General features: G+C 37.9%; 1 protein-coding gene across 1 annotated transcript; it reads right to left on the bottom strand.

Annotated features, from left to right (window-relative positions):
• Positions 1 to 52,130: 52,130 nt before the first annotated feature.
• On the bottom strand, positions 52,131 to 155,376 carry SPRED1 (sprouty related EVH1 domain containing 1). Its single transcript, XM_025390575.1, has 7 exons — positions 154,485 to 155,376; positions 107,367 to 107,541; positions 87,618 to 87,786; positions 85,232 to 85,278; positions 70,261 to 70,419; positions 60,382 to 60,483; positions 52,131 to 57,583 (listed from the first exon to the last, which is right to left on the bottom strand). Exons 1-7 carry the CDS (start codon positions 154,514 to 154,516, stop codon positions 56,933 to 56,935), a joined length of 1,335 nt encoding a protein of 444 aa, XP_025246360.1. The 5' UTR covers positions 154,517 to 155,376; the 3' UTR covers positions 52,131 to 56,932.
• Positions 155,377 to 288,358: the final 132,982 nt, after the last annotated feature.

Here is a 288,358-nt window from a genome sequence, read left to right as displayed (position 1 = left end):
AGGGTTCAGTTAGGAAATCCAGTATTTCATAGATATAAGACACGTTCTCCAATATGAGCTTTATCAGATTACAAGGGAGGATCTGGGCCCATCTGCCCAATCCTGACTATTTCTCAATTGGTTCAGAACTTGGGAAGATGGCCGGGCGCGGTGGCTCAAGCCTGTAATCCCAGCACTTTGGGAGGCCGAGACGGGCGGATCACGAGGTCAGGAGATCGAGACCATCCTGGCTAATACGGTGAAACCCCGTCTCTACTAAAAAATACAAAAAACTAGCTGGGCGAAGTGGCGGGCGCCTGTAGTCCCAGCTACACGGGAGGCTGAGGCAGGAGAATGGCGTAAACCTGGGAGGCGGAGCTTGCAGTGAGCCGAGATCACACCACTGCACTCCAGCCTGGGCGACAGAGGGAGACACCGTCCCCCCCCCCAAAAAATAAATAAATAAATAAAAGAACTTGGGAAGAGATGATGGATGCTACTGACTATATCCCAAGCCCTCACTAAGTGGGAATATGTATCATGGCATTTCAAGATGTTTTCCAAACGCTCATATTTTAAATTGTCTTTGCATTTTATACAAATTTATGCTGTCTATACATTTATTTATAACAATTAACTCTAAAATCTTCAGCAGTTTGCTACATTTTCATCTGGCATTTTGTTTTACATGCGAATGGTTTGGGGCCAGCCTGGGTGCTATTTCTTTGTAGGTAATTATTCCCCCTACCTGAATGATTTTAAAATCATTTTTAAAAATCATTGTTAATTTTTTTGAAATTTCAGGTTACCACCAAAGGTGGTTCTTTTTTTCATTGACTTCGCCTAGAATGTAGTAAACTAGTTCCACTTAGATAGCATACGTATTTGTTTTTACTTTTTAAGCTTAGGCATATTTCTTTGTCTTTGGTCATGATTTGTGTTGCAATTGTCCTTGTTTTTTACTCTCTAGGAGCATTTACTACTGCTGGGTTAGCCCTCCAATTTCTGTCCTCCATGTTGATCATATTCTCACTCATTTCTACCTCTTAGTCTTTCTCCCCGTATTTTTGAGAATCTTCTCCTTTGTCTTTTACATCTGTCTCAGTTTTCACCTCTGCTGCTTACCACGTCTACTTCTGTGCTTGGCACATAATATTATTCAATAAATGTTTCCCGAATAAATAATAAATGAATGAACAAACTATGGGATTTTTACTGTTTCTGTTCTATTTTCTTCGCTCATGTACCTCTTCATTTGATGCCATTGTTCTTTCATCGCAGTTACACTCTCATTTTGATTTTTGGTACACATTCTTTTTCTTTTAAATCATTTTGAGCAAATTAGATGTACCCATTTTATAGAGCCATTTCTTCCTGCCTCCTAGGAGCACACCAAACCAACTTTCTCCTTATCCTTTTTATTTTTATTTTTTTCAGACGGGAGTCTTGCACTGTGGCCCAGGCTGGAGTGCAGTGGCGCGATCTTGGCTCACTGCAAGCTCCGCCTCCCCGGTTCACGCCATTCTCCTGCCTCAGCCTCCCGAGTAGCTGGGACCACAGGCACCCGCCACCTCGCCCGGCTAATTTTTTGTATTTTTAGTAGAGACGGGGTTTCACCGTGTTAACCAGGATGGTCTCGATCTCCTGACCTCGTGATCCGCCTGCCTCAGCCTCCCAAAGTGCTGGGATTACAGGCGTGAGCCGCCGCGCCCGGCCACACTTTCTCCTTATCTTATGGTAAACTGTATTTTAGAGGTCTGTCCTTTTTCTGAGTCTGGAGAATAATGCTTTCTTCTTTATACTTAGCAAGATTTCACCCCGTAAGACGCAACGTTTAACCCTGTTTTCTCATCCTAGAATGAAGTGAGCTCCAACCAGATCTTATGTTAGTAACACATACATAGAATGTGTGCTTTTTTGGCCCCACTTCATGTGGGGTAGCTTGAGTCAATTCAGATCGATTTGGGTGGACTGAGTCACCTTCTCAGGTCCGTGTCCGATGTCTATGTATGATGAGTTGATGTACACAATTTTTAGCTGGTTTCATTTCCAGCAGCATTTCATCTAACAGGCACATGCGGGAATGAAACAGAATCTCGCCTGCCCCACTGCATGACTGGAGGATGCTGGGAACAGATGGAGTTCATAATGCACGACAGTCCCCACGAGCCGCCAGTGCTTCCCGACTGCTTCCCCCACAGCACTTTACTTGTGGGAATCAAACCTCCCAGGATGAAATTCAGTCCTCCCTTACTTCCTGCCCAGTTGTTTCTTGAAAGTGTTTTATTCTGCTGAATACAGAAAAAAGAGGTACAGATGGGAGACAGGAACAACACTGGCTGCTTCAAGAGAAAATGTCATCACAGGAGAGGGAAGACTGCCCATTTTTACATTTGGTACAGATCTTCCATTTCTGAATGACAGATGAAAAGGTAGATCATCCCATCTTTGTTCTGGGTGGCATACCACAGACTAGAACACGAACTGTTTTCCACATCAGCTTCATGAGCTTTATAACTATAAAATTCATCCAGATTCTGGCACTGGGTTAACTAATGGTCAATTAATATTTGATGATAGTTTTCAAACTGTAGACTGTATTGATCAGATTGAGTAGGTTCCCTTCTACAATGAGTTTACTGAGTTTATCAAGAAGGGATGTTAAATATTGTCAGTGCTTTTCCGGCATCTATGGAGACACTCATGTGATTTTTCTCCTTTATTCTGTTAATGTGGTGAATTATATTTATTGATTTTTTTAATGTTGCAGATCATGCATGCCTGAAATAAACCCAATTTTATAGAGATGTATTAGTCTTTGTGTAACTAATATTTATGATTTTTCATTTTTTTGAGATATTTGGCCTATGATTATCTTTTTTGTAACATCTTTGTCAGGTTTTAATATCAAGATTATGCTGCCCTCCTAAAACAAATTGGGAAGTATTTTCTCTTCCTCTGTTCCTAGGAAGATTTTTGGCTTTATTGTTGCTGTTGTTTAGTTTTTGTAAGAATGGGGTATTTTTAATTTATTAAATGTTTGGTATAATTCACAAGTGAAGGTACATTGGCCTTTAGTTTCCTTTTAAATTATGGATTCAATTTCCTCAGTAAGCACAGGACTTTTCAATTTTTCTAACTCTTTTAAAAATCAATTTGGGTAAATTATGCTTTTGTTAGCAATTTTTGCATCTCATCTAAAATTTCAAATTATTTTCCAGAAAAATGTATAATATCCTCTTTTTGTCTTTTTAATTTATAAGACATGTAGTGATGTTCCTCTTTTTACTTTGTTAGTAATTTGTGACATCCCTTTTTTCCCCCTGATTAGCCTCATCAGGGGACTATCCATTTTTTTAAGTTACTTTCTTTACATGTGTGTGTTTGCATTGGTGGTGTGTTGATTCATAAATGTTTTATATTTCTGTGTAAGTCTATCCTTTTTTTTGTGATTATTTTCTTTGCATGTTTTCCCCTCTCAAAATCAGATAAATATTTATCTGTATTTTATTTTTGTTTTTAAAATTTATTTTTATGGTTAATAAATTACATTTTTTAAATAAAAATAATATATACACATATTTAAAAGAAAATATATCGGCCGGGAGTGGTGGCTCAAGCTTGTAATCTCAGCACTTTGGGAGGTCGAGGAGGGCGGATCATGAGGTCAGGAGATCAATACCATCCTGGCTAACATGGTGAAACCACATCTCTACTAAAAATACAAAAATTAGCTGGGAGTGATGGCGGACATCTGTAGTCCCAGCTACTCAGGAGGCTGAGGCAGGAGAATGGTGTGAACCCGGGAGGCAGAGCTTGCAGTGAGCCAAGATCATGCCACTGCACTACAGCCTGGGTGACAGAGTGAGACTCTGTCTCAAAAAAAAAAAAAAAAAAAAAGAAAAGAAACGAAAATATATCAAACCATTCAAAAAAGTATAATGTGAAAAGTAAAATTCTCTTTATTTAATCTAACTCCCAGTTTCACTTCTCAAAATTTCTAGAATGAGTTCCTCTGTCTATATCCAGAATACATTTATGCACAGACCAACGTGTGTGTGTGTGCATGTGTAAACACACAGACATACACACATGTTATATATATTATTTTAACGCATTTGGGGACAGACACAGAACTAAACACTATACATGTATTCACATGTTTTTAGACATTTGCTCACAAGAATATGCTTTTGTTCTTCAAAATTAGTGATTCTCCAAAAAAATAATAGATGCTAGTGTGGATGCAGCGAACAGGGAACACTTCCACACTGCTGGTGGGAATGTCAACTAGTACAGCCACTACAGAAAACAGTGTGGAGATTCCTTAAAGAACTAAAAGTAGAACTACCATTTGGTCCAGTAATCTCACTACTGGGTATCTACCCAGAGGAAAAGAAGTCACTATACAAAAAAGATACTTGCACATGCATATTTATAACAGCACAATCTGCAATTGCAAAAATGTGGAACCAACCCAAATGCCCATCAATCAATGAGTGGATAAAGAAACTGTGATATATATTTATATATATATATGTGTGTGTGTGTGTGTGTGTGTGTGTATACACACACACATTACAGTTGTGTGATATGATATTTTATATATATATATATATGATGGAATACTACTCAGCCATGAAAAAGGAATGAATTAATGGCATTCGCAGCAACCTGGATGAAATTGGAGACTATTATTCTAAGTGAAGTAACTCAGGAATGGAAAACCAAATATCATCTGTTCTCACTTGTAAGTGGGAGCTAAGTTATGAGGATTCAAAGGCATAAGAATGACACAATGGACTTTGGGGACTTAGGAGGAAAGGGTAGGCAGGGGGTGAGGAATAAAAGACTACAAACTGGGTGCAGTGTATGTTGCTCAGGTAATGAGTGCACCAAAATCTCACAAATCACCACTAAATAACTTACTTACTCATGTAACTAAACACCACCACCAGGTTCCCCAATAACCTATGGAAATAAAAAACTAAAAACAAAAACAAACAGCAAAATAAACAAAATTAGTGACTCTCAAACTTTAATATGCATCTGACTCACCTTAAGGTTTATTAAGATACAGACTGCTGGGTGCCACCACCAGAGTTTCTAGTTCAGCAGGTCTGGGTAGGAAGCTGAGAATCTGCATTTTTTACAAGTTCCTTGCTGTTGTGTTGGTCTGGGACCATACTTTGAGAACCACTGCTCTAAATGATTATTTCAAAATTCCCAGAGTACTGGCCTTCAATTCAAGTGTATTTAACAAAGAAGAGCAGAACGCAGAATGAGGGCAGTCATTGATGTGGTGTGACCCACTCAGGAATTCCCTCTGCTGTGACTTCCAGCCAGCCCCCTTTCTACACAGACCCCACTTTCAAAATTGACATCCACGCAGACAGTAGCCGTCATTTATTTTCCGATAATACAACCTGTTGTACAATCAAGTGCTAATATGATACTGGAGGGACATGAATTTAAGCCTCTTATCTGTGACCACATTTGCATGGTTCACAGGACAGTATCCGTCATTTATTTTCCGATAATACAACCTGTTGTACAATCAAGTGCTAATATGATACTGGAGGGACGTGAATTTAAGCCTCTTATCTGTGACCACATTTGCATGGTTCACAGGACACACAGTTTCCAATGGCTGCAAAAAGGAAGGTCTGGGGGACAACTGTTTGCCAAGCTCAGGCCTCAGATCTACGTCAGCATCACTGGAAACACTCATGTGAACTACAGATTCCCACTCCATCCTAAGAATCTGGAGCTACTGGACATGGATCCCAGGGATTTTCATTCTTAAAAAGTATCCAAGATCATTTTTATGCATCCTTGCACTTCCTAACTGTGACCTGGGGAATGGAGCAGGATGGTAAGACCACTAGGGAAAGGGCAGTGGATTGTTAAGGAAGCCTCTGGAAGCAGGGAGTAATACACAAAAAGGAAAAAAGAAACTGCAATAAGGAGCTGCCTGCCACCAACAACTACCTTTTATTTAGCACCTCCTAGGTATGTACCCAGCACTCCTTCAGGCACTTCATATAGCTTAACATAGTTGTTCTCACAACACTATGATATCCAGGTAGCAGAGTGTAAGGAAGACATGCTAGTAAGAGGTGGTACTGAGATTTAGGCCCATGCTCGACTCCAATGCCTATGCTTGTTTTCTGTTCCACAAGGCCTCTTTCACCATTTCTTTCACCCAAGTGATGCAGGATGTGGGTGGGTGTGCTTTCATACCTGCACTGCCCTTCGAGTGGTGGTGAAGTGCTTATGTTGGCAGAATTGGTGGTGATCATTACACGTTGATGTGCCAAGAGATAAAGAAGATAAGAATGACTGGGTCATTGGAAAATCTGGTGATACGGAGAGACAAATGGAATAACCAGAGCCCAAGTAGAGTTTTCATCCGCAGTTGCTTAATTTGGCCACTGACAAAGCCTCATGTCTAAAACAACTCTTCAGTCAACCATCCTCTGAGTCACCATCACAAAGAAAAATAAATAAATAAATAAAAGACTAAAACAAACCCCGAGTCTGATTATGGAAACGCATCAGGCACCAAGAAGAGCAAAGCATTTGGAGTCCGGGAAAGCCCAAAGCGAACATTGCCAAGATCTCCTTTCTTCTGATTCTGAAATCCATGTGTGCTTCTTGGAAAATTCAATCCACATGTTTTGAGATCATTTACACTTAACCCATCAAGATGCAGTTTAAAAGAACCATTTGATGTCTAAGAAGCCTGATGTGCTTTCTTTCTTTTCTCGTTTTTATAACACAAGCCTCTGTAAGCACATCCTTTGCCACCCATAGCCAATTGCTGAAGCTGGAAGTCATAATTTGTCAACAAAAACTAAGCCTAGAACCTGAAAACAGGCAACCCCAGGCCTAACCTATGAGCATATGAAAAGTGACAAGTCTGAAGCCTGAACAAATATGTTCTGTCATTTCCCAGAAAAGTCCGCTGCAAGCTGTGGGAAGAAAGCCCACCGTGCTACAGACGCAGCCTCCTCTCCACACAGCCCTCCGCCGAGCAAGCGAATGTATTCCAGACCTTTGTTTTTTATTTTTTAGTTCAAAGAGAGCTCTGCCCACTTTTTTCAGGGTAGCATTCTGGAAGCTCAATTTAGTGACTCATTCCAGTGAAATTCACAGGATACGAAACCATGATGAACAGACTCCAAACTGTTTCTGTCTCGCTTGTGTGGAAGTTTTCTCTGGGAAGAACACCCCAAGCTCTGTCAAGGGCTAATCACCCAGAGGCTCATCAGGGACACCTGAAATCAAAGGGGAGTGGTGGCCATTATCCATAGCACACTTCCAAGTAGGAAAAGAGTACTTATGTCCAAATCTATGATTCTTCATTTATTTCATATGTTCTATTCCCCTTTGGTTTATTAGGTTGATTTTAATTGCCACACAGTTTTTCCAACTTGAGGTTATTAGTAAATTACTAGTATTACTAGACTCTGTTTCCAACTCTTTGAAAAGCAAACCCAAATCCAGGGCAAATCTCTCCCTGCATGAGATTACATTTTAAGTTAAAAGGAATACGTTGATAGAAAACAGTACGACGATTCCTTGAGAAATTAAAAATAGAACTGCCGTTTGATCCAGCAACTTCACATCTGAATATATATCCAAGAGAACTGAGAGCAGGATATCAAAGAGATATCTGTATACCAAATATTCATAACAGCAATATTCACAACAACCAAAAGGTGGGCGCAAACCGATGTCCATTGACAAATGAATGAACAAACATTCAGGATACAGTAAGTCCTCACTTAACATTGTCAATGGGTCCTTGGAAACTGTCTTTAAGCTAAACACCATATAAGAAAATTAATTTTACCACAGACTGATTGATATAAAGAAGAGTTAAGTTCCTACAACATATTTCTGGTTACAAAGGCATCACCAAACTTCTAAATAGAAACCAAAGCACTTCTAATATTAAACATGGAAATAAAAGCGAACTATACATACACTTAAAAAGATTAATAAAAATAAGATAATTATTTACCCAATTATCCCAGTTAATGCTCACAAGTGGCCAGAACCTATCTTGGCAACTCAGGGCACAAGGCGGGAACCCACCTTGAACAGGACTCCATCCCATCACAGGGCACAGTCAGGCACGCACTCACACTCACTCACACTAGGACCATGTAGACACGCCTATTCACCTAAGGGGCACATCTTCGGGATATGGGGGAAATCCATGCAGACACGAGGAGAATATGCAAACATTGGTTCCTGCCAGGAATTGATTTTTTTTCCTCATCAATGTTGTAACAAAACGACATTGACCAAAATGGCTTTATTTGAAGACCTCTGTGTACACATATAATGGGATATTGTTCACCTTAAATAGGAAGGGAATTCTGACACATGCTACAACATGGATGAACCTTGAAAGCATAATACCAAATGAAATAAGACAGTTGCAAAAGGACAAATACCATATGACTTCATTTATATGAAATACCTAGAGTTGTCAAATTCACAGAGACAGAAGGCAGACTGATGGTTGCTGGGGCGGGGTGGGGTTGGGGGAAATGGGGAGCTATTGTTTAATGGGTGCAGAGGTTAGGTTCAGTCTGCAAGATAGAAAGACTAGTTCTGGAGAGATGAATGGTAGCGATGGTTGCACGATATGAATGTACTCAATGTCACTGAACACTGTCACCTAAAAATGGTTAAGATGGTGAATTTTATGTTACGTGTGTTTTATCACAATTTTTTAAAAAGAAAAGGAATAGGCTGAGCTGAAGTAGGTGAAGAGGTGCTAGACTTGAGGTTATTTTGCAGTTTATCTGTATCTGCCTTGGGATGTTTAAACATTAAATATTTTGAGTGTATAAGAACACTCGTGTGTTCCACGGTCTTTTATTATTATTATCATCACTACTGTTATCATCACTATTTCCTAGCCTTAATATTAGTGCAGAACTGTTAAGGTCTTCTTGAGAAACTGACTTTGAGAATTAATCAGTTAACTAGTTCATCTCCTCCCCTCTAAAAAACCTGAGGAATAATAAAAGCCTTCCAGAATAGGGTGGCAGAGTGAAGCCAGATATTAAATTTTATCCCTCAAAACCTGAGAAAACTAATCTGAAAATAAGTAAACTTGAATAAGAAATAAGGATACAAACTAATGCTGTAATCTTTAAAAAGTGGTGGCCAAAAAAAGGAATAAATTCAGAAGCGGATTTGATACTCCTACCTTACTTCTGTGACATAATCCTCCAAAGCAGTAGGGGAGGAAAAAGGAGATGAAAACTTTCCCTGAATGAAAGAATTTGAGGGTGGGGTATATTTTTATTTTATGTGCGTACCCTTTTAAATATTATTATACTCTAGAGTTATGGCAAAGAATAATCATTCATCCCTTGATTCCCTTTGACAAGGACTTTTGAACCTTCATTTATAACATTTCGAATGAGGCAAGAATTTAGACAGTTCTTGTAGGAATGAGGGAGATGTAGATGTAGTGCTTTAGGTTATCCTACAACAATGACAGAACAGGAGCCATTGTTCATAGCATCAGAAGTGGGGGGAAATCAAATTTAAGAGTGATGATAACAAAAAAGAGGTGAAAAGTGGAGAGAATTTAGGGGGGAAATGTGCAAGAATATATGAAGGGATCTAGAGACTATAGAAGAGAAAAGGAGCAGCTCAGAGGAAACGGAGGAAGTTTCTGATGACGTTAAATCCTGGGGGGCCAAACCTGTAAATCGTTATCCTCACCTTGTGACTACATACTTCGAAAGTCAAGGTATAAACCAAAGGGAATGACAGTTGATCAGGGGAAAGCTTTTGGTGAAAAATATTACAATTTGGATCTTTGCCACTGGAGAAGTTCAAGGGATGACTGATCAGAGGATCTCTGAGCCATTCTCTGTCATCCAGCCAGGATAACACCTCAGCTCTCCCGCAGTGAGTTCCATCTTGAATACCATATCCCGAGAGATAAACCACAACCTTCATTTGATTCTTAGCCACTGCCTGACCAAACAGGAAGCTTATCCTAGTGTCTACAGAATCCAAGCTGTTTGTGGAAGGTTAAGTCTGGCCAGCACACAATGAGTCAGCCGCCATTACCCAGAGGAGTGAGCTAGGGCAACCACTTTGGACAATATGTTGTTTTGGAAGTGAGGATTTCTTTTAAAACATTTGAGCCTGGGAACATGGTGTGCTTTATATAAAGTACAAAATAAATAAAAGATTTCAAGGAATTCCTCTCCCACATGACCAATTCGAAAACCCAAGCAGACAAACCCAAGCACTAAATGGATTCAGTGAGCACTCATTTACTCCAAATTTAAAAATATAATACACATGAAACTATTTTAGAAGTTTTTTCCTCCTAAAAAAGGAAGTCACTGAAATAGAGACAACTGGCCACAATAATTTGGTTTTTACCAAGTGTGGGCTTCCAAATTACATCAAAAAAAGGCACCAGAAGGGATTAAACCTTTTTTGTAGGAGGAGCAGAGAACATGGGTTTGATGTCATGTTAGGAAGTAAGGTCAGTCCCATCCAAAAATGATTAACAACAGTTTACAGTTAGTGAGTAAATTGTCTAAGAGTACCCTGTTTTTAATTTGGGGAACGGACACTCAATACCACGTTGCTTTTTGTTTGCTATTATAATGTTTATTTGCAGCTGATATTAGTTGTTGTCCACTGACATCCACTTTTTTCTCTTTCCATGGTAATAAAATGCATGATTTTTAACTGACCCCATGCTTGCTCAGAATAAAGACATTTCGTATCATCTTTGCAGCTAGGTGTGGTCGTGTGGTTAATTCTGCTAATGCAGAGAGGAAGTGGCATGTGCAACTTATGACTGTTCCCTTGACAGGCGCGGGCATGCTCTTTGTTTGCCCATTCTTCCTTTCTGTTGGTTGGAATTCAGGTACAATGAGTGATGTTCTAGCCATCAGTCTGAGCCAAGGGATCCTGGAGAAAGGAACCAGCATGGTGAAGCCACACAATGGAAGCAGCCTAGGTCTCTGACACTCCGCAGTGCCCAGATTGTCCTGGACTGACAAACTCGACTTCTCAGGAACATGAGAGGAATAAACATCCATCCTGCTTAAGACATTGTTATTTTAAGTTTCTTTGTTGCTTGCAGCTGAAGCTAATCCTAATCAACAAGCTATTTTAAAAGTGTTGTTTGATTGAGAGAGCAAAGTCTAAATTCTCAAGTAACTATAACTTAAACCTGGATGTTAAGATGCCATGGTCCTATCCACAATCTTTTCCCCATTTAGCCACTCGACACTGGCTCTTGAGACACGGAAGAAATCAAGAAGCTTTTGAGAAAGGACAGCCGAGAGCATAGAGTTTCCCAACCAAGAGTGACATGCATGCAGGCTAGACTCAGTGTTTTCACGGTAAAAAGGATCTGTCATTCGTGATCTTTTTCAGAGAAAATCCTGGCCTAAAAGAAAAAAAAAAGAAAAGCCCCCAGCACTGGAGTTTGGCATCCCATCACTCAGGATTCATTTCTTTAGGTTAAGTAAATGCTACGTTTTCCCCCTTTAAAATGCAAACTCATAGAGAGGCAAGACAGCAAGTCTCTTACACATGAGTATAAAGCTTCTTCTGTTTCATTCTGATTCTAGAAAAGTCTTTAAAAGATAAAAGATCTGTGTATTGAGGGGAGAGAAGGGGAAAGGATAGAAATTGAGGCTTCTAAGGAAGGAGAGAAAAGAGAATTAAAAGACCATCTTCAAATATTTTATAATTATGCCAAGGACTGTCAATGTAAATAATGTTCAGAACCTTTACTCGATGGAGTGACCAAAACCATGATGTAAAGAAATGTCAACACAATTCTTTGGAATATGAACAACATGATCTGACCACCAACCTAGCTCAAAAAATGTAAAGAGTTTAAAAATCAGAATATAGGGAGGAGGGCGAACACAGAGAAGTATCAGTAGTTTGTCTGGCATTATTGAAAACAAATAATACATTTGGAAGTTTTAATATTCGGTAGGCAATAGCCATTGGGCAAATTAATCAGTTGCATTTTGCAACCCCTAATAAAATAATAAATCCAGGCAATAATCATCAATGACTTGCTAAAACCATTAGTTAAAAGAGGATGGGACGTCAGGTGCAGTGGCTCACGCCTGTAATCCTGGTGCTTTGGAGGCTGAAACAGGAGAAGCAGCTTGAGGCCAGGAGTTGGAGACCAGCTTGGGAAACATAGTGAGACCCCATCTCTTTAAAAAAAATTTTTTTTAATTAGCCAAGTGTGGTGGTATATACTTACAGTCTTCGCTACTTGAGAGGCTAAGGTGGGAGGACAGCTTGAGCTCAGGAGCTTGAGGCTGCAGTGAGCTATGATCACACCATAGCATTCCAGCCTGGGTAAAAGAGCAATACCACATCTCTAAAATAAAATAAAATAAAATAAAATAAAATAAAATAAAATAAAATAAAAGAGGATGCGGGACTGTACAATGAGCAGGTCAAGCTGACAGTATCTGAACTCACCAATCAATCTTAACATCACAAAATGAGAAACAATCAGACAGTACGTGCCTCCTGATAGAAAGCAGTAGGAATTATGTGGCACTACCTATGGAATCATCTTGCCAAAATACGGAATCTGAATCTGATCAAGCTTTCCAGGAAACAGAGAAACATGCTAAATGTTATCTTGGAAATTCAATCAGCAAAATCCAGAATGTGGGAAACTGAACAGACAAATGAATGACAATGAAAAAAAGACAGTAAGAAGAGGAGTGTTTAATTTAAAAAATGCTTAAGAGACTTATCAGATGAAACTTGGGATCCTTGTTTAAATTCCCTTATCAATCAAACCAACAAACAAAAACCAATTGTAAAATGACATTTATGAGACCAAAAAAAATCTGAACATTGACTACAAATTTGATGATATATGAAACTGTTGTCATTTCTTTAGTTTCAATAATAATATCGTGGGCCGGGCGCGGTAGCTCAAGCCTGTAATCCCAGCACTTTGGGAGGCCGAGACGGGCGGATCACGAGGTCAGGAGATCGAGACCATCCTGGCTAACACGGTGAAACCCCATCTCTACTAAAAAAAATACAAAAAAAAACTAGCCGGGCGAGGTGGCGGGCGCCTGTAGTCCCAGCTACTCGGGAGGCTGAGGTAGGAGAATGGCGTAAACTCGGGAGGCGGAGCTTGCAGTGAGCTGAGATCCGGCCACTGCACCCCAGCCTAGGCAACAGAGCGAGACTCCCTCTCAAAAAAAAATAAATAAATAAATAAATAATAATAATAATAATAATATCGTGATCTTGGATTAGGCAAACAGTTTCTTAAATATGACACCAAAAACACAGCAACAAAGAAAACATACAAATTGGATTTTATCAACATTTAAAACTTTTGTGCATCGAAGGACACTATCATGAAAGTAAAAAGAAAATCCACAGAACAGGAGAAAATATTTTCAAATCATGTATCAGATAGGGTTGAGTATCCAAAATATATTTTAAAAACTCTTAAATGCAAAAATAAAGAGACAAATAACCCAATTTAAAAATGGGAAAAGGACTTGAGTAGACATTTTCCAAAAAATATCTATATTAATAACCAATAGACATGAAAAGATGTTCAACATCATTAGTCATTAGGGAAATGCAAATCAAAACAACGAAGAGATACTTCACCCTCACTAGAATGGGTATAATAAAAAAGACAACATGTTATCAAGGATGTGGAGAAATCAGAACCACACAAGTTGCTAGTGGGAAGATAAAAACGGTGCAGCCACTTTGGAAAACGGTCTAGCAATTCCGCAAAAAGTTAAATGTAGAATGACCAATGATCCAGTAATTCCACTCCTAGGTATATACCCAAGAGAAAAGAAAACATATGCTGCCGCAAGAAGTGCTACGTGAATCTTCACAATAGCATTCATGATGATAGCCAAAAAGTGGAGAAAATAATCCAAATGTTGATCAAGTGATGAATGGAAAAACAAAAAGTGGTTTACCGATATAGTGGAATATTATTCAGCCAGAAGAAGGAATGAAGTACTGATACCTGCTATGATATTGATGAATCTTGAAAACATTATCCAAGTGAAAGAAGCCGGACCAAAAAAGCCACATGTTGTATTATTCCATTTATATAAAATGTTTGAAATGGGCAAATCTATAGAGACAGAAAGTAGACTAAAGGATTGTGAGGATTTGGAAGTGGCTGCTAATGTGTAAGGGTTTCCTTTTCAGGGTGATGGAAAGGAATTTCCTATTTTCCATGCCCACCATAGAGACGGACAGCTTTACTAGTGAAGGACAATATTGTGCGTATACTAAAAACCATTTAATTATATACTGTAAAATGGATAAAATGGTGAATTTTATCTCAACAAAAAAATGTTTTAAATAGTTTTGTATGTTTTAAGAAGAACCCATATCTCTTAGAGCTGTACGCTATATTTATGAATGACATGATAATGTCTGGGATTTGCTTTTTAAAAATCTAGTGGGGTGGTGGTAGGTGGTAGTGCTTGAGAATTAGGAGGGTATGAATGAAACCAGATTGGCCATGAGTTCATATTTATTGAATTTGGGTGATGAGTACATGAGGGCTTGTTATACCATTCTCTCTACATTTGTATAGGTTTGAAATTTTCCATAAGTAAACATTTAAAATCAACCAATAGTGTGTTGTCCTTTAACAACAGTGGCAGAGAGTCACAGCATGTGAGGCACAGATGGGGCCTTACAGATTATCTAGTTCAGCTCTTTCTTTTTCTATAAATGTGAAACAGACATACCCAGAGAGAGAAAAAATTATTTGCCCAAATGATCAGAGTTAACTCCAAAACAGGGGTCTGCAATCTTCTTTTAATACTTGTTTTTTTTAAGAGCAGTTTTAGGTCCACAGCAAAATAGGGAGGAAAGCATAGAGCTATGTCATATATCCCCTTCCCCCACACATGTATAGCCTCCCCTAACATCCACATCCAGCAGCAGAGTGGTACATCTGTTATTACTGATGAACCTACATTGACACATTATTATCCCTCAAAGGTCATAGTGTACATTGAGGCTTATTCTTGGTGTTTACATTGTATGGGTGTGGAATGTCATATAGTTGAAATCATACAATATGTAGCCTTTTCAGATTGGCTTCTTCCACTTAGTAATATGCATTTAAGTTTCTTCTGTGTCTTTTCATGACTTGATAACCCACTTCTTTTTAGCTCTGAATAATATTCCCTTGTCTAGATGTACCACAATTTATCTATTCACCTACTGAGGGGCATCTTGGTTGCTTCCAAGTTCTGGCAAGTATGAATGGAGCTGCTATAAACATCCTTGTGCAGATTTTTGTGTGGACAAAAGTTTTCACCTCCTTTGGGTAAATACCAAGGAGTGTGATTGCTGAATTATATGGTAAGGGTATGCTTATGTTTAATTTTGTAAGAAACCAACAAACTGTCTTCCAAAGTGGCTGTACAGTCTTGCATTCCCATCAGCAATAAATGAGAGTTCCTATTGCTCCACAATCTCACCACCATTTGTTGTTGTCAGTGCTCTGGATTTTGGCCATTCTAATATGTATGTAGTGATATCTCATTGTTATTTTAATTTGCATTTTCCTGATGACAAATGAGGTGGAGCATCTTTTCATATGCTTGTTTGTCATCTGTATATCTGCTTTAGTGAGATATCTGTTAAGACCTTTGACCCTTTTTTTTCAGATGGGGTCCCACTCTGTCACCCAGGCTGGAGTGCAGTGGCACAATCTCAGCTCACTGCAACTTCTGCCTCCTGGGCTCAACTGATCCTCCCACTTCAGCCTCCTGAGTAGTTGGGACTACAGGCATGTGCCATCACATCTGACTGATTTTTGTAGAGATGAGGTTTCACCATGTCACCCAGGCTGGTCTTGAACTCCTGGACTCAAGAGATCTGCCCACCTCAGCCTCCCAAAATGCTGGGATTACAGGCATGAGCCACAGTACCTGGCCTGGCCCATGTTTTTTGCTGAGTTTTAAGTTTTTTTTTTAAATTTTGGACAACAGTCCTTTATCAGATATATTTTTGCAAACATTTTCTCCCAGTATGTGGCTTGTCTTTTCATTCTCTTGAAGTATATTTTTCAGAGCAGGTCTCTAAAAATTTTTAATGAAGTCCAGTTCATCAATTCTTCCTTTCATAGTTTATGCCTTTGGTATTGCATCAAAAAAGTCATCACTAAACAGGTCATCTTGATTCTCCTATGTTACCTTCTAGGAATTTTATAATATAGCATTTTACATTTAGGTCTGTGATCCATTTTTAGTTAATTTTAATGAAGGGTCTGGGTCTAAATTCATTCGTTTGCATATGGATGTCCATTGTTTCATTTTATTGCCTTTGCTCCTTTGTCAAAAATCAGTTGATTGTAGGAATCTGTTTCTGGGCTCTCCATTCTGTTCCATTAATTTGTTTACTCTTTCATTAATACCACACAGTCTTGATTTCTGTAACTTTCTAGGAAGTCTTGATGTTCTCAAGTGTCATTCCTCCAACTCTGTTCTTCTTCAATATTGTGTTGGCTATTGTGGGTCTTTCACTGCTCCATATAAACTTTATAATCAGTTTGTCAATATCCACAAATGACTTGATGGAATTTTGATTGAGATTGCACTGAATCTATAAATCAAGTTATGAAGACCTGACATCTTGATAATATGGAGTCTTCCCATCCATAAGCATGAACTATCTCTCCATTTATTTAGATCTTCTTTGATGTCTTTCTTCAGAGTTTTGTCGTTTTCCTCATATAGATCTTGTACATTTTTTAAGACTTATACCTAAGTGTTAATGCAAATGGCATTATGTTTTAAATTTCAGATTCCATTTATTCATTGCTGGCATATAGGATAGCAATTGTCTTTTGTATATTAACCTTATATCCTCCAAACTTGTTACAATAACTTATTACTTCCAGGAGTATTTTTGTCAATTCTTTTGGATTTTCTACACAAACTTCTTCTGTAAAAAGCCATACAGTAAATATTTTAGGTTTTGCAAAATGGTTTATGTTCCAACTACTAAACTCTGCTATTATAGCAGGAAAGTAACTATTATAGCAGGAAAGTAACTATAGACAATATGTAAAGAAACAAGTATGACCCCGTTCCAATACAGCTTTATTTACTAATTACATTATATATTACATTGTTGCTTTATGTGCATATGTTTTATTTTCAGGTTGTGGGTAGGCCAGATTTGTTTGGTTCATGAACTATAGTTTGTCAGCTCCTAGTCTAAATGAACTGAATTCTTCAGACTCTAATTCCTGTTCTTTTTTCACTGGCCTAAGTTACAGACAAACAAACAAAACAATCCTCGGAAAATCTCCACACTAATGGACTTGTGGTCACAAATGACGATTCAGAAGGGAGAAAAACACTATCCTTGAACCAGAGCTTCCCTGCCCCATCTATTCCTCACCTCTCCGTTTTGATCTACAGATGATAGGGGTATAGGGTTATCTTCAAATCGTTTTATCCTGTGACATAAATATCATAGTACATCACAACTATAAATAAGCCTGACCTCTAAATCAAGTTTAAAATGTGGGTGGGGGAGGAGAAAAAGTGTTTCAGGGAAACTCTTTTCAAAAGAACATAATATCACACCTAGTCCTGGGCATTTAAATTGTTTAACATTTAAATTAAAGTAAGTTTAAATTCTTTTTAAGTCAGTCTCTTGGTTTTAAATAGTTTAAAAGAAATTTGACGTTAATAATTAATTTTGGTTAATAGCTTAATTAAGCAGAATAAATGAGTTAAAAATATCTAATATTTAATGATCTTTCAATTTGTATAAGGCATTCTGCTATAATACATGCAACATCACCTTGGATCTTTGCAAAAAACAAAAAAGTCTCTTAGTAAACACAACTATGAATTCTGGACAGAGTGTATGAGCCTATCTGAGGATTTTGGCAGGTAAATGGTAGCAGACTGATTGAGGAAGAAGACCAGAATTCAAAGTTTCACCAAACTGGTGGAGCTTGTCATTTTTTTCTTTCCGGTGTGCCCTGACCTAAACTTAATGCAGTGTTGAACTGGGGAGCAGGCACTGGCATGATCTCTCTCTAGAGGTCCAAGAGCAAGCCTCTAGATCTGGCTCAGGAGCAGAAAAGGATGCTCCTAAAACTCCAAGATGATGTATAAGCCACCTCACCATTTTTCATTCTCTCAATTTGCTTATACCCCACAATCCCATGGTAATAGAGGTAGAGGCTGCAATTCAACAGGAGCCAAAACTGTGATAGAGGGGAGATTTCCTCCCCAAACCATGAAGCTGTGATCCCAAGAGGATGGAGCAAACTCTGTTGCCTTTTCTCTCTCCCTCTCTCAACCTTCCACCACTTGGTCCCATGGATGGCAAACTGGGGTAAGTAAAGCCTCTGCATGCTGGCCACAGGCCCAAAGAGGAGAGCTTGAGAACCAGAAATTACCGGAAAATTGCAGAGAGGTATAAGCTCGGGAAAGCGACCCCATAAAGTTGTTTGTGAACTACTGGGCTTACCCTTTAGTTGTGCATGTATGGATCTGATCGCAATTGGCCTACCAAAAAGGCTTTGAGAACTGAACTAATGATAGACCACTACCCAGGCTGACCACTGGGTGGTGCACATGAGGGTAAGTGGGCCCACATGACTACATAGGTAGCAGAAAGGAGTTTTGCCAGGTATGGAACTGTTCTGTATCCCGATTGCAGTGGTGCTTTAATCCATACAGATGTTAAAATTCATAACATTGTATGCCAAAAACATATTTGAACCATTTATACATGATAATTTTAAAAGCAGAATGAACAACAAAACCAGAGTAAGATAGTGCCCTTCTCAAAGTCCTTGGATGCAAGTGTCAGAAGTGACTCCAGCTTACGTAGGCAGAAAAGTGTTTTATGTGAAGACTATTGATTAGCTCACAGAATTGACAAGAAGGGAAAAGAACTAGGACCAGAAAGGTGATACTACGAAACTGCTCTGGCTAGAACCCTCACTGTCCTTGCCAACACCGGGCCTTCAGTTCCACCACAGCCACTTGTGTTCCATCTGCCAGGGGCAGGGAATATCGGGACCCTTTGGCTCCACAGAGAGTCCCAGAATGGATGGAGAGACAACAGCTATAAACGGGAGGGGTGCTCAGATGTCAGTTGGTAAAAATAAATAAATTAAATACTATTATTAGCCCATCCTACAGATAAGACAACTGAGGTGTGCACAATTTCTATAACTTCCCTGAGATCACATCACTTCACCAGGACTCAAGGCTTGTGCTCCTCATTACTACAGGTCAGTTGGAAATGTCTCTGGCTTTGGGAGAGCTTTGTGGAAACCATGGTGACTGTCTGAAAACAAAGAAGAGAAGTAATTGGAAGCAAAAACCCCAACTTCCGCCTGGCTCTGCAATTTGAGGGAATGCTAACTCAGCTGTTTTGTTTTGTTTTGTTTTGTTGTTGTTAATAGTTTGACTTTATTTTATCTTTGAAGTATAAACACTGTTTTTTTGTTATTTGTTTGTTTGTTTAGTTTATGCTGCCTCTATGCTGCTATATTCTCTAGAGAAGTAGCATCCAAATTTTTTTGATCATATACCCACCAGTTAATATTTGTTAGTATTACTTCTAATATACATAAGTTTACTTATAAATTACATATACACCACAATACTTATACATGGAATTCTAACACCTAAAAAAGAAAAAAATGATGAAGTAACAACACTTTTAAATACATTTATTAAAATGGCACAAAGTCACTTTTTATGTCATTAATAAATTATTAATGTGAGAAAGTTACTGAATATGCTTCAAATGTCTGGTCCTACGTTCAGCTTATTTTTATACTTGATGTGAATGGCTGCTATAATTAGAAAAAGTTTACACTGGGAGGCTGAGGCAAGAGGATTGCCTGAGCCTAGGAGTTCAAGACCAGCTTGGATAACATAGGGAGACCTCATCTCTACAAAAAAGAAAAGATTAGGCCAGGCACAGTGGCTCATGCCTGTAATCCCAGCACTTTGGGAAGCCGAGGCAGGCAGATCACTTGAGGTCAGGAGTTCAAGACCAGCCTGGCCAATGTGGTGAAACCTCATCTCTACTAAAAATACCAGAATTATCCAGGTGTGGTGGCACATGCCTGCAATCCCAGCTACTCAGGAGGCTGAGGCAGGAGAATTGCTTGAACCTGGGGGGCAGAAGTTGCAGTGAGCTGAGATCACGCCACTGCACTCCAGCCTGGGTGACAGAGCAAGACTCTGTCTCAAAAAAGAAAAAAAGATTAGCCAAGCATGGTGGCATGCACCTTGGTCCCAGCTACTTGGGAGGGAGGATCCCAAGATGGAAGGATCACTTGAGCCCAGAAATTTGAGGCTGCAGTGAGCTACAATCACGCCACTGCACTCCAGCCTGGGACAGAGTGAGACTGTCTCAAAAAGAAAAAAAAATGGAAAAGAAAAAAGAAAAAATTCACAAAGATGTAAATCCAAATTAAAGAAGTTCATTGTTGGTTATGTTTATTAAACTATACTTGTTATTTGTAAAATCCCATCTACCACTTATGCAAAGGGTTTTTTGGAGGGAAGAGAAAATTTAGTTAGCTAATATTCATTTCTGCTACTATTGGGCAAACAATTAGAAGATGTTGCTTTTCTTATTTTTAACAAATGGCTTCCAGACTCAATAAATTTTTTTTCAGCTAGAAAGATTTAAACCGTTGAAAAAACTATAATTCCTAATTTGGAACTGTCTTGCAGATGAGAGACTTTGTAAGTGTTAACCTGGTATGTGTAACAACAAAATCTTAAAATAATGGATATGTTTTACAAATGCTTCTTTGAAAATTCTCTCTCCATAGTACAAAGTTCTTTCGAAAATTGGTCCCTTTCTTACTCACTGTTAAACTTCACATTTACCTCAAAAGCCTAGATCAAGATGCTTATTTTTTACAAAGAAATCTGCAAGGGAGCATACTATCAATAACTATATAGCATCAGAGAAAACATCAGCAAATTTGGTACACTTTGATCTTTCATAAAGCAAAAGCTCATGCTTCATCTTTCCCTTTCAATGAAATTTTGCTTTCAGCTTTGGTAGACTAGGTTGTTTCAGAAGTATTTTCCCATTAAAAACAACTAGAAAAAATTTAAAAAATTCTTTTAAATTTGTTTGAAGGTATTACAGTGCTACTAAAGTGCTAAGAAATTGTGGACCAAGATCCAAGAGAGCAAGAAAGTGCAGAGAGGTGAGCACAGCAGTTAGAGCTGCTTTTCCTTTGTAGGTAATTGACAGTCTAAAAAGTAACAGCTGAAAGGCTAAATAAGCTTTCAACAGATTCACAGGACTCAGGGAAAAATCAGAGGAGGGGCCCTGGAAAATATTTCAGGAAATGAACCCTAAGAGTAAAGCAAATTAGAAATAAATCATTCCTCTCAAAGACTGAAGCCCAGTATCAAATCATTTCAATTCCTGTTTGAATTACGATGATTGGTAATTGCTAGCACTCCTAACCTCGATACCTGCTTAAGTAAAAGTAATCTTCTTGGAGGAAGATAACATAATCCAGAGCTTTAAAATATTTCTTCAATGTCAAGATCTCAGTAAAAAAATAAATAACTAAATAAAAAATCAGGCAGGTTGGACACAGTGGTTCATGCCTGTAATCCCAGCACTTTGGGAGGCTGAGGTGGGCAGATCACTTGAGCCCAGGAGTTCAATACAAGCCTGGGAAACATGCTGAAACCCCATCTCTACAAAAAATACAAAAATTAGCTAGGCATGGTGGCATGCACCTGCAGTCCCAACTACTCAGCAAACTGAAGTGAGAGGACCTCCGGAGCCTGAGAGATGCAGGTTGCAGTGAGCCGAGATGGTGCCACCGCACTCCAGCCTGAGCAACAGAGTGAGACCTTGTCTCAAAAAAGAAAAAAAAAATCAATCAGGCAATTAGGCATAAAAGCAGACAAGGTGTAATGGAAAATCAAGAAAAAACAAAACAAAACAAAACATGATAGACACAAACATACAAGTAATCCAGACAATAAAGTTATTAAATACATATAAACTTAAAATATATATGATTAGTATGTTCAAATAACTAAAAGACAAGTCTGAGTATGTTAGCAGGAAATTGGGAAGTATAGTAAGTAATCAAATAAAAATTTTAAAGTAGATAAAACATAAATGAAATCGAGACTTGAATGGATGGATTTAACACAAAATCATACCCAGCGTTAAAAAATTTGCAAGCTGGAAGTAGGTCAAAAGAAAATATTTGAACTGAAGCATGAGGAGATAAAAATATAGAAAATAAAGAAAAGAGACATTGAGTATGTGGTAAAAAAGGAAAAGATCTATAATTAGAGTCATAGAAGAAGGCCAGAGGAAAGAAAGCAGAAGAAACATTTGAAGAGATAATAACAGAATTTTCCAAAACTGATGATAGGCATTAAGCTACAGGTTCTAGTACTTTGGCACAGGTAACTGGTAAATTTCTGTGAGGTACCAGCGGTTTTTAAAACAGTTCGTTTGTATAAAATTAACTTATTAATAGCATCTGGTGGGCCTCTGTAAATTTTAGCCTTCACCCATTTTTTGAGTAACAGCTTGCCTGTGAATCATGTGGAGAATGAGTTTCATATATGGTACTATATTTGTAACTCCAGAATCTTTTATTTATTTATTCACGTCAAAGGATCCACTTCTTTCAGTGGTTACATGTACACAAACTTTCTTATGAACATTGGTGTTTGTCAACCTTAAAATCTCATTTACTATTGAAATCATACATTCAGTAATACAATTTTACATAGAAGCTCACAAGAAAAGTAGACTTTTGTCTACAGTTGACCGTTGAACAATGCAGGGGTTAGAGATGCCACCCGGCCCCCATGCAGTCAAAAATCTGAGCATAACTTTTGACTCCCCAAAAACTTAACCACTAATGACTGGAAACCTTACTAATAACATCAACAGTTGATTAACACATATTTTGTATATTATATAATGTATTTTTACAATAAAGTAAGATGAGAAAAGAAAACATCAAGAAAATCACAAGGAAGAGAAAATGTACTTACTATTCATTAAGTGGGAGTGGATCATTGTAAAGGTCTTCATCCTTGTTGTCTTCACATCGGGTAGGCTGGGGAGGGAGAGATGAGGAGGGGTTGCTCAGTGGAGGAGGTGGAAGGTGAGGGAGGAAGGCAGGCACCCAGTTATAACTGTACAAAAATACACTGTAATTTATATCTTTTTAAAAAATTATTTATCTAAACATGTTTCTATATGGTGCCAATCCTTTCATTTGCTTTAGTTTCAATGCCCTTATCATAGAAGGGTTCATGTCGTAAAGGAAGTCAAAAGCAGTCTTGAATAACCGGAACCCATCCGCCAGGTTTTCCCATGTCAATTGGTGTTTTCTGGCACTGCCTATTCTGCGTCTTCTTCCTCATCACCTGGCAGTTGTCCGAAAGCACTCTTCTCCACCAAGTAGTCTTCTGTTAATTCCTCTGGTGTGCTGTCTGTTAGTTCTTGAATTTCTCCTAGATCTGCATCTTGAAACCCTATACCCCCAACCTTTTCATCACACCCATAATATCTTTCATGGTTTCCTTGACTGGCTATGTCATAAATTCTGAGAAGTTACACACAACATCTGGACACAATTTTCTCTAGCGAGAATTTACTGTTTCGAGCTTGATGACTTTCACAGTTTTTTTCTGTAACAACGATGGCATCTTCAATGGTATAATCCTTCCAAATTTTCATGATGTTCTTTCTCTCTCAGGGTTCTCTTCCATGGCATTGACAATCTGTCCACAGAGTACGATGCACCATATGGAATGAGCCTCAAAGGTCCTTATGACCCCCTGATCCAGAGGCTAACTTAGAGATGTTGTGTTTAGGGGCAAGTAGACCACCTCAACGCCTTCACTGTTGAACCCAGGGAGTTATGGGTGGCCAGAGGCATTGTCCAATATCCAAAGAACTTTAAAAGGCAATCCTTTAGTAGCAAAGTGCTTCCTGACTTCAGAGACAAAGCACTGAAGAAACCAATCTAGAAAAGGGGTTTTTGTCCATAGTTCCTTGTTGTACAATCAAAGGACTGGCAGCTAGTGTTTATCTTTTTCCTTCAAAGTTCGAGGGTTAGCAGCTTTATAAATAAGGGCAGTCCTGATCATAAACATGACTGCATTTGCACAAAACAGTCGAGTTAGCCTATCCCTTTCTGTCTTAAATCCTGGTGTTTGCATCTCTTCCTTACTAATCAATGGCCCTTGTGGCATCATTTTCCAGAATAGGGCACTTCTGTCTGCACTAAAAACTTGTTCAGGCAGATATCCTTTCTTCCCAATGATTTTTCTTAATGGCATCCAGGAACTCACCTGCTGCCTCTTGGTTGGCAGGAGCTGCTTCTCCTGTTATCTGACTTTTTGAAAGTCAAACTTCTTTCTAAAATTATCAAACTTTCATTTGCTGGCATTAAGTTCTCCAGCTTTAGATCCTTCACCTTCCTTTTACTTTAAGTTGTCATATAAAGACCACTTTTTCTTGAATCACGCATGAGTCTGTAAGTGTGTCTTTCTAACAGCAACCCTGCACCCACATAAAAGCTGCATTTTCAGTATGATATAGAAAGATATTTTGTAAAAAGTGCAAGAGTTCCAAACCTCCTGGCATGACTGCAGTGATGATATCACAAATTTCCTTTTCTTTTTTGACAGTGGTCCTGCTGCTGCATTCATTGGTCTTAAAATGGTGGGCAACTGTAGCTGCAGACATCAATATATGATACACATCAAGTGATTCAATTTTTTCTTGTAATGTCATGACTTTTCTCTGCTTCTTGGGAACACTTCCAGCATCATTAGTGGTGCTTCATATGGGTCCCATGGTGTTATTCAAAGTTTACTCTATTGCACTAAACACAATAATACATATTCAAGAACTGTGAGAGTTTTTTTTTACTGAGATACACAATTTACTGGAGAGATGAACTGATTAGCATCAAAGGGCATTTTAAGTGAATACTTGCAATACTTGAGCTTACTACCATAGCAACAGAAAGTAGCTATGAAATTATTACAGTAGTATAGTATGTACTATAATTTTGTACAGTTATGATTTAATACTTCACCTTTAATACTGTATCTTTTATTTATATTTCTCTAGACTGAGAATAGTGCCATGTACAGTTTGTAAGTGTATGTGTGTTTCAATAAATTTTAACTATTTATAATAGATTTCATTTATTTTACACTCATCACATTTCATGAGTGATGATAAAATATACTAGTAGCTACATATATTTTTGCATTCATGACATACCTTTTTCTTTCTTTCAATATTTCTAGGCTATGCAGTTTATGAGTTTTTTTCAAATTGTTGCAAATCTCTAAAACTTTTTCCAATATATTTACTGAAAACATTTCTTGTATAAGTGGACTCATGCAGCTCAAACCCATGTTGTTCAAGGGTGAACTGTATTTCATTATTAAAACGTTCTAGGAAATACAATACACACTTTGATATATTAGGACCAACTTCCTTTCATCTAATTCAGGGACCGGCGAACTTTTTTGTAAAGGGACAGATGGTAAATATTTGGGGCCTTACAGGCCACTTGTAGTCTCTGTCATTACCAGTCAAGTCTGCCATAATAGCATGAAAGTAGCTATAGACAATACATCACATATGAGTGTGGCTGTGTTCCAATAACACCTTATTTACAGAAATAAGCAAAGGGCCAGTTTGATAAGTGGGCCATAGTTTGCCCACTCCTGATCTATCTGCTTAGGAACGTTCCCACTCTACATAATTTTTTCACATATTTGTATCTTCATATATCAGCAGTGATGTCTTTGCCTTCCAACAGTATCTCCTAACAACAAAATGCAATTTATGTCTTTGCCCTATCAGTTCCTATACATCATATCAACCATTTCAACATACCAAGAGCTTCCCAACAATAATTTTTAAAAATAACAACAGCTAAGAAAGTAGTCTTCTAAACATTTACAATTGAGTTTAGAGAAATTATATTTGGCACTGGATTGAGTATTACATAAATTTAAACATTGCTGGAAAAAAGGTCAAGGCCTGTCTTCACATGTAGATAATCAGTTTTTTATCTTCTAATCACGATGGCTTCACATTTTCACTGGCTAACTAACGTCTTAAATAATAATACAGGAAGAGGGTAATTATTGAGGGCAGGGGATAGAAATGCATACCTGAAATGGTCTTTTTGACAGTCTCTGATTCTTTGGGTTGACTTTACGACATCGTTGTTTGAATCTCATGTGGCTGTCAAGGAGCTTGTACTATCTACAGTAGTGCCAGACATAACATTTCCTGAATATAAAACATGTGCTTACATAATTATATTGAAGAAAATAGAATTATCTTCAGTCTCAAGTTTCTGTGCAGGAATCTTTTAAAGACATTTGTTCATAACAGTTTATTTGCTAAAAACTAGTATTACCTGTTAGTCCCTTTAAATTAGCACTTAGTTAACAAAAGGATAGACCTCTGAAATGGTGTTAACAAAAGGATAGACCTCTGAAATGGTGATCTTCTATTAATAGTCTTGTCTTAGGTAATCTTGGTTAACATCTGTGTCACGTGACTAACATACAAATTTCACTGTTCTAGTAAACATTTATAAAGCTTAATTTCTCTGCAATATTTTAATTAAAAAATGAATATACATAGAAGTTTTATCATTTTCTTACCATATTCCAGAGAATCTTTAGTTATTACCTGGATGATTAGTCCCCTACTGTAACCATGGCTGTAAAAATTAAAGAACATCCGAAACAACAGTACCCTGCTCTGTTAAAATATATTTTTCTCATCTGAGAATTCCAAAAACACTTAACTATGCTCCTACAAGTTTTATAAGTAATAGCTCTTAGCCTTTTTAAGACATGGACTCTTTGAAGAGCTTAATTTTGTGAAATTTTTTTTGTAAAACAGAAATATTTACTTACTTCCTGTCTCTCCCTCTCTCTCTTCCTCCTTCCCTCCCATCTCCCTTTCCCCCCTTTCTTCTTTTCTTCCCACCTCTTTCCTCCCTCTCTTCCTTTCTAGTTTAATCGCAAGATTTTTGAAGGTCAGGGAACTGGGTGAAGACGATGCAGCTAGTATCCCTGGGGCTGCTAGGGACCCGTGCAAGAAAATTATGCCAACAAGGGCAGTGGCATATCAGAGGCAGGTAAGGGACCGACAAGGAATATGTGCTAAGTTGGGTGGAAGAAGACTAAACAACTAAGTACAAATGTTGATGATAATTGGATCTAAGTTTTCTTATTGTTGAAGGAACTTACAAACATGGGAAGGAGGAAGGCTAGAATGAATCCTGTTGTGTTGAAATAGAAACAGAGATATCAGAATGAAGTTGTGTTTTCTAAATACATATATATAGAGAGATACAGAAATAAATACAGATGCAAATGTGTGAACATGTGTGTATGTGTACGTATGTATATTCCTGGATCTGTCCACTGAGAAGGCTGGGAGCAGCAATATCTCAATAACAGCAAGGCACTTAGTACCCAGATCTCAATTTCTAAATGCTATTCTCCACTAAAATGTATAGAGCTAACTGGAAAAATTACTGGTTTCAGGGTTGGGACAGGGAACGTTCAAATGAGCCTGAAATATCTGTTGTGTCAGAGAAAAATGAGTACTCAAAGCATGATGGGCACAGGTTAAAAGGCACAGAAGACATTAGTTGGAAGGGGCTCACACTGGCCGCATCTGGGACAACAGAGCAGCAGATGAATAATAGTAATAATGTGTCATAACTCAAAAACCATGACACTTACATCATGAAATAAATAATGTCCCACAAAGTGAAGAAGGTTTTTTGAAAAAGAAATAACAAACAAATGTGGGAAAAGGAAAGCTTCACCTTGTAGAATGACAATAATAACTGTAGAAATGGATGTTAAAACTAATAGGGGAAGGTTTGACGACTTTGATAAATGAATAAATAAATGAAAGTATAACAACAACAACAACAAAAAGGTAATACTGCAAAAGCCACATTGTGTGAGTTTCCACTGACTAATGATACCAATAATAGGACACTTTGAACATCAATAAAAACAGTATCTATAACGAATTGAAACATATCAAATATGAACATTTCATCCAAGAATTTATTTTTAAAAAACCCCTCAAATCTTACTGGCTACTTTTGATGAATTGCAGGGAACCATCTCACTATTTTGAAAACTGGTAAATGAAGGAAAAGAACCAAGCATTTATTCTGCCTTGTCTATAGGATCTAAACCTCAAGGTAACTAAATGGTTGCTGAGAAAACTTTTCCTTTACAGAAGCATTCCAGTTCATAAACAATGACGGAATTAGAAAAGCATCGTTTGCAGCCTTTAATGAATTAATGGAACCCGGCAGTGAATATTCATGGCTGATAATATCACAAAAAGAAAAACAACCACACATTATGCATCTCCTGATAGCAGCACACTCCACCTATGATGTCATCTCATCCAGAAAACACAAACCTGCATTGACCAAAACTGTATACCCAATTTTCAATTTAGAAAACTACATATAGGAATATGTTAAATCATCACATAAATGAAATCAGTAAAATCCAGACTATGCAAAACAACACAGCAAATAAGTTTGTTTCTTCAACAAAAATTTGCAAGGCAGAAAAAATAAAATAAATTAAAAGAGATATAAGAGACATATCAACTAATCACAAAGTACTGACCTTATTTAGATCCTGACTCAAGCAAGCTGTTAAAAAAACTATGAGATAAAAAATATGAACGTCAACCTGGATATTTGTGAATATTAGGGAATTACTGTTTGCTTGGAGTACAATAATGGTATTATTTATATTTTTATAGAAGTCCTGATCTTTTACAGATACGTACTGAAATATTTCCAGAAGAAATGGTGCAGATTCAATGCAATCTTTTAGAATCTTCCTTAGAATATTTGGGGGAATGGAGTTAAGGTGTATATAAGTAAGATGAACCATCAGCTGAAAATTGGTGAAGATGAGTGATTTGTATACTGAGTGCTTTATTTTATTCTTCTTATTCCATCTATTTTGTATAAGTTTGAAATTTTCCATAATAAAACTTTAAAAAAAAAAAAAAAGCCTAGCATCTAATCTCAGTTAAACACAAGGCCATCGCATATGGTTTGTCCAGGGCACCAGTCAGGCTGAGGGGATGAGCACGGTCAGAATCCCAGCTCTGGTTTCTCTGCCGAGCCATTCGCCTCTGGGGGTGGTGGTGTCGGTGCGAGGAAGGGACATAATTTTCTCAGTGGTCCACGCCAGAGGGGCCGTCTGTTTGCTCTTTATGGTGGGAAGCATTTTGTTTTTGGGTTTTACATGAAGGTAAATTGTGGGTCCTCTAGACAGGGGTGGTATTTAACTAGTATCCCTGAAGACAAGGTCTTCTTTAATTTGGAGAATTTCAGTGGAGCTACCAGAGCGGAGGAGACACCAGCAGCAGAAGTCAGGTAAAGGCACGTATGTGTATTGCGGCACTATTCAGAATAGCAAAGACTTGGAACTAACCCAAATGTCCCTCAATGATAGACTGGATTAAGAAAATGTGGCACATATGCACCATGGAATATTATGCAGCCACAACAAAGGATGAGTTCATGTCCTTTGTAGGGACATGGATGATGCTAGAAACCATCATTCTCAGCAAACTCTTGCAAGGACAGAAAACCAAACACTGCATGTGGGAATTGAACAATGAGAACACTTGAACATGGGGAGGGGGGTGAACATCACACCCCAGGGCCTATCGGGCAGTGGGAGGCTGGGGGAGGGATAGCATTAGAAGAAATACCTAATGTAAACGACGAGTTAATGGATGCAGCAAACCAACATGGCACATGTATACATATGTAACAAACCTGCACATTGTGCACATGTACCCTAGAACTTAAAGTAAAATAAACAAAGAAAAAAAAGAAGAAGTCAGGTGAAAGCAGGTGAGAAAGAATAGGACCAGCATCGTTCTTTAAGGAATAGCAGCAACAGGAGGAAGGGACCTGGTTGGCACAAAGTCATGGCCACTAGGAGATGCATTAGACTCACTGCAGCCTCAGTGATAGTGGGGTGAAAAGCCATTCCCACTTCCAGTAAGTGATTTAGACGAGGCTCAAAAAACATCTACCTTTTAATTATACTCATGCTCTTGTCCCTAAGGTGGGAGTAGCCTCGGGGAAATGTAGCCTACATAACACATGCCCACACACCATGCTGCCCCACTGCATGCACAAGTTGTTGATACCTGCAGGATGCTGGTTAATATCCCACAAGAGGCCATTCACTGATTCTAACCAGTTATGTGAACCTGTGTATTCCCATGTTAAATCCATGCTTATTAGTCAAATGAACATTACAAGCCTAGTTTTCAATACATGCATTTCAAAACTGCGGTTGACTTTGCCTCAAGTCACTATTATTTCAGAATGGCTAAAAATGTATTTAAATAGCTGCTAAGACAGCTGGCATCTGGCAGGTGTCCAGCTGATTGGAAGTCAGCCCTATCACACACAGCGTCATTCTCTCGATGCCCCGACTTACACTCAAGCACAGACGCCCGGCCTCCCACACATTCCCACGCTGTGTGTGGAAGACTTAGAAGAAAATGCCTGTTCTCAGACTTGCTGCATCGGGAGCCTGACTTCTCGGCTTCCTCCCTGGTGACTTCCCGACTTGGCTTCTGCAGGAAGCAGATCTGCTTTTCTCCCAGAGGAGGCCAAATGTCATAATAGAGAAAAAAAGGCTGCTAGCAACAAGGGGGCCCAAATGAGAGAGCAGGGGAAAGGTTGGACCTAAGATTCTAAACAGATCATTTTTCTAGAATGGAGAGAGAAAAATGAAGGTTTTCCTAAAGCTGATTCATTCAACCCTCGCACTTCTCATCCCAATGCCACTGTGTTCCTTTCCGAATTATATCCCCACCCCCATAGAGCCCCTCATTGCTAGTTCTGGAAATCAGTGAGTGATAGGTTAGCATGGTGCTCATCCCATGGTGTCACCTAGCAACATGATGTTCATAAATAGCCACAATCATCTTTTCTCCATAAATGGCTAAAACTTCTTTTAAAGACATCAGGAAAAATGCTTAGCTCCTTCAGATCTAGTGTGAAATATTCCCTGGTCTCAGTTCTCCTATTCCCAGCCTTCCTCTTCCTCTTCTCAATTTGACCTCCCAGCATGTTTATTGTTTATACTTTGCCTTTTTTAAAACGCACATTTCCTTCTACAGGGTCACGTAACAGCTGTTCGTGTAGAAGTCTCCCAGTAGTTTTGTAAACTTCATTCCACTCAGAAACAACTCAAAAGCCAAAAACATTCCTACTTAATTCTTATCCCTTGCATTTTAGAATAAACCAAACTAAAAGCTGTAGAATACTAAGGCTGAGATAGAATTACCTCTAGGTAAGTTAAGATTGTACTAAACGTGCAGCAGTATCAGATAAAAGTTATAGCCTTTTATTAAAAGTTTAAATGCATAAGAACAAAAAGGGTCCCAATTAACTAGATCAGTACCTAACAAACCTTAATTCATAAATATGACATGCATTTTTGGGGATATCTATTATATTTCAAATACTAAGCTACATGATGATACAAAGATGAAAAAGGTTATGCCATTGAGGGTAGTAAGAAATGTTAGGAAATTCTCATTGCAGGTGGGCCAAACAGCATTCAAGACAAGCCCCAATCTTCTAATTATACATTCTCATTGTTACAGATGGAGAGTCACAGATAAGCAAGCTCTGTATAAAAGCCCTGAGAGTGGCTGGGTGTGGTGGCCATGTCGATAATTCCATAAAATCATGCCCATAATTCCAACATTTTGGGAGGCCAAGTCAAGTGGATCACTTGAGCTTAGGAGTTCAAGACCAGCCTGGGCAACATAGCAAGACCTTGTCTCTACAAAAAAAAAAAAAAAAAAAGAAAGAAAAAATTAGCTAGGCATGGTGGCATATGCTACTGGGGAGGCTAAAGTAAGGGGACTGCTCGAGCCCAGGAGTTCCAGGCTATAGTGAATCGTGTTTGTGCCACGGCACTCCAGCCTGGGAGACAGAGTGAGATAACCCTGTCTCAAAACAAAGCAAAGCAAAACTAAAACAAAAACTGAAGACCAAGACAAATACTGATATAATAGACTTGAGCCTGTTTGTGGTGTGAACAAGGGGCTATACAAGCTGGTGCTATGTCCTATGATGGGGAAAACTAGGAGATTCAGGAAGAATATGAATCCTACTTTGGCTATGTTAAATTTGAGATGTCTAGTAGATGTCCATATCAGTTAGGATCAGGCAGGAAACAGATGTACACTAGACAATGGCAGGGAGTTTAATAAAGTGAGTATTATAAGAACATGGACCAAAAAACCCCCAAAACCCTAACCATGGGTGGTGAAGTACTCTGGGACAGGCCACAGCACATAACAGTTACCATCTCTAGGCTTTCGAGACAATGGGGGAAAAGGTGGGCTAACCAGAAGCCAGAGGGAGTAGCTGTAGCTGTTGGAGAGGGCTGACCTCAATAGAGGGAAACGTCAAACCCATGGTGAGCAGGCAAGAGGGGAAACAAGGGAAGGCATACACAACCTCACTGTCCCCTGCCTTCCCATCTATTGGTAATGTATCCCATGGGGCAAACCCAATGGGAAGCCAGAAGACAAGAGAGATTGGTGATGCAGCCCATATGAGCCAGCCTCCCAAAGCACAGAACAGGAAAGAGATGGATGGAGAGTGGACCTGGAAGGGAAAATGGAAAATATCCAGCATCACACCCAAGGGGAGATGTTAAGGCTTTTTTTTTTTTTTTTTTTCCTTTTGGTTATGCAAGTCTGGGAGTCAAGGGGGAAGTCAAAATCAGACATATAAATTTGGAAGCTATTCAGTTAATAAATGATAATTAAAGCCATGTTTCCAAATGAAATCACTCTGAGAAGATAAAAGGGCTGAGACCTGAGCCGTGGACCATAATTTAGCAGTTTAGTAGAGAAGGAGGAGGTAGTAAAGGGACCTGAAAAAAAGCAGCTGGTGAGTTTGAAGGAAAACCAGTAAGTGGAATTCCTAGAGCTGAAAGAAAGAGGGTAGAAGGTTGGTCCAGGTCCTGAATGAAGCTAAGAGATTAAATAGGAGTACCTTTTGAGCAGAGATGTAAGGATAATACCATGAACAAATGTAACAAGTTCATTGAATATGCAGGACTTATTCAGAACTTAAGGGCACAACAAAAATCAACTTTAATCCCTGTCTTGCAATTTTAGTGGGTTAATTTTGCCTTACTCACATGGGTGAGATTTAGAGAGGCCCATGATTTTTCCAGTCATCCTCAGATAATTATTTTAATTATTCCATGGCTGTGTGAATTTTCTTCCTTTCATTTTTCAGGACTGGAAGGGCCCTTATATCTTAGGGACCAATGGGAGAATGCCCTTTTTCCAGGCAGGATTTCTAATCAGATAAACCAAGATGCAGAACCAGTCCTAGGCACTGGGGAAGCAGATGCATATCACTAATCATCAACACTTCTCATTTCCCCTCTCAGTATTCACTCTGCACTCCGACTTTCCTACAATTCTAGGTATCAAATGATTTCACTGCCTCTCTAGGTTATTACCACTGAGGAAAATAGATATGAGAACTTGGGGTATTCTGGTCCTAGGGTACTTGTGAATCAAGGGAGGACTAGGGAAAAGAACAATGCTTAATAGTATTCATTCTTTTTATATGTATATATAAATATGTGTGTGTATGTATGTGTGTGTGTGTGTGTGTGTGTATACACACTGTTAGGTGTCACGGATTTAAATGATAAACAAAAATAAACATGGTGCCTGGTCTCATGAAAATTATAGTTTTTAATTTATTAATCACACAAATAAATGTTAGGTACATACACAGAGTTGTGAGAGGTCATAACCTGTCAGGAAATCCAGGAAAAAGCTTTCCTGAGGAAATGATGCTGGGGCTGCTTGAAAGATGAGTAGGATTTAGTTGGGAGGGGAGATGCTATGGGAGCTGTCAGGCTTGGAAATTGCATGAGGGAAGGTCCTGCAGTGGGAGAAGGCATGAACGGACAGACTGAAAGAAGGCCAGCATGGCCAGAGTTCTGAAGGCCAATGAGACTGTGGAGTCCACCCAGTAGTGCTAAGAGGTTGTACTTTTGTCCTAAGGCCAATGAGGAGCCTCGAAAGAGATCAGAATGGATTTGAAGTATGGAGCAAGGACTGAGGGAAGTGGGCTGGGGCATTAAGCAGAAGTCCAGGCAAGAGCTGACAGCAGCTTGGACTAACGGGGAGGTGCCGAGCAGTGGTCCAGGAATGGGAGTGCAGGAGAGGGTGTGTCTGGGAGGACTCTGTGTTTGCAGCTTGTAGACTAGTCAGAGGGAGAGGTTAATCACTGATTCATGGAGCAAGGAAGGAGTGGGAGACTATGAATAATGTGAGGAACACTATATTTTTATGGTATCTCTCACTAGAACCTGTTTTCAGCTATTTCTCTCTTTGGCTACAATGGGTACAAAATAATCATCAATTCTGTTAAGATGATAAGAAGTTACTGAATGTGGTGTTTTACTCTTCAATATTGTGCAGAACTTTGCACAAAATACATAAACATTTTCAAAGCATGTTCACATCCAGCATTTTATTTTATGCTCACCAAAATTTCATCGGATCCCCCCATCCTTCCTTATTTAAAGATCAGTGCATTCACAATCTTGATCCAATTGTGATGTGTATTTCTGGGCACATCATCAAAATCCTGCAGCTGCTAAATTCATTATGACTCTTAGACTCTCAAAGGTTTAAGGGAACATTAGCTCTCACTTTCTTCCAAACCACTTATTTTGCTGAAGCCCAAAAAACTAGCTAGAGGCAGAGCCAGGATTAGAGTCAAATAAAACAAATACGTATCCAATTAATACTCACAATCTCTGATGGTTACTATGTTATTTTCATATACAGTTTTAAAAGAAATAAATGGAAAATGTAAGACCCATCTAAGGTTGCTCAACATGTCCCTATGGTGCTAATATGATAAGCCAGTTCTCCTAAAAAGCAGTCCCCATCAATCAGCACATGGCATGTGGCTCAACACAATGAGCCGTGGGCATTAAAAGATGGAAAAGGCTCAGTCCCTTCACCTCTGCTCCTCCTGGGTGGGAACTGATCCACACTAGGCATTCCCCTGGACTGCCTTCTCTCAGAAAGTTGCACCCAGAACTCTGATAGAGACAACCAAAGGGTTTCAGTGAGTAGGTGAATCAGAAATGCCTGCCCTGGCAAGGACCCAGGGCAGTTCTTTGAAGGTGTGCAAATGGGGTGACTGTGTGGAATTTAATGGTTATTGAATCTGAGAATAAGAAGACTGCTAAAGGGAGAGGAAGAGATAATGGGTGGTGGCCAAATAAATCAACCAACCAACCAACCAACCAACCAACCAATTGAGCTTTATATACGAAAAATCAACCTCAAAACTCCTAAGACCATAGTAGTTTCCAGAATGAATTTTTGTGATTCCTTTATCTTTCAAGCTTGCCTTTAATGTTATTTTAATCTGATTTGTTCTACAGAAAAATGCTGGAAGAAGTGACAGCCACTCTAAACAGAATTTGCCCTAAACTTAAATCTTATCCCTCACCCTCAAGACTCCTTCTGCCTCAGTCACCCATTCAACAAACATTCTTTGAGTACTCATCAATGTCAGGCTTTGTGCTAGGGTCTAGGGATATAAAACAAACATGAAAAAGACATTCTTCTGTCCTTAAGGGGATTATAATCTAGGAGGGGAGTCAGACCGATAAACAAGTATCACCATATAAGGATAGGTGCTCATTGGCATGTGAGCAAGTGCTGAAGATACTAGGAGAGACCATTAGGGGTCAGTCTAGGGAGAGACTTTACCAAAGATACGGTATTTCATGGAAGTTTTAAAGAATTACACATAATTTGATAGGCAACCAAGAGGATTCCAGGCAGAAGAAACAGTGTGTGCAAAGGACACATAAACATGAAAGTGCCGGGAAAAGACTGTCAGGTCATGGCAGGAGATGAGAGACCAGACCACAAAGGACTCCTAAAGTCATGCTAAAGAACAGAAGCATTGCACTGCAATGTATTCTATATAAGCTTAGGCTCTTGGCATGTAGTGGAAGCTCATTTTGCTACAGTCATGCTGAGGAATAAGTAACTTCAAAAATCTCAGTCGTTGGCAACAACAAAGATTATTTTTCATTGCTGCTACATGTCAGCAATGGATCAGCTGAGGATCTGCTCTAGGTTGCAGGTAGACTGTGCACCAGCCCCACATTTCTCCTCATCCTCGGACTCAGGCTGAAGGAGCAGCACCCCCTTGGAGACGCATCATTCTCATGGCAGAGGGCATGAAGGAAATTTCCTATATTTCTAAAAGCACCTGCTTAGAATTTACATCCACTCACATTTCCATTGGCCCAAGTAAGCCACATGGCTAAGACAAACAAAGGGATAAGGAAGTCTACTTCACCTACAGGAAGGCATAGCAAGGATGGGGATGCAAAACATTCTTTCAAAGGAAGGAAAAGGATGATTGGAAATGACGACACAATGTACAAATAAACTAAGGGGGAGCAAGGAAGAGGGTGTTATAGTAGCCTAGATGAAAAGAGTGGCAGTGTTCTATTTACCTCTTGCTGCACAACAAATCACCCTAAAATGTAGTAGCTTAAAGCAGCAACACTCATTTCATTGTTGCCCATGGTTTCTGTGGGTCTGGAATTCAGGAGGGGCTTAGCTGGGCAGTCCTGGCTGAGGAGTCTATAACATACTTGCAGTGTGAGTGTGCTGGGGCCGGGGTAGGAGAACAGGGAAACACTCTCTGGTAGTCTTAGGGACTCTCTGTGTCAGCTGGTTTGAGCATTCTTACAACATGGTGGCCCAAGGCATTCAGACTGCTTCTATGGTGGCTGAAGACTTCAACATTGAGGATTCTACTCAACAGGGTAGAAGCTGCATCCACTTTTTAAGATCTACACTTGTATATTACATGGCATCCCTTCAGTTGTACTCTAGAGCAGGGATAGACAAACTTTCTCTATAGCGACCCAGACAGTAAACGTTTTAGGCTTTGTGAGCCATATGGATTGTTATAACTACCTGAAACTACTCAACTCTGCCGTTGTAGCTCAAAAGCAGCCACCAGTCCCCATGAACAAGAATAGCTGTGTTCCAAGAATATTTAATTTGTGGACAATGAAATTTGAATTTCACATAATTTTCACATGTCATGAAATATTCCTTTGATTTTTTTTCAACAACTAAAAATATAAAAATGATTCTTAACTTGAAGGCTATATAAGAACAGGTGGCAGGCAAGATTTAGGCCACAGGCTGTAGTTTGCCAACCCCTGCTCTACTGGAGAGAAATCAGATTGGGTATGTCCACTGGGAATTGGGAATACAGGTTTTATGCTCATGAAAGATATCTGGGCCAGAATTATAGAGGTGGTGTCGCCTGCATTTCAGTGCTGGCTGAAGACCTCAAAGTCAATGAAAATTTCCCCACATGCATTGAGTAGCAAGCAGAGATATCCCGGGATAGAATCTTCAGGACTCCAGCATTCAAGGAGCAGCTAGATGAGGAGCCAATAAAGAAAGGTCAGAGGAGGCCCACAGCCCAGCCCCTCCCACCTTCTTTTTCCATAATAATCTCCATCTTCTTGTTCCTGCTTCCTTTCTCTGTCCTCCAACCCCAACCTTCCACCCTCAGACACTATATCCAAAGTCATGGGTTGAGAATAAGACATGTCACATTTGAAATGTGGAGAAGACATTCTTCACACTCCTTTCTGTCCCATTGAGTCATACAAAAACCATAATAACTTTATTTGTAAAATCATATGTTATTTAAATATTAGATGGCATTATTGCATGTTAAAAATTTTCTTAAAGAGTATTGACATAATATTTATTTATAAGTCACAATTATTTACCAAATGGAAAAAAAGAACAACAAATTTAACCATATAAGTTAGCATTTGAAAACATTATTATTTTTACCTTACTGAGAAGGAAAACAAATATCTCTAGGAGACACAGAAAGAGACAAAAAGTTGCTCAACTATATTTTCTCAATTTTTTTTTTTTTTTTTTTGAAATCGAGTCTCGCTCTGTTGCCCAGGCTGGAGTGCAGTGGCGCGATCTTGGCTCACTGCAAGCTCCGCCTCCCGGGTTCACGCCATTCTCCTGCCTCAGCCTCCCAAGTATCTGGTACCACAGGCGCCCGCCACCACGCCCGGCTAATTTTTTGTATTTTTAGTAGAGACGGGGTTTCACCACGTTAGCCAGGATAGCCTCGATCTCCTGACCTCATGATCTGCCCACCTCGGCCTCCCAAAGTGCTGGGATTACAGGCGTGAGCCACCGCGCCCGGCGTATTTTCTCTACTTCTTTATTCCCTTAAAAATCTGTTCCGAACTTCTTCAGAGTAGGGACCCTAACACTAGGTAAATAAGTAATGTACCTTTTGTTCGAGGTAAGGGATGATAGCTCTCTTCACACATAGGTCTGTGCAGAACAGGCAGTAATATTTGATGAGTAAGATAATGAGAAGTACAGATGATTTTGTTGAGCCCAGGATAAAAGTGACACAGACAAAAAAAGAAGTAGCAGAGTGTCATGCATAGGAGGCAAAAGCAGCCCAATCAGGTGACGCATTCTAAGAAGATGGACGTCTAACTGCCTAGGAATGTGGCAGGGATAGGGCCTCCTCCCATCTCTGTGTTTCATTTATACTGTTTCCACATGTCTTTAAATAACATGTAGCCAATCATTCATTTATTCTGCAAATATTTAGTGAGCAGAGACACAAATCAAAATAAGGAGTACTCTGTGGGGCTGAAAGATAAACAATATTTAAATAACATTCTGTCCCTGCCCAAAGGAAAATTATACTTTTTAGGGAAGATTCAATATGTACATGAATAGGCTGCTCTGGATTGGCAATACAAAATTTTCTGTTGACCTCTTTCTTTTTACTGAGATTAGCTGGGGTAGAAGCCCTGGTTTGCTTGTAGTGATGATAGCCAAGGATCAAGAGGTTGGTATCTTTGTTTAAGAAAACATTTTAATGGGTTTTTTGTTGTTGTTATGCAAAGTTAGGTCCTGAGGTCAAGTGAGGAGAATGGTTTCCTAGTCTACTGTAAGAGGCTATCTCTTTTACGGACAGAAAAAATCTTTGCTTAATTCTGTTTTGCTATTTTAGTGGTTACTTTAGAGTTTGTAGTATGAATATTTATCAGTCTATCTTCAAGTGCTATTATAACATTTCACATATAGCCTAAGAACTTTATAATTCCATTTCTCCCCTCCCAGTCTTTGGGCTATTATTGTCATGAATTTTATTTCTACATATGTTATAAAGCACATACTACTTTGTTTTTATTTTTAAATGTCAATATTCTTTTTAAAAGAATTAAATACGAGTAAAGTATTTATTTGCTCATATAGCTCACCTCCAGAGCTCTTCATTCCTTTCTTTAGATCCAGATTTCTACCTGGTGTCACTTCATTCTGGCTAAAAGACTTTTTTTTTTTTTTTTTTTTTTTTTTTTTAACATTTATTGCAGTGAAGATCTGATGGTAATGACTCTTTCAGTTTTGTATAACTGAACAAGTCGTTATTTCATCTTTGCTTTCCAAATGTATTTTGGCTGGATACAGAACACTGACCTTGTTTATTTTTTCCTTGTTTATTTAATCAGTCTTGCCAAAGGTTTATCACTTTAGCTCGTCTTTTCAAAACCACTGTTTGATTCTGTTGGTTTTCTACATTCTACGTTTATTTTCTAGTTTATTAAATTCCAATCTTATTTCCTTCCTTTACTTTCTTTGACTTTATTATGTTATTCTTTTTCTAACTTCTCACGATGAGTCTCATTAATTTCAATACATTATGCTTTTCTAATATTAACATTTAAAGCTATAATTTTTTTCTCTAAGTACTGTTTTGGCTGTTCTTACATGTTTTGATATTCTATATCTGTGATTTTTATTACTGGTTCCAGTCTAAATAATCTCTAATTTTTATTATAAGTTCAAATGAGAACCACAAGTTATTTAGCAGTGTGTTTCTAATGTTCCTTATATATTTTTTCAAATTCCCTTTTTGTTCCCTAACATCATTCAGATCAGAGATGTGTCTCTAATCAATTTTTAAAAATGTACTGAAATTTCTTTATGTCCCAGTATATAGTCAATTTTTGTAAATTTTCTAAAAGTGTTTAAAAATATATTCTGCAATTTGGGGATATAATATGTGGTTATTAGATCAAGCTTATTAATTAAATAAGTAATAATCCTATGAACCCACAAAATGAAAACTGAAGATGAAGGCACAATCATTTATGTACTAATTTTACATCTCCATACTTGATTGCTTCTCAAGACTTTGTGTTTACATATTGAAGTCCCTATTCGATATCTCCACTTGGGTGTCTAATAGTCCCCTCAGGTGTGTTATGGCCTCACCATTCCTATTCCCACTAAGACTTTCTCCTTCCCCAGGCTCACTTACATCAACATCTCTCCAGATTTAAGGTCAAGGATTATACTCTTTCACTGATTTCCACCTCCCACGCCGTTTATTCCATTACGAAGTCCTGTTGAAGCGGCCTTCAAAACATATGTAGAATCTGTCCCTTTCTTTTCATCATCTGATCCAAAGCAAAAAACCCTAAGACTACTTTAATCATCTCATCATTGGCCTTCCTGCTTTTTGTTTTTTCTCCCTCTTCCCCAAGCAATTCTCCACATAGTTGCCAGAGTAATCTTTTACAATTGTAAATGATAAAATGCCATTCCCTAGGTAAAACCCTTCAATTATTTCCGCTTGCACCTAGAATAAAATAAAAACTCCTTACCTTGGTGTACGATGCCTACATAATCTCGCTTCTGACAATCTCTCCCATGTTCACTCTGCTCCTATCCTAGTCTTCTATCTCTTCTTGTAACCCATAAAGTTTCTTTCTACCTGAGGCCTGCATTAGACAAAACAGGGTAGGTTATGCTACTGTAATACACAATCCTGAAATCCCATGAAGTATCCAGGGGGACCAGGCAGCTCTCCAGCTCAACTGCTGTCCATAAGGGGACCCAGTAATTCAGGCTGCCTCAGCCTTGTGGTTTCACCATCTCAGTATGCTTCATCTGTGATTGTTGTGGTAGAAGAAGAAAGTACGAGCAGATCTTACATCAGCCTGCAAATTTTTGTATCACTTTGTCTCATAACCTATTCTCCAGAACCTATTTTCCAGAAGTAACTACCTATAACCCCACAGGTAGGAAAGCATAATCCTCCTGTATGCCAAGACGGAGAGCCGAGCCCAATATGAGTACAAATCTCCACCACAGAATGGTTTCCTGTTCCTACAATGAGCTTCCCTCTAATTTTCACATGGCTGGCTCCCTATTGACATACAGGTCTCATCTCAGAAGTCACCTTCTTAGGCTGTCATTGGCCACCCAGGTGTTCTTTGTTTCAATTAAGTATTTAATTTTCTGTATATAACTTGCAACATTCTGATTTGGTTGTATTTTTTTGTTTATTGAATACCCTCTCCCTCATCTAGAATGTAAGCCCCATGAAAGCAGATAACTTATTTGCTTTGCTTACTCTGAAGTCCCCAGACTTTCAGTAAGTATTTGTTAAATAATTTAATAAAACAATTATTCAGAAATGCAGATATCATCCTCTCTCTCTCTCCTTCTCCTTCTGCTTCTCTCTCTCCTTAATGAATTTTTATAATCTTCAGGATAAAGTTTAAACTTTCTGACATGAAATACAAATCTTCATATTTGTAACAACTGGTTACCTTTCATTTCATCCCCAGGGGCTGGTGCTTGGGGATACAAGTGTAGAATCTCCAGCTTCATATCCTGCCCTTCTGTTCCCAGTACTCAGGGTTAAAGTCATATCAACAACCTAAGGCAGCCAACAAATTCCATTTTCTTTAGACAGATCCTTTTTAAATTTATTAAGTGAGGATGGAGGCAGATTAATACAAAATGTACAAAAAAAGAGATTCACATTCTAAGTTGCCTGCTCGGCTAAAGCCAAATCAATGTTCTAAAATAATTCAGTTAAGTGCTTATCACTTATATTTGGACAGGGCTAGATTGAGTTGCTGAAACAAAAACAAAAAAACTCCAAAGTACCATGAGCTTAACATAACAGGGGTATATTTCTTATTCAGGCAAAGTCCAGTGAAATTCAGGTTGTCCTCCTCCATCTGGTAGCTACACCAGCTATTCATGACCACTAAGATTTTGCAGAAGGGCAAAAAAGACAAAGTCACGCTAGTTCTTAACTGTCTGTCCTCAAATGTGAGCCCTCACTATTCTTTAAATTATGTTGGCTAGAAGTAGTCATGCAGCCTCAACATATTCTAGGGGAAGCTTGGAGAGGTAGAGAAGCATATGAATACTAGAAATGCACTAGCAATCTCTATTTTAATCAGGCCATCAACTATTCCTTTGATTCTTTCCATCTACTAACAAAGACTTCTTAACTGGAATCAGGCTCCTCAGACTAGACCCTAACCTTGGGCTCTGTCCTTAGCCCACTTAGTTCAGTTTTGGCAAGAATCCTGCTGGAACAGTTTAATGAAAATCCCCCTTCTGATATACGATCAATTTTCTCATACTACCACCCCCCACCCCCCGATATCTTATCTCTCTGGTCTGCCTTCAGCAAGGATCTTGTCAAGTTTGTTTAGCCACAGTCTCCCTTACCCCGATGTTTCCTTATAGAAATTTTCTGTCCGCTGCCTCCCGTGCTACTCCTTGGCTATAAATCCCTGCTTGTCCTGGATATATTCAGAACTGAGTCCAATTTCTCTTCCCTACTGCAAAATCCCCATTGCTATAGTTCCTGCCTCTATCACAGTAGTTCTGAATGAAGTCTGCTTTACCATTTTAACAAGCATCTGAATTTTTCTTTAACACCACACTAAAACACATTTGATCAATTCCCAGGGGAGACAACCTGAAGTACCATCCTATTGTTGCAGTCAGCTTAACAGCCTGGACCTGTGTATTTCTCATCTTTCAGACATGGTTCTTCTCCATAGATTTACGAGCCAAGAGTCAACTTACTGGTCCACTTTTCCAACATATCCCGTATACACTGCTACAGCAAGAACAGGATAACTGTAATAGAAAACTCTCACTCAAAAAAAGGAAGAACAGTGGATATAAAGCAATTAATCGTCCATAGCAATTCTAAAATTCCATTCAGGAGACAACAGGAAGGTCTCTTACCCTGAAAGTGAGAAAGAATCCTTGATTCATCCCTAATTCTGCTCAGAACATTTCCTTTATCCATTGCTGTGACCCACTGCTTTGGCTTCTGAGGGGTATATTAGTTTTTTTGGAGCTGTTGGAACAAATTACCAAAATTTTAACTAACACTCTTTCTAGAGGTTTAAAGTCTGAAACTTGAATACCTTGGACTGAAATCAAGGTATCAGCAAGGCTGTGCTCTGTCTGGAAACTCTAGGTAGGGGAGAATCTGTTCTTTCCTTCTCCAGATTCTGGTGGCGGCCAACATTCCTTGGTTTGTGACTACAACCCTTGTCTTCAGGCCAGCATCTTCAAATCTCCCTGTTCTGTCTTTACATTGATTTTTGTGTGTGTCACCTCATGCTTGTAAGGTGTGTCTGCTCTTCCTTATAAGAACATATGAAATTATTATATTTAGGGTCCACCTGAATACTCCAGGACAATCTCTCCAACTCAAGATCCTTGGTCACACTTGCAAAAGCTGCTTTCTGATATAAGGTAACATTTATAGGTTCCAAAGATTAGGACTTGTTATCTTTAGGGGCCATTATTCAGCCTACTACAGGAGCTAATTCCATTTTTGTTACTCTCAGTAACTATCTGAACTGGGCCTTTGGAGAGTATACAGCTTTCTAAGCTTGCTTCTTACTGGAGGAAATTTAGTGGTCCAGGGTGGGTCTTATGCCTTGAACATCACTCTTCCAGAGTTCTTGTTCTTGATTCCACTTTCTCTTGTAATTTTCTAAATCAGACAACTTCTTGGGAGACAAAGGTAAATTTGAAAATTCGATAAAACTACTGTTAATAAATAATAATTTCAAATAGCCAAGGCAATCCTAAGGAAAAAGAACAAAGCTGGAGATAACATGCTACCTGACTTCAAACTATACTACAGGGCTACAGTAACCAAAACAGCATGGTACTGGTATAAAAACAAACACATAGACCAATGGAACAGAATACACAGCCCAAACATAAGGCTGCATACCTATGACTATCTGATCTTCAACAAAGCTGACAAAAACAAGCAATGGGAAAGGACTCTCTATTCAATAAATGGTGCTGAGATAACTGGCTAGCCGTATGCAGAAGACTGAAACTGGACCCTTTCTTTGCACCATACACAAAATCTGGACCCTTTCTTTGCACCATACACAAAAATTAACTCAAGATGGATTAAAGACTTAAACGTAAAACCCAAAACTATAAAACCTTGGAAGACAACCTAGGCAATACCATGCTGGATGTAGAAATGGTAGACAACCTAGGCAATATCATTCTTTGTCCGTTGGGCAAAGGATTTCATGATGAAGACACCAAAAGCAATTGCAACAAGAGCAAAAATTGATAAATGGGATCTAATTAAACTAAAGAGCTGCACAGCAAAAGAAACTATCAACAGAGTAAATAGCTTACAGAATGGGAGAAAATTTTGCAAACTATGCATCTAACAAAGGTCTAATCTCCAGCATCTATAAGGAACTTAAACAAATTTACAGGAAAAAACAATCCCATTAAAAGTGAGCAAAGGAAAAGAACATTTTTCAAAAGAAGACACACATGTGGCCAAAAAGCATATGGAAAAAAAGCTCTACATCAGTTATCATTAGAGAAATGCAAATCAAAACCACAATGAGATACCATCTCACATCAGTCAGGATGGTTATTCTTAAAAAGTCAAAAACTAACAGATGCTGGTGAGGTTCCAGAGAAAAAGGAATACTTATACACTGTTGGTGGTGGGAATGTAAATTAGTTAAACTATTTTGGAAAACTGTGGTGATTCCTCAAAAACCTAAAAACAGAAATACCATTCAACCCAGCAATCTTGTTACTGGATATATACCCAAAGGAATATAAATTGTTCTGTTATAAAGACAGGTGCACGCATATGTTCACTGCAGCGCTATTCACGATAGCAAAGACATGGAATTAATCTTAATGCTCACTAGTGGTAGACCAGATAAAGGAAATGTGGTACATATACACCATGGAATACTACACAGCCATAAAAAAGAATGACATCATCTCCTTTGCAGGAACATAAATGGAGCTGGAGGCCATTATTCTTAGCAAACTAAGAGAGAAACAGAAACCCAAATGCTGCATGTCTCACTTACAAGTGGGAGCGAAATGATGAGAACACATGGATATGAAGAGGGGAACAACAGACACTGGGGCCTATCAGAGTGTGGAGGGTGGGAGGAGAAAGAGAATCAGGAAAAATAATTAATGGATACTAAGCTGAATACCTGGATGACAAAATAATCTGTACAACAAAACCCCAGGACACAAATTTACCTACATAACAAACCTGCACATGTACCCCTGAACTTAAAAGTTAAATTAAAAAATAGAAATAAAATAGATAGGGCCGGGTGCGGTGGCTCACGCCTGTAATTCCAGTACTTTGGGAGGCTGAGGCGGGTGGATCATGAGGACAGGAGATCAAGACCATCCTGGCTAACACAGTAAAACCCCATCTCTACTTAAAAAAAAAAAAAAAAGCCAGGCATGGTGGCAGGTGCCTGTAGTACCAGCTACTTGGGTGGCTGAGGCAGGAGAATGGCATGAACCCAGGAGGCGGAGCTTGCAGTGAGCCGTGATTGTGCCACTGCGCTCCAGCCTGGGCGGTAGAGCAAGATTCCAACTCAAAAAAAAAAAAAAAAAGAAATAAAATATAGTAATTTATTTCTGGTTAAAAACATCATACATTATTCGGTTTGCTTTTACTAAAAATTAAGTGGAGAAAATTAAAAGACTAACAAAAGTATTCATATTAAAACTATTGGATTTTAAATACTTAAGAGGAAATAGTTTCTAATAAGATACACACAGGTTAAACCTATGTCATCAGAAGTAGAGATAACTTTAATCAACTGCAGATCAAACTACAGAGAGTAATGGGTAAGTGCCAGCATTTGCTAAGCACAAGGGACTTAATGCTGCCCCATTACAAGGAAGCAAATAAAAGCCTCTTTGTTAGAATATAAGGCGTTGCAGAAACATGCTACAGAGGCTCACACTGACCTTCTAGTTAGTCATTTTCTTTCTAAAATTTTCTAAGCATAGACTTAACATCTTTAAGTGGCTTTGATATTGATGGGCATCATGAAACTAATCTCACAGTCAGTCCTTCAAAAATTTAGTGTAGTTAATGTTACTTATGGGTAAGACAGGTCAGTGAGTATAACAGAAAATGCACAATGAGAGAAAATACAAAGACAGAAATTCGAAGGGAAAAAAGAGACAATGCAGGTTGAGCAAAAACAGTTAATAGAAATAAAAGCAGACAGACCAGGGATTTCAGAAGGGGACAATGGAGACGAACCCCACAGGAGTAGAATGGAAGCCAGGAAAGAATGGGAAGCAGATAGACCAGGGTTTGAAATTTAGCTCTCACACTTAAGAACACAGCTAAGTTTCTCAATTTTTATTGCCTTGTTTCATGTGTGAAATGGAAGTAATCATGCCTACATTACAAAGGTATTGAGTAATTAAATAATATATGTGAATGTGTTCAACACATTGTCTGGTACCTAATAGGCATACAATAAATGTTAAATTCTCTTTCCTCATTACTTGTGCACAAAATACAAGTAGGAAGGAAAGGAGAATAAGGAAAATAATTGTCCAATTAAGAAAAAACCTAACAATTAATCCAAAACTATGATAATGGAAAAGACGAATATTCAGTGAACATAAAGTAATGAATCTTTCTAAAAATAAAAGACCCTGAGGTAAGCGAGTAGAAGTAGGAAAGCTGTTACAGAGGTATAGGCAAGAGATCATTGAACCTTGGACTGAGATGGCAGTGGTGCCCATGGTGAGAAGTATTCAGGATTGAAATCTATTTTTAAGTTGAATCTCTTGTTGAAGGTCTGTATTTAAAACATGAAGCAAAAAGATGAACTCTCTGAATAACTGGGTGAATTATGATCATTTGTTAAAATAAAGCATCCTGGAGGTAAAGCAGGTTTGGAGGGGAAAATCAGGAATTCTGTTTTGGCCTCATTAAAACTGAAATGCCAATGAGACACCCAGTAGGTATGTATGTCAAGTAGAAGATCTAAATGTGGATACCACAAACATGAATACGGCATTTAAGTCTCTAAGCAGGGAGTATTGCTAGAGTGAGTTTATTGCTGCACCCTGAAGATTCCAACTTGTAGTGCTTAGAGGAGGGACAAGTGAAATTTGAGGAAACAAGGATAGTGTAGCATCAAGGAAGAATGTGCCAAAAGTTGCTCAGTGAGGTGAGGTCTAAAAAAATCTATCACATTTAGACATGTGGAAGCAGTCGGGGAACCCTGTGGAGAGCATTTCAGTGGAATGCTTAGGACAAAGCCTCAGGTAAGACAATACCAACCCAGCAAGATCCGAAACCAGTATTGGGCTATCTTTCCTTTTAAAAGGCCAAACAACAGATTGTGAAATTTTCCAGTTGAAAATCTTCCAGTGGATTCCTATTACCCTCAGAATAAAAGCTGAACTCTTTACCATGATTTCCAGGTTCCCAGAAAATCTGGCAGTTGCTGTCTTACCTCCATCCAAGACCAGCCTCACCCAGCCCTTCCAGCCCTACTAGCTTCTTGCTCTTCATTAAGAAGCCAAGTTCCCTTCTATTAAGAGCCTTTGCATTCACTCTTCCCCAACCTGCATGGTTACTTCCCCATTTATGTGCATAGCCTTCCCTGACTACTGTATATAAAACCTTGCCTCCTTGGGAGGCCGAGGCGGACAGAGCACCTGAGGTCAGGAGATCAAGACCAGCCTGACCAACATGGAGAAACCCTATCTCTAGTAAAAATACAAAAATTAGCCAGGCGTGGTGGTGCATGCCTGTAATCCCAGCTACTTGGGAGGCTGAGGCAGGAGAATCGCTTGAACCTGGGATGCAGAGGTTGTGGTGAGCCGATATTGCGCCACTTCACTCCAGCCTAGGCAACAAGAGCAAAAAACTCCGTCTTTAAAAAAAAAAAAAAAAAAAAAAAAAACCTCCTCCACATCCTTTAGGTAGTCAACCTTACCTGGAGTTTCCTTTTTCCTATGAAACAAATCTGCACTAGGTAGGCTATCTCTGATCTTGCTTTGGCAAAAAGTGAGTTGGAAAAGGCAAAGAAAATCTTTTGAATACAGGTTCACGTGTTTATAGAGCTACTGACTTACTTATAATGCTACCAGCGATAAGATTCCAATGGTTTCCAGTAAGGGACTCTTTCATTCACCTATGTGCTATGAAAAAACCCACAACAACAAATAATACGTTTAAATTACTTAGAAAAAATAATGGGTTTGAGGAAAAGTGAAAATAAAGTTTAAAGGTTACCATTTCTGTAAGTTTGTACTCTACAGTTCAACTAATCTTAATTCTCTAGTTGGTCCTGCGTCCTGAAGGGTTCTTTCAAGTCACCATCATCTGATTCTGCAATCCCACTGTAAACCATTTTTAGATCTTGTCTAGATCTGGGAATATCTCAATCTGAAAATCACTTTTTAGTTACAGTATGAAGTACTTTCGCCTTCTTAATCACATTTAAAATAGACTACCTATTAAAAATAATGGCATCCCAGTGATTCATTCAATGCCTACTTTCTAATGTCAATAGTGAGAAGACTTCTACTAAGATAGTTACAGTGGGGATGGAAGAACATGGACAGACTTGAGGGATACTTAAGAAACAGAACTGTAGGAAATTGAGAACCAATAGTGAAAACTAAAGAGAAATGATAAAATAAGGATGAAGGCCAGGTGCAGTGGCTCATGCCTGTAATCCCAGCACTTTGGGAGGCCGAGACGGGTGGATCTCTTGAGCTCAGGAGTTTGAAACCAGCTAGGACAACATAGAGAGACTTTGTTTCTACTTAAAAAAAAAAAAAAAAAAAATTCTAATGACCTGGTTTCTGGCTTAGCCAACTGGATAGGCAGTGGTGTCACCTCAAGGCAGAGAAGAAAAAAAAGTTTGAAGAATGAGGGAAATCATGAAGTCAGTTTTGGGCATATTGAATTTAAGGTACTTGCAAGAAATGTATTTTAGGCAGTTATGGATATAGAGTTGAGTGTAGGTTATGTTACTGTGTATGTTAAGTGAACATACCTTGCACTAATATCTAAACCTTCTTGGATCCATTACTACATTTATAAAATGAGGGTGTCATACTGATCTGATCTTTAAGGTGCCTCTTAGCCCTAAAACTTCAGTGAATTAACTTTATCATTTTATTATTTAAGTAATTTGGTTTGGATTCCCATTTTCTTCTTAGACTCCAGAGTAACATGTTATTATTAGCACTTTAGTTCAGCAGTTTTAAACAAAAACTATTACCCAGTTAGAAGCTTGCAAATTCATACAACTTTGTTTTCTCTTAAATTTTAAGGGATTGTGAAACATTTGCTTTCCCTACCAACGGAAGATATACATTCAAGCTTGCTGGAACTTCTTGGGATGAATACAAGAATTTTTAAAGAAAATGTATAATATGCTCATGAAAATTTCTTCTCCATGAATTCTTCCTCTCATAGATTTGGAGAAGTTGGAGAAACATTACTTTTATTAATAGAAAAAGAGGGGAGAGGAAAACGTGGAGCACAAAACATGGGGTTTATGTTTGGCAAGAAAAATAAATCTGTAAGAAGATGTATCACAATACATTTTAAAAGGAAAAAAACAGCATTTAAATTGATGCCTTGCAACTGGCAATACAAAACTAAGTAATAGAAATGAAAGACAGGTTTAAATTAAATTTTAACTTAAATTTTATTATTGAGTTAATAGTCTTGACATTTCAATACTGAATATTCTGGAATTTGTCCTCCTTTCTTCCTAATTGCACATAGCATCTTGGTTATTATAAATTATTTCCAGGTTAACAGAACCAGTAATTTTGAGAGAAGAGACAGTACTAATCTCATCGTCTGAAGCATGTTTAAGTAGTAGTCCTGGCTGGATGCGGTGGCTCATGCCAGTCATCTCAGCACTTTGAGGAGGCCGAAGTAGAATTGGTTGAGCCCAGGAGTTCGAAACTAGCTTGGGTAACACAGCAACACCTTGTCTCTACAAAAAAACACAAAAATTAGCTGGGTGTGGTGGCAATTGTTGTGGTCCCAGCCACTTGGGAGGCTGAGGCGAAAAGGTTGTTTGAGCCTGGGAGGTCAAGTTTGCAGTGTAATGTGATTGCTCACTGTACTCCAGCCTGGGCACAGGGTGAGACTGTGTCTCCAAAATAAAAAAAAAGTAGTCCTGACAAAAAATGCAACTTTGGTTCCCAAAACAGGCTCTATGGAATAACCGACAGATGAACAGCTCATCACTTGGCGGCTGGAGGGGGAGCGAGGGGTGGTCGGAAGAGTACTGTATACATGGCTCATTTTAGCGCATTGTTTCCTAGTGTCTCAAGAAGTATTGCTGCTTTGGTGAAAATGAATCCCTCCAATAAACCTGCAATTGAGCAAAATGAACAATTCCACAAACGGAACTATGTATGTTTTTAGTGCTTCCCATTGAATCAGCTCACATATCTTGAAGCATTATCACAATTATTCTCCAATTTAAAAAATTTCCATGCCATACTGTGGATCACATACCACAACTTAGTGAGATAGGGGGCCCAGAAATGGACAAGGGAAGAGTAGAAACTAGGAAACTATTCCTTTATAAAACAAAATTACTCCAGCTTAAAACAACAGAATTTCATTTTAACAGAATGATTATTTTATGAAATATATCTGTAACTCCTGTAAGAGAAAGCTGAAACCGCATCGGGAAGAAAAGCCTATGCTGTGGAGTCAATGTGTTTCAGACCTCGTGCCTCTATGTAATCCGATATTTTGACCTTTTGAAGCCCAAATCTCTTCCTTAGAAAAATGAGGAAGATAATACTTACAATGTTATTTGAGGATTAAAAGTAATCATGTATAAAATATATTATGTAACAAAAATAAAGACAAAAGAAACAATATTTCAACTGTGATTTTGTTAGACTTTTATTATGAATGTATTTTTTAAACCATCATTTCAGATCTCACTAAAACTGCAAATCTTAGAGCAGTCAAATTTAAAGAGACTGACTACAGTTTTCATACCATTGATGTTGATGTCTTTTTCTTTAAGGAGCATTATGTGCATGACACTTCTATTGAAAGCCAAGCTAGAACCCTAGTTTCAATTTCCCTGTTATAAAAGCTATTCTACTTACTTGTGGGTATTAACTTGATGTGAAGAATGTAAAGCGAATTCTGAAAAACCTGTAAATAAGCACATGAGACTACATTTCATAATTAATAGTAAAGATACAGTTACTCCTTGATTTTTCAAATAAACTATAATATAGTAATCCAACTTATTCTGGTGTTGAGATACACTATAATTTTTGATTACTGTCCTAATAACCTCTCCTTTAGATTATTCGCTATGTTTTGTTTATATTGTAAGTTAAGTAAAACCATGAAACTGACTTGAATATAAAAAAATCAGTAGTCTTGGGTTAAACATTTGCCACTTAAGGTCATTAGCTTAGCTGCGACATGTTATCAAACCAATAAATATAACATTATTAGGTAAGAGACTTTAAAAAAATCTGAATTAAGGATGAACAAATGTTATTAAGATGAACTATATGTGAACTTTCAGTTTAAAAATATACTTTTAAAGAACAGAATTATCAAAAGCTTCCATTTTTACTACTTTCTCCTCCAGTAATTATCTCTTATGTGATAATTTGATAAGCTCTAGGAGAATAAGAAAAAGTCCTTTTAGAATTCATGATAGGTTTAATCAGGTAATTCCAGGAGGGAAAAAAACCATTAAAATAAAATCTTATGATAATCATCTGGTATGTCCAATGACATGGGTATGATGTAACAAAAATGGTTACAAACTTATAATGTATTATTTACATTATATACTCAAAACTATCAAGCTAGTTAACTGTATCTGAGGAGACACATTATGACATAAGTTAAACAGTTTTTCATTGTTCATTAGAAAGAATGCAGTCAAGCTTTTAATGGAAATAATATACAAGTGAGGCACTTTTGAGGTCAGAAATAGAAAGCAAACGACACTACACACTGGAAATGTTCACAAAAATCTATGTGTATTTTTAATACAAAGACTTTTCAACTTGTTTATTCTTGAAAAATTTCAAAACTAACAACTGATGCAATTTAAGAAGCTTTCAGGAATAATGGCTAACATTTCAGTGTACCAAAGCATATGAACATCTTATAACCACCTGGCTGCTAGGCAAACAGTACCTAATACCTTAAAGCCTTTTTGTTTTTCTTTTGGTTTATGTAAATCACCTCAGGTTGTGTTTGTTTTAAAGAAATTCATTCTTTATGTCTGTCTCACTGCAAAAGACCTCATGGTGCTATTATCATGATTTATAGACTTTTTTAGTGCAACAATAGTGCCAGTTTCTAGTGCTTCCTCTTACACTTTAAAATGTGATCATGGAAGTCAAATCAAGAATGAGCATAACAATTAGTAAAGAATCCTTGCTTTTCAGGTAACTAAAGTTTTCTAAGTTTTATGCAGAAAAAATGTTACACTTGCTTAATGTACCTCTTAATGCACCTCTGGGCTACAATTAAAAACCCAATTTAACACATATTTCCAAGTGTAATCACAAAATCGAACATAAATTTCAACACAAGAAATATCCTTAAAATTCTTTACATTGACCATTTAGAGGAAAGCACATTTCCTGTCTCTAGAGACTTACATGCGTATTAAGAAACATTTCTGTGCCATTTAATCAAGGGGGCAAGGGAGAGGAAAAAGAAAAGAAAAAGCAAGACTTACCCAAGATACCAGATGGCACTACACACATGAATTGAAAGTGCATTTACATTACTTCAAAAGCTCATTTTAGGCACTGCTGAATAACCAATGAAAATATGTAGTTCAAGTTTTTCCCTTTAAATTCTAACCCCGCCCCATCACCATCTCAGAAACATACACACGGCTGGGGGCAGTGGCTCAAACCTGTAATCCCAGCATTTTGGGAGGCCGAGGCGGGTGGATCACCTAAGGTGAGGAGTTCGAGTCCAGCCTGGCCAACGTGGTGAAACCCCATCTCTAGTAAAAATATAAAAACTTAGCTGGGCATGGTGGTGGGCACCTGTAATCCCAGCTACTTGGGAGGCTGAGGCAGGAGAATTGCTTGAACCCAGGGGGCAGAGGTTGCAGTGAGCTGAGATTGCACCATTGCACTCCAGCCTGAGCAACAAAAGTGAAACTCCGTCTCAAAAAAACCAGAAAGAAACGTATACACACACTCTTTCTGAAGTTGTCATGATAAAATACAGGTGTGATTATGTTTTTCCATGTTTTGAGAATTATTTTTAAAAATTCTCCCTGACTGGCAGAAGGAGGAAAAAAATACCATTTTGGTAATGGCTTTTGAGAGTTAAAGCAACTGGTTCTATAAATGCCTCAATACATCCATTAAGTTTCATTGCCAGTCCCAAATATCAACCAATATTTTAAAACAGGATATGTAAGAAAAAAGTGCTTAAAATCTTTCAGCAAGCCAACAAGACACATTAGGAAAATAACCATTTTACAATTCATTTGAGATAGTTCTTATTCCTGGTTTCCCTGGTAGAGGTGGTCACCATATAAATAGCCCTTTAATGGTAGTAGTGATGAACCCTGTCGGATCCCTATTGCCATCTCATGTCTCTGGCCTGGAAATCATCCAGTAGGTGGTGCTGAAGCTCCACACGACATACTTCTTCAGAAATCAAATGCTGTCCCTTTTCAAGCCAGGAAAAATATCATTTAAGAATTATCAATTCTGAACAAAACAAGTTCATCGGACCAGTCTTGCTTGTCATACCATCTAGATGATTCCATTTTCAATCTATTACTGAAGCAGCTGTCTTGAGCCATCTGCTTATATCAGATAAAAACAAAGAAAAGTTTTAGAGGAAAAGCCAATTGGCAGTGCTGAATCTGTACAGAGAATGAGAAAATGTTCCTGAAGGTGCCTATACACATGTTTAAGAATCAGTGATTTAAACTACCCATTTGCTTTCACAAAGGAATTCTAATTTACTCAAACGAAAATTTCCACATAGGGATTCAGAGAACATTATATCATCAGTTAGTCTTGTAGACTGATTTAGAAACTGGGTATGTTAACTATAAAGATCCAAGGTAAAATAAAAACCATTTCATCACCATAGTTTTTAATGAAGAAACTTGTTTAAAATTGTAAAGGAAAAAATGGGAATGGGACGGCAAAATCTTAGCAGCAAAGTGGTTAAACAAATTGAAAATATTAATGCACAAACATTAAAATATTAAAGCATATATGTTGCATATAAAATACAGTACAGAACCAGGAGTTGCACTATACTGATTAGTGCTTAACAGAAGAAATGATTAAATTTGTTCCTCCCAGAAGTATATACACAGTTCATTTCCACAGCATTTTCCTATAGAGCCAGCAAGTTATTTTCTTCAGTAATTCACACCTTGATCAAACCTGAATTATAAACTTAGCACTTACAAATATGAAAATTCATTCACAAGGAAAAACAGTATTTCCATTTCACCAATAAAAATTTTGAAAGTTAACAGTCTATTCTAGGAAACCAAGCTTAGCTGAAAACTTCAGGGATGAAGATCATCTGTTGTAGCAGCATTCAAATATATAAACAGTAAAAATAAGACTTAAAACTGCTGCTACAGTGTCATGTTTTGGATTTAGTTCATCCAATTGATTTTTAGTACAAAACTAGAAATACCCTCTTCTTCATAACATCTATAGTTATCAATATATTTTTCTTCTTTTCAATGTGAAATAATACTTCAAGATGATCTATATACACAATGTTGTCAGTTCAAGCTGTCATATAAATATAAATGCTTTCTTAAAAAAAGTATTTTACAGACAGATAGTGTTATATACATTGTTCCGTTTGATCTGGGGCAAAAGAAAAAAGCTAACACAAGCTTAAGTGTGATATATAAAAAGAACGATACATAAATGACGTTTAAAAACCTGCATAGAAAATGAGCTTCAAATGGTAGTGTGATTTTAATTTTTATCACCTCTGAAACTTCAAGCCATTAAAAAAAAGGCACACTTCTCAACTTTATCCCTCTAAGGGAATGTTCTTAAAGAACCCTTTCCTTGGTTAGAGTTTTAATGTAACACTTAAGAAAACAACAACAAAAACAAAAACAGACAATTTGACTTCAAGGTACTTTAAGGTTTGTTGGAACATTTATCCAACTATTTTGTAAATTAAACATCCAGTAATATAATGCTCTGCAAAAGAAATACATTTATATGTACAAGATACTTCATTTACAATGTTGGATTAAATACTTTCCTGGGATAGTTTAGCACACATTTTAACATAAAATAATTTTGCTTTTGGCCAGTTTAAATAAAAATAAAATGTAACTGATAAAAAGTTATCATTGTTATGTAAATAATAAGCACTGAGGATTAAGCTAAAAAATTAGTAACACAGCTGAACATATTCTGGTTTAGCAGAATGATAAATGAAGATCTCAAGAGGAAGCTTTTACACTGACTATCCAGTCAAACTTTCTGCCTTGTAAAACATTTGTAAATGCAATATAATTTTTTGAAGGAGGAAACTCTGAAAGAAAACAACTTGCTGGTTGAATACCACAAAAACAACTAAAAAACTTCACTTTTTTTCTATGTTTGTTTACTCAGGCTTTTTATATAAAAATAAGTGTTACGTTCCCATCAAAACATTAGACAATTACATCTGTGCTTTAAAAAAAAAGTTGGTCACTCAAGGCTATTAGAGTATTTTTAAGGATTTTAGATTACCAGAATGTACAGATATAACTCAATATAAATTGTAGCCAAAGAGAAATAAGGATGAAAATATCAAATCATTCACATGGAATAAAAACATTATTAACTAGATGAGTTAAATATTCAAAATATATGGAATGTGACAGTAGATATACATATATATATATCTACTTCAGAACTAGGAAGGGGAAGAAAAGTTTAATATGTAATAATTCGTACCTTACATTTAGTTAAATATAAACATTTGTTATTTATACATAAAACTGCTTTCAAAAAACAACTAATAAATGATTTAGTTGCACTTGTTTTACTTCTTGTAATTGCCAAGTGTTAACTTTTCTTAAATTGAAATCAACTGTCCCCTAGTGCACTTTTATTTTTAGTTCATGTCCTAATAAATTCAAACCTTTAAAAGTCCCATCACCTAATGCATAAATATACAAAAATGCCAAAAAATTAATCCCTTTTAGTTGGATCATATTTTATGCTGACTTTTTATAGCCAAATAACCAGAAATGGTTTCCTTCTGCAAATACTCTACAACCTGTAACAAAATATGCCATGCACTCAAGGGAAAAGTTAGGCATGGCGTGAAACGCCAAGAACTGATGAGTTCTGCTTCCTCCATGTGTGGCCCCAGTGATACCAGGCAAGATTCCATATTGCTTGCCAAAAGCTTCCACAAATCCAAGTTAGCTAATTCCTGGAAACAAAGATTTTAAGCTCATTTTGGCACTGGACCATTTCATCCAGCAGCTTTATGTTTCCCACCACAGCAACCACATGCCTCACCACAGCGATGGCACATTCTCAAAGGGACGTAGCAGCACATACATGGTACAATGAAAGACAAAGCTACCAGGGCTAACCATCGCAAGCAGAACTTGTCGTCGCTAGTGTCACACGAACAGGGATCAGAAAAATCTCCCTCTGAGTCTGACATACAATGATACAACATGCTCTCTGCACAGAGCATGCAACTAACTTGATATATGCATCTTTTAATAGGGTCTGGAGCATCCTGACATTTTCCCCTGACATTTTCTTCATGATTAAACCTTTCCTGGCAGTATACGCAGCGAGAACGTTCACCGTCCTCTTTTCTTCGTTTTGACTTCTTAATTTTTAATGAGGAAGGCTGCGTCTTAAATACCACAGAGTCTTTAGGTGAACTTAACTTAGTCTCCTCCCCACAAGAGTACAGATAGTCTGATTTTTTACTGTCTGGTTTAGAAAACTGAATACTGGAATCAGCATCATCTCTTTCCAAGTCATTTTTCCACATGTCAGGATGTCTGTAGTCTGCATAGCGACGTATTAAGATATCTCGAGGGTTTATTCTGACAATCTCATCCTCATCTTGAAAGCTGACATGTCTGATTGATTTTAAAGGGACCTAAAAAAGAAACAGATAAAAACTGCAATGAGGGCTATGATGTTTAATTTTATGTGTCACCTTGGTGAGGCCACAGTGTCCAGATATTTGTTCAAATATTATTCTGGATGTTTCCATGATATGTTTTTGGGATGAGATCTACATTTCAATTGGTAGACTATGAGCAAAGCACAGTACCTTCTGTGATGTAGGTGGACCTCATGAAATCCACTGAAGGCTTTACTAGAACTAAGGCTGAGCTCCCCCTGAGCAAGAAGAAATTCTGCCAGCAGGGTGCCTCTGGACTCAGACTACAACTATTTCTTGGGTCTCCAGACAGCCTACCCTGCAGATTTTGGATCTGTACCTCTACTATTGCATGAGCCATTTCCTTAAAATAAAATCCGTCCGTCCATCCCTCTGTCAGTCCCTCCGTCCCTCCCTACCTCCATCCATCCCTCCGTCCGCCTGCCCGCCCATCTGTCTGTCCGTACGCCCGCCCGTCCGTCCGTCTGTCCGTCCGTCCATCCATCCATCCATCCATCTATCCTGTTGGTTCTACTCTGGAAAACCTTGACTAATACTGCTTTTAGTGTCAGTATTAGTCAAAGTGCGGTGTCACTCTAACAAATACCTAAAAATGTGGAAATGGTTTTGGAACTGGGTAATGGGTAGAGGTGGAAAGTATTTTGAGATGCATGTTAGAAAGAGCCTTGAAGAGACTGTTGCTTCTAAATATGGACTTTAAAGGTGATTCTGGTAAGATCTCAGACGGAAATGAAGAACATGTTTTGGACACTGGAAGGAAGGCAACCTGTGTTATAAAGCAGCAAATAACCTGGCTAAATTGTGTTCTTGTGTTTTTTGGAAAGTAGAACTTGTGAGTGATTAACCTAAATATTTAGCAGATATTTCTAAGCAAAGTGTTGAAGGTGTAGTCTAGTTTTTCCTTGCTGCTTATAGTAACATTCGAGAGGAGAGAGAGAAATTGAAAGAAGAAACTGTTAAGCAAAAAGGAAGAGAACATGAAGATTTGCTACGTTCTACATCTATCCATTTGCAATAAAATGAGAAAGCATGTTCAGAGAGAATATCTAGGGTGTGGTTGGACAATCATATGGTAAAACGAAATGCTGTCAATCTGGATTGAAGGGGACAGAGTCAGGACAAAATGAAGGAAGACTGTTGGACTTCTGGAATTCTACAGGACGGGCCAAGGGAGTAATGTGAAATATGACTATCTTTCAAGAAAAGGGAAGAATGAGCCTGAAGGCAGGCAGTTCCAGAGGGTGGGGTCAATTCCTCAGTGTCAGTGGGCCAGGCTGTAGCAGCCCAGAGCCCTGGGGGCAATGCTGACACCTATAGCTAAGAGGGTGGGGCTACCATTCCAGCGGGCCCAGACGGCAGAACATTAAAACAAAAAGGATTATTCTTAATCCTAAAATCTTTTTTTAAAAATCTTAAAATATTTTAAAAAGTTTAAAAATCTAATGGAATTATTGTAAAGTTTTGGAATTGCTTGGGACCCATGACATCTTTCTTCCATTCAACTTCTCACTTTTTGAATAGGAATGCCTATCCTGTACCTTTCCTATCATGATATTCTCTAACCTATCCTATCATAGTATTTGTACTATGAAATTACAAATTTCACAGGTTCATAGCTGAAGACGAATTTTGCCTCAAGATATATGTACCTCATCTTACCCAGACTTGATTGAAAGATGTTATTCGGATGAGATTTGGGACTTAAGAGTTGATACTGGAATGGGTTATGTCTTTGGGGCTGTTGGGATGAGGATGAATGTATTTTGCATGTGAGAAGGGCGTGAATCTGGGGACAAAGGACCAAATGTTATGGTCTGACTTATGTCCTCTTCAAATTCATATGTTGAGGCCCTAGCCTCCAGTAATGTGACTGTATTTGGAGATGGAGCCTTTTAAGAGGTGACTAAATTAAAATGTGGCCCTTAGGAGAGACTTTAATCCAATCTGACTGTTTTCTTTATGAAGAAATTTGGACACACAGAGAAAGACACCAGGGATGTATGTGCAGAGGAAAGACCATGTGAGGGCAAAGTGAAAAGGCAGCTACCTGCAAGCCAAGAAGAAAGTACTCAGAAGAAACCAAACCTACCAACAACTTTGATCTTGGACTTCTAAGAATTTTAAGAGAATAAATTTCTGTTGTTGAAGCTACCCAGTCTGTAGTATTTTGTTGTGGGAGTCCTAGCAAATTAATACAAAGACATACATGTTTATAGCTTTGGTACACAAAAAGTCTCTGAAAAATGACGTAAAATATCCCTACCTCCACAACCCTTCTGGGAAGGTTGGCTCTTTGAGGCCAAAGAACAAAATTAAGTCTTTTGACCCCTTCCATCATCCATAAATGCAGGCTTCTAACTAGACAAATTTGTATCTTTAGCTCCAGTTCCTGGACATAGTGACTAGTCTACTACAAGTAAGCATCTGACTCAGTTTGGGGTACACTTCCGTTCCCCAGATATATGGAATTAGGGTTAAAAAATTTTTAGGTCTGAGCTAAAGGTGGGATGACAGATACAGTTTATTAAATTAACAATATATAATTCCTTTTGGTTCTATCTGACGAAAAGCTCCAGCAAATTTTTAGACTCGAATGAGAAGTCTGGAAAGTTTTTAACTAATGGCATTTATAAGCACATATGCAGCAAATTTACACAATGAAAAACTTTTTAGTGCAATTCAACTATATGGAGAATTAGAAAGACTGGAAAACTTCACCTATACACTAATTAGTTAAATTCCAAATCAGAAGATAAACTAACATTACTTACCCTATTTTGGGACTTTAGGCTTCCACATTCCTTGGATATTTGCCGCTGTACATATTCCATACTTCTGCTCTGAATGTCCAAGCCTGGCTGCCCAAATGTTATCTAAAATACAAACAATTTCTACTTAAATGACACAAGAATTTTTTACTTTTAATGAAACTATGTACAGTGTATATTCCAAAATCTCATAACCTATTAGCAGTAAAGTTTTTCAAAAACGGTTTTGAGAATAAAATATAATTATTTCCCCCTACCTAAAACACAAACAAAAACTGTAGGTCTTTTCTTACACATTTAAACTTCAACAAGTAATGAATACATAGTCAAAAAAGTACAAACAACCCAAATACTCATCAACTAATGAATGGATAAACAAAATGTAGTAAATCCATAGAGTGGAATATTATTCAACCACAAAAAGAAATAAAGTAGTTACACATATCACAATAATGGTTGCCAGGGGCTGGGAATAGGGAAGGAGTGGCAATGACTGATAATCAGTGTGGGTTTTTTGGGAAGTGATAAGGAATTTGATACTGCTGATGGCTGCATAAGCTTGTGAATGTAATAAAAACCACCAAATTATATACTTTTTTAAAGGATGATTTTGTGGTAGGTGAATTACATAGCAATGAAAAAATAGGAATCTTTAGTGTCCTGATACATTTACAAGTGTTTTGAATTGCAAAGCCCATTTCAGACCTAAATTACAGCTAAAATGTATGAATAATTTTTAAAATTTTATGGTGAAAAATTCCAATATACATAAAAGGAGAGAATCGCCACGGGTCTATTATCTAGCTTCAGTTATCATCAACATTTTGGCAATCTTGTTTACTTCTTATTTTTCCAGATAATTTTGATCCAACTCCTACTGTTATATACTTAATAAAAACTATAACCCTGAAAATAAATAGTAATACATGCAGATAGCAAAATTTTCAAATAGTATAAAAGCACATGAAGTAAAAATCTTCCTTCCATCTTAGACCTTTCAGTCCCAGTTTTAAAAGCTAACTATCATAAAAAAATTTTTTTTAGTGTATTCTTCTAAAAATTTTTACACACACACACACCCACACACACACCTTTAAAATAGGACCCTTTGTACTGTGCCCTTGGTTTCTGCATTTAATGATACAATATGGAGGCCATTCTATGTTTATAAGTAGAATATGTAAGAATTTAGAAATTAACAAGAGGAAATAACTATGGATTAAATGGTCTGGGAAGGCATGAAAGGAAATGTGACTTGAAGGAAACACAGAATAAGCTAGGTATTTGGTCAAGTGAAAAACAGAAGAACATGACACAAAAGGAAGCAGAGAGAACAATTTTCTTTCCTGGTACAATACAATGACCTCAACTAGTATATTAAATATGTATTTCTAAGAACTATTTTAAAGAGTAAAAATGTCCATTTTCTCACCACTGTCTCAGAAAAAAAGTCATACACACCACTTAAACAATACACACTTTGAAAACTACCTGAGTCAATAGGGTATCTGAATATTAGCTCTCTCACACAATCTCTAAGTGAAAAGACAAATAAACGGACAATATTGACCTTTTCACACTTACTAAAAACAGATGTGATAAGTTACACCCCAATTAATTTCTGCTTTTTAATATCCTCAAAATTTGGTACTTTTGCTATAATCTTCAGGAAAATTTATCAGCTGAAAAAGTCGTAAGAGATGCTTCTTCAAAGCTGGTCACAATTAAATTTTAAAAGGATTCCATTTATAATAAAACAATAAAAATGGTACAAAGAAATAACACTATAAAATATGTATTATCCTTTCACAAAGAAAATGCAAAGTTTTATGTAAAGATACAGAAAAAGAGCTAAACAGAGGGATATATCATATTCATGAATAAGATGATAAATTATCCCCTAAACTAATATACACATTCAGAGCAATTCAAATATAAACCACAAAAGGATTCGTCACCAGATTTGACAAGTTGGTTCTAATTTTTTTAAAAGGGTAAACAGCCAAATCTGGGAAAAAAAAAAAAAAAAAAATCCAAGAGGAATAACAAAGTTAGGCACTTTCTCTACAAATATTAAGTTATTATAGAGCTACAGCATTTCTAGAGTAAAGATGACAATGTGGTACTAATTTCGATTAGAGACATCAGAAATACTCAAACATACATAGCAATCTGACGTGACGGATATGGTACTGCGTATCAGTGCAGAGAAAGGCTCCAATAAACAGTGAGGGGACAATTAGTAACCTATGTGGAAAAATAAAATTTGATCCCTACCATAGAAATCAATTTAAAGTGGATTAAAGACAAAACTTTAGAACTTTTAGATTAGGAAGAAAATCTTTAAGATAAGGATAGGGAGGGGTCTGTAAAAATAAAAAAAGATATCATAAATTCAACTGCATTAAAATTTATAATGTCTGTTCACCAAAACACCACAAAGAGTGAAAAATAATCACAAACTAGGAGATACTAGCCGCAAATAAAACTCAGAAAGATCTGAATCCAGAATATACAGACAAGTGACACAGAACATTTGATTACCTAGCAAAAGGCCATATGAGAGCATGCAGTTAAAATCCATTTGTAAAGGAACAATCAGAGTTATTTCCAAAGTCTTTCAAATACTCAATACATATTCCCTGTACGCACAGTACATACACATCAATCCTAAAGTCCAATTAGTCCCAGAACCTTCTGTAGCACATCAATGTCAAAAATCCAATGCTAAATACTCTAAAGAAACTCATGCACATGAATAGTTGCGGACAAGAAAGTTTGTACTAGCAGTATGCCTGTAACAACAAAAACCTGAAAACAACTGAAATATCCAATTGGGAGAATAAAAAGAAACAAGTTTTAGAACTATCAAGGAAAGCATGAGAATGTCAGACATATTCAATTCCAGGAAATAGTTACCTCTAGGATGAAAGCAAAGGTATAGATTGGGGGTGTTCCTGTTTTGTTTGGTGGTTTCTCAAGTATTCAGTGAATATATTCCTTTTTATGTATTAAACACATCATAAATCTCTGACATATGCTGTCATATTTGTCTACAGTGAAATGAACCCAGTAATGTGAAAGTAAAAGAAACTGAGTTAAAGAACTATATAATGGCTTCCAGGCCTTTAAGACTTTGAAACAATGTATCTATCCATCCAAAAGATTTTTTTTTTCTTTTTTTTTTTTTTGAGACGAGGTCTCACTCTATCACCCAGATTGAGTGCAATGGCGTGCGTGGCTCACTGCAGCCTGGACCTCCCTGGCTCAAGCAATTCTCCTGCTTTAGACTCCTGAGTAGCTGAGACTACAGGTGTGTACCACCATGCCTGGCTAATTTATATATATATATACATAAATTTATATGTTAGAGATGGAGTCTTGCTATGTTGCCCAGGTGGTCTCAAATGCCTAGTCTCAAGTGATCCTCCTACCTCAACCTCCCATTGTGCTGGGATTGCAAGGGTGAGCAACCATGCCTGGCCTCAAAAGATTTACTAGCTCTTCAAAGCATTAAAAAACGAGTCAAAGACAAACACTAGCAATGCCTATTGAAGCTTTACTAAGGGAACCTAAGCTAATGCAGTTGATAATTCTTTATGGGTCCCATCTCTGCAGACCTAGTGAGCATATGCACTACCGGCCTTTTGTTTTGAACTGCCTTTTCAAGGACATCTGTACAGTGAAACCCTTGAAAGCCATAGTGTTTCCCCTTTGGAAACAGGCTTGTTTAGTGTCCAGTATAACAAAGACAGTATCTCCTTCCTCAGCAAGTAAGGCAGGCTATTGAACTGCATTAAAAGTCATTATAAAAGACTTGGCTTCCCTAAGTTCAGGGTTCCAAAGCTGGGATGCAAACCCACCGAGCGGACAACGTATTTCTGAGCATCATTCCCATGGGATTTGGAGGAGCAAGGGAAACCAACACAAACATGAAGCTCATGATACTACTGTAGTGTGAAGAATAACAAAGTCCTTTGTCTCTGACCCAGCAGCCATGTCTTCTAGCAGCATTCATAAAACTAGTAAGTTAACTTGCTAGCTTACTCTTTATAGTTCAGCAAGGCAACTGTCTAGTCCTTTTGGCAAGGTTGTTCCTCTGTTGTAGAAAAGGACCCATCAATTTACCCCAGTTGAATGTTATTAAACATTCAAAGGACATAGTTATTTTGTTGAGCATTTACACTCACCAAGCTAGCTTTCAGTGATGATCTCATAAAGACCTATTTTAGGTAGAGAATGTGTTAATCACGCTACTACAAGTAACTACAGTCCTCAGGACAGTTGAAATCAAATTTTATGTTCTGATTTTCACCTATCATTTTCTTAAACTCAATTACTTGAATCTCTGAAAATGACTTTAGTCCTAGTATCCTATGAAAATAAGGTGTCTGGTCTGCAAGCTGAGGGCCAGATTCTGTACTATGGAAAACTCATCCTGTGAGGCCTTCTGGGTCACATACAAATGGACAACTGCTACACTATCCTAACAGCACTGTGCTGAATGGTACTGTGTTTTATTCCTATTAAGAAACTTCTACAATATTTCTTTACTATACATATAGCTATAGTCTACTGCAGTTTTAAAAGAGAAAACCATTCCATTATAATTCCTATTAAATTGAGAAGTTTACCAATTATAACATCAGCAAATGTGTAAACATCTACTTATGCAAATTCATATAATATAACCCTTGTTTCTCTAAGTCACATCAATCTTGGAGATAAGAAAAAGTATCAATTACAAGTATTACTGTTCTATTTATTTGACGTTTTTCCTAAGTGCTTTATATATAAAATATTAATTATTTAATATTCATAACAACTCTAGGAGGTAGATACTGATATTATACCAATTTACAGATGAGGCTACTAAGGCACAAAGAACGTAAGTAACTTGTCCAAGGCCACACAGTCAGTAAGTAAAGAAGCTGGAATTCAGACCCCAACAGAATAGGCTCTAGAGGCCATGTCATAATCCCAAAGCTAAAAGCTGTCTGCCAAATGTTGTCCACGTCTCTCTCTGTAGTTATTTAGCACTTTTTGTGCTTTCTACCTGATAACTACATTATTCAACCACCCCATCATAACCGCCATTACTATTTTGGGAGAAGAGTTCAGATCTTTTTCCCCATTAATCAAAAGAACACCTTTAAATTTATAGTTCTTTCAGTCAAAGAAGGTAGGCCAAATAAATTCCCTGGGCCTGGGATGAGGAATACTGGTATATCATAACGTCCCTGTGTTCCATTCACCGTGTTTTCTTTCCCTGCTCAACTGTATGAATCACTGACTTAGTTCAGGATATGCATACTTTACCTCTCTCCTACGTTGAGATGAGTTTTTCTGCCCACTCAATATGTGGGAATATATTTTGTATTAAAAACTGTTAAAATGAGTATCTCCAGATTCAACTGTCTCAAAGGATGCCTGGACGTTTATAAGCAAATATGACTCCTGGTGGGTTCATTTTAATATCCCAAAATCTCTAGCGAAAACATGCAGATTGCTTTTAGCCTTTATTCTTGCAATTATTTTGCTCAAGGTAAAACTGGCTTGCAATTTTTTCCTTAATTTTTCTTTAATTTTTTATAAAATTTCATAATAAATTTGGACAACATACATAAACTACAGATAATTTTTAATCACTAAAATTAGGTAGTTGGCCAGTTTGTTGTGAGGATTAAGAGTTACATAAGTAAAGCACTTAAAACAGTATCTAGCACATAGTAGTTACCAGCTATGATAAAAATTAATAATAACGTTCAGTGAAAAATAAAGCTACAGGGAGCCTGGGAGACTTACCTGGAGACTTTTACAATCCATGTCTACCTTGAATAATTCAAACTGTATTTGCTATGGTATGAGAGTTGCTGGAAGAAAAGGTCCTAGATGATCTAGAAGTTGCTTTGTTCTCTCTCTACCCACTTTTAAGACTTTAGGACAAGAATAGTACGGCCCACAATGCTGAATTTATCAAGTTTGAATTTCATTAACTTTCTGTCTCCATAGCAAATCTGTAACTCTATCTAAACTTCACTTGCACCTCTCTCTTCTCATGCAATTCTCCTGTCTTTACAGTCTCTGTTGCACCTTTCTCTATCAATTTCTCTCTGTCCTGAATCTTAATTTCTCCACTTTCTTCATCTTATGACCATATTCATTTCTTGACCCTGCACCCCTCGAACTCCATCTATTTGTTAAGGAAGGCTTTTGCAGTCAAGCTTCTAGAGAAGTGGCTAGCAAACATCATCTTTGTTTCCTCTCCAGTCATGCACACCTCTTAATCCCACTGAAAATGTGGTACAGTTATCAATTACCTTTATAGAAATGAATTTGAATTTTATTGGGGCATTTTTGCTGTAAAATATTAACTAACTACTCCATCATTTCCTTTCCTTACTCCATCACTGTCCTCCCCAGGATTCTGAGACACCCTTTTCTGGTTCGCCTAATGTGACTGCTCTTTCTTAACTCACTGACTCAATATTTAGTGATTCCCTACTATTAATAGTTTAAAATAGAACATAGTCTACCAAAGTAATTCTAACTGTCCCCATAGTTTCAATTTTCTTTCTCTGATAATGATTTCCAAAATTTATCTCCAGTCTTTAACTCTCCCTGAGCTTCAAACAACATTTAAAGAGCTACTGGCTGAAAATTCCTAAATCTGTTCAAAGGCATGAAGTCACAGACTCCAGGAGCTCTATACACCCAAAACAAAATACATAACCTAATACCTAGGTATAGCATAATAAAACATCTGAAAACAATAAAGATATTATTTCTTAATAGGAAGGGCAGAAACTTCTCAATGGTATTACATTTTTTAAATTGATGAAAGAAAATAAATTATAACAGAATTCAATGAAAAGCAAAACATCCTTCAAAAATGAAGGAAATAAAAGATTTTTTTTCAGATAAATGAAAACTGAGGTTCAGCAAGCACCAATAAACAGCAAATGATCCTAGATGGAAGTATAATACATAAGGTATTGAAGAATGTCAAAAGTCATAAAAAGGTGAATAAACCTAAATGAATGCTGACTGTTTAAAATATTTTTGCAAGGTTTTAAATTTTATAAAGACAAAGTTTGTAATGACAATTACATAAAAGGTAAAAAGGAGGTAAATTGAGTTAAGATACTGTAGATCTGTGCATTATCCTGAAAATGGTAAAACATTAATACACGATACATTTTAAGGAGGCAAGATACATTTGTAATCTCTAGGATAATCACTAAAAATACTGAACAACTGTATTACTAATTAGCTAATAAAGGGATGAGAATCAAGTAATTAAATATATTTGAATAAGCACAGTGAAGGAAAAAAACACAGCAAATGGGCAAATAAAAAATGAATAAAATGGTAGATTTATATCAATAATTGTAGTAAAAGTAAATGAACTAAATACTCCAATTAAAAGACAAAGACACTCTGGGGGGAAAAAAACCCAAACCCAACTATATATGGTTTAAAAGAGAGGTCTGAAATGTTGGAAGTAAAAGGAAAAATACAAACAAAAAAAACCATTGTGAAAGTGCTAACCAGAAGAAAATTGATGTAATCAGACATCAACAAAGTATTTGTAGGCAAGAAGTATTGCTAGAGACAAAGGAGGATATCTCATAATGACAAAAGGATCGATTTAACAAAAAGGCTGCTATACCCAACTACTAAAAATGTGCATTCTTTTTGAATGTACATAAAACACTGGGCCAGGCGCGGTGGCTCACGCCTGTAATCCCAGCACTTTGGGAGGCCGAGGTGGGTGGATCATGAGGTCAGGATATCAAGACCATCCTGGCTAACACGGTGAAACCCCATCTCTATTAAAAATACAAAAAATTAGCTGGGCATGGTGGCAGGCGCCTGTAGTCCCAGCTACTCGGGAGGCTGAGGCAGGAGAATGGTGTGAACCCGGGAGGCGGAGCTTGCAGTGAGCTGAGATCACGCCACTGTACTCCAGCCTGGGCAACAGAGTGAGACTCCATCTCAAAAATAAAACAAAACAACAACAACAAAAAACACTGACTATATGCTGGGCCATCAACCAAGTTCCAACAAATATCAAAAAAATGAAGTCATACATGAAATCATCTTTATTTGTAACATTAAAGAGAAAACTAGAAAACCCCAAATATTTAGAAATGAAACAACCCACTTCTGAATAATAGTAAAAATACGGCATATCATCATTTTGCCAATGATGGGTATTGGAAGCAGAATAGCATATGGTAGTTCACTCCTTTATTCATTCTCCCTCTGGTATGTCTAAAATTTTCCATTAAAAATGAATAAACTAGAAAATATTGTAAAATGTGGATAGAGCACTTAAATGAAGTTTTATAGCCTTAAATACCTACATTAGAAAAAGAGAGAAAAAGAGGAAAAAAGCTGAAAACAAAAATCAAGAAACTAAGCTTTCACAAGAATCTAAAACCAAGAAGAGTAAAGCTAAAACTTAATAGTGTAGGCAAATAGAAGAAGCAGAAATCAATGAAATAGAAAACAAACATTAAAAAAGTAAAAAATCCAAAAGTTGTCTTTGAAAAGGCTAAAAATGATCAACTCCTAAGCAAGAATAATCAGAGAGAAGGCACATATTTTCAATATCAGCAACCAAAAATGGGATATATTTATGCCTATGAACTTAAAAATTTGGATGAAATAGACAAAGTTACTGTAAACTACAACTTGTGATAGCTGACACAAAAAGAATTAGGAAACGTGAATAGTCCTGTGCCTGTTAAAGAAACTAAAATTCCATAGTTCAAAACCATCTAAAAAAAAAAAAATCCAGGCCCAGATGGCTTCACTGGGGAATTCTACCAAACCTTTAAGAAAGAAATAACAACCAATCTTAAACTCTTCCATACATGCAAAAAAGAAATACTGTCCAACTTATTTTATAAAGCCAGCATACCCTGATAGCAACAGCTGATAAAAACATTGTAAGGGGCCGGGTGCAGGGCTCACGCCTACAATCCCAGCACTTTGGGAGGCTGAGGTGGGTGGATCCCGAGGTCAGGAATTCGACACCAGCCTGACCAAGATGATGAAACCCCATCTCTACTAAAAACTACAAAAAAATTAGCCAGGTGTGGTGGCAGGTGCCTGTAATCCCAGCTACTTGGGAGGCTGAGGCAGGAGCATCGCTTGAACCCAGGCGGCAGAGGTTGCAGTGAGCCGAGATCATGCCACTGTACTCCAGCCTGGGCGACAGAGTGAGACTCTGTCTCAAAAAAAAAGGAAAAAAAATATTATAAGGAAGAAAAATTATGTTGATCTCTTTTATAAGCACAGACATAAAAATCCAAGATGAAATATTGACAAATCCGCATGCTTGAATGTATATGTATATATGTGTGTGCGTGTGTATAATGAATATATCACATGACAACCACGATGGGTTTATTCCAAGACTGCAACGTTGCAAACCAATGACTGCAATTTAACAGAATAAAGGAAGAAAAAAATAGAATCACCTCAATTACTGCGGAAAAAGCATGTAATAAAAATTTAGTTCTCTAAGAACAAAAGGTTATCCTTAATCTGATAAAGAGATCTATAAAAACATACAGTAAACACATCATAATTAATAAATATTGAAAGCTTTCCTGTGAGATAAGGGGTAAAATAAGAATACTTGTGATGTCCCCTTGCTCAATCACTACACCCATATAGGACTTTATGGTGTATATGTTTATTGTTTCACTCTGGATTTGATTTGTTATAAATCAAATTATCCTGTTTTTTTTTGTTTGTTTGTTTTACTGTGTCTGGTAAAGGGCAGATGGTTTTAATGTCCTTATCTAAGACATCATCCAATTTCTACACATACAAACAACGTGCTGAAAAAATACTTTATCTTCTTACCTGATTGGCTTGGCTTTGCATGTAGACTCTTCTGGCATTCAGATCTTCAAAGGGAGAAGGTCTTATATTTGAGCTTCTATAAGGCTCACTGGTAACAACTGTCTCTTGCTGAAAAAGGTGATCCTTCACTAGAGAACTGGAAGAATCCTCTTCAGTTGCCTATTGGGAACAACCCTCAACTCATTAGTTGCCAGAATAAAAACCACCACCACCACAAAATAAGATACTAAAAATGTATTAGTATTTAGCAAGTCAGTAAGTATATATCACTGCCATCACTATAAATTGCAATTCCCAAAACTCAAATGTACGTGGTTAGAAAGCTATGTCAAAATACAGTAATATGAACTTTTAGAAAAATTCAACTTCATGAGAAAAACGGGCTTTATTAAAAATAACATGAAGAACTAAAAGGCTAACCATGTCATGTAGAAGAGCTATCTAATTATAATAATGTTTTTAACTATAATAAAAGTGATAAATGTACATAGAAAATGCAGAAATTATTAGGAAGAAAACACAAATCTATGTTTTAGTTTGCAAGTTAAAAAAAATGTTCCAAGAACTCTGCTGTTGATAGTGAGTCAAAAGACAGAAGACAACAGTAGTCTATTACTGTGTTGAATAAGTGAATGAATAAATTAGCCTCAACTTGCTGATTATGTAGGATTTAAATCATGCACTCTCACTAGACTTAGGTTGGGAGATATGCTCAATAAATGACACTCACTAAAGAACATGCTTTTAAAATGTCATAAACAATAATTTATATAAAATAAATGTCAAAGTAAGCAAAATTTAGTACACTACAAAACACAAAGTCCTGGAAGGGCTTTGTTTCATTTAATTTTTTAAAGAAATGGGATATTACTTTTCCCATCACTGTGTAATTATTTAAGAAAAAAGCTGATATTCAAGTAAAAGTGGCTGAAACACTTTCACTAGCTTATTCTAAAATAATTCAGAGCAATCACTGTAGGGCTAACAATTTTAAGGGTTCAAACCTTCCACAAGCTTTTCTTTTTAAAAGATTTAAAAGATTTTGTTGGTGCTACTTCTAAAATTAACAAATAAAATTCAAAATTGACTAAGATATTTTAAATGTATAAATGCAAGTTCTAGTTTTTGTTCTAGAGAAAAAACAGCCTTGTCTCATTTAATTCCTTTGGCATGCAATCACTCAGTTAGAAAATCACTGTAATACCAACGCTATTTTATGACACTGGGCTATCACAAGGATATAATAATAATTAAAAATGCTCTTGAAACTCAGAGCTGTTATTGTATCAAGGAGTAGGCAATTGAACTATTAAAAATATATCTGAGAATCTACTGTCACTTAAAATTATGTCAAAACTGGCTGTTATTTTTACCCAATTTTCATAACAGCTGTCCCAACGTGTTGTGACAGTTGCTGATAAAATATTGGAAAAATGTTGGCTAAACACTGATACCCAGCAAACATGCTTTCAAAATACATAATCAAAAGTGGGAAGAGCAGAAAACTTCAGGAAATGTATTTATTTGTTCCAGAGATTTTTGAAAATAAATGACTCAAATAATTGTCAAAAATCATAAGCAAACTGAATAGAAGAAAATATTGGGAGAAAAAAAATAGGTGAGAAAAGATCTAAGTTAGAATTTTGTCTTACTTTAACTTCTCTAAATCACAATTTTTTTTTTTCTTTTGAAACGGAGTCTTGCTCTTGTCGCTCAGGCTGGAGTGCAGTGATGCAATCTTGGCTCACTGCAACCTCTGCCTCCCAGGTTCAAGCAGTTCTCTGCCTCAGCCTCCTGAGTAGCTGAGATTACAGGCACCCGCCGCCATGCCTGGCTAATTTTTTTTTTTTTTTTTTTTTTTTAAAGTAGCAACAGGGTTTCACCACGTTGGCCAGGCTGGTCTCGAACTCCTGACTTCAAGTGATCCACCTGCCTCGGTCTCCCAAAGTGCTGGGATTACAGGTGCACAATTTCTTTTTATTACAAATTGAATATCTGCCTAAACAATCTCAGGGTTGGGATGCTCAGGAGATTGAAAACTATAAACAAGCGTAAGTTTTAGTAGTAGTATCAGTGAATTAAAAGATATTGCTTTTAATTGAGACTTTTTTTGAATTAGATTATCTTTTACTAAATTATAACTGAGAAGTCATGTTAAAATTATAAATTAAAATAAAGCTGACAAGCAAATCTGCATATGAACAAACTTAGTGTCTTGCTGTAATGAGCTGGGTTATTCTATTTATATCCTGTAAATTAAACATTAACACATTTTACTTTAAATAATACTTTTTAAATAATAATACTTTTTTAAAGAAAATATCACAAGTGTTTGTTGCTTCATGAAATTGTGTGTAATATTTAAGTAACAAATGATTTTTAAATGTTTACCAATGTACCTGGAATTAGCCTATTAACTAGGAATAGTTCATATTGCACAATGAATTTATAGCTACACACCTAAATGGGTCTCAGCGAATAAAATAACCAAAGCATCATTCAAGTGGCTGATATGGCAAACAAAACACTGTTTGAAAATGCAAAGTATACAATCTACAATGAAGTATATATTATTCATGAATTGTAAGAATCAAATTAACATTTTAGAGAATCCTAAACTAGAAAAAAAGTATCTTCCTACTACCTAATTATCTCTTTCAGTAAGTTAAAAGTTTCAATGCATATTAAATTTACAAGTTTTTTAAGAAGTGGTGATAAGGAAAACAGGCATACTCATTCATTGCTAAATCTACACACAAAGAAGTAAAATAAAATCTGGAACAACTCTTTCTGGAAAGCAATTTTAATAAACTGTACCAAAAGCTTTTAAAACATTCACACATTTTGATCACTTCTTGAATCTGGCAAAGAAAAGAGTACTAAAATGGAAAAAGCTTTAGGCACAAAGTATTTTTCTCAGATTATTTGTTGTTTTAAAGTTTTTTATTTTTTTATTTCACTAGTTTTTTTGGAGAACAAGTGGTGTTTGGTTACACGAATAAGTTCTTTAGTGGTGATATCTGAGATTCTGGTGCACCCATCACCCGAATAGTGTACACTGTATCCAATGTGTATGTAGTCTTTCATCCCTCACCACTCCCACCCTTTTCCGAGTCCCCAAAGTCCAACGTATCATTTTTATGCCTTTGTGTCTTCATAGATTAGCTCCCACATATGAGTGAGAACGAGTGAGAACCTATAACGTTTGGTTTTCTATTCCTGAATTGCTTCACTTCAAATAATAGTTTCCAATTCCACCCAGGATGCTGCAAATGCCATTATTTCTTTCCTTTTTATGGTTGAGTAGTATTCCATAATGTGTGTTTGTGTGTGTGTGTGTGTGTGAGTGTATACCACATTTTCTTTATCCACTCATTGACTGATGGGCATTTGGGCTGGTTCCGTACTTTGTAACTGCAAATTATGCTGCTACAAACATGCATGTGCAAGTATCTTTTTCGTATGACTTCTTTTCCTCTAGGTAGAGAACTATTTTTAATAGTAAAAAGAAACAACTTAACCATGCCATAATAAGAGAATGGTGAAGCAAATTATGATATGCCCATAAAGTGAAATATGGTGCTGTCATTTGAAATCAGGTTTGGGAATAATGTAATATATAATGTAGGAAATGTTTAGTGTTAAAAACTCTGTATATAAAATTTTATTTACAGTATTATCACAGTCATAAAAAGATAAAAAGTTAGAAGGAAATGAAATGAAGGTTAATACTCCTTGATGGTATGATTAATTTTCTAATTTTGTAAGCTTACTTTTATATAATTTTAAAATCAAGGTACTGAATACTTTCTCCCTTACTTTTGATATACAATCATTTTATATTTTAAATTGCTATTATTTTAAACTTCATTGGAGGGGTGACTCAATGAGACTGATCTTTTTTTCAATTACCATGTTTATGAATTAATATTATTGCTAGAATGAGACAGGTTTAGCATCAATTCTATTCCTGTTTTGCCTTTCTTTTTCAAGAGACAGGGTCTTACTATTTTGTCCAGGATGGCCTCAAACTCCTGGTCTCAACTGGTCCTCCCTAGTAGCTGATACTACAGATGGGTACAGGCCACTGTGCCTGATAAATCATAATATTTAAAAGTATAATACAAATATACTATATCAATGAAATCACTTTTTAGCTTAAATACATTTTCCCTCTTCATCTGAGATAATTAACTGAGAGACATACTATACCTTTGCCCAAATCCTTCTGAATTCATGCAGAATATGTCTTTATGTCAATAAAATAATTTTCTAAACAAGGTAATCTTCTGAATATCTTTCAAATCCATTTCCTCTTCTCAATACCCACTATTCACCGTCTTAATGCAAAGCCCTCATTATCTTTTTTTGCCTGTCTTATTTCAGTAGGTTTCTAACTGATTTCCTTGCTCCCAGCCTTTGTCCCATTATTCTTCAGGCAAATCTAATTGGTTTTTCTGTTCAAAACCCCTTAAGGTTTCCAATTACCAAAGCTTTGTTGGAAGACTAGGCACATACTGGAGGACTGGGAGGAGAATAAGTATTCGCTAAGGAACTCTTTTGCAAGGTACATAGTTTACACAGTACATAGAAATGGGCCCTCTCTCCCTGGGAAACATGAGACTCACAAGATAAAGCCCAATTTTATTTTCCTATGAAAAAGAAATGGACAGTAAGTACATGAAAACATACTGACCATTAAAGACACATGAAAGTATAATGCCATTTGTATATACTAACTAGGTAAGACGTAAAAAAATACGTAGTAACACTCAATGTTGGCAAGGGTTTGGAGAAATAGAAATACTTTTTTGCACTGTTGGTGAGAGTGCAATTTGACAATGCTACTGGAAAAAAAAAAAATTCATACTTTTTGACCCAGCATTTCTTTGAGATTGACTACATATACAGACACACACAGACACACACACACAATCACAGTAGCACTATTTTTTAACAAAAACAAAGAAAACAAGAATCAAAATATTTTACGGCTCTACCAGCAGGGAACTGGTTTAAAATTATAATATATGATAGAATTCTGTGCAGTGATTAAAACGATATTTTCAGTATTCCCAAGCTATTGTTAAATGAAAAAAGCCAGGTACAGAACAGTCAATATGGCATGATCCCATTTGTCTAACTGATAGAAGGATGAATTGATGTATATATATTTTTACTTTTAAAATACCAGAAATTATTACACACCAAACTATTAATATAGTTCTGGGGAGTTGAGGCTAGAACCAGGGGACTCATGGGTTCTCTAAGGAGTTATTTTATATGTATAAAGGACTATATACATAACCATATAAATAATAATAGAATGTGTACATTTGTCACCCAACTTCAGTGAACATAACCAATACAACTAATTACCCCTTTGTGTTTCTCCACATTAGCACTCCCACCTGTATCACTTGGACCCTCAGCAGATAAACTCTATCTTGAAGTCATATTGTTTTTCATTTTCTTATCTTCTTTACAGTTTCACCACACAAATATCCCTTAACAATATTAGTTATAGATGCTTTCGAACTGACTGATATCGTGGGATATTCTGAAACTTCTTTGCTCAATTTTTTTCAGTGAAATTCATTCATATTGACATGTGTAGCAATAATCACTCATGTTGACCTCTGTGTACCAATGACAGCTGAAATATATTAAGCATTTTCTATGTGTCAGACAGTCTCAAGTACTTTACATGGGTTAACTCAATCCTCACAATCATCTTTTGAGGTACACAGCATTACAACCTATTCCATATGAAGAGACTAAAATTCAAAGGGATTAAGCAACTTGCCTAAAATAAAAGTTACTAGGTGGCAGAGTTTGGATTAGAACACTACAATTTATTCATCTATTCTCTGCCTATGGATGTTTGGGCAGTTCTAATTTTTGGCTCTTTCAATAAACGTTGCTAGGAATAATAGTTTATAGGCCTTACGGTATATATACCCAAGAGTTTCTCTAGAAGATAGCCAAGAATAGAAATGCTGGGTCACAGGATATACATATGTTCCAGTTCTCATAATGAAAATGATTTTCGAAGGTGGTTTAAACAATTCATATATCCACAATGAGTGCTCCATATTCTTACCAAGACAAGGTGCTGTCATACTGTTCACTCTTATATGTATATCTGTTATTTAATTCATATTATAATGGATCCATCTTATTAAAAATTACATAGTGGCTTTCCTTATGTGAATAAGAAACTCCAAGAATGAACAAAAGAATAAATGAATACACAGTCTGTTACTTAAAGAGTCAATATGCTTTCTTAATATGGCTTGTTCCTACTGGTTTTCATCCTCATTTCTTTGCTTTACAAATATTGATGTACCTGTTTCTTTCCGTTAGCATCTGATGTTTCATACTTCTGATTTTCTGGTACAAGTCGCTTCCTCTGCCCAACAATGACATGCTTCAAATTTTCCACTAAAAAACTGTTTTATGCTTAACCTCAGCCACAAACTCATTAAAAAGTCTTTGTTGTTTCACTCACAAGTTATTCACTCTCTCCTTTGAATTACCTTAAAATTACATCTATCACCGTATATTCTGAGTACTCTTTTATTTACATTCTTCCCATGAACCAGTGCTATACTCTGAATGTCTGTGTCCCCCACAAAATTCATATGTGGAAATCTAATTACCAATGTGATGGTATTAGGAGGTGGGGCTATGATTCAATTAGGAAGGTAGACCCCTCATGAATGTGATTAGTGTCCTTATAAAAGAGATTCCAGAGTGCTGTCCTGTTCTTTCCACCATGTGAGAATATAGCCAAAAAGTACCACTTATGAACCCGAAAGTGGGCCCTCACCAGGCACAGTCTGTGCCTTGAGAGTGGACTTCCCAGACTCAAGAATGGTGACAAATTACTTTTATTTATAAGCTACCCAGTCATGGGATTTTGCTGTAGCAGCTAGAACGAACTAGGACAACCTGTAAAGAGGGACTCTGCCTAAGTTTTATCCCTGGAGCATAGAACTATATGCCTGGTGCACACTGAGAATTCTATAATCTGTGATATGCGAATATCCAATAATCAGATCACATTGATACCTCAGGAATAAATGTGATATAATAGAAAAAAAAGTGTATACAGAGAGCTCCTTAAGCAATAATAAATCTAAACACTCTAGCTAGTTAGCTAGACAGGGTCTTGCTCTGTTGCCCAGGGTGGAATGCAGTGGCACGATCACAGCTCACTGTAACCTTGACCTTCCAGGCTCAAATGATCCTCTCACCTCAGCCTCCCGAGTAGCTGGAACTACAGGTGCACTCCACCATACCTGGCTAATTTTTTGCTTTTGGTAGAGACAGAGTCTCACTGTGTTGCTCAGGCTGGTCTTGAACTCCTAGGCTCAAGCAATCTTTCCATCTCATCCTCCCAAAGTGCTGGGATTACAGGCATGAGCTATCACACCTGGCAAAAAAAAATCTCTGAGTAACTGTTATTCAAAGTTCAAGTTATAAAAACAATAAAAATTATTTCCATAATCCTACCCCTGTGGAATAGCCACTATTACTATTTGACATATATCTTCCTAAATTTCCTAACGCATGTATATGTGTTTACATGCTATGTACAATTTGATCCCATTTATATTAGTCTATCCATACAGGGCTCCTTTTCTTCACTTCTTAACATTCCATGGACCTTCCCCATATCAGTATACACGTTACACTTTGCAACTGCTGCAGAGAAGTCCAGTATTGCATATGTCATATATTACTTAGCTAATACTCTATTTATGGGCATTTAGATTTCCAAATTTCTGTTATATGCATTGTAATGTACTTCTTTTTACATATATCTTGGTGTACCTGTATTATTTCTTTAGTATTAGTTCCTATAAATGGAATTGTTGAATAAAGTATATACACATATTCAATTACATTACCAAGCTACCCTTTGGTAAACTTATGTTATCAACTGAAAACCCCTTAATTGTATAAGACAGAGGAACCATTTCCTTACATCTCTGCCCACACTGGGTCTTATCACTTACCTAACTTTTATATTAGGGATGTTCAACCTAAGTATAAATGCGTATAATATAATATACCTACCCTAATAAAAAAATTTAAAATCTGAGCATTATTTTGAGCCACATGTCAGTGCTTAAGAAAATCTGAATTTTGGAGCATTCTGAATTGTGGATTAGGGATACTCAACCTGTAGTAATAACCAAAACATTTTCTTAATTTGGATATGATTAAGCATAAAGTGTTCAGACTTAGACAAACTTCTATTTTTTTTGACTGGGTTATATAACCCCTGAAAAGTGACAATTACTATGGAAACATGAAGGTAAGATAAAATTAGGTGGTTGGAAATCCCAAAAATCTTCCACAAGAGTAGAAAGTTAATATATGATAGGCACAAAGACTGTAAAATCACTGGCATGATCTCTAGTTTAAAAAAAATAACATCTATAGCAGTTATATATACTCACATTCGATGCTTTTAGTATTGTATGGTGGCACAGGCTAATGTGTAATGTCTACAAAGTAACCATGCCAATAGTGCACAATGAAAAGCTGTTTTTCTGTCAGTTGCTGGTATAAGAATTATTCTCTTATGGTTGATAAGTGAGTGCCTAACTTTTTATTTTTCAAAGACTTCTATAGCAATTTTGTGTGTAGAGGCAAAAGGATACAGAATAAAGCAATAAAATAATTCCAGCTGTAGCTCTTGAGCAGAACATAAGGCCAGATGACAGCTAAAGAAAAAACAAAAACAAAGTTGCTTCTCTCCTCCCTTTGCGCCCCATCTTCTAGTGCTAGCTCTCAGAGAGAGAAAATTTAGTGCTGTTTTGCAAACCCTTGTTAATGTATGATTCCCAATAAATAAATCAAATGCAGAAAAAAAGGGACATCACAGTCAACATACTGCTCAAGAACATCATTCTTGTAATTGTAAATCACAAATTACAGGTTTGCAAAATGTGTGGCTGGCTCATATCCTACTAAAGTAAGTTTTATAACAATTATATCATTGGTTTATTAAATGACAGAAGTGGTTTAAAATTTTTCTTTGGTAAAGAGCCCTTACATCTTGGCATTACATGTGTTAAACATGCTACCATAGCAATTCTTTAGGTATTTAAAATTATATGCTCAAATTAGGCTAGCTTAGAAAGCATAGAAAAAAACGAAAAAAATTACTCTAATTCCACAAGCCCAAAAAAACCATTATTAACATTGTGGTGTAGTGTTTCCAGTTTCAATTCATTTTAAATTTGGCCACAACTGTCTCCTATTCTGTTCATTAGATTTCTTTAGTTTGATTCGCTTAAGGGTAAGAACAAACCAACCCTTGAATTTTTAGTTTTCTATTTGTCTATGAGCTTTGACTGGAAACATTAACAGCATATAGCATTTTCTTTAAGCTACCTGAACACAGCCATCTGTGATGAAAAAATATACAAGGAATATGAAAAATGCAGCAAGACACAATGTCTGACAATAGTAGTAAAGGAAAACAAGTCCTGTAACCTGGCTTATTCAACAGAAGAACTACCTTTCTAACGAAGAGTTAGTTTGGCTTAATGTAGTATTAGGTTTGCAGAGACTGTTTACTGTCTGTAGATCAACTTTTGAGTTAATAAGGAGTAGTTATACACATCCTGCTAACACATAAATCTTCAACCCTTTAAATGACAAATGTATTTCTAGGATTTTTATCTTAAGGTCACACTCAAAGACACAAATTAAAATGTATGTAAAAGGCTGTGGGAAATATTCGATGATGTGAATGATTAAATTGTAGTATAGCTACATAATGGAATGGCTAAGATCAAAGACTCTGAAGTTAGACTGACACAATGAAAATGGCCAAGAGATTTTAAGCTGACTGCATTTTAGAAGTATGATCCCAATGGTGCTTCTAAAAGGAAGTATGCATTTGTATACAAGATGTCAGAAGAAAGAAAAGCCTAAGCAGAAATATCCAAATATGAACTAATTATTTTTGGGCAGGAATGAATGATTCCTAATTTTGTCTTTATAATTTTCAAAATATGCATATATTAGTCTAAGAGTCAATAAAATTTTAAGTAACAAAACATTATGCAAAAAGTTATACAGAGAATTTTTTTGCTCTCTTATTGGGTAATAAATAAAATTCAATCTAAGACACATCAGGGCTTTCTGAAAACTGTTAAGGCAGCACTTACTAAAGGATTGTGATAGCTTGTGGTACCATTAAATACTCTGTACTACCTAAATAAAGCCAGTCCACTTAGTTTTCAGATATAGAGCCTTATTAAAATATTACCACCTTTGAAAATCGTTACAGGAACAATTCATATCCCTTGCCTAAAGCAAAATTAGACAAACATAAATCATAGCCTTCTAATCATTTTGGCTCAGAAATGACATTACTTACTTCACAGCGCGAGACTCCGTCTCAAAAAAAAAAAAAAAAAAAAAAAAAAAAAAGAAATGACATTACTTACTTCTAAAAAAAGATTAAGTTAGTCATGTACTTCTCAATGGCCAAACGAGAAAACATGACAATGTTTTACTTCATATCAATCAGATCTCATCTTTCTTCTGCCCCAAAACATATCTAAGATCTTTTCCTCTTTTAACCTCAAGCCTGTTGTGAGGTAAGTTTTGTGGGTTTTGTTCTCAATCCAGTATATCTGAACAATAAGAGCTGTAAATGTTGTAAGTGACAACTCTGTCAGCACTAAAAATGATCTTAAAACAAAGCATAAGCTAGCATTAAACAACAACAACGAAAACCCAGACCAGGCACGGTGACTCATGCCATAATCCCAACACTTTGAGAGACCAAGTGGGTGGATCACTTGAGCCCAGGAGTTTGACACCAGCCTGGGCAACATGGCAAAACCGTCTCTACCAAATAGATACAAAAATTAGCTGTGAGTGGTGGTACGTGCCTATAGTCCAGCTACTCGGGAGGCTGAGGTGGGAGGACCATGTGAACCCAGGAAACAAAGGCTGCAGTGAGCTGAGATCATGCCACTGCACTCCATCTGGGCAACAGAATAAGATCCTGTCTCAAAACAAACAAAAAACCAAAAGCTCTCATTTGCCTCATTAAAATAGTCAAAGAAAGAAACTAAATGAAAAGAACAGTAATACCTTATTATTGATTAGGTTTTTAAAAATCTTAATTTTTAAGATTTTTCCTCAAAACTTTTCTTGAGTGCCAATTATGTATGTGATTAGTACTATATTACACATCAGGAATAAAAGATGAACAAGATAGGATTTCAAATTCAAATGATGATCTGTTATAAAACCCTCCAAAGACAGATATGAAATAGAAAGGTAAATTTCTTTCTGTTGACTTATGATAACTGATGAAGACATTAACTGTTGAAAGCAGAAAGTTGTCGAATAACTTATGAAGGAAATGTCTAGTAAAGTTATTGGCACAAAAATAGGTACTCAAATATTTGTTGAATTAATTAATAAACATTCAAAAGACAGAGGATTTCCACTCTGGCATTTAATACCTTCAAAACATTTATTTAAATATAACATTATCATTACTTTTATTGTGTTAAAAAATTAGATAATGCGTTATTCTTTTAAACTATATTGTCTTTGTAAACAATTGCCAATGAAGTAAACCTGATATAAACACTACCTTAAACCATAATCTGTATTCAAAACATTTATTTATGTCAAGCCCATAAGATGAATTATGAAACTTAACATGTATTTTATTCCTAATAAAGTAGCTAGATAAATCATAACACACTGCAACTTCCCATACATTTCAAAAGAAGAATGACGTTCTAAACCTTTGGAACATCATAAATGAAATAAATGGTACTAAAGTAAATTTAAGAGTTTTCTTTTGCAGTTGTAACTCTGAAAAAATTAGCTATCATTCTAATCATCTTAAGAAAAAGTTAAACTTCCCTTTCTGCTTGTGCATTCTTTACCTATAGATGCATTAAAAATTACCACAACACTTAGCAGCTTCAAACACAAACATTTATTACCTCATAGTTTCTGTAAGTCAGAAATGTGGGACCAATTTAGCTGGGTGATTCTGGCTCATAGTCCCCATGAAGTTCTAGTCAAGAGACTGGCAGTGGCTGTAATTATCTGAAGGCTTGTTTGTGGCTGAAGGACTTGTTTTCAGGATGATTCACTTCACGTGGTTGTTGCTAAAAGGCTCCAGTTCCTTGCTGGTTGTTGGCAGATGACCTCAATTCCTCACATGGATCTCTTCATACATTTCCTTCAGTGTCCTCATGTATAGTAGCTTGCTTCTCCCAGAGTGATACAAGACAGAAAGCAAGATGGAAGCCAGAAATGTTCTTATCATCTGCCCTCAGAAGTCACACTTCAACACATTCCGTTTGGTAGAAGTGAGTCCCTAGGAACAGCCTATACTCAGGAAGAGGGGAATTAGACTCCAGTGAAGAAAGGAGTATAAAATGTTTCCATATTTTAAAACGACCATAATTCACTGCTCTTTGAACACCAATTATTTATATTTTTCTCATATTCAAAATACATTCTACCCTCCCATGGCTCCCTACAAGTCTCATCTTTTTACAGCAACATCTTCAAAGCTAGGATGCCGTCTTCTAAACAGGTGCAGGTACAGATGAAACTCCCTGGGTATATGTAGTTCCTTAAATGCTGCTCCTTGAATATATATCGCTTCTCTCAATCTGATGATCTGGAACTAAAGATACAAATTATCTGCCCAACACGTACCCAAAAGACAATGGTAGGACAGGCAGAGGATAACTGCCATGTGACCTTCTTGTTCAAAGTGGAAAAAATGAGAGGAACAACATAGTTATTGGTGCACGTAATTCTGAAATCAAGGTGGCAACGTTGGAAGTTCCTAGAGTGGAACTTAGGACCTGGGAATAATTTTTCATAACTCTTGGCTCTGGCCTTTGAGATCTTGGTTCTAATTTCTAATTTCCTTCTATTTTCATTGAAGGGTGGGCCAAGTTTGCATCTGTATAGTTTTCAACTTGCTTCCTGCAAGTAGAATTTTGGGGATTCAAAGGGCCCCTCTTCAATCAAAGGTGGTATTTCTGCCAATATAATGCGTCAAAAAACTTTGTGAATCTTATAGAGGTCCACTCCATTAGATAAAAAGCACACTTATAAATGAGAAAAACTCTTCTCAACCTTAAACTTCTGCTATGTGACATACATTTACACTTCTTATAGGACCTATTTAATTGAAAGATTCTCTGAGGTTCATCTTAAATCCTCCTGAGGTCTTAACAAAGGAATTTACACTCACATCCTTAGACAATGCTTTTCTGAGAAGGCCCTGGATTTGATCTTTGCTTAGAAGCCATTTCTTAATCTTAGCCGTTTGACATATTGAGAAACTGAGAATTTTCAAAACCAGCGAAGTCCTGGGTTCTTGTTAAGGAGTCCTTCCTTAGTTTACTTCTCTCATTTACTTTTTATCATAAGCAGTAAGAAGAAATCAGACAAAAAGCTTCAACTTTTTGCTTGAAAACTCCTTAGCTTAACCACCCAGTACATTGGGTATATTTTCTGTTTCCCACATTACTGCCAGGTGACATCGTTGCTAAGCTTTCAGACACTAAACAAACATTCCCTTTCTTCCATTTTCCAATATGATTTTCTTCATTTTCATTTAAACCCTCACTGACGCTCTATCCAAAGACCTTTAGGCTTCCAGTAACAGTCTCTTCGGAACTTTATTAAACCTCGCCTCAAAGACCTTCCAGCTTTTATTTACTGTCTGAGTCCTGAGTCCAAAGTCATTCCCATGTTTTAGTATTTGTTGCAGCAGCACTTCATTTTCAGGTCTCCAGAATCTGTATCAGTCAAAAATCATTCCCAAATTTAGTGGCTTAAAATAACAAACATTTATTATTTCACAGTTCCTGTTGACCAGGAATTCAAGAGCAGCTTAAATAGATGGTTTTGGTTCAGGGTCCCTCATAAGGTTGCAGTGAAAACATGGCACAACTGGTCATCTTAAGGCTTGCTTGGAGCTGAATAACCTGCTTCCAAGGTGGCTCACTAATATGGCTGTTGTCTGAAGGCTTCAGTTCCTCACCACATGAACAACTACATAGTGTTGCTTGAATGTCCTTATAATATGGCAGTTAGGCATCCTCCATAATGTGGGTGACCTCAAGCAATTAGTTGAAAGGCATAAGAAAAAAGATTGAGGTCCTCTGAAGAGAACAGAATTCAGCCTTCTCATGACTGCAACACCAACTTGTGCCAATTTCCAGCATGCCTGCCCATTCTGCCAACCCAGCCCACAATCTTATGAACCACTTCCTTAAAAAAAAAAAAAAAAAAAAAAGAAAGAAAGAAACTTTACTTTCTATATAAAGACTGGTATCTCTTATCTGAAATGCTTGGAACCAGAACTGTTTCAAATTTCAGAATATTTGTATGTGCATAATAAGACATCTTAAGGATAGCACCCAACTTTACAGATGAAATTTATTTATGTTTATACACCTTATAACACACAGGCTGAAGGTAATTTTATACATGATTTAAAATAATTTCAGGCATGAAACAAAATTCTGATTGCATTTTTAGTGTGATTCATTACATGAGGTCAAGTGTAAATTTTTTCTACTTGAGGTGTCAAGTCCATACTCAAAAAGTTTTGGATTTTGGGGCCAGGCACAGTGGCTCAGGCCTATAATTCCAGCATTGTGGGGAGGTGGGTGGATTGCTTCAGCCTAGGAGTTCGAGACCAGCCTGAGCAACAATGCAAGACCTTGTCTCAAAAAGAAAAAAGTTTCAGATTTTGGAACATTCAGATTTTAAATTTTCAGATGAGGGATGCTCAACCTGTATTGGTTATTTTTTTCTGGAGAAATTTGACAAATACAGTGTCTTAGAAATATTCTTAGCAATTGATAAGTTTATTTAATAAGGCTAGTGATTTCTTCCACATCCTTTGTTTACAAATTCCTTCCAAGCCGTTACTTACTTGTAAGTCATCTGCCCCTTCAGCTTCATTTTTTGATTCGGGGCATCCTAAGAAAACAGATAAGGTTAATTAAGCATAGAATTTTTGTCTTAGAGTCCAGTATTAATGACTAATTGATTATGTCATTATAATACTTTAAAAGACTAATCAGAGATCTTTCTGGATTGCCTGGCAATTAAGATACTGGCCACTTATATTTGCCCGTTAGAATAATGGAGAATAATGTAATTATTTCCTTCTTCCATAGGAAAATTTCCAGTTGCTTAACTAACAAGATGTTTTCTCTGAAAGTATACTATCTCTAGCACCCCCTGCCCCTAGTTTCTCCCAAATACTGCCAATTACTAGGCAGATTATAATTACACTGCTCTGGTGATGCTAAGATGCGATTTATTCAATTTTTCTAAATGCTTTGACCCAGGAAGCAGTATTTAGTACCCAAAGCCAGGATTTTAGTTGCTTTAGCTAAGATGGAAAACAAATGAGTTTTAATCCACTATTGATAGTTAAAGGCCAACTGTTGTTACTGACTTCTGTGCATCAATGTCTCTGTACAGATTTTCATGCTGTTAAGGGTACCTTTAGTTTCAATAAATTAATAAGAAAGGATTTGTCCTAGTATTCTTAGTTCATGCTACCCTTGAGAGGCACAGCTTAGCATGGAGTAGGCATGAGATAAGGAGAAATGTGCCCTTTTGAAAGAGCAGCATATTTTATCTTTTTGTCACAGAAGGTCAAGTAAAAGCAATTTGAGATTGTTGAAAGTCTATATAACAGCCGATGATAATGCTAGCTAATGTTTTTCAATGTTCAAAAATAACAAGGCAGACTAAGTACTATAGTCTATTCTACCTGGGAGTTTGTAAGCTACTCCTTGTAAATCATTTTTTAAAACATTAAACCCAATCTATTTGATCCTAGTGAAAGAAGTATACTGTTATGGTACATGAGCATAAGCTTAAAAGTAATTCAAAACTTTAAATCATATAAATTCCAGCAGCCATGGATAATATTTTTCTCTTTAAAGCACTGGTTCTTCAAACCTTGCTAAGGGTTAGAATCAATTGAGGAATTGTCAAAAAATACACTGATGCCAGAGTATGGCATCAAACCAAAATATATCAGAATCTCTGTGGAATGAGGCACAGGGTATCATGTATTTTTTTTTTTTTAAGTTTCTTATTTTTTTCCTTCAAATTCAAATTACAATTACTTGACTAGAGAACAATTCCTCACTATATTTGAACTTACTTGGAGTTTGTGAAAAATAATGGGTGACTCGACTCCATTTCCCAGATAGATTCAATTGGTCTGGAGTGGAGACTAAGTCATTTTAAGCTTCAAAAGCTTCCCAGATGATTGTAATGTGTAGCCAAGGTTAAGAACACTGATCTAGGGAGAATTTATGGGGTCTTACAATAAATACAAAATGGGTACTATTACTTCATAGTAATTTTTTCTGGATCAGAATAAAAAATTACTCATTTACCAAATTCCAATCTTTTAAAGTAGCTAAATAAATTACTTAACTACAGTTTCATGCACTATCAAAAGAGATTTGTACAACGTATTTCCATGTTCTTGCCTGTGACTGGTCTCATAGTTTATGTTTTCAGATTTTCTTATTAAAATGACATCTTCAAAATACACAAATCACAATGTAGTCTAGCACACTTTCAGTTACTTCATACAGAAAGTTAAATTGAAATAATTTTCCTTCCTAATTAGAAAAAAAAATCAAGTCTTAGATATTTCTACCTTTATGGGAAGAAATGGGTTTTAATGTGATTTTTAAGTAAGCATAAGTCAGTCTTAAATAAAAAAACATTATTCTTCCCTTCAAAACCTGTATGCTTTTGAGTTAACATTTTAATAGACTGAAAAGATAACAAAGGAATAGATGAGGTTTGGAAGTCTGCCAATCCTCAATAATGAAATCAATAAAGTAAAGACTTTTGTCGTGGAATAACTACAGTCTACATACATTTGAATATTACAAGTTCTATATAATTACCCAAAAAAAGGATGTGACTGGTGTCATACATACACAAGTAGAATACCAACTGGGATTCTCACAGCTGTATATTTCTAGTCCCCCTTCCTTCAAGTTTTTATTTTAAAACATTTGAATTATCTGAAGTCAGCTGTTGATGGACTATTTAAGATAGTACATGCAATTGACATAGACTATGATGTGACAAATACAAATCAGGTTAAGGAGTCTATTATTTTCTCTTCATCTATTGTGAGGTTTCAAAGCCAGGTCACATATCACAAAAGCTGACATGGTCAAAGTGTGAAAACTACTTTTGGTCAACTTTAAGAAAGATAACCTCTACTATATATAACTGATAAATAAAATAAGAAAATAGTCAAGAATACTTACCTTGAGAAATATCCTCTATAGCTCTTCGGATACCTCTATCAAAAGCCCTAGCATCAGCAGGACTTTGAAACGTAAGACCAAACTTCTTGTCATCAATCTTCCAGTGGTGAAATGTTGGAGTGACCTTATTATAAATGAGGTCTTTTTTAAGCATACATTCCAAAACCACCTGACAAAAGCCAAATACCAAAAATTAATATACATGTATCAAATGCATCTAATGTAGCTCATAAATACAAACTGAGGTGATAAAAAGCTATTACTTTTTAATGAATAATTTCTAATATTTTAAATAAAGTCTTCACGAAGTCACTCACTAAAGAGATTAAGATGGAATAAAAAAATGCACATTATAAACAGGATGCTTATCATACTCCCATTTTAAAGAATACACACATATATACACTCCCATTGCACACAAAATTTCTGGAGGAATATATCAGGAATTAGTTCCAGGAAAGAGGCAGGGGGTTGGAAGTAATAGAAATTTAATTTTTTAAAGTCATTTTTGCTGGGGGCAGTGGCTCACACTTGTAATCCCAGCACTTTGGGAGGCCGAGGCGGGCGGATCACTTGAGATCAGGAATTTGAGACCAGCGTGGCCAACATGGTGAAACGCCATCTCTGCTAAGAATATAAAAAATTCGCTGGGCGTGGTGGTACATGCCTGTAATCCCAGCTACTCAGGAGGCTGAGGCAGAAGAATCGTCTGAGCCCAGGAGGCGGAGGTTGCAGTGAGTTGAGATCAGGTCACTGCACTCCAACCTGGGCAACACAGTGAGACTTTGTCTCAAAAACAAAACAAAACAAAATAAAATAAAATAAAGTCATTTTCCTAAATGTCTTAAAAGATGTATTTATATTTTGTGTAAGAATTTAACGGTCACAGCAGTAAAACAAATACTCTTTGCCACTTTCTCAAAATATGTATTTAAGTGAGTTACCTAACTTTTTAAAGCCTTAGTTTACTCATCTCTAAAATAGAAATTGCAGTATTAAAATATCCCAGAGCTTAGAGTGGAATGACCGAATGTGCATTCATGTAAAGAGCTTCATGCAATGTATGAAGCAATATACCTTTGGTTTTTAAATTTTTTTATTTTGAAAGTACTTCAGATTTGTAGAAATACCTGTAACAAGAATAACACAGAAAATTCCTGTTTGCCCTTTATCCAGACCTATCACATTACTTTTTAACATTCTCTATGCATATGTCCATGTATAAACATTTATTATGAATTCTTTCAAAGGAGTTACATATATTATGTTCTACTGATCTTTAATACACACTTGAGTGTATTTCTTAAGTGCAATACTGTTCTCTTATGTAATCACAGTATGGTGATCTCATTCAGGAAATTTAAAATCAACACAGAACTTTAATCTATAGACCATGTTCCACAGACCATGTTTCATCTTTGCCTACTATACTAATAATGTCTTTTATAGCATTTTAAAAATCTTTCCAGTGTAGGATCCATTCCAGGACAGTTATAAGGTCCCTTCAATCTTTCGTTCCTGGGCCTTTGTCTTTCATCATATTCACAATATGCTTAATGTTAGTTGTCACTATTACTATATAAAACAGAAGTGGATCTATCAGTGATCTTTGCAATTAATCTAATTAATAAAAAGACTAGAACTACACACCTTAATTATTTTAAGAATCCCCTATAAGAAAATAGGAGGAAATAATTAAAAATAATTCAAATGAAACCCATAGTAGCACATGACACATAATAAATGCTCAGTTGGTATTTGGTGAAAGATTATCTTTCCACTACCTCCACTCTTTTCCAATCACCATTATCACTTGCACATCTCTTCCATGCACTGCTGATGATCCCCTCATATATTACTAGTAGTAGTGAATTACTATTAGTAATTACACTACTCTGCAGGTAGAGTAATAATTTTTCTTAAAATAAAAATAGCAACTTTACTGGACCACTTCCTAGTTTCAATGTCTTTTCAATGCTTTCAAGACTAAAATTCCTACTATGACCTACTAGGCCCTGCATGAGCTGATCTTTGTCTATTTGCCAAATCCTTAAGTTACAGTCGCAGACAAACATTAGGTACTAAACCAATACTTCTCCTCAGAAAAACCTTCAGGCTTTATGCACTTCCCTAGGAACTCATTCATAGATCATGGACTAGGAATCTCTAATTTATGCTTTTGGAGGGGAGGTCTGCTAGAGTGTGCTTATACTGGCTCCCAAGAGCCAGATATTAAATTTTCAGGAATTTTGGAAGCCATTGTTAAAAAGCTAGAATATATAACTCTACAATGAAATAAATTACATTAAAAATAAAATAATACACAAAACTCATCAGTTCCAAATTATTTTACTCTATTTTCACAATTACCTATGTTCTTGAGGTAGTTTATGTCTGTCGTATCTGTATGGTAGAAATACTATGTAATGCCACACTACTGCTCATTTCTTCCCAATGCCATATGCAATGATGGCATGCTGACTGAAAGCAGCCATGGTGGAGGTATGTAAATGCTATAAATCATTGACTTGTGTCCCCTCCTGAAAGCTGATTGCTAAACCTTTTATCAGCATACCACCAAATATAATAATTCTTGGTAGTAACTTTTATTAATTCAGAAATAACCAAAAATGTGACTAAGTCCTGCCCGTTTATAGGCAATGCAGTGAAATTCGCTCAAGAGTTTTGCTTCCTATACTTTGACGACTCTACATGTATTACAAAAGAATTAACAACCAGGCACAGTGGCTCACGCCTGTAATTCCAGCCATTTGGAAGGCTGAGACAGGTAGATCGACTGAGGTCAGGAGTCTGAGACCATCCTGACCAATACAGTGAAACCTATCTCTACTAAAATACAAAAATTAGCCGGGTATGGTGGTGGGTGCCTGTAATCTCAGCTACTTAAGAGGCTGAGCCAGGAGAATCACTTCAACCTGGGAGCCAGAGGTTGCAGCGAGCCAAGATTGTGTCACTGCCATCCAGCCTAGGCAGCAAGAGTGAAACTCCATCTCAAAACAAGAAAGGAATGTACATATATCCAGAACTTTTATGAGTCAGCACTTTGCTAAAGCATTTTACACAGATTTACTATTAAATATTTGTTACAACCGTTTTGTAACAACAACAACAATTCAGGATTAAGCTCTAGAATTCAAGGGGAAGTAAATGTTAGTGTCAGAAATTACTGCAACATTTTTACTATATCCATAAACAGTGGGAAAAGCAGTATTTTGTAAAACAATGCTAAATTGGAATTGTTAAAAAGGGGAGGACATAAGAACAGTTTGATTCTAGTTTTTAATATATAATACCACTAAATTAATTTTTAATACATGAAAATATTACTGAATTAGCCCCCTCTTCTATTTTCCAAAATTAATACTTTCAACTATTAACTCTCAGATAAATAAAATTTCAACGTGATCTACCCTAATCTCATCTTCAAAAGGCATCTATTGTTTAGAGCGTCCCAAAACTCAAAGAAAAAGTAGTTTTAAAAATAAGTTTAAGCACTATTCACAATAGCAAAGACATGGAATCAACCTAGGTGTCCATCAACGGTGGATTAAATAAAGAAAATGTGATACATATATACTTATAAAACATATACCATGGGATACTAAACAGCCATAAAGAAGAATGAAATCATGTCCTTTGCAGCAACATGGATATAGCTGGAGGCCATTATCCTCAGCAAATTAATGTAGGAACAGAAAGCGAAACACCACATGTTCTTACTTATAAGTGGGAGCTAACAATGGATACTCAGACACACAAAGATGGCAATAATAGGCACTGGGGAAAGAGAAGGAGGGAGGTAAGAGTTGAAAACCTATTGAGTACAAGGGTGTCAAAATCCATCATTCCCCAAACCTCAGCATTATCCAATATACCCAGGTAACAAAATCTGCACATGTATCCCTTGAATCTAAAAGATGAAATTATAAATAAATCAATAAAAATCAGCTTTAAAATGCACTGAGGAAATGAAGAGGCTAATGAACTAGCTCTTTGACTCACATAAGTACCTATGCAGAAATGTGTTCCACCAAAAAGTCATGAAAATACCGAGTTTAAATATCGTACCAAACCAACCAGTACAAAAACATACTAATTATAAACTAGATCTCAACATGTTTACTTCTATCTATAAAATATGAGAAAATACTGTTGGTATTATATATTTAATGTAGCATAAAACTGATTATCCTTTAGGTAAAAACTTCTACGGTAGTTGCTAAAATGAATGTTGGAACAGGCAGTGGAACAGAAAAAAGGTAATCTGTTGGCACAATCGCCCAACATCTTTGTAGATATTTTTTAGGATATGCCTCCTAGAAGAGTCTATCACTCATTTACATAATTCTCACAGGTTCCCTATGCAATGTACAATATTTTCTTATTTATCTAAGTGACATAATATATTAGAAAGTTGTTTTGCTTTTAAGTAGCATTTTAAAAAATGTACTTTAATCACACTAAAGACAATGTATAGTACACCTTGATTAAGTAACAGAGATGGATACCAACTATCTACTTCAAACTTAAAAAAAAAAATCAATGGGGTTGAAAGTTGTTAAAAAAAAAAAAAAAGAAAGAAAAAGAAAGCAAAGAAAAAGAATGCCTCAGAAGATGTTTACTCATCATCTGATCAGAACTAAACCTACATTCCTGAAAGGCAAAAATAATTTTAAGGGATAGAGGATTCTTAAAATTACTGAAATCTACTGCCTATTTTCACTGTCCCTTCTCAACTATATCAGAACACTAAGTTCTGACGTTAGCCCAATGTAGTTTTCACTGTATTAATTCTGTATCTTAAAAGATAACAGTAATATTAGTAACAACAGTCATACAGGAAGCAGAGTTCAATGCTGAATTACCATATTTGAGATGGGCATAATTAGCAAACTGTAGAAAATAGCAATTACATCTTTGACAAGAGATTAAAAACAACCAATCCCATATTACCAAGTGAATTATTTACTTTGTAGGAGAAATGAGGTAAAGGGATACATTATTTCTGGCCAATAGGAAGTTAGGCTAATTACCAATGGCAATTAATGTCTTGTCTTCTTTGTAAGACAAGACATGGTGCAAAAGGAAATAAATAATTCTAAGTCTTGTTAAGACTATCCTAAAGGCCACTGCCAGAAGCTATTGAAAACATAATCTTAAAAATATTCAGTGTATTGGAACACATACCTAATTCTAATTAAAAGCTGAACAAACTTCTTGCTAGTATTAATTAGCTGTAGGTGTGAATTTCATCAGGCCCCCACTATATTAATGAAAGACATTCATAAAATAGATAGTAAAGATAAATTTAAAAGCCAACCAGTAAGTGGCCTCACCCTCTTTTTTACTCAAAAGATACTTCATATTAATAAACTGGAAAGACATCAGAAGTGTAGACAGCTACTGTACAGTAAATATTAAATGTAGGACTCAATCAACAGTAACTATAAAGAATAGATTGCTAAAATAATGTGACAAGAATAACCCTTCACTGATCCATTAAAAATGCGGCTGGTTGACAAAGAACAAATTAGAGTAATGTTTTAGTATTAGTACTAGAACTTTTTGAACTTTTGATCATCTATAAATGCACTGGGATTAGAAATACAGACATTTACCAAAAAAAAAAAAATATATATATATATATATACACACACACACACACACACATATATATATAAAATGAAAAATTTTAAACTAGAAAAAGCTGCAACAAATTCAATAGCACTTAAATGTTTATACTGACTGCATGAAGAAAAATTCAGACTTTTACATACAAACAGATCTTGCCAGGTTGGAGTACAATATAATTGCTGCAGATACACTGGCTGGAGCCAGCTCTAGGAAAGTGACTATAATAATAAAGGAGGAAAATACAATATGTAGGTGTTTTTGGTAGCACAACTTTGCATTCCAACACAGATCTAAACAAATCTAATTTGCTTAAGATATACAAGTCTAAATTCTTTACTAGCAAGGTAAATATTTTTGGAACCACAGGTATTTTAAGAAGATCTTTCAATCCAGTGGTAGCGAAAAAAACAACTTATAAAATCTATTTTTATTTTTTATTCTTTTGTCTGTTCACATTAAACAGACGTTATTTATGAAAATACAGATAAACAGGTGAACTCTGGACTTCAAGAAAACTGAAAATACTGTTGATATAAATTTATTAAAATCTGATACAGATGAAGGGAGAGGGAAGACAAATGGTTTCCTTATACTACACCAGGTTAAGGGACAGCGGAAGAAGAAAGGTGTTTAACAAAAATGGATTTTTATATGAGTGAAAAGTGTTCAAAATAATGCTTAAGCTATGAAAAATAGAATAGGGCAGGAGCATGACACATTCACTTCCCAAGGAAGAAGAAAACTGTTACTATTGTGTAAGAGGAATTCAGTATAGTAATTAGTTAAGCTTGTAGGCTTTGTAGCCAAGACCTGCTGGGTCCCATCCAGTCTCTACCATTCACCATCCAGCTGACTTTTGAGAATTAGATGAGCTAATACATAAAGTATTCAAAATGCTGCCCAACACACAGTAAATCTTCAATACATCTTAGTAGTGATGGTGATGTTGGTAACTAGGTGATGCCACTACCCCACAATAGGTTACTTGCTATGTGAGGATGGGAGATCATTTATGAAGTGATGATTTTTGAGTATGGAGACAGAGGTGTTTGAGTGACAGATACAAGTAGTAAGCACTTCAAAGAATTTATGTGAATAAATTCTGAGGAGTTTAAGTTAATGGACTCTAAAGGCTGTAAAAATGCTTCAATCTCCAACCCTTTTCCTTCATCTGAAAAAAGTTCCAGGGTAAGAATTTACAGAGGGAAAAAAAGGGGGAGAAACTGTGGTTACTAAATAACTACAACTTCTGAAGACTTATTCCAAGTTATTCTGGGAAATATAGAGCAAAACTCCCATCGTAAAATAACTGTGTTGCTCGCCAGAAGCATTTAAAATAGACCAAGCCAAAAATGGGTGTACGTGCATTTTTGTTTCACTAATAACAATTAATAATTTGGAAGAAGAGAGTACAATTAAATATATACTTTCAAATTACTAAGTACTATATTATAGTTGCTACCTTACAAGTAGATAATTACATGTTCACAAATAGTGTTATCTAAGAAGTAGTACCCTTGGTAACCAGACATAAAAATTTTTACTAGTAACTTTCTGAAATACCTTTGAATCCAATGAAAAATAATTTCATTTTTAAAATAATAATTCCAAATTCAAATTAAATTACTTGATAACCAAAGTCAATAACTGATCTCTCAAATAGTTGCCTCTTATTATGAACTTTAATTTTCTGAATGATATAAAAACTTGTACCCTTCAAGAAATACATTATGACATTCTATATAGAATTATCTTATCAAATACATGTTTTTACAATTGTCTATTAATATAACTTTGTGCTTAACACTGTGTTCTGAGCTGAGTGGGACTTAGAAATTGAAAAAAAAAATAGTAACAGAAGCAGCAATGGCAGTGATTCTCATACAATAGCAGTTCAGTTACCTTCAGCTACCACAAAAGGAAGGGAAGGAGGGAGAAAAAAAGGAATAAAGGAGGAAAGAAGGAAAGAAAATGGTATCATATTTTCATAATTATGGCACATTATTTTAACACATTATTTTTAATGACTAAATAGTTCATACAAAAACCCAGCAAGTTACAAAAAGAGATCAAATATTCGACAGTCAGACATACATACGTATTTTATTTTCACTCAAAAAGATAGTAACTGGAACACCAGTATCTACAGTTTCCATACTCCAGTAAACCCACACTCCTACCTAGTTCCTACTGAAATAAATGAGGCGAGAAAGTATATACATGAGTGTGCAAATAATAAAAATTAGAACAAACAACCAATAGAGGAATAAAATTTAACTGGAGCCTCACATGACTACAAGGATATGAAAAAGTGTGCTGCTAGAATTAAACTTGACATCATAATATTGGGAAAAGCTGGTGGATGCCAAGAGTAATAAGCAAAATGGACTCTTAGGCTAAAAGGTAATATGAATAAAGTTCAATTAGTAGAAATATAATCCATATATTTTTATTAACCAAGAATAAAAGAACACAAGAAAAACTTGACAAATATGTAATCACAGTAAGACACCTGAATATATGTCTCAATAATTGATAGATGAAATAGACACAAAATTAGTAAAGATAAAGCAGATTTGAATACCACCATTAAAATGTCTGACCTATGGGATACACACAGAAACCTGTATGAATTACCTGAAAAATATATTCTTCTAAAATATGTGGAAGACTTAGGTAAATTAATCATTTACCCACAATATAACATATATCTTGACAAATGTAATTGTTATCGCATAGCCTATAATCTCTAAACACAATGCAATACAATTTTAATTTACAATACCTGTTCTTTTGAAAGAAATTATACCTGTTTCTAAATGACAAGTGAATCAATCAGCATGAGAATTAGAAAACCCTTATAACTAAAAGATAATGAAATTAACTCCATATAAAAATTTGTGTAGTGCAACAATCCAAAACAAGAAGCCAAAAAGGAAATTTGCAGTTTAAAAAGCTTAGAGTGAAAATAAAAATCTGAAAACAAAATGAACCCAATGTCCAACTTAAAATGTTAAAAATGAATATAATAAACCCCAAAAAAGTATTAAGAATTTAAAGAGTATGAATTCATTAAAAAAATTCTACAGAAAGGAAGAACTACTTTTCCCCCATTTGCTTGCTTGTTTAGAATATAGATAATATGAATTCCTGTTTTAGTCAATGAATTATAATCATTTATCCTAATTTAATTGGATAAAGGGAACTCCTTCAGGCTGACTTGTGTCTTTTCAACAAGATTTCATCCTTTGAGTACAACTTTACTTTCTGGCACAAGATGTTACATGATATTGTGGGTAAGGATGAATAATATGAATCTAATCACCGGGAAATACTAGAAAAATCTAAATTGAGAAACATTCTATAAAGTAACTGCCCAGTATTCTTTAAATATGTCTATGTCATTAAAGACTGAGGAACTGCTCCATTTTACAGAAGACTAAAGAGCTATGGCAGTTAAATGCAACATAATCTTATACTGAAGAAACAAAATTGTCAGAAGAACATTACACAGACAGTTGTAAAAACTAGAATAGGGACTGTAGATTAAAGTAATGTATTTATGTTAATTTCCTAAATATGAAAAATATACTATAATTTTGTAAGAGAATATTCTTGTCCTTAGGAAAAATACGCTAAAAATTAGGGTAAAAAGCAGGCTGTAATGCAACTTACATCACATAGTTCAGAAAAAAAAGTGTTTTTTGTGTGTGTGTGTGGGTGTGGGTGTGTGTGTGTTGGGAGAGGGGAAAAACGATACATTCAATGTGGCAAATGTTAAAAACTGGTGAATTTAGGTAAAAGGTATACAAAAGGTCTTGAGAGTATCCTTGCCAACAGTTGATTAGTTGCAAAGACCAGTGAAATGGACAAGAAAAAAAGAAAAAGTACAAATAAACTATGTTAGGAAGAAAAGAAGGATAAAACTAAAAGTAAAGATTTAAAAATTAATAAAGAATACAATATAAAGCTTTATGACCCTGAATACAAAAACTTATGTGAAACAAGCCAATTTCCTAAAAATCTATAACTTACCAAACTAACTGAAAAATAAAACAGAAAACCATTAGAGACCTGTAACTATTAACAAAAGTGAACGATTAGGAAGCAAGAATGCCATGGGATGAGGGAATGTGAGGTGAGATACACTGGGACTCCACCAGCACCTCTTGGAAATATGGCAAGGACTAGAGGTCAAAAAACAAGAATGTCACCACCTTTTATAGGGAATTATACAAATAATCAAATGAAAAGATGATCATCAGCCATCAGAAAAATGCAATTAAAACCACAGTAAGTTATTATCACTACATATCTCTCAGAATGAGTAAAACAAAAAATAGTGGCTACTTGAAATGCCGGTGAGGATGCTTAGGAAATGGATTGCTCATAAACTGGTGGTGGCAATGTGGCATGATAAACCCACTCTAGAAAAAAGTTTGGCAGTTTCTTAACAAAACTAAATATGCAACTACCATACAACCCAGCAACCGCATACCTAATCATTTATCCCAGAGAAATAAAGCTTACATTCACAGAAAAAAAACATGTATGTGAATGTTCACAGCAACCTTATATTTAGCCCCAAATTGGAAACCGCCAAGACATCCTTCAATAAGTCATATAAATATATATCACAGACTACTACTCAACAATAAAAGGAACAAACTCTGGAGATACTCAATAACCTGGATGAACCCTCACAGAATGATCATGAAAGAAAAAAGGTCAATCCTGAAAGGTTACATACTTATGATTACACTTGTATAACATTTTTTGAAAGACAAAATTACAGAAATAATTGAGAGAACAGAACAGTGGTTGCATGGCAAAAAGGAAATAGATGTGGTGATAAAATCAACAGAAAGAAGGGATTCTTGTGGTTGTTACACTGTTCTGCATCTTGTCTGTGATAGTGAAAGCGTGATAAAACTGTACAGACTTAAATACACACAAAAGTGAATACAAGTAACTGAGGAAATCTGAATATGATATATTGTATCAACAGAAATATCCTCCTTGTGATATGACAATACAGTTTGGCAAAATGTTGCCACTGGGAAAACAGGGTAGAGTGTACGTAGCATTTCTTTTTATTATTTCTTACAACAGCAATTAATAATCTACACTTATATCAACAAAAACTTCAATTTAAAAAGTCTGTGAGACATTTGCAAAACCAGATTTCATAAAAATTAGCACCAAATTCTAGTCCGGGGAGGCGGAGAACGTAAGAACACTTCCTTATCATGATAAAGGACATCTCAAGACAACAGCTGACATCATACTTATCTGTGCAACATTAGAAATTCCTTTAAATTCAAAAAGAAAATAAAGAGATATTATCGCACCAATATTGTCTAATATTATTCTAAAAGCTGCATGAAGAGCTTCAAAAGATACCAAAAATGATTTTTAAAATACATCATTTACAATAGCCCCCTGCCACATTTTTATATCCCTAAGAAAAAACTTAAGTGAATGTACCTATATATGAAAAAACATAAACTGTCTAGAGTTCTGAAAGAATAAGCAAAAATATACCCCTCCCCACAAAAGTTAAAGAAGTCTAATGAGAAAAACTAGCACTAGCAGATAATCAACTTCATATCAAAGTTACAATAATTTAGAGAGGGTACATGCACATCATAGAATACTACTCAACTGACAATCAACAGAAACAGTAGAATGGAATAGGAAGTACTCTGGACTGAAGGGTTTGTGCTCCCCTCAAATTCATATGTTAAAGTCCTAATATCCACGGTGACCACATTTGGAAATAGAGCCTGTGAGGAAATGATAAAGGTTAAATGAGGTCATAAAGGTGGGGCCCTAATCTGATGGGGCTAGTGTTTTTATAAGAGGAAGAAACACCAGAGCTCTTTCCGTAGACCATGTGAGGACACCCTGAGAAAGCGACAGTCTGAAAGCCAAGAAGACAGCCCACACCAGAAACAGAAAATTGGCCAATACCTTGGACTTCCCACCTTCCATAACTGTGAGAAAATAAATTCTGTTTAAGCCATTTCGTCTACGTTATTTTGTTATGGCAGCCCAAGGAAACTAACACAGGAAGTTAAGCACATAGAAGGCACTCAGTGGTTGATTAAACAAAGGAATACAACAGTCAACCACTCAATGAAAAGCAGGACACATTCAAATTATAATTTAGAATGTAATAAAACAAAAGTAATACAGAAACATTTGGAAAGCTAATAAGTATGGTCAATAATTTGAGGTCAGAATTTGGGCTTTAATTTAGCTATGATGGAGGCTATTACAGTTTAATGGCAATTGGAAGATAATGGAAAGGATGTGAAATAAATTATGAAATATACCACAATCACGTATAAAAGAGAATGATGAAGCCACGATAATATTGATGAGGCTGACAGACCAAATCAACCAGTGAAAAGCAATAACTAAATAATGTAATGATGTTAGTTTAAAATAAATTGTAAAGAGGAAATACTTCAGATGCCAAATGCAGGGTTTGAAAGAAGAAAGAGGAAATGTAGTAATAAAGAGTACGCTGAAGAAAGGTGAAAGTGTTAAGCTAAATGAGAAAATAAAGGTAACCAGGAAGGTATAATAATTTGGGACATTTTCTAAATCTTGATTTTCAGGAACCAGTTCCCACAAGGCTCCAGGGAAAGAGAACAGAAATGCTAATAGGCAGACTTTTTCCCCCTCTTCAAGGTATACTAGCGATATTAAATAATTAACTGTTGCAAAACAACCGCTGGGGAAAACTACAAAATTCATGGCTGCACAGAAAGTAATTAATGCATAATTTATTACCTTTTCAATGGGTTAATAATGAAATGAACAGGATTCTAGACTGGTTATTATTACCATTTATCTCAATTCCAATTCTTCACAGCAAAATTGGTTTGCCCAAGGTGCTTTAACCCAATTTTCCTATTTTTCCATCTATGACAGTAAAAAGGAAACCACTGTTTCCTGCCATTATTGTTTTCTGAGCATTAGCAACATGTTTATCAACATTCTCTACTCCACATAATCTCTCAATATGCTATCTGTATAGTACCATATTTATTAATGTAAAAGGGGAAGGGCATTTTCTTGTGCATTGTACTTCTGATGAACTACAAGTAACTCAGTAAGGCAATACCATGGAAATGATCACCTTTGAGAAAAAAGGCAGACAGATTAAAGCAAAGGAGGACAGAGCCAGATTATAAACATTTTCTATGTGGAGATGAAACTGTCTCTAGGAAATTAGTGGTGAATCCTAAAAGAGTATTAGACCTAAGTTTTAGAAATTTAATTATGGTAAACAAGACAGAAGCTAGAAAGAGCCAGGTAAAACTGGGCAATGAAAAAAAAAAGTAGGCTTATTTGAAGGAAAGATATGAGAGGGGTAGAGATTAAAAGAATGAAACAGAATCAAGAATAAAGAAGATCTGTTTGAATAAATGGAGGGATCACTGATAATTCCTAAGTTTATAACTATTGTTGATGCACATTTTGAGAACATTCACCAAATCCAAACAATTTCAAGATATGATACAGTTTAACATACGAACTGAAACAAGATAACTTTATTCTACTTTAAGAATACTCAAAATTTGAAAATCTGAACATACAAACTAAAATATGAGACCCTATTCACAATATAAATAATCTTTACATGAATGTTACCTACATTCTTGGTAAGGCCTTCCTTGGTCACTGTGTCTACATACATTTTAACCAATCCCCATCCCCACCAAAAATCTTCCCCTATATTCCCTTTTCCTAATTTGTTTTTTCCCCCTTAGTACTGTCTAGCATATCATTTTCCTGTTTTCTTACTGTAATATTTATCTTTCACTGGAATGTATATTCTCTTAAGAACTGAGATTTCTATTTTTGTTCACTTACATATTCCCAGTGCCTAGAACAGTACTTAGCACAGAGCAGCCACTCAACAATATTTATTGCATGAATGAACAACTCACCTTTAAAGAGAAAAGATTTTTCGCTTTTTTTAGATGGAGTTTCACTCTTGTTACCCAGGCTGGAGTGCAAAATGTGCGATCTCGGCTCACTGCAACCTCTGCCTTCCACGTTCAAGCAATTCTCCTGCCTCAGCCTCCTGAGTAGCTAGGATTACAGGCATCCGCCACCACGCCCAGCTAATTTTTTTTGTATTTTTTTAGAGATAGGGTTTTACCATGTTGGCCAGGCTGGTCTCGAACTCCTGACCTCAGGCGATCCACCCGCCTCGGCCTCCCAAAGTGCTAGAATTACAGGTGTGAGCCACCGTGTTTGGCCCAAAAAAAGAGTATTAAAAGAAAATACTGTAGGATTCAATGACGTTCCTTTAGTGTCAAGTAAGGTTAAGAAAAACTTTAGCAACATATCGTCTACTGAAATATGAATGAAAGGGTTGTTTCAGAGATTGACTGAAAAGATTTAGATTAAATTAAAAAAGAAAACAATAAAAAAAATACTGAAGCCAGAAGGAATCTAGTTAAGTAAGGAAAAAATTGGAGGCACAATGTAATAGCAAAGATATGAAATTAAAAAGCAGTAGGACAGGAATAAAAAAGAAACGACAGGAAATTATAAAATTCCTCAAATGGAACAGTTCTGGGTAACAACCAGATCCAGGAAAGTAGCCTGATGAAATGAAGACCAGAAGGTCGAGACTGCAAAGAAAAGTAGCCAAGAATGATGATGAGGCTCAGATGTAGAAAATCTGGCTTTGGGAAGAAATTGTTACGACCAGTAGATGAAAATGAAAGCTAATAGATGCTGATTTGAATGCTACATAGATTCAATAATGGGATTTATACATGTGGGTGATAGAGTAATAACTTGTAAGGGAAATAAGGAACAATAACAATACTCCACTATCTCTACTCCCACTCCCATTCTTTTCCTAACTGCAGTATTATGGTGAATAGGAGAACTAGTATCTTTCAAGAAACAAAACTGCTAGGAAGGCTGAATCCTAAGGAAAAGTTAGTTAGGGCAATTGGTTTTTAGTGGAGGAGCACTTCTGTAGGACTGAAGTTTCACAAAGGAATAATTGAGAGGCACAGTGGAAAAGCTTAGCAGGAAATTCTTGTTCTGCACTTCGATAAAGTTCAACCCAAGGCAGAAAGATGTTTCCCTGGTCTTTTAAGATTCCCCCATGATAGAAAGGGTGAGTCTCATTTTTAATAAAGCTACTGGTATATTATAACCACATTATTTTCTTCCTAGAAAAGAAATATTCTAATTTTGTTTTAGGCTACAGTAACTGGAAAGAAACCTTATTTTTAAAACACACTCTTTTTAAACAATAGAACCATTATCTTAAAGGCACTTCAATTTCTATAAACGATTTTATCCACAACCTAATTACTTATTAATCCTAAAAACAATTCCTTAATCTCTTTGGCAACTTCTTAAACTGGAAATATTTCTGGTTTTTCCTTTCTCCATTTCAATATTACCTTTGTCACTCTAAGTTTATAATGGTAACTGTCTTATAACCTTGCTTTTTCTTGTCCCCACAGAGCATTTTCAGGAATTCAGGCATTTTAAAAGACTCCTATCTTTCTACTCAGCCTATTCTTTTGTCATACCTTAGCCCATAATATGGTTTAAAAAGCATAGCTTTAGCAAATTTTAATAATACTGGCAAATTTATAATATTTTATTATCTATTAAATAAACTAAGGAAAAACTACTTTAGATCCCCATAACTAAAAACTGTGTTTAGTAGTAAATATTTTAGCAAACATTTTGTTACTAGTTAATTCAGAAACTTAAAAAATCTTAAGCTGTATTATAATTCAGTGTTTTAAATTTACATGTCACATATCATGTATCAGCTAAAAATGGTCAAATAACCTGTACAAATGGTAAACATTTTGATAAAATGTAAGACAGAAGTGTCCTACTTACAGAAAAGAACCATTATATCTAATAAAAACTAAATAGGCAATGTGGAACTCTATGATGTACACAAATGTACACAAGTGTACAAACAGTTAAATTTTAATTTAAATTGTATGTGCTCCAAGGTAATACTAACCTGCATTAAAGAATTAAAGGAAGAAATCAAGGCTTTAAAGATTTAGAAGGAAACAGAGGCTACAGCTCACACACATCAAGTAAGACTTTCTTTTCTTTCTTTTTTTTTCTTTTGAGAAAGAGTCTCGCTCCATCGCCCACGCTGGAGGTGCAGTGGCACAATCTCGGCTCCCTGCAACGTACGCCTCCCGGGTTCAAGCGATTCTCCTGCCTCAGCCTCCCGAGTAGCTGGGACTATAGGTATGTGCCACCACACCTGGCTAATTATTGTTTTGTTGCTGTTGTTTTTGTATTTTTAGTAGAGATGGGGTTTCACTGTGTTAGCCAGGATGGTCTCGATTTCCTCACTTCGTGATCCGCCCGCCTCAGCCTCTCAAAGTGCTGGGATTACAGGCCTGAGCCACCACACCCGGCCAAGACTCTCTCAGAATCTGTCCTTGACAACGATCATTCCATCCCCAAGTGTCTCAAAGAAAGGTAGTACTTTCACTTTCTTAGGCTACAACACCAACCCCTGGTGTTTCTTTCAAATTCTTTCTTTCTCAATCATCCATAAACCATGAAAGCCAATTATGCAGAGCAGTGCTTTTCAACTCTTCTCTCCTCAGGCACATATACAACAATAACATAACGCAGTCTGGAGGCCCCAGACACTCATGGCACGCAGGTTGGAAAGCTCCAATTTAGAGTATCAAAGGATAAGCCAGGAAATAAACGCCACCTTTTGTGGGCATCATAAAGATGCTTTACAGGTAAGCAACATAGGATCACTGAGTGAGTGAATGACTAAACACTGACCCAGTTACACAAAATGATGTCTTCTTGAACAAGTCCCAGGCAGCCTGCTCTTTATTTGTGCCCTCTTTCCTAAAAAAATAAAATAAAATAAAATAAAAAATAAAAATAATAAAAATAAAACAGTAAAGTATATAACCTTCTGGGAATTGTAACAAGGCTTATTTTTAGTACCTGTAATTGTAAATCAACGGCTGGAAAAGTTTTCTGTGACAGTGGTTCTCTCATAACTGACAAGGGCCATCTTCTTCACTATCGCTATCAGTATTCTGACTTATAAACACTCATTAAAATATTGTATTTATTAGCCTCATGAGTGGTCATATACTCCTCTTCTCAATATTTATTCTTTCCTCAAGGGCATGAAATTACATATGGGATATATGAGGGCCAAGAATCTCACTTCTAGAATTCATCTAAGGTAGAGGATTCTAAGATGTGATCCACAGGCAAAATGGTTACAGAACAGTTTTCAGCAACTATCTTTCACATAACTATTACATCAGAACTACTACTAAAGTGCACTGTTTATTCACTGAGAAGGCTTTTAAAGGAAAGCTACCATTAATCTGAGAGGAACCCTGTAGAATTACAGACTACTCAGTAATCACAGTACTTCTTTAAAAAAAAAAAATCAAGAAACTAGAACTCAGGAAAATGGACTAAAATAAAAGCAATGAATAACCAATGAATAAAACCAATGAATATAGAAATGAATATTAGTGACCTCAAAATGCAGTGATATTGGAAACTAATGTATGTATATGTCAATTCTACTACTGGGCTTTTCAGAAGTAGTCTTGATCAGAGTGTATTACCCAGCAGAGGGTGGAAATTAATCTTATTTCCATATCACTGTCTCATTTGTCTTGAGATTTTACAAGACTTTGCTATTTTCAATTTACAGTCATGAGCTGCTGCCTCTGCCTTTGATCACACAAGTCCCCAAAATCTAGAACGCTATACTATAGTTAATCCCTCTAAGAAATATGACAACTTTCTGACTGAAAGCAATTTTTCCTTTATGGCTACACTGAGAGATGTTTCTTATCCCCATTTCACAAGTAACAAGCTTCCTCAAAGAAAAATGGTTACGTGAAACAACAAGTGTTCTGATTCAGTACTTCTAGCAAAATAATCTATTTTCTTATTAGTCTATCAATATTCTATACCCAGGGACTAGAGTAAGTCCTCTTGATTTTTAAGCTCTGTCATAGGGAATAAAAGTTTGTGTTCTTTCTGAATCTCAGGTTTATTTTCACTAGCTTTATGTTAAAGCCACACTCTGAACAATCACCCACTCCATCAATCTGAGCAGGCTCATACTTAGTTATGCAGATATTTGGTCCCTTATTATCCCAAACTGCCCATCTCTACTATATCCAGTATTCTGTTTCACTGAGTTTTTTCTATTTCACATCTAGGTCATCCTTCCTTGTTCTTATAATTTTTCGAGCAAGCATTTTTCTCTCTTACTCCACATTTTACTTTCTATTACTTTGTGTTCTTAAGAAAAAGTTTATCTGGAAAAAAATGCCTTAGATTTTCACCATTTTACTCAGTTTCTAACATAGACAATTTCTCCAACAATATTCCCCACTTACTATTAGCTCAGACCAGAAGCATTACACCATCATAGGTGCCTTCTTAGATGTCTCCAGGCTTAAAAAAGCATTAATATGCCAGATCCTATTTTATCCAAGGCCAGGCCACCTTTAAAAATTTAAACTTTTTAAAAGATGACATATGCATCATATTTCACTTTTGACTTCAACCAGGGTTCTCTACTTAAACATATTCTGGCTGAGACACATTATACAATACGCAGCATGGGTGAATCATAAACTCACAAAACATTAGTGTAAGAAGGCTTTCAAGATGATTTAGGATAACTCTCCCTTTAACTGGGGAAGAAATTGGGGCACTGAGAGTTGAGCACTTTCTGAATTACTACGATGATTCAGTGGTTTAAAAAAAAAAAAATGAAGAAACCAAGCCCCCTAACTGAAAGTAAGTCATATTCAAGTGTTCATGCATGGAAGAATTATTTGGAGCTCAAAACATAATAACCAAGATGCTAAATAAACAGATCCACAAATATATATTTAAAGGGAATTCTCGTTATTTTCAAGGTTCTATTTTGGCACTTTATTTTTATTTTGCTTCTAAGTGTATGCTCTTTTTTTTTTTTTGACACAGAGTCTCGCTCTGTCGCCCAGGCTGGAGTGCAGTGGGGTGATCTCGGCTTACTGCAAGCTCCGCCTCCAGAGTTCACGCCATTCTCCTGCCTCAGCCTCCCGACTAGCTGGGAATACAGTAGCCGACCATCACGCCTGGCTAATTTTTTGTATTTTTAGTAGAGATGGGGTTTCACCGTGATAGCCAGGATGGTCTCGATCTCCTGACCTCGTGATCCGCCCGCCTCGGCCTCCTAAACTGCTGGGATTACAGGCGTGAGCCACTGCACGCGGCCACTCTTCTTTTTCTTGATACAGAAATGACACTAACATTACTCAATTTTTCAGATGTAATCAGTTGTTTCTGGCCCACAAATGAAACAAAGAAAGTGAAGGAGCTTTCCATACTAATTAAAAGAGAGCAAATAACATTATCAAAGGTTAAACTGATATTTTGAAATGTATACAAGTAAGAAACCACACCTCTGCACAGAAGACAATAGTGTTAAAAATTAGGCTGGCCACCAAGTAGTCTTACGAGCCTAGAAAATAAGGGAATTAATAAGGGAATCATCTGGGCTATGTTCAAATAAAACTTAATTTGTGGATACTGAAATGTGAATTTCATATAATTCTTATGTTACACAAAATTATTATTTTTTAATTTTTTCCAACCATGTAAAAATATAAAAATCATTATTAGCTCACAGACCATATAAAAACAACTGGTGGGCTTGCATTTGGCTTATGGATTACAGTTTGCCAATCTCTAGTCTAGGGAATAGCAGAGAGAAGGGAAGACAGGACGTAATCGGTTTAATAACTAGGGAGACTATTTATTAACTTCTGCATTAAACCTAAATGGAAAAGCAGCAACCCCAACCCCCAACAAGTATGCATCAATGTCAGTCTCAGTTTGAAAAAAAAATGTTGTACTTCACAGTCTTTATCACAGAAACAGCTCCAGAAACAATCATTGATTCATAGGTGAAAAAAATCTCACAACAGTATACTAATCATAATTTTAAACAGATAATTCGTTTTTGTAGAAGTATCCTAAAATTATAGTATTAGATACATTATTCATTACCATTTTGTCCCTGAGTCGCTCTCCACGGATAAAAAAGTCAGCACAGCCATTCTCTTCCTGATGAGGGACTTTGAAGACAGTGACGCTGCTTAGTCCACTCCCTCCAAGTGGTAACCATCCACCACTTGAGTCATCTCGGGTCATCACCACAGCTCGCACTCGTGCATAACTATTACTAAAATAGATGCAAAGATCAGGAATTAGCTTTTCCATAAACAAAAAACAGCCAAGCCATCAGTCTTGTTTGAGAAACCAAAGACCACATTAGTTAATATGTGGTGACTAAGGTGTTTACTACTTCCATGAAAATCCACAGAAAGTAACCTACTTGAAAAAGGTCAAAAACCACAAACAGACTTTAAAGGTTGTCCTTCATTTTGAAGACTAATCTTGTAATAAAAGACTATAAAACTACTACTTCAATTCATCATTTCAGTAGTTCCAGCACATCTTATTGCCATGGAACAAGTTGTGAAGGATCCCAAAGACAACTACTGTCAAACTACACAGGCTACCATAAAACTTGTCTATATATGTCCATTTGCTACAATATTATAACCAGGACAAACTGCTGTATTTCAGCACATTCAACCGTAGCATCTAGAAGTTCCTAACAGTTCCAGAATATATTATAAATAAAATGCTGAAACAAACATGCTTAGTTTAGATGCTACATTTTTAATTTCTTCTACCAACTGGGAATCTCAATCACTTACACAAATCATATAAAGAAAAGTGTTCTGCTTAAATTACTTAACAAGCAAATCGGTCCGTAGAAACTATAAGAAATAAATTTCTGTTATTAGCTAACCAGTTTATGACATTTTTCTATAGCAGTCCAAAGATAGTAAGACACATGTGTAATCAACATGATAATCAAAATACAGACCATTTTCATCACTCCAAAACCCTTATGCCAAACACAGAGATTTTGCCTGTTTGGGACCTTCAAATAAATGGAATCAAACAGAGTCACCATTTGTACCCTTTTTATCTGACTTCCTTCTCTCATGTTGTTTTGTGTATCAGAAGTTCATTTCTTTTAACTAAGTAGTCCTCTAATTAAATAAATCATAATTTATTTTTTCTTATATGGATAGGTATTTGGATTTTTCTAGTTGTTGGCAATTATGAATAAAGCTGTTATAAACATTCTTGTACATCTTTTTGTAGACATTTTTTCATTTCTCAAATAATTACCTAGGAGTGGAATAGGTCACAGGATAGGTACATGTTTATCTATACAAGGCACTATCTTCCAAAGTGGTTGTACTGTTATACATTCCCATCAATAATGTATGACAGTTTCAGATTCACCATATCCCTGCCAATACGGTGTTTTCAGTCTTAACTTTACTCATTGTATTGAGTATATAGTGGTATCCCACAGCGTTTTTAATTTATATTTCCATAATGACTCACGATGTTGAACATCTTTTCATGTGTTTTCTGGCCATTTGTTTATCTTGTTTTTACGTCTGTGACCATTTTTTATTACACTATCTTTATTATTATTTTTAGAAGTGTTTTTAAAAATATATTCTGGACATAAGTATTTTTCAGAGAATATACTTTTAAAGTTGCACTGGGTTGTGGTTAAGAGTGAGAATTCTAGAGTCAAACTTCCACAAGTTGGATCTTGGCTTAGAAACTTACTATCTGTATGACTTTGAGAAAGGTACTAAACCTCTGTGCCTCAATCTTATGTGTGAAATAACAGCACTCACTTACAATAAATGTAAACCATGCCTGACACATAACAAACACTATATGAGTATTACTTTTTATTATCATTATGACAACAAAGCATTGAAAATTGAAGACACTGCCATCCTGGTAATTCAAAATCAGATAGGATCTGGAAAATAATTGAATTTTCATGATGAACCATAATTATCTATTACTGGGGTCAAAATAACTATATAGAAACTCTAAAAAGTTTTGGCTTCACAATTTACTCTTTTGTGGAAGCTTTTTATTATTTAGTTATTCAGAGGCTCTGATTCTTATCTGGACCCAATTCTTGCCAATCTTCAACTCAGAGAAATGGTCAGAGAAGTGTGGGTGCATAAAGGCTGGGTCGATGTAGATATTAAATCCTCCTGAGATGGGCTGGAGCAAACTCCACCACTATAACGACAACATGCATCTTAAAAGGCAGTGGGAGCAGACTACATAATAACCACATTTGTGGGCTAGCTTCCATTCTAAAGCAAATTAAGAGAATCTTATAAGATGTTCCTTCTTTATTAAAAACCTACACTGTAACTCAATTTCTAATCTCTGATCATATTTGAACAGTAATTTCAAATATATCCTTTCATACACAGCAGGAGAACGAAACTACTGTCTTGTACGTTTTGTGCTGCTTTAACAGAACACCAGACTGGGTAAATGATAAAGAGAAATTTATTTCTCACAGTTCCAGAGGCTTGGAAGTCCAAGATCAAGGCATCAGTAGGTTCATTGTCTGGAAAGAGGTCAGTCTCCTCTTCCAAGATGGTGCACTCTGGAGGGGAGGAATGCTGTGTCCTTACATGGCAGAAGGTGGACAGGCAAAAAGGGATGGGCACCCTCAGTTCTTTTATTAGGATATTCATCCATTCATGAAGGTAGAACTCTTACTTTCATGATGGTAGGTGCTAAACACCTCCCAAAAGGCCGCACCTCCTAATACTGTTGCATTGGAGTTTAAATTTCAACATAAATTTGTGGGGGCAAAAACATTAAATCCACAGCAACTACTAATGTAGAAATCCAGGTGAGAGGTAATATTGAATGGAACTAGGATGATAACAATGGACACGAAGAGGAATAGAGAGATTTGGGTATATTTTGGAGGTACAGCCAAGGGAACTTGCTGATAAGATTTTAACTACAAAACAAGTAAAGTGTTGCAAATCATCTAAAATTCTTAGTGGCATCCATGAGCTTCATTTCCTAAAATTTTCAGCTGGTATTTCAATAAAGTCAGAAGGAAAAGATGACCAAACACGAAGACAAATTTTGCCTCAGTTGTACTGAACCATGTAGTTTTGAAATGACAGTACTATATTACACATGAACCAGAAAAACTCTAAAGCTATACTTTATTGCACTTTGTGGAAAAATGTATGGCAGCAATTTCAAATTTATATATTGGCAAAATATTTCTTAACAATCAAATTAAGAGTACAGTTGCTGAAAGTTTTACTAGCCCTAGAAGTTTTAACTGTCTGAAACACAAAGTGTCCTTCACCTAAAGTGACATGCTTTTTTAGTTTCTTTTCTCCCTTACAGAACCATCTTGCTTTATGATTACCAAGCCTATTATATACCCCACCCAACTACTAGACAAATAGAAGGCTCAAGGAAGACACAGTCTGGAGATGTGAGATTTTATCATATGTTTTTTGCTTGTTTTATGTGTCCATTATAAGGAAACACCAGGCTTAAAACACTTACAGTGTTTGATAGTCAAGCTCCTTAGAGAACGAACCTAAAGGCTCTAACCATACATCGGGACATTTCTTGGAACACAGAACACGTGCACGGTTTTAATACTGATTCCCATTCTTCCCATTTCCTGGTCACAACCAAAAGTTCCCAACTCTTCCTTTTCTCTCCACCAAGAAGGCAGAAACTGACCATAATATTGTACTCTAGACTCATACATACTAATGTATGTGTGAAATTTTTTTGTGATTTTTTTTAGCTCATTGGTTAACACATGTATGAGTCTACAATACAATATTATGCAAGTTTTTGTAACATTTTTACAAGCTTATAATACTTATATTAACCAGATGTTCAATTATTAGGTAAAATAATTGTGCATGATGTTCATAAATTAAAATTCTATCTATCCCCATCCCTCTTATTGTTATCAGTTAATATGTTACACATAATATGTATTCAACTTAATAACAGGAAAACAAAGTTAACAAGCATTGTAGCACAATATTGACTCCGATGGAATTCTCATTGATTTTACATTGGTTTCATTTTCTAAATACAATCCTGTGTTGCATAATGTTTCCATCAACAATGGACTCCATATAAAACAGTCCCATAAGATTACAATACCGTATCTTTATTGTACCTTTCTGACATTTAGGTACACAAATACTTACCATTGTGCTAAAACTGACTACAGTTTTCAGTACAATAACATCCCGTACAGCAAGCCTGTCCAACCTGTGGCCCAGGATGGCTTTGAATGAGGTCCAACACAAATTCATAAATTTCTTAAAACATTATGAAATTTTTGTGTGATTTTTTTTTAAAGCTCATCAGCTATCGTGTTAGTGTATTTTCCCATCTAGGTTTGTGTAGGTACACTCTATGATGTTTGTGTGCACAATGATGAAATACCCCAACAATGTATTTCTCAGAGCACATACCTATTGCAAAACACACGCCTATTTTACTTAGCATACTTTTATTCTCTTGAAAGTACGTACAATAATTTTACGATTTATTTGACAGAAGATGCTGTAATTCCACTCAACTGGCACTCAAATAACTAATGTGCAAGGAAATGTTATCTTGATGAATCCAAAATTCATAGAGCCTATAAATCTGTAGCAAAGCAATTTTTCCCTTTACACCAAAGATTAATTTTGTGAACCTCCTGGAAAGGATTATGAATCCCCAAAATTATAATCAAATGTGAGTGGTTTTTTTTTGTTTTTTTTTTTTTGTTTTTTGCCACATATGCATTTTCTTCAGGGGAGATAGTATATAGCTTTAATCACAATAGCATCTATGATCACCCTGGCCCACCAATTTAGGAACCATTGCTATACACACAAAATGACTAGCAGTACAGCTCTGGCTCTTGCTCAGATCAGTTTCCTAAATTTGGATACATTTATAATAGCCGGCTGGCCATCTATATTGTTTTGGTTGACTATTCTTAAGCTTAACATTTCTAAAATAAATTGTTTGTCTTTCTGTTCTCTCTATACCTTTCTTTTCTATTATAATACATACCCAAGCAATACCCTGATATTAGCCCAGTGAGACCTATTTGTATTTCTGACCTCCAGGCTAAAATATAATAAATTTCTGTTGTTTTAAGTCACTAAGTTTATGGTAATTTGCCTACAGCAGCAACAGGAAACTAATATAAAGGACGGAACACCTTCTTGAATATATAGTAATACATATACAGGAGAAAAAGATAACTTTTTCCATTTTTAATTACAATAGTATTAAAACAAAATCCTGACCTCCGCCCCACCAACCACCAAATTGAGAAGGTTCTTAGGATGCCTTAAGATTTGTACAGTATAACAGGAACTTATTTATCCATTGAGGGATGTTTATAGTGACAAAACACCCTTTGCGCTCTATATACTTTAAGTAAATATTAACCATCCAAATATTAAACATTACTACAGAGGCTAGGTAGAAGAGAAAAGGGAAGCATTTAATAAAAGTAGGTTAGGATGATACAGTACTTCACAATTTAAGTATTTGCTTTCTAAACTATGTAGAATGCAGATATGCAGAAGATAACCACATTACTACTCAGTAATCTATTCACTTCACCCATGAGATTCATATACCACATAAACTAAATTGAAAAGTTACGATCCTCTCCCCGTAGAAGCTCATAATCTAGTGGGCAAAAATATATTGCCACATAATGGGAATACTGGAGATTACTAATATTCATATTTGATGTAGGTTTTTAATAGTGGTATATCAGGTAGATAAAAAGCTAAGGACACTCAATAGAGAGAGCATGACACAAGTACATCATATTTAAGAACCAATATAAAGTCCAAAAGATGATGGTAGACATAAGCGATAGAAAGAAATAGTAGTTGACTTACTGTATCAAGCCATGCATACTATGCTCAAGGTTAGTACTCTATCAAGATAAAAGAGACCACAGGATGACAATAAGCAAGAAAGTAGAATGTTCTGATTTGTATTTTAAAAGCTCTAAGAGCAGCAGGAGAACATTACTGCATTAACCCTAATGAAAGAGGTATTTCTTCATCTTACAGAGAAAGGCTGGGTTTGATTAGAAAAATGAAGATGTGAATTATCCCTTTAGCACTGGCAACTCTAAAAACTGGAGCAAATATTAAACAAGGCACTCTGTTTAATAACAAGTCAGATCTAGGTTCCAAAGGCAGTGTCACCTCTGAAAAGTTGTTATCTTGGAGCCAGGTGCAGTGGCTCATGCCCGTAATCCCAGCACTTTGGGAGGCCAACGTGGGTGGATCATGAGGTCAAGAGATTGAGACAATCCCAGCAAAGATGGTGAAACCTCGTCTCTACTAAAGATACAAAAATTAACTGGGCGTAGTGGCGTGCGCCTGTAGTCCCAGCTACTCAGGAGGCTGAGGCAGGAAAATTGCTTGAGCCTGGGAGGCAGAGGTTGCAGTGAGACCAGATCACGCCACTGTACTCCAGCCTGGTGAGAAAGCGAGACTCTGTCTCAAAAAAAAAAAAATTTGTAATCTTGGGCAAATTACTTAAGCTCTCTGTATCCCTCTTCCTGGTCTATAAAATGGAGATAATAATATTTATCACAGTGCTATAAGAAATAAATGAAGTTATGCATGTACATTTCTTAGCATTTTGCCTGGCTCATTGTTAGGTGCCCAATAAATGTTATTACAATGACTTAATATATTAAATTAACTTTATGTTACTACATCCGCATTATCAAATTGTCTAAATTTGTCTCATTATTCATGATGATCTTGTAAAAAAAAACTGAGGTGACAGTCTCCTCTCAGAACTTTTAACTTTAAGAATTATTCATCACAGCTAAGTATGTGATACGGTTTGGCTGTGTCCCCATCCAAATCTGAAGTTGAATTGTATCTCTCAGAATTCCCATGTGTTGTGGGAGGGATCCAAGGGGTCTTAACTGAATCATGGGGCCAGTCTTTCCTGTGCTATTCTAGTGAGAATAAGTCTCAAGAGATCTGATGGGTTTATCAGGGACTTCTGTTTTTGCTTCTTCATTTTTCTCTTGCTGCCATCATATAATGAAGTGCCTTTTGCCTCCTACCATGATTCTGAGGCCTCCCCAGCCACGTGGAACTGTTAAGTCCAATTAAACCTGTTTCTTCCCAGTCTCAAGTATGTATTTATCAGCAGCGTGAAAACGGACTAATACAGTAAATTGGTACCAGTAGAGTGGGGTATTGCTGAAAAGATACCCAGAAATGTGGAAGTGACTTTGGAAATGGGTAACAGGCAGAGTTTGGAACAGTTTGGAGGGCTCAGAAGAAGACAGGAAAATGTGGGAGAATGGCTTTGACAAAAATGCTAATAGTGATATGAACAATAAGGTCCAGGCTGAGGTGGTCTCAGATGGAGATGAGGAACTTGTTGGGAACTGGAGCAAAGCTGAGTCTTGTTATGTTTTAGCTAAGACACTGGTGGCATTTTGCCTCTGCCCTAGAGATTTGTGGAACTTTGAGCTTGAAAAAGATGATTAGGGTATCTGGCAGAAGAAATGTCTAAGCAGCACAGCATTCAAAAGGTGACTTGGGTGCCATTTTATGCTGTTTTCAAAGGGAAACAGCATAAAAGTTCAGAAAATTTGCAGTCTGGCAATGCAGCAGAAAAGAAAAACCTATTTTGTGAGAAGAAATTCAAGCTGGCTGCAGAAATTTGCATAAGTAGCAAGGAGCCTAATGTTAATCCCCAAGACCATGGAGAAAATATCTCCAGGCCATGTCAAAGACCTTCATGGCAGCCCCTGCCATCACAGGTCCGCAGGCCCAGGAGGAAAAACTGGTCTCACAGGATGAGCTGAGCCCACTGTCCCTGTGCTGTGTGTAGCCTCAGAACTTGGTGCCCTGTATACCAGCCGCTTCAGCCATGGCTGAAATGGGCCAACACAGAGCTCGAGCTGTTGCTTCAGAGGGTGGAAGTCCCAAGCCTTGGCAGCTTCTACATGGTGTTGAGCCTGTGGGTGCACAGAAGTCAAGAACTGAGGTTTGGGAAACTCTGCCTAGATTTCAGAAGATCTATGGAAACACCTGGATGCCCAGGCAAAAATGCTTCGGCAGCAGGGCCCTCATGGAGAACCTCTGCTAGGGCAGTGTGGAAGGGAAATGTGGGGTCAGAGTCCCCACACAGAGTCCCCACTGGGGCACTGCCTAGTGGAGCTTTGAGAAGAGGGCCACCATTCACCAGACCACAGAATGGTAGATCCACTGACAGCTTCCACTGTGCGTCTGGAAAAGCCACAGATACTCAACACCAGCCTGTGAAAGCAGCCAGGAGGGAGGTTGTACCCTCCAAAACCACAGGGGTGGAGATGCCCAAGACCATGGGAACCTACCTCTTGCATCGGCATGACCTGGATGTGACACATGGGTCAAACCAGATCATTTTGGAGCTTTAAAATTTGACTGCCCTGCTGGATTTTGGACTTGCATGGGCCCTGTATCCCCTTTGTTTTGGACAATTTATCCCATTTGGAATGGCTGTATTTACCCAATACCTGTACCTCCACTGTATCTAGGAAGTAATTAGCTTGCTTTTGATTTTACAGGTTCACAAGCAGAAGGGACTTGCCTTGTCTCGAGTGAGACTTTGGACTCTGGACTTTTGGGTTAATGGTGAAATGCATCAAGACTTTAGGGGACTGTTGGGAAGGCATGATTGGTTTTGAAAAGTGACGACATGAGAACTGCAGGGGCCAAGGGCAGAATGACACGAGTTGTCTGTGTCCCCACCCAAATCTCAACTTAAATTGTATCTCTCAGTATTCCCACATGTTGTGGGAGGGACCCAGGGCGAGGTAATGGAATCAGTAGGGCTGGTCTTTCTCATATTATTCTTGTGATAGGGAATAAGTCTCAGGAGATCTGATGGGTTTATCAGGGGCTTCCGCTTTTGCTTCTTCCTCATTTTTCTTTTGCTGCCACCATGTAAGAAGTGCCTTTCACTTCCCGCCATGACTCTGAGGCCTCTCCAGCCATGTGGAACTGTAAGTCCAATTAAACCTCTTTTTGTTCCTAGTCTTGGGTATGTCTTTATCAGCAGCGTGAAAACAAACTAATACAGTATCAAATATCAGTCATCTAAGTCTTCCACAAACTGTTTATGTAATGCAGACATCTGGGAATTCTTCCAGAAGAAGAAATAAAACTAAAATATGCGGGATAAATAGAGGTTTTCACAAACTACACCTTTAGAATCAATCATTTTAGGTTCTGCTAGACAGTATCATCAACCTATGGAAACAGTTCAAACAATAACTACTTTGAATGTCCCCTGCCTTCTGGTACTACTAGTGTCCATTCCCCATGACTCCTGAATTACTAGCATTGATACTATAATTTCATTCTGAAATTCTCTTGGTCTGTGGCAGAAGAAGTGAACTATAAAAAGTATTCATTCTCAACAAAAGATCAAAACACAGAAGACAGGAAGTCAACATTAATATTAGAGTTCATGATGAGATAAAAGCATTAGAGTAAAATATGAAAAATTTTAAAATAATCCTATAGTAGGGAAAGCCTAAGATCCAGAGGCCATTAAAATATAAAAGGATAAATTCAACTATATTAAACATATTCGTGCATGGTAAAAACACCATAAACAATAAAGACAAAAATAACAAATTGGGAAAAAAATATATAACACACATGTATTAGCTTTCTATTGCTGTCCTAACAACTACCACAAACTTAGTGGCTTACAACAACACAAATTTTTACACTTCTGTGAGTTGGAAGTCCAAAGAGTTTCACACTGGGCTAAAATCAAGGTATTGGCAGTGCCGCATTCCTTTCAAAGCTCTAAAAGAGAAACAGTTTCCCTTGCCTTTTCCAGTTCCTAGAGACCATCCACATTCCTTGGCTCATGGCTCCCTCCTCCTACCCTCAAAGTCATGAATACTGCTTCTCTCTGAACCTTCTTTTGTAGTTGTATCTTTCTCTGACCACAGTCCTATACAGTCAGGAAAGGTTATCCGCTTAAGTTCTCATGTGATTAGCCTAGGTTCATCCAGATAATCCAGGATAATCTCCCTATATCAAAGCTCACAACCTTAATCACAGTTGCAAAATCCTAACATACTCACAGGTTCTGGAGATTAGGGCAAGGACATCTTTGGGGAGGGGCAGGACATATTCTGTCTACCATGAATGGCATATAAAAGGAAAAAAAAAAAGATAATTCCTTAAAAGTAACTCCAAAAATCAGTAAGAAAAGACAAACAACACAAAGGAAAAACAGGCCAAGTTCATTAACAAAATCCACAGAAGAAAAATATAAATGCCATGAAATACAGAAAAAGTAATTCTATTCAGAATAAGAGGAATGCAAATTAAAGAGATGACCTTTTTTATCATTTCAAAGCATTGACTGCACTTTTTCTTAAACATGGAACACAAAGTTTGTAAAACTCCAAAAAATTCATTTAATAATGACCACACTAATAATCAGGAATCACGGCAAAACTTCTTTCAGCGAAAAATTCCATTGATTTAGCGATAACTAAAAACACAGATTCCCTGACTCCTAAGGGTTAAGGCACAGGAGACCTGTAGTTTAAGTTTCTGAGGAAGTTATGATGTTGTATTTGGAATATTGGTAAACTAGAAAACTAATCACCATTTTGAATAAACTAACTGAAAATCTGTTGCGTAAAATTCTATCCAGAATAATTTATCTCATATCACTGCAGGTTATGTAGCTTAACCCAACAGTTACTCTAGTTTTGGGCTTTGGATAATCCTAAATATTGAGTTCCAAAGAAAAACACTAAAAAAAGACAATATTCAAAGCAAAAAAAAAATACTGAGTTAGCATAGCCTGGCAATCTAAAATCTTCTAACAGCTATAACTTAGAAGCCTATACCTCTCTGACCACCTATCCTATTGCTTACTCACTATATTGCAACAACAGTATTTTTGTACTCCTGAAGTGTAATAGTTCTCTTCTACCATGGGGTCTCTAGACGCTGTTTCCTTTACTCGGGTATTCCCAAGATATTCTACTGGTTGCTCCTTTCTAAACTATCAGCTAGTAAGAATCCTCCTTGGAGTAGCACCAGCATCCATCCACCTTCTCTCCACTATTTCTTTTTCTGGTTTTATTTTCCTCATAATGCCTATGACTATCTGAAATTATTTTATTTATTTATTTATTTACTGTCTGTCCTCCATTAATAGGATTTACGCTCCAGATGAGTAGGAACCTTGTTTTCCTTGCTCACTACTGTATCTAATAAGAGTGTTATCCGGGCCACAATAGATGCTTAATATATCAATCACTGTTGAGTAAATGAATAGAAAAGCATATAAACTCCCAACCTTCCTCTCAATTTATTAACCTGTCATATTCATGAATCTCTATGAAGACAATAAAATACGTTATGAAATTTTAGTTGTAAACAAGCCTGAAGTAGAAAATTTTCAGTACCTTCCTCTACCTTCCTCCTCTGAGCTCCATTCCTCCACCAATACTCATTTACCCCTTACCCTTGTGATCAGGTAATTTTGACTTACGGTAGGTAAACATGACTCCAGAAGCAACTCTTAAAGACAGAGAAGTGAAAACAGGTATATTGTTACAATCCAAGCAAAAACCATAAGATATAGAACTTTTCTCAGTTGTGTATCATTCACAGACGACCACCTCGTATCTCAGAGTGATTCATGATTCAAATCTTTCCAGGAACCAGGTGTACTCTGGATCCTAAGAGATCAGAAGGATAAGCACAGAGGAAATTAGAAAAACAAGAAAAAATAAAGGAAGGAGAAGAAAGGCTTTCCTGACAGAAGGCTACAGTTGTTCCTCGGTATCTGTGTGAAATTGGTTCCAGGACCTCCCTTGAATATCAAAATCCTCGAGGCTGAAGTCCCTGATATAAAATGGCAAAATACTTGCATTAAGCCTATGCACATCCTCCTGTATACTTTAAATCATCTGTAAAGAGTGGTACGCTGTATTATTTAGGGGATATAAGATTTTAAAGTGTGTACATGTTCAGTAAAGATGCAATTTTTTTCAAATATTTTCAATCTGCAGCTGGTTCAATTCACAGATGTGAAGCATACACATGGATACAAAGGCAGCAAGCCAAGAAAGAGTATTAGAGAAAACGATATTCTAGAAGATTCAGATAGACTTTTTTTTTAAGTGGGGAGGGAGCAGTAATACGATATATGGACCAGCTCATACAGGGCCATATTAGAGATTTTGTTCTTTATCTTAAGAAAAAACATATTTTGAGCAAAGAAACAATGAAAGAGATTTATGTTTAAAGAAAAATCACAGTTTTGCAGATTGAAAAGATAGTGGGGGAAAGGGAGTCAGCAGCGGATGAAGGTGGCATGTTAGAAATCCAGGTGAGAAATACAGACTAGAATAATGAGATAACTAGACAAATAAATGAGAAAACTGAATAGACTGAAGATGTCTTTTGGAGGTAAAACTGTGCTACCCAGTGTGCTTCTAAAACTCTGACCTCTGTTGCATTTTTCTGTTTTTTCAATTGTTTCTAATCTCTAGAATAAAAGCCTTATTACACATTTTAAATAAATAATTAAGGAGGTAATGCAATTCAACTTAACATGGTAACAGCTGCATTATTACATAAGACATGTGTGATGGGAAATACACAAAAAGATTCTATACCTTCCCTCAAGAAGTTCACCATCTAAATAGGATTGTAGATATAATACCAGTAGCAATATAATAATGTGCAGTATGAATAAAAATACATAAAAACAGAAAAGAGGAGTGAAATTTCAAACATAAATTTGATAAAGTGGGACAACATTATTTTTACAAAGTTTGCACTCCATGATTCAAATACTGGAAAGGGAACTAAACTGGCAATCAAAAGACACTGCTTCAGAAAAACCTTACTTACTCGGATGATGGTTTAAAAGAACTGAAAAATTCAACATTTATTCTTAAAACCATTCATGGTGAAGAAGTATGAAATACTTCATCAAAACTGTAAAGGCTCAATTCATAATATGTAAATTACAGCAGTAATAAAAATTTATTTCAATAATTGGTACCACGCCTAAAAATGAAATACCTGTGGCATTCTATTAAAGTCAGAAATAGAACATTACCACAGACTGAAAAAAAATAAAAGGCATAAGTAATGATTCGAGGAGATGGTGAAAAAAGATAAATCTTCATTTAAAAATTATTCTTGTTTGCAGATTATGTGACTGATTACTTAGAAGATACAAGCAGATTTCCCATTAGAAAAATAAGAGTGGTTAGATAGCAATATGGTGGTTAGACAGAGGAAAGTTTAAAAGCTATTTACCAATGATTTAGAAATTGCCACACATACAAAAAGCCAATTCATAATAAAAATAATATAAAAGTGATAGGATAATGATGTACAGAGCTAATCTGAAGCCATCTGTAAAACTTTTCTTTCTTTTTGAGGCTGGAGTGCGGTTGGCATGATCATAGCTCACTGTAGCCTCAAACTCCTGGGCTCAAGTGATTCTCCCATCTCAGCTTCTCAGCTTAGTAGGTGTGACTATAGGCACCTGCCACCATACCTGGCTAAATTTTTTCATTTTTTGTAGAGACAGGGTCTCACTATGTTTCCCTGACTAGGCTAGAACTCCTGGCCTCAAGTAAACCTCCCTCCTTGGCCTCCCAAAGTGCTGGGATTATAGGCCTGAGCCTCCACACTCGCCTAATCTACAAAACATTCATAAGGGTATGAAGGGTATGAATAAGAAGATATTGTATGTTTTCTGGAAGCAAAGCTTAGTATTTCAAGGATGACAATTCTAACATTTCTGCTCATTTATTAGAAATTGAGTTTAAAATACTGATGAACTATTCTGGGAAAAAATAACTTGAAAAACATGAGCCTTAAGTATACATTAAAGCCAAGAACATTTGAGCGGTCCCTTTAACATGAATCAGGTCATGTGAGTCTTGCTCAAAAACCTCCATGAGCCACATATTTCACGCATGGAAAGAGTCCAAACTCTAAAGACCCTACAAAAATTGGCTCTTGTAATCTTTGTGACTTCATCTCCAGCCATTCTCCCTCCCATTCCCTGTTCCAGCCATACTGTTCTTTCTCCTTCTCAAACATGCCAAGCACATGCCTGCTTCAGGACATTTACTCTTATTGTGCTCACCACCTAAACCCCTTCCCAGATATTCTGTATGCCAGATTCCCTCACAAGAGACTCTCTGCTTTATTCAAATGTCACTTTCTCAATGGGGTGCTCCTACTGCCACCATCTCCACTCCATCTGCCATCCATACCGTGTAGCCTGTGCTACCACAGCACTAAAATTTAATTACTATAATTTCATTGTTATCTTCTGTGATCTCTCTCACACCTACTTAAAAACTCATAGATCTTTGTTTTGTTCTTGAATACATCCTTAAACTAGAAGAGTGCTTGGCACAAAATACGCACTGAAAATATCTGCTGAATAAATAAACATTTTAATTTGGAGGTGGTGCTTTTTCTAGTAGTTATCCAAGTGTAATGTAAAAATATATTACTTGAATGGAAGGAGAGGGAGAAGGAGGGGGCAGGCAGGCACCAGGAGCAGCTGGGAGCAAAAAAATAATTTTTTTAATAATAGATCTAGTATTCAAAATAGTGTGGTACAGGTGAAACAGAGGAAGGCTTCCCAATGTGTGGCTCATAAAACACATGCATCTTAATAACCAAATGTGTTTATTATAAAACTGATTCCTAGATCCCACCAAAACTTTTGAATCAAAATTTCTGGAGGCAAGGCCCACAAACAGGCTTTTTTAAAAAAAAATCCCAGATTAAGTAACCCCTTATGCACAATACAGTTTAAAAACCACAGGAGCTCAGAAAGCATCCAAATGCATACAAACTTTTAGTAGGTAATAACAAGGAACATCAAATCTGTAGAAAACAGAAGGTTTACTCAAGGAATAAGTGAAGTAAAAGTCTATCCATCTGAAAAAAAAATTAAAACTTGAATCTCTACATTACACTAAAATTAAGACTATGTAATTATTAAAAGAAATATTTTTATAGTTGTGTGGTGAGTAATACCATTTAAAACTTCCACTGAAGTCAGAAATTATAAGACAAGGGTGTTATATTCAACTGCATAAAAATGTAAAATCTCTGTATTGTTAAAAACACCAAGATATTAGAAGACAAATGACAAACTAGGAAAAAACATGTTATCATATATGGCAAAGATTAGTATCATAATATAAAAGAAAATCTTATAGAGCAATTTGGCAAATTAAAAATATATATACCTTTAGACCCTGAAATGTAACATCTAAATATTTATTCTAAGGAAACAGAGACATGCACTCAAGAGCGTATGAACAAAACTGTATATCATAACATTGTTTATCATAGTAAAATAAAAACCCTTGAAACTGCCTAATGACCCACCACTGAGAAATTGACTAAAAGTAAATTTTCAGCCACTATTATGATGTGAATTTTCAGAGGCTGACACAGTAAATAAAAAGACTTCCAAATAGTATAAAACAGTGTAACTTCAGTTTTGTAGACATAAAAACATTTTAAAATGTATCAAATATGCCTTAAAAGACAATCTGGAAAAATTTACAACATAATGTCATAATGGCTATCCCTTGGCAGTAGAAGTAGAGATAATCTTTATTTTCTTCTTTTATAATCACATGGACAAAGAAAACTATCTAAAATAAAGTGATCTGAGCTCTAATAATAAACATTTAATAGTAAATATCTAATTTTTACCACTAGTTTTTACTATCAGTAAGGCAGCTAGACCATAGTAAGGCAGCTCTATCTACCTAATCTATTTTGAATATTTGGTTAAAGACACTATCTTTAATTCTGACAATAACCCTGGAGAGGGGTATTATCTCCAAATTACAGATGGGGAAATAAAGCTTCAAGACGGTAAGTGATTTGCACAAGATCACATCACTGAGTAAGGATTTAAATCCCTGCTGTTGTAGTCCTGCTGTGACTGGAAAGGAAAACAGTCGCTCATATCATACTCTCAGCTTCGCTTATATAAAAGTAAGAATATTTGGAGTAAATAATCTCCATCAATTATATATTTCATTTTCTACAATTTTATATGTCTACATGTAAGCTCATAGCACCTACTGAAAAAAGTAGATTCCATCATCATGCCCCTGACACCTACAAGGAAACAAATCACAAAATCTATAATCTATTTCACAAATAAACATGCTGACCTTATCTACATATCCTTTCACATTATTCCCTATACCTCTCAAGATATGGTCTGGCTCTGTGTCCCCACCCAAATCTCATCTTGAATAGTAATCCCCATATGTCAAGGGAGGAACCAGGTGGGAGGTGACTGGATGATGGGGGTGGTTTCCCCTATGCTGTTCTTGTGATAGTGAGTGACTTCTCATTAGATCCGATGGTTACACATGTGTTTGACAGTTCCCTCTTAACATGCTCTCGTCTCCCTCCTGTCGCCTTGCAAAGAAGGTGCCTGCTTCCCCTTCGCCTTCTGTCATGACTGTAAGTTTACTGTGGCCTCCTAGCCATGCTTCCTGTTAAGCCTCTGGAACTGAGTCAGCTAAATTCCTTTCCTTTATAATTACCCAGTCTCAAGTAGTATTCTTTATAGCAGTGTGAGAACAGACTAATATACCTCATTACACCCCAAAATGTTCAGCAATCCAGTATCTAATGGAAATACACTAGAACTTACAAGAAGCTTTTTAACTATAAGCAATACTAGATTCAAATCAGTGTCACAGTCCCCAAAGCAGCAAGAAAACAGTGGTTTAAAACAACGCATAACAGTGAGGGACTTACAAACCTACAAACCAGGGTCCTTAAACAAAAAATAGAAAATGAAGAAATAAAAACAGCTATCATCAGACAAATTTTAAATTACAAACTTTTCATCTGCAAAGTTAAACTGAATAAAAACAGTAAAGATGTACAGGAGATATTTCCCATCGCTATGAGGAAACGGGAACAGATAAGAATTTTCAAGTGTTTCCAAGATCCCCAAACTCAAACCACCCTACCACTGCTTATCCATCGACATCAGTGGCTTTTACATCAGACATAGCTGGAGTAAATCAAACCTACCATTCATGGCTTCTTGAGTAGAATAAGGAATGGAACAAGAATTTTTTTTTTTTTTTGAGACAGGGTCTCGCTCTGTTGCCCAGGCTGGAGTGCAGTGGCACAATCTCTGCTCAATGCAACCTCTACTTACCTCCCCGGCTCAAGCAATTCTCATGCCTCAGTCTCCCAAGTGGCAGGAATTACAGGTGCCCGCCACCACGCCAGGTTTTTTTTTTTTTTTTTTTTTTGTATTTTTAATAGAGATGGGGTTTCAGCATGTTGGTCAGGCTGGTCTCAAACTCCTGACCTCAAGTGATCCACCAGCCTCAGCCTCCCAAAGTGCTGGGATTACAGGCATGAGCCACCGAGTCCGGCCAGAATAATAAATGTTAATTTAATGAATGTAAACCAACATTCATTCCCAAAAGATGTATTTATGGAACATGCATGGAGTATTATGGACCATGTATGAACTCAGTGATGCTGGTGTCCATTGGACTATGACAACTTCAGAAAGCATCAAATTAATCCCTTAAGTAAAGCTTTTTCACTCCATAGATAACCACAAAAACATACTTTCTTTAGCAATAAAATCAGCTTTATTGTCCTGTAAGAGCTCAAACCGAACTAGGTATCGACTTTACATCTAGAAGTTTCAGGAACTTCTGTAAGTGAACATGAACTGAGTAAATTCCAAAAGATCAATTGAGGTCAAAAATTTCTTCTTCATCCATAAATCCCAAACTGTACAGCATGTCTCTAAAGCTATGCATTTTATGTATTTTTATACAAAAATGTGCATTTCTCACAGGGTGGAAATGTAAGAAACAGAGCAGTGTATGACATGTATAAAAATCAAAAGGCCAGGCACGGTAGCTTATGCCTAGAATCCTAACACCTTGGGAGGCTGAGGAGAATCACCTGCAGCCAGGAGTTCGAGACCAGCCTGAGCAGCATAGCAAGACCCTGTCTCTACCAAAAAAAAAAAAAAAAAATAGGTGGGCATGGTGGCACACACCTATGGTCCTAGCTACTGGAAAGTCTGAGTGGGGAGAATCGCTTGAACCCAGGAGTTTGAGGCTGCAGTGAGCTATGATCACACTACTGCACTCCAAGCTGGGTTAAGAGAGACCCCCGTCTCAAAAAATCAAAAAAACAGAACTTAGGCAGTTGTAAGGAACCTAAAAGATCTAGACTAATCTGACACACTACACAATACTCCTTTTACAAAGATGCACAGATGGTCAATCCTTTCACTCTCCATTTGAAAACAACTATAGGAAGCTCCCAATTTCACAAGACAGTCCATTCCATTATCAAAAAAATCATATCATTAGGAAGTTCTCTTTTGCATAGAAACAAAACTTACTCCCCCACCTTTTTTTACTTTCCTCCACTGATTCTAGTTTTACTTTCAGGGACAAAAGAGTCTAAGTTTACTCTCATTATTATATGAGGTTTTCAATTATTTGAAGATAACTAATATTTCAATGATCAAGTCTTCTCCAAGTTCAACCTGACCAGTTCCTACAACTTGTCCTCATTTAATGTAGTTTCTAAATATATCATCATACTGGTGGGTTATCAATTTATCACAATGGTTATATATGTACTGGAAAAAGAATAAATAATAACCTTTGAGATACGGATGTTTAGGTGATGAGCTAGGCTCACTCACTAGCAAAGCGATTCACTGTTTTCTCTTTTAAGGTATCATCTATTTTACAATTACATTTTCTGAATGAAGGCCTATAGAGTTCACAATATAAGTAGTTATTTTTAAGTTATAAGAGATGTTAAATTTCTACTCATTCATTCTAAATTGTGGTTTGGCAAACAATTGCTTTTGATTATCAAAGGAAACGTAGTTTGCTGATCCACATATCCGCTTACTGTCTTTATTAGTACAATGTCTAACCAAATGTCCTAAGTAGCCCCAAGCTAAAAATAACATTTTTAAAATCTCTTATCTTTAGATAAGATAGATTTAATGGTCTAATTCACTTATAACTATCTCCACGAAAAACAATGGATTTTTAAAACTCTAACACAAAGAGGACGTCCATGTTAATTTTGGATAAGGATATAGATAAGGTTATCTTTTTTGTACCTTTCTGTATTTTTTAAATGTGTAAGAGTAAACAAGCAACTCATCTATAAGCTAAATAATCAATCTATTGCCAATACCCTTCCGGCTATCATGAGAATCTGAATAGTGCTTTTGGAGATCTTCATTAACTTGCTGGAGTGATTAACGAAGAGATTCTGACAAAAAAAAAACATTATTATACTATTGTGTTCCTTAGGAGGCAAATGAGGTATTTCTCTTCAAACTTATATGATCTACACTTTAAGAATCAGTGTTGATTACTGATATCAATGATCCCTAAAAATAAACAAAAAGATGACTTCCCAAACAAATCATTTCCCTTTAAAGACACTGGGGTTACCAGCGGCAAATTATAGAAAAAACTGACCAAGGCAACATTCAGTGGAAGCAACACTGAACTTACAGTTATGAAGACCAAGTTTCTACTGAGACTGACACATACAACTGTAATAGTTCGAGCAAGCTATTTTATCATTCCAAGATGTAGCACCCTCATCTATAAAAGGAAGAAAAGATGCTAATCAAAACCCCCTCCCAATTCAAACTTCTTTGATTCCATGAAACACTGAAGACTCCTACAATTATCCGAGATAGTCCCCTACAAATGTTTGTTATGTATTACCTCGTTCTTATTCTATATTAGGAACTTTAATGTCTCCTTGCAATGAATTACTACTACTACTACCACTAATATTAACAGGCACTCAACACTTCAGTATCTGCTATGTGCAGATATGGTTCAATGCTTTACAAGGATTATATTTAATCCTGATGATTATCCTCATTTTACAGATGAGGAAACTATGGCTTACAGAAGTCCACAACCACATAACCGGTAAGTAACAGAGCTGAACCTTGGTCTGGGCAGAAACAACTCAAAAGTACCATGGAAGTTTACTTCAGAGGTGGTGATTAGAATAGGAGAGCTCTGTTTGGCACAAAACAACATACACACATCCTCTTTTGATTGAGATGCTAATTTGCAACCTGATAAGACTAAGAAAACAAGAAATAATATTCTGCCATTCACTCTTAAGACTAAATTTTAGTAAACAATCTAAATTGCAGAGCTATAGCTTACATAAATCATGGCCTTGGACTCATACTGGTAATTGCTCTACAGAGAAAATTCAACCGTATTTACAGTACAACAGTAAGAAAATGTGGTAGAATTCTTCTTCGTCACTGACTAACATTCAAATATGGTAAGATCATATCGTGGGTATACCACGGTTGTAGTATTTGTGGGTACCACACCCACAGATTCAACCAACCTTGGATGCAACCAACCTTGGATCAAAAATGTAGTTAGGAGGCCGAGTGTGGAGGCTCACGCCTGTAATCCCAACACTTTGGAAGCCCGAGGCAGGCAGGTCATGAGGTCAGGAGTTTGAGATCAGCCTGACCAACATGGTGAAACCCTGTTTCTACTAAAAATACAAAAATTAGCCGAGCGTGGTGGTGTGCACCTGTAATCCCAGCTACTCAGGAGGCTGAGGCAGGAGAATCGCTTGAATCCACGAGGCGGAGGTTGCAGTGATCCAAGTTTTCGTCACTGCACTCCAGCCTAGGCAACAGAATGAGACTCCATCTCAAAAAAAAAAAAATGTAGTTAGGCTACAATGGTTGTGTTTGTCATGTACAGACTTTTTTTTCCTTGTCATTCTTCCTTTAGAAATGCAGTATAACTATTTACACAGCATTTGCATTGATTAGGTAACATAAAAACCCAGAGATGATTTAAAGTATACAGGAGGATATCTGTAGATTATACGCAAATACTGCATCATTTTATATAAGGGACTTGAGCATCCACAGATTCTGGTATTTGGTCAGGGGTCCTAAAACCAATCCCCCGCAGATAACAGTATTAATCTGTAACGTACACAGAAAGTTTACAAAAAGGAGGGATAATTTCTTTCTTTTTTGGAGGGGGAGACAGGGTCTCTCTGTGTCATCCAGGCTGGAGTGCAGTGGCACAACCATGGCTCACTGCAACCTCCGGCTCCTGGGATCAAGTGATCCTCCCACCTATGCTTCCAGACTAGCTGAGACTACAGGCTCACACCACCATACCAGGCTAATTTTTTAAATCTTCAGTAGAGAGAGGGTTTCATCTTATTTCCCAGGCTTGTCTCAAACTCCTGGGCTCAAGCGATCTGTCCACTTGGACCTCCCAAAGTGCTGGGATTACAGGTATAGGCCACCACTCCCAGCCAGGAGTAATAATTTCTAAGAGCTCTCTAGTAACAAACACGAATTTTTGTCCTGAGAGTTTTCTATTTTCATTACTGCTAGGGAATAAACACACACAAATAGTTCTACCTTCTCCTATTTCTTATCTGTTTTCATTTGTAAAATCTGATATTAAATATCTAAGATATAATTAATTCTATATTACTTGCCACTGCCATTAATACATCCTTACATTAACTTAAATTAACAAGCAAAAAATAAACATCCCCATTAAAAAGTAGGCAAAGGGCATGAACAGACACTTTAAAAAAAAAAAAAAAAGACATACACAGCCAACAAGCACAAACACATGAAAAAATGCTCAACATCACTAATCATTAGAAGAATCCAAATCAAAACCAAAAGATACCATTTCACACCGGTCAGAATAGCTATTCTTAAAAAGTCAAAAAATAATAGATGCTGGCAAGGATGTGAAGAAAAGGGAATGCTTATACATTGCTGGTGGGAATGTAAATTAGTTTAGCCTCTGTGGAAAGCAGTTTGGCGATTTCTGAAAGAAGTCAGAATTATTATTCAAACCAGCAACTCCATTACTGGGTATATACCCAAAGGATTATAAAGCATCCTCTCATAAAGACATATGCACATGTACGTTCATCACAGCATTACTCACAATAGAAAAGACATGGAATCAGACTAAATGCCCATCAAGGGTAGACTGGATAAATAAAACATGGTACATATACATCATGGAATACTACGCAGCCATAAAAAGGAATGAGATCACGTCCTCTGCAGAAATATAGATGGAGCTGGAAGCCATGGGTATCCTAAGTTAACAAATGAATGAATAGAAAACCAAATATCTCATGTTCTCACTTATAAGTGGGAGCTAAACATTGAGTACACAAGGACACAAAGAAGGGAACAGACACCAGGGCCTACTTGAGGGTGGGAGGAGGGAGCGAATCAAATAAACCACCTACTAAGTATTATGCTTATTACCTCAGTGATGAAATAATCTGTACATCAAACCCCATGACATAAAATTTACCTATATAACCTGCACATGTAACCTTTAATCTAAAAGTTTTAAAAAGTCCTTATACTGACACCAGAAATTTTAATAAATTTACTTCTCTTAATGTAGAAGCACAAAGATGACCTTTATGAATATTACTATCATTTTTTATAAAGATAGACCCCAAACTATCATGGTGACCCAGAAAAGAAATGCACACCAAGCATTAGCCTGCTATTACAAACTAGCACACAAATATATCCATCTCTTTTTACTTGTGAATGCTGATCACTAACCTAACACAACTTTATAGACCAGAAGAATGTTCCATAAGTTAGCAAGATGATACTGCGATAAGACTTCTTAAGGATAAACTACAGTGTTTCATAAATCAGGCATAAACTGAGAAAGGACAGGACCAAAATATGTAAATCAAAATATGTTTAATCAGAATAGATGTACTCACCAAATCCTTAACATTAGAATTAAAATGATAGTTGAAAGCCTGAACAAAATACATCTACAATAGGAACAGTATTTCACACTGTAGGTAGTATAAAAATTAGATTTAAATCCACCTTATAATATTTATTACACCTTGGGTAAGTCAATTTAAGTCTGTTTGGTCACCTGAAACATGGGAAAAATAAGACCACCTCATGAAGCTATTGTGAGAATTAAATGCAACAACATAAAGTGTTTAACTGTGGGTAGCAAATATATATCATTTAATGAGTGTATAATATTACAATTATGAAGCGGCATCACGTAATGGGTGTATAGTATTACTATAATTATGAAATAATAGTGCACTAAAAAAGAGGCACATGTAAAGAAATACTATATATATAACATTTCTGTATATTTATACAATATATAAATCCTAAGCCATTTGAATTAATGGATAATGACATAATTTACAATTGTCGTACACCTATCTCTATCTACCCCTTAAGTATATATGCAGGGAAAAGAGCCACAGTAAAAAAACAAAAACATTCTCAGCACAATGTCTCCTAGTACATATGCAAATACATACCAGCAATGTTTGGCACACTGTCTTACTCATGGCAAGCATATGATAAATATATGTGGCACTGCAATGACTATTTTTTGTTTTGAAATAACTATATCTATTATTAACAAATAAGTTTCTTGAATCTATTTTAATTAGACTGTGTCCTGTCCTTGTCCGGCAAGAAAAATGACAAAATTAATGGAAAAGCAAACGTTAAGAAAGGAATACTACAGTACACAGGAGAGTAAGAGGAAAGAACCCAGACTCTACACTAGGAAGGTCCAAGTTTACATCTCAAGTGGATCGCTCTACCTAGGTATTGTGAACAAGGCTTTTAACTTCAGCTTAGTTTTCTCCAACTGTAAAGAGGGTTAATAATACCACCAGCGGTGGGGTGCACTGGCTCACGCCTGTAATCCCAGCACTTTGGGAGGCTGGGGCGGGTAGATCACAAGGTCAGGAGTTCAAGACCAGCCTGACCAACATGGTGAAACCCCATCACTACTAAAAATACAAAAATTATCTGGGCATGGTGGTGTGCACCTGTAGTCCCAGCTACTTGGGAGGCTGAGGCGGAAGAACTGATTGAACCTGGAAGGTGGAGATTGCAGCAAGCCAAGATCGCACCATTGCACTCCAGCCTGAGAGACAGAGCGAGATTCTGTCTCAAAAAAAAAAACTAATAATAATACTACCAGCCTCATTCCAAAGCCAATTAGCACATCTAGTGCCCACAGAGTCGTTTCTAAATACAGTAAAAGGAACTACAGCTCCTTCAAGTAATGGGATGGTTCCAAAGCTGGCCAAGAAAAGCATGAGATGAACCTGGAACATCTTGTGATACCAGAAAGGACATGCTGAAAAAATGAAGGGATATGTCAAAAAGACACAGAAACAGACTTGATAGGGTTCCCAGTGGCCAAATCTGGGACAACAGAGCATAAAAATGATGGCAGTGATGGATTATAATTGTATTAATATTTAAATAAATGTGAGAAAAGAACGCTCTTCTATAAAATTCCAGTTAATAAAAGCGGAAGGAATGGTGGAAGTAGAAAAAAAAATCATTTGGCAAACATCACAGTAATTGTTGTAGGCAAGAATCATCAGCAGATGCTAAAAATAGTAACAAGTGAATGACAGAAAATAGGGGATCTGCAGTATCAAACTCTCTCTTCAAAAGATACTTATTACAAAGAGAACAGTTGCAAAACCTGGCAAAACAAACATCCTCTTAACCAAATGATCAAAATTTACCAGTAATGAGATATATTAACACCATCTACCTGCTGAATTGATGCACAAGGATACCATTCACTCTACAGTATTGTTACCAAAAACATGTAAGTTGAATTTAGGAACATTCTACAAAATACCTGGTCAGTACTCTTCAAAAGTGTCAAGGTTATAAAAGACAGAAAGGCTGAACAGCTGTTTCACCTTAAAGGAGACTAAAGAGACATGACAACTTAATGCAACATAATTTATCATATCCTGAACTGGAAAAAGGACATTAGTTGAACAACTGGTGAAATTTAAATAATATCAACAGATACGAATATTGCCAGTTGATAATAATATTGTATAGATTCTAGTTTCCTGATTTAGCTATGTGAGACATTTTAGGAAGCTGCCTGAAGGATATGTGCATTCTTTGTATATTTTTTCTTACTCTTGTAGGTCTAAAATTATTTCAAAGTGAGAATGAATATATATGTAGTTTCATAAATCTCAAAACTGCTTTGAGAATCTCATGAGATAACGCACTTAAAGGTGCTCTGTAAATTCTAAAGTAATATACAAATGTTAGCAGCTTTCATTATCATTTCCGACTCTGGTGCTGCAAGATGCCTGACACTTCCTGTTGGCAGTTTCCCCCAATACACCTTCCAGTCTGTGGGAAGAACCAGAATTGTTAACTGGTCCTACATGTAGAATTCTTATTCTAAACCAAGGGTATCGAAGGGTGCTTAAATTTCTACTCTAAAGGGAAAAACTTTTTCTAAAAATGCAATCTGACCATTTAACAATGAATCCTGTCTCCCTGTCACTGTGATCTTAAAGTAGACTCTAAGCATAAGAATTTTCTGAATAAACACAGCAACAGGAGGAGGACTCGCTCATAATTACCAATAATGGCCACATATCTTTGAATAACTCTTTAATATGTGATAGTGAAAAAGTTCTCAAGATTATCTAGCTTGTCAAAACAGAAGTAGTGACAGGATTATTTAAGCATGCTTGTCTGTCATTACTTGTCTTAGCAAGTTTTTAATATAAATAACTGAAGGGAAAGGGAGAAATAAACACAGTTCAGTAGGTTCATGTCAAGTTATTTAAGGAGTCGGGAACTACAACCGTGTTCTTCACATAAAATCCTCCCTTCATCTTCCAATCAGATATCTGGGCTGTTTGGGCCATTTATAGATTTAGAATGACACATCTCATACATCTTAGGCCAGACCCAACTGGGCTAATTATCATTTAGCTACAAATTATCCATTTTCAAGCTCTTGCTAGTGAAGGGAATAATTTTTTAAAAAACACTGAAGTCCTACACATCCTATAGGAAAAAAACAATTATTCATATATATATATATTTATAATACATAAAAATAAAAATTAAGGCTAAGGTTAAAAACTAAGTTCATGATATTCATTTGATCCTGAGTTCTATGTTGTTAACAGACAATAACTCTTTAACCCTTCTTACACAATCTATCATGCCATACAAACTTCAAAGTGAATCAAAAACAGTTAAGACTGTAGCTACTTAGATCACAAGACTACTACTGAACTATAAAGTATAACACATAAAGATGCTTCTTCAAAATGAGGTAATTTACATATGGTGAAAGGTAGGGGTCCAATTTCATTCTTCTGCATATGGCTAGCCAGCTATCCCAGCCATATACAAAAATTAACTCCAGATGGATTAAAGATTTAAATGTAACACCACAAACTATAAGAATCGTAGAAGAGGCCGGGCGCCGTGGCTCAAGCCTGTAATCCCAGCACTTTGGGAGGCCAAGACGGGCGGATCACGAGGTCAGGAGATCAAGACCACCCTGGCTAACACGATGAAACCCCGTCTCTACTAAAAAAAAAAAAAATACAAAAAACTAGCCGGGCGAGGTGGCGGGCGCCTGTAGTCCCAGCTACTGGGGAGGCTGAGGCAGGAGAATGGCGTAAACCCGGGAGGCGGAGCTTGCAGTGAGCTGAGATCCGGCCACTGCACTCCAGCCTGGGCGACAGATCGAGACTCCGTCTCAAAAAAAAAAAAAAAAAAAAAAAAAAAAAAAAAAAAAAGAATCGTAGAAGAAAACCTAGAAATCACCATTCAGGGGCCTTGGAAAAGAATTTAGGACTAAGTCCTCCAAAGCAACTGTAACAAAAATATTGACAAGTAGGACCTAATTAAACTAACAGCTTCTGCACAGCAAAAGAAACTATCAACAGAGTAAACCCACAGAATGGGAGAAAATATTCACAAACTATGCATCCAAGAAAGATGTAATATCCAGAATCTATGAGAAACTTAAATAACTGAACAAGCAAAAACAAATAACCTCATTTTAAAAAGGGCAAAAGACATAAACAGACACTGCTCAAAAGAAGACATAAAAGTAGCCAACAAACCTAAAGAAAAATGCTCCATATCACTAATCATCAGAGAAATGCAAAACAAAATCACAATGAGATATGCCATCTCACACCAGTCAGAATGGCTATTATTAAAAAGTTAAAAAATAACAGATGCTGGCAAGGTTGCAAAGAAAAAGGAACACTTACACAATGCTGGGAAAGTAAATTAGTTCAGCTGCTGTGGAGAACAGTTTGGAGATTTCTCAAATAACTTAAAACCAAACTACCACTCGAGGTCGCGCACGGTGGCTCACGCCTGTAATCCCAGCACTTTGGGAGGCCGAGGCAGGCAGATCACCTGAGGTCAGGAGTTCGAGACCAGCCTAGACAACATGGTGAAACCCCTGTCTCTAGCAAAAATACAAAAATTAGCCAGGCGTGGTGGACGGTGCCTGTAATCCCTACTACTTGGGAGGCTGAGGCAGTAAAATGGCTTGAACCTGAGAAGCAGAAGTTGTAGTGAGCCAAGACTGCGCCACTGCACTCCAGCCTTGGCAACGGAGCATGACTTCATCTCATAACAACAAAAAAAAGAACTACCATTCAACCCTGCAATCCCATTATTGGGTATATATCCAAAAGAAAATAAACCATTCTACCAAAAAGACACATGCATTCATATGATCACTGAAGCAAAGACATGGAATCAGCCCAGATGCCCATTAACAGAGGGCTAGATAAAGAAATGTGGTACATATATACCGTGGAATACTATGCAGCCACAAAGAAGAACAAAATCATGTCCTTTGCAGCGACATGTATGCAGCTGGAGGCCATCATCCTAAGTGAATTAAGGCAGGAACAGAAAACCAAATACCACTGTTCTTACAAGGGAGAGGTAAACATTGGGCACTCCTGGACATAAAGATGAGAACAATAGACACTGGGGACTACTATACGGCAGAAGGGAGGAAGGGAAGTAAGGGCTGAAAAACCACTGGGTACTATGCTTATTACCTGGGCGACAGGTTCAGTCATACCCCAAACCTCTGCATCATGATATATGCCTTTGTAGCAAACCTGCACATGTACTCCCCAAATCTAAAATACAAATGTAAATTTTTTTAATGAAATCATTTTTATTTTCAGCAGTTTCTCCTCACTCTACTGGGAAAAATGTATTTCCCCTAGCAGGGAATCAGTATCTCTAAGTTCTTTTTTACCAAAGAACCAATCAATCATTAACTTCTAATATTAGATTGAGAAATGCATGATGGAAAGATCTAGATTTTATTCATCTCCAAAGCCTATTGTCCAAACACCTGGAACACATAAGCTTCAAAAACGTTAGTTCCTATCCTTTCTCTAACATATAATAAATGCTCAATAAATGTATGTTGTATCTATTTCATTCAATATCAACATTAATGACTGCCAAACCTAAGAGCAATGTAAAATCCAGGAGATGGACTAAATGTGACTAATAAGAAATGCTGCAACATCCTGATCTCCATCTGTTTGGCTGTTTCTATTAGCCCAGCATTCCAATGCACATGGATGATTGATCCTTCAGGGTCTGCCGCACTGAAACATTTAATTACCACTAAAATATGTAGCATACACATGACTTTGAATTAAAAGACATTTCCTTACTGAAACAGGTCTAAACACTATTTTCATAGAATCTAAACACTTTAACATCTGACATTTAGATAATATCCCACTTTGGCATGATATATGGATAATTAGGTATTTATTACTGGGTCTAATACTTTGCCACTCAATAATTATTAAGTAAATTCTCATATCACCAGAAGAAACATTTTTATATAATATTTATCTTTTAAAACCCAGTGTCTACAAGGTAAAATAAAGCAAAACAAACAAACGACAATCTATGGTTCATCTAGCAGATCATAAAGATTGGCTTTATAAAGAACGACCTCAAAGGTATCAACAAGAAATGTTTAAAGAAAACATTTCACTCAATTTGAGAGACTATGTACAAAAGCTTATATATGAAGATTAGTATACTAATTAGTATATATACATACATACATTTTTAAATTTAAAATTCAACCAGTATTAAGAAAGGAGTAACTTCTAAATTTAATTTAATGCTGATTTGGTTTGGCTCTGTGTCCCACTGAAATCTCAGGTTGAATATGTAATTCCCATGTGTTGAAAGAGGCGCCTGGTGGGAGGTGACTGAATCATAGGGGCAGACTACCCCCTTGCTGTTCTTGTGATAGGGTTCTCATGAGATCTAGTTTTTTGAAAGTGCGTAGCACTTCCCACTTGGCTCACTCTCTCTCCTGCTCTGCCTTGGTAGTGCTGGCTTCCCCTTTCTCTGCCACCATGATTGTAAGTTTCCTGAGGCCTCCCAGCCAAGCTTCCAGTGTAGCCTACAGAACTGAGTTAATTAAACCTCTCTTCTTAATAATTACCCATCTCAGATGGTTCTTTATAGCAGCGAGAACAGACTAATATAAATGCCATGTCTGTGAAACATCTAAAATTATCTTACATACCAGTGGCAAATTCCACATTTTGGAAAAAGCTATGCTACCTCAAGTTACCTCTCTATGAAAAGAAAATTAGAAACTTTCTTCAACAGAGTGAATGGAGAACATGTCATAGTTTTCAGAAAACATGTTGGGCTTGAAGGAACAGAAATGTTCCAGATTTGGGCCGGGCATGGTGGCTCACACCTGTAATCCCAGCACTTTGGGAGGCCAAAGCAGACGGATCACCTGAGTTCGGGAGTTCGTGACAGCGTGGCCAACACGGTAAAACCCTGTCTCTGTTAAAAATACAAAATTAGCCGGGCATGGTGGCACACGTCTTTAATCCCAGCTACTCCGGAGCCTGAGACAGAAGAATCACTTGAATCTGGCACACAGGGGTTGCAGTAAGCCGAGATCGCGCTACTGCACTCCAGCCTGGGAGACAGAGCAAGACTCCGTCTCAAAAAAAAAAAAAAAGGAAAAGAAAGAAATGCTCCAGATTTGTGCCATCCAATACAGTAGTCATTGCTAGCCACTTGTGGCTATATAAATTAAATAAAATTTAAAATTTAGCTCCTCAGTCACTCAAACCCACTTCAAGTACAGCCAAATAACTATATAGTAGCTACCATACTGGATGCCACAAACAGAATGTTTCCATCATCACAGAATGTTCTATTGTACTCACTGCTTTAGATTCTCAAATGATTCTAATAAAGTCCAACTGGCAGCAAATGGAAGTAAAAATTTTAGCAGATAACAAAGGTAGTATCTTTCAGTAAAGTAACAAACATTTGGAAAAAACTGTGAGAGACAGTGAATTAAATGCTAGTAGGCATGGTGGCTCACACCTGTGATCTCAGCACTTTGGGAGGCTGAAGTGGGAGGACCACTTGAGCTCAGGAGTTCAGACCAGCCTGGCCGGCCAACAAATCAAGACCCTGTCTCTACAAAACATTTAAAAATTAGCTGGGCATGGCGGCAGGCACCTGTAGTCCAAGCTACTCAGGAGGCTGAGACAGATGAATCACTTGAGCCCAACAGTTCAAGGTTAGTGTGCTGTGATTGTGCCACTGCACTCCAGCCTGTGTAACAAAGTGAGAGACCCTGTCTCTTAAAAATACCGGCCTGGCGCAGTGGCTCACACCTGGAATCCCAGCACTTTGGGAGGCCCAGGTGGGCGGATCACAAGGTCAGGAGATCCAGACCATCCTGGCTAACACACGGTGAAACCCCATCTCTACTAAAAATACAAGAAAAATTAGCCGGGCATGGTGGCGGGCGCCTTTGTCCCAGCTACTCGGGAGGCTGAGGCAGGGGAATGGCGTGAACCCGGGAGGCGGGAGCTTGCAGTAGCCGAGATCGCGCCACTGCACTCCAGCCTGGGCTACAGAGCCAGACTCCATCTCAAAAAAAAAAAAAAAAAAAAAAGGTTAGTACTATAAATATGATTTCTGTTTCTACAACTCCTTTATAATCTGATGATTTCAAAGACTGAAAATGTACTAAGGTAGACAGGAATCCCTCTCCAACTAAGATGATACGGTTACTATTAAGGAACCAACAGTAAACACTTAAAAACTTAGAAAACAAGGTTAAGAGACTGAAGCCATAAACTTTTAACACAGCCTGTGAAAAATCTTTTAATTACCTTACTTTCATTAACATAAAGCAATAAGGAAAGTATGCTCAAATAACAGACAGAGTACTAACAGTATCTTTTTAAATGATAGGTCCTGTATGATGATTTATCGTTTACTATACTCTGGTTACTTTTAAATGTTTAGTCTATTCCCCCGCCCCTTACATGGTCTCAACATCCTTGTGAATTTGTTTGGGGATGATTGGTAGTCACTAGGGCAAGTGTATCATGCACACACATAACTTTTCACAAAACAACAGGATTTACTGTAACAACACACAGGCTGACTTTGGTACTCTATTCCATTCTACATGAAAAGATAATGCTGATGGAGACCCACTGTCATTGAAAAAGTCCCTGCTCTAAACTACTGTGATTTGGGATGTTGTTCTCCTCTAAGGATGTATCTCCTTGTTGGTAGTGAAGATTCACATTTATGTTTAGCTTATTTCATGAAAATAAGAGCTAATACTAAAAGGCATAGGACACTCACAAGACTGGGTTTCAAGGCTGAGCTGTGAGAGATTGCAGAAGAATTCAGAATTGAATTGCTGTGGCTAGAGAAGAGATAGCAAATGTTATTACATCATTGCTTTTTCAGATGTCTTCACTGAAGTGCTCCAAATGATATGGCAATGTATTGCAAATTAATCTTTTATAAGTATATAATTATTTCTAAATCTAGTAAACTAACTCAGATTTATGTGAACACTGAATTCTAATCACTGGGACAGTTGTTTTCCCAATATGAAATGTTTTTAATTATTTGTATTAGGAAAAGATGGAAAGCTTTTTAAACACTACATCTTTTCATAAGTATATCCTATGGGCATACGTGTATGTAGGAACACTGCTAATGTCAAAATGCAGAATGTACTTGTTACTGTGACTCAGTCAAAAAGCCTAAAAGCCATTGTTTTAGAGCATAGGCTCTGGAATCATAAGACTTCACCAAGAATGTAAACTTTGCCAAGTCATTTAACTTTCCCGCACCTCAGTTTCCTCAGCTTTATAACTTGTAGTAGTAACAATATAACAAACACTTAAATGGTTGTTATGCAGACTAAATGCATCAAATGATTTTAGGCCAATGCTGTTAGATACAAGCTCATTTAATTATGTACTGAGAGCTACATAAAACCACAAGGTACCAAAGAACAAAAATGGAATCTAAGAAATTTGAGGGCCGGGCGCGGTGGCTCAAGCCTGTAATCCCAGCACTTTGGGAGGCCGAGGCGGGTGGATCACGAGGTCAGGAGATCGAGACTATCCTGGCTAACATGGTGAAACCCCGTCTCTACTAAAAATACAAAAAACTAGCCAGGCGTGGTGGCGGGCGCCTGTAGTCTCAGCTACTTGGGAGGCTGAGGCGGGAGAATGGCGTGAACCCGGGAGGCGGAGCTTGCAGTGAGCCGAGATCACGCCACTGCACTCCAGCCTGGGAGACACAGCGAGACTCCGTCTCAAAAAAAAAAAAAAAAAAAGAAATTTGAGAACAAATATCATTACAAATAATCTACAATAGAAAAAAATGTGAATTTTCAGAAGTGGTAATTGATACTAAGAATTTTATAAAACCACTTGTACTCTTTGACACAGTTATCCCACTCCTGTAAATTTATCTTAAGAAATTAAACAGAAGAAAATATTTACATGCAAAATGATGCTTATTAAAAATGTTATTTGTAATAGCAAAGAGCTAGAAACCTAAAGTGTTCTTTAAAGAGATAACAAGTAGGTAAACTTTTGGTAAAACTGTGAAATATTACAGGTACTAAAATGATTATTTAAAGGCTATACATATGCCTAAATCTTTACATTAAGTATATCAGGTGATATACTTAATCAGGTAAATAATATGCATATATACACAAGCAAAAATGTGTATGGAACCAGATGCAATTGAAAGCTATGCTGGGTTTTTAGTTTATTTCTTTTGATGTAATTATTGCTCATTGTCTTCCTAAAGGGTTTTAGCTTACTTTCATTCTTTTCCTTATACCACCTGACTAAATCTGAGATAGGGTAAATGCAAAAATTGGATGATCTGATATTAGCCAGTAATTGTAAGTCAAATTATCCTTCTTATGTGCTATATGCTAGGGCCTAGTACACAAAACACAGTTCAAACTCAAAAGCAGTAGAGTCTATACAACATCCGATAATTTTTTTTTTCTTTTTGGCTCACTTAGAAGCTAAGTTTGCTTGCTCTTCAAGTATCGAGACCAGGAAACACTGCTAAGGAAAATTAAGGTGGCTAGAAGCTAGTCTGTCTCATTCATCTCTCGCCACTTTCTTCTCTTTAAAAATGATAGTACAAAGTTGAAGAATATTCTGATTTATTTTACTTTAGCTTAGTTAGTTAGTTAGTTAGTTAGTTAGTTAGTTAGTTATTTTGGAGACAGAGTCTCACTCTGTTGCCCAGACTGGAGTGCAGTGGCACGATCTTGGCTTACTGCAACCTCAGCTTCCCGGGTTCAGGCGTTTCTCATGCCTCAGCCTCCTGAGCAGCTGGGACTACAGGCATGCGTCACCACGCCTGGCTAATTTTTTGTATTTTCAGTAGAGAAAGGGTTTTGCCATGTTGCCCAGGCTGGTCTCCATCTCCTGAGCACAGGCAACCTGCCCACCTCAGCCTCCTAAAGTGCTAGGATTACAGGCATCAGCCATGGTGCCTGGCCCTAATTTGATATATCATTTGGGGCTGTTAGATGTTCTTAACTGTCACTAAGTTAATTAAGTTTCATTTTTAGATCCAATAACCTTCAGCAAAAGAAAAAGTAGGTGCATTCTTCATCATATTTTTAGGTTCCTGATTTATGCTCATTTAAGATTTTGATTCACACATAACTCATTCCTAAACCAAGTTTGTGATTATGTGTCCAAGGCAATTATTTTTGAATTAACAAATTACACAGTTTTTTCAGAATACTAGGACTAAACATCAGGCTAAAGCAAAATGTAAATGTATTTTTGCTTCAGTTGTTAATGACCATAAAACTTAACTAAACATGAGCTTACAGACCATCAGCTGTCCAAATTAAAGTTAACATACTAAATCAAGAACAATGAATTTCTAGGTGGCAGAACTAGTGCATCCATCTAGTAGGAATCTTAGTTTAATTACAGCTGCAAAAAAATTAAATTTTAAACCTTTAATAATTTAATAATTTCCCTAAGCTGAAAAATCTTCCTCTCCCATTGTCTCCCACAAAAATAGATTTCTGCTTGCCATACAACAATATCTGAAAAAGTTCCTGGACTGAACTGTAAGAAAGATTTTTCTTTCCATTAAAAATGATGGCAAGACACCAAATCTAGTTAGACTTCCAAACTGTGCTCAGGTATTAAAATTATTTTAATAAGTTCTAGAAATATACTCCTTTTATAACTAAATAGTTGTATTAAAAATTAAACAAAAAACTAGCTAGAGCTAGTTGTTTCTCTTACTAACCTACTCAAGACTGGTTACATCTTCCTCTTCAGTCTTTGCCCAGAACATGGAAGAAAATTTTCACAATATAAATTATTTTTCTGATTTTGGAATGTTTAGATTTTAAGTTTTTCTGAAAAGTTGCTTTCTAACATTTAAAATGAAACACAATTTTTCTAAGCAGGTTAATAATCCTTTTTAAAAAGCAACCCCACCTTCAGGCTAAATGAAAATGAACACTGATTATTTTATAAACAGAGTACTTTCCTTCTCAAGAACTAAAAGTTCTGTTTAATATTCTTTTATCTCTAATCAAAAATGTTATTGTAGGGAGAGAGGTTACATTCAGAGGTTGTATCCCTCTGAAGCAGGGGCATATTATCCTGGTTTTATAGATGAAAAAGCAAGCACAAAGACAGGTTATGTTATTTGCCAATGTCTTAATGCTACAGTCAGCAGTAACCCCAGGATTATGTTAGTTGTGAACAACAGGTTAACTGTAAAATTTAAATTAGTAAATTTTTATTTGAAAGGACTTCTCTAACCACATTAAGAATGGAGTACCCAAAGGCTACAAAATCCCCTAAATGACAATATAATTTATGTGGATAAAACCCTACTGATACAGTCAACATCTTGGTTTGCCTCTCATAAAAACGTAAAGTTCTTAACAAGACTTTAATTTGAATAGTTTATTTACATGTCTCTCTTCCCCTCTGCTTCCTAATTCTCAGAATCACTCGTTCCTGATAGGACCATTATTACATGACATCCTATCATTGCTAATACTCTCAAATCTTCCCAGCTAAACCCTTCCCTTTCCTTATCCTCTTCACCAATACGCTTTTCTTCAACCTCCAACTCCAAAATCCTTACCCCTGTCTCTTTTGATTGCAGAGGGAGGTGGCAGCAGTGATACTAGCACTCTAAGTCACTCAACCCACACTCATTAAATACACTGGCACTGGCTTAGGATTTCTCTCCACCTCAACTCCTGATACCACCCTAAGCTATCCAAACATCCATATTGTTTACTTCTTAAAAAAAAAAAAAAAAAAGAAATCTAGCAGATCCTGGCCTCTCCAACAACCTTCATCCCTGTTTCTACTTTAATCTTCCCTTACATGTCATCACTCTGGAGCCATTGTTCTATGATCAAAATCTGTCTGTCTTTCCATTTTTCCCACTTCCACTCTACATGCTCTTTAACTTTACCAAAACTTCCAGTTCCTCAAAACAGCTGTCAATTCTATGTGTCAATCTACCACTTCAAGCTAATTTTTTCTTTAAAATCTAGTCTGTCAATACAGTATATGACATACAGTGTGGTATAAATACTGTGCAATTTGAATCTCAGTTCTACCACTTTACTCTCTTGTGTGGCCATGGCAAATTACTAAACCTTTCATGAGTCTCAGATATCTTCATCTGTAGACTATGGATACTCAGCTCACATGATCTCTAGAAGGATTAAACCTAACAGTGTCTGACTACCAGTAAAACAATTTGATAGGCTGTGCTAGGCCTTGCTCCATCAATTACACCATTCCTGAAGTCTTTCTTTCTCTTCCTCTCCACTACTGACATCAGTCAACAAATAACTTCAACTACTAACTTTGCCCTAAATGACTGCATCCACTCTGTGACTTCTCTGCTCCAGCACTTACTTTCTCTTTAATCTACAGCAAGCTCATCCAACCCACGGCCCATGGGCCGCATGTAGGACGGCTATGAATGCAGCCCAACCCAAATCTGTACACTTTCTTATAACATTGAGTTTTTTTAGCTCATCCGCTACCTTTAGTGTTAGTGAATTTCATGGGTGGCCCAAGACAATTCTTCTTCCAAAGCAGACCAGGGAAGCCAAAAGATTGGACACCCTTAACCTATAGCAAAACCTGATTTATGTCCCCATTATTACTCCCACAAAGGTCAGTGACATCCTAACAATTAAATCCTTGTCTTAGAAATCACCAATATAATTTTTCTGCGATATCTAACACTTTCTTACTACTCCTTTTTCCCTTGGCTTCTAAAGTACTTTCCTCTCAGAGCTCTCCTACCACTTAAGCCACTTCCATCTTTTGGTGTCTCTTCTTTCTTCTGCTCTCCCTTAAAAACACTGCTGTTTCTCATCTGTCATCTTTCCATTATTACTTAATATTCTCCATGGGAAATTTTCCACTGGCCTCAACTACTACGTATGCTGAAGATGTCACTATAACTCTACGCTCTTAACCTTTTTGAGAACTCAACCTATAGTTAAAGCACCTTGTTGGACACTTTCTATCTTGACATCCAGTAAGCACCCAGACTAAAAAAGATCAAAATTATGGGGTTATTTTCCCATTTAAAAAACCGGTTCCACCTCTATTCCCACTTTCATTTAAAAGCATTATAGCAGCCTAAATTTAAAATGTTCAAGTCATCCCACAACCTTCCTACTCCTTCCTTCACATTCAGTCAAATAATCGTTGGCCATTTTAATTTTTTCTCATATGAATCCCCAATAGTTCCAAATGCTCTTCTCCCAGCTCTGTTTTGTTGCCTTATTACATCTTCCTCATCAACTGAAGTTCATTTTCTTCTGCCTCCAATCAACTGTCCTAACAAGCCCTGCTTTACACAAATTGGATTATCATTCCCTCACTTAAAATACTGATTCCCCACTGCCTACATAATGAAAACTTCACCTGGTGCCTCTCATTAAGTATGCTTACTGACTGAAGACAGTTGTGGTGAAGAGGGAGGGTAGCTCAAAGAACAAATTTTCTTTGAACTCTTGAGTGTTTCATCTATAAAATTAATGGGAACGCTGTTCAAAATTCATCTTATTACTAATCAGTCAGATAAATATTCCTCAACTTTTCAAGAAAAACTGATTTCCAGGGGCTTCTGCCATGCTCATCTTGTGTCTCATATTTTAGGCCTAGCAACCACCCCTTGCCCCACAGTTGGTGATACACAGGTAAGCACAAATCTATACTACTCACAATCTGGTCCCTTAACACTTTCCTTATCCCCTCACAATTCCTCCAAACAACTGTATCCAAAACGGTGTTGCCTTTTCTCCAACTTTGCCTTCTTTCCATGCTTGTCTTCTGCCCCCGCTCTTCCTGGTTGGAATACCCTTCCCCCTTTCCATGCTCTCATTCATGGCTGACTCCTAAAATGCCACTTCTTTTCTGAAGCCTTCCTTTACACACAGTCACCATCCTGCCATCCACTCCCAGGTAGAATCATTTTCTCCTTGAGCCTTGAAGAACTTTATAACCAGAACACCCATCACATTTCAGAAGTATCTATTTCCCTTGTTAGACTGTGATAGCCATTTTAAAGTTTTACTTATCTTTGTATCTGCAAAGTTAAGGCAAAAGTCAAGTGCCTAGTAAGCACTCATTCAAATGCCACTGAACTGAATTTCTTTGGGAAAAAGTTACTAATGGTCCCTGTTCAAATCTATCCTGAAAGTGTAAAAAGTCAATATATATATAATCCAGCAACTAAAAATTCTGAAATATTTAATAATGCTTTTACATATTAAGGGGGGAAACCCCAGAACTCCCCAATTCCAATCTCACAGTATAAAAATAACACAATAAAACAGTTAAAAAAAAAAAAGTTTAATGACTGTGCTGAGGTTAATAAAACACTCTGAAGTGGTAAAAGTTACAGTAACTTTGGAAAATGTGGCATCAGAAAAGACACAACTCACTAAATTTTATCTAAATTTTTGGTAATCCTGCTACAGGATGCTAATACACAGAAGTCATTTAAAAACACTGTGTATTTGTAACTGTAATTCCTAACCACGTGAACAGCTCAAGTAAAATGTGTTTAATCACATGCAATGGTATCACTAAATACTACCAGGAAAAAGAATTACATTCCACATTCCAAGTTCATAATGGCCTTTATCCAAATTATGACTCCTGTTATATAGATAAAATTTAGACATAAAATTATTAAACTGATATTAGACTAAAATTTAATTCCAATTACTCTTTAATTTACTAAAGGTTATTATTTGCTCTCCAAACACAGAAAGAAATGCCTTGCAAGGTAACTCAGAAATTTCAGACACAAGGCAATTTTCACCAGTCAGTCCTACATCTGAGTAACAGAAATGATATATTAATTCAGAAATACAAAAAAAAAAATCAGTTATGATTCTAGAACTCTTGGACTAAAACCCCAAAGTCGAGTAAATCCCACACCCTTGTTTTAAATCAGAAAAATTAAAAACCTAAAATTCTAGAGAGCAGAAAAATAATTTGTCTCTATATTTATGAACATTGACTTTATTATGGGCAGAGATTAAATGACATTTCTGGCATTTATTAAGATCATATCATTTCTCTCCATTAATCTTCTAATGTGATAAAATGCACTGCTTTCCTCATGTTGATCCATTCTTACATCCTCAAGATAAACCCCATTTGACTGTGAGGCTTTGTTTTGTTTTAATTCACTGAGTGAGGTTTGAGTTGCTATTTCTTAAAAATCTGCAGCCACTATTTTGCAGTATTTCCTCTCCTCTATTCCATTCTTTTGGAACTGTTAGCTGTATGTTGAAGTTATTCATCTTATCCTCATGTTTCTTACTCTTCCTATTTTATATTTCTATCTTTGGGTTCAGGCTTCTGGGCTTCTGTCCATTGCAGAAGATTTTAACCTTTTCGGTCATGGATGTTTTTGGCAGTCTGGTAAAGCTTATGACCCCTTTCTCAGAACAATATTAGGGGCCTAAAACAACATATATAGTATTACAAAAGAAATTAATTATATTGACATAGGGACCAAAATATTTTTCATTTTGATACAGTAATAATGTGGTTCCTTATTAACACTTTAAAATATATGCTCTAGCAATAGGTTTAATAACTATAATAATTTCAAATTAGTGATGACTATAAATGGTATTTCAAGATAGCTGTAACAGCTAACAGCAATTGTGCTATAAAAAAAAAAATCTGGGCCGGGCGCGGTGGCTCACGCCTGTAATCCCAGCACTTTGGGCGGCCGAGGCGGGCGGATCACAAGGTCAGGAGATCGAGACCATCGTGAAACCCCGTCTCTACTAAAAATACAAAAAATTAGCCGGGCGCGGTGGCAGGTGCCTGTAGTCCCAGCTACTTGGGAGGCTGAGGCAGGAGAATGGCAGGAACCCGGGAGGCGGAGCTTGCAGTGAGCCGAGATCGCGCCACTGCACTCCAGCCAGGGGGACAGAGCAAGACTCCGTCTCGAAAAAAAAAAAAAAAAAAAAAAAAAAAAATCTGTAGTTTCTATTGGTGTTATGGGTTGAACTGTGTCTCCTCCAAAATACATGTTGAAGTCCTAGCCCCATGACCTTCTTAGTTAAGATGAGGTCATACTACAGTAGGGTGGGCTCCTAATCCAATAACTGGTATCATTGAAATGAAGATAGACACACACAGGGAGAACACCGCTATGTGATGATGAAGACATGGAGTTAGGCAGCTTCAGGCTCAGGAATGTGAAAGATTCCCAACCACCACCAGAAGCAAGGAGGACAAAAGAAACAATTCCCCTACTGGTTTTAGAGGGAACATGGCCCTGCCAACTCCTTGATTTTGGACCTTTAGTATTTGTGAGAGGATAAATTTGTTGTTTTTTAAGCCACCCAATTTGTAGTACTTTGTTACAGCGGCCATGAAAACTAAAACTAATACATTTGCTGTCACAAGTATCTCTAATACTGTCATGGCTTGTTAACATTTCCTTTAATTTACGAATGTTAACATATTTCAGTTAGAGATTAGTAAGATTAATGTCACATTTTCCTTCAAGCCCACAAAGACTCTGAATTTTAAGAACCCTTTGTCTATAGCAACATAACGCCTTAGCGTAAAATTCATTATTAATGAACTGTTTTTCATTCTGAGTACCGCAAAAAAACAATCTCACAGATATGTAATAATTTTGGTTCTGGATTCTGAGATGCAGCTATGACACAATACTTATCATAAATCTAAACATTAAAGAATAACAAAATTCATTACCTGAGTTAACTTCTTAAACTAATATACTGTTATCCCTTAGTGTTAGATTATTGATTTGTATAAAGGACCTAGTAAAAAGGTTTACTTTTGTAAGTAAAGCATAAAGACTGGTATCTTGTTAGCATATTCCTTGTAGAACTAATCAAGTTGGTGTTTAAGCCCAATAGCCTTTTGTTTACTTATTCATCCACAGATGGAGGCCATACATTTTTCTCTTTTTTTAAATGAGGGCTGTGCATGGTGGCTCATGCCAGTAATCTCAGCCCTTTGGGAGGCCAAGGCAAAAGGATCACTTGAGCCAAGGAATTTGAGACCAGCCTGGGCAGAACCCCATCACCACAAAAAATTTTAACAATTAGCCAGGTGTAGTGGCGCACCTGTCGTCCTAGCTACTCAAGAGGTGTGGGTGGGAGATCACTTGAGCCCAGCAGTTCAAGGCTGCAGGGAGCTATGATCATACCACTATACTGCGCTCCAGCCTGGACAACACTGCAAGACCCTGCCTCTTTAAAAAATTGATAAATAAAAAACAAAATCGAGTAATACAAAATTTTGTGTCATCAAAGATACATGGCTATTAAGCCCAACATAAGTCTTGAAAGATTATTAATATACCAATTGTTTCCAAATTTTGCATCTTAACTGTTCAAAATGCATGCTTTTACCTCATCATCCTACCACTTCTACTCTTAAGTATTTCGTTTAAGTATGTCAAAAATAACAATATAATAAAATTAAAGTCTAAATCATACACCATCAACAAAGGAAGAGCCCATATGATGCTTAGTCCAAATTCTTTAATTTACAAATCAGCAAACTGAGATCTACAGAGTACATGATTAGAGAATAAATTAAAAATAGCTACAAAAGAAATGCATCTACCAATTTCAAGTCCAGTGTTCTTTAGACTATACCATACTGCATAGAAGATGGTAAGAGTTAAATAAACGATGTGCAAATGGCTTTTACATGAGCACTTAAATTCTATTTATAATATTTAAAGACATTCCAGTTACCCCAAAACAGCCTAATACGTTTTTAAATCAATTTTATTTTACCATAAAGCACATTTAAAAAATAAGACTTCATTTTCCACCTTCAAAATTGGCAAAGAAAAATCAGACAACTGTGCAGACATTTCAAAGTGTAAGCACTCTCATATACTAAATACTTATTTTCTAGAGGGCAATTTAGCAGAAAGAATAAAATTAAATATTTGTCTCTCTTTTAACTCCATTCTTAGACTATCTCAAGGGAAAAGTAAGAGATATGGATGAAGACAGAACTTGGGATGGTATGCAATATTGTTCAAAAATGACTAAGATACCCAACAACAGCGGACTGATTAAAACTAACGTATATCATACACTGAACATAATGTAGCCACTAAAAATTATATTCTAGAATATTTAACCACTTAAGAAAATATCACATTAGCTACAATTGTACCCACTGTGCAATTCCATTCCACTGAGAATGAACACACATATATAGCTACATAAACTACATAATGCTTTGATAAAGCAAGTGCTTGGCACACAGTAAAAATCTAATAAATGAGTATGTTTCATCACCAACATAAGAAAGGTTTCCATGTATACCAAAATGTTAACATCTGTTATTTAATGGTAGAATTGCAAATAAATTATTATTCACTTTAGAAATCATTTTGTACATTATCTGAAATAAACTACTACTCTTACATGGGGTGAAGCATTTTTTAAATTGGCATTTTTAATGTTGTTCCAGTTCCTACTGAAAGATGGAGAAGAAAAGCAGGCTTGTCTTTACCAATCATTTCCCCAGACTGGGTAAGACTAGTCAAGTTCAAGTTATACAACAGAAAAGGCTAAATTGTTACACTTTCCCCTTAGGCACTTCTCAGTCACCAACAGCTGCAGTATAAAATCAGGGAATCTGCTGCTGTTTACCCTTTCCTGATCAATTTCACTTCTTTATCCCTTGTCAGTTCCTCACCCTTGGCACTAATGTGGAACCATGGAAAGAGAGAGCAATTTAAAGAACTTAAAACTGATAAATAGCTGGAGATACATATTCCTAAATGTTGGGCTTCCTATGCCAAAAAAGAGAGACACAAATGTCTACCTTCTTGTAGATACAACACGGGTCTTCAGATACACCACATAACTCAGAGGCCCAGCACATCCAAACATCCCAACAGCATTTAGGACAGTTTTAAGCCTGATCTAAGTTATTTCTCAAACTTGCAGAAACAAAACATGTCAAAAATCTGGCCAATTTTGGTCTTTTCTTAAAAAAAATACGGTAAGCCTTCTTAAACAGGTAATAATTTATTTTTCCCATACTCTTTTTCAGCCTATTTTTCTAACACAGCTAATGATCTCAAATGTACAAATTCAGAGAAAACAAAAAAAGTGAGGTAATATGGCTCCATTAATTCAACCACATTTGTAGAGCATTTGCCATCAAGCACTGTGCTAGGCATACAAACAAAAGTGGGAGATTACAGAATAGCGGTCATAGAAATAAGTAAATAATCACAATATTATATGAATTTAAAACTAATATACATATGTACAAAGTACAGAGGCAACATAGAGGGAGAGAGTGTTGAAAGAGGGTAAGAGAGAAGGTCTTCTGGGGAAAAATGACGAATTTACAAAAGTTTGTAAGGAGAGGAATTCTAGGTATGGTATCATAATATGTTTAAAATATATAATTCAGGATCATAAACTTTTAAGTGAGAAAGCAGAGGGAAATTAAGTTGAAGCAAGTATGCAGTCATTTAACTGATTTTTACATTGGTCAACTGAATAAGCAAATTTTTATATTATGTATACACCACATCTATATAAACATTAGATGTATATACACAGTTTTCCAATGCTTCCATTTATTTCTAAAATGTTTTCCAATTTTATATATATATGTGTGTGTATGTGTGTACATACATATGCACATGTAAAATGTATGGGGTGAACATATGTTTATTTACACTTATCATCAAAAATAACTCACCACTGGGTATATTTTTTAATGAGGCACTAAATGATATAACCACAAAAATTTGCTATTTATGGAAAAAAGGTTCAAACTCAGATTACAACATAGCACGTTTATCATACGTGTTCTAATTCTAATTAACCTAATTCCAAAATCTAATATAATCCCAACTTGCTATTAGAAAACCTAATACTGACATAGCAAGTGTTTCTGGCTAATGTGAGCCTAATAAGCAAAATGCTTATTATTTCAGCTACTTCACTTCTCCAAATGTTTTGGCCAAATTGACAAAAGGACATGTAGTGCTACATACACTCAATACCAAAGGACAAAAACTAAGTATTATATAATATGCCTTTAAATGTTTAAAACTCTATTTAGAAGGCTAATAATGTAAAATATGGTACAGTTGTATCTATCGGAAACATTTGACTGGAGTATTAAACAATCTCTGGGCAAATTACCTACAAAACAAACATTTATGTGGCTATTTCCTCTACTATTTATAACACAAACTGTTTCGCTCTAGAGTACATTTATTTGCCATTTTTGAAAAGTAAGATATTTAAACATAAATGTGAAACCATCTAAGAAATGCTTTACTCTATTCTAATTTATTTCTTCCTTATTTGGTCTGGTATTAAAGCAAATCCTTACACATAACAGATCCCCCACTAATTCTTGATTAAATATATTCTCACAGTCAGCCTAGGAGTTATCCATTTCTCTATACAGAACTTTAATTTCAAATAATAGAGCATGTACTAGAGGATTTCAGAATGAGGACTTACTGGATTTTACCACAATGGCTATTTAGAAAGGGTTAATGGTTTCCCAAGAAACTGGTTAGTTTCACTTTTCTTGAAGGTTGAAATCAGGTGAAAAAGAAACAAAAGAATGCTAAGAATAGTCCCTACTGTAATTAAATCCCTATGAGCAATGGCTTTAAAAAAGAGAAAAGGGGAAAATAATGTAAGGCCCAAATAAAATCCATGTTACAGGGCAGTTTTAAACTGTGCTAAGGCCTTAATGGCTTCTGCCATGATACATATCTTTCTTCATAATATATGACTATAAATAATAAATTTCCATTTCAAAACATTAGTTCACCTATTAAAGATGAGATATAAATTACCATATTATAAGCTATATTCCAAATAAGTTCACTCTGGTTTATCTAATGCACAAACAAACAAAATTGCTGGCTCTAGTAAAACTGATTATCAGAAGAACACATTATTTTCTAATATAATAGAGTTTTTTAAAGTAAAACCCCCAAGATTTTGTTCCCATGAAGAGTTAACCAAAATATTATGCTAAATATTATTATCGCCCTACCCAAACTTAAAAGTATTACAAAGCTCCTAGGGAATAATTTATTAATAAAGCAGGATAAATCTGTGAAAAAATGATTTTAAAAGTCTGGGTGAGTGAGGTAATTTCCAAGGTGTCCCATTCTAAGTACATTTGGATTTAAAAATATATATTTAAAGCAATTCTCCCACTGAAGATTACCATTCGGTGTTTCAAATATCGACATCTTGGGGATCAAATCACTGGGAGTATTTTCTCAGTTTATTTTAACAGCAGTAGAATGCACTATCACTACACACACAAAAAAAAATCTGTGTTCTCAAGTTATTTATGGCAAGTATTTAAAAAACGGCCATTTAGAAAAAATATATTTTACATGTGTGAATTCACATTCCATCATCTGCTTTTTTTATTAGCTGCAACAAGAAGGAAACAAGAAGATATTAACTGCTTTAAGAAAAAAATTCAACTGGTAAGAAGTCTTTTCCCATCTCTAAAAGAAAACCTAACATTTTTGATCCAAACTATTTGTTTGAAACACGCCAATAAAAGTTACCGTCATTCCGTTCAGCGTTTTTAGCAGCTTTTCTCCTAAATAACCATTATCTGAAATAGACTTCTTGATCTCCCTCAAAGTAGATCTAATCTGCAGAAGGCAGGGAGACACTGTACTGCACTGTGAATGGACAGCCAGGTATTTTATGAATGGAGGCGATCACGTGATCCCAGCACCTCCCCGAACTGATATTTCCCACATAACTGTGTCAACATTCTCAGAACAGGGGTAGTTGTTTGTGTGTGTGTGTGTTTTTAAATTTAACCTAAAATTTCACGTTCTTCTTACCTTCTGAACTCGAAAATCTACACACAGACAAACAAGTCGCGAATTTTTTTTCTTGGGAAATCCTTTCAAGATGTCCAAGGTGATGGATGTTTAATTATTTTTTTTATGAATGAAGAGTGTGCTATGCAAATGAGGGCGATTCACAAAAAGAGAGAGAACATGGCTGCCACTTCTGCTTCTACACTGCACTGACACTGCAGCAGTGTACCTCCTTCTACGACCCGCTCAGCAGAAGCGTGTGTTTTGGGGTGGGGAGGGAGTAAGGGGGGAGGAAATGTTGCTTGGCCTTTCTCTAGCTATTTTACGTTAAACAGGACTCGGCACTAGACTTTATAAAGTTCTTTCAAAAACGTTTGACTTTAGTAATGCACTGTATTTAAAGGCATGCATCCAAAGGACTAAGTCCTAACTCACTTAACTCTTTCCAACCCTCCAAAGATAAACAAAAGTTGAACCTAATTACAAGAAAACGGATGCTAATATTCCGCTTGGAATTAAATCCCTTCTCAATAGAAAAGTGTTGCCAACCATTATTTCTCTATGCAGCTGTTAACGTTAAAGCAAAACATTTAAAAGACGAAGTATTTCGTTTGGAAAGCAAGGAGAAAGCCCAAATAAGCAAAAACTTAAACCAGAATGCTCTAAAAGTTGATGAAATCACCAACATATTCAGCAATGTAAATTCGGTTAAATCAACGTAAATCATGTGTTTTCACATAGCTGAAAGGTAAAAATTAGCGTTCAAAATTCTCCTCCGTTCCTAATGAAGACACGTTCAATGTTCACAAAGGTAAACTCTAGCTCAACATCTCCCACACTCCAGGTGTCCTTAATCCTATTAAATTCTAAAAATGTTTCCCTAACCCTATTTTTTACAAGAATCTTATAGGTCATAAGTTTAAAAGCGGGAGGGGGGAGAGGGTGAAGGCTTAATCGGTATTTAAGAGTCACTGACTCATCGAATTAAGATTCAAGAGCAGTTTGCTGCAGGAGGTGCTCCCACACATTAGTTTCCAAGTGAAACAGCTATAAAGGAAGCAGGATAGATATTGACGGTAGGGTGACTGATATGTGAGTGAAAAAGGACGGGACAGGGCTCTAACAGGCAAAGGGGTAGTTTCTGCTCCACTTCCATCCACCCACATTATTCCATCTCATGGACGTACAATTGCCATCCTCTCCCAACACTTAATAGCCTTCCCCAAAATAAAGCAACTAAATGTGGGAGGGTGGGGAGGGGTGCTGCCACTAAAAATGGCCAAAGAAATCAGCTATCTCCCGAAGATGCACCGAACTCTCCAGGGTCGCAAGCTTTCCGGCACCCAAGTCTCGGATGGGTCCGGGGGAGAGCCGAGGGCGGATTGGGGGAGGGGGATTAGCAATCGAGATCAATGAGGCGCTTACTCGTTGTCAGAAGTCGCCGTCTCCTCGCTCATCTTTCCCTCACCGTGATCCGATCTGGAGATGGAGGAGCAACAGCAGGCGGGGGAGCAGCAGCAGCACCGAGGGGCAGGAGGCAGCGGCGGCCGGGGGGGCGCGGGGGCAGCGGCACAGGGGCCTCACCATGGTGGATGCCTCACCCAGAACGGTGCCCCCCCAGCCGGGAACCCCGGCCACCCCCACAGGGGGGTGGCGGCAGCAACCTCCGCCGTGGCGACCCCAGCCTCTTCCCCCGCCTCAGTGCCCAGCCAAGGGATCCGAGGAGGCCCGGTGGAAAGGGAAAAACAGAGGGGCTGCAAAGGCTGACTGGAGAGCAGCTCCTCCAGCCACTGGGGTGGAGCGCAGCGGGGTCCGGCCAGGAAGGAGCCGGCGGGCGGAGAACTCGGGAGCAGAGGCGGCGCTTCCCTCAGGGATGCGGCGAGGAGGAAGCAGAGCTCCGCTCGGTGGGGGCCGGCGGGGGGGTGCCGAGCCCAGGCTCCGGGCAGCGGCGGCGCGGTCCTGCCGGAGCCCACCCCACCATCTCCCGCCTCGCCGCTGGCTGCCCCTCAACCCTCGGCGGCGCCTGGGTCGGTCCTCAGGCGCGGGCAGAGCCGGGCTAGGGACCCCGCGGCGGCAGATTCCTCCAGACACGCTCCAGCCGGGACTCCTCCTCAGGGGGAAGGAGGGGGCGGCGGGGAGCGTGTGAGGCGAGGGGCAGGCGAGCCGATCGCTCCCACCCGGCCGGAGAAGAGCGGGCGGGCCCGGGTCCGGGGGGCAGGATCCCGAAGAGCGGCGGGAGAGGACAAGAGCGGCCGCAGGTTCCCCACCAGCCGGTGCCCACCAACAGCTCAGCGGGCCAGCTCCTCACGCCCGAGAGAGGGGAGCCGCGAGGGGGGCGGCGGAAGCGCTCACGCCGCCCGCTCCTTCCGCCGCCGCCGCCGCTGCCCGAACCAGGGGCGCCGCGAGAGAAGGAGGCGAAGTAGTCCCTCGCGACTTCTCCCGGCCGCTCGCTTCCCCCGGAGGCCAGAGCGGGCGCGGGGTGGGGCTGCCGAGCGGGGTGCCCGGGCTGTGAGGGTGTGTGGGTAGGACTAAAAGCCGCGGCCTCCGGGCGAATCACTGCAACTCGAAGTCGTTTGCAGCATAGCAAGTTTCGGGAAAGTAGTTCCCTCCTCCCTTCATTTCCCAAATCGTTGTCGAGCCACTTAGCGGGGAAAGGGGGAGGGAGGCGGAGGGATATCCGCCCTGCACCGTGCTCGGTGTGCGTGCGCGCGCTCCAAACTCTTGGCACGCCGCGAAAGGGGGCGGGGGTGGGAGCTGCGAGGGGAGCTGCTAGGGAGGTTGCATTGTTGTGGCGCTTTACTCCCCGTTACTCGCTTGGAATATCCGGGTTGCTTGAACGAAGAGGCTAGAAGGACAGTGTGGCTCAGAGGGGAAATCTGGAGGCTAATCTCTTTTGCCGTGTGTTTGTGTATGTTTTCCTCGCAGAGCAAAGAATGGAACTGGCATGAGTTCATCTTTAGTTAGTGGGGGTTAGAAGCAGGGACTGTGCAAAGAGAGCTCCTCCTGCTGTCCCCCTAGTTGCATTGCTGCAGTCCCCTAGCTGCATGCACGACGTGTGTGTGTGTGTGAGTGTGTGAGAGAGAGAATATGAGAATGTATGTGTGTTACCTCGCCTCGCTGCCTGGATTCTTACTGCGCAAGGGGTATGCTGTCAGGGCATTCATCTCCGAAAGCCAGAGTGATTGTTAATGGAGAACGACTTCCATTGAAGCCCAGGGTAGGCGTGTTACATGAATCTGGCGCAGCCAGAACGGAGGAAATAACTCCCGCTGCGAGTGAGGTTGCATAACTATAGCGCAGGAGATGCTTCTGTGGCACGAACTGCTCCGAACGGAGGCGGACCGATTGGATAGACAGCTGTCACGAATGCATTGTTAGAGAACAATGTATGCATTCATCTCAAAAGATATTTGCACAGAAACCTACTGGGGTTGCGGGCTGGAGCCTAAGGTCAGCCCAGCCACAGGAGTCAGAGCTTCTGGCTCTGCAAATTCTATTATCTCTTCTCTACTTAGAAAGCCAGCCTATGCATGAACCACCCTAGGGGACTGAATCCCAAGCGCTCCCAAGTTCCTGACGCATCTTCCCAGATATAAGTCTCTTCTCGCCCTGCGTGCAGTGTTTTCCTCTTCCTTCTCGGGTTTGTGCGACCTAAGAATGAAGGTTGCCGCTTGGTGCCACATTGAAGAGAACAATTCCCGAGGGAAAAAAGAAGTTGGGAGAACCTCGCAACAAGGCAGCACTCCTACCATCCCTCTCCAGGAATCGCAGGATTGTTGTTCTGAGAATGAGCGTGCACAGTAGTGCCCTGTTAGCAGTTTTTTGCACGTAGCAGGTGCTTAATAAATGTTTGACGAATGAACAGAGGTGCTAAACCAGTCAACGTGCCCAAAAAAAACATCCCATTGATTTCTGAGGTCTCTTTATGTAACTTGCTTCCTGCCTCAGCAGCGGCATTGTCCTTACTCTAAGAAAGAAAGGGGCAATGTTGGTGATGGTCTCTGCTAGACATGACCTCTAAACCTGACTTTTTGAACTTATTCTTGCGAAGAACCTATACGTGGGAGTGTTGATACTGGCCTCTTCCCCTTGCAGGACTACGGTTAACCAGTTAGGCTGCTCAAGTTTCAATCAAGTCCCATCAGTTATAATCTGTGTTCTTATCCAAGTTACTGAAACTCTGGGCCTGGATAAGATGGGGATAATAGCACTTAACTCATAGAGCTGTTGTGCTGATGAACGAGATAATAATATACATAGTTACTTAGGACAGATTTAAGAATTCATAGTAAGAATAGGTCCTAGTTCTTACTACTATTTTGTCAGAGATAGTAATAAACTCCATGGCAAAATAGTGACAGGGGCTCTGTGCTCTGAGGATTAAATGTAAAGCATTCAGTATTCTTGTTCATTCATTCAACAAATAATTACCAGTTGCTAGACACATGGCCTGGTCCTTAGTAAGCCATCAATAAATGAAACTATCACAGTTATTATGATTAAATAGAAGGAAAGTTGGTCATTTGCAAAGGCCTTTCTCTTTTGAAGATTTGCATCTGTTTGAGGTTACAGTGTGTCACGGAAATCGTCAGTACAGTCTTTGGGACAATCTTGGTTGTCATGAGCCAGGCACTGTGCTGGCGACTTCCACATTCCACACACAGCTTACATAAAGGGAGCAAGAGGTGATCAATAGCCCAAATTAATGCTTTAAAGATTGCTCTCAGCTCTACGACCAAGACATAATCACCAAACCATTCACAACCTTTGGTGGTCCTATGCCATTTCTAGGACACTTTTGTGCCCTTCTTTCAACAATGCATTTGTAGTTCTGTCACCCAGTTGTTAAAGATCTTACCAGCTTTTAAAAAATTTGCTTTGGTTTGGCAGAGCTCAGAGTCTTCTACTCTGAAGCAGTCAGAAATGGTGCTACTGTTCAAAGCCAAGAGATCTTCTAGTCTGACTGTCAATCACTGGCTGCTCTATACTCAGGAGGCCTTGACTGATCTATCCAGGTGTCTGGACCTTAAGAGTAAAGAGACACAGCAACCAAAGACAATGTGTGAGACCTTATTTGGATTGTGACGTAATTATTTTTAAATTTGGGACAACTGGAGAAACATGGAGATTCGATGACAGCAAGGAATTTTTGTTTAAGTATTGGTTTATGGCAACATTTTCTTCAAGTCCTTACCTTTCAGAGATATGTACTAAAATATTTACAGATGAAACATTATGCTTCAGAATAATCCACTGAGGAGGGGTGGATTGTAGGTGAGGAGTAGGAAGAATGGGTAAGGATATAGATGACACAAGATTGGTTATAGATGAATGATGAACACATTCTCTTTACTATTTTATAATTTAAAATGTTCTATAATAATTTTTTTAAAATACACTGCAAGTACTTAAAATCCTAGACCCCAGCTCAGAAATTGTAATCACTAGGTCTATAATGGGGCCATGTTTTTGTAAGTATGCCAGGTACTTGGCTCTTTTTAGTCCTTCATCATCTACTCCCCCTTTCCTTGAAACCGTTTTTGTCATCCTGTCTCCCAGCACATCCCTGATTGAAAGCTGTGTTCCAGCCAAACACAGAAAAGGGTGGTCCATGGTGTACCATGAGCTTAGACAGATACTGGTGAAGGCCAGAGGGATAGTTCAGTTAGGAAAGGTGGATCCAGCCAGATGTGAGAAGCTAACTATAGATCACAGTTTTGTCTTAAGTTCCAATGCCATTCAGTTGGTACTAATCAAGAAGAATTCTATGGCCACATTCGGGCTCAGCAAGAAAAGAGAGACTTATATTTGCTCAGTTGTGTTTTCTAAATGGGCCTGTGGGAAGGAAGCTAGTCACAATAACTGCTTATCATAAGTGACTGTATTATTGCACTCAGCTTTAGGAATTAGCCACAACCATTTAATGACCTGTTAGAGGTAATTAATTATCAATAGCATCCATGGGTCAAAGAGGGAGGAACAAAAGCACAGTTGCCAAGTAATTGTCAGTATAGGATATGATCCAAGTTAAGAAAGGTACAAGTGGATTCTGAGTTCCATATAGGTATCAGACCAGGGTTTATTCACAAGGACAGCAAAAAGTAGGCTGTTCTCACTGAGACACTGGCAGATGGCATGCCACTCTCCAATTCAAAGTTTCTTTTCTTTTTTGCACATTGCTCAGCCCATAGTAATTATCTTTCTTATGAATTCAGAATTGGTCTTCTCAGATTCTTTTATTTTTGCCTTTGCTGTTTATACCTGTGTTGATAATTATTATTTTTGCTGATTCATTTTTTATGAGTTTAAATTTGTTTTCCCAGTTAAATTTTAGTGACTTGAAGGTAGAGGCTGCCCTTTATATTTTCTTGGCATCCTTTTTAGCAGTGGTTTTAAGTAATAGAGGCTTATTAGGTGCAAAGCCTTGACTATGTATAAAAATGAAGCTATATTGACTGACACTGGAGTCAAAATCAGGAATCCCCTCTGGCTTCCTATTGGGACTTAATACTATTGCAGTTTAGCATTTCACATACACTGTGCCTTGCACTAGAAGCTCTCATCAGATATTTGTGTTCTTGAGAAGCCAAAAGAGGAGACAGCCATGCCAAAATATGAGGTTCTAAAAGCACATAAAATACAAGTGCCTATTTCCATTTCTAAAATTACCCTTAACATTACTCCTTAGCAGATGTTATTAAAATTTTGTATTTTAAAACTGTAGTTAATGTGTGCCTAGATCAATGGGAACTTCCTATTTTCATGGTGTACTTTGTTTAATAAATGATTTTTTTTCTTTAGTTTAACCAGTCTGTTGGCTAATGAGGCCTGCCTCTCAGTGGAATTACTAAGTGGTAACCATGTTTCTAAATAGTTTCCTTGCCTCTGGCATGAGTCTGCTTCTCCATCACTAGGATTTCCATGTTCTTCCAAACTAATACAAAGTAAAAAGGATAAGTATGTTATTTTCCTTTTTTCCCCGAAGGACTGCAATTGTTGGTTTGGTAGTATCCGGTGAGTATGTAATCAGTTTACTTTTAATGCTATAACTGCCTTTTACAGGAAGTTTCCACAAGATTAGGATGAGTACAAGGGAAATGAGCAGTCTGCAATTTCCTTTATTTTCTGTATAATCTTAGCAGGGAGGATGCTTACCAGACCCCACACTACTAAATAAAGCACTTACCATTATTCTCCCAAATGGCTTCAGCATGCTCATTCTTTAACAGTTATGTCCCACTACAACAAATATGAAGGATTGAAATACCTGTCATAAAAGAATCCAAGGCCATGTGTAACACAAATTTTGTACAACAAAAGATTCTAGGTTGGTTCCTTGAATTTTGCTTTAAATATGGCATTGCCTTCCCTTTTAATGACTACTAATTAACCATTGTATAGGATTATATTGAAAATATACATTGCCCTTCAGAAACTTACCTTCCTAACACCCTTCCAGTAGGTATTATTATTAACTCCAGTTTGCAAAGAGACTTGCAAACTGAAGATCAGAGAGGTCCCAAAGGTTACACAGTAGTGAAGGCATGGCTAGAGCTCAACCCCATATCATCTTCTCCTTCAAAATTCTGTGTGTGTGGGTGTGCATGTGTGTGTGTATGTTTCAGCATTATATATAATTTCTCAAAGATGGGATATTTGGTGGGCTAGACTTTCCAGTCATTATTACTTTGGATAATGATTGAATAGGAGAATCCTACTTTTAGATAAAGAATTAAATTCCTTGGCTGTTATCAGCTGCCTTTTGTGGGCCTCAGGTACATAAGTTCCTTTATACCATCAGTTCTTAGAGTAGGGTCTGGGGACATCTGGAGTCTCTTTTGTAAATTGGTTGCTCAATCTAGAGCCTTGATAGGAGGACTACTTCAATCAGAAGGCGAATAACATCTGGTTGTCTCTGGGTGATGCTAGCAGATATTGATGATCATGGTAACCACTAGCAATATGTGGCTGTTTATTCCTCAGGTATACTAGCCATGTTTCAAGTGCTCAATAGCCACAAGTGGTTAGTGGCTATCCTATTGAACAGTCTAGATATAGAACATTTCTGTCATCACAGGTTGTTTTCTTAGACACATTAATGTGCAAACGTGTTGCTGTAAATAAAAAAAGTAGTTATCTTGTTATTAAAATAGACATGTAACAATGATTATGCTCTCAAATATATTATTATTGGTGTGAACTGGGGCACTGTAGATTATCTCTTCATTGCCGTTAACTAAGGGTAAAAGGGAGGATAATTTCATAATTATCTTTGATATATAAGTCTTTGATAAACCCACAGAAGATATCTATACTGGGAAGCACAGATTCATTGACTGATTTATTTTGTAAAAAAGTGGTTTTTGTTTGTTTAGTTTTAGGTTTTTTTTTTTTTTTCTTGCTCTGTTGCCCAGGCTGGAGTGCAGTGGCACAATCTCAGCTCACTGCAACCTCCACTTCCCAGAGTCAAGCAATCCTCCCACCTCAGCCTCTAAGTAGCTGGAACTACAGGCACACATTACCATGCCCAGCTAATTTTTGTATTTTGTAGAGAGGGGGTTTCGCCATGTTGCCCAGACTGGCCTCAAACTCCTGAGCTCAAGCAATCCCTAGGTCTTGGCCTCCCAAAGTTCTGGGATTACAGGCACGAGCCACCACACCCAGCATATAAAAATGTTTTGGCCGGGTGTGGTGCCTTACATCTGTAATCCCAGCACTTTGGGAGGCCGAGGCAGGCGGATCACAATGTCAGGAGATCGAGACCATCCTGGTTAACACGGTGAAATTCCGTCTTTACAAAAAATACAAAAAATTGGCCAGGCGTGGTGGTGGGCGCCTGTAGTCCCAGCTACTCAGGAGGCTGAGGCAGGAGAATGGCACAAACCCAGGAGGTAGAACTTGCAGTGAGCCAAGATCGCGCCATTGCACTCCAGCCTAGGCAACAGAGTGAGACTCTGTCTCAAAAAAAAAAAAAAATGTTTAAGTGTTCGTGTTTAATATTGCGTATCCTTGCCACTCAAAGCTGCAAAGCTTCACCTGGAAGCTTGTTAGAAATTCAGGCTCTTGGGCTTCACTCCAGCCTTCCTGAATTAGAATCTGCATTTTAACAATATCCCCATATGATTCGTCTGTGCATTAAAGTTTAAGAAGCCCTGTTGTAAGTAATCCTTTTATCTTTATTATTATTAATATTATTATTATTATTTTGAGATGGAGTCTCGCTCTGTTGCCCAGGCTGGAGGGCAATGGCGTGATCTCAGCTCACTGCAACCTCCGCCTCCCAGGTTCAAATGATTCTCCTACCTCAGCCTCCCCAGTAGCTGGGATTACAGGCGTGCACCACCATGCCCAGCCAATTTTTGTATTTTTAGTAGAGATGGGGTTTCACCATCTTGGCCAGGCTGGTCTTGAACTCTTGATCTTCAGTGATCTGCAGGCCTTGGCCTCCCAAAGTGCTGGGATTACAGGTGTGAGCCACCACACCCGGCCAGTAATCCCTTTATCTTTAACAGTGTCCCTTCCTAACCTTGTTCTTCAAGCTCGTCCAGCTTACAAATATGCAAAAGTCGGATACTCCCATCACCGTTTCCAGCCCTTTTTCTGTGCTCCCCACCCCAAAACAGGATTTTTATTCCTGTTTTCCTTTAACCTCTTTTTCCTGACCTGTGACTTGGACCACTCAGCACCTTGTCTCTGCTCATCTCTGGATTAAGCCCACTGCTCACCTGTAGCTCCCTGCAGTCCTGGTAGGGGACTGTGACCTTAACAGCTGCTCCCTGCTTTCACTCTTTTCTGTAAAATCTCTGTGCTTTTCTAAAAAAAAAAAAAAAAAAAGTCTTTTTTTCCCCCCAACTCTCTAGCTTACCTGAAGATTCCCTCCTCTTTCCACTGCAACATCACACTTTTTAATTGGACTTTTTTACACTTCATTAGGCATGTGTAAAGCCTGGTGTTTCTACATAACTCACTCAGGAGACCTTAAAACTTTGCATTTTGTTGTAGCTTCCATGTAATTCAGTATAATTTTAGAAACCTAAACAAAACAAAACTTAAGACCCTGCATTTTCATGCAACATTGGCCCTTCCAGCCCTCTGTATTGACAGTGTGTGTGTGTACAGTTTAATAGTTATAATTCAAAGTCAGAATATAGGTAGAGGTGGGAGGAGAGCTATAAAGAAAATGTCAGCATTCAAGGGAAAAATAGCAGTTATTTTTATATATTATATTTTTATATGTTTGTATAACATTTTATATTATTTAAATATTTCCATTTGGTTTTCCTCGTCTCCCTAGCTATACTGTAAGATTTGGAGACCAGTAAAAAGGTGGTTGCAATCATCTATACAGGAGAAAAATGAGGACACTGCTCATGGGGCTAGAAAGAAGATGACTATAGACATACGTAGGTGGTAGAATCCACAGGACTACTTTAGGTACAGGGAGGCCTGCTTTCCAGAAACTTACAGTCTAGCTAGGGAGACATAGAACCAGAAGGAAACAGTTAGATAATATAAATTGCAATATGACTAAGTGCCATAAAAAGTAATAAAATTAACTCGTTTTTCTCCAATGACACTAATCTTATTAGCATACTCAAATGTGTCTGTTTTGAAGTTCTATGATATTATCTTTAGTACTTTTGTGTAAAGAAGTAAAGAATACACCCCCGAAGCAAAACTTCTGTGTTTGAAAATGCTGAAATTTTCAGTCCAGTGACATCTGGCCAGTTCTTACAGCACCAGAAAGAGATGTTTTCATTTTCCATAAGACTAAAAATACTAAGACACTGGCTTTCCTTCATCCTAGAGAATGTCTCCTTCAACTCTAAAGCTCTTTATCAAAAAGCCCTAAAACAATTAACACCCTCATTGCCTCCTGGGTTTTAGCCAATTTTTGTTTATGTCAAGTTTCCTTCTTTTGTTGGATCGTCCCAGACTTCCTTCTGGATCCCCTGCCAAGATACCATGCATTTTGAACAGTCTCTCTTTACCTGTCTTATTCTTGTCTATTTCAAGTACAGTCAGATGCCTCATAATGACTTTCAGTCAATGATGGACCGCATATATGACACTGGTCCCATAAGACTATAATACCTCGCTTTTATTGTACCATTTCTATGTTTGGATATACAAATATTGATGCTTACCATTGTGTAACAACTGCTCACAGTATTCAGTACAGTAACACGTTGTACAGGTTTGTAGCCTAGAAGCAATAGGTTATACCATCTAGGTTTGTCTAAGTACAGTCTATGATGTTCACACAAAGAGGAAATTGCCTTACAATGCATTTCTCAGAATCTATCCTTGTCTTTAAGTAATATGTTACTATATATCTCCTGATATTTTCCATAAAGCTTTTTGGAATTGATCTGGGAAAATAAAATTGCTTTCTGCAATCTTAAATTATTTGGTCCAGAATATGTCTTAGAAATGTAATTATCCTTTACAGGTTCCATGATACTGTCCTTAACTATGTATTTGTTTAATGTCTGTATTTAGCTAACCATCCTTTCCAAATTTTATAAAGTCTCAAATTTCATAATATCATTTATTACACAAATTATTTTCTATAATAACTTGTAAAGTGAGATGTCATATAGGCACTTATTATATGTTATTTTATTGTGGGAGTAGTAATTTATTACTGTAGTAGGAAAACTCTTAGTTTATATTTTGAATTTATGTCTCTAGAGCTCCTATGCACTGAACTGTATAAATGGCATAGAAATTTTGACATTCTTTCATCCAAATTCATAAACTCTACTTATGAGTAATTCCAGTTTATTTTTACTTTTCATATATCTAAAATATCAAATTTGCTTGAAAATCACTTGAACAATTATTATTGCCCACTTTTGTGCTTTTTAAAATTTTCCTTATCACCTTCACTTCTGATATTTATCCTATTTTACAGAGCCAACAGTACTCAATAAACGATAGAGAGAACCTTCAGGAAACTATCAGAGCCATCTAGACTTCATTAGAGAGTGGTGTTTAGGTCCAACTTTCAAAGGGTCCATCTTTGATAAACTCACAGAAGAGATCTATATCAGCAACATTAATTTACTGACTTACTTATTTTATTTGCCAGGCTCTTATTATAGATGAAATGAAAGCAGTTCTTGACCTCAAGAAGTTTATAGTCTAGTAAAGGTGTAAATTGGTAATTACCATTGCCATGGTAAGTGCTGTAAGAGTTACTATAGGAGAAACTGGTTTTGCTTCACATAAAATAGAGGATTAACAGCAGATGAGTTACCATAAAGCATTATAGTGAAACATAAACAAGAACAATGAAGTGAAAAACAGTCCTTTAAACTGACTTAACCATGTGTTCCAGGAGAACGTAAATAGAAAAATTCTGCTAATTGTTATTTATTTGTATAACTTTAACTTTCAAAGGGCCAATTGAAGCTAAGAGAGATTTGATACATGTTTGGTTATTTTTTTTTTAGGTACACTTTTATATGACAAGGCTAGGACTTGGCTTAAGAGGAAACCTCATCAGAATTAAGCTGTCTAGCCATTGCCCAACCTTTAACCTATTTAAATATATTAGCCTTTTCACCAGCACCTATTTCATTTTCCCTGGGAAAATATCTGTTTGGTACCACACAGTGACCCAGTGGATATTTATGTAGCTGACTTTTTTGTTTTCAATTATACTTTCTGGCAGTTATTTATTATATGGGTCCTTTGTGGCTTATTTCAGCAATCTCCTAATTTAGTACCTAAATACTCTGAGAAAATTATCTTTTACATAATGCACTTGGTTTGATTCCCAACCCAAGAACTGAGAGTGGTTGTCTTTTGTATTAATTCTAAATGCCTGGCTGTCCACGGTGGCTCACACCTGTAATCCCAGCACTTTGGGAAGCCAAGGTGGGCAGATCACCTGAGGTCAGGAATTTGAGACCAGCCTGGCCAACATAGCGAAACCCCGTCTCTACTAAAAATACAAAAATTAGCCAGGCATGGTGGTGGGCACTTGTAATCCCAGCTACTCAGGAGACTGAGGCAGGAGAATGGCTTGAACCCAGGAGGCGGAGCTTGCAGCGAGCTGAGATCGCACCACTGCACTCCAGCCTGGGTGACAAGAGCGAGACCGCGTCTCAAAAAAAAAAAAAAAAAAAAAAAAAAATTATACATGTTCAGGGCCACCTGTTCTGATTCTCATCTTGCCCATTCCAATATAGTTTTTACTAGGCCTTCTGTTTGTCTTGTCTCTTATGAATGCATGTAAAAATTCTACACTAGACATATTTTTGTTGTGTTTATTTTATTCCAAAGTGTTCTTGGTTCTTAGTGTTTGCTCTGAATATCAGATTAAGAAAACAATAGCCTTACTTTCTAAAATCTCCTTTATCTTCCCCAAATGTCTAGTATTGTTGATAGGTAGAAATTGCCTGTTGCCTTTCAGAAATTTAAAAGACACTTATGTGCACCTATCTCATGTGTAATTCAAAGGAATAATTTTATTTATTTATTTATTTATTTATTTATGAGACAGGGAGGGTCTCACTGTATCACCCAGACTGGAGCGCAGTGATACGATCACAGCTCACCATAACCTCAAACTCCTGGGCTCAAACAATCCTCCTGCCTCAGCCTCCCAAGTAGCTGGAACCACAGGAGTGCACTACTGTGCCTGGCTAATTTTTTAATATTTGTAGAGAAAGGGTCTCACTTTGTTTCCCAGGCTGCTCCTGAAGCCCTGGGCTTAAGTGATGCTTCTGCGTTAGCCTTCCAAAGAGCTGGAATTACAGGTGTGAGCCACTGCACCTGGCCCAGAACAGTAATTTTAAAAGGCTCAAAATAATAGCAAGATGAAGAAATTTCAATACTTAGCTCAAATCAGATATACTGGAATTTAAAGTCCACATGTACTCTCCATATATAACCCTAGTAATCCCAAGTGCAAAGACAAATATGCTAAATTGCATTTTTGCTCGTTTGATAATTAAACCAAGTGCTCCTTGTAAAAACTTAGAATTGTTTTAAAAAGTGTACAGAGTAAAAGTGAGGACTCCAATCCCACTTTTCTCAAAGATGACCACTATTAGCAGTTTAGAATACAAGTGTATAATTTCATATCCTTTCCATATATTTACACACACATAATAAATACAGGTTTTATGTATTATAATGCTACTTTTTAACAAGCTGTGTATATTTTTATGAGTATTCATTATTTTAAATGGTTATATAGTATTTCATAATGTGGGTATACTATAAGTTATTTATTTCTATATATCTGTTTCTGTCTATAAATGGACATCAATCATTTATTGTTTTAGATTTTGTTACTTCTATTAAAAACAATTCTTTGGCTCCATGCAGCGGCTCATGCCTATAATCCCAGCACTTTGGGAGGCCAAGGTAGATGGATCACTTGAGGTTAGGAGTTCCAGACCAGCCTGGCCACCATGGTGAAACCCCCATCTCTACTGAAAATACAAAAATTAGCCATGCCTGGTGATGGGCACCTGTAATCCCAACTACTCAGGAGGCTGAGGCAGGAGAATCCCTTGAACCCACCCAGGAGGTAGAGGTTGCAGTGGTCCGGGATCATGCCTGGGCAACAGAGTGAGACTGTCTCAAACAAACAAAAGCAATTCTTCAGTGATTACCCTTGTACACTTACATTTGGACTTAAAGGCAAAGATTTCTCTCAGAAAGATTTATATAAGTGAAATTGCTACATCAAAGATGATGAATATTTTAAATAATGAAAGATAATGCCAAACTGTCCTCCAGAAAACACTGTTCGTTTTTTTACCAATTTTTTTTTTTTTTTTTGAGACAGAGTCTCGTTCTGTCCCCCAGGCTGGAGTGCAGTGGCGCGATCTCGGCTCACTGCAAGCTCCGCCTCCCGGGTTCCTGCCATTTTCCTGCCTCAGCCTCCCGAGTAGCTGGGACTACAGGCGCCCGCCACCTCGCCCGGCTAGTTTTTTGTATTTTTTAGTAGAGACGGGGTTTCACCGTGTTAGTCAGGATGGTCTCGATTTCCTGACCTCGTGATCCGCCCGTCTTGGCCTCCCAAAGTGCTGGGATTACAGGCTTGAGCCACCGCGCCCGGCCCGTTTTACCAAAATTTTTTAACCCGTAGTGTGTAAGAGTACATTTTACTCTATAGGTGCACCCAAAGTGGATATTAACAATCTCTTATTTTTTGCCAGTGTGATGCCCTACCAAAATGGTATCTTATTGTTGTTTTATTTTGTGTTTCCCTAATCACTAGGTTTAATTTTATTCACGTTTCTTCTTCAGTGAGTTCCCTAATTTACCTGTTTCTTAATTTCTCTTTGCTTCAATTTCCTTAGCTATACCGTTAGCTGTTGTTGTGAAGTAACTGTAATGAGATTAATATGGTTAGGCTGTGTGTCCCCATGCAAATCTCATCTTGAATTATAGTCTCCATAATCCCCACCTGTTGAGGGAGGGTCCAGGTGGGAGGTGATTGGATCATGGGAGTGGTTTCCCCATGCTATTCTCGTGATAGTGAGTGAGTTATCACGAGATCTGATGGTTTTATAAGGTAGTTTTCCCTACTCTTGCTTGCTCGTCTCCTTCCTGCCACCTTGTGAAGAAAGTGGCTTGCTCTCCCTTCACCTTCCGCCCTGATTGTAAGTTTCCTGAGGCCTCCCCAGCCATGCTGAACTGTGAGTCAATTAAAGCTCTTTATAAATTACCCAGTCTAGGGCCGTTCTTTATAGCAGTGTAAAAATTGACTAATACAGAGAATATTCATTTATTAAACACTATTAGCAGTAGCTCACTGTCTTTTCTAAGAAAAATAATAGGTGAAAAATAACAGTCTTGTTCAGAAAGGCTTTTCTTTTTCTTTTTTTTTTTTTTTCAGACGGAGTCTCGCTCTGTCCCCCAGGCTGGAGTGCGGTGGCGCGATCTCCACTCACTGCAAGCTCCGCCTCCCGGGTTCACGCCATTCTCCTGCCTCAGCCTCCCGAGTAGCTGGGACTACAGGCGGCCGCCACCGCGCCCAGCTAATTTTGTATTTTTAGTAGAGACGGGGTTTCACCGTGTTAGTCAGGATGGTCTCGATCTCCTGACCTTGTGATCCGCCCGTCTCGGCCTCCCAAAGTGCTGGGATTACAGGTGTGAGCCACCGCACCCGGCCTAGAAAGGCTTTTCAAAATTTCATTTTCTGTATTTAATATTCTATTTTTATTTATGTAATTTTAAAATTTGCTTTCCCTCCAGCCACAGAGAAATATTGCATACATTATATTCAGACGAGCAGTAACAATAGACATACTGCAGGGAGAAATTCAATGGAATTACTTCTGTTACTATAAGATGTACATTTGTTCATAGTGTTTCCTCAGCACTTTCCCCAGCACAAAGGTGTTAAATGAGTCTTATTCCTGAAAGTGTTATTAAACAGATGCCTAACTTTCTTCTCTCCCAAACCAGTAATATAGAATAATTCTCTCAATAAATACAAACAGGCAAATGTTGCTAGACTCTTTCATGTAAAAGTGTGTGTTTGTGTTCTTCCCTGCAGGGTAGGAGATGTGAAAGTAATCATAATAGTTAACATCTATTGGGTGCTTACTGCCTGCCACAGCCTCCCTTCCATGAACTTTACATATGTTAATACTAAGCTGACCATGGGATGGGTACTATTAAATATCATCCCCATTTTAGTGGTAAGGAAATGAAAACACATGGAGGTTAAATTACATGCTTGAGTAGGTTTCACAGCAAGAAAGTAGCAGAGCTCTGATTCAAACTCAGGCCATCTTGTTCCAGAACCCCACTTACAACCATGAGGCTGGGCTTTCATGACCAATGCTTGACTAAAATAGTAACAGAGGGGAAAGGAACTAAGGGAATAAGATACACAAGGATGCACAAGGGGAGAAAAGAAAGAAGTAAGGGATAAGAGAAGAGAAAAAGAAAGAAAAATAGAGATATAGACAAAAGGGAGGCAATAAAAAAGGAATGGGGAAAACTACCCTCCAACCTTCTCATGCCACCAACACAATGACCAACTAACCCGAGCTTGCTCATATCAGCACTAATGAAATGCACTGCATTTTGGATTTGGTCTTCCTAATCCTCCCTAGTCTTTGGCCTAGCCACCCCCTTCACTCCACCTATAGACATACTTCTTATAATAGGGGAATATTGTCCCAGCATCTCCCCCTGCTGTACTTCTAAGGCTGACAAAAATTTTAAAAGATGAACTCTTACAAAGCAAAATGGGATCAACTCTATACTCATTGATTTGTGCTTTTAGGCTTAATACAGGCCAGTGGCATATGTACAAAGTGTGCCCTTAAAAAGTTATAGCAGAGATAAGATAGAAAAAAAATTATAGCAGAAACATTATAGAATTCTGATTTGAATTTCAAGTTCTCCTTAATTCATTAGGCTCCCCTCATCTTAGGCAGAGTAGAGAAGGTAATGAGAGTCACTCTGTGACAGTGGTTCTCAACCGAGGACTGTTTTGGTGATGAAACAGTTGGTGATGTCTAAAACATTTTTAGTTGTCACTACTGGCAAGGTTGGAGGGAAAGCCGCTGGCATTTAGTGCATAGAAGCCAGGGTTACTACTAAAGACAGCCCCTCACCACAACAAATTATCTGATTGAAATGTTGGCAGTGCTAAAGATGAGAAACCTTGTTCCATGAGGCAATGCTACCCAGGCTCAAGTGAAAGCTCCTCTCTGGCGGCATGGGAATTTGTTCTCTAACAAAGATACAAGGACAGGACAGGTGACACTTTTCTTTCCAATCAAATTCTTCTTAGCTGGGAGTGGTGACTCATGCCTGTAATCCCAACACTTTGGGAGGCTGAGGCGGGAGGATCACTTGAGGTCAGGGGTTCAAGACCAGCCTGGCCAACATGGTGAAACCCCATTTCTATTAAAAATTACAAAAATGAGCCAGATGTGGTGATGTTTGCCTTTAGTCCCAGCTACTCGGGAGGCTGAGGCAGGAGGACTGCTTGAACTTGGGAGGCGGAGGTTGCAGGGAGAGGAGATTGTAGCACTGTACTCCAGCATGGGTGACAGAGCAAGACTCTGTCACAAACAAACAAACAAACAAACAAACAAAAAACAGTTCTTTTCCTTTCCAACTCCTTCCTGTCTGGCCTAAGGCCAGGCCATTTATTAAAAAAAAAAAAAAAAAAAAAAAAAAGGTTGTATAAAGATCCAAACCAATATATTTGCTTGCAATTTCTTGTCTGAGGTTTCTACCACTGATCATGGAATATTTTGCCAAAGGATTTTGTGAATGATATTATTTGGGTATCTCTTTAGAAAGCTATGGATTAAAATGAAACTGAGCAGGTGTTGTTGGGATAATAATAGAAGAAAAAAAGGGAAAATCTTTACTCCACTGAAACTGTCTAAGGAGTAATTATTACCCAATAATTAGACCCAGACACTTGGATTAATATTCCTTCTTTCAAAAAAAATTTACAGATTTGAATGTTGTTTCTTTTATGTGTCTAATAATAATAATAATGTGATATATTTATGTGGAGATTCTAAGAATATAAAAACGTTTAATAATTGTATCTGAAATTGATACACTATTTAAAATTTTAAATACGACATACTCTGCTCAATCCTATGTACATGATTGTATTTTAGCCTCGTATAACCCTTTAGCAGATATGGAAACTAAACACTCAAGTTACTTGCCTAAGCTTATATAGGCTAGCATGAGGCAGACTAGGATTTTAATTCATGTTTTCTGACTCAAACCAAATCTAGCATTATTTACATAATAAGATTCTGTCAATCTCATTATCCTTGTTCCCAACATCAAAGAATGGACTATATCTCTACTGGTAATTTATAAAATATGCCCCTAAATAAAAATCATGATTAAATTATATAAATATATTGCTATGGTAAAATATGTTCATTATAAACATTCCAAAATAAAATTTCAACAATGAAAGCAACAAAGAACAAGTAAAAATAAAATTTCTCAAATATTATTTCTGTTCCTTAAAATCATCTTGTGTACATCCTGGGATTTTTTTCACCCCTTTCAGAGACCACTTGAATACTGAAGTCAGTTCTTCTTCACTGTATACATCAGACTAGGAGAGCCAGCCTATCTGTGCTTCTTCAGAAACTCTCTTAGAAATAGCTTCTTATCAGATCAGTATTGGATGTCAATCCCAGTTCAGATCCACACTTAAAACTAAATGACACAATAGTAATAGGAGAGTATGACTCCCATCCATGAGAACAGTGCAATATGGTAGGAGGGGGGCTTCTGCCCCCTCATCAACCATCAGGTTAAAAATATAGTGTGACAAGGCAGACCCACAGCACAAGACTGAAAGCTTTCCAGCATTTCATTACAAAAGTCTTTACCTCAGAGTCCCAAGGAAATACACTTCTAGTTCCTGTCCTGTATGTCCTGTATTTCTTATCCTTCCTTCTTCCTTTCCTTTTTTTTTTTTTGACAGAGTCTTACTCTGTCACCCACGCTGGAGTGCAGTGGCACCATCTTGGCTCACTGCAACCTCCGCCTCCTGGGTTCAAGGGATTCTCCTGCCTCAGCCTCCCGAGTAGGTGAGACTACAGGCGAGTGCCACCACGCCCAGCTGATTTTTTGTATTTTTAGTAGAGACGGGGTTTCACCGTGTTATCCAGGATGGTCTCGATCTCCTGACCACGTGATCCACCTGCCTCAGCCTCCCAAAGTGCTGGGATTACAGGCGTGAGCCATCGTGCCTGGCCCCCGTCCTATACTGCTTACACAGTAATTGTTCAAAATATATACTGAGGTCACTACTGAAAATTTAAAACTACTACAGAGTGAGGAAATCTTGGGGACATGAATTAGGTGCAGAAAGGCAAATTATAAATATACCATTTAATATTTTTATTTAATTTGGTTTACCAAGTACTAAAGCTTCTATAATTTCCCCCTGTTTCACTCCTTACCAGTACCCTTGCTTTAAACTTTTGTACAGATGGAACTCTCAGGCCTAAGATGAGATGAGTGACGGACTTCAAGCTAAAAATGTAAAAGGGTAACCAAAAAACTCGGTAGTGAAGATAAATAATACTTTAATGCAATGTTTTATAAAAATCAAATTAATACGTAAAAATTCATGATGAACAAAATAGAAAAATTTTAAATAATGACAGAGGAGTCTATCTGCTTCTTAGTTTTTCTAGGACTGTGGAAATAATATCCATTCTGTCCAGATACTCCATGATTTACCTTCACATTTAGGTAAGATGATACTTTATTTCACTCCCCGATGTAAAAATACGCCTTTGATCTTAACTCTAGGAAATCTCCCTTCAGCAGACATCTTATGTTTTCAAGTCTGTTCCAGTTAAATTGCAATTGCTTTCTGTCAAAGTATAATGTTCCTATCTGGCTATGCCTTCAGCCTTTACAGTCCTTAAAACCTTCAACTTTTAGAAACAAAAAAGATATTAGAATATATTGCATGTAACTGTTTTCATCTCAACTAATAGATCATTTATTGGCTAAGTGGCTAATGTAATTTTTTTAGTGGGAAATTTAATGTAAGGATTCTGAGTCCTCTCATTATGTAAAGGACAGGGATACATTGAGCATCACATTCAACCAGGATCATGGATTTAAAAGTTGTTTCTGTCTTTCTGTTCTATGTTTTGTGTCACTTCTTTCTTCTGTCTCATTGTCTATTGATCATTTTCACCGCATAGATCAAACTGGGGGAAGGTGGCCACCAACCAGTTTAGGTTTGCATATCCTCAGTTTCAGCCACCAGAAAGAAGCTGATACTACTCTTTAGCTCCAGTTTTGAAGTTCCTTGTGAAAGATTCATATCAGCCCAGCTTGGGAGTGCCTATGCCTCGATCAATCGACCTTGACCATGAGCACGACCTTGACCGATCTGGGCAGGGTCAGATTTTACCAGTTTGATGGTTTGTAGCATGTTCCCATTGTAACTACATAGATAAAGAAGTTGGAGGTTGGGCACGGTGGTACACACCTGTAATCCCAGCACTCTGGGACGCGAAGGGGGTGTTGGATCACCTGAGGTTGGGAGTTCGAGACCAGCCTGACCAACATGGAGAAACCCCATCTCTACTGAAAATACAAAATTAGACAGGCATGGTGGCCCATGCCTGTAATCCCAGCTACTCAGGAGGCAGGAGAATCACTTGAACTCAGGAGGTGGAGGTTGCAGTGAGCTGAGATTGTGCCATTGCACTCCAGCCTGGGCAACAAGGGTGAAATTCGATTTCAAAAAAAAAAAACACAAAAAAGAAATTGGAGGGGGCAGGTCCCTCACTAAGCTGCTGCTTGGCAGAAAGAAAGCATCTGTATCTACCACAGAAATAATGTAGTCCAAGCCCTTTATATAATAAATAATGAAACTAAGCCTCAGAAACGTGGGTTGACCAGGACTAGAGAGAAAGCCAGAAACAAATCCCAGGTCTCCTTAGTGCCAGACTCATGTACTTTTATTCAACAGACACTGACTGAGCATTCACTACATGCCAGACCTGCTTTCAGATGCTCAGGTTGGCTGCAGTAGTAAACAACACTATACTGCTTCTCAAAGCAAACAAATTATTTTCTGATCTGTCTTCTAAACAACTTCCTTTTTCTCACTGTCTCCAGTCTTCCTTATTGAAAACTTCAGAAAATATTCACTTCATTCTGTCCCTTCATTGCTTTCCCATCTGCCAATGGACTCTAACATTATCTTCTCACAAATCTACATGAAGATTGCTTGCTCTGATAGACACACGGTCATGAGACACACATTTAACATACACAAAGCCTGTTTTTTTTTTTTTTTTTTTTTTTTTTTTTTTTTTTTTTTTTTTTTTTTGAGACGGAGTCTTGCTCTATCGCCCAGGCTGGAGTGCAGTGGCGCGATCTCAGCTCACTGCAAGCTCCGCCTCCCGGGTTCATGCCATTCTCCTGCCTCAGCCTCCTGAGTAGCTGGGACTACAGGTGCCCGCCACCAGGCCTGGCTAATGTTTTGTATTTTTAGTAGAGACGGGGTTTCACCGTGTTAGCCAGGATGGTCTCAATCTCCTGACCTCGTCATCCGCCTGCCTCGGCCTCCCAAAGTGCTGGGATTACAGGTGTGAGCCACCGTGCCCGGCCAACATACACAAGGTTTTTGAAAGGACAAGGATATTTTCACTATATGGGAGGCACATTGTAAGTGGAGAGGAAAAAATACACTTTTATTTTTATATTACACCCCATTTACTCTTTTGCCTCAAGGGAAATATTTATATGTAAAGATTGCAAATTCTTTGGGAGCTGTTTGGGAAAACCAAGAGGAAAATAAAAGGATGAACACTAAATTGAGTCATGGTTTATAGTGAGACATCACACTTGCCATTTGCTGGTGAAGAGACCTTCAGAAGTTCACTTAACTTCTCTGTGCTTTAATTTCATAATTTGTAAGAGTACGGGCTAAATCTCTATTGAAATTATAGTCTCTACTCTTACTATGGTCTTAGAAGGATTTGAGAAGCCAATTAAATGTAAAATCCATTCCATTGTCAAAATTCTACACTTCCATGATAGTAAGTGGTTTTGCTCTGCTTTATTTAGAGGTAAAGAGCTCTGCATTTTACTATTTGTATATAGATCCTGGATCATGTAGTGATGTTCATTAAATCAACCTTGTTTTTGAAAACAAGGTGGCTTTGTTTTCTAATGGTAGCATTATAATAAGTTGCGACCGTCATAGTAAAAATATGTACGTAGGTAGCCACTGAAAAGCATCTCACACTGGTCCTATATACAAAAATCCCACCCTTCCAAATGATTTTTTCTGTCTCTGCTCACATTAGAAGGCTAAGATATGGTATGAAAATGTAACACACATTATTCAGAGTTCTCCACACATTTCCTTCCTTGAAAATCTAAGCAAAGAGGGATGGAAGAAAAAGCATTTCTTTTTTTGCTTACTGGATCACTCTAGTGTGCTTATGTGATTGAATTTTTTTAGGCTAGCTTTAATTTCTTTATGACCTGGGCACATAGGTCAGTGTATGTATTTGTTGTCTGATATCAGAACATTTTCATATTGAATTCTGTAAAAAATGATCTTGGACCAAGCATTTCCACATTACTCTGTGTTCCCTTGACTACCGGAGATAGCTACGCCTTGGTGGGCCCTAGAAGGGACAGCATGTGAAATGTGCCAGTTCCCAGAAACAGAATACAGTCCCTGTGGCTGGATTTTGGATAGGCCTTCCTGGAAGCAACCACTCAGGAGTGCTACTTTTAGCAACAATAGCTGCTAAGATATGATGCGCCAGCCAGGGCATTGTGCTAGATCTTTTCTAAGTCTCTTGAATGAGCCACTGTTTGGGAGTGCTTACCGAACTGATAGCTGAATGCTAGTCTTCATGTAACACAGCCATCAATGTGTTTCCCATCGTGGAAGTGTGGAGTGTATCGCAGAAGTGGCCACAGAGGAAACCTTCTGGCAACTTTGCAAAGGGCATTGAAAACCTTTAAAAAACACAAAATTTATCTCAGTAATTCTATCTCTTGAGAATTTGTTCTAAGGAAATATGTAGCATATTGGCTGGCACATGGGAAATATGCAAAAAAAGTTAGCTGTTATTATATAGATGGTCATCACAGAGTAATTCGTAATGGTGAAAAATTTCCATCAAACCTAAATATCTGGGCTGGCGCGGTGGCTCATGGTTGTAATCCCAGCACTCTGGGAGGCCGAGGTGGGTGGATCACCTGAAGTCAGGAGTTCGAGACCAGCCTGGCCAACATGGTGAAACCCTATCTCTACTAAAAATATAAAAATTAACTGGGCATGGTGGCACGTGCCTGTAATCCCAGCTGGGAAGCTGAGGCAGGAGAATCTCTTGAACCCAGGAGGCGGAGGTTGGAGTGAGCCGGGAGAGCGCCATTGCACTCCAGCCTGGGTAACAGAGCAAAACTCCATCTCAAATAAATAAATAGATAAATAAACCTAAATATCCAAGAAAAGGAGATGCTGCCCCTAAAAAGTATGTTGGTGGTTTCCAAATTGTGGTGTGCAACAGAATTTCCTGAGGAATTTATTAAAAATAAAATTGCCCGGGCCTCATTCAAAATATTCTAAGAATAACTGATGAATTCTAGAGATAAGAGAGAAGTTTGGCTTTATGTGAACTCAATATACAGTATAGCAGGACTATTAATTATGCTTAAAATATTATTAAGTCAAAGACTTACTGATTTTTCCTAGCTAGCTTATCTCCCAACCAATCAGTCTGTTTTAAAAGGATGTATTAAATCCTTCAGGTCATTGAAAGCAGGCCTGACTTAAAGCTATCTCTCATGCAATAAGGGTTTCTTTAAATGGCCATCGCTGTAAAAAGTCTTTTCCTCTCATCCTCTAAATTATATCATCCTCTCTCTCTGGATAGCTAGATTAGATTAGACAGATAAATTCTGGATAGATAGATTAGATAGATTAGATTAGATAGATAGGTTAGATTAGATAGATAGATAGTATATCTCCATCTAGTTCTATTATCTATCTCTCTGTCTCTATAATAGAACTAGAGATAGAGAGATATTATCTCTATCATCTTTCTATGGATATCTCTTTAATAAAATAACATTTTTTTCTAAGAGGAAAAGTCCATTTGGGGTAATAATTCACATTTGGGGCTATCTTTCAATCTGCCTTCTCTGGGAGTGTTTTTATAACATCTGTATTGGATTGAAAGGTAGTTGGAAGGCTGTGGTTGTGTATAGTAAAAACATTTAACTACAAACTCTGAATGTTATTCTAGCCTCTAGAGAAATAACTGTGTAGCTATAGTTCCTGTTTCGCTCAAAGAAATATATATACCCCCAAAATGGCCAGCACAGGATTTCTTTCTTCCAGATGACACATTACTTCAAAAACCAATGTAATAGAATATATTGACTTGGGAAATGCTAAGATTTTTTTTTTTTTTCTGGGTATTCCTTGCTGTTTACCATTATTGACTCAAACCATAAACCCGGCCCATCAGCAGCAGAGTGACTCAGTGAGTGTGGATATGTCATGTTTTAAGGAGAGTGTTAAAGTCTTAATGTCTTATTTCTTTCCACGTAACAACCTCCCTAATAACAGCAGCTTACAATAGTGTAATGCTTATCTGTGTCAGGCACAGCTCAGATCACTTTGTCTTAGTACTTACATGTTTAGCTCTCACCCTGTAAGTGTGTAGTAGCATTATTCACTCCCATTTTACAGATGAGAAAACCTGATCCCAGAAAACTTAAGGCATTTATCCAAAGTGACAGTTACACACATGCATGGTCCATGAAGATTTGAACCCGAGAATTCTGAGAGTCTTCACATGTAATCTCGAAGCCCCCATTTTAAGTATACTGCCCAAGGGCCGAGACTTTTGCTTCCACTGCTGGAGAAGCTGTGGGTGCAGGAGAGAATGCAAAGGACTGAGAGGCACAAAGAAGTACCTTAAGACAAAATAAAGCGAGAGTTCTGATGGTTGCAAAGTAAAGCCATGAGAAGAGCCTGGATAGAAATCCTGCTCATCTCTGCTTCTGGCTAGCTAAGGCCCCTTAGTAAAGGTATTTCATTTTTCAGAACCTCAGTTTCCTGCCATAAAAAGCTGTTGATAATACACTTTCAGTGTGCTGTCATAATTAAATAATATATGCACAATAGGCACAGAGAAACCTTAGCTGTCATCTACCTCCATCTCCCAACAGATGCAAAGAAAGAAACTTGAAATCTTTAAATTTACTAAATTAAATAGATAGATATCTGAGTAGGCTTTTCTTAGGACTAGAAAACAAATCAAAACAAAGCAACAAAACAAAAACTTAAAAAAAAAAAAGCTGGCATTTGTAAACATTAGTTTTCATTAATTTCAAATGTTCTTTTTTATTGCTCTCTTAATTTTTTAAATTTCTGCCTTCCTCTTTCTCTTCTTTCTCCTCTTCATTCCATTTCTCCCTTCATTTCTTAGTAGAATATTTTTTGAAAATGTGTAGCTTTGACTCAGCTAAATAAGGGGGCAGAAGGATCAGCTTCTACTGAGGCCATGAGACCTATGGAAAGCTGAGTGTCCTGGGGGACAGCCCAGCTGCAAAACAGAAACACAGAAGAGTGGGCTGAGCTGGGAGATGAGTATTCTAAAGGGAGGAAGTATGGGGATGACGAAAATTGCAGATTCTTTCTGGCCTAGGGTTTACTTCCTGGGATTTATGAAGTTCTGCTTTGCTTAAATATATTTGATTTACTTTACTAAACTGTGGTCCTTTACCTGGGCTGTCTTTTTTTTTTTTTTTTTTTTTTTTTGGTGGAGTCTTGCTCTGTCGCCAGGCTGGGGTGCAGTGGTGTGATCTCAGCTCACAGCAACCTCAGACTCCCAGGTTGAAGCGATTCTCCTGCTTCAGCCTCCTGAGCAGCTGGGATTACTACAGGCGCCCACCACCACACCCAGCTAATGTTTGTATTTTTAGTGGAGACGGGGTTTCACCGTGTTGGTCAGGATGGTCTCGATCTCCTGACCTCATGATCCTCCCACCTTGGCCTCCCAAAGTGCTGAGATTACCAGCATGAGCCACTGTGCCTGGCTTACTTGGGCTGTCTTATACTACCTTTTATATTCCTTTAGAAACATTCGAGTTGTTTCAGGCACGTGTCTCATTGACAATCCAAATTGCGCATTAGAATAAGAAAGTGTATCTTCCCCTTTGGTTCTATCTCTGTGTGTAAACAGGAAAGAACTAGATTCTGGGGTCAAAGAGTTCTGGGTTGAACTTTAGCTCTGCTACTTATTAGACAGGTGACCTTGGGCAAACTACTTAACCTCTCTGGCTGTCCTTATCTGTAAAGTGGAAGTAAGAATAGTAGCAACCACATAGGTTTGCTGAGATAATAAAATGAGATAATACATGTAAAGCACTAGCATAGAACTGGAGACTAAGAAGTGTTCATTATATGGTAGCTACTATTCTTATTTTTTAGTCTATTTTTCTGTCTCCCACAAGTGCCTATTTAATACAGGTTTGTTGAGCAAACTATAATATATGAATGAAACAAGGATATACTATTAGAGAGAACGACATAACAAAAGGCTTCTTTTCAGGGGTTTGAATAATTTTAGTATTGTAGGTTATATTTGAGATCCAAATCATAAGCAACATAGAAATATGAAAATAGAGTTATATCCTGTACAGTTATCATAGTGGTTAGGACATCTTATTTGTATGCATAGTTTTTTATTATCTTAACTACCTTAGTAGAATACCATATTATTTTATATGTTATTTAAAAAAGCAGGCCATGAAACAAAAATAACTAATTTAAAATTGAACAATTCAGTCCAATTTTAAAGACTAAAAGAGTAGTTATATTTTTCTTCACCCCGCCCACCCCCCAAACCCTGAATTAGCAGCTTTTTGCATGGAAGAGGCTACCTAGCAGATACCTTTCTGCCTCTAGGTAGCTTAGTTACTTTTATTCCACTTCAGTTAAACATATATTTTTTATTCATATACCATGTACTAGCCTCCTGGGTTTCAAAAATGAGCAAGCCACAATTGTAACCCTGGAAAATAATAAGATTGCCAAAGTGTTGAGAACATGAAAATTGTGCTTTTGAGGAATGTGGTTGAGCTCATGTGTGCTTTTTATAAGACTAGGGTGTGATCAACCTAATCATTCCTTCTGTGTCCTAGTTATAGAACTTGGTGTTTATATGTATTTTCCAGGTTGTTGGTTTACTAGGTTAGTGCCTATTTATTTTACATCTTGTGAATGACAGTCAAAATTTATGCCCCAGAGTCAGAAGCTTGGGTGAACCATTTGCTAAGGCCTGAAAACTACCTTTCTCTCTCACACAAGCAGTTGTTGTAATCAAATTGGCTCCATGCCTAGAGCAGGCTGTGTGACTCAGTGACAGTTGCAATCAGAGCATGGAGTTGGAGACAAAGAAGTCATAGATCAGGAAATCACAGTGATGATGGCCAATTGGGATTGGATAGTTTTATATGAGTGGAATTATTTTTTAAAGAATTTTTTTTCTTTAAATATCATTCATCAAAGGCACATTTAATCCTGTTACTTTTGCATGAGATTTAAAAAATTTGTTCTGGTAATCCTCTGTTCAACACTACAAGTAATTCTGTATCAAGAGAAAGCTCCACACATTACAACAACCATTCAGCATTTCCAATGCTCTTAGATGCACGCTTGATAAGTTTAGGGCTTATATGCCTACTCTCACTTGAATTAGATCCACTTTTTGAAGTCACTTTGATTTTAACAACCACCCCAGGTTAGATTCAATTATTTCTGGTTAAGATAACAGAATTGATTTTAAGACAAATCTGAAGGTAGAAGTTTTCAAATATTTTGAAGCTCACAACATATGTTTTGTGTTTAAAAAGGATGAAACCCTTCAGTTTTATATTCATTAATCTAGTTATCAATAGTTATAAATGTACATGGCAAAGGGTAATAAATACTTATATTGATTTGTGACTATTGATCAACTTTAAGGGGAAAATGTATATTAAAAATTAGGGAAAAATGAATAAGAGTGTGAAGTTGTGGTAGTTATAACACAATTTATTTTTTTCTCTTTTTATGGTATCAGATATATAGTAATACAGGGTAGAAATATTTTGGTGACATCAAATAAATCATTCTTAATTGCATAGTTGAGTAGTTGAGTAGAACTGCTGTACGACCAAGTATCTCAGTCCTCTTATGCTGCTGTAACAAAATACCTGAGACTCGGCAATTTATAAATAATAGAAATGTATTTCTTACCATTCTGGAGGCTTGAAGGTCCAACATAAGGTGCTGGCAGGTTCAGTATCTGGTGAGGGCCTGGTATCTGATTCCAAGATGGTACCTTGAGTTCTGTGTCCTCACATAGTAGAAGGTGGAAGGGCAAAAAGGGCAGAAGGCCATGTGAAGCCTCTTTTAGAAGGATCTTAACCATTGTAAAGAAGGAGCCCTCATGACCTAACACCTCCTAAAGGCCCCACCTCTTAATATTGTTGCATTGGAAATTAAATGAATTTTTGAGGGGCACAAATATTCAAATAATAACACTGGGTAAGGATGAGCGTAATCTTGAGATAGTACGGCACTAGAATCTGAAATAGTGTTCTCACTCACATAAACTTAAAACTTTGGGAGTGGAAAACAACTATTCTACACTGTAGTTGGGAAATAGTCTTACTTTTGCTGTTACTTTTGTACTTGGGTAATGTTCCTTAACATGAATCCCAGAATTCTGTATGAGGATTGAAAATGCCATTGAAAAAGTCCTGAAGAATTGTGATGCAATTTGAAACAGAGTAATTGTGTGAGGATTAAACCACATCATTCCAAAGTGAAGAGCTATTACTTTTGGAAAGAGTTGAAGTGACCATTGCATGTGATTTAGTTGGGTGTGTACTTAAGGTGAACAGACTTGTAAAATTAGATCACTATGCCAGGGTCTCCAGCCCCAAGGGATGCATACGAGGAATGTGCTAAGTGCATATATTTGCGTCGTTATGTTATTGTAGTATTGCATATTTAACCTTATGCAATAAATATTGTTACTATCAACAGATGACAAAACAGTGGCTCAAGTAAGCTAAGAAACTTATGCAATACCTCAGAGCTAGTACATTCTAAATCAAGGATTCAAACACTGATCTACTGTCTCTAAGGCCTATAGGCTTAATTGGCACAGCGTGTTTCTTGAGAAGGACCTCAGAATTATTGTGAGAATACTGGAAAGAGCGTTTGATTTGGAGTATGATGAGATCTGGATTAAATCTCATTTCTGTCTCTTACGGGCCCACAGGCAAGTTACTTAAGCTTTGAGACTCAGTTCCCTGGTAATATCTACTTTGCCGTATTGTCATAATATTAGAGATAATGTCACATGGTCCATATTCAGTACATGGTAGTTGTGATTTAACTGTTATCTCTGAGTCCAAACAGAGTTATAGAGAAAGAAAGCTATGTCAAATTTGGAGTGCACTTAACTTTGTCATTAACCAAGGCTACTGGTGGTTATTTGATAATTTATCTCTAAATTCAAGTATGACCATTGCTGGAGGAAAGAAGACTGTGGAATGCATACTCCTATATTTCACACAACTTAGAAAATGAAGCCCATTTGTTTAATTTACACCAGAGCTTCTGGCACCATGTAAAGTCTTCCTCTGGAGGAAACAGACAACAGGCTAATTTCCCAAGGAGGGAGAAACAATTAGCTAATTCATGAACTGAGGTTGTAGTCACAGTATACTCTTTTGGCCAAAGATAATCATCCCTTAGCTTACTTAAATAACACTAAACCAAGATTACCAATGTCATTACAGGAAGTGCTGTTTAAGGATAGGTCAAGCCATCCGTTTGAAATTCAGAGATATCTGGGATGCTCAGAGACTGTGTTAGAGCTGGAAGGGATTTTAGAGCTCATTGATTTCAGATCTCTCTCTCTCATTTTTTTTTTTGGTAGGTGCGAAAACTGAAAACCAGAGAAAGGAAATGCTGTGGCCAGGTCCATATGATACTGTGAAATATTTCTCATCTTGATTTTCTCCTGGATAAGATCCTGGGGCTTGGTGAGAAGCGTAATGTGTAGGGGTTCTAAAAGCCAGAGGCCTTGCTAAATTTAGATTTGGTTCTTGCTTATGTAATTTTCCCTGTGTTTTCAATTATTTATACAAATATATTATTTATATATGTCTGGAACTTGTGCTTTTAGCACTCAATAAGCAGGAATAATTTATAGGATTACGGAGTGCTTCCTGTCCTTACCTTTCCGAGTATGTTCTTTTGCATTGTTAATTAATTGTTACATTTCAGCCTTGTGCAACTTCCTTTTCCAGCAGTCTTGTGGTGGTGCTTAACTAGTCAGAGAGATAGGATCTATATTTATCATCATATGCATGTTCCAAAATCCAGGTTAATTATTTTATTAGCCATTTCTCTAGCCTTGCTACCCACGGTGGGGGGGCGGGGGGGAGGGGCTGGGTGTCGGTGGCATGACCCAGCCGGTCATGTTCCTTAAGTACAGTGAGAGCCCTACTGAAAGAGGAAGCCAGCTGCCAAGCCTGAATGGAAGTTGCCTCTGCTTCAAGTTTCTTTCTTGCCTCCACTTTTCAAAAACAATCTAGTTCTCGACCTATGCTTTTCTCCACCCTCCCTCAACCCCTTTTTTCTTTTCTTTTTTTTTTTTTTTTTGGGAGGGAGTCTCGCTCTGTTGCCCGGGCTGGAGTGCTGTGGCCGGATCTCAGCTCACTGCAAGCTCCGCCTCCCGGGTTCCCACCATTCTCCTGCCTCAGCCTCCCGAGTAGCTGGGACTACAGGCGCCCGCCGCCTCGCCCGGCTAGTTTTTTGTATTTTTTAGTAGAGACGGGGTTTCACCGTGTTAGCCAGGATGATCTCGATCTCCTGACCTCGTGATCCGCCCGTCTCGGCCTCCCAAAGTGCTGGGATTACAGACGTGAGCCACCGCACCGCCTGGCCAACCCCTTTTTTCCTCTGCTGCCTTGCACTGGCCTCAGGCACCTGCCTGGGCTCCTGACCATGGGTCTGGATTTGGGCTACTGCTAGAGATGCTGCCTCTCTCTATACTCCTCCCTTCCGATTGTTCCCCACATCTGGCCCTCCTTTTCCTTGGTTTTCACCTTGTCTTGGATTTCAGAGATTCGGGCCCTGCAACCCACAGGACTGGATGACAGCTGCTAAGAGTCAACCCGGCACATACCCCAGAGTGGTGCTTGCATGTAAGGAGGCCTAGGCACCCTGGGAGTCGAAGGCCTGAAAGGGGCTCCAGGGGCTGAGGGTTGAGCAAGGTAGCAGCGCACCATCTACTTCTGCCTTTTTCTCCACAGTCTCCTCAGTATTCCCTGGAGCAAATGGAGAGAGGTCTTGGTGTTTCCCCCTGAGGCTGGAGTATATCGCTCTGTAATCATAGGTTTCAGAAGAGGAAATACAGTGAGATACGTAAACTCCCCCACAGTGAAAAGGAGGACAGAATTTGCAAAGAGAGGTGCGTTTTTTGGCTACTGTCATTTAAAGGCATGAGGCTGGCAGGGCGCAGTGGCTCATGCCAGTAATCCCAGCACTTTGGGAGGCCGAGGCGAGAGGATTGCCTGAGCTCAGGAGTTCAAGACCAGCCTGGTCAACATGGTGAAAACCCATCTCTACTAAAAATACAAAAATTAGCCAGGCATGGTGGCAGGCACCTGTGATCCCAGCTACTTGGGATGCTGAAGCAGGAGAATCGCTTCAACCTGGGAAGCAGAGGTTGCGGTGAGCCGAGATTGTGCCACTGCACTGCAGCCTGGGCAACATAGCAAGACTCTGTCTCTAAAGAATAATGATAATAATAATAATAATAGTAATAAATAATAAAAGCATGAGGCCTTTGGCTGTGATGGAGTCCTTTGAGCTTAGCCTTTCTTGGATTCCTTCTGTTCTTTTGACGGAGCCATCAGGTGAGCAGCCCACTCTCAGACCATTGGCCCTGAAGCTGAGCAACTAGCTTACCACAGTCATAGGTGTTAATAAGTACGTAGACCATCTATGCCTTTGGCCTGACATGAAAAGACAACAGAATATAAACAAAATAATTCACAGGAAAAAGGGCCATTGAAGAACTTTGCTCTTTCCTTTTCTCAACATTGTCAGTAATTTGTTTTCTTTTCATGACATGCTAAATAGGTATCGGGCATAATACAGTGTACTAGGTTGACAGTATGTATTGAATGAAGGATCGATGGGTGATGAAAGGGCATCCCAGTTTAAAATATGGAATTCTCCCGACCTGGGCTTGTTCATACTGGGAACACCTTCTGAAACATCATATATACCTCAGGAGCCCTGACAGCAGCTTTCAAGTCTTAAGGAATACAGCTGCAGATGCTCCTGGTTAGGTGAGACTGATTGGCCACAGCACTGGCCGTCTGGAGCCTGCCTCCCTGGTCTATTTGTTCTCTAGCACACTTTGACGGATAAATGCCAGAAGATTCTGGTGCCTTGTGGGGCCAACTAGATGGTCAGGGAACTCCACCCAATACAAGCTGATTAGGCCAAGTAGGCAGTAGTTAACTGTGTGAAAGGTGAAGGAGAGGATTCTGGGAAAGATACTATAAATGCCCCAGGCAATGAGTTTTCCTAAATCTGGCCACAAAGTGTGTATTAGCTCCTTATTTAAAACATCTTAATTTTTAAGAGTAATTTATGTTTGTCATTTAAAAATATAAAAACTTAGATGAATATAAGGTAAAAAGTCCCCCTCCTGTGTGGTGATGCCCTAATCCTACAATTTGAGTAAGCACAGCTAACAGTGTCTTGTTTGTCTTTCCAGGAGTGTTTAGTGCATGTGTATCTGGTATAGTGAATGGGCTAGACTAAATAGGGTGAAATCAGAAAAGCAGCTTTGTTTTTTTCTCTAACCCAAGCCCTTCAAACCCATTCACTAGTCTCCCTCCATAGACCTTGGACAGTATTTTGAGCAGATCCTATGGCTTTTCTAAACATGTCTAGATGTTAAAACATTCTTTTATTTTAAAATGTATTTAAAAGGTCAATGTGATCAAAATCAAAAGTTCCTTCTCATATCTCACTTTAAACTTCTCCCCTCTCCTTAGTTTAGGCCTGGCCTTGGGTCAGAAATCTGCAGTGAGGAAGAGGAAGGTGGGATTTGGCTTGTCTGTCCACTCTGCCTGGGTTTCCCACTCCTCTGGATCCCCTGCTGAACCTGGCTACTCCAGGACCGAGCTGAGGGGCAGGAGGAGAGGTAACAGAACAAGGTCTTGCTCAACAGGTGCTTTGTAATCAGACCAATGCCCTCTGGATAGTGCATACCTAATGCTGGCTTTTTCCTTTACGGATGGTTTTATAGGTTTTTCAGAGAATGCCCTCTGCTGAAGCAGCATTTTTGTTCTCTGTTCCCTGAACCATTTGTTTTGGGAGATGCTCTCTCAGCCTAGCGGAGTGGTTCACCTCCTTCCACAGAACGTTTCAGCTGGGGTTATCTTGGCCTGGCCGCCAGCTCTCTGGGGGCAAGTTCTTTCCAAGATGGCACTAGCCTGGCAATCTTCCAGGAGGATCGCTTAGCCCATGGGAGAGCTTGGCATCATTGCCCCACAGAAGCCTGGAAGAACAGCCTATTCCCACCACAGCCCTCTTTCTTTGCTTCATCCTAGCTTCATCCTCAACAGGCAGGCACTTCGTTCTGTACCCCTGAGTTCTAGGGAACAAAGGTCAACTCACCTAAAACTTCTCTCACTACGCTCTAAAAGAGGAGGAAGCCCTCTGAGTTTTTGAAGACTGGCAACAGTCGAGCTGGGGGTGGGATGGATTTTCTCCCTCTAGTGAGCCCCCCATTCTCTCCAAAGTTCTCTCTTTTCCTCTAACTTGGCACCCTGTGCAGCTTCTCTCATGAGGCGGGCAACCCCCTGGAGCTCTAACACTACTGGGCCAACAACTCTTATCCAGGTTCTCCTCTTCTTCCTCACTCTGATCAACCTCTAATATCCTCTTACATAGAGACTGACGGTAGGTGATGGGCTAAGGGTCACAGTATAGGGTTTCGTTCACCGTTTAGCAAGTCCTAAATGGATAAGATAGCACCTCTATTTAGAACATGGGGGAACATGTTACCAGCTGTTATCAATTTTGAAACCTCAGCCCAAATTCAGAGACAACAGGAAAAGTACACACACACACACACACACACACACACTTCTGAATATTGTATATCCTTTTCTTAACTTCAAATGGGAGTATATGATTCTTACTGTTTTGGAACTTGTTTTCTTCACTCAAGAGCTTATCTTAGACATCTTACATTGTCCATACATCCAGATTACTGTGTCTTTCTAATGGTCTGGAACTGTGCACTGTATGTTCATTTTCAGGTTTCCATTATTACAAACAGTGTTAAAATGAACAATCTTTGTACACTTTTGAAAGCATATCTGCAGAATAAATTTCTACGGAGAGAATAACTTTGACTTCATAAGTAGGACTCTGATGTATCTTGCCAATTTGCCAGTTTTCTATCAGTTTTCACTCTCGCCATTAAGAAGTAGAATACCCATTTCTCCATACTTCCACCAAAAGCATTGAAATGTTTTTCAATGTGATAGGTAAAAACATCTCTACCTTATTTTAGTTTGTGTTCAACTGTAAACATGGTTGAACATCTTTCCATATGTTGCTTGGTCTTTGATATCTTTTTTTCCAAGTGGCCTTTTCACATCCTTTCTTCATTTTTGTACTCATGATTTTCATATTGATTTTTAAAGAGCACCACACATGAAGGACATTAGCCATTTTCTGGTATGTGAAATACAAACATCATCTCCAGTTCTTCTTTGATACATTGGCTTTGTGTGTATCTTTTATTTCTCTTCTCCAAAGAAGTTTTACAGTTTAATGTAGTAAATTCATCAGTATGCATTTGTGGCATCTGGATTTTATGACATCCTTAGGTTACAAAAATATTCCCCCATTTTCTTCTAGTGTTTTTATGGCATCACTTTTTTTTTTAACATTTAAGTTATTGATCTTTACAGAATATATTTTAGGGTAAAGTGTGAGCTTATTTTTACCTAACAAAGCAAACTTTTACGTTTATTTTTACTTATTTTTCATTTTAAAATAATTTTTAATTGATTATTTATTTATTTATTTTAGAGATAGGTTCTCTCTCTGCTGCCCAGAGTGGAGTGCAATGGTATGATCATAGCTCGCTGCAGCCTCAAACTCCTGTGCTTAGATGATCCTCCTGCCTCAGCCTCCTGAGTAGCTAGGACTGTAGGTGCATACCAATGCACTCAACTAATTTTTTTTTTTTTTTTTTTTTTTTTTTGGAGAGAGAGAGTCTCACTGTTTTGCTCAGGCTGGTCTTGACTTGCCTAGCTCAAGCAATCCTCCCATCTTGGCCTCCCCAAAGTGCTGGGATTACAGGCATGAGCCACCACACCCAGCCCTCAAAGCAAACTTTTTGCCTCTTAGACTTCTGTAACTCCTCTTTCTCTTCTTCACATCACTAAATGAAAATCTAAATCCCTTTAACCAAAGCTTCCCACACAGCTAAAGGCAAAAGCAAATACAAAAGGTAAATTTTGTATGTGTGTTTTAAATAATGCCCACTGCCCACTTTCCAGAAATCTTAGCCTGAATTTTCTGGGCATTGGTCTCAGGGACCAGTGCTTATTTTCATGGCAGTTACAATGGGTTTTCAGATCAGGTGATAAAAAGAGGCAAGAATATTTGCTCCTTCTTATTTTTATAGCAGATGCCAGGAGAGAGGAAGTAATAGGCCCAAGGTCATAGAACAAATTAGAGTGTTGAAATTCAACATTCTGAGCCATCGAGCCTGTTGCACTAATCATTGGACAATATCTTTACAAAGCACAGGTAGAAAGCATTCTTCTTATTGCATCACTCACCAAATTACATAATCCACAACAAAAACAGCTAGAGGGCAGTGGGCAGAGTAAAGCTTAGCCCACTGACATGCACAGATGTTTTAGTGAATTGGGAAAATGGCCTGCTCATAGAGATCATATATAATAATTGACAATGTGAGTCAGACTTGGGCCTCATTCAGGATTTATGTTATCCTCTTAATGAAATTGCTGATTGTTTTGACTTGCTCCTCTCTGTCTGTTTCAAGTTGCCTGACAGTGTGTTTCAGAGACAGGCTTGCTGGTCTGAGGCTCTATTCTCAAGTGCTGAATTATAGCGTCCATTAAGGAGTTCAGAAGATCTGTTTGGAGAGGCAGGAATCCAGCAAAGCTTCTAATTTTTCCATGATGACTGATGGATTTGGAGCACTCTTAAGGGGTGGCTGTATAATGCTAAGTGTTTAGCATGTGCCAGCTTTGTCACCTTACATGAACCCTGTAACTACCTTTTATTCCAGCCTCATCTTCATAGGCTACCAAGAAGTGGTAGGTGGGAGGGGGGAGTAGGAGGGGGCTGCTGCTTCAAAGGGAAGAAGATTTCTGACTTTGGGAGTAGGGAGAGGTGGGAGGGAATGTGGTGAGTGAAGGGGGAGGCACCAGAAAAAAAAAAAAAAAAAACCCTGCCTGTGTCCTAATTACCTGGAATATTCCCTGCTTGGGTTTCATAGGTCATTGGATTTCCTCCAGAAATGTTGTTTTGCAAAGGCTGTGTGTAGTAAGCAGACCTGCTGGTGAATAGGACATCCCTTCCTAACAACAGGATATGGAAGAGTTCAGCTCCAGGAAGATCTCTGTGCCCAAAATGGTGGAAAGAAGTCGGAAATGGTCTCTGTATGGCCAGCTGCTATTTTCTGTAAACTGAAGTGGCTCTGGGGATCGGCCCCAGCACCTCGTAATACTGGGAGACTGTGTTTAATGTTAGGTGCCTGAAGTTCTTCAGTTAGTTTGTGGTTTATGTGGTTAGTGCTGACAGCATCAGCTAAGTTGGAGTTACAGGCAGTGATTGTGCTTGTCATAGAAATGGTTCATTCCTTGATGTGCTTTCAAGTGCTGTGTCCTATGAATCCTGTTGGCAAGAAAACCATCCTCCACCCTAGCACTTAGTTAATAAATATGGCTTGAAATGCAGCCAAAAATGCATATGTTTGCTGTGCTGTTAGATTCCTTCTTGAAAGGGAAAAGCTCTTCTGAAAGTGATGCACAAAGGATTCTATTAATTAGAAGAACTTATAATGTCTCCCTATGGAATAAAGAAAAAATAATAGCCTGTATTGCTACTCCACTAGTTCCTTTGTTGGACAAAGTTTATTGCTTTTGCTCCTAGCAAAAAAATTGCGGCTCTGACTCCTCAGTTGTCTCTCTTATCCTTGTGCTGTGCATATACAACTATTCATTAATGTCAACAAGACTTATGAGTGCATATCCGGTGGGGCGGAGGCAAAGGGACTAGATCCCAAAGTCAACATCTTTGCAATACATTCCAAGATGAAAATGATCAAAGTCTCATTACTCTTCAATGACTAACAGAAAACAAAGTAGTTCATTCAGGACACAGGTTCGAGATGAAACAGAAGATTTTAATTTTTTTCTGATTTATGTTCATATATGTACCAGATCCAAAAACATTTCAAGTCAAACTTGTCCCTAGGTATGGTAAAATAGAGTCATTGGAGCTCACTTGAAAATAGAATTTCTAGAAAGTAATTTAAACTTCCAGAAAGCTAGAGGGGGAAAGAGCAGCCAACCAGGCGGAAATCAGGTACTAAAGATTCTGAAACACACTTGGGTGAGTATCATCAGAAGGAAATATGCGTGTTGGATAAAGTAGCTAGAGAGAGAGGCCTTCATGCCCCTGAGGGAACAGAGAGATTTCTTAGCTTGTTTCTGCCTTGATGAGTGATGAGTGTGTAGTTAGACTAAAAAGGGCTCCTAAGAAGACTTAGTCTCAATTCTAAAACCACTGCTTCCAGACCATCGTTTTATTCTGGGGTTAGTACACTCCTCTTTTCCTTTGTAAGTTGCACTGTGTCTTCTGTGTCCCCTACAGATTTATACCCCACCCTTTTCCACTCTGGACCCTATAAGGCTGATGTCTATGGACTACATCAACTGGGCTCCCTTGCCTCTGGCTTCTTTTTGGGTTTGGCTAATGGAAAGGACTGGCAAGAAGTCAGAGGGTGGCAGGAAAGAGAGGTGGATCAACTTATTCCCTACTTCCCTTGCTGCCAACCCTCTGGTTATTAGTGGCTGTGTTCCTTAGAAAAGGCCACAGCTCCTGTCAGGACCCTTTCCCACTGTGCAGGTCTCCCCGGGATCCAACAACCACTCCTTTCCCTTAGCTGTCAGGCCTAGGATTGCTGGTGACTTCTCTCTTTTGCTAGTCCAGAGATGTTTCACCATCCTTACTCTTTCAATGAACCATCTGTTTTCTGCTAGAATTGTGACATGGATATCTATCCATATCAGCACGGCTACTAAGAACAGAAAGCAAACAGCCAGTCCCTGATCTGGATACAACAATCATACTTTACAGTGTTGTGGGTTTCTGGTAGTTGTTCTACCTTTGGAAATGTTATTCACAGGCTCCCATTATAAATGGTCACTTCTGCTGTGTTTTACCTCTAGCTTCTGGCCATATTAGCTTAAGTGACAACCTTGGCCTCTCTGCTCTGACTCTGTCTTGCTTTGGATAATTCAAGTGCTCCCTATGAGTCAGGTCCTATGCTGAGCTTTTTTACTTATATATTTTATTAAATCATCACAATAAATAGGTACTATCTTTGTCCATAGGTCACAAATGAGAAAACAGAGGTGCAGAAAAAGCTACTGAAAGTCACACAGCTAGGAAGAGCAGGCATTCAAATTCCGTTCTGCTCTAAACTGCTAAGCTCTGATGCCAGCTGATCCTCTGGCTTAAATCTCAGAACTCACTATCATTATATGCCATGTTTCTACATACATTGGTTCTTCCTTTGTGTTTTCTAAACCATGGGGTATCTTAGCTATTCAAACTGCTCACTGGGCTTCTAGTCCTGGCCCATCTCCTGTTCCTCCCAATCTGGAGCTTGATCTCTGTTTTAGTCTGCCATAAAAAATACTCCTGGGGGGCTTAAACAATAGAATTTATTTCTCATGGTTCTGGAGGCTGGAAGTCCAAGATCAAGGTACTAGCATCCTAGGTTTCATTCTGAGGACTTTCGCTCTGAGGCCAGTTGCTCTGTGTGTGTGTGTGTACATAAGGTTGTCTTTGTGCACATGAGGAGAGTTCTCTGGTGGCTGTTACTCTTCTTAGACACCAGTTCTATCAGATTAGGGCTCCATCCTTACGATTTCATTTAACCTTTATTACCTTCTTAGAGGTCCTGTCTCCAGATATTCACATTGAGGGGTAAGGCTTCAACATATGGACACTGTGGGAACACAATTCAGTCCATACAGTACCTCTTTAGGAACCGAGACTTAGCATTGATTCCGAGTCATCATGGTGAAAAACAAAAATCAGATCCTCCAAGGGAGGAAAAAAATTCCCTCCCCCTCATACCTACAAGGTGTCAATCTTTCTAAATTCTTATAAATGAGTGAACTTTTTTCAAAAGCATTTAGAAATATTATGTTAAACTGTACACATATGAGGACCTTGATTAACATACTATTTACTTTTAAGGCATCCTATTCTAACTTCAGGCAGAGCAACATTATGTCATCCTAGTAAGATGCGGTCTATGTCATATTTAATATTCTATGTGAACTTACACATTTCCGAAGTGGCCAGGATTTATTTGTACAACATGAGAAGGGTGTGGAGAGGAGAGCTGCCAGTCGTAGATAAAAACACACTTGGAGGTGTTTAATTAAGAGAAGAGAAGGAAAAAAAAAAGCTTTGAGGATGAAGAGAAGGGGATGGATGAAATGTTTTATCCTTTGACAAACGTGTTTTCCGTAAAAAATTATAGGATAAAAAAAGTGGTCATGGAAGCTGTTTTACCTTCCATGGGTAGATGAAATGTTTTATCCTTTGACAAACGTGTTTTCTGTGAAAAATTATAGGATAAAAAATTATAGGATAAAAAAAGTGGTCATGGAAGCTGTTTATCTTCCTTTTCCTACTTCTACTCTTCATTCCCATAAATCTGACAAGTTTATTTCTTTCTGCTCAGTCTTAACCTCTGAAGAAGAAGATAGGGACTATCTATAGTGGACTAGTTCTGGTTAGCTAGTTCCTAAAGCTGGCACTTGATAATGAAGAATCTTCACACATCAGGTATCTGGCTAATCTGGTAGAAGTACCATAGCTCTCCAGAGGAGTAATTTATCACTTTGATAGGAAAAAGAAAGCCAGTATTATTTTATACATGGAGAAAAAGGTAAGATAACATTATTGGAAATGATTTGCCATTGGTATATATTTTTAACTTGGCATGTGTAGATATACGGGGTATGTCAACATAGACGAATCTTCATGTTTTGTTTTGTTACAGTGCACGCTATAGCAAGGGAATCTAACAACACCAGTGGTACTGGCTCTTGGGGTGGGGACATACCTCAGATTAGGTAGCCCAAGCCACTTGTGTTTCTCCAAAGTCCTGTGGGTGTTTTGAACTGAGAGCGTAATAGAAAAAAAGAGTATGGGGTCTCTGGACAGTTACAGGTCTGGAACACCTGGCTCCTGGGGCACGTGAGGTCGAATTTGCTGAGATGCAGTGATAGGAGGTTCAATACTCTGGTGTGTCTTAATAGTACTAGTGTAGAGAATCCATCCCTGTTATTACTCTGATCTTTTCAGGGAGCAAAGTCCACAGGCTTTCCCAGGCACTCTTTTAGTCTGTAGTGCTATTATGTCCAATAGTTCTCTATAAGAAACTCCAGTCACTTATGCTAGGTGTAAGCCTACTGTCTTTTGTTCTATCTACAGTAAAGCTAAATGTCAGTGAGTCTGCATAATGATTCTTGTCCTTGAAAACTTTCTCTTGCCTTTATTAAATACATTGTTCCTCTCAGTTATAAAAAGACAAAGGAAAAAAGAAAGCAGCAAAATGGATGTGTCATTAGAGTGAATACCTTCAGAAAGTTCCTCATACACCCTGGATTCTCTGATTTTTACCTCTTACCTTCTTGAATCGAGGGTGATATGAACACATAACCAGAGCATGTCATTCTTTTCTTCATGAGCAGAAGGGAGGGGTTTTGTGAATTAAAAACTCAAATGCTAATGCCAGGGAAAAATTATGACTTGGTATCACAAATGCAGTCAGTGTTTGTGCGGCCTCTCCAACTATGTTTAAACTATAAAACATAACTCCTGTCTCTTTACATAAGCATAGTAGTATCACAGGGAACTACTTACGTGAGAAGGCTTTTCTCTCTTTCCCTATTTTTTCCTTCTCTCTTTTAATGAGTGTGGGGGAAGAGTTACAGCTCTTAGATGTTGGTCTTTATAACGTCCTTGTTGAAACTGTGAAGTTCCAAAGTTAATGTTCCCCTCAGGGAATTTCCTTGACAAGCAAACAGTTCTTGCCTTATTCTTCCAAGGTGGGAAACATTCAAGGAGGGAGGTCTCTCAGCCACAGCTCTTCCTGGAACATCTCCCCACTCCACTCAGGAATGTGGGGCCTATGGGGCCTGTGGCAGGTGGGAAACCCGTGGAACACAAAACCCAGTTGTCCCTCTTCTAAAACTTTGCTTTGTCTGTAAAGAAACTGTCTGGATTGAACTGGTGTCTCAGCACAGAGATGCCATGAGAATCTACAGGAGTAGCTCCTCTATCCTTGGGATTGGTCAATGTATTGTCCCCAAGCCTGCAGGACAAAAACCTCACTCATTCACCTGTACCAATAGACACTTGTGATGGTTAATTTTATGAGTCAACTTAGCTAGTCTACAGCACCCAGATGTTTGGTCAAACATTATTCTAGATGTTTCTTTTTTCCTTTATTTCTTTTTTATCTTTTTTTTTTTTTTTTTTTTGAGACAGAGTCTCGCTCTGTCACCCAGGCTGGAGAGCAGTGGCCCCATCTTGGCTCACTGCAACCTCCGCCTCCCGGGTTCAAGCGATTGTTTTGCCTCAGCCTCCTGTGTAACTGGGATCACAGGCATGTACCACTGTGCCCAGCTAGTTTTTGTATTTTTAGTAGAGACAGGGTTTCACCATGTTGGCCAGACTGTATTCTAGATGTTTCTGTGAGGTGCTTTTGGATGAGATCAACATTCAGTCTGTAGACATTGAATAAAGCAGATTACCCTTAATAATATGGGTGGACCTCATCTGATCAACTGAAGACCGTAGAAACAAAGACTGATCTCCTCCAAAGAAGAGGGAATTCTGCCAGCACACTGCCTTCAGACTCAGCTGCAGCTCTTCCCTGGGTAGGCTGCAGATTTTGGATTTGCCAGCTTCCTCAATCAGCTCCACAATCATGTGAGCCAATTCCTTAAAATCAGTCAGTCTGTCCCTCCCCACCCTCCCCCCACCCCCTCTCTCTATACACATACATACCTACCTCCAGTTCCGTTTTCTTTGAGAACCCTGGCTAATACAGCATTGACCGTACCTTAAAATTCGTTCTTAAAACTTGATTAGAAGCCTATTTGTGGAAGATAGTTATTTGTATTCTACTTCTCAGGCTAGGCTTCCACATGAGGCTGATAAGAAACATGCAGTCATAGGGGAGAGCTCAGGTAGAGTGATTTATTCTCCACACCTTGGCTTTCTAAATCCATAATCTTATTGTGTTGTTCATATGCTTAAAATTCTTTACTGCCTTCAAGAAACGGTCAAAATGATTAATGTGTCCTATGAGTAGCATGATCATATAATTATCCAAATGGGAACACTTTTGAGAATTAAGAGGAGTATTGTTAATAGGATCCCTGTACTTATAAGATATTGTCAGTTCTGACCCTTACCTCCTCTAACTCCACATTCCCCTCTGCTCACTTTGCTTAAGTGCCATGCTTCTTCCTGCTGCAGGGCCTTTGCACATGCTAATCCCTCTGCCTGGAATACTCCCCCTCCCACCCAAGCATTCCCCAGTCTATCTAGCCAGTACTTCCTCATCCTTTAGATTTACTTCAACCATCACTCAAAGTCTCCTTGGTTTTGGTGTGAAGTTGATATGTTCTCAAAACAGCATGCACCTTTGCAGCAATGCCATTTTTTAATTCTACCCTTTTACTTTTATTAGGGTCACTATTTGATTCGAATTTGTCTCCCCAACTGACTGGAAGCTCCACCAATGCAGGGATTGTACCTGTGGTTCCAATGCTTATGTGCTTGGCACATAGTAAAACTTCTTCCAGATACTTATTAAGTAAATAATTGAGGGAATCCTAACCACTTGAACCCCTTATAAGTGAAGTGTTATTTTCATTGGCTAGAGGTTAAGGAAGCCACGGTTGATATATATGCCCTTGGTCACACAGTGGCAAAACCGATACTCAACCCTAGGTTGGTTGACCCAGAGTCCATGCACTTTCCTCAACACCAATCTGTCTTTCTCTGCACCTGCAGAAACCAAAGGCAAAACTCCCATCTGTGGGCTTCTCATATTGTCTCATCTTTAAAAGCACATCCAATCCCGACACTACTAAGAGAAATGAGAAAGCTATCTCTGTACTTTAGATGGAACCAATCTTAGAGTAATTGTCTGGAAATTGTGGAATCTATTGCCTCTGAATAATTGAGTAAGGTGAGAATAAGTGTGTACAGAATTTTTGTTAGCCGCAGATTTTAGAGCGTAAAATGTTTGATCGCATGAAGGGAAGAAAATGTAATACTGTTACATTTCATTAAAAATTGAGATTAAAATCTCATGTTCTATTTTTGTGCAACTTAAGGCTGTTTTAGATATAATTATAAAGAATCAAAGAGACTGTTTCCTAATTGATTCCTAAGTAGCAATACTAAACCCTCTCTTGGTTGTCAGGTAGATAATTTCATAATTCCATTTCGTTCTGGAAACACAATAGCTTAAGAATTGTGCAACCTTCGGTGGGTATCATGTAATGAGCAGACAGCTCAGAGGGAAACTTGCAAAAATCTAATCAAAATGGTCTGATAGTCCTGTCTCCTGGATTTCAGACCCACAGGGCAGATTCACAGCCAAGTCTGAAAGACTTGACAAAATACAGTTACACTGGAAGTGCTGACACAAGCTCAGCAGAGAGAACCATCTTACTATATTGCTGTAACAATCTGAGCAAAAAAAAGAATTTTTGTGTGTGTGTGTGTGCATTAATCTTCAAGCTACCTCTACGTGACTTGAGAATATGCCACTGAAAGCAACATAAGTTGGCCATGTAAATCGTGTGTACATTCGTAGTGAACAGGGCCCTTGATCACATTCCTGCCAATTATGTTGTTCTCCAAAATATCTGAACTAAGTCTTAACATGTTAAGAATGCTGAGGAAAAAGGAAAAAAAGAAAAAAAAAACACCAGTGGAGAATTTTACTTCTCTGTTATGAGAACAGAAGAAAGAGAGGCTTATGGGAATAGCAAGTCAAGACTGTTTGCAGGCAACTTCTACTGAGGTAAAGTGACTGATTTACAAGTTACTATGAGATAAATTTGGGTTGACTTGATGGCAAAGAACTTAAGGGACTTCAGGAAAAATCATTTTGGTAGTACCTCTCCTTCCACAGGACTTGTTTTTTCTCATGACATTTATCTTACTCTGGGCTGAAGAGATATTTGTGTTTTTACTTTACTTTTCATAATTGCACTCCCACCTCCAGCCCCTTAGACTTATGTTGCCAGAGGGCAAGAAATATGTTTTATTAGTCTTTTAATCCCATATGATACTCAGTAAACTGCAGTGAACATAGCAAATGCAAAATACGCATAAACTGACTAATATTATTTAGTGCCAGGCATGGTGGCTCATGCCTGCAATCTCAGCACTTTGGGATGCCAAGGCAGGCAGATCACCTAAGGTCAGGAGTTCAAGATCAGCCTGGCCAACATAGTGAAACCCCGTGTCTACTAAAAATACAAAAATTAGCCTGGCTTGGTGGCAGGCGCCTGTAATACCAGCTACTTGGGAGGCTGAGGAAGGAGAATTGCTTGAATCCAGGAGACGGAGGTTGCCGTGAGCCGAGACCATGCCATTACACTCCAGCCAGGGCAACAAGAGCAAAACTCCATCTCAAGAAAAAAATAAACTACGATTTAGTAACTAGCAAACTGAACACTGTAGAATATAGGCAGATGAAATATGTTCTGCCAGGTAAAATAACGACAACTCTTGACATTTTGAGAGCAATCTGGACCTAAGATTCTTTGTGTGTTTTATTATTAGCCTCTTGAACACTGGGGCTCTTAGCCTGGACCAGGTCACCTGCCAAACCAAATTGGCAGAATTGTTTTCCCTTTACAGGATCACTTAGGAGCCAGTTAATGCAATCATCCTCACTCAGGCTCTGCAGTTAGGCAAACTTACATTTGAACCCCAGTTTCAGCAGTTATTGGCTGTGTAACTTTGGGCAGATTTCTTCATCTGTCTAAGGGAAATAGTCTAGACAGTTTCCAGAGGTGAGTGCCTATGGCTGGCAGGCTTTCCATATCCTCCCAGCATTTGTGTAAGTGAGCTATGTTCACTTACAAGGCAACAGAATGGGATTATTCGGAAGTCAAAACACATTCTTTGGCACAGCAGAGAACCTAGAGACGAGTGGGGCTTGGAGTTTTGTGTAGGACTTTGACATTAGCTGTCATCCTAATTTTATCTGGCAAAGTACGATAGAGAGCAGCAGTTAGCCCTTATGGCTTGATCTGCAGACTGCTACTTGTGCATTGAAAGTTGATTGACAATCCTGAACACACACCATATATAATCCTGAAACTCTACTCCTGAGATTGCTGCTGGGAATCCCAATATTATCTCCACTGCCTTGAACGGTGCAAGAATTGTGGAAACCCCCAGATGTTGCTTCTTCCACACTGACCCATGATAGGAAATGACTATGTTATACACTTCTAGGCTTTTTGGGATTGGGGAAACGGAATAACTGACATTTCTGAGAAGTCCATGTGACCCACTCTAAAAGTTTGAGCTTTCAGATTAGATGTTGGCATCTCACATCCTAAACTCTACCCTGTGCATTAAGAGTTCGATGTATATGTATAGCTGATTATGTGTCCCCAGTGGCACATAGATATGGTGGTTACTTCTGGGGAGATATTATCCACATTTTACAGACAGTTGAAAAGAAGACTCTGCAGTGGAGTTTCTTGCCCAGGACATGACATGGGTCTATAGTAGGGGCAGAAGTCCCAGGATTTTAGGTCCAATGGGTTTGATGTCCTGGAAAGGTCTTTTCAGTATTGGAAAGTGAGGCAGCTGGAACATGGCAGTCTTCACCTTTGCCTCTCTTTGAAATGGGTTGCATCATCTGATTCTCTGAAAGTAAGTTTATTTATTTATTTATTTTGAGACGGAGTCTTGCTCTGTCGCCCAGGCTGGAGTGCAGTGGCTCCATCTCAGCTCACCGCAAGCTCCACCTCCCAGGTTCACGCCATTCTCCTGCCTCAGCCTCCTGAGTAGCTGGGACTACAAGCACCCACTACCACGCCCAGCTAATTTTTTGTATTTTTAGTAGCGACGGGGTCTCACCTTGTTAGCCAGGATGGTCTCGATCTGACCTCATGATCCGCCCACTCGGACTCCCAAAGTGCTGGGATTATGGGCATGAGCCACCGTGCCCGGCCAAGTTTATTTTTTTAAAAATTAGTGAGTATTTTTTATTACAAAGGATGCAGCATTTTAACAACACTGCATGATTTGGTGAATCATTTCAGTGATTACTTAACAGGTTTTCCCTCAGGCCACACCAGTCATGGGATGGAGCTGGGATGTCCTACTGTAGCAAATTGATTTTTCTGCTCCTCTTGCCCATGACCTGTGGGAACTTCTGTCTCAATTCAATCCTTTGCTCTGCTCAGACAGTGGAGGGGAATCCCTGAGGGGTGGGTGTCTCAGGAACTGCAGTCTTTCCCACATACTTCACCGCTGTGTCTGACAACACTAGTTTCCTGACCTAGCCAGCAGCCACAGAACCATCTTCCAGTCTTACCAGCCCTGTCTCTGAGGCCTCAATGTGCCACATGCCAGTGCAGAATGCTTTTTTCTTCTTTCTTTCCAGTGGATTTGGCCGTTTCTCTACTAGAGAAAGCACAGAGGCTAATTGACCCTGGCGTCCAGGATCTTTCTTAGATTATCCATCTCTTCTTCAGCAGCCTGTGTCTGCCAGTTCCATCTTATTTTCCTCTTGAAGGAGTGGGGTCCCTAAGAACCATCCTGGTTTGTCCTCCTTTCTACCCTTCGTGACATTCTCAGGATCTCCTCCTCCAGCTCTTTCTTTCCACTTTCATCAGAAGATTCCTTCCAAAATAAAACCAGCACATTTTTTTGGTGTGGGTTGGAGAAGCAAAGTGGGGGGGTCAGACTTTTGTTTCATTTGCTTGAAAGGAAAGGAATCCAGGATATCAGCACACAAAATAAGGAAGTCATTTAGATCTATTTGTAGCCTTAACTCTGGCTCTCTAGAGCTAAGGCTCTTTTTTGTTTGTTTTTCTGCTTTGTTTTTGAATTAATAGGCTTTGTTTTTTTTAGAAAAGTTTTAGGGTTACAGAAAATTGAGCAGACAGTACAGAGGGTTCCTGTCTACACCCTCTCCTCCACACTCAGTGAGGTTTTAAGTACTCAGATGTGGAACTCATGAACTACTGAAAGAAGAAACGCAGTCTTGTGAATAAACACAGCATTTCTAACCTGCAGAACTGCTCAGACATGCAAGGAAGTTACGAAATCAGCGTTTTAAGTAGATCGATTGTCATCTTTCGACCATAGGTGATTACTAAAGGCAAATTACTAGATGTTTTAATTGCTTAGCACTTTTAATCATTCAAATAAGAAGCAAAACTAGTGAGGAATGTTTATGTTATAGTTTAACATACCTTTTTTTTTTTTTAGTTTAATATAATTGAGTAGAATTCTAAGAATAGCTAGAATTTTCTAATTGCCTACCTCCTTTTCTAGTTGCTTCTGTCCTGGGTTCTCATTCTAGTCTAGACCATTTGTCCAGAACCACAAATTGATTCTTAAAAGCTACCTGTGGTTGCAGTATGGGAGCAGAGTGGGAACTCTATTAACTGTGTGTGGTTTCATCTTTCTGCAGCTAAATCCTTAATGCCTTTAAAAGGGCCAGGGAGTTTCAAGTCCTTTCTAATGATCTAGTAATGGTGGAAAAAGCTTGTTGAAAGGTTGTAAATATTTGTTGATTGATTGTCAACAGAGAAAAAGGCTTTTACTCCTCCAATAGCATCAGGGAGGAGGGGAAGGGAGGAAGCTTTTATGCACCCATTTCAATTCAGCTTTTTTATTTCTCAGACTTTGAGGCCTGGGACATATATTTCAAGAATAGACCTGTTCTTTCATCTTCAAAAGAGAAAAATTAGAATAAAACAGTTGTCTGTTTAAGTTTCACTCTATAACACAGGGAAATGTACAGAAATCAGTTCCCAAGTTGGACAAGGCTAAGCACAGCTCTTCATGAATAAGAACTAACTTTTATTTTCAATCCACTGAAGGGAGTAGGTGGAGTAGGCAGCTGCTGATGTCGTGAGATTCGAACATTACCAAAAGACTTGCCTGCACAAAAATATCTATCCCTTAGGTCTATCATAGATACCGTAAGGAAGCCAGCCATTAGAACAGCTTTTCTGGATAAAGACATTGTCTCTAGTTGGTGCCATTAAAATGCACATCTATTCCTTAGGAAAGGTAAATGTTAATGCATTATAAAAAGTTAAAATGTGTGTGTGTGTGTGTGCACGTGAACTTCTTATTTTGAGATAATTGAGCTTTTTATTTTGAGATAGCATGCAATTGGAAGAAATAATACAGAGAGATCCTGTATACCTTTCACCTAGTTTCTTCATCTTGCATAACCATAGTACAGTATCACAACCAGGAAGTTCACATTGACAGAGTCTGCAGACTTTATTCAGAGTTCCCCAGTTTTACCTCTATTTGTGTGTGTGTGTGTGTGTCTGTATGTATTTAGTTCTATGCAATTTCATCATGAGTAGATTGGTAAGGCTGCCACTATAGTCAAGATACAAAAGACACAAGATGCAAAACCCATCACAAGGATCCCTCATGCTACACTTTTTATAGCTCTCTCTCTGCCTACCCACCACCTCAACCCATGGCAACCACTAATCTGTTCTCCACCTCTATAATTTTGTCATTTTAGGAATGTTATAGGCATGAAATAAACCTTACTTCCATTTAGGTCCTTTATCTTCCCCACTTGAAAAATATAATTGTCTTAAGTATTTCCTGTACATATATTGAGCACCACATCAGATGGTATTACAGTCTTTGCTTCAATAGTTAAATGATTTTAAAAATTCATGAGAATAAGGAGAGTCTATTATATTTGTCCTTATTTTTATCCATTCTGATGCTTTTCTAGGTAAGGTGAATTTTAAAATTTACTAATAACAGGCCTTCTTTCTCTGTTAATTTTAAAAATTATTTATTTATTTATTTGAGATAGGGTCTCATTCTGTTGCTCAGGCTAGGGTGCAGTGATGCAATCATAGCTCACTGCAACCTCGAACTCCTGGGCTCAATCAATCCTCCCACCTCAGCCTTCCAAGTAACTGAGACTACAGGTGCGCACCATCATGCCTGGCTATTTTTTAAATGTTGTTTTAGTAGAGATGAGGTCTTGCTATGTTGCCCAGGCTGGTCTGAAACTCCTGGTCTCAAGCGATCCTCCTGCCTCACCCTCCCAAAGTGCTGGGATTATAGGCATGAACTACTGTGCCCGGCCTCCTTTGTTAATTCCGTGTATTGTTAGGATCCATACTCATACAAATAACAGAATATTTCAAATAAAACCCTTAATGTAGAAGATGCTATAGCTTTTGATAAGCAAGCAATTAGATCATAAAGAATGAAGAAAATTTGGTATCATAGAGCACTCCTGGAGAGAGTAGGTTTTGTCCATTGTCTTCTATCTTTTCTAGAGTTAGTGGTGTTCATGACCATCTGAGGTTATGTCTGTTGTTAGGAAGTTACGTCCTCATAACTTGTTATGTGTTCATGATGTAACATGTTATGCTGTTCATAGTTACGAAGTTATGTCCTCATCTGTGGTTGAACCCTTGAAAATATGCTATAATCACAGATATTTTTCCCCTGTATTTCACACCTTTAACACAAGTAAAAAGGCAGTATTGCGACAGGGCTGATTAAATAAAGCTACTTTCCTCTGGAAACCAGGAATTCTGGTAGTATTGCAGGGGTGGAAGTTGAATTCGGGGCTTCATGCCTCAGTTGGGCTTACTGACCTCCATTCCAATGGGTTCTTTGGAACTTTTGACCCTCATGATTTATACACAAACAAGCTTTTAGTGGCCAAATACGTATTGGCAAACATTATATAACCTCTGTAGAAAGGTTCCAAGAAGTCTTGTATTAAGAAAACCTATTTTACTTATTTAACTCGGAGTTTCTTTCCCCCTTCTCTAGACCTTATATTTCTTTTTTCTTTCTTTTAACATTTTTATTTGGAAATAATTTCAAACTTACCGAAAAGTTACAATAAGAATAGTACAAAGAACATCCATATATCCTTTACCTAGATTCACTATTGTTAATATTTCATCCTGTCAAGCCAGGATTAAAAGGAAAAAAGATTTGTTGGAAAAAATGCCTATGAATGACAAAGTGGGAAGAGAGTAAAAGTAGGCACAGAGAGCCTCAGGCTGAGATGCAGGTCTGACACCTGTGAAGGGAGGTGGGGGGAAGGAAGATTAAGTGGGAAGAGGCTGACACTGTAGAACAGCCATGAGACAGTCTCAGCCAGGTCCACCAGGAGCTCCAAAGCAAGGGTTTCTCCTTAGAGGAGCCCTACATTGGGCAGGAATGACCAGTGTAATTCCCTCTCCATGCTCAGCCATTGGTTAGGAGCAGGCTAAGGGGGTGTGGTCTCAGCAGAAATTCTGTGACCAGTTCAAAGATGTGGCATCCAGAGGTCAGTTGCATTCCTTGCAGCAGGTTCTTCTTGACAGGAGATCTGATAAGCATACTGTTATGATGACCTTGTCTTTTATGACTGACATTTTTGAAGAATTTAGCTCTTGCTCCCCTTCATAATAGAACATTCTTCATTTAGGTTTGAGGTTTAATCCAGTATATATATATATTTTTTCCACAGACCCTTTTACTGATAATTACCTATTAGCATCCCTTTGGACTTGTATTCTATAGAACACACTTTGGGAAACTGCACAGATGTTGATGTTGCAGCTAGAAATGATATTTGGTTAACGTTGGTGTGTCTATAAGGGCGTTACCGGATGAGATTAACATTGTTTTTTTGGGGGGAGGTTAATGGGATCTTGCTCTGTTGTTCAGGGTGAAGTACAGTGGTGTAATCATGGCTCACTGCAGCCTTGACCTCCAGGGCTCAGATGATCCTCCCACCTCAGCCTCCCAACTGACTGGGGCTACAGGCATGCACCACCATGCCTGGCTAAATTTTGCATTTTTTGCAGAGAGATTTTTGCCATGTTGCCCAGGCTAGTCTCAAACTCCTGGGCTCAAGTGATCTACTTGCCTCAGTCTCCCAAAGTGCTGGGATTACAGGTGTGAGCCACTGCGCTGGCTGAGATTAACACTTGGTTCGGTAGAATGAATACAGTAGAACCCATACCCCAGTGTGGGTGGGCCACATCCAATCTGTTTAAGGTCTGAATTGAATAAAAGGCTGACACTCCCCTGAAGAGACAATTCTTCTTGATGGACTATTTTTAAGTTGGAACATGGGTCTTCTGCCTTTGGACTCATACTTGAACTGGAACTTGCACTATTGGCTCTTTTGATTGTCAGGTGTTTGGACTCAGACTGGAACCATGCCACTGACTCTCCTGGCTTTCCAGCTTGCTGACTACATCTCTTGGACTTTACCTCTATAATCACATGAACCAATTCCTTATAGTAAATCTCTTTCTTTCTCTCAGTACAGATATAGATATAGATATAGATATCCTGTTGGTTCTCTTTCTCAGGACAAATATACGCCCTTAGTCTGCAATCATCATAAGCTACTGGGCACGACAGCATCCTGAATGGATTGTTATTTGAACTAAGGAAAGGGTCAGCTCTTAGACAGGGAAATCAACCAGGGAGCTAGTTTTGCCGTGTCAACAAGGTTAAGGCACTTTGTGGGAGCAAAAGAAGCTCCAACGAAATGCCAAATGCACAACTAATTACCTATTACTTAAATAGTAACTGATGGTTTGCCAGTCATAGGAGGGCAGCCCTTTCTGTCTCTCTGAATATCTAGTTGACCATTTGCTAGAGAGAAGTGCTTGCTTGGACTCATGCTTACTACACCCATGTCTTTTCCATGCCTCTTTCTCAGGTTGTAAAACAAATGGCCTCTAGTTTTCTTGTCATATATTTAGAGACTTAAGAGTAAGATATTCCCTTACATTTAAAACACAGAAAAACTTGGTGTCATCTCATTAGGACAATAAAATCTTTGTGCCTGATTATATTGTCCAAAACGGCCAAAGCAGTATTTCCACTCCTACATGCTCTTTTAGAACTAGGCTACTTTGCATTAAGAGATGGAGTTTATTTCCCCTCTCCTTGAACCTGAGTAGGCTTGTTACTTCTCCAGCCAGTAGGGTATAACAGAAGTGATGCTGTGTGACTTCTGAAGCTAGGTCATAGAAAGGATACGGCTTCCGCCTGGCTATCTCTTTTGGAATGCAGCCATAGTATTGTGAAGAAGCCAAGGTCACATGGAGGGCCCATGTATAGATGTTCCAGTCAACAGCTATTAAGTTCCCAGCCGACAGCTAACATTAATTGTGAGTGAATAGGCCTTCAGATGATTCCAGCTTCCAGCCTTCAATTCTTTCAGTATCAGACATCTTGGAGCAAATACAAACCATTCTTTCTGTGCCTGTCCAAATTTATGACCTACAGATCTATGAGCATAATAAATAGTTGTTTCACACTACTAAGTTTTCCAGTAATTTTTAATGTCAGCAGAGTAACTAAAACAAAAGTATTGGCCAAGTTCAATACTGTAATCAGTCGATTATTCAACAGATAGATATTATGAGCCTGCTCTGATCAAAGTACTCTGCTAGACTTGTAGAGTTTGCAACAAAAAACAAACAGAAGCAAAACCAAAGAATATTCTGTCCTCGAAGAGTCCAATAGTCTAGTAGAAAAAACCAAAGATGTAAGAGCAAAAAGGTGGCTGTGGCTAACAATATGTGGTAAGTGACAAATGAGTCAATAAACAAGCACTGTAAGGGGTTGGAGGGAGGGAGAGGTCACCCTGGGAAGAACAGAGACACTGGGTTCATTATGTAGCAACACAGCACCCCAGCACACATCACATACTTGGGATCTGTTTGTTAATTTTACTGGAGAAGAATACAAGTTGGTGATTAAAGAAGAGTATCAGGTACTTGGAGAGGAAAGATGAAGGTATTTCAAGCAGATTAGAAAACAGAAAGTTGGGTCTGGAATATTAGGATGTGGCTGATAGAATTCACTCCTTTTGTGTGTAACAGCATATACTTCACAAAGCACTTTCACAGACTTTGTCACATTGAATGTTTACGACCTGGCAAGATGCAATGGCAGGTTCAGCAGGCCTCCTATATCCCTGCAGGATGGAGTCTCTCTGCTTCTCTCCACATACATAGATTCAAACAGACCTCCCTTTTACACATTCACAGACGCATCTGGATATCGCCCGTCAAAAGCACTCAAGGCATTAATATGGAAATAACCAATGGGTTCAGCACCTTAAAAAAAAAAAAAAGTCCGGGCACAATGGCTCATGCCTGTAATCCCAGCACTTTGGGAGGCCGAGACGGGTGGATCACGAGGTCAGAAGATCGAGACCATCCTGGCCAACATGGTGAAACCCCATCTCTACTAAAATACAAAAATTAGCCAGGCGCGATGGTTCACGCATGTAGTCCCAGCTACTTGGGAGGCTGAGGCAGGGGAATCACTTGAACCCGGGAGGCAGAGATTGAAGTAAGCCGAGATCACGCCACTGCACTCCAGCCTGGTGACAGACCAAGACTCTGTCTCAAAAAAAAAAAAAAAAAAGATAGTTGTTAATCTCAAGGAATTTCCAGTTGGTAGAATGTGAGGGGGAGATCTCTCTCTCTGTCTCTCTCTGTCTCTGTCTCTGTCTCTCTCTAATAAGCTGGAGCACTGCTGATACACTGAATAGTTAGGTAACAAACCATGAGTATGATCTTGAACTAGCCACTACCTCCTCTGGGTTTCAGCTTCCTTACCTGTAAAATGAAGGGATTGCTGGATAATCTTCAAGGTCCCCGCCAGATGGAATTTTATGATTCTGTAAACCCAGAACTAAGGTGTAAAATGGGGAATTCATCTTAAAATGTTTTCAGCATCATTTAACCTTTGTCTTCATCTTTGCAAATGAGTCTTCCCAAACTCTGTGAGCAAAAGATCATTACTGAGAAGAGTGGGGCTTGGAGTAGTGATGTTCTGAAGCAGATACCAGATCTATCTGTGGATGGTGCTTTCAGAAGAGCCACCAATATTTGGTAGACCCCTGTAAGCCTACAATTTCAAAGTTATTTCGGTAAAACTGCTTTACACAGTGAGTTAATTTTCCATACTTTGCTGTCTTAGGTTTTCCTCTGTTAAGTACATGTCCATTATTTTGGCTGATGCTTTTGAGAGGTTCCCACTAGGTGAGATTGCTCTAAAAATAAATTTCAATGATTTGGTCTCATCAAATGGCAGAAGGTTCTAATTGTATAAAACGAACACTAAAAAATCGGTGGCAATTCGGACTTGCATAAAGCAACAGAAATTGTGATGTTAATTGCTCTACCTTCTCCGTGTTAATTGCCACGGATAATTGCCACCTCCCAGCGAATCATGGAATGTGGTGATGCTCGGTAGATTGCCCTCCCTATCTATATTAAACCATTTGTGACAAATAAATATGTAAGAGGTGGTAGGCAAATGAATTTATGGCCTTAATTTTGTTGCTTGTATTGAGTTAATGTGTTCCCAAACTGTTCTTTAATTGCTGTGTCCTTGTCTGTTGTTGAAAACCGGGGCAGTTATAAGTTGTTACATAAGATGTAATGATAGGTAAACTCTTATCTCCAGAAGTTGACTTATCACTTATATTCTCTTGTATTTATACTTAGGAAATAGCAAACAACTTGACAGCATTACCTTTCTTAGTAATTTTCAGTTGCTTATGAAACAATTTATTAGTATAGAGCTTCCAAAAAGCCACATTCAGCAAAAGACTTCATAAAGCTTATAAAACTTTATTTCATTTTTGTCTTTCATTCAGTTCTTAACGAAGATGAAAGAATATTTCCTTTTTAGGAAGTTTCCTTTTTAGGTCTCATTTCATACAGACAGCGCTTGAGTGAGAGTTCTTTGCTTCAAATGAAAGAAAATTTAGCTTTGAGTATGATCATTTCAGAATGATACTCTGAACAACATGAAAACTAATTGCTACCCAACAAAAAGATAAAGGATTGACCCAAATTTTCCTATCCCACCTTATTTCCAAATATTCTAAAGGTCCGCTTCTGGTTCTCCCAGCCTACCATGATTACTCCAAACCCCTTTGCCTGCAATAATCACATGCTAGTTGTAAAAACATTAAAAAATGCTGATACTGTGACTGGTGAACAAGATCTTCATTATTTGATGATGCTCAAATCTGTCTCAAACCACATTTTCTTCCATGGTGGTAAGCATCTGACCTCTATTAGTGTGTATTTAAAGAAGATAAGTTTTTTCTCTCTTCTTTATTCCGAGACAGAGTCTCGCTCTGTCACCCAGGTTGGAGTGCAGTGGCCCGATCTCGGTTCATTGCAAGCTCCACCTCCTGGGTTCACACCATTCTCCTGCTTCAGCCTCCCAAGTAGCTGGAACTACAGGCGCCTGCCACCGTGCCCAGCTAATTTTTTGTATTTTTACTAGAGACAGGGTTTCACCGTGTTAGCCAGGATGGGCACAATCTCCTGACCTAGTGATCCACCTGTGTCGGCCTCCCAAAGTGCTGGGAATACAGGTGTGAGCCACCGCGCCCGACCTTAAAGAAGGTAATTTTTAAGGGTGCAGTAAATATATGCTGAAAAGGTTGAAACCAACAACTGGGTTAGTCTTAAACAGACTTCAGCTCCACAAGCACATTTGCAAACCAAAAAAAACAGGGTTAAGTGTTTTAGTACTTTTTGCAGAATGCAACTTTCTAGCCATTACTGACTAAAAATGGTGACATTTCACAAGTGTCCCAAACTTGGGATTTATTGAGCTTCTCCATAGTAGAGTGTCTTTTCAAACTTGCTTCTATTAGTTTTCATCATCGCTGTTTTCTTTATCATGGTTGTTTCCAACAGTTTAAATAGAAAAATGCTACACATATTTCAAAGTGAGGAGCCTTATATAGACCAGCATATAAGCACAGGAAGTAGCATTTAAGCTACACAAATGTTTCCCAGCCCTTGCCACTGAATAGGACCATTGTTCTCCATCCAAGCTGTACGTCATTATCATCTGTGGGGTTTAAAAAATATAGATTTCTAGGCCCTGCCCTGCAGATTCTCAGTTCTGAGGTGGGGTGGGGGGATGGTTCGAACTTCTATAGTTGAAAGAAGTGCCACAGATGGTTCTGCTGCCCGGTGATCACTGAGGTCTTGGATTTAGTAGAGCAATACAGAGAATCAGTTTCTTGTCTGTTATAAAATTTTTAAAAGGAAGTACCTACAAGTTAAACTTGGGTGAAAGTGCCAGTTCCACTGCTTACTGTGTGAACTTGGCAAATCTCTTACTTTTTCTGAGCCTCATGGTTTTCATCTGAAAAATGGGGAATCATAGTTTCCTAATGAAATGTTGTGAAGATTAAATGAGATAATGTGTGTTACCTCAAGGTCCCCAGTGCCTTAGTAAGCATATAATAGTTATGATTTCCCTTTGTGTATGTCATCTGGAGAAACTTATACCTGAGAGATTGAATATGAGAGATTATTCTATCTACCTATGCCCAGGGGGACAAGGGGATCTATGAGAAACTAAAAATTGTGAAACCTGGCTGTTGACATCTAAACATTTGGAAATCAATGTTTAGTCATCTTTCCTACAGAAGGAAATGGAAAAATGAAACCACTCTTCTTCACTATGAATGAAGATGCCTAAGAAGAATGGTTCTCTGAAAAACAAGACATACAATGGCTGCTGCTGGCCACTGGCCAACTTCAACAGAAGAGATTACTGATCTCTTCTTACTCTTAACTCCCACTGTGGGGGATGTGGCAGGTCTCTTCCCTATTCTCTTTTTCTACCATGGTTATTCCTGCTTCTTTGCCTTGGTTTTTCTGCTCTTCCCATATCACTTAGATCCCATATATTCTTTTCTCTTTTGATCAGCCCAGCTTTCAGTGAAGCTTTTCTTGCCCCCATTTCTTGATCTTCTGTTGTCTTAGCTAGTACCTGAAACTGTATTCATTTCATTATTATTTTTTGTTGTTAGTCCTGTCTTTCCAAATGGACTTCAAATTTTCTGAAGGAAAAGGTATTTTGCTAACTTTCATGTACATCTTCTTTCTTAGCCCAGCACACAGAGCCATAGACATAAAAGATTGCCTCATAAAAGCAAATCAGGTGCCAAAGAGAGTCATCTATATGTGAAGCAGAGAGTAAATGAGGCCATCTTTAGTGGTTGGTATGCTAGTGACTTAAGGTTCAATTTTACCAGCTGTTCTTCACTTTCCAACAGAGATACACAAAACACACAGATTGTTATAACTGTCCTTTGACTTTCCTTGTTGATAAATTTAGATATAATATTTTCCTATTTTAAGTAGTGGTTCTCAAAATTGTTTACATGTTAGAATCATCTGGAAAGCTTTGGAAAACCCTCATGTTCAGACTACACCACAGACCAATTAAATCAGAATTTCTAGGAGTGAAGCCAAGGCATCAGAATTTTTAAAAGCTTCCTAGGAGATTCCAATGTACAGCCAAGATTGAGAACCACTGTTTTAGATTAAACTATGTAAAATCTGATTAAGAGACCCCTAGATTGGAAACTGACAATAAACAAGCATCTAGGTCTGGGATTTCTTAATAGGCTCCACTGGTCCTGTGGACTTCCTTCTTATTCTGACTGTTCTTTTCCTAAGCTGCTTTAAGGCACATTGTTCAGTGGATCCAAGACTACAATTTGAGAATAAACATGAGCAAGAAGTGAAACTCTTGCAGCAGGGTGCATGTACCTGCTGTTAATCTTGGATTGCCCATACTCCTAAACGATGCCCATTATTCAAATCTCAAATTGAATGTTATTTCTTGATGGAGTCTTCTCTGACAACTCTCATATCCATTAATATTTGAATACCAGTCATACTTTCTCAAACACTATATTGTTTCCCTTTATAGCACTCATGATATACAGAAATTTTAGTGGTTATTTGCTTAATATGTAATATACCAGCTCCCCCTCCTCCTCCTGCTGGGTTTTGAGCTCAGGGATGGAAGAGACTATCTCTGCCTTATTCATTATTGTAAAGTTGGCATCCATTACAATGCATGTGGTAGGAGCTGAGTAAATAGTTGGTGAAGGAATGGAAATCAGAGTACTATTGTTTGACAAGTGCTTATTGGTGGGGGGATAATGGCAGAGTCTGGTGCCTCTCTGTGGAGCATTCTATCAATTGTGAAATAGTACAGAGTGGGGCAACCTCAATTACCTAATTTTGACCAGTGATTCTCAAATATGGTCTGCTCAGGAGAATCATTGTGATGTTTTGTTGAAAGTACAAATGCCTATGCCTCAGCTCCAAAAGATCTGATTTCAGCAGTGTGATGTCAGAACTAGGAATAAGTTTGCCAGCTAAGTCTGATGCCCTCAGCCACAGTCCAGCATTTAGAAACTACTGCTTTAGACATTGCCTGAAATGACTTTCAGAACCACTGTCAAATTTGGAGCCTGTAGTTTCTTTTTTTCTTCTTTTTCTTTTCTTTCTTTTTTTTTTTTTTTTTTTTTGAGACGGAGTCTTGCTCTGTCACCCAGGCTGGAGTGCAGTGGCGCGATCTCGGCTCACTGCAAGCTCCACCTCCTGGGTTCACGCCATTCTCCTGCCTCAACCTCCTGAGTAGCTGGGACCACAGGCACCTGCTACCACGCCCGGCTAATTTTTTTTGTATTTTTAGTAGAGATGGGGTTTCACTGTGTTAGCCAGGATGGTCTCTATCTCCTGACCTCGTGATCTGCCCACCTCAGCCTCCCAAAGTGCTGGGATTACAGGCGTGAGCCATCACGCCTGGCCTGGAGCCAGTTTCTGTAGCTCAGTTATTGTTTTGCTCTGTGATGAAATTATGAAGGTGAGGTTTAAGGGTTTTCTCTGGAAGAGAGACACATTGCTTTACGCAACAACTCTGGAGGGATGATGCCCCCAGTGCCATCCACTCTGTTTAGTAGTGCGGCTGGCTGAACTTATGGTTTCTTAGGAATCAATGTTCTAAAGCCTGATGGTAATATTAGAACTATGTCAAGGTAACACTTCCCCCAGATGCTTGGAAAACTTAACCATGTAGGCCATGGTATGTGGTTATGCTGATCTCAGGGGCTATACTGACACTGAAAAAAATATGTCAACATTGGCCATATTTTTATATACCTAGATCTATTTTTAGAAACAGTCAACATGGGAAATATTACATTAAATATTCATGACATTTGTGTTCATGCTCAAAAATGTTACACAGATTATAAAACTTCAATTCCTCAGAAATCTCCCATCTATCAAACTCAGCTAGCTAAATAGAGCAAAGAAGGAAAAAACAAACAAAAGAGAACTCCATATATCAAAAATATATGGCATTTTAAATAAAACCTATATGAACAAAAGTAATACTTTTTTCTTTTTTTTAAAGTAGAATCCATTTACTCAAGACCTATTTGCTGTAACTTTAGACATAATCTAACTGCTTTGGGGAATCATGATGCATGTACAATAAACACAAGAATACCAAAATCATAGCCATGTAACACTTCTTGGGCTGAAACAGTCCTTTGTTTCAGTGTCCACATTCTTAGTTTTAATTATTGATAATATTTACATGTGTTATATAATTTAATATTTATCATCAACAAAGAGAACTCCAAGGAAGATAATATTCCCATGCTACAGATGAGGAAACTGTGTGGCAGGGAGGTTAAAGAACTCGATGAAGTCATTCTGATTTCTAATTCAATAAACTTTCTGCTGCATTATGTTGCCTGATGGAGTTTCACTCTTTGTTGTCCAGGCTGGAGTGCAATGGTGCCATCCTGGCTAACTCTGCTTCCCGGGTTCAAGCAATTCTCCTGCCTCAGCTTCCCAAGTAGCTGGGACTACAGGCGTGTACCACCACGCCCAGCTGATTTTTTAAAAAAATTTTTAGCAGCCTCTCAAGTAGCTGAGATTACAGGCGTGTGCCACTGTGCCTGACTAATTTTTGTATTTTTAGTAGAAATGGGGTTTCACCATGTTGGCCAGGCTGGTCTCGAACTCCTGACCTCAGGTGATCCACCTGCCTTGGCCTCCCAAAGTGCTGGGATTACAGGAGGGAGCCACCGCACCCGGCCTAACATTGCCTTGTAAAATAAAGAACAACTTTCGATAACCCTAAAGAGCATCTAGAATCATCCAGAAAAGTTTTTGGAGTTTAGGATACTTAGATTAAAAGTGTAGAATCTTGTACTGTATTTTACAAACGTTTCCATTAACAATGGTTAAAATTAAATAACAATGTATGAGTGCCTGAAGGAGTAAGTTTCTGTCCTATGGAAAAATCACTTACGTGAAATCTTTACTTTGTAGGAATTCAGATGCAAAAGAAATACAGACATACACACACATTTTTAAAACTGGACTTCTTGCCACTATAAGTCGCCACCATTTTGTATGTGAATGTGGTGTGGTGTGGGTTATTTATTATTTACATGGTTCACAAACCATTCTTCCGTGCTCAAAAATGGCCCAGGAAAGGAAGGGAAGGAGACATCACCAGTCAATTAAAACAAGAGATTTTTTTAACAAGACAGTATATGCCCTAACTGGGAGCCAGGACACTGATACTAACCTCTTCTTCACAAAGAGTGATTAAGGGATTTTGGTGTGTGCTAAAGTTCTACTTGGCAATACATGTGATGGTACTATTACAGTAGCTTGTGTAATTTATGCCTTTTTCAAATTCTTACCTTGCCCTTTATCAGCACAGTTCTCCAATCCTAGGATCAGATGTACGGCTGATATAAACCAGCAGAGAACAAAATTCTATATTCCTGTTCCTTGCAATCAATGAGTGGACAGACTGTAAACCCTGCAGGCATAGAAGGTGCTATTATTTTGCAGTGGTTTCGTTCCTTACCTTACTCACTGATATTTTCTGCAGAGCTGTGCTGGCCATTGGCCTTTGACCTTCCAGGATTTGGTCAAAAAAATTTTTTTTTCCAGGGTGCTTTCAGATGTCAAAGCATTTGTGAACATTATACTTCTGAATCCATGTTGATATTAAAGTAAAGAAGTAATCCCAAATATTAATCTACTGTCTGATTTTTTATTATACTGCTCTTAAACTATTGTGGAGTTATTTTCGCTTTTCTATTCTGAAACTAGGAAAATTGATTTTGAGTCACGACATCAAATTTTTCCTCATCTCCTTATCCATTAATTTGTTAATGGGTTATGTGGTGGTTTTAAAATATGTCCATAAATTCTTTGACACAACTCCTTTCAAAGCTGGAGTCTAATTCCCTGCCACTTCAATGTCCACCAGACATAGCGACTCACTTTTATTTTATTTTTTTTCTGAGACGAAGTCTTGCTCTGTCGCCCAGGCTAGAGTGCAGTGGCCCGATCTCGGCTCACTGCAAGCTCCGCCTCCTGGGTTCATGCCATTCTCCTGCCTCAGCCTCCCAAGTAGCTGGCACTACAGGTGCCCGCCACCACACCTGGCTAATTTTTTGTATTTTTTAGTAGAGACGGGGTTTCACTGTGTTAGTCAGGATGGTCTCGATCTCCTGACCTTGTGATCCCTCCGCCTCAGCCTCCCAAAGTGCTGGGATTACAGGTGTGAGCCACCGCGCCAGGCCTAGCAACTCACTTTTAACAGACCGAATGTGGCAAGAAGTCATAATCTGTGACTTCCAAAGATAGCCCATAAAAAATATTACCCCTTCCATTTGCTCCCTTTTATACTGCCCAGTTTTGGGGGAAGCCAGCTGCCATGTTGTGAGGATACTTAAATAGCCTTCAGAGACACCTGTGTGGGGAGGAACTGAGGCCTTCTGTCAACAGCCTGCATGTGGAAGATACAGCATGTAAATGCCTCCTCCAACTCCACTCAAGCCTTCAAATGGCTGCAGCCCTGGCTGATTTCTTGACTGTAACCTCATGCGATTCCCCAGCCAGAACCACCCAGCTAAGCCACTCTGAGTTCCTGCAGAATCGGTGAGAGACAATATATGATTATTGTTGTTTTAAGGCACTCAGTTCTAGAGGACTTTGTGAAGTGGCACTAATCCAGTTGTCAAGACAAGGTGTTGCCTTTATTCATACAACAAATATTTATTGAGCATCTAGTCAAGCAGTCTGTTAGGTGCTGCTTATACCAAAATCAACAGAAGAAAACATAGTACCTGCCTTTAAAGAACTTATAATCTTGTGATGGATACAAATTTAAATAAACGATTATCTAATTATTTAATTACAATAAGTGTGCCAGGTAATAGGGTTATCAGTGCCGTGATTTTCAACCCTAAGGTCAGGAAAGGCTTCCCTGAAGAGCTGACATATAAGCTGAAACTTGAGGAATGTATGGGAGTTTACCAGGTAAAGAGGAAGGCTGGGGACAGGAAAGAGCTTTCCAGGTGCAGACACTGTCTATGTTCAATGGTCCCAACTAACAAATTTCTCTACTGGAAACTACTGAGAGATTGTTTGTTCATTCATTCCATTTCTTCAAAGAAATATTATCTGAGCATCTACCATGTGTCAGGTACTGTTCCAGGCACTGGGAAGAAAGCAGTGGACAAACAGACAGGAATGCCTGCTCTTCCTGAACTTACATTTTAGTAGGTGAGAAGGCTAATAAAAATAAATAAATAAACTATGTAAAATAAACTTCTGGTTTCTGGTCCTACATACAAGGAGCGTGAAAGTCATCTCTCAAGCTTTTTTTCTCAAGAAAAAAACTGAACAAACTGAAAATCAACAACTTTCTAGATCCTTCAGAGAACTGAGGTCATAGGGCAAAATTTGCCCCCAGATTGGCCAGCCAGCCAGGCGGATACAGAGAATCACAACTTACAATAAAACTCAGTGGGAGCCAGTATGGGGGTAGGAAAACCTAATCTGTAAGTGCCAAATTGCCAAAGGCTCAGTCTGAACAAATTTGAGAGTTAAAAACCCCAGAGGGGCCCAGTCTTAGGGGAGGCCCCCATGCTTTCATGAGTTTTACCCTCAAGAGCTCTATAGGTTTTCATAGTGAAGATCAGAGAAATATATCCTTGTGCTTCTGGCAGGGGGAGATGAAAATGAGCTATTTTGAATGTGCCCGGAGCATTCTGTTTTTCCTAACAAGGACTGCCTTCAAGAGAAAGTATTTTACCAGAGTCTAAACTACTGGGGTCTTCCTACAGATGAACTGACCTGGGAGAGGGAAAAAAACTCAACTCCAGCCCTGAGTAACTTTCCTGTCTCTTCTATGGGAAAAAAAAAACAAACCAAACCCAATCAAAGCAAAATGGAGAAGCGCCCATGAAAGGTCACAGGCCGGGGACACAGGCTCACGAAAAGGCTGAGACCCAATCCTAGGACTATAGAATGCTGCTTCTCCCCTCATACCTCCCCACAGCACCAATGGGGCTCCTGTCTAATAATAACGGGAAAGAACTGTGCATCTCAGGTATTTGGGGTGTCTCTAGGGAAATCCAAGGACAACAGAGGATATGAACATAAGGATACCGCAGGAAAGTTTAACCTCTGCTACCTACAGCTACAGCAAACAGTACGTATAGAGTAACCTCTAGCCAGGTGAACAAAATAGATAACACTGGAGATGGTAATCAGTACTCAGAAGAAAAAGATTAGGGTATTGAAGGAGGGATGGGTTGCAATTTTAAATGTTAGGTTGGTGCAAAAGGTATTGCAGTTTTTGCCATTATTTTTAATAGTATGGACAGAAAACGTCTCACTGAGCTGGTGACATCTGTGCAAACATCTGAAGGAGGCAAGAGAGTGAGCCATGGAGACAGCTGGGAAAGATGGGAGGGAATATCAAGTCCTAGGGTAAGCAATGTTAGGTGGCTGGGAAGCAGGAGAAAAACCAAGAAAGTGTGGTGTCCTGAGAAACAAGTATTTTATTAATACTTCCAGAAGGACAGAGCGAACGATGATGTAAAATGTTACTGAGGCGTCAAATGAGAGAACTGACCATTAGATTTAGCAATGCAGACATCATTGCTGAGAGCAGTTTTGGAACATGGAAGAGGCAAATGCCTGATTAAACAACATTCTAGAGGGAATGGGAGAACAGGTTTTACAGACATGAGTGTAGATACGTCTTCAGAGGAATTGCTGTGAAGAAGAATGGAAATATGAATTCGTAGCTGGAAGGCAACTTAGGTGGGAGAAATAGCATCATGTTTGTATGCTGATGGAATGATGTGGCCAAGAGGGGGAAAATGGTAATGCAGGAGAAGGAAAGGGAGGAATTTCTGGAGCAATGTTCTTGAATATTTAAAAGGATTGGGATCTAGTGAACAGGCGGAGAGTTCAGCCTCAGATAGCAACATGGAAAGTTCATCCCTGGTAAAGGAGAGAAGGCGGCGTATCTGGGCCCAGATGCTTGTGGGCGGGTGGAGTTGCTTGTGTGTTGGTGGGAACTGGTGGAAGTTCGCTTCTGATTGTTTCTATTTTCTCAGGGAAGTAGCAATCAAGGTCAAGAGCTGAGAGTGAAGATGGGGGAGGAGGTGTTGGAAGTTTTAGGAGACAGGAGAATTGTTGTCTAGGAGAGTAAGATAGTAAACGAATCAGGGAGATGTGCTATGCTTGCTGGGCAGCATGAACTGCATGCTTAAAGTCATTAGTCAGGAATGTCATGAATTTAAAGGCAGACCTGTCAGTACGGATGAATGTCTTCTTCTAGCTCCTTTTGGCTGCACAGGTTCAGGTTAAGAATAACATTTCTGCAAGTGAGGATAACATAGATGCTTGTTCACGTCTAACAACCAGCTACTAAGATAATTAAGAAATGATGCGTTTGTGCAAAATCTACTTCATTTAGCATTGATTATGGGAGAATTGTGAGAGAGCTTCTGGTTCATTGAATATTTTAGATAATTAACTCCATTATATCACCCATGACTATTTTTTTTTTTTTTTTGTAGAATTAACCGTAGAAAAAAAAAAACTACTCTGAATATCACATGAGAGTTTTGGGTAATAGTAAGTACCTAAATATCTAACAGCACTTCAGTACCATTGTTATGAAAAGCAATGCTCACTGTACATCCTAGGGGAAAATCTGGTTATTTGAGTTTTGTAACACTTTGGAATCTGGGTACATTATGTCAAGAATTTTCCAAAAGATATAAAATTTAAAAAGGATGTCACTAAATGTATTAAGAATTATCGTCATAAAAATCCACCAGTTGTGTCTTGGTTGTACCTATGATAGCATTGCGATAACAGTTTTGTTTTTTCCTCTCAATTGCCTTTGTCCTTGATAGTGAAGCAGCAATGAGAACATAGGTTCTGAATTTTTGATGATGTCATCACCACTGCCAATGTCAGTATCAATTTGATTATCTAGGCTTGCTTCATCTTTGATGCCTGCAAGTCAGACTTATTTCTCTCTCAACTGTTTGTTTTCTCTAGTAGTTCAAACTCTTTTTATATAATTGCAAATATGCTTTGCATTATTCATTTATTTTTAAAAATAACTGATTACATAAGCAATACATATTCACTGAAAACAATTTGTAAAACATGCAAAGGTAGAGAGAGGAAAATAAACGTTATCATCTTGCCACCCAGAGATGAACACAATTAACATTTGGTGAGTTTAAATCTAATATTTTAATTCATACATATGTATATTTAGAAAATTTATATCAAACTATCTCAATTTATATCCTTTTAACTAAATATTTTATTGTGAGATTCTCACATGCCATTACATATTCTTTCTTTCTTTTTTTTTTTTTTTAGAAGCTGGACCTCACTATGTTGCCCAGGCTGGACTTGAACTCTCTTAGATGGGCTCAAGCAATTCTCCCACCTCAGCCTCCCAAGTAGCTGGGACTATGGGCATACAACACTGCACCTGACTATTATTACATATTCTTTGAAAATGTATTCTTTAATGCCTATATTATAGTTTATTGTATGAATATACCATAATTTATTTAAGAATTCTGTCATCATTGCACATGTAGTATGTTTTTAAATTTAAAAAACCATGATGGTGAGCATCCTTGAACATAAATCTCCTTTTGTAGTACTGATTTATTTTCTTTTTTTCTTTTTCTTTTTTTTTTTTTTTTTTCCTGAGACAAGGTTACACCGTGTCACCCAGGCTAGAGTGCAGTGGTGAGATCTTGGCTCACTGCAACCTCTACCTGCCGGGTTCAAGCCTGATTTATTTTCTTAAGGTAGAGCCCTAGAAATAGAATTCTGGGGTCAAAGGGTACAAACATTTTTAAAGTCATGTGTACATATTGCAGCCACCTTCCTGAAAGATTATGCTTATTTGTAGTCCCCTGAATGTGAACAAGGTAGTCGATTTTGCTGCACCGTTAAGAATTCTATCTGTCTAGTACCTATTGCACACCTCGCCTGTGATTACTTCAGTTTAGATCTCAAATGAACTGTTCTGTTAGCCTCCCAACAGGTCTCCCTGAATACTGTCTTTCCCTCCACTGAGATATTCTCCATGCTGCTGGCGGAGGTATTGTTCCACACCACTGACCTTGTCACTTCCTGGATAAAAACCTCAGATGGTTCCTCAGTCCCCACGAGTTACATGGCAGCACACAATACCCTTCACAGTCTGCCCCAGCCTCTCTTTTTAGCCTCATTGGCCACTCACCTCTAAGGACTCTGAATAAGCCGCACAGAATCTTTTTATTTACAGAACACATAGTACTCATTCATGCTTCCTAGCCTTTACACACTTGCACTCTGTCACGCTTCCTCCCTGAAATTCCAATTCATCCTTCCTGACACAGGGCAGAGGTCCCTTCCGTGATGCTTCCCTGACTTCTCAGGGTAAGGCAGTCGTGCATGGAACCAAGCTCACTCCCCCATAGCGTTGTGCTCATATCCACAACTATGCCACTGATCATTTTGCACTGCATTTGTTGGCTTACCTTGTTTTCCCATTGAGTTAGAGCACCTCAGGAACCTTGTCTTATTTATTAACATTTTTGACCTCAGTTTTTTAGCTTGTTACATAGTTGGGGATCAATAAATATTCATTGACCCAATGGCTAAAAGCACAGAATGTTTTGAGTATTCTGACATTGCTTAGCTCAGAAGGGATGGATTGCCTGGATATGCCATTGTCCCCAATCCACAACAGTCTCTTAAGTGGCTTCCCTTAGCTAGCATCTAAGCATATCTCTGTCCTATGCAGTCTTTGATCACAAGCTCCTATATATTTTTCCATCTCTTTCTGGTCTTTGTCTTAATGTGTTTTATGGCCCCTCCCCTACATTCTTTTAGTCCATCCACCCCGCTTTGATTTCACTCATTGAACAAAGCTTAGTGCCATGAGCAGCTAATGGCTTTATCTCAGTACTTTTCCTTTTGTTCTTGCTCTGTTCCCATAGAACACCCCAGATGTTAACATTTTCTGATCCTTTGTACAGGTGGCTGACTGTGGGCTGGAGAAACATACAGAATTGTGTTGCCAGGATCATCCTGCATGTGAACTCTATTCTAATATATATTTATATATTTTCTCTGCCTCTGATTTATTTTTTATTTTCTGTTCTTAGGTATGCCCTGTAAGCAACCTCTATGCTTTGTTGAACAAAGCAGAATATAAATACATACATAAATCAACACATCAGTGCAAAGACCGGTGCTGATCTCTATTATTACTGACTGCATGCTTTCAGAAGGCTGCTGGGCACTCTGCTGCTCACCTGTGTACACACTGGCTTGTCTTTTCATACCCCTCACAAGGCTGCTTTTTCAAACCTTTTCTGTTCTCTGTTTCAATGACTTGGCCTCAAATTTCTCTTAAAAATAGAGGCCATCTGAGGAGATTTTACTTCACTTCCAACTGTTCTATCTTGCCTTCTCTTTCAGGGCCATCCAGTTGGACATCTGCAGAGGGTACAGCTCACATCATGGTAGGTGAGCATGGTGCTTCTGGCTTTATACTGTAGTCTCTGTGGCACCTTCTCCTCTGCCTACAAACCTGCTCCAGTGGATCTCAGTTCAAAAACTCAGCTAATGGCTTCTCTCTCTTCCTTTTCTATAATGCATCTTAGTTTCCAACTCAGAGCCCAATTTGCTGATGTTGTGGGAAAAAAGGAACTTCTATTCTTCTCAGCATTTACCTTTTGCTCCTAATGGATCTTATGCAGTGGGAAGGTTTGAGAATGGGGAGAGAATGAGAAAAGGCAGCAATGGTTCTCCTGGCTATTGGTCTGCACAGGTCACCATTAAGAAGTCTGCTTCAACACTTCTTGACAAGGGGGCAACTTTGCTGAGCCTACTCAAAGTCCTGTATTCATAGACAGATTACACAGTCCTTTTAATCTCAGGTCTCTGCTCCTTCTGTGAGGTTGCTGCAAGGCAGAACCCTCATAGTCTGCTCTTGGAATCCACAGTTGGCTTTCTCTCTACTTCCTCCTCCTCCTCTGCCTCTGGAAATCTCTACTAGGGGGAAATATGTCTTCTTTCATTTTTTTTTTTTTCAAGAAATTAGTTCTTTGACAAACTTAGTCAAACCCTAAGTTAGGGTTCTTTCTCTAATTTCTCCCAAGGGCTTAAGAGTTTGGGAAACAACAAGAGAAAAACCAAAAAGACTTTTGAATAAGGGCAAGAAGGACTGAATGCCTTAAATGTCAGGGAAACAATCAGAATAATATATCAAGTGGTATTCCCATCACAGTAAACACAATAAAAGCGAACAAAAACTAGTCCCTGATTCTTCTATAAGCACCCGATTTTTGTCCACCGGCAGTCCTTTTGAAAAAATAATCACTATCTATTGTCTTCACTCTATTTCAGTCATTCCTTTTACCACTTGCAATCTGGCTTTACTTCTAGCATTCTACTAAAAACACTCTCTCTGAATCTCCAACCCAACTCTTTTTAGTTTTTTCCTCTGTCTCTCCTAACTTCGTTTTTACCTTCCAACCTCCCTCTTTTCTTCCATATTATTTGACTATTTAGTTGCAGACCGTGCACTGGAGAAACAAGAATGATTTAGACTCTTCCTGGTTTTTAAAAATAATTTTAAAGTTTTTTTTTTTTTTTTTTTTTAAAGAGATGGGGTTGCCAATCTTTAAATGTGTTGCCCAGGCTGGCGTTGAACTCCTGGGCTCAAGTGATCCCCTCTTCCTCAGCCTCCCAAGTAGGTGGGATAACAGGTGTATGCCACCCTGCTGGCTGTTCCTGTTTTTAAGAAATTTAAGATAAGGTGAGGCACATAGGAAAATAAACAAGCAAGTACTTCACAAAAATTTGTTGCTTCTGCTTTTGATGCTAGGAAAGCCCTGGCCGCTTCTTGTTGATGTTCAACTTTCTAATCCCTCCTCCCTCTATTTCCCCTCTTGTTTGTTCACTGGCTCTTCTTAAATTTTCCATCCACTAAGCTTTTTTCATGACTTTGTCCTGGGTTTCTTCCCTCAGAGAAGTTCTGTGTGTCCATGTGGATGAATAGTAAAGCTGTATCTTGGGTCCAATCTCTAGATCTGTCTGTAGACTGATGTTTACCATACCCAGCTGAACAAATGCAGCTGGATTTCCTCTTCTCACGTCTCCTTCTGTTAACGTCATCACTACTGTCTTTCAGTAAAGTTTAAGACTAGGGTGGGTGCAGTGGTTTATGCCTGTGCTCCCAGCACTTTGGGAGGTTGAGACAGATGGGTCACTTGAGCCCAGGAGTTCAAGGCCAGCCTGGGCAACGTAGGGAGACCCTGTCACAAAACAACAACAACAAAAAACGGTACCACATTTTTCAACCCTCTGCATCCAGCCAACTGCCCTTTTCTTGCTCCCCATATTACTTTGATTAAACCTGTATAGGACAAAGAACTTTTTGCTTTGCTTTTCTTCATGCCTAGAACAGAGATCTCTTTGCTAGACAATCAGAATGTCCTGGAAACTTGTCTCCCTATTCCAAACTTTTTTTTTTGAGACAGAGTCCTGCTCTGTCATCCAGGCTGGAGTGTAGTGACGCGATTTCAGCTCACTGCAACCTCCGCCTCCCGGGTTCAAGTGATTCTCCTGCCTCCGCCTCCTGAGTAGCTGGGACTATAGGCGCATGCCACCATGCTCAGCTGGTACTTTTTTTTTTAATTGTAGAATTTAAAACAAATTATTATACTTTAAGTTCTGGGGTACACGTGCAGAACACGCAGTTTTGTTACATAGGTTACATGTGCCATGGTGGTTTGCTGCACCCATCAACTCGCCCATTACTGGGTATATATCCAAAGGATTCTAATTTTTGTATTCTTACTAGAGACAGGGTTTCATCACGTTGGCCAGGATGGTCTCGATCTCTTGACCTCGTGATCCGCCCGCCTCGGCCTCCCGAAGTGCTGGGATTACAGGCATGAGCCACTGCTCCCAGCCCCAAACTTCTTACACATCAGAATATGCTTTCAATAGTACCACATCTGTCTCAAGACTTTCTTGACCCAGATCCTGCATTGCCTCTTCTTTGTCAATTGGATCAAGTTTGAATTCTTCACCCAGCAGTCAGTGCCTCTGTAATATAGTCCAAATTATATTTCCAGCTTTATCTCCAAGTAGGCTTTTATGAATACCTGATATACTACAGCATACATGTGCCACTCTCAGGTGCCAGGTTTATTGACTAATTGCCTTTGCTTCTGTTTGTACAGCTAGAATGCATTATTCTATAGGATACTGAATACGCCCATTGCTACTTGTTGAAATCTTAGCCATCTTCAAAACTTCTTAAAGGTTAAGCTGGGTGCGGTGGCTCATGCCTGTAATCCCAGCACTTTGGGAGGCCAAGGCGGGCGGATCACAAGGTCAGGAGATCGAGACCATCCTGGCTAACATGGTGAAACCCTGTCTCTACTAAAAATACAAAAAAAAAAAAAAAAAAAAATAGCTGGGTGTGGTGGTGGGAGCCTGTAGTCCCAGCTACTAGGGAGGCTGAGGCAGGAGAATCGCTTGAACCCAGGAGACGGAGGTTGCAGTGAGCCGAGACTGCGCCACTGCACTCCAGCTTGGGTGACAGAGCGAGACTCTGTCTCAAAAAACAACAACAACAACAACAACAACAAGAAAACTTCTTAAAGGTGTTATTCCATGAATCAGTTCAGGTCTCTCTAACCAGATGCTGTCTTTTCCTCCATTGATTTCCCAGAGCTCTTTGTTTCAACCTCTTGCATGCCTGTGATCTTACTCTTCCCTCATATAATGATTACTTGTTTCTCTCATCCACTTATTAAATGTCTGTCTCCTTAGAGGTGGTGCCTGTTCTTACTCATTTTGCAGATTTAACAGTGTATGTTGCTGTATCTTCTATACAAAGGGACCCAGCATCTATTCTCTCTTTCTCTTTAGTAATAGAACTCCTGTTTTTTTTTCTTTTTTCCAGGATGATACTGTGCCCAGCTAAAAATACTTACTCTCCAAGCTCCCTTGCAGTCAGGTGGCCAAATGAGTCAGTTCTATACAAGGAGATGAAAGCTGAGGGTTTCTGACTTTCTAGATATAGGCACCACACTCCTTTCTGCTTTGCCCTTCTGCCTGGAACATGCACCTGAGTCTAGTTTTCTGGCCATTAAATAATAATCTTCAGGGTGAAGATCAACTTATTGATTCTTTCATTTAACAAATATTTACTGAATACATGCTATTGTGCCAGGCATTGTTGTGGATGCTTTAAAAAGCAGTAGAGCAGAAGGAAAGAATCTGAATCCCCGATGGCATCATTAAACATTGCAGCATCTTTAACTGTCTATCTCTGGACTTCACGAACCCCCTTCTCTTCAAGCTAATTTTACTCAGTTGTTTGATCATTTTCTGTTATTTTAAAGCTGAATGCATTTCTTTTCCACACAATGCTGTTCTATTACTGATCTAAGGCCTGGAATTGTAAGTGAGACTGGCTCAGGTTTATTTTCCTCTTGAAATAATCATGTGAATTTTCTCCTTTATTCTATTAGTGTTTGTTGATTTTCAAATGTTAACCAATCTTGCATTCTTGTAATAAACTTCACTGGATTTGAATGTATTTATTATTTGTTTGTGTGTATTAGTGGATTCAATTTGCTACAATTTCATTTGGGATTTTTACATTATGTTCATGAACGATCCTGGCCTGTAATTTTCCTTCCTTGCAATGCTAATGTCAAGTTTGATATCAAGGTTATCCTGGCCTTATGAGTTGGGAAGCAGTTTTTCTTTCCATTATCAGGGAGAGTTTGCATAAGATTGTTCTTAATTCTTTAAATAATTTAAAAAATTTACTGGCGAAACCATTTGGGCTTGGAGCTTTCATTGTTTTAATTATGGATTCAATTTCTTTAACAGATATAGGGCTATAAGATTTTCTATTGGAGGAGGGAAGAGATATTGGTCAAAGGATACTGAATTTCAGTTAGATACCAGGAATAAATTAAAGACATCTAATGTGTAAGACGGTGGCTATAGTTAATAACAATGTATTGTATTCTGGAAAATTGCTAAGAGGGTAGGTTTTAACTGTTCTCACTGTAAAAAATAACTATATGAGATTATGCATATGTTATTTAGCTCAATTCAGCCACTCCACAATGTATTCATGTATCAAAACATTTTGTTATATAAGACAAATATATATAATTTTTTTGTCAATTAAAATTTTATTATGAAATTCATGTTTGGTAAGTTATGCTTTTCAAGGAATTTGTTCATCTAAAATCAAATTTAATGTCTATGGAATCTGTAATAAAGTCCCCCTTATTATATATAACATAAAAAATATATTCTCATTTTCTTGATTAATTTTTCTTGAGGTTTATCGACTTTTACATTTGTTTTCAAATAACTATCTTTTGCCTTAATTTTCTCTAATATATATTTGCTTTCTATTTTATTGATTTCTACTCTTAATTTTTTTCTGTTTTTTAGGGTTTAATTTGCTGGGGTTTTTTTCCAGACTAGTTTCTTGAGGTGGAAACTTAGATCCTTGATATTTAGTCCTTCTTTCTTTCTAAAAGATGTACTCGAAGTAATATATTTTCCTCTAAGTACTGCATTAGCTGCATAGAACAAATCATACATCATATTTTAATATTTTTTACATTGACAAATGAAAAATTGTATATATTTATAATGTACAATGTGACATTGTACATTATACATGTTTTGATATATGTATACATTGTGGAGTGATTAAACCAAGTTAACTAATGTATCCAGCACTTAACATATTGATTTTTTTGTGATGAAGACATTTAAAATCTATTCTCTTAGCAATTTTCAAGCATACAATGTTATTGTTAACTCTAGTCACCATGCTGTACAACAGATCTCCTGAACTTACTCCTCTTGTCTAACTGAAACTGTATGCGCTTTGACCAACATCTCACCATCCCTCTAGAACTCCTCTCCCCAACCCAAGCCTCTGGTAATCACTACCATTCTACTTTCTGCTTCCATGAGTTTGATTTTTTTTTTAATTCCACATATAAGTGACAGCTTATAGTATCTTTCTATGCTTGGCTTATTTCACCTAACATAATGTCCTCCAGGTTCATCCATGTTGTCACAAATGACAGAATTTCCTTTTTTTAAGGCCAAATAATATACCATTGTGTGTATATTTTCTTTATTCATTCATCTACTATTGGACACTTAGGTTAATTCCTTATCTTGGCTATTGTGAATAATACTGCAATGAACATGGAGTGTAAATATCTCTTCAACATAACTGATTTCATTTCCTTTGGATATCTATACTCAGAAATAAAATTGCCGGATCATATGGTAATTCTATTTTTAATTTTTTGAGGAACTTCCATACTGTTTTCCATATGGCTATACTAATTTACAGTCTCATGAACAGTGTACAAGGGTTTGCTTTTCTTACCAACACTTGTTATCTTTTGTCTTTCTGATAAAAGCTATCCTTACAGGTGTGAGGTGGTATCTCATTGTGGTCTTAATTTGCATTTCTCTAATGATTAGTGATGTTGAACATTTTTCATATACCTGTTGTCCTTTTTTTTTTTTTTTTTTTTTTAAGAAATGTCTACTCAGGTCTTTTGCCCATTTTAAAATCAGGTTGTTTTCTTGCTATTGACTGGTTTGTGTTCCTTATACATTTTGGATATTAACTCCTTATCAGATGTGTTGTATGCAAATGTTTTCTCCCATTCCATAAATGGTCTCTTCACTCTTTTGATTGTTTCCTTTGCTGTGTGTGCAAAAGCATTTTAGTTTGATGCCATTCCCATTTGGCTACTTTTGCTTTTGTTGTCTGTGCTTTGGGGTCATTAATATGTCATCTTTTCGCTATCATTTAGGTCAAAATATTCTCTCTCTCTCTCTCTTTTTCAAGGTTTCACTCCGTCATCCAGGCTGGAGGGCAGTGGCATGATCATGGCTCACTGCAGCTTTGACCTCCCCAGGCTCAAACAATTCTTCGCCCTCAGCCTCCATGGTAGCTGTGACTACAGGTGCACACCACCATGCTGGACTAATATTTTTCGTATTTTTTGCAGAGATGGGGTTTCACCAGGTTGCCCAAGCTGGTCCTGAACTCCTGGTCCTAAGTGATCCACCCACCTCAGCCTCCCAAAGTGTTGAGATTACTGGTGTGAGCCACTGTACTTGACCTAAAAATATTTTTTAATTTCCATTATGATTTCTTCTTTGATCCATTGGTCATTTAGAAATATATTGCTTAATTTACAAATATTTTGGGATAGTCTAGTTACTTTTCCATTATTGATTTATGGATTAATCTCACTGTGGTAAAAGAAAACTTACTCTGGGTGATTGTATTCTTTGAAATTTGTTAAGATTTTCTTTTTTTTTTTTTTTTTTAAATTTATTTATTATTATTATACTTTAAGTTGTAGGGTACATGTGCATAACGTGCAGGTTTGTTACATATGTATACTTGTGCCATGTTGGTCTGCTGCACCCATCAACTCGTCATTTACATCAGGTATAACTCCCAATGCAATCCCTCCCCCCTCCCCCCTCCCCATGATAGGCCCCGGTGTGTGATGTTCCCCTTCTTGAGTCCAAGTGATCTCATTGTTCAGTTCCCACCTATGAGTGAGAACATGCGGTGTTTGGTTTTCTGTTCTTGTGATAGTTTGCTAAGAATGATGGTTTCCAGCTGCATCCATGTCCCTACAAAGGACGCAAACTCATCCTTTTTTATGGCTGCATAGTATTCCATGGTGTATATGTGCCACATTTTCTTAATCCAGTCTGTCACTGATGGACATTTGGGTTGATTCCAAGTCTTTGCTATTGTGAATAGTGCTGCAATAAACATACATGTGCATGTGTCTTTATAGCAGCATAATTTATAATCCTTTGGGTATATCCCCAGTAATGGGATGGCTGGGTCATATGGTACATCTAGTTCTAGATCCTTGAGGAATCGCCATACTGTTTTCCATAATGGTTGAACTAGTTTACAATCCCACCAACAGTGTAAAAGTGTTCCTATTTCTCCACATCCTCTCCAGCACCTGTTGTTTCCTGACTTTTTAATGATCGCCATTCTAACTGGTGTGAGATGGTATCTCATTGTGGTTTTGATTTGCATTTCTCTGATGGCCAGTGATGATGAGCATTTTTTCATATGTCTGTTGGCTGTATGAATGTCTTCTTTTGAGAAATGTCTGTTCATATCCTTTGCCCACTTTTTGATGGGGTTGTCTGTTTTTTTCTTGTAAATTTGTTTGAGTTCTTTGTAGGTTCTGGATATTAGCCCTTTGTCAGATGAGTAGATTGCAAAAATTTTCTCCCATTCTGTAGGTTGCCTGTTCACTCTGATGGTAGTTTCTTTTGCTGTGCAGAAGCTCTATAGTTTAATTAGATCCCATTTGTCAATTTTAGCTTTTGCTGCCGTTGCTTTTGGTGTTTTAGACATGAAGTCTTTCCCCATGCCTATGTCCTGAATGGTACTACCTAGGTTTTCCTCTAGGATTTTTATGGTATTAGGTCTAACATTTAAGTCTCTAATCCATCTTGAATTAATTTTCGTATAAGGAGTAAGGAAAGGATCCAGTTTCAGCTTTCTACTTATGGCTAGCCAATTTTCCCAGCACCATTTATTAAATAGGGAATCCTTTCCCCATTTCTTGTTTTTCTCAGGTTTGTCAAAGATCAGATGGCTGTAGATGTGTGGTATTATTTCTGAGGACTCTGTTCTGTTCCATTGGTCTATATCTCTGTTTTGGTACCAGTACCATGCTGTTTTGGTTACTGTAGCCTTGTAGTATAGTTTGAAGTCAGGTAGCGTGATGCCTCCAGCTTTGTTCTTTTGACTTAGGATTGTCTTGGAGATGCGGGCTCTTTTTTGGTTCCATAGGAACTTTAAAGCAGTTTTTTCCAATTCTGTGAAGAAACTCATTGGTAGCTTGATGGGGATGGCATTGAATCTATAAATTACCTTGGGCAGTATGGCCATTTTCATGATATTGATTCTTCCTATCCATGAGCATGGTATGTTCTTCCATTTGTTTGTGTCCTCTTTTATTTCACTGAGCAGTGGTTTGTAGTTCTCCTTGAAGAGGTCCTTTACATCCTTTGTAAGTTGGATTCCTAGGTATTTTATTCTCTTTGAAGCAATTGTGAATGGAAGTTCATTCATGATTTGGCTCTGTGTTTGTCTGTTATTGGTGTATAAGAATGCTTGTGATTTTTGCACATTAATTTTGTATCCTGAGACTTTGCTGAAGTTGCTTATCAGCTTAAGGAGATTTTGGGCTGAGACAATGGGGTTTTCTAAATATACAATCATGTCATCTGCAAACAGGGACAGTTTGACTTCTTCTTTTCCTAACTGAATACCCCTGATTTCTTTCTCTTGCCTAATTGCCCTAGCCAGAACTTCCAACACTATGTTGAATAGGAGTGGTGAGAGAGGGCATCCCTGTCTTGTGCCAGTTTTCAAAGGGAATTTTTCCAGTTTTTGCCCATTCAGTATGATATTGGCTGTGGGTTTGTCATAAATAGCTCTTATTATTTTGAGGTACGTTCCATCAATACCGAATTTATTGAGCGTTTTTAGCATGAAGGGCTGTTGAATTTTGTCAAAAGCCTTTTCTGCATCTATTGAAATAATCATGTGGTTCTTGTCTTTGGTTCTGTTTATATGCTGGATTATGTTTATTGATTTGCGAATGTTGAACCAGCCTTGCATCCCAGGGATGAAGCCCACTTGATCATGGTGGATAAGCTTTTTGATGTATTGTTGAATCCGGTTTGCCAGTATTTTATTGAGGATTTTTGCATCAATGTTCATCAGGGATATTGGTCTAAAATTCTCTTTTTTTGTTGTGTCTCTGCCAGGCTTTGGTATCAGGATGATGTTGGCCTCATAAAATGAGTTCGGGAGGATTCCCTCTTTTTCTATTGATTGGAATAGTTTCAGAAGGAATGGTACCAACTCCTCCTTATACCTCTGGTAGAATTCAGCTGTGAATCCATCTGGTCCTGGACTTTTTTTGGTTGGTAGGCTATTAATTATTGCCTCAATTTCAGAGCCTACTATTGGTCTATAAGATTTTCTTTATGGCCCATTATAAGATTTATTTTAGTGACTGTTCCATGTGCATTGTAAACAATGCATATTCCCAATTGTTGCATATCATTTTACATATGTATCAGTTATGTCAATTTTTAATCATATTGTTAAAATCTATATACTTACTTTTTGTTGCCTGCTCTATCAGCTGCTACTATGTTATGATTTTTAGTTATTACAACGAATTTGACTATTTTGTTTTATATATGTCAAAACTATGTCATTAAATACATAGAAATGTATGACTTCTTCCTGGTGAATTGGCCCTTCTATCATTATAAAATGTCTTTCTGAATTTCTTGCCATACTTCTTGCCTCAGAGTCTTCTTAATGTGATATTATTATAGCTACACCAATTTTCTTTTGGATGAAGTTACCATCGTTTTACATTCAAATTTTCTGTGTCGTTATATTTATGGTGTGTCTCTTGTCAGAGTCATTCTTGAATCCTAATTCTTTTGCCCTTTGTTATCTAAAGCCCAGTTTTCTTGACTGTAGAGATGATGATGTATATATGATTGTCTATATGCTATATATAATTATACATGTATAATTAGTGTGTATATGTAAAATACACACTATATATATACACACACACAAACACACACTAAAATGTTACTGTCAACTATTATTATTTAATAGATGCACAACTTTTTTTTTTTTTTTGGAGACAGGGTCTTGCTCTGTCACCCAGACCGGAGTGTAGTGGTGCCATCACAGCTTACTGCAGCCTCTGCCTCCTGGGTTCAAGAGATTCTCCTTCCTTGGCCTCCTGAGTAGCTGGGACCATAGGTGCATGCTACCATGCTCGGCTACTTTTTTTTGTATTTTTTGTAAATGGGTTTTGCCATATTGTTTAGGCTGGCCTTGAAATTTTGGGCTCAAACAATCTGCCTGTCTCAGCCTCTCGAAGTGTTGAGATTACATGCATGAGCCACTGTGCCTGGCCAATCTATTTTTTAAGATACAGAATTCATGTTTTTTTAATTTCATTCCAATTAAATACTATTCAAGTGTAGTCCTTATTATAATACCATATTATATCATGATAAGGAAAAAGTACCTCTGTACTGTTTGAATTTCTGGTTCCTTATTATGAAGCTAAATCTGGGGAAAACATTCATGCAATTGTATACTTCCTTCTCTGTAACACTGCCTCAGAAGGGAAAGTCAAGAGAGCGCTCACCTCTGACTTTTAAGAGTTATAGGAGATAGTCTAAATTTTTTTCAGTATAAAGATAAAAAACCCCACCAATTAGAAGCTATTAGAAGCTTATTAGAACATAATTGATTTATTAAAGATTATCATTTTTTACTTCAGTTTGAGGGTCTATTCTCACTTCTTTTATCCATCTATCCAGTCATTCATTTATTTTACATATATTGAAATTGTATCATGTAGTAGGGGCTGAATGTACAAAAATCAGTATGACAAAGTCTCTCCTTCTGAAAGAGAAGTAGGGAAGTCTAGTAAGGAAGAAAGATAAACATTAGTAAAACCTTATACTCTTTGATTTATAATGACAGCAGTATGTACAGGGTGCTATGACAGTAGATAGAAGAAAACACAAATTTCCATCTGGAATACTTCCCCTCTTTGTTGTTGCCTATCTTGTGGATGACTCAGATTTCCTGGATGAATGGACATTTGAATTGGGCCTTTAGAATAACGTGGCATTAGATAGGTGAACCACACAAGCACTTGTATAGGAAGAAGAGGCACTTGAGGCATTTTAAGCAGAAAGGGATTTATTATAGGGACTTACATGCTTATGCACTTATTGCAAGGATGAGAAGAATGAGCTCCATTCTGAGCCTCCAGAAATGAATCACAGAATGCCACCTATTGTGGGAGCTACTATCTTACCATATTCAGGAGATGAGAATCAAGAGGTTCACTGGACCAATTAACTTAAAAAACATGGTGCTATAATTCCGACCCAGGGTCTGGGAAGCTGGGATCAGGAAGCCACTACTACCAATAATCTACCACTCAGTACCCAGAACACTGGACACTGTATGCTGGAATGCAGAAATATCCATACCTGCAGAACTCTCCTTGCCCGCAGGAAGGAAGCAGTCAAAAGCAGCTGGAAGGTGGCATTTCCTTCACTTCTACCTTCCGATCTCTGACTGAGTGCACCCGATAAAACCTATTTCACACCCAGGAATCTAACTGCAAGGGAGTCTGGAAAATAAAATTTGTAGTTTTCTAGGCTTTGCTGTACGAAGGAGAGTACACCGGGAGATGAGAACAAAGGCAGAATGCAAATCAATTACCAAACATACCAGGTGAAAATGAGATGGGAGTAGGAGAGTCAGATGGAGAGAATAGTATGTACAAAAAAAAAAGTAAAATAACATGGAGATTTTGAGGAATTTCTGAGATGGCTGGATAGGGGAAACAACAAAAGATGAATTGAGAGAGAAATATTGTCTAGATAATGAGAATGAGCTGGGAAGGAGTGGCGGAGAAGAGGATTATGAAACTTAGGCACCCCAGGAAAGAGGTTATTGCATTAATTAAGGTGAGTGACAGTGCTGGCTCAGAGTAAGACAATAGTGGTAGAAACAGAAGAGACAATTTAGAGAGAGAGTTAAAATATCATGATCATTTTTATTATATACTTTTTCCTTCATGGCAATTTATCTTTAGGAATGCCCCCTTTGTTCTAGTTATTTGTTTGTTTGAACATAAGGCGTGTAGAATGTGTTATTCCAGTCCATGGCAATTCTGCACTTAGCATTGGCAAAACTTGTGGTCAGTGTTGCTTCTATTTTCGTGTAGTTTCATATGTTGGTTGCCTTCCCAGTTAGAGAAGACACTTAAAGAGCAGAGATTATATTTTATACTTACTTGATGTAACATTTGAAAATTTTGACTAAGGCACATAGAATTAATAGATACATTGCCTGGAAAGGCTCCAGATCAAAATGTAAATTTTCAAAAGTTGTTTTAAAACCAATTACAGGAGTCTTACAAGTCTTGCTTACATGGATGGTCTAAAAAAGTAGGATGGAGAAAAGATCTTAGAGAGGATTTTTTGGAGAGAGCAGTGCTGAGATTCTAAATCTACCCAAGGGGGAAGGATAAAGTACCTACATCTCATTTCAAGCCTAGTGCAAAGGACTTATTAGGAGCACTCACTGAACCTGATATGAAATTAAGACACAGAGTAGACCAGTGTTTGCTCCTGTTTGAGAAATCTAACAGGCATGAGATAGGCTGGTTTGCTTTAGATGGATGAACCGGAGGAGTATGTTTGACTCATATCAAGGGACTCTCAGATCAGAAGTTCTCAGTGATGCAGTTCTTTCTAAGAATCCACAAAATAGCTTCTGAGACTCAGTGTTATAAGAGAGTATGATGGTACTAATTAGGTGAGAGTTTCCTTGTCCACCCTCAATTCGCTTCTCTTTTCAACATCATTAGACCTTGGAAGAAAAGATTTGAACCAGATTAACAAAATGGAAAACGGGTGGTACAAGGAAAAGGGACTCCTCCCCATCTCCCTATCCCTTCCTTACTTCCTACCCGCGGAAATTCTTACAGGGGAAGGGGGAAGAAGATGTTTTCATTTCAAATCAGGTTTGAAGTTTTGATAATTGTCTATAATTGGGTACTCTTAACTATGAATTTGAGACTATGTTTGCAATCGAAGGGACTGTTAGACTTCTGTTTACTGGAGAAGTTAGAGGAATTACGGGACTTTTGAGTTTCTATCTACGTTAGTGGAAGCAAGTTCCCCATCCATTAACCTTTAAAGGAAGAGGGGCAGACAATAAAAAGTTGCTTGGTGATTATACACCTACCCTATTACTTCTGTTTGGTTACATACTGGTTAAACCTTTTCATTCCCAGAGGCCCTGCTGATGAACTCCAGGGTGGAAGTGGAAAAGGCAGCATGGCTTGATATAAGGAGCTTTCTGCTACATCCTAGCTGTGTGACCTTGTGAAACATACATAATTCTTATACATCATGATTTCTTAATCTGCAAAATAAAGTGAATACATAATGTCTGCCTTTATATTTCACAGTATTGTTGGGAAGATCAAACAAGACAGCACACTTGAAAAGGTTTCAAAATTCCTACAGGTACTCAAAATCAATTAAATGCTTCATGATTGATGTACCTTGACTTAGAAGGCTCATGAAATATTTCCCTCTTCCCCATGGGGCAAGCCATACTAAATTCATCGCTAATAAGAACAGCTACAGAAAAAAAAAACAAACTCCAGAAGAGGATATTCCACAGAATCCCCCAGTGGCTCATTCCTGTTTCTAACACTGCCAGGATAATCTGTTCTGCCTGAGTATTCTTAATGCTTTATCACCACTTACAAAAGCCATTGACGACTTAGCACTAATGAAAGTTTTCTTCTCCAAATCATTTTTTCAGCACCTTCTCCAACATGCATGTTGAATTACTGGCCAATTACCTGGAAACTGAAGTGAGCCCAAGAGAGTCAGTGAATTATTAAGAAATCATTTACAGAAAGTAGTAATGCCAGTGGAGAAGGCTGATGGAAAAAGCGTCTCTATTTGTCTCATAAAAGGGCTAGGAAGGTAGAAGAGAACATGAGACTGGTAAGAAAGTTCTTCTAGGTCAAAAAACAAGGAAAATAATATGACCTTCTCACAGATGACATCTGTCTGTGGTTATGGTATGGGATCTGCCTGACAAAGCCACTGGGAAACAGGCTGCCTCTAATTGAAAATGATCCTAGCAGTGCTTGAATGAGGCAATGTTCTGTTGTATTGTGTAGAACAACAAGAATACAGGCATTTGTGAAGGAAAATGGACCATGAAATCTAGGGGATGCTTGAGTTTCTGCAGGAAGCCATTCCTCTTCTCTTTCAAAGCTTCACATTTACATTTTAAGCTTCTTGAAATCAGTAACAGAGGTTTCTATCATCTCTACCTACACCGTAGCTGTCTGCTTTTTCTCCTGTGAGTGATGCCATTTAAAAGAATACAAACCACCTCTCTCATTGTCTCATAGGAGCTTATGCTCTGCAATGAACTTCACATTCATAGACCAGTGAGAGAATAAGTACACCATGTAACAGAGTGGATTGAGAAATGGAAATGATGGACAGAAAACTAGTGACTTTCCCCATGTTTAGACATTAAAAGCAACATATATATGTGTGTGTGTGTGTGTGTGTGTGTGCGCGCGTGAATATATATATGTATGTTCATCTCCTTTGGCAACACCCTCACAGAAACACCTGGGATCAATACTTTGCATCCTTCAATTCAATCAAATTGACACTCAGTACTAACCATCACAGAGGAGTTCAGCCCATGAGCAGCTGCAATGTGGCTTGCAGTAGTTGGAGCTCAGGGACTGTATAAAGATGAGGATCTGGTAACTGAGAAGACCTAAACCATCAGGGATATATATATGCACGCACACACACATATAGGAAGTGGGGAGGGGCAGAGGGCGGTGCAAGGAAGCAATTTTAGTTGATAGATGAGATTTTTCCTAAAATCAAAAGAACATCAAAATAGTCTAATATTTAAAATTCTCACAGTAATGAAGAAAAGGACTAAAATAAGTTACCTTTTAAAACTAGGAAGAAAGAGGGAGGAAGTAGAATTGAATTAAAATGCTTTATGTATAATATTTTATGTTGGGGAGTCAAAAGATACTGCTGAAAGTTGACAAGTGAAGAAGCAATGGAAGCATATTTTTGATAGTGATGGAAGTGACTGTCTTTGATCATAAACGTAAGAGCAGTGGCTTCCCTCGAGAGCTGAAGCAGGTGCTTCCAGAAGCACCATGGAGCAAAATATCCTAAGGAGGTGGGCTCTGTCGTTCCCCTCTCCTATTCAACAGGAACAACTGTGCTTTTCAGATGTTTTACATCTTGGGTTACAGTGAAACATTTTGCTGGAAAAAAAAAAAACCAAAAAACAGGTTTCATTGCTTTAAATACTCAGAAGCCATTTACCTAGGACAAGATGCATCTGTTAAAATGATCTGCATTAAAATCCTAAATTGTAGCAGGGGCAAGGAAATTTCCAGAGAAAGGTAAGGGGCTCTTGCAATATAATATATATCTGTATGATCTTTCCTTTTTTGAAAATGGATCCTCTTTCACCCACACCCATGAGGGTTGCCCCAGAAGACATGATTTCCCACTTGATCAGGCCATAGTTGATTCAACCAAGAGTGAAAAGCCATTGAAGTTTGGCTGTTCTGAATTTGAATTCTTATGTCCTAGACTCTGGAATTTGAACTGAGTTGATATATACTAGGGAGCTGCAGCATGGCTGAGTTTTGTCACTTTACAGAAAGAAAAGAAAGAAGTTAAAGAGCACAAAGAAGAGGTGAGAAGGTATTAAATAGTCTCAGAGGTTTTTTTACTTCTTTCCATTTCATAGTCTGCATCCCTGAAGCAACCATTGGATTCTTTTATCCTAGATCTTTCCAATAAAACCTCTTTTGTGTTTGACAAGTATGGATGGGTTTCTTTTCCTTGGAAGCTCGAATAAAATGTAATTTAATTATAAAATGGCTTTGAATAAGATATAGAAGAGAACACAAAGAGCTTTGGTAAGATAATCTACAATGATTGTAAGGTGATGGAGCAGCTAGCTGTAATTATTAGTCCAAGAGAAAAATCATTAGAATTCAGAGGCTTCTATGATGGAGAATGTATTAGTTAAGGTTCTCTAAAGGGACAGAACTGACAGGATAAATATATAAAGGGGAGTTTATTGAGTAGTATTAACTCACACGATAACAAGGTCCCGCAATAGGACGTCTGCAAGCTAAGGAGCAAGGAAGCCAGTCCAAGTCCCAAAGTTGAAGAAACTGGAGTCTGATGTTTGAGGGCAGAAAGCATCCAGCATGGGAGAAAGATGTAGGCTGGGAGGCTAGGCCAGTCTAGCCCTTTCACGTTTTTCTGCCTGCTTTATATTCTAGCCATACTGACAGCTGATTACGTGGTGTCTACCCAGATTAAGGGCAGGTCTGCCTTTCCCAGCCCACTGACTCAAATGTTAATCTCCTTTGGCAACACCCTCACAGAAACACCTGGGATCAATACTGTGCATCCTTCAATTCAATCAAGTTGACACTCAGTATTAACCATCACAGAGAGGCTCAGCCCATGAGCAGCTGCAATGTGGTTTGTAGTAGTTGGAGCTCAGGGAACCTATAAAGATGAGGATCTGGTAACTGAGAAGACCTAAAACATCAGGGAGTCTATCAAGGTCATGGACAGAAATATAGCTTTCCTAGGGACAGAGACAACTCAGAGAAGTAACTTACTATTGGATTGAGAATAGAAGTGGAGAAAATATAGCAATAAGGACAGTTTCAGCTACAGGTAGAGTCCATCAGTTAACAAGAAGTGGTGATAGGACGTCAGCAGTGACTAGCTTGGACTGAATAGCATTTAAATCTACCAAATTAATTGTATTTAAAAATGTGTTTCTAAGTAACTTACCTAATTTGTACATGGCTTTCAACTTGACATTCCTTTAAAGCATAGTAATAAAACAGCTTTGTAAACCAGGTGCCAGTTGGGTCTCCCAGTTCTACAAATTAGTCTATCCAACCATCTACAAATCCCAAGTTTCATTCTCAAACCCATCAAGGTTCTTGGCAGAGGAGTGTACTGATTAACCAGCTCTACTCTACTCGGAGGTGCTGCAGTGACCAGAATTGCTCTCTTCTGGAGCATCTACGTGTTGCAGCCCAGTGAATTATGCAGGGAAAAGTGATTGGTAACATCTGGTGTGGCCCCTCCTGGGAGAATCTACATTATAAAAAGGGAATATTGAAGGCATAAAATACTTACCTCAGTACTTATGTGTGTAGGAAATTGTCCTGCTAGACAATGTCATGCACGCCTGGACATTTTTTTTTTCCTTCTGAACTCTCTTTTCTCTAGCTATGGAGAAGACACCTGAAGAGCTGGCATATAATTTGTAAACGGATCTAACCCCTGACTGGAGTTTTTGTTTGTTTGTTTGTTTGAGACGGAGTCTTGCTCTGTCTCCAGGCTAGAGTGCAGTGGCACGATCTCGGCTCACCACAACCTCTGACTCCCGGTTGAAGCGATTCTCCTGCCTCAGCCTCCCGAGTAGCTGGGATTACAGTCACGCACCACCACACCCAGCTAATTTTTGTAGTTTTAGTAGGGACAAAGTTTCACCATGTTGGCCAGGATGGTCTTGATCTCCTGACCTTGTGATCTGCCTGCCTCGGCCTCCTAAAGTGCTGGGATTACAGGCGTGAGCCACCATGCCTGGCCTGGAGTTCTTGAGATAATTATCTGCAGTGCAGCTTTGTTGATCAAGTACAACATATATACCAGCCCATGAATATATTCAAAAGACAACCGCTCTTCAAGAAGGTAAATATATAGTCAAACAAAATCTTTCTTAATTAAAAAAAATTGCAAACACAATACATGTTCCATTTAAATAGTTAAAGCCTAAAGCTGTTTTTCTAATTTATAGACTTAAAGAATTCTATAAATATCTTATACTAAGACTAATTACATAAAGACTACTAAAGACATATTTTGATTCAGCCTTGGAAAAAGCTTTTCTTCTCCTGATTAGGAGAAAAGAAACGCCTTGTATTTCATATTCAACTATTACAAGCAGAGTTGCATACACCAATTTATTTAAAAGGATTTGCCTTTTGCCCTCAAAGTGCATTTTCTTTTGAAATTAGTAAGGCTCGCCCCCACCCATTTGTATTCTGGCTAGAACACGCTTTTGTTTGGCAAAACCTTCAGCAGTGTAGGTGATGCTGGAGAAATGATACAATTTAATGAACAAGCAATCTGTGAAATTGCAATTGTGTGTTATATCACATTTCATACTCTATGTTCTTACATAGTGCCATGGCTCTTCTTAGAATTATAGTTTCATTATTGCCCTTGGGAATAATAGATTAGAATTTTCTGTTATGTAACTGATTCATTATTAGATAATGGCTTTCATACATGGTTGTCAGGCTCCAATAGACTTTACTATTGGATTGGTCCTTACTATACAGCTAATGGGCCAATTTGTTATACTAGGATTTTCTCTAGGGTGATCTACAGCCAACCTGTCTGAAAATCACTTGTTTTTTTTTTTTTTTTTGGCTGATGTGTGAGCCTTACCCTCGATCTGCTGAATCATAATCTCTCCATCCCAGTTACCTACCAGTTTCTCTACTCTTTGGGCAGTAGTTGTCAGACTTGACTACACATTGGAATCACCTAGATGCTTGAAATGTAATGATGTCTGGGTTCGTCTCCAGACTTGTTTCTGACTTGTTTTCTGGAGATGAACCCAGACATCATCACATTTCAAACATCTAGGTGATTCCAATGTGTAGTCAAGTCTGAGAACTACTGCCCAAAGAGTAGAGAAACTGGTAGGTAACTGGGATGGAGAGATTATGATTCGGCAGATCGAGGGTAAAGCTCACACATCAGTCAAAAAAAAAAAAGGATGTATTAAGCAAAAAATGTAAAGAAGTAAGTAGGTATACTTTGATATTGTTGACTCTTTTGGCTCTTGTTCCTTTCCCTCTGCAAATACAAAAGAAAATTAGCCAGGCGTGGTGGCACGTGCCTATAATCCCAGCTACTAGGAAGGCTGAGGCAGGAGAACTGCTTGAACCTGGGAGGCGGAGGTTGCAGTGAGCCGAGATTGCGCCATTGTACTCCAACCTGGGCAAAGGAGCGAGACTCCGTCTCAAAAGAAAAAAAGAAAAGAAGATAAATCCAGGGTCCCCCTCTCATCATCTTGCCACACCCTGCTGCCTTATTGCCTTCACTTTAGCTTTTCTGTCTTTGAAATGCCTTCCTTCTCATTCTCTCTCCATCTGGGGAAGTGTTACTCATTCTTAAAGTTTAGTTCATGTATCATTTTGTTGTGTAACTTTCTGAAGCAGCTCTTTCTCTAAATAGAATTGTTGGATTGTTTTTACATGCTTCCACAGCATCTTGAACCTATTTTAATGGCACCTCTTTCCAAATTGCATTATAGCTAGCTGTTTTCACAATTGTGGTCTCTGACTTGTGAATTGCTGGCTTCAAAGTTGTGTGTAGATCAATTCAACAGACACTCAATGAGTGGCCATGAGTGCCAGGTCTTGGGCTAAGCAGCACAAAGATGAATCATATTTTCTCTGCCCTCCCTGTCCTCTAGGAGCTCACACTGTAGTGAGGAAGATAAACAAATCATTACAATATCCCTGGATAGATGTTATAAAATACAGATACACAGTGCTAACGAAAACTCTAAGTGTCTAGGGATGTTGCAGAAGACTTCATAAAATTGGGACTTAAATGATGAATAATTTGAAAAGAGTTTTAAATTCCATCATTGGGAAATCACAGGAAGGGTGTTCTAGGCTGGGGAACAGCATTTGCATAGGTAACTGAAACATGAATGTTCACAGCACATTCAGAGAGATACCATATAGAAAGGAAAGGCTGCTGTTTAAGATGGACATATTTAATTCCTGGATGCTAGGATTATCCTTTTTTGTTAAAGTAAGTTAAACTACTTGGGCAAACAACTAATCTTTGTCAAAATACTGTCAGAAAAGTCTTAGTCCATCAATACAGTTAGAGGTATTCTGGCTAGGAGCAACTCTTGATTTCCTACAGAATGACATTGTTGTGTTATAAGCTGTGTAGAACCCATTTTAATCTTAGGCCAACTCCAAAAGACTGCACACATTCCTGTGATTATTTCAAGGTACAAATTTCTACATGTAGAGGAAAAAAATACTAAGTTTTGAATCCATTAGACTTGGGTTTGAATCTAGACTCTATCATTTTATTAAGTCAGTGACTAAGTTACTTTCTGTGAGTTTCAATTTCTTTGTAAAATGAGGATAAAAATAGATACCTCATGTGGTCATATGGATGATTGAATTAGATAATGCATGTAAAGAATTTAGCACAGTACCTGACACGTAAAAAGAACTCAGAAAACCCCAAACCTCCAAAAATTGAAAAAAAAAATAAAAAAAGAAAAATAACAGGTTGGCCCAGAGCCAGAGAGAAAGTGCCAGAAGGAATTTTGGAGCAGATATCAGCTGCTTGCTCCTCCTTTGATCTGGTGAGTAGTATCATTCCATAACTTGCTGAGCTTGGCCAAGCAGCTCAAGAGTTAATTTTCAACCCCAATGCCCTCTCCCAGTTTAGATTCAGGTTACCTGAGTTCAGAGTTTCCTGTGTTCCAGGTGAGCAGGACTCGCCCACCTCCTCCTGCTCAGCACCGCTTTCAAATAAGGCCACCTGGAGAAGAGAAAGAAGGTGTTTTAATGTGTAAGTCAGTAAATATCTCAGGGTTGGGCAGAGAGCAAGGACTTATAAGATGAAAGAGGACAGGCTTTCTGATTTGTGTCTGGCTCCCCCAAACCCTGAGCAATCTGTTCCTATTTAAAACAAAAAGCAAAACATGTTTCCTTAAGCTGGTTTAAGAGAATAGTGATGACTAAGGCAGTATATTTATTTCAGCTGTCACAGGAATAATGAATTCTTGAACTTTTTTTTTTTTTTGTTAATTCTCCTGTATTTTTGAAAATACTGTGGTTCCCTTCCTACGGACTCTTGAAAAGAAACTCATTTTGGGGTATTAGATATCAGAGGAGCAAGTTCTCAATTCTTCCAACTTTCGTTGTTCGAAAAGATTAGAAAGGTTTGTTGACAGGACATAGATCTAAAGACGGTTGAGTGGGGATTACACAAATTAATAAAGGGACAAATGGAAATCACATGCACTCACTCAATAAACAAGCACCTATTTTGTAGCAGAGACTATATACAATTCTGGGTTAACAAAGAAGAACCTGCAGACAGGTAAGCACATCCTTACAACACAGTGTGATAAAGTGTGATCGCAGAAGTACAAGGTGGCATAGGAGAGGACTTGGAGACTCATTGGATGAGCTGAATTTAGCCAGATAAAGGGAGGGGTAGAAAGACTGTTGTATCTCAATGCTTGGAAGTAAGAGTGGAGTGGATCTGAGGAACGAAATTCAGGTTAATGTACCTGGATCCCAAATGTAACAGGAGGAATAGCTGAAGATGAGACTAGCAGGATACCCATTATCTTTCTTTCAGCAGCTTGTGCTGGTCTGTATTTAGGATTGAGGGGAAGGTAAATCTCCTTGTAGATTTTGGGCCCAAGCCACGCACTCCAAGGGAATCTTGCCAGATAGATGTGTAACGTGGTTCCTTGTTTCCCCTTTTGCTGCTGTTCCGTGTGTGAACAGCTTCCTAAGAAAACTCAAGGGATATTTGATGCAGTTGGATTTAGGCATTTCTCAGTCAATTAATTAACAAAAAATCAGTTAACTGATTTAGGTATTTCTCGGTCAATTTATTAACAAAAAATCAGTTAACTGATTTAGGTATTTCTCAGTCAATCAATTAACAAAAAATCAGAACTTCATCTCAAGTCTCAACTGCTGGGATGTTGGCATCCTTGGCGGGTAGAATCCAGTATTTAATGTAGCAACTAATAAATTTAAGATGAGGGAAACTGTGATGGGAATGGGTCCTAGGTACAAGGGCTTCCTGAGCCTTTAGCCATTGATTAATAAGTAGCAATTATCTTTAACTTGTCTTTATGAGTTGAAAGATGAGGAGGCAAGATAATACCAGAAGAACAGATCTATAAATAATGAGCTATCTCAAATGCCGATCCGAACTACTGGAGATGTGGCTGTTTTAATACTTACCACTTAAATATATAGCTGTTTGCTTTCTTTAAAAATATAGCTCAGTATTCTTCCTAGAACACTCACGAATAATCATCTTAAAAGAGTTATGAAATAAAATAATTAAAAAGGACTTAAGAGATTTTTGGGAGATCCAATACCTTTATTTTACAGATGAAATCTTTGCCTCAGAAATGTGAAGTGGTACATCTGGTCTACCTCAGGCTTTTTTTTTTTTTTCAGACGGAGTCTCACTCTGTTGCCCAGGCTGGAGTGAAGTAGCACGATCTTGGCTCACTGCAACCTCTGCCTCCTGAGTTCAAGCGATTCTCCTGTCCCACTCTCCCAAGTATTTGGGATTACAGGTGTGCACCATCAAGCCTGGCTAATTTTTTTTTTTCTTTTTGTATTTTTAGCACAGACAAGGTTTCACCATATTGGCCAGGCTGGTCTCGAACTCCTGACCTCGTGATCTGCCACCTCGGCCTCCCAAAGTGCTGGGATTACAGGCATGAGCCACCGCACCCGGCCCCACCTCAGGGCTTTTATACCTACTGTTCCCTTGCTGTTCCCTCTGTCAGGAATATTTCCCCCACTTTGCTTTGCTTATCACCTCATCATTCAGGACTTTACTCAATAATTATTGAATTCCTTAACTAAAATAACCTGACCAATTTCTCTTTTTATCTATACCTGTTTTATTTTCTGGATTGCATATACATTTTCTGAACCATTTTATTTTCTTGTTTATTGACTGTATCTTTCACTAGAATTTAAGTAAGGATTTAATTACTGCTGTATCCCCAGCATATAAAACTGTGCCAGGCAAGAAAAAATGAAATACCACGGAATACATCTAACCAAGGAGATGAAAGATCTCTACCAGCAGAACTACAAAATGCTGCTGAAAGAAATGAGAGATGACACAAATAAGTGGAGAAACATGTCATGCTCATAGATTGGAAGAATGAATGCCGTTAAAATGGCCTTACTACCCAAAGTAATTTATAGATTAAACACTAATCTTAAAAAATTACCAGTGTCATTTTTCACAGAAGTAGGAAAAACTATTCGAAAATTCATATGGAACCAGGCTGGGCGCGGTGGCTCACGCCTGTAATCTCAGCACTTTGGGAGGTTGAGGTGGATGGATCACTTGAGGTCAGGAGTTTGAGACCAGCCTGGCCAACATGGGGAAATCCTGTCTCTACTAACAATACAAAAATTAGCCAGGTCTTGTGGCGGGTGCCTGTAATCCCAGCTACTTGGGAGGCTGAGGCAGGAGAATTGCTTGAACCCGGGAGGCAGAGGTTGCAGTGAGCTGAGATGACACCACTGCACTCCAGACTGGGTGACAGAGTGAGACTCTTTCTAAATATATATATATATACACACACACACACACATACACACACACACATATATATATATATATAAAATAAAATTGATATGGAACCAAAAAAGAGTCCAAATAGCCAAAGCAATCCTAAGCAAAAAGAACAAAGGCAGAGGCATCACATTACCCAACTTCAAACTATACTATAAGACTACAGTAACCAAAACAGCATGGTTGTGGTACAAAAACAGACACATAGACCAATGGAACAAAATAGAGAACCCAGAAATAAAGCTGTGCACCTGCAACCAACTGATCTTCGACAAACTTGACAAAAATAAGCAGTGGGGAAAGAACTCCCTATTCAATAAATGGTGCAAGGATAGCTTGTGAGCCATATGCAGAAGAATGAAACTGGACCCTTATCTATCACAATATACAGAAATCAACTCAAGATGGATCAAAGGCTTAAATGTAAGAAATCTTACATTTAAGAATTTTAGAAGAAAACCTAGGAAATACCTTCTCAATATCGGCCTTGGCAAAGAATTTATGGCTAATCCTCAAAAACGATTGCAACAAAAACAAAAATTGATAAGTGGGCCAAATGAAACTAAAGAACTTCTGTACAGCAAGATAAATTACCAGTAAACAGACAACCTACAGAATGGGAGAAAATATTCACGAACTATGCATCTGACAAAGAGCTAATGGCCAGAATCTAAAAGGAACTGTAACCAGCAATCAACAAGCAAATAACTCCATTAAAAAGTGGGCAAAGGACATGAACAGACATTTCTCAAAAGAAGACACAAAAGTAGCCAATAAACACATGAAAAAATGCTCATCACACTAATCATCAGAGAAATGAAAATCAAAACCACAATGAGATACCATCCCACAACAGTGAGAATGGCTTTTGTTAAAAGGTCAAAATATGCCAGGCGCGGAGGCTCATGCCTGTAATTCCAGCACTTTGGGAAGCCAAGGCCGGCGGATCACGAGGTCAGGATAGGGAGACCATCCTGGCTAACACCGTGAAACCCCGTCTCTACTAAAAATACAAAATATTAGCCGGGTGTGGTGGTGGGTGCCTGTAGTCCCAGCTACTCAGGAGGCTGAGGCAGGAGAATGACGTGAACCTGGGAGATGGAGCTTGCAGTGAACTGAGATCATGCCACTGCACTCCAGCCTGGGCGACAGAGTGAGACTCCTTCTCAAAAAAAAAAAAAAGTCCAAATATAACAGATGTTGGCAAGACTGCTGAGAAAAAAGGGAACACTTATATACTGTTGGTGGGAATATAAATTAGTCCAGCCACTGTGGAGAACAGTTTGAAGATTTCTCAAAGCACTGACAGTTGAACTACCATTTGATCCAGGAATCCCATTACTGGGTATATATCCAAAGGAAAATAAATCATTCTACCAAAAGGACACATGCACCATATGTTCATCACAGTGCTATTCACAGTAGCAAAGGCATGGGATCAACCCAGATGCCCATTAACAGTGGATTGGATAAAGAAAAAGTGGTACATATACATCATGGAATACTATGCAGCCATAAAAATGAATGAAATCATTCTGTACTTTGTAGCAACATGGATGTGGCTGGAGGTCCTTATCCTAGGTGAATTAAGGCAGGAACAGAAAACTGAATACAGCATGTTCTCACTTATAAGTGGGAGCTAAACATTGGGTACACAGGGAGATAAAGATGGGAACAATAAACACTGGGGACTACTACATGCGGGAGATATGGGGGAAGTGAAGGGCTGAAAAACTACCTCTTGCGTACTATGCTCGCTTCTTGGGTGACAGGTTGTCATATCCCAAACCTCAACATTACACAGTATACCTTTGTAACAAACCTGCACATATACCCTCTGATTCTAAAATAAAAGTTGAAGGCCAGGCACAGTGGCTCATGCCTGTAATCCCAGCACTTTGGGAGGCCGAGGCAGGTGGATCACCTGAAGTCAGGAGTTCGAGACCAGCCTGGCCAACATGGTGAAACCCCATTTCTACTAAACATATAAAAATTAGCCAGGCACAGTCATGCACTCCTGTAATCTCAGCTACTTGAGAGGCTGAGGCAGGAGAATTGCTTGAACCTGGAGGTTGCAGTGAGCCAGAATTCCACCATTGCACTCCAGCCTGGGTAACAGAGTAAGGCTCTGTCTCAAAAATATAAATAAATAAATAAATAAAAGTTGGAAAACAAACTGTTCCAGGAACATAATAGGCACTAAATAAATATATCCTTTACCATATGTGAATGAATGAAAGTAGAACTTGGGTCTGCTTGGTCATTGATTTTTCAATGACCGCTGTGCTTTCCAATTTTAACGTGCATGCAAATCACCTAGCGATCATGTTAAAATACAAAGTTTGATTGAGAATGTCTTGGGTTCTGAGAGTCTGCATTTTTGACAAAATCTCAGGTGACACTGATGATTCAGGTCTGTGGACCATATATCAAGTACCCTCTTGCAGCTGTGCTCCTGAAGCAAAAGGTAATTAAGCTTTGCCAGATACATTTTTATACTCTATTTAAATACATATGGTTTAGTCTTGAATTTTCTTTTAAAATAAGGAATGGGGAGTTAAGCTGCATTTTGTTCAACATTTTATTATAAACATTTTCAAGCATAGAGAACAGTTGAAGGATTTTAACAGTGAACCCACTACCCAGACTCCACTATTAACATTGTAATATTCTTATTTTTCAAATTTCCATCTAAGTATCATCTTTCTATCCAACTTCAATCCATATTACATTTGATATATGTCAAAGGGAGTTCCAAACATTCCCTCCAAAATACTTCTGACCTGCATTAAAAACGTGACCCTTCCTGGTTGGTGACCAAACCGTGGAGACTCTTCAGGAGGCTTATTCATGAAGTTGGCCCCATCTGCAACTTCCGCTACCCACGTTCTTGTTCTTGGGCTTTTGCCTCCAAAGCACACTCAAGTTAGTGCCCTTAGAAATGTTAGACAAATTGCGTATCTTTTGAGGGCGTCCCACTGTGATTTTAAGCCTAAACCAATTTTGCCTTTAAGAATAATTTAAGGCCGGGCGCAGTGGCTCAAGCCTGTAATCCCAGCACTTTGGGAGGCCGAGACGGGCGGATCACGAGGTCAGGAGATCGAGACCATCCTGGCGAACACGGTGAAACCCCGTCTCTACTAAAAAATACAAAAAACTAGCCGGGCGAGGTGGCAGGCGCCTGTAGTCCCAGCTACTCGGGAGGCTGAGGCAGGAGAATGGCGTGAACCTGGGAGGCGGAGCTTGCAGTGACCTGAGATCCGGCCACTGCACTCCAGCCTGGGCGACAGAGCGAGACTCTGTCTAAAAAAAAAAAAAAGGAATAATTTAAATTTTCCTGCAACAAATAGAATAGATGGAAACAATAATTAATTTGTAGCTCCCAGCATTTTTTATAAAACTGAATGTAGGCTGTAAAGTCAAGGTTTTCATTTTAGATTTCAGTGACCATTTCTTAATCATCACTGTCTCCCCAGTGCCCAGTACAGCCTCTACTATATAATAAATGCTGTGTTTGCTGAAGCTGTGATTGAGTAAATGAATGAACACTCACCATGTAATAGCAATTTTCTCACTTGATTGTTGGTGCCTGTACCTGCCAGACCCATCCCTAGACAGAGTTTTTCAGCCTCCACACTATTCACATTTTGCACTGACCATTCTTTGTTGCTCTCCTGTCCATGTAGGATGTTTAGCAGCATTTCTAGCCTCTACTTGCTAAATGCTGGTAGCTCCCCACAGCCCCAACCCCTACACCTATAATGACAGTAAAAAATGTCTGTAGACATTGCCAAATGTTCCCTGGGGGACAAAATTGCCTCTATTGGAGAATCACTAAGCGACAAGAATAGGAGCCCTATAATTTTTTGAGGCCAGCTCTGCTTAATCTTAGCTGATAAGGACTAAGCCTGAACATATATTATTAAGAGTCAGAAGAATATTTTTATTCTGTAGGATTCATGATGAAATGGAGAAATGGTTTGTAGTTTAAAAAGCCTTGAATGAACCCTGAGTTCTCTTCCTAGTTCAGCATTTTCTCCCAGGCCCCATTCTGGGTGCTCAGTCTTTGTGGTTGGCTTCTTGTCTGTGTTTCTGATTTGTGCTCTTTTTTATGCTGGGATTCAAGCATTGTTCTGATCCCTGATCCCTTGGCTGAGGAACTGACTGCTGCTCAGCTTCTACCCCTGTGGGTTGGACCCTGCTCAGTACACAAGGCATTGTTGCCTGAGTTGCTGTTTAACTCCACAGGTACTCACCTCCTTGGACTTCTGACTGCAACCTGTTTGACTAGGCGTTACTGCTGCCTAATCTCTTCTGCTGTGCTTCCCTACCCCAAAACGGATCCAAGCATATTTTCATTACCTCAGAGATGACTTGTGTTTTCTAAATCCCTTGGGATAATGAAATTAGCACCACTGGCCAGCTTCCTTTGGAGTTAGGCCTGCTTTTAGTTTCATTTGCCCCAGGACCATCAATTCTGGCCTCTTAGCCTTTTCTTGCCAATTCACTGAAAGTTGTAATTGTCAGTCTTGAAAATTTGTTTTCCCTGGGCACGTATGCTAGACTCCCCCTCCCTCCTCACCAAGGACTTAATGTTCCGCAACTTCGGGGTGATCTATTCAGCCTGCCTGACTTTTTTTAGTCCTGTTAATCAGATTCTCCAGCCTTCAGAGGCACCTCTTTTGTCTGCTGGCCCTAACCACAGAAAGCTGTTAAAGAAAGACTCATAATTAAACCCAAATGGCCCACAAAAAACTTATGTTTCCTTCCTGATCACTGTACATCAGCTCTGCTATTTGTTCTTGTCTATTACCTGCCTAATTCCATCCCCTAACAATTGTTTAGATACATTCTTTTCTCTATAAGCCCCCAAGCTTTCTCTACCACTCAGGAAACACTGACAATCTTAATCTTTCTTTTGCAAGATTAAGGCTATTTTTCCACTCCACTTTAACATATTCAAGTTTCTTTATCTACATTGGATTCTTCCCTCCAGGCTCAGCTAAAATGTGCCCTTTCTCTCCTTTCTGGGCTCCTCTACCAGGTTGAGGACCTGTATTTGTTTGACTTAGAATAGCTTCTTTATACACTTAGGGGCAAAGTCCAGTTACATTCTGCTTTTCCTCATGCAGAGTTGACAAAATGGAATGCCTTCCTTTATGCAACCTCTCCTTTTCATTTTGCTGTGAAGGGGTAAAGAAAACACAATGTATTGTATTTATTAGCTTAGCTGCTAATTTTTTTTTTTTTTTCCTCCATGATACCTCTAGTCTAGTGCTGAGCATACAGCACAAACTGGAATACTGAAATTACTGATCAATTGACAGATTAAAGTAACACCTGACTCTTGTTTGGACCAATTTATCTCTTCCTTTTAAAGAACAATCATGTTCCTGGTATAGTTCATCTGGTTTGGTTAATTGCCTCCATTCCTGATTTACCTTTTTTTTTTTTTTTCCTTCTCCTTAATCAGCCATCAGTTTTCTCTGGTACTTATGATTGGAAACCCTTTAGCCCACAGAAAGGATCCTCTAATTAAATCAATTTCCACCAATTAGCTCTTAAATGCAGTTCTTGAGAAATTGGTAGAAAATTTATTTTTGTAACCACCCACAGAAAACCAGTGTGGGTTTGGTTATACAGTGAGCAAATGTTCAGTTCATCAACTGAATAGACCTTATAATTCACAATATTTCCAATAGTTTTGTTTCATTTTGTTTTGTTAGTGAATAACTCTTGTTTGGCTGCTTGGGTATGGCTTAATGTTGGAGGAATAATTTACCCGTGCTTCTGGGCAAGTCAGTTAATCCCTCTTTATTCCAGTGGTGCTCAGTAGGTCTCTATTGTCCCCTGATATTCAAGACCATCTGTAATGGATCCGAAAATGATCTGAAACATGGATTTTAATGTGATAGCTAAGATATTTCTGATGTTTTTGAAGGGCAATATGAAATGGCATTAAGAATACTGTACTGAAATTCAGGACATTTTTGGGTTTAGTCCTTAAATCTGACAATACCATAATATGAGATCATCCTTAATTCCCCTGTATCTCAAGTTTATCTTTTGGAAAATGAAGTTTCCTTTCAACTAAACATTTTCTGGTTTCTTATGTTTCCAGTAATACAGTGAAAGGAATATTTTAGAGACTCCTTCTCCCCATTTCTCTGTCATTTCACTATGATGCACCTTGCTATGAATCTCTTTATGAAAGTTATTTTTCTGGGCAATCTATAGCTCTTGTAAATTTGGAGACATATGTCTTAGAAATCTTCTCATATTATCTGAGCCTCAGAATTTTAATGGAGCTGGCCCTAAGTCATATGCCCTGAAAGTATATGGAGGTTAAATTTAGAGAATCTTGTTTGTGTAGAGGACAAGACTAAAGTGCAGTCTTGGAGAGGCAATATTTGAAGGCAAATTGGCTGAAAATTTTCCTGAGTTGAAGAGAGACATGAGTTCTTTGATAGAAAGTGCAATTCAAGTTTCAAGTAACTTAAATAAAATAAATCCACCTCAGAGCAAAACTGCAGAATTTCAAGGATAAAGAGAAAATCTCAAGGACTACGTGATCCCAAAGAAAGATTACGTTCCAAGAAAATTAGATGGCCGATAGACTTCTTATCTAATCACAGATTCCAGAAGATATGAAGTAAACATCTTTAAAGTCCTGAGAGGAAAATGACTGACAACCTTCAAATCTGATCCCTAGGTAAATGGTTATTCAAGGATGAGGGTAAACTAAAGACATTTTCTGGCATGCATTCCACCCACAAACCCTTTTTAAGAGAGCAAGGACACCATAAAGACAAGTGTACCCAGAGGGGACAGGAGAGATGTAAAAAACACAGTGAGCACAGAATTTAAAAGATGTTGGTAAATTTAAAGAAACAATTTGACTATTAAAAATAATAGCATCTTGTGTTTAAACATAAGAAACAAAAGCTAGATAGGAATAACTTTATGGGGGTGGGAAATGTTCAAGTGTTCCAGGGTCACTGTCTTGTTTGTTTGGAGGGGAGATAATATTGAGTGGTTTAGACTCTGTTAGAAAAACATATAGCTAAGTATATACGTTCAAGGAAACCACTAGAAGAACAAGAATATAATCGGTAGCTTCCACACCATCAAAAAACCATGTCACCTAACCCATGGCAGGAAAGGAGGGAGAAGAAAAACCACTAAACAAAAAACAAACAAACAAACAAAGGTGGGTGAAATATATGTAAGTGCAGAAAGAATAAAGACTTCCAAACATATTTTTAATCATGGGTTGCATATTATAGACTTTTGGATTACTCTAGATTTTTTTTTTTCTTTTGGGGATTTAGAAGGAACAGCAAGGAGGTGAAAACCCTTCAAGATACCGGCACTATTTTACACTCATATCCAATTGTTAGTTTGAATTCGAAAACTTTATTTAACATTATAGATAATGTAATTTCAGACAGATTTCCCAAGTTTTCCCCATATAATCTAGAAAATGACTGTAGAAAAACCATTTTCATTTAATACTGAAAAGAAGAGGGAAAAAACCTTGCATTCCCTCTTAAACACCTGGCATCTGGTGTTTCATTCCACTTCCCAGATGGATTCCTTTAATAGAGCTCTTTATAGACAGCCCATAGGTTAGGAACACCAAATAGTACACTGCAATTTTAGAGATGGTTGTCTGTGTTTACTATAATTATAGAGGTATTTAAAACTTTTGCATTTTGCCATTGAGAGAGAAAAATAGAAGGATTTGGGGGTAATCAGTTGTTATGGACACATCTTGAAGTTAAATTGAAGCTCTGTTTAGTTTGCCTGTAGCAGAGTCTGACTTCAAAAAGAGCACTGGTTTTTGAAAGTTGTATATTTGCAAATATTCTAAATTCAGTTGCTAACCAGCTACCGACCTACAAAAACCAGGCAATCAATAGATTATGCTTTGTGCTGTTGATGAGGCTTACATTTTCAATGTAATCAATCCATTATGTCTGTTTAATTAGTAGTTGTTTTCTTCTTAAGAAATTGTTAGTATACTGATTTTTATTTTTATTTTTTACTTGAGCTTCAGTGCTTGAGCTGGAGTTTACTTTTTTGTTTTCAAGTCAAATTATAGGTCACTGAGTTACTGGTATTAATATTCTTAGGAATTCCCTAGTTTAAACCTTTATTACACAGAAGATGACACTGAGGGTCAAAGAGGAAATGCAATTTTCTCAAATTCTTAGGACTCATTAGTGGCAGAGATTTGGCCTGAAACCTTCAAAATTTATGGGTTGCTTTCATTTAGAGTCCCTTATAACATATCCAAAGGAGGGTGGCCATATTACCATTTTGACAAGAGTTATTTTATCACTTCAATAATTAACAAATTCATTGTTATCTGTGACACATCCTGATAATGAACAATAAACTATCAGTAGAAATTTAGTGAAGGAATTTATTGATCAATTTGTTGTTAAATGTTGTAGCTTCTGTCCACTGACTAATTCACAAGAGGAAAATAATTTAGGAAATTCCCAGATTTAACCTTCTGACTGATATTGTGTAAAACAGTAGTTTGTTATTATTTTTAAATTATAGAATATTTCATGCACACAAAAAGGTTAAAAATCGAATAGGAAGTCATGTTTCTACCACCACATTTAATACATATTTCACTCAAACATAGCTTTTAGTTCTATCCATGCTAATGCATGAAAATTAGGTTCACTAAAAAATATTACAGTGTAGTATTCAATTGTATAATTTATTTTTTTATTTCGAAAGGTAATACATAGGTTTTTAAAAATTTAATTTTGCTTTCATAAACAGTACTGTAATTAACATCCTTATATACCCTTCTTAGTACACATATGGGAATGTTTTCTAGAATATATAACTAGAAGTGGAAGAGCTAGGTAAAAATTATTTCCTTGGTTTTATCAGATATTGCCTTTTATGACATAGTTGTATCAATTTTCCCTCCTGCCAGCACATATGAGAGATACTGTTTCTCCTGTCTTCATACAACCTTCAAAATATCAAACTTTAAAATGGTTATCAATCTTTTGAGGATGAAGTGGTATCCCATAGTTTTAATTTGCATTTCTTTTGTTACTATTGTAGACAACATTTTCAACATTTTTAATTGCATCTTGCTTTCCTCTGGTCACAGCCTTGTGTGGTCATAGCCTGGTCATAGTCTTCTGTGGCTTTCTACTGAGCTTTTAAAAAGTTTTAATTGACTTGTTAACATTATTTATCTATTCTGGTCCTATTCTTCATCTGTTATGTATGTTGTAAATATATTTTCCCAGTATATGGTTTGTCTTTTTTTGTGTGGTTATGATATCTTCTGAATATGGAAATTTAAAATCTTAATGAAGTGTATCAGTCTTTTTTTTAAAGGCTTGTCCTTGTTTTGTCTTATTTACAAAAGGCTTTCTTATATTCTCCAATATTTCCTTTTAAAAGTGTTAAAATGTTGCTTTTCTCATTTAGGTCTTTAATCCATCTGGAATATAATTTTGAACATGTTTTACATTTTTCCATGTGGATAAATAATTGGCCTTGTACTGTTTATTTAACTGTCATTTCCATCCATCTGGCAAATACCAAGTTTCCCTATGTCTTAGTGTATTTTGTGCAGCTATCACAGAATACCTGAGACTGTGTAATTTGTAATGAATAATATTTATTCTTAATAGTTCTGGAGGCTAAGTCCAAGGTCAAGAGACTGGCATCTGGCAAGGGCCTTCTTGCTACATCATTCCGTGGTGGAAGGTGGAAGGGCAAGACAGCATTCATGAGTGTGCATGCTTGCATTAGAGAGAGAGAGAGAGAGAGAGAGGAGAGAAAGACACACAGAGAGAAAGAGAGTGTGTGTGAAAGACAAAGAGTGAGAGAGAGAGAGACAGAAAGAGAGCTAGACAGAAAGAGAGAGAGAGAAAGAGCGAGCAAGCAAGAGAGGACTGAACTCACTTTATAACAAACCTACCCCCACAGTAATGAATCCCCTCCTGTGATTATGACATTAGTCTATTCATAGAGGCAGAGGCTTCACGACCTAATCACCTCTTAAGTCCCCACCTCTCAATGCTATTGCATTAGTGATTAAGTTTTCAATGTATGAACTTTGGAGAACACATTCAAGCCACAGCACTCTATAAATGTGGATCTTTTCCTGGGCTCAATTTTGTTTCATTAGTCTGTCTATTTCTTCCTGCATACACTGCAGGAATACATTTATTTACTACAGATTTGTAGTAATTGTCTTGATAATTGATGGGACATAACCACTTAATCTCTTCTCCTTCTTCCACTCAAAATTGTCTTAGTTGTCTTATCCTTTGATTTTCCATAGAAATTTTAAAATCAGCTTTATAACAATGCTGTTGAAATTTTTATTGCAATTGCATTGAAGTTATAGTTTAACTTGGGGAGAATGGCTACTTTAATGATATTGGGTTTTCTTCACAAACATGATAGATTTACACTTTGTCTTATAAGTTTTGTATTATTATTAAAATTTTCTATAGGGATATCTTGAATATATTTGGTTAGATATACACTTAGGATATATTTATATATTTTTAAGACAGAGTCTCATTCTGTCAGCCAGGCTGGAGTGCAATGGCACCATCACGGCTCACTGCAACCTCCACCTCCCAGGTTCAAGTGATTCTCCTGCCTCAGCCTCCCATGTAGCTGGGATTACAGGGGTATGCCACCATGCCTGGCTAATTTTTGTATTTTTAATAGTGACAGGGTTTCCCCATGATGGCCAGACTGGTCTCGAACTCCTGATCTCAAGTGATCCACTCGCCTTGACCCCCCAAAGTGCTGGGGTTACAGGCATAAGCCACTGCCCCCAGCCTACTTAGGTTTATTTTTTTAAAGTTTTTGCTGTTTTTACTTTTCACATTTTTTAAAAAAATATTCAACCTTTTAATTTTAGATTCAGTGGGTACAGGTACAGATTAGTTACATAGGTATATCGTGTGATTCTGAGGTTTGGAGTACAATTGAAACCCTTACGCAGGTATTGTGCATAGTACCTAATAGTTTTTCTACCCTTATCCCCTTCCTACTTCCCCTTTCTAGTAGTTCTCAGTGTCTGTTGTTGCCATCTTTATGTCCATGAGTACCCAATGTTTAGCTCCCACTTATAAGTAAGAACATGTGTTATTTGGTTTCCTGTTCCTGTATTAGTTTGCTTAGGATGATGGCCTCCAGCTACATCCATGTTGCTGCAAAGGACATGATTTCATTCTTTTTTATGGCCGTACAGTGTTCCATAGTGTATATGTACACATTTTCTTTATCCAGTCCACCACTGATGGGTACCTAGGTAGATTCCACGTCTTTGCTATTGGGAATACTACTGTGATGAACATACAAGTGAATATGTCTTTTTGCTAGAATGATTTATTTTCCTTTGGATATATACCCAGCAATGGGATTGTTGGATTGAACAGTAGTTCTGGGCCAGGTGTGGTGGCTCATGCCTGTAATCCCAGCATTTTGGGAGGCCAAGGCAGGCGAATCACCTGAGGTCAGGAGTTTGAGAACAGCCTGGCCAATATGCTGAGACCCCATCTTTACTAAAAATACAAAAAAAAATTAGTCAGGCATGGTGGTGCATGCCTGTAGTCCCAGCTACTTGGGAGGCCGAGGCATGAGAATTGCTTGAACCTGGGCAGCAGAGGTTGCAGTGAGCTGAGATTGTGCCACTGTACTGCAGCCTGGGTGACAGAGCGAGATTCCATCTCAATTAAAAAAAGAAAAATAGTAGTTCTGTTTTAAGTTATTTGAGAAATCTCCAAAGGGCTTTCCACAGTGGCTGACCTAATTTACATTCCTACCAACACTATATAAGTATTTCCTTGTCTCCACAGTCTTGCCAGCATCTGTTGTTTTTTGATGTTTTAAAGTCATTTTGAATGGTGTGAAATGGTATCTTATTGTGGTTTTGGTTTGCTTTTCTCTGATGATTAGTGATGTTGAACATTTTTTCATATGTTTGTTGGTAGCTTGCATGTTTTCTTTTGAAAAGTGTCTGTTCATGTTTTTTTGCCCCCTTTTAATAAGATTGGTTTTTGCTTATTGAATTAAGTTCCTTATCAATTTTTGATGTTGGACTTAAGTTGGATTCACAGTTTGCAAAAATTTTCTCCCATTCTGTAGGTTGTCCATTTACCCTGTTGATAGTTTCTTTTGCTGTGCAGAAGCTGTTTAGTTTAATTACGCCCTACTTGTCAATTTTTGTTTTTGTTGCAATTGCTTTTAAGGACTTAGTCATAAATGATTTCTCAAAGCCAATGTCCGGGATGGTGTTTATGAAGTTTTCTTCTAGGATTTTTATAGTTTGAATTCTTACACTTAGGTCTTTAATTCATCTTGAATTAATTTTTGTATATGATGATAGGTAGGTGTCCAGTTTCATTCTTCTGCATATGGCTCACCAGCTATTCTGGCATCATATATTGAATAGGGATCCCTTTCCCTACTGCTTGTTTTTGTTGATTTTGCTGAAGATCCAATAGCTGTAGGTATGTAGCTTTATTTCAGGGATCTCTATTCTGTTATATTGGCTTATGTGTCTATTTTTGTACCAGAACCATGCTGTTTTGGTTATTGTAGCCTTGTAGTGTAGTTTGAAGTTGGGTAATGTTATACCTCTGATCTTGTTCTTTGGTTATTTGGACTCTCTTTTGGGTCCATGTGGATTTTAGAATAATTTTTCCTAATTGTGTGAAAAATGGAATAGTGTTGAATTTGTAGATTAGTTTGGACAGTATGGCCAAAGTAATTATATTGTTTCTTCCAATCCATGAGCCTGGAATGTTTTTCAATTTGTTTGTGTCTTCTATGGTTTTTATCAACAGCGTGTTTTAGTTCTCCTTGCAGGGTTCTTTCATCTCCTTGTTTAGATGTATTTTTAGATATTTTAATTTTCGTTAGCCATTGTAAATATATTGTGTTCTGTTTTGACTCTCAGCTTGAACCAATTGTTAGTGAACACCAATTGTTAGTGAACACCTATTGTTAGTGAACACCAGTTGTTACTGGTGTATAGAAATGCTGCTGATTTTTATACATTGATTTTTGTATCCTGCAACTTTACTGAAGTTGTTTTTCAGTTCTAGGAGCCTTTTGGCAGAGTATTTGGGAATAGATAGTTTGATTTCTTCTTTTCCTATTTGGATGCCCTTTATTTCTTTCTCTTGCCTGATTGCTCTGGTCAGGACTTCCAGTACTATTTTGAACAGGAGTAGTGTAAGTGGGCATCCATGTCTTGTTCCAGTTCTCAAGGGGAATGGTTCCAGCTGTTGCCTGTTCAGTATGATTCTGGCTGTGAGTTTGTCATGGATGGCTCTTATTATTTTCAGGTGTGTACCTTCAGTGCCTAGTGTGTTGAGGTGGTTAGGATTTTTGTTCCTACAGTGGATGAAACCTTTAGAAAAAAAGATCTTATATTTTCTAATTGATTATTGCTAGTATATGGAGACATTACTATTTTTTATTTCAAATTCTTTGTCTAGAAACATACTTTTATTCATTGCAACAATTGTGTTTCTTTCATATCCTTGTATTTCTACTTTATTTTCTTATTTTATTGTACTGTATAGGTAGACCAGTGAAATGTTGAATAAAGTCAGAAATGGCAGGCATGCATGTCTTGTTTCTGAGTAGACCAGGGATATTTCTATTGTTTGCCACTAAGTATTAACTTTCATGTATTTTTAATAGATGTTCTTTGACAATTTTAGGAAATTCCCTTCTGTTCCCAGTTTGTTATAATTAAAAAAACATTTTCTTCATGCAGTGGACGTATTTGAAGCCTTCATGAATTGTTTTAGCTAGAGGTTAAGGTTTACTTCTTTATAAAATAAACCTAATTAAAATATATTGCAGGCTGAAAATGTTGCAGCTATTGACTTACACTTTAAAATCAGGAAGAAAAGGAAGTATGAGTCACAGGAGAACCTAATTGCCCAAAAGTTTCTGTTTATTGAATGTTGAGGCTATGCTGGGTTGGTGCATGCAGGCCTTGGATACTCAAGTTTTGAAGAAACAGGTATATCAATCTAGTGGAGCCCAAAAGCCTGGTGAAACATATGGGCAGTGAAATTATGAACAATTATCAATACAACTCACAAATATTTGTGGGAAGATATGCCTACTTAACATGACAGGATTAAAAAAGTGTTTGAAGTTCTGTTGCAAATCCCTTGGCTTAAGTAGCTTGTTTGAATCCAAAATCTGTATAGAAATTATGACTTTTTGTTAGAGGACAGGCTAAGTTAGTTCAGGCAGCCCTCTTCCTGTGCACACACATCTGGTTCCAGCGTGCCAGGAAAAATCAGCAACCTTTCCCCAGAGCTGTTTTCTCTCATTTTGAATGAACACAAGGATTAAGGGTCTCTGCAAGGCACTATCCCAGGTTTGTTCCCACATCAAAAATACCTGCTAAGCAAATCCTTGACATCAAGTCAGTTCAACTCTGCAAATGTTTACTGACAGGCTTTTTTTGTCCAATGCACTATCATCATGTGACATATGAAGATGAAGAACCCCAAAAGACTGTATAATCTAATTATAACAGGGAGTCAATAAAGACTGAATTTGAAATTTTTGGAGATAAAATGCTACTATTTTGAGGTTGAATTCAATTTTGGCTTATAAAGTGAGAAGCAGGAATTAGTCTTCAGGGGAAATTTTTTTGTCTTGGGAGGGATTATTTTGCTTTCAGTCATGCAGCTACCTACCTACTGTTTACAGAACTCTGAATGCAGTGAAGTAATATAATTGTTATTGCTTCAGACTGAGTTAAAAATAATTTAAGTAAATTGAATGTACTAGCACAACTGAACTCCAGCAGAATTAGATAATTTTTCTCTCAAAATCTCAATGTAGATTGCCTTATAGATAGAAATAGATTTTTCTTTGATTATTTGTACGTGAGTGTGTTTGCAAAAACTGCTGTTTGCTTAAAAACTGTTTCCTCTTTTTTTCTGACCACAGAGCTAGACTCTATTTTCCAATCTGCCTTACAATTAGTTGTTTCCATGTGATTGGTTCTTGTAAAAAAATATGTAAGTGGAAATGATGTGTGTCCCTTCCAGGCTAAAGCTTTTAAGAAGTGGATGTGTCTTCTTCACATTCTTTCTCCTTTCCCTTGATAGATGCAGTTGCTAGTAAGGGTATAGAGGTGCCAGGTCATTTTCCTGTATGGGGCAATTCAGCGGCTACAGGAAAATGACCTGCAGACTTGGAATATTATCTTTGATCATTAAATGAAAAAAAAAATAAACAATTAAATAACTTGTGCTTTGTTGAAATTTTTGACCTTGCTTATTATAGCTGTTCATCCTAACATACAATGTTCCCAGTGCACTTCTTCATAGCAAATGGGCACTGGATCTTTATCACGTTAGCAGCTAGGCTTATCTTTCCACTTAATATGTGAAGACAATGAAAAAGAACTGGATCAGATTTGGCGCAGCAAGCCATGGATTGAACTGTTGATATCTCACACAGGGCACTTTGAAGACATTATTATATTGTCTTCTGACTGAGAAGTTGTTGTATAGTCCAATTCATATTGCTCTATAGGTAATTAGGCTTTTCTTCTCTGTTGCTTTTAAGATCCTCCCTTTGCCTACAATAAGTCTTATTGTATGGATTTTTTTTTTTTTTTCTACTGGATATTTGTCGAACATCCTAGGTCGAAGGAATTGTATGCTTCTTCAATTGTGGAAAATTCTCAGACTTTCTATTTTTCACTTTTATCATTCATTCCTTCCCCTCCTTATTTTCCTTTTAAAGTTTCAATTAGACATGTGATTGGAGCTTCTCACTATATCTGCAATGTCTCTTAACCTCTCTTTGGTATCCCTGAGCTGAATTTTGCGTAGTTTCTTTCCTAGGTAAAAAAGTCATTTTTCAGCTATGCACAAACCACTCTTTATTTCATTCAATGAGATTTTCTAAAATTAACAAAGAATGAAAACAAAACACTTCATTTGTTTAGAATATTTTAGATTTACAGAAAAATTGAGAAGACAGTATAGAGACTTCCCATATACCCTGCACCCAATTTCCCGTAATATATACTCATAGGTTACATTGATTGCAATTAATAAACTGATATTAATACTCTAATGTCAACTAAAGTTCACATTTTATACAGGTTCTTTAGTTTTTACTTAATGTCCTTATCCTATGCCAGGACCTCATCCAGGATACCACATCACATTTGGTTGTCATGTTTCCTTACGTTCCTCTTGATGTGACAGGTCTTAGATTTTCCTTCTTTGATGATGATCATGACAACTCAAGGAGTACTGGTCATGCATTTTGTAAAATTGGAATTTATCTGATGGTTTTATCATCTTTAGACTGTGGTTATAAGTTTTTGGGAGGAAAAACACAGGAATGAAGTGCCATTTTCATAATATTATATCAAGAGTATATACTATCAACATAAGCTTATCATTGCTTACCTTGTGATGTTCATCTAGACGATTTGGATGAGGTAATGTTTGTCAGGTTTCTCCATTGTAAATTTACTCTCCCCTGACTTCCTATACCATATCTTTGGAAGAAATTCACTATATGCAACCCACGCTTAGTAGTGGGGAGTTACGTTGTACCTCCTTGGTGATAAACTCTGTAATAAATTATATAACATTTTTCTTCATGAGGGAGTTGTCTCTTTTCCCCCATTTCTTTATTAAATTATTTATATCAGTATAGATGCATGGATGTTTATTCCATACTTAGGCTTATGATCTAATACTACCTTTTATTTTTTTCTCAAATCGTTTCAGTTTTGGCCAGTGGGAGCTCTTTTGGGGGCATTTGTTACAGCAACCCATGTCACTCTATCTAATATAATGATTTGTGATAAAATATAAAAATTTAGCCAGTCGTGGTGGCTCATGCCTATAATCCCAGCACTTTGGGAGGCTGAGAGGGGTGGATCACTTGAGACCAGGAGTTCAAGACCAGCCTGGCCAACATGGTGAAATCCTGTCTCTACTGAAAATACAAAATTAGCTGGGCATGGTGGTGCACACCTGTAATCCCAGCTGCTTGGGAGGCTGAGGCATGAGAATCGCTTGAACCCAGGAGGCGGAGGTTGCAGTGAGCCAGGATTGCACCACTGTACTCCAGCCTGGGTGATAGAGCAAGACTCCCTCTCCAAAGAGAAAAAAACTTGTCTTGCATTCTCTTTCTGTCTGTCTCTCTCTCTCTATATATATATGTATGTATATATATATTTGTATATATGTATATATATACACACACACATATATATGCTATTCAGTATGTTTGAGAAATTTATTAAAATAAAAAGCAGAATGGTTTTGCTTGTCACGGTATGTCATTCATGTTCAAATTAATAGCAAGCTTGATGATCTAATATTCATCATCAAAAGACTGATTTCATTCAACCTATTTTTGGGAGCCTAGGTGAATGTGTCACAAGGGACTAGAAAATTTATGTTGATTCCTGAGCCTGTACGGTCCATTGGTTTGGGAATCTGAAAACCAAGAATCAGAAGATGATTGTGTTAATTTACACCATCTGATCTCTGATCTAAGATAATTGCTTTTATTTTTATTAACCACAAACCTCTAAATTAATACCCCTCACATATAAATACATGTATATACATACAAGTAAACTGTGAATGAAACTCATATATGTGTATCCACACACACACAGTAAACTTGGGACAGGACAGGAGATTTACACTTTCCAACTTTTAGTTTTTCCTACTGTCTAAATTTTTTCTGGGATTTTAATACTTTAAAAATAAAATATCAATTTATTCTATGAGTCCTGATATCAAAACCAGAGAGACATTACAGGAAAAGAAAATTATGGACCAATATCTCTTACGAATATAAATGCAAAATCTTCAGGAAAAAAAATTAGCAAGCAAACCCAGCAGTTTATAAAAATAATTATACACTATGACCAAATTATGTTTACAACAGGAATGCAAGGTTGGCTTAACATCTGAAAATTATTTAATGTGATACATTATGTGACTAGAATAATAGAAAAAAACACATAATCGTGCTAGAAGATTCAGTAAAAACATTTGACAAAATTCACTACTCTTTTATGAAAAAAACAGTCCACAACTTAGAAATAGAAGGGAACTTCCCTAACCTGACAAATGGCCTTTAGGAAAAACCCACAGCTAACATTATATTTAATGGTGAAGGCTTTCTCATTAAAACATATTTTTTTTCAGAAAGACTGCTTTCCCCTTAAGACTAGTAACAAGATAAAGATATTCACTCTTGCTAATTCTATTCAACACTGTCGGTGGTTCTAGCCAGGGAATTTAGAGGCAAGGAAAGGAAAGAATAGGCATCCAGATTGGAAAAAGGGAAGTAGAACTATCATTATTTGCAGATGACATGATCCTGTGTTTAGAAAATGTGGAGTTCTGGCGAGGCGTGGTGGCTCACGCCTGTGATCTCAGCACTTTGGGAGGCTGAGGTGGGCAGATCATGAGGTCAGGAGATCGAAACCATCTTGGCTAACATGGTGAAACCCCATCTCTACTAAATATACAAAAAATTAGCCAGGTGTGGTGGCGGGCACCTGTAGTCCCAGCTACTCGGGAGGCTGAGGCAGGAGAATGGCATGAACCCAGAGGCAGAGCTTGCAGTGAGCCAAGATCGCGTCACTGCACTCCAACCTGGGTGACAGAGTGAGACTCCGTCTCAAAAAAAACAAAAAACAAGCAAAAAAAAGAAAATGTAGAGTTCTAATTAGGGAAAATAAGTCAAGCTAGCAGGGGCAGGGGAAGGCAAAGAGAAAAGATAGGTAAGCTATAAGTCTGCCTTTCTTCATGGTCCAGGGCAGACAGCCCTCCTGTGCAAATAACTCACAATCTTCCTATGCCTAGCTATCACTAGACACCTCAGCTGATAGAAAAATGCAAGTTAGCTTACTGCAACCTTGGCATTATCAGTACTGTGCAAAGCCCTATTTAGCATACAGCACAAGGCCCATCCTATAAAATTCCCAACAAACCTTTGTCTCCTTGCAGTTAGCTCCCCTTTCTGACCTGCCTATTGCTTCCTTGCAACGTATTTTAATACTTTCTCTAACAAATCTGCTTTTATTTACCTACAACCCTTTTGGTAAATTCTTTATACCACCCTCATGACACCAGCCCCAGATAGTCACCACTTGCAACAGAAGATCCTGAGAAGAAAATCAGAAAAAGTCTTCTTAGAAGTAATTAAGAAGCTCAGCAAAATGTCAAGATACAAGATCAATAAGTGTAAAAGATTGTATTTCTATACACCAGCAATAAACAATACAAAAATAAAAACAAGGAAACAATTCCATTTTTAATAGCCCTAAAAGAATAAATAACCTCAAAATAGAAGAACATAGTTGGAGGTCTCATACTTCCTGATTTTGTATCTTACTACAAAGCTGTAGTAATCAAGATAGTATGATACTGGCATAAGGATGGACATATAGAGCAATGGAATTGAATGGAGAATCCAGAAATAACTGTAATATTTATGATCAATTGATTTTTGATAGGTTTTCAAGACATTCCATTGAGGGAAAGAATAGTCTTTTCAACAAATAATGCTGGGACAACTGGATGTCACATGCAAAAGAATGAAGTTGGACCCCTGCTTCACACAGTATTACAAAAGCTAACTCAACACGGATCAAATACTAAATGTAAGAAATAAAACAGAGACCTAAATGTAAAAATTAAAAGTGTAAACCCTTAGAAGAAAACATAGGCATAAATCAACATGAGCTTGTATTGAGCAATGGTTTCTGAGATCTAAAATCAAAAGTACAAACCACAAAAGAAAAACAACAGACAAATGGGACTTCAGCAAAGTTAAAAATTTTTGTACTTCGAAGGATACCATGAAGAAAATAAAAGACAATCCATCAAATGGGAGAATATGTTTATAAGTCATGTATCTGATGAGAGACTTGTATCTAGGATATACAAAGTCTCTTACGCCTTCAATAATAAAATTAAAAATAAACTAATTTTAAAATGTCAAAAGATTGGCATAGATATTTCTTCAAAGAAGATTTGCAAATGATGAATCAGTGCATGGAAACATGCTCAATGTCATTAACCATCAGGAAAATGAAAATGCTAAACACAATGGGATACCCCTTCATGGACCCTAAGATGGCCATAATCGAAAAGGCAGATAATAACAAATGTTGGTGAAGATATGGAGGAATTGGAACCCTCTTACATTGCTAGTAGCAATGCAGAATGGCCATAGCAACTTTGGAAAACAGTCTGGTGTTTCCTCACAAGGTAACATAGAGTTACCAGATAATTCAGCAATTCTATCCCTAAGTGTATATACCCAAGATAAATGAAAACTTATGCTCACACAAAAACTTATACATGAATGTTCATAGCATTGTTCATAATAGCCAAAAGGTGAAAATAACCCACAGGTCCATCAATGGAAGAATGAATAAACAAAATGTGATATATCAACATGATAGAATATTTTTCAATAATTAAAAAGGAAAAATGTACTGTTACATGCTACAACATGGATGAACCTCAAAAACATCTGTTAAGTGAAATAAACCAGTCACAAAAGACCACATAGTACAGAATTCCATTCCAGCGAAGTGTCTAGAATGGGCAAATTATTAGAGACAGCAACTAGATTAATGGTTGCCTAGGGATATGAGAGTTGAAATGAGCTTCTTCTTGGGATGATGAAAATGTTCCAAAATTCATTGTAATACTGACTGTACAACTTTTTGAATATACTTAAAGTCATTGACTTGCATACTTAAAATTAGCGAATTATGTGAAATATGAATTATGTCTGAAATTTGTTATAAAAAATAAAATTGCATGTCACCGTTAGGGTCCCAGTTTTCTCATCTCTATCTGTTAAAAAAGGAGGTGAGTCATACACTTGATTGTTCCATTTTCACCATTCTGTAACTCCATGGTTTTGTGGTTATCAATGGACTTCAATATTGTCACACATATGGTGTTTTTAATTGCTAATGATACTTAATAGTTCTAAGAAAATTCTCAAATTATTTTTGCAAGTTTCTAGGGCATAAATAACAAACCAATAATCATTCCCTTTATAAGCCAACAGAGGAAAGGCCGCTGCTTTCCTAGACCATTTGAAGAGTCACCACTTGTATATAAATTGAGCCTTAAGAGGACTAGGTTTCTATGCTGACTTAGTAAGGAAGACACTATTTATATAATCAAAAAATTTTCATCAGCTTACATTGTTAAAAACCGTCTCTTAGTTCTGCTGCCCGAGCATTTACTACATGGATCAAGCGCTAGAGAAAGAAATTGAATCAAAAGTGAATATCTTTTGAAATACAGGCAGACAAAAACTTGGCAGATTACCTATATAAATTGAAGGTATATAAAACAATGGCAGTGATTAGAGGCTGTGACTTGACCCAGACTTTTGATCAAAATTCTTCAAAAAAATTAGTTAAAAAAAATCTATGGCCATTAAATGACAAAACGAGACAACACAAATCAACATAAAGTTCCTAAATGTAACCAGTTTCCAAGGATTAAAATGATTATTTTCCTCATACAGTTTGGCTGTTCTGGCATATGATAAAGGTAGAATGCAGGATCCTTCAGCTGTTTGGAGCTTAAAAATGGCTCATACTACAAACAGAGTTGATAGATGAGCTTCCTACAGCACAACTTCAAACAATGTATCTGGCTTGTGGACTTTGAGAGCCAATAGATAGAGGCTGGCACGTCTGACACAAGGCAATGAGAGTGGCTTTTTCTCAAGCCAAGGCAACAGGATCATAAGCCATTTGAAGTGGTGACGCCAGTAGCGAAGGAGGCTCTTCAGAGTGTTATCTTTATGCATAAGTGTCCTGAAAGAGCTGATGGTCACCCCAGGCTATTCAGAAAGGCACTACAAACAGGCAGTGACGCTAATTGCCATGTCCTCTTTGGATGTGAGGAGGGCTGTATGTAGTTATCCAGAACTACAGCCATCATTAAAATAAATACCACTTCTAAAAACAGAGACAGTCGGAAGGGCAAAATATAAGCAAATTAGTTCAGCAGGGACTTCCTTTGAAGTTAGAGAGGCAGAAAAAAAAAGTATAGGTTAAAACTGAATAAGGAGAGAAGAGACAAAAGAATAAAATGTAGAGTTTTAGAGGTAGATGGAGCCTGATTATCTTACCATGTTTCGTATTTGTCAAGATAAGCTATACTGCAGTAGTAAACTCAGAAATATCTGTGGCTTAACACAACAAAAGTTTATTTCTTAGTGAGAGATGTTTAATTTGGGCTGACGGACACTCTCATCCACCTTGATGATTCAAGGTTCCAAGCCTTTTATTTAAAAAAAAAATTAATTTGATTTAATTTTAAGTTCTAGGACACATGTGCAGGATGTGCATGTTTGTTTCATAGGCAAGCATCTGCCATGGTGATTTGCTGCACCCACCTATCAAGACATCACCTAGGTTTTAAGCCCCACATGCATTAGCTATTTATCCTGATGCTCTCCTTCCCCTCACTCCCCTACCCCCACAGGCCCCAGTGTGTGTGTTCCCCTCCCTGTGTCCATGTGTTCTCATTCCAAGCTCTTTCCATATGATGATAATGCCACAGCTTCCAAAGTTGCTGTGGTGAGAGAATGGAGAGATGGATGGTCCATACTGGCTACTCTCAGGAGTGACACATGATTTGTGTTCATATTTCCTTGTCCAGAACTCAGGCACATGTCTCCAATTCAACATCAAAGATTCTAGGGGTCATAGTTTTCCTGTGAAACATTGAGGCAAAAAATTGGGAAGATGGTCAGGTCACTGTTATGTACCATCTTTCTAATTTTTGTCATATTCAGTTACTCCTTGAATTTGCTTAATGTTTTACTTTAAATCAATTCACTTAAAAATATCAATACGAATTTTAAGCTGGTTTGATGTAACAATATTTTAAAATATGCATTAAAATAAATGCATTGAATACAATTACTAAGTGTATGTTATGGACAATCTAAAATCACCTGCCATATCACTAATAGTAAGTAGATACACATTAAAAAAACTAATCTCACTCTCTAATTTTAAGATGAGAAAATCGAGGTCCAGAAGAATGACATGAATCCCCCAAAGTCATAGGAAGCTGTATGGCAAAGCCAGGACTAGAATGTAGGTTTTCTTTCCACTATTCCGTGTTTTCAGTTCTCCAAGTTTGTGGGGAAAGGATGTGGGCACTAGAAAAACAAACTGAATCACTGCAATTAGGGGAATTAAAAAGAACACAGGCACAATGTACAAATATCTTAGAGGAAAAATAAACCGGTAAGAAGAGTTGTGAAGGCTGCAAGGCAGATGGGGTCTCTTGGGAAACATGACTCCCCCACACATCAGCAGATTTGGGTGCATGGTTGTCTAAATGCTGATTTTCTGAATTAGGCTCACTGGTGAATAATTCTAGAGCCCCCAAGAACCACCATGAGAATGCAGAGGAGCAAATGTGGCTGGAGGAGCCCCTGGGACAGCAGCCGGGCTCTCTGCACGCAGAGGCACCGGAAGTACTGTCTGTCCCACGGCTCCCTGCCCTTCTGTGCACGGGCGACCAACCCTCAGGAGCACACTTCTGATCAATACAGGGAAGAGCACCACTTCGCTCTGGAGCAGAACAAAATAGCAAAAGGATTTGGGTAGGAAACTCCTGGAGGATTTCTGAGAGTGCTTTAACATTCTAAAACCCAGGTTTCCAAACAAACGCTTACTCCCGAAGAATCACAATAGATGCCGCAGATTTAATTTTACTAATTAGGATAATAGAATTTGGCACCTTAAATTTTAGAGGTCATCCACTCCAGCAGTTGTCAATTTTCCTTTGAAACCCATGAAAACCATGTTTTCGAAATAAATCTTCTGAACAAAATTACTACGTAGAACTGATGGAAAGCAGAACCACACTGGTTGGTGGGGAGAGAGAAGGGGTTCTGTAGCTTTGCCAGCTTGGGTCCTCTTACCACCCTTCTTCTCTCCCTCTGAGCACAGCATAATTTGATGCCTCTTCATCCAGACCAATGCTTCTATGTTAGGAATGCAGAAACTAGGCCTGGAGGGATGTGAAAATTTCTGAGGCTACTCATTAGATAACGGCAGAGTTAGAACTAGAATCATAGTCTTTTGACTCATATTAATTCTTCCTGTGGGATTATTATGGCAAGAAACCATGATATTGTGATTCACATACTCTGTAATGTAGAAAAGTTCTTAGTAATAATATCTAGACATCATATACTACTTGAAATACATCATAAAGTTGTTTTCTTCTCCTGTCCTAGACACTGAAAACACACAACGCAGATTGAGTTCTTTTTTAGAAAAATAGACATATTGAGGTATAACCAACATAAAATAAACTGCAATAAAATAAAACTGACATAAAACATTAAAATTTATATGTGACAGATTTTGAAATAAACACACACCTGTGAAACTATTCTCAAGATAATGAACATATTTATTATACCCCAGAGTTTTCTTGTGCCCTTTGTAATCTCTCAAACTTCCGTGTATCCTCCCCATTCCGAGGCAACAACTGTTCTGATTTCCATCACTATAAATTAGGTTGCATATTATAAAATTTCATGTAAATGGAATAACATAGAATGTGATGTTTTTATTCTCTGGCTGATTTCTTTTAGCATAATACTTTTGAGATTCATTTGTGTTGTGGTACATGTGAAGAGTTGGATTTCATTGCTGAATGCTATCTTATTACATGGCTATAATACACTTTGTTTATCCTTTCATCCGTTGGTGGATATTTGAGTTACTTTCACTTTTTGGATATTACAAATACAGCTATTCTGAATATTTCTGGACAAGTTTCTGTATGGAAATTTCTCTTAGGTGCATACCTAGAGGTGAAATGATTTGGTCATATGGTAAGTGTATGATTGACTGTTTAAGAAACTGCCAAATTGTTTTCCAACATTGTGGTTCCACTTACATTACCGTTTGTGATGCTTGAGAGTTCCAGTTGCCCTACATCCTTCCTAACATTTTGTAGGTTTTTTTTTTTTTTAATTTTAGCTATTCTAATAGGTATGTAGGGGTATCTCATTGTGGTTTTGTTATTTCAATTTAATTTCATTTCCTAATGACTGATGATGTTGAGTACTGATCTTTTCAGGTGCCAGGTGCTTATTTGCCATCTTTATATCTTCATGATGAAGTGTCTGTTCAAATCTTTTGCGAAATATTTAAATTGGGATGTTTGTTGTCATACTGAGTTTTGCAACCTAATTTATAGTGATGGAAATCAGAACAGTTGTTGCCTTGGAATGGGGAGAATACAGGGGAGGTTGAGAGGAGATTGCAAAAGGCACAAGACAACTTTGAGGTGTAACAAATATGTTCATTATCTTGAAAATAGTTTCACAGGTGTGTGTTTATTTTATATCTTTATGTATTCTGAATATAAGACCTTTATCAGAAATGTGATTTGCAAATGTTTTATTCTGGTCTGTGACTCTTCTTTACATCTTCTTAACAGTGTGACCCAAAGAGCAGACACTGTTAATTTTGATCAAGTTCAAGATATCAATTTTTTTCTTTTGTGGACTATGCTTCTGTGGTAGTAACTAATAAATCTTTACCCAATCTAATTTCACAAAGATTTTATTTTACTTTTTTAAAGAAAAGTTTTAGAGTTTTAGGTTTTACATTGAGTTCTCTGATCCACTTTCAGTTAATATTTGTATATAGTAGGAGGTATGGATTGTAGTTATTTTTGTATATGAATATCTATTTGTTGAAGACATTCTTTTCTCTCCAGTAAGTTACCTTTATACTTTTGTCAAAAATCAGTTGTTCATGCATGTATTGGTCTATTTTGTATTTTCTATTCTCTAATCTGTTCCATTTGATTTCATTTGATGTATTGTTTATTTCCATACCAACATCACACAATCTGTATTACTGTTGCTTTAGGAATAATCTTGAGAGATAATATTAAGTCCTTGAATTTGCTCCACTTTTTAAAAGTTATTTTGGCCCTTTAGGTCCATTTCATTTCCAAACAAATTTTAGCCTCCCCTTTTTGATTCCTCCAAAAATTCCTGCTGAGATTTTGATTGAGATTGCATGGAAATGATAGATTGATTTGGAGAGAGTTGACATCTTAACAAAAATGAATCTTCTGGTCCAAGGACATGCTATTGCTCTTCATTTATTTGTATGTCTTCTTTAATTTCTTTCAGAAATATTTTGTAATTTTTAGTGTACTGGTCATATACATCTTTTTTCACATTCTTAAGTATTTTTGATGCTGTTGTAAATTATATTTTTATTTCAATTTTCAATTATCCATTACTATCACATAAAAATATAATACATTTCTATAGAAATTTATCAGATTTACCTTTATCAGACATGTGATTTACAAATATTTTATTCCAGTCTGTGACTCTTCTTTATATCTTAACAATGTGTTCCAAGGAGCAGACATTGTAAATTTTGATCTTGTATGCTGCAATTTTTCTAAACTTACCTGTTAGTGTTAGTAGTGTTTCTGTAGATTTTGTAGGATTTTCTTTATAGGTAATCATGTTGCCCATTAATGAAAACAGTGTTTTTTCTTTCCTTCCAGTCTGGATGTCTGTTTTCCCCTTGCTTTATTGTGCTGATTAGAAACTCTAGTATAATGTTGAATAGCAATGATAAGAATGGACATTTTTGCTTTGTTCCTTATCTTAGGGGAAAAGCATTCAATCTCATACTATTAAGCATGTTAGCTGTATACTTTTCATAGCTACCCTTTCAGGTTGAGAAAATTTCCTCTATTCCTAGTGATATGTTTTGGATCTGTATCTCCACCCAAATCTCATGTTGAATTGTAATCCTTAATGTTGGAGGTGGGGCCTGGTGGGAGGTAATTGGATCATGGGGTTGGTCCTTCGCGAATGACTTACTACCATCCCCTTGGTGCTATTCTCATGATAGTGAGTGAATTATTGTAAGATCTGGTTGTTTAAAAGTGTGCAGCACCTTCTCACTTTCTCTCTCTTGTTCCTGCTCTGGTCATATAAGATGTGCCTACTTTTCCTTGACCTTCTGCCATGATTGAAAGTTTCCTGAGGACTCCCCAGAAGCTGAGCAAATGCCAGCATCATGCTTCCTGTACAGCCTGTGGAATCGTGAGCCAATTAAACCTCTTTTCTTTATAAATTACCTAGTCTCAGGTATTTCTGTATAAAAATGCAAGAACAAACTAATACACCTAGTTTTCTGAAAGTTTTAATTAAGTATGTATATTGGAGTTTATAGATGCATTGGAGCAGTCTTTTAAAACATTCTGTTTATAGGGTTAATCACATTGATTGTTTTTCAAACATTAAAACAACCTTGCATTCCTGGGATGTATTATTAGAAATATATTGCTGGACTTGATTTTATACAATCTTCTTAAGAATTTTATGCCAATGAGAAGTATTGGGAGTCATTTTCTTTATGCTTTTACCTCATTTTGGTATCAGGGCAATGCTGGTTTTATAGAATAAATTGGGAAGTATTTCATCTTCAATTTTCTGGAAGATTTTGTATAGAATTAATATTTTTTTAATTAAGTATTTGGTAGAATTCCCCAGTGATCTTGGCTTAGCATTTTCTTTATGGAAAGGCTTTTAACTACAAATTTGAGTGCTTTAATAAATATAGAACTATTCAGCTTATCTATGTCTCTTGAGCAAGCTTTAGTATATATATTTCAAAGAACATATCTAGTTCATTTAAGTAGTCAAATTTTTGGCTTAAAATTATTCTAATATTTCCTAATTTCCCTTTTAATATCTGTAGAGTCTGTAGCGATATACCCTCTTTCAATCCTACTATCAGTAATTTTTGTCTTCTGTCTTTTTATCCTCAATTTGGCTAGAGGTTCATCAATTTTTATTGACCTTCTCACAGATAATTATGATACTCAAATACCCTCTTGATTTCCCCGTTTCTTACTGTAACTCTAGTTCCCACATCTGGAGTCTCCATATAACAAAAAAGGATGGTCTTTCTTCAAGTATAAAGTTCAAACTCAGAGTCACATGTAAGACTTTCCCTAATATCTGCAACTGCTTATGTGCCAGTTGTAACAAAATTCTTGTAGTTTTCTTGGTACACCAAAAATGTAATGTCTTTCTGTTTTTGAATATGTTGTTTCCATTAAGGAAAATACCCTCCCCACTTTCCCTCTTTCCCTAGCTCTTGATCATTCTTTAATATTCAATTTAAGGATTACTTTTGTGTAGTATGACTTCTTTGGCTACCTCCTACCTTGCCACTCAGTGTTTTCATAGCACTCTTGCATACGGCTCCATAGAACTTATATTTGTATTATTGATATTCTGTTTACTCATATGTGTCAATCTAAAATAACAACAGAGAGAATGGCTATCCATAGAAATGAATTTAATCATTTAATCAGGAATAAACAGGGGGTTAAAACACATGCTATGACAAATCATAGGCATGTCTGGAGAGACTGGGGTAAGGAAAAACTCTTAAAGGCAAAAAGAAGAAGTACACATAAGCTGCTTTGAGACAAACCTCATTGGCCACAGGGACCTGTTGCAGGAGCTGATGTTAACTCATCAGTGAAGACAGCCATTGCTAGGCAACTGTTCTTGGGAGGGTGGCTGATCTGAAAAGTTGCAGTCTTGAGGAACTTTTTGCAGTGAGCCAGATGAGCAGGGTGTGTAGGAACTTCTTGGACAGAAACAACTGCTTCACTCATCTTTTTTTTTTTTTTTTTTTTTTTGAGACTGGGTCTTGCTCTGTTGCCCAGGCTGGAGTGCAGTGGTGCAATTATAACTCTTGGGCTCAAGCGATCCTCCTGCCTCAGCCTCCCAGCTAGCATGAACTACAGACATGCATCATCACACCAAGCTAATTTTTAAATTGTTTTGTAGAGATGGACTCTCCTTATGTTGCCCAGTCTGGTGCCTCACTTATCTTCGTATCCTCGCTGCTCAGGTCTATGTCATACAACTAGAGATCAATAATGAGCCAATATTAGGCAGTATTGTTTAGTCTGTTGATTCTTAAAGTGTGATCCCTGGATCAGCAGCATCAGCATCACCTGGCTGAACTTGTTAGAGTTATAAATTATGTCCCATCCAGCTTGACTGAATCAGAAACTCTGGAGGGGAGACATAGCAATCTGTAGTTTAAAAAGCTCTCCAGGAGACTCTGTTGCCTGATAGAGTTTGAGAGTAATTGGTTGAGTAGCGAGAAAATGACTGTGGAATCAGTGAGACCTGGCTTAAATACTGTCGCTGTCGCCTTTAAACTCTTTGACCTGAAATAACTTACTTAACATTTTTAAAGCCTCAGGTTTTTATATATAAAAAGGGGATAGTAGGAGGTGTTTTATGATTAAGGTTTAAATTAAATAATTTAGCTAAAGCTTTTAGTGTAATAATTGTCCCATCATATGTGCTCAATAAATGAGAACCATAAACAATAGTAAATAATAATAATGATACCCATATATAATAATTTCTACTTGATGGAAGTGGAAGACTGCTTTTGGCAGTCTCTCTGGAGATTGTTTTGAATATACATAGAATTAAAAAGTCACAGGGAAGTATAAAAAATCATCCTTAGAATCAAAATATTCTAAGGAACAGCAAACAGAATCAACAAGGAAAAGGAAAGAAAGAAGAAAAAACATCAAGAGAGATCAATTTATTATGAGAGGATAAAATTCCAATGAAATTATTTGAAAATGTGGTACCTATATTTTGCCACAAAATTCACAAGTTTTTTGCTTGGTTGAAAATAGAGACTTGGTCATATTCAAAGTTTGAGTGGTATTTAATTTGCAAATTATTATCTTTTTTTAGTTATGAGATTATTGTCGAGCACCAAACACAGAGTAGGCTCGGTGGTAGATACAGAAATACAGAGAGAAAGGACAGAGTATTCCCCACCTAAGCTAAGCTAAGCTCAGAGTCTAGTGGGACTTACCAGACACTACCAGAGTGATACCTAAAACAGGTTAGGTGATCTTTTTTTTTTTTCTTTCTTTCTTTTTGAGACAGAGTTCAAGTGATTCTCCTGCCTCAGCCTCCCAAGTAGTTGGGACTACAGGCATGTGCCACCATGCCCAGCTAATTTTTTTGTTTTTAGTAGAGACGGGATTTCACCGTGCTAGGTAGGATGGTCTCGATCTCCTGACCTCGTGATAAGTGATCATTTCTTTAGGATTTTAAATAATTTGTAATGGGAGGGATACAAAGAGGGAAAGCTAGACGAGCAGCTAAGATGGTCCTCAGTGTTTAGTGTGTCTGTGAACAAAGAGAAAGAGATTGTCTTCAGCATCAACATTCCTTAAGTGGGCATTTCTCCTGGAATTTGTAGCCCTGATTTTGTTGAAGTTTTCACCAAGCCAGATCCATTGAAAAACTGTATTTATTATTTTGGTTTGTCAGGGGAGAATTTCAAATTTTGTTCGATGCTCCAAATGTGTTGGTTATCTATACATTCAAGGCAGTGTGCTAGGTGCTGGGGGTACCAAAGATGAACAAAATGTAATCTTTGTCCTGAAAGAGTTCAGTGTCTACTGAGATAGATCCATATACTCTTAACAGTGGTACATTTTATAGCTCTTTATGGTCAAAAAACACTTTAACAAAAATGATCTTAATTGGTCTTCACAATAGCCTAATGAAGTAAGTAGAGTCAGTATTATTAGCCCATTCTACAGATAGACAATTAGATTAAAAACAATGCCTAATATTTGTCTGGAGATTTACACTATGTTAACTCCATCCTCTATGTTACTGCCCTTAGGCAATCAATCAACAAGGTTTGTTGATTCTATCACCTACATGTCTCTGTAATTCCTCTCACTATTTCCACCACCACTGCCTTAGTTGAAACAAGTTCGTCCTTCCTTGCCCAGGCTATTTCAATAAGCTCCTAATTGGTCTCCCTGCCTACAATTTCTACCCACTCCAATCTGCCACAGAATTATCTTTCAAAAACAGCAATGATCATACCACTCAGCTGAAAAACTCTTGCTGGCTCCTCTCTCTACCAACATATGCATGGCATAAAGGCACTTCACAAGGCTCCCCCGGTCAAAACTTCAAACCTTACCTCTTGATGTTGATCAACCCTGCCCCCTTGCTAAGTACACACAGACTAGATGCTCCAGCTACACTCAACTTATCATATTCTTTCAACCCTCTGTATACCTCTGTCTGATAAAGTTCATACCCCTTCCTTCCTTCCTTCCTTCCTTCCTTCCTTCCTTCCTTCCTTCCTTCCTTCCTTCCTTCCTTCCTTCTCTCTCTCTCTCTCTCTCTCTTTCTTTTCTTTCTTTCTTCCTTCCTTCCTTCCTTCCTTTCTTTCTTTCTTTCTTTCTTTCTTTCTTTCGTTCTTTCGTTCTTTCGTTCTTTCGTTCTTTCTTTCTTTCTTCTTTTTTTTTTTTTTTGAGACAGATTCTCACTCTGACACCCAGGCTGGAGTACAATGGCGAGAGCTCAGCTCACTGCAACCTCCACCTTTCAGATTTAAGGGCTTCTCCTGCCTCAGCCTCCCGAGCAGCTGGGACTACAGGCATGTGCCACCACGCCTGGCTAATTTTTGTATTTTTAGTAGAGATGGGATTTCACCATGTTGGCCAGGCTGGTCTCGAACACCTGACCTCAGGTGATCCACCTACCTCGGCCTCCCAAAGTGCTGGGATTACAGGTGTGAGGCACCGCGCCTGGCAGTACTCTTTCTTTTAAAATTTGATCTTCAGGAAGTTATTGACTTATTTATTCATATAAGTTTTATTCCGTTTGCAATTGAAACCTTTATGACCGGGGTGGTCTTGTTTGTTTGTTCCATGCTTTGTGATCCCAGGTGTTTTTGCGTCTTCTGTTACACTATTTAATGCAATGTAGGAGGACTGTTGTGTGCCAGACTGCTTTCTCCTCAGGGGCTGTGCTGAAAACCTTCTGGAGAGAAGGGGCTGCATTTGTATTATCTTTACCTTGGAGACCCTAGTGCTAATGGGAATGACCCTTAACAAGGGTTGCCAGATTGGACGACAGGATTACCTGTTAAACTGGAATTTCAGATAAACAATGAATGATTGTTGAGTATAAGTATGTACCAAATATTGCATAAGACTTGCTTACATTAACATTTTTAAAACCCGAAATTCAAATTTAACTGGCCATCCTGCTTTTTGCTTCATTAAATCTAAGAACTCTACTTCCTACGGACCTAAAATCCAGCTCTTATACCCCCTGGCCATTAAGCACTACCACATTTGCAGTATCTAGTGACAACCAAGGCTGAAATTCCCACCCTGCCTTCATGGAACTTCCAGATGAGCACAGAAGGTACAAAAACTACGTCTAGAATTGATATTTAACCCTCGAAGGCTACATGTTTTTGATAAACATTGACATGGTAAATTACAGGCCTAAGGACATACTGTGGACTCATCATATAGGAGAAAATAAATCCAAAACGTTTTTTCAGTTGCCTAATGATAAGAATATATTGAAGGGAGTCTGAAGAGCTTAGTTGAAAGTGTCTTGGTTGCATTTTTACTCAAACTACTACAATATTGAGATCAGCGCAACCTTGGTCAAATTGCTTAACTTTTCTGTACTTCCTTTTAAAGTGTGCACGGGGGAGGGAATGGGGCGAGAGTAGGAGGGTAACCAAACTCTCTTGCCTAATGAAATGACTGTCAAGCTAAACGTGTAACTTCATAATATTAATATGTATCCAGATGAGGGCAGAGGCAAAAGTCAGGCCAGGAGCATTAATTAACGAGTTTTCCATTCTTGTTGCAGAATGCACAAACCTGGAATTGGAGCCAGGAGATTGCAAAAATGATTCCAGATCTGCATGGTAACAATTTAAACTGACTTCCACTCCTGCCTGAAATTTAGCAGCAGAGGAAGTTCTTTCCTTGGCCGTCTGCCTTCGCCCGCCTCCTCCATCCCCTAGTACCTCAGGCCGCTCGCTCCCCACATCTGTTTCCAAGCCAGAGAGCTTAGGGTCACAGCATGGCGCAATAAGCAGCATTAGCAGGCAGCATGAATCAGTGGTAAACCTTTGATTTTAATTCCTTGCCTCTCCTAGAGAGGAAGTGTGGTCTGGTGGTTTACCCACTGAAAAAAGCAGCTAGAAGGCAAAATTCCTGGTCCTCTCCATGCCCCTGTTCTATTCTTATTGGGACACCCTGCCCATCAAACATACTTTTTTTTTTCAACGTCACTATACTACATTATTCCCTTAACTGGCTTTTTCATAAAACACACGTAGGAAACTGGTTAAACAATTCCTTAGCCTTATTCCAGAATCTCACAGGGAAAGGCCTGGGAATCTCCATTTTAAACAGTTACTACAGATAAGTCTTTATAATCAGCCTCAGCTCAACGCTCAACTGTATGCCCGTTACACACCACACCAGGCAAAGGAGAAGCAAGCTTTAAAGGAAACCTAGCCAGTATTTACAGGATTTGCTTTTACAAGCTCAAGTGAGAAAGACTAAAGGGTAGGACAAGGAGATCTGGACTCTAGTTCTGGCTCTGTATTTCCAGAGCTGTGCGAGCATGGACAGGTCAGTGAAACTCCCCTGGTGGCATTTTCATCATCTTAAAAATAAAAGTGATTAGATCATCTCTTTCAGTTCTGTGATTCAGTGAATTATTTCTGTGATTTCACAGAAATGCCAAGATGGGCTCAGAAAATCTATTTTCCTGAAAATGACAGCGGGTGCAGTCACGGAGGTGTGGGTTGACTTGTTTGGGGTTGTGGGAAGACAATGGAGACAAGTGGCAGCCGGGAGGTTTGGGGCCACGGCCGCAAGATTTCTCCCCTCCCTTCTCTCTTGAGGCTCTGCAGCTGGCCTACTTATGCAAAGGCTTTGGTTCCTCTTTCCTTTTTAAAAGCTTTTCTGACTTGTACATTCCCCTGAGGAGCAGAGATTCATCATTTTGCGGAGAACTTGCACACGCTTTCCTGAAAGGAAGAAAGGAGGGAGGGATGGGAGGGGTTGGGTGGATTAGTGAGTAGGCTAGGGTTAGTTGCCAAAGAAATGAGTCTCTGCGTGTGTGATCAACATATAACTATCACATTGTTGGCTCTGAATATGCCCAGCGAAACCCTTTGTCCCACTTCCACAATGCCTAGAAGTGTGTTCTCGTTAGTGGACTGGACATCCGCCTACGCATCTGTCTCTGGAGCATTTGGACATTCTTCCACCCCAGAACAAGTGGGGGTGAGTGAGGAGAAGGAGGAGTGAGTCATGATTGTAGGAAAAGGATGTCTTACGAAGCCAACGCAGAACTAGCTTCCTAGAAACATCATGACAGGTCCCATAAAGCCCACGTTTGGTTCTAATTATAACATGCCCACATTTGAGCATTTTTACAGTCTTCCCATGGTAACAGCAGGGTTTCTGAGGAAGAGGACTTTGACTCAAATGTGCTCTATATGTCTAATAGTGTGAGCTGGTTGGGCTGAAAAAAAAAAAGCAGTTATTTTTGCTATTTTACAAAGGAGATACTACTGGCTTGTCTATGCCTATTAACACAGCTATAAATGGGCGAAGGGTGTAAGCACACGATATAAAGAAGTCAAAATGAGCCGTATAAAATTTAAAAGATATTTTTTAAAGGCCAGGATGAGCAATGTAAACAAAATCAGAAAAAAAATAAAAATCTTAAATAAGTGGAATTTGTTTTCCCCCTCAACTTGAGACAAATGGCAAGCTAAAAATAAACAAATAAGCAAGGCTTTATTTAAAAAGCAACGTTGGAAGGATGCTTTGAACCATTTAATTCTAGCTCCATAGGCGACACGTTCTGATCCTATTAAACCAGGACTGCTGTTTCTGGAGACGATCATAAAGCATAGCACACATCTTTGAAAAATCAAGTTAGGTTCAAGCATGATTTTAGTACCATGCATTATTTTATTTTATTTACAAAATCTTTGAAAATGGCTAATTCTGAGAAAGTTATTCACAATCATTTGAAATTATATCTTAGTCCTTTGCTATTTTAGATAAATGAAAATTTTATTTTTCTGATTAATTCTTTCCTATTTTTTATTACTTAGATACCAGAGATACTAGCCAGAACCTAGGAGGCTGGAGAGGAAACCCTTTCGTCCTTTAGTATGAAGGATTCCAGGCTGGAATAACTAGATCTAGGAGACATCATGAGGCAAGAGGGATTTCCCAGGCTACCCTGGAGACAGAGCTGAGGAATAGTGTGTACTCCTGCGTGAAGCTGGCTTGGAGCTGGTTGGATTTTTTTTTTTTTTTTTTTTAACTCTCTGCAAAGCTGGCATATGTGGCATTTAGAAAAGGAAGAGAAATTCTGCCTATCCATTTTGCAAGATTATCAAATGAGCCTTTTCTCTGTAAATCTCAGCAGTTATGAAAGTTGGCATGGTTTTTAAACCCCACCACAGGAAGTGGGGATGATCAGAAAACATGTTGGCCATGTTTTGAAATTTTCCAGAAGTATAAGAGATTCTCTTTCTATATAAATAGTAATGACCTCAGGTTTAGTAACTTCTTAGGACATGATTAAGGCAAAAGATACATACTTTCCTCAATTTTAGTTTCTTCAGATAAATCCTTGGAATTTTGTATGATAAATTCAGGAAGTTTATTATGGTTTATTTTCATGACAAATGAAGAAATATTAACCTGTACTTGTTTTTCCCTATTTTAAGCATATTTACTTGTTTTTACAACAAAATGTCCTCTTACCAAAATTTGGGCTAGAGCAGTAATGTTTTGAGGTGGGACCCCAATATATTGTGGTTATTAAAATTACTGATTAATCAGTTGGCATCTGGCAAAGCAAAATATAATAGCTAATTTTTATATTACATATATAGCTTACTATGTGCCAGGCACTGTTTCCAGTACTTACAAAAATTGCCAGTATTGTAGATAATCCTGAAAACCACCTTGGTTCTCATTTACAGATGGAAAAACAGAGGCACAGATAGGTTATGTAACTTGCCCTGGGTCACCAGATGATAAGAGAAGGAGCTCGGTTGCAACTCTGGTAATATGTTTCATCGGTCCAACCTCTTAATCACCATGTGAAATTACCTCTTTGAAAAACGACCAAGAGCCCATTATAGAAAACAGAGCTGAGAGGAATGCATTTGAAAGACCCAAATTCTTGAAACTTAGTCTCAAACACAGACAAGCACTTTTGGAGAAACAATAAGAGGAATATGCTTCTAGTGTCAAGAAGGAAGAGTTCTTTGGCATGACTGTAGACACCTAAGTTCTTAGATATTGCTTGAATGAGTCATAAGAGGACAAAGGCCATTACTTCACCTTCTTTATCAACTGAAATATCATCCTTATGAAGTATCATAAAAGTGCACTTCCTGTCTATAAGGAACTCGTGGTTTGATAAGATAAAGGTAATTGTTGACATTTGATAAGCCCTTATTGCAAAACTGCTGTAGATAGGGCATGTAAAGGTGAATAAGCCATCATGCTTGTTTTCAAGGTGACTGCAACCTGGATGGGAGATGGACAGTCACCACTGGGTGTGGTAGATGTCATGGCAGGTGGAAGAGAAGGAGTCTGTGAGAGCAGGAGGAGGGGCTCCAGCCCAGGCAAGGGATTCCGGGATGTCTTCCCCAAGGACATAGGGCCTGACTGAAGTCCTTCAGAATGGTTTCCTCCCATTTCCACATCACGCTCCCCTTCTCATCCATATCTGAATTTATAAGTAGTAGCTTTAAAGACATGATTTGTTCTTATTTCCCACTCATATGTCTTCCTTCCCACTTACCTCCCAGGTTAGCTGCTGGGATCAAGCTCAGCAGAAAAGAGCTAAGAAGCGTTGGAGTAGGACAGTTGAAGGCCTGGGAATAGATATTTTTTGCATCTGATGCACCCCATCTGTTTCGAGACCGCACTATCGTAGCATTCTATGCAGATGGATCTCCTGGTTACTGACCACTTACCTGAGCTTCTTTTTCTTCTTTCTTTTTTATATTGCACTTTGTAACTGTACATATTTATGTGGTATATACAATTTAATGTGTGTATATGTATATGTTGTATAATGATCAAATCAGATATTTAGCTTATCCATCACTCATACATTTATCATTTCTTTGCCGTGAGAATATTCAAAAGTCTCTCTTCTAAGCTATTTTGTAATATACAGTGCCTTACTGTTAACCATCATCACCCACCTCTGCAATGAAACACCAGTACTTATTCCTCCTATCTTATTCTAACTTTGTACCCCTGAGCTTTCTTTTAGTGTTGAGCTTTCCTCTAATTTTGCCTTTGTTTGCTTCTCGTTTCCCCATATATTTACATGATCTGATTTCTGCTTCCTTGCTTAGTTCCTGTCTCTCTGCTAACTCTAACCTTTGATTTATGTTTTCTTTTGGAGGGCCTTAAATTATATTTCTGCCCCTTGATTTACACACTACCTCCATGCTTCCTGACATGTGCACTCATATATTCCATTATGTCAATTAGGAATTTGAATCTCAGGAGCAGGTAGAACTTAGTGCTAGATGCCCAAGAATAGAATCCAAAGTAAAATAGAAATCTTACTGCTCTCCCTTAACTAGAGAAAACTTCTGGGAGAAAAGAAATCTTGAAAATCTTTGACTGTTAACGGCTGTTATATATTGGAACATAGCCTTTTGATGAAAAAGGAATGCTTTAGACTTAGGTGGGCAATTTTAGTTGACAGTTATGTGTATTCCCTTATTTTTTATTTTATTTAATTTATTTTTTATTTCTTTTTTATTATTATACTTTAATTTCTGGGATACATGTGCACAACGTGCAAGTTTCTTACATAGGTATACACGTGCCACGTTAGTTTGCTGCACCCATCAACCCATCATCTACATTAGGTATTTCTCCTAATGCTATCCCTTCCCTAGCCCCCCACACACTGACAGGCCCCAGTGTTGGACGTTCCCCTCCCTGGGTCCATGTGTTCTCATTGCTTACCTCCCACTTATGAGGGAGAACCTGCGGTGTTTGGTTTTCTGTTCCTGTGTTAGTTTGCTGAGGATGATGGTTTCCAGCTTCATCCATGTCCCTGCAAAGAACATGAACTCATCAATTTTTATGGCTGCCTAGTATTCCATGGTATATATGTGCCACATTTTCTTTTATTTTCTGTTTTTTTCCAAGACAGTGTCTCTCTCTCTCGCCCAGGGTCGAGTGCAGTGGCACAATCACGGCTCACTGCAACCTCTGCCTCCCAGGTTCAAGCGATTCTCCTGCCTCAGCCTCCCAAGTAGCTGGGACTACAGGCACATGCCACCATGCCAGCTAATTTTTTGTATTTTCAGTAGAGACGGGGTTTCACTGTGTTAGCCAGGATGGCCTCCATCTCCTGACCTCGTGATCCGCCTGCCTCAGGCTCCCAAAGTGCTGGGATTACAGGCGTGAGCCACCGTGCGTGGCCCACATTTTCTTTATCCAGTCAGTCATTGATAGGCATTTGTGTTGGTTCCAGGTCTTTGCTATTGTGAACAGTGCTGCAATAAACATACATGTGCATGTGTCTTTATAATAGAATGATTTATAATCCTTTGGGTATATACCCAGTAATGGGATTGCTGGGTCAAATGGTATTTCTGGTTCTAGATCCTTGAGAAATTGCCACACTGTCTTCCACAATGGTTGAACTAAAGTACACTCCCACCCACAGAGTAGAAGTGTGCCTGTTTCTCTACAGCCTTGCCAGCATCTGTTGTTTCCTGACATTTTAGTGATCGCCATTCTAATTGGTGTGAGATGGTATCTCACTGGGTTTTGATTTGTATTTATCTAATGATCAGTGATGATGAGTTTCTTTTCATATGTTTGTTTGCCACATAAATGCCTTCTGTTGAGAAGTGTCTGTTTATATCCTTTGCCCACTTTTTGATGGGGTTGTTTTTTCCTTGTAACTTTGTTTAAGTTCCTTGTAGATTCTGGATGTTAGCTCTTTGTCAGATGGATAGATTGCAAAAATTTTCTCCCATTCTGTAGGTTGCCTGTTCACTCTGATGATAGTTTCTTTTGTTGTGCAAAAGCTCTTTAGTTTAATTGGATCCCATTTGTCAATTTTGGCTTTTGTTGCCATTGCTTTTTGTGTTTTCGTCATGAAGTTTTGTCCATGCGTATGTCCTGAATGGTATTGCCTAGGTTTTCTTCTAGGGTTTTTATGGTTTTAGGTCTTATGCTTAAGTCTTTAATCCATCTTGAGTTAATTTTTGTATAAGCTGTAAGGAAGAGTCCACTTTTAGTTTTCTGCATATGGCTAGCCAGTTTTTCCAACACCATTTATTAAACAGGGAATCCTTTCCCCATTGCTTGTTTTTGTTAGGTTTGTGAAAGATCAAATGGTTGCAGATGTGTGGCTTTATTTCTGAGGCCTCTGTTCTGTTCTATACATCTGTTTTGGTACCAGTACCATGCTGTTTTGGCTGGTGTAGCCTTGTAGTATAGTTTGAAGTCAGGTAGTGTGATTCCTCCAGCTTTGTTCTTTTTGCCTGGGATTGTCTTGGCTATAACGGCTCTTTCTTGGTTCCATATGAAATTTAAAGTAGTTTTTTTTTTTTTTCCAGTTCTGTGAAAGGTATCTTGATGAGAATAGCATGGAATCTATAAATTACTTTGGGCAGTATGACCATTTTCAAGATATTGATTCTTCTTATTCATGAGGATGGAATGTTTTTTCATTTGTTTGCATCCTCTCTTATGTCCTTGAGTAGTGTTTTATAGTTCTCCTTTAAGAGGTCCTTCACATCCCTTTTAAGTTGTATTTGTAGGTATTTTATTCTCTTTGTAGCAATTGTGAATAAGAGTTCACCCATGATTTGGCTCTCTGTTTGTCTATTATTGGCATGCAGGAATGCTTGTGATATTTGCACATTGATTTTGTATCCTGAGACTTTGTTGAAGTTGCTTATCAGCTTAAGGAGTTTTCGGGCTGAGATGATGGGGTTTCCTAAATATACAATCATGTCATCTGCAGACACAGCAATTCGACTTCCCCTCTTCCTGTTTGAATACTTTATTTCTTTCTCTTGCCTGATTGCCCTGGCCAAAGCTTCCAACACTATGTTGAATAGGAGTGGTGAGACAGGGCATCCTTCTTCTGTGCCAGTTTTCAAAGGGAATGCTTCCAGCTTTTGCCCATTTAGTATGATATTGGCTGTGGGTTTGTCATAAATAGCTCTTATTATTTTGAGATACGTTCCATGCATACCTAGTTTATTGAGAATTTTTAACGTGAAGGGGTGTTGAATTTTATCAATGGCCTTTTCTGCATCTATTGAGATAATCATGTGGTTTTTGTCCTTGGTTCTGTTTATGTGATGGATTACGTTTATTGTTTTGCTTATGTTGAACCAGCTTTGCACCTAGAGATGAAGCTGATTTCATTGTGGTGGATAAACTTTTTGATGTGCTGTTGGGTTTAGTTTGCCAGTATTTTATTGAGGATTTTCAAATCGATGTTCATCAAGATATTGGCCTAAAATTTTCTCTTTTTGTGTGTGACTCTGCCTGTTTTTTGTATCAGGATGATGCTGGCCTCATAAAATGAGTTAGGGAGGAGTCCCTCTTTTTCTATTGTTTGGAATAATTTCAGAAGGAATGGTACCAGCTCCTCTTTGTACCTCTGGTAGAATTCGGCTGTGAATCTGTCTGGTCCTGGGCTTTTTCTGCTTGGTAGGCTATTAATTACTTCCCCAATTTCAGAAACTGTTATTGTCTATTCAGGGATTTGTCTTCTTCCTGGTTTAGTCTGGGGTGGGTGTATGTGTCCAGGAATTGATCCATTTCTTCTAGATTTTCTAGTTTATTTTCTAGTTTCTAGTATTCTCTGATGGTAGTTTGTATTTCTGTGGGCTCAGTTGTGATCTCCCCTTGATCATTTTTTATTGTGTCTATTTGATTCTTCTCTCTTTTCTTCTTTATTAGTCTGGTTAGTGGTCTATCTATTTTCTTAATCTTTTCAAAAAAGCAGCTCCTGGATTCATTGACTTTTTGAAGGGTTTTTGTATCCCTATCTCCTTCAGTTCTGCTCTGATCTTAGTTATTTCTTGTCTTCCGCTAGCTTTTGAATTTGTTTGCTCTTGTTTCTCTAGTTCTTTTAATTGTGATGCTAGGGTGTCGATTTTAGATCTTTACCGCTTTCTCCTGTGGGCATTTAGTGATATAAATTTCCCTCTAAACACTGCTTTAGCTGTGTCCCAGATATTCTGGTACATTGTGTTGTCGTTCTCATTGGTTTCAAAGAACTTATTTATGTCTGCCTTAATTTTGTTATTTACCCAGAAGTTATTCAGAAGCAGGTTGTTCAGTTTCCATGTAGTTGTGCAGTTTTGAACGAGTTTCTTAATCCTGAGTTCTAATTTGATTGCACTGTGGTCTGAGAGACTGTTATGATTTCAGTTCTTTTGCATTTGCTGAGGAGTGTTTTACTTCCAAGTATGTGGTCAATTTTAGAATAAGAGTGATGTGGTGCTGAGAAGAATGTATATTCTGTTGATTTATGGTGGAAAGTTCTGTAGATGTCTATTAGGTTTGCTTGGTCCAGAGCTGAGTTCAAGTCCTGAACATTCTTGTTAATTTTCTGTCTTGTTGATCTGTCTAATATTTACAGTGGGGTGGTAAAGTCTCTCACTATTATTGTGTGGGAGTCTAAGTCTCTTTGTAGGTCTCTAAGAACTTGCTTTATGAACCTGAGTGCTGCTGTATTGGGTGCTTATATATTTAGGATAATTAGCTCTTCTTGTTGCACAGATCCCTTTACCATTATGTAATGCCTTTCTGTGTCTTTTTTGATCTTTGTTGGTTTAAAGTCTGTTTTATCAGAGTCTAGGATTGCAACCCCTGCTTTTTTTTTTTTTTTTTTTCTTTCCATTTGCTTGGTAAATAGTCCTCTATCCCTTTATTTTGAGCCTATGTGTGTCTTTGCATGTGAGATGGGTCTCCTGAATACGGCACACTGATGGGTCAACTCTTCATCAAATTTGCCAGTCTGTGCCTTTTAGTTGGGACCTTTAGCCTGTTTACATTTAAAGTTAATATTGTTATGTGTGAATTTGATCCTGTCATTATGATGCTAGCTGGTTATTTTGCCCATTAGTTGATGCAGTTTCTTCATTGTGTCGATCATCTTTACAATTTGGTATGTTTTTGCAGGGGCTGGTACTAGTTTTTCCTTTGCTTCCTTCAGGAGCTCTTGTAAGGCAGGCCTGGTGGTGGCAAAATCTCTCAGCATTTGCTAGTCTGTAAAGGATTTTATTTCTTCTTTGCTTATGAAGCTTAGTTTGGCTGGATATGAATGTTCAAAATTCTTTTCTTTAAGAATGTTGAATATTGGCCACCACCCTCTTCTGGCTTGTAGCATTTCTGCAGAGAGATCCGCTGTTAGTCTGATGGGCTTCCCTTTGTGAGTGACCCGACCTTTCTCTCTGGCCACCCTTAACATTTTTTTCTTCATTTCAACCTTGGTGAATGTGACGATTATGTGTCTTGGGGTTACTCTTCTCGAGGAGTATCTTTGTGGCATTCTCTGTATTTCCTGAATTTGAATGTTGGCTTGTCTTGCTAGGTTAGAGAAATTCTCCTGGATAA

The sequence above is a fragment of the Theropithecus gelada genome, chromosome 7a (genome assembly GCF_003255815.1).
Source record: "Theropithecus gelada isolate Dixy chromosome 7a, Tgel_1.0, whole genome shotgun sequence".
Classification (NCBI taxonomy): domain Eukaryota; kingdom Metazoa; phylum Chordata; class Mammalia; order Primates; family Cercopithecidae; genus Theropithecus; species Theropithecus gelada.
The sequence above is the reverse complement of the archived record's forward strand: the minus strand, read 5'-3'. Positions and strand labels throughout refer to the sequence as shown.

Coding starts and splice junctions, on each gene's coding strand:
- SPRED1 (XM_025390575.1), bottom strand. CDS start 154,516: ATGAGCGAGGAGACGGCGACTTCTGACAACGA. Junction 87,787..107,366: donor AGCGACTCAGGGACAAAATG/GTAATGAATAAT, acceptor GGCTTTTGTCAG/GTGGTTTTGGAATGTATGCT. Junction 60,484..70,260: donor TGCAAAGCCAAGCCAATCAG/GTAAGAAGATAA, acceptor TTTGTATTTTAG/ATAACATTTGGGCAGCCAGG.